Genomic DNA, 288,358 nt, shown 5'->3' on the forward strand with positions numbered 1-288,358 from the left:
ACTTAGTCTAAACATTAAAGTGTACCTGTCATTTATATAATGTAGATAATACCATTATATGTATATTTTTTATATAATGTATATTGGTTAATATTGTGTATATTTTTGTTCCTGCAGCTACTGTCTGTGTGTCTCCGTGAGGAGACTAAATACATGAAGCATGGGTGGACAAGCAGGGGTCCGTACACTAAGGACAAGCAGCGCTCTGTACACTGAGGACAAGCATGGCTCTGTACACTGAGGACAAGAAGGGCTCTGTGCACTGAGGACAAGCAGGGCTCTGTGCACTGAGGACAAGCAGGGTCCTGTGCACTGAGAACAAGCAGGGCTCTGTGCAGTGAGGACAAGCAGGGCTCTGTACACTGAGGACAAGCAGGGCTCTGTACACTGAGGACAAGCAGGGCTCTGTACACTGAGGACAAGCAGGGCTCTGTACACTGAGGACAAGCAGGGCTCTGTACACTGAGGATAAGCACGGCTCTGTACACTGAGGACAAGCAGGGTTCTGTGCAGTGAGGACAAGCAGGGCCCTGTACATAGAGAACAAGCAGGGCTCTGTACACTGAGGACAAGCAGGGCTCTGTGCAGTGAGGACAAGCAGGGCTCTGTGCAGTGAGGACAAGCAGGGCTCTGTACACTGAGGACAAGCAGGGCCCTGTACATAGAGGACAAGCAGGGTCCTGTGCACTGAGAACAAGCAGGGCTCTGTGCAGTGAGGACAAGCAGGGCTCTGTGCACTGAGGACAAGCAGGGCTCTGTACACTGAGGACAAGAAGGGCTCTGTATACTGAAGACAAGCAGGGCTCTGTACACTGAGGATAAGCACGGCTCTGTACACTGAGGACAAGCAGGGTTCTGTGCAGTGAGGACAAGCAGGGCCCTGTACATAGAGAACAAGCAGGGCTCTGTACACTGAGGACAAGCAGGGCTCTGTGCAGTGAGGACAAGCAGGGCTCTGTGCAGTGAGGACAAGCAGGGCTCTGTACACTGAGGACAAGCAGGGCCCTGTACATAGAGGACAAGCAGGGTCCTGTGCACTGAGAACAAGCAGGGCTCTGTGCAGTGAGGACAAGCAGGGCTCTGTGCACTGAGGACAAGCAGGGCTCTGTACACTGAGGACAAGAAGGGCTCTGTATACTGAAGACAAGCAGGGCTCTGTACACTGAGGACAAGCAGGGCTCTGTATACTGAGGACAAGCAGGGCTCTGTACATAGAGAACAAGAAGGGCTCTGTACACTGAGGACAAGCAGGGCTCTGTGCACTGAGGACAAGCAGGGCTCTTGACACTGAGGACAATCAGGACAATCAGGGCTCTGTACACTGAGGACAAGCAGGGCTCTGTGCAGTGAGGACAAGCAGGGCTCTGTGCAGTGAGGACAAGCAGGGCTCTGTACACTGAGTACAAGCAGGGCCCTGTACATAGAGAACAAGCAGGACTCTGTACACTGAGGACAAGCAGGGCTCTGTGCAGTGAGGACAAGCGGGGCTCTGTACAGTGAGGTCAAGCAGGGCTCTGTGCACTGAGGACAAGCAGGGCTCTGTGCACTGAGGACAAGTGACATAATTATAACAATATATATATATATAATTAAAAACAGACATTTATTTATTTCTGTTTTACTTTCACAATTTCCCTGATTTCACAGGAAAAAAAACTTTTTAAAACAGAAATTACAGAAATTTAGTCCGATATATCATGGGAAAATGGCATAAAAATTATTTGATAAAAAATGTTATGGCTTTAAAATCCACATCATTAAAAAAAGAAAAATGTTTCTGGTCTGGAACGGGGTAACAAATATGCCTGAAGTAAAAAAAAAAACGCACAAAAATAACAAACAAAAACTACAACAATCTTCCACAGAGAAAAATGAATACAACCTCTGCACCAATCCTATTAGAAGACAGCCCTCATCTAAAGTGCTGTGTGCAAAAATATCGGTATAAATAAGGGAACCACAAATAATTCAAACATGAAATTGTTCACTGTATACTGTAAAGTCAGCAATAAATAATCCTATCCAATAAATAACTCCTATAAAAAACACTGTGGCATCCAATTATTCATTGTACTCAGGTATAAATCAGCTTGTACAATGCCCTGGTATAAAACTCAGCTCCAGTTAACAGGATAGAGATTTAGGGAGCACTTAGGGTTAATTTTATGTTGATATTATTGCTATGATTATTTGCATTTATTATGTACATGGAAACTAAAGCTCTGAATGAATTTTGAAGGATATTGTATAGTTACAAATACATTGCAGTTTGTTTAAAGTTTTTCAGTTGTCAGGTTGGGACCAAAAGAACAAAAGAACTGTAGAACAGATGAGACTGTCCGTATCAGTCTATTGCTGTGATACAGTTCAGATTTTGCACGGAATGAGAAATGCTTGGTTACTGTCTTTGAGTTCCCATTTAATATTCAGATAGAGACATGTTTTCAGGTTCATAGCAGTTTTATTCTGCCATCTTGTGGCTATGACTAGTGCTTCCCCAACAATACATTTTATTGCAGCTTTTGGGTTACATCTGCAACACATATGCCAATATAAATGCTGCAGAGTTTAAAGGGGTACTCCGGTGAAAACCTTTTTTCTTTTAAATCAACTGGTGGCAGAAAGTTAAACATATTTGTAAATTACTTCTATTAAAAAATCTTAATCCTTCCTGTTCTTATTAGCTGCTGAAAACTACAGAGGAAATTCTTTTCTTATTGGAATGCTCTCTGATGACATCATGAGCACAGTTCTCTCTGCTGATGTTATTATAATATTAATGTTTTATTTATTGTTGTCCTTAATGGGATTTGAACCCAAGTCCCCAGCACTGCAAGGCAGCAGTGCTAACCACTGCAAGGCAGCAGTGCTAACCACTGAGCCACCATGCTGCCCTTAGCATACATCTGCTATGCATGGTTGCTAAAATGGACAGAGATGTCAGCAGAGAGCACTGTGCTCGTGATGTCATCAGTGTTCCAAAAAGAAAGGAATTTCCTCTGTAGCATTCAGCAGCTAATAAGTACTGGATAGATTAAGATTTTTTAATAGAAGTAATTTACAAATATGTTTAACTTTCTGCCACCAGTTGATTTAAAAGAAAAAGGGTTTTCACCGGAGTATCCCTTTAAGTTTTGACAATGTGTGGATGAGATTTAGTGTCAAACGCATATATCTTATATCTAAGTACGATGAGCATCTTGTACATTTTATATTTCTGCTTGGAGATTGCCATTTTTATTTCTAGTTATCTACTTAGGGGCATCTTTCTAGGGTATAGTAGATAGAGGCAGTCTATCCATTAGGCCTTCCTCGTTTCCCTAGCTCCTACCTCCCCACCCTCCCCTTTATCCCCGCTCCTGCCCTATAGAATCTTTGTATATACCATTGTTTGTCCTCATCTAATCCTCATGTTGGCCTATATTTTGTGTTGCTGATAAACATTGGCATCTTGCTTCATTTGGTGGCCTGCACCTTCTTTTGAACTGATGCTGCCAGTTTGTTGATGTTGATTTGGATTGATGGTCCTTCTCTGCAAGTGTTGTTACATGACCTGATTAAAAGTTATGTTTTCGTGTTTTCAGTGATCTACTATATAAATACAAATAAAAAACAGACACATCCAAATTTTTAAGTAAAATTTTAATGAAATCAATAAATTAGTGAGGTACATATTTGTTCTATTGCAAACGCATCTATTTCCAAGTCAAGTTTCAATAGCTCAAAGCATTCTCCTAACAACATTCTAACTACAGATATACTTCCCCTTAGGAACATGATTCTCCTCTTCTGGTGATCTTTTAGGGTAAGAAAGAAGCAGGTAAATGTTTGTTACCGGGGAAAGCCTCTTACATTGGATGCAGATCCTAGGTCCATGCCTGTGCATGCATAGCATTCAAAAAGAGAGTGCAGGAACCTATCATAATCCCAACACCAGGATGCAGGGGACACCGACCAGAGAGGACACCTCAGAGCAAGCAAGGAATTGTTAGGGATTAAATTATCTTTTAACTGGGACAAGGTATTGGGGGTACTGGCTCTTCCTGCAGAGATCCACCTGGTGTAGGAAGTCTTACAGACAGTGCTTCCTGGGAAGAAGTATGCAAATTAGCTCTCCTCCAGAAGATGGAAAACGGCCTCTCTAGTGCCACCTATAGGTAACTACCCTGTAAGTCAATGTCTGACTCATTAAAGAATCCCAAACATGACTAGGAACATCTGCCAAACCCAAAACCCACTGCTTTAAGAACAATTTAGTTATGGGAATCCCAACCAAATAGAGAACTGGCTATATTTTTGAGCATCAAGAACAATACACTTTCACAGCTTGCTGTTTGGGGCATTTATATCATACAAGCACTGGGTGCCCTTCTGAAAGGTTGTGCTTAATGTTGGTGCTACCTGCTGCATTGCTTTTAGCTTACAGTAGGTGGCAGCAGAAACAGTGTAAAGTGCATCCTGGTACAGGATTTATTTTCACTACAAATGGTTCATTTACGATGGGCAGTGCATTTGTATACATCATAATGTTCTCACTGAAAAGGATAGGCCACAAAAAAGATGGCAGTGCTTTATACTGCTCCCCCATTACTACTCTTTGAGTCAAATCATGGTCTATACCTGTTTGCTCTTCACGACTAAAAGAGCAAAAGGATGTGGAAGTGCTTGCCCTGCACATAGTAAATGCTCCTCAATACCTAAATATATAAATCAAGACCCAATGAAAAAAAGACATTTAGTTCCCTTTTTCTAAAGAATGCAATTGATACATTCAGGGTTTCTTCTTTGTAAGACCTGTTACACCAATGACTATAACATTCCAAATGTAACAGATGACATGGGACTGTCTGTATGAAAGTGTTCAGACACTGTTCAGGCAACTATAGGAAAAGACGTCAGATTTACTTGTAGTTTGTGTTTTTAATAGGAAAAGTCAAATTGGGCAACTACTTCATCTGTACAACTTCCTTTATGTATGGGGACCCTGACTTGTCATTGTTAGGTTACTATCCATCTACACAGTAATCCAAATGTCAGCAGGCAGATCATAGGGAAGAATAAAAAGCGGAACAAAAGCGTACAGAAGATAATTCGTTTACAAACATCTTATAGATGCAGAACACAAAGATTGGTTGGCTGTTGTGACAACTTCAATATCCATCTTTGAATATGAATTTAGACATACAGTACTATAAAAAAAACATATGCCAAAGGCCCAAGGGCTAGCCAGATGTGCAAGGTGCAAGATGGTTATGGAGGAAGCATTTTCCTTTGCACCACAAACTTCTTTTAATAAACCAATAATAGAAGACTACAGGAAATCTTGTAGAATACTGACAAAAGAGGACAATAGTCTGCAGTGAGGTAGATAACAAGATTTCATAAACTATCAGACACATCCCTCTTACTGTCTCCACTACACAGGGACAGGAGAAACAAGTAGAAAGTACCACAATCTCTTCTCTTCCTACACCTACATTATTTAATAATGGACGACTGTAAAGGCAGGGGGAGCTGGGAAACATTATGAGCTAGTGAAATAGAAGTAGTAGACGGTCACTGGGGAGACATTTTGGTCAGTACTGCTGAAAGGAAAATGTACAATTTATTGTGTACTACAGACTTTTGCAGAACACTGCCTTCAGATGTCCTAATTTCAGCAAGACTGACCTAGTTTTGCAACTGTTTCAGGCCCCTCAGTATTCATCACATGATTCTGTAATACTAGAATGAAAAATATATGGACTCACGACCTATAACAAGGAAGGCAGTGGGTTGTCATTATCAGCCTGCTCAGTATAGGTCTTGGGTATCTGATCTAATGCCCATAATGACAAACATAAATAAAAGGGCTCTTAATCGGTTAATGGGGTTTTTGAGATGTCTAAAGCTAAAATAGCTAAAGATAAAATAACAAAAGAAGCATTACACACTTGACAGATACAGTTCTGCTCCACTAATCCGCCTGGTCTGTGTTTACCTAGTAACCGACATACCTGTATAGTCATGTGACCTCTGCAGCCAATCACTAGCCTCCTGACCAGTGATTGGATGCAGTGGTCAAGTGGGTATACGAGTATGTTAGGAGGATGGTGCGGATGTTCTGCAGCAGTAGTTGATGGCAGGTGAGTAATGCATCTTTTGTGATTTTATCACATATTCTAGCTTTCCTACATTTTTGCACATCTCAGAAACCCCTTGAATAGATCTTAAAACATTAGGCAACAGTTTGTTGTTAACTCTAGAATCTGTTCTGATCAGAAACACACGTTCCTGCGCTCCAGTTATGTATTATGAGATCAGATTAATCCTTTTTCACGCTTTACAGCAGTTTGCCTTCTTTGGGCAACATGTGATGGAAATGACTAGAAAGCAAGAACGACTAGATGTAATCCTGTAGAAAACTTGAAGAGATGAAGCAGCTACATGCTTAGGATGTGGGACGTCATGCTTTGTGCTATGGGAAGAGGACGGAAGACAGAGCTATGCAGGGAAGCACAATGCTTTGCATATATTTAAATATTGCTTCTCCTAGAGAGACAGCTGTGCAAATAATATTAGTCATTGATCAGGGCACATAACCCATGTACATACACATAATATATTACATTCTGTCATACACAATTCCTGGGAATTAGCCACACACATTCCACTCTCGCATACACACAATAGCTGCAGTTCCATGCATGTACAGCCACATCTCAGAATTGGGTGTTTGTGTAAAGGCATTTCCATATACAGTTCATGGGAAGACATTCACATTGTAACTGCACCCAGATTTAGAAAGGGGACAGGCCGTCTGTTGAGAGAGGCCTCCAATTGGTGTTTATATGGAGACCTAGAAGCTAAAATGTAAAAAATGTCCCTAAAGGTTCTACATGTGGTAAGCAAAAAGCCTAAAATGTAGTCAGCAATAAATGACCAACCTGCCATGGTTTACCCAAAACAACCGGAATGTACCATGCCCGGCAGCCTCTATACACATTGTGCTGTTATTACATGTGTGTCAGATATGACTGTACTGTATAAGAGGTCAAATTCAAGGGCAACTAGGTCATTTGATTTGACCACAACTATGGAATCTGTAGCCTCTTTAAATACATTCAGAGTCATGTATTGGATGGGTTTTTGTTTCATAATGAAAAGATTTTGTGCTTTTCTCTTTTTTTCTTGGTACATTATTGATAAAGTCAGATAACTATTTACCCCCGAAAGGTATATTACAGTATATTTGGAGTAAAATCCACTTGAAAACTTCTTCGTTTTAGTTTGACCTGTGAATAATCCTATTCATGTGTGATGATTTTAATATTTTTATATCATGACTTTAATACGCCAAATATAAAAAGATATATAGATGTAATATGTGCAGTTTCATCGTGCCACCAAATGTAAAACGGGACTGCCCTAACGTCTGCTCACCTGTATTATATATTTGGTTTGTCTCTACTCAAATATTGAAGGCAGAAATTTTCCATTATAGCACAATGCTATTTACAGAACAAGACGGCTCACCACTGGGAGATCACCAAAGCACTTTCCTGTCTGGAAGCTGAGCATAAACTCCACGCTCATCATGTTCCTATGCCCAGTATCTGATCTGCACACAAAAAGGTCAGTCTTTAGTGTGTGTAAGATACAACCGCTTCATCTCATTTACATATTAGTGGGGCAAATATGCATTTACACAAACACCCATATAAAAGCTAAGTCATGTTACATTTTTTTCACATTGGCAATCCATTCACCTCAGCAAACAATCCCACGAGCACACACCCCAGTAGATACATCCATTTCGTTTCCATGTACACACTTAAGTTCTCAGTTGTCTTCTTTTCTTCCACTCCAGCAGGTGGCAGACACTGATAAGGAAGATGCTCTTCTACCTCTGGAGATGAAGCTTGAATCACTGTAATCCATGCATAAATGAGTTTGTCTCGGTGTCTAGGCTGAGCAAAACACCTCAGTCAACAAAGAGACCAGAAGTAACAAGCTCGGGTTTCATGTGTACCAGCGCACCGTGCTGCCCCACACTCAGGAGATGAAAGATTGACAGGAGCAGCATCTGCATAATAAGATCTTTGAGGCACTTTCTAGAGGCTGAGTGCTGTAAAACTGGCACTTGCCAACTTAGCAAGACAAAGAAGCAAGGAAGGACAATGCAGAAATTCTGTGGATTGCTAACAGAGGCCACAGTGCAGCTCATCATTGTGATCTTATAACTCAATATCTTAGTCACTTTACAACAGACTCAAGACATGAGCTCTTCTAACCACGAACAGCTCAGCACAGAGAGAATATATGGCTTTAAAAATCCTTCTTACTTCTCTGTGACAATATTGGATTTCATTTCCAGAAGACTTGAAATTGCATATTTATAATCTATGTTCATTATGTTGTAAGATGCAGAGCACTGGAACCAATTCAGCCGTGTATGGGCATCTGTTCATGTAGCTGTATTGGAAAATCTGTGACTCTACCTATTACCAGCAAAGGCTGGAGGCACAAGGCAACTCTACTCCTGAACTGAGTCCTTTATTCCATGTTGGTGCTGTCGGAACGGAAAATATTCAGTGTCTGTGCAGACACAGATATATCGACTTGATCCACAGGACTATGGTAATCGGATGTCATGTCATGGTCTATTAGTGGCAACTGCATGGAGGTTAGTGTAGAGGAGCTGGCAGGGCCCTTCTTTAGACACTGAGAGTAAAAACCAAGGAGGACATCAAGTTTATCTTCAATGGACTGAACCTGTGAAAGAAAGAAATAATGTTACTTCTCATAGATACAGATGGAATCTCTTATAAAAAAAAACAGGTTGGGTTTGATGCATCAAAATGCCACTGTCTAGAATAATGTAAAAGGGAACTAGATCTTGGGCATATATAAAATCTGTAATAATGCAATAGCATTGCTTGAAGTCACAGACAAAAGTTCCGAAGTCCTATTTTCCCATATGGCAATACAAGCTCAACTGTGTGTGCATATTTATGGGGAATAGAGAAAAGATAGCTTCATCCCTTAAAGGTACACTAAAGGCAAAACGTATATACTGTGTAATTGCTAACAGTGACCTCAATGGGGTGGTGAAGAACACAGAGATTTAAAGAACACCAAAGTAGGAATACCTGTGTAATGCACCACACCATCAGGGAAGGCACTAGGACAAACACAGAGTATATGTTTTGCCTGTGTTTCTTTAAAAAAGTGTATAAGAAGGGGTTGTATTTAAGCAGACATTAATTATTTATTATTCATTTTATTATTCATTTTAAACAGTAATTTATTTTCTGTATTTGGTCCATGTTCACAAACTGTGGTTTTATGTACGGTAGTTCTTGTTCATTTCTTCAAGCCCAAACTGGGACTGGACATAATAATAAGAGTACAAGTGCTTTTGTTATGCTTCTCATTTCTTAGTGTTTACTGGCATTTATTGTGAAAAAAACACCAACACCAGTATTACACTAGGCTATGTGAACCTGGGCTTTTGTTATATATAACCGTTCATCCTTATTCCCACAGAGCCTCTCTTCCAGACGTGCTGTGCTGTTACGTGAGAACAGCTTGGAAGAGCTGTGTCTGAACCTAATGCGTAACATAGTGACAAAGAAGTGAATAATTTTTGTAGTACCAAAAAACCGAACTCCGCTCATAATCTAAAAAATTCGGATGTAACTGCAGTTAACTCTAATATAAAAAAAAAGGATCAAAAAAAGAAACTCATTGATGTCCAGTAGAACCTGGAGAAAGTTGTAAGAGGTGGCCCTGCTTGACCCATCGAGTAACATCTTATCTCTGCAAGAAACATCTCCCTCTTTCAGTGACAATGACAATCGTTTTCAGAATGGTATTCAGCAAATATATGCTGTTTGAAGAAGTACAAGATTTAGTATTTAATTTTTAAGTGCAAAAAATAATTTAAAAAAATTGTTTCTGTGAATACTGAGGTTAAAAGGGTATCCCAAAGTGACAATGGGAGAAATGTATCATTGTAGGTGAACCATTTTTGTACACCTTTTTTAGTGCGTACCTGCGCTAAATTTAATAAATGGTCAAAGGACATTTGTAAAAATTTCATGCAGGTAGACATTTCCTGAAATTTCAAATCTGTAAATAGAGGTAGATGCAAACTATGGGTGGTACACCCCAATGCCCCTATAAATCCCAATATTTTCTAATACTCTTGACTGATTGACGTTTCTTTACTATAGCCACAGTTATGCAGGTTAGCTGGTTACATTTTCTGTGAATGGCAGGCCCACCTGGGTGGGGACTGGGCATAGGTCTTGCATTCCCTGGTAGATAAAATCACATCCAGGCAAGAGCAAAACAAGGCACCGACATTGTGATACACTGCTTTACCAATGCGGGTTGTACCATCCTAGTGTGGTGGTCATAAATACCCTCAAACTGTGGATCTGCCAGGGTTTCCACTTTTTTACCATTCTCAAAGAAAACACTACATAAAATTAAGCCAAAAAGTTATTTGTACCCTCAAAAGTATGCTAATAAAAACTACAACCATTCCTGAAAAAGAAGGCCCTCATTTGGCTACGTCACAAAGTTTCGGCTTTCGGAATGTGGCTACCTAAAACTTTTTTTTTCCCATAAAACAATTTTATTGTGCAAAGTTACGATATACATAATTATCCATGAATGAATGTTCATGTTATCTAAAGTAAAGTAGTATTTTTCAATTTCCTTTTCATCTTAAACATGAATCAAGTTAATTCACAAATTACAAGTAGAAAGTAGATGTTACGCCGAGCGCTCCGGGTCCCTGCTCCTCCCCGGAGCACTCGCGGCGTTCCTCTCTCTGCAGCGCCCCGGTCAGACCCGCTGACCGGGAGCGCTGCACTGACACTGCCGGCGGGGATGCGATTCTCATAGCAGGACGCGCCCGCTCGCGAATAGCATCCCAAGTCACTCACCTGTCCCGGTCCCCGGCTGTCTCATCCTGGCGCACGCGGCTCCGCTCCTTAGGGCGCACGCGCGCCAGCTCTCTAAGATTTAAAGGGCCAGTGCACCAAAGATTGGTGCCTGGCCCAATCAGTCTTATTAGCCTCCACCTGCTCCCTGTCTATTTAACCTCACTTCCCCATTCCCACTCCTTCTGAACTGCCTGCCGTTGATGAGCATACCCAGGACTTCACTGTCCTCCAGAAGGAGACTCTACAATTGCTCTCAATGTCCTCGTCCCATGTGGAGCGACATCCGGACAAAAAGAGGGGGAGACCTAAGGGGGGGTACTGTTACGCCGAGCACTCCGGGTCCCTGCTCCTCCCCGTAGCGCTCGCGGCATTCCTCTCTCTGCAGTGCCCCGGTCAGACCCGCTGAACGGGAGCGCTGCACTGACACTGCCGGCGGGGATGCGATTCGCATAGCGGGACGCGCCCGCTCGTGGATCGCATCCCAAGTCACTCATCTGTCCCAATCAGTCTAATTAGCCTCCACCTGTTCCCTGTCTATTTAACCTCACTTCCCCTTCACTTCCTTGCCGGATCTTGTTGCCTTGTGCCAGAGAAAGCGTTTATAGTGTTTGTCTTACCAGTGTTCCTGACCTCTTGCTATCACCATTGACTACGAACCTTGCCGCCTGCCCCGACCTTCTGCTACGTCTGACCTTGCCTCTGTCTAGTCCTTCTGTCCCACGCCTTCTCAGCAGTCAGCAAGGTTGAGGCGTTGCCGGTGGATACGACCTGGTTGCTACCGCCGCAGCAAGACCATCCCGCTTTGCGGCGGGCTCTGGTGAATACCAGTAGCAACCTAGAACCGGTCCACCGACACTGTCCACGCCAATCCCTCGCTGACACAGAGGATCCACATCCGGCCTGCCGAATCCTAACAGTAGAAGTTAAGATTACAGGTTTTATAAAATTGAAACCCTTAACCTTACAGCTACATTGAGAAGAGAATAAAAAAGATGTGACTCTTAGACCAAGGAAGAGCGCACGCGCTCGAAACATGTCTGACTGATTGTCGTTTTTATGGTGTGCTGTATCTTCAATAAAGCTGCTTGCAACGAAGTGCTGGACCCTGGATTCTTTTTTCAACATTGGATGCCTTGCCGGGCACCGGTCCGCGCACCGAAATCAGGGAAGGTGAGCTGGATCACTCATTTGTTTGTTGACTCTTGGAATGCAGCAATAAAAAAATCCAGCCCAAAATAGACCAGTCCTTAAAGGGGTTCTCCGCCCCAGGACATCTTATGCCAGATCGCGGCGGTCCCCCTGCTGGGGACTTCCGGGATCTTGGCTGCAGCACCCCGCTATCATTACTGCACAGAGCAAACTCGCTCTATGCGTAATGACAGGCGATATGATCACAATGCTCCGGCCCCTGTATTGCTTGTCATTACGCACAGAGCGAGTTTTCTCCGTGCAGTAATGATAGTGGGGTGCTGCAGCTGAGATCCTGGGGGTCCCCAGCGGTGGGACCCCCGCGATCTGACATCTTATCTCCTATCCTTTGGATAGGGGATAAGATGTCCTGGGGCGGAGTACAGCTTTTAAGGGGTTAGCAGTGATATAATTCCACATTTAGAAAGTCTTGGGAACCCCCCTTATTTTCCATAAAATAATTCCCTCCTATGATATGCCCATTTTGCATAGCTTACAGTATATGTATGCCTCTTATCTGCTGTACCAGCATACAATGAAACAATTCTAGCATTTATTTCTTCACCTGGAGCTGCTGGATGTACAATAATTCATATCATGTTTGATACTTTGTATTTAAACACTTCTATCACACATAAAGTCACTTTACCAAGCCATTAATCTGTGCTACACTACATTTTCTTGCCACTATTTACAGTGAACATTACACAGCATGTATTCGCAATGTTTGCTTTCAGACACAAATCTTGGGAACACATATCTTTTCCTAAGGTTAACTGTCGTGTGACAGGCTTCTGGAAAACATATAAGTTGTTTATATTATAGCAATTCCATTGCTGGCCTACATAATGTGATTCAGTATTAGGAGATTATAGCTGCACACAATTCCACAGTCCTGGTGATTCCATTGTGCTGTTTTGTGCAAGTAATCCTATATTTTTTGTAGAGGTTTCTCTCACCTGTCTCTCTACCTTTACAACTCTTCCCATCATGCTCATCTCATCGGCTGCATCTGCCTCAGATCCAATAGGAGGTAGTTTCTCTCCTTTCTCTCGTGGTTTCTTTTCCATAGGGATGGGACCCCGACCTATAATTTGGTCCACACTGCAAAAAATAAAAATAAAAATCAATATAATTAGTATAATTTATAGAGAGTTCAGCTCTGTAGAGTCAGGTAAATAATGGCAAAAAGTCAGAGACAGTGACACAAAAGTGTCAACAGGACTTCTCCTGATTCTATTGTTTAGCATAATAAAATACAGGCACACAATATAAAGTAAATCCTGCTCATCCAAGCATTAGCTCACATACATCTTTCCTATCTATACAGCTGGCTTACTACCAGCCACCTAACAAAATAGTCATCAGATATGTTACACAGGTTAAAAATGTCCTCTTTCGAGGCTGAAGGATTCTAGCTCCTATAAAAGATACAAGTTTCTCATAACCTCAGCCTGGAGGCTGAGTTACGCCTTTTTTAAATCGCAGTAACAAACTGTCTACAGTACCTGTACTGATTTGGTTAACATGGAAAACCTGCACTGGTCAGAAAGGAAATGACAGGCCCTACTACCAACCTGCCTGTCATTCCATAAAAATCCAGACCCGGAAATGGACTTTCCAAAAGTTTCCTTAGCAGCTATTGTCTGCTATGCATTTTACACTGTGCTGGATTTTCCATATATCATCCAACTTCCCCTGGATAAGATATGCTCTTCCCGAATCCTGGTAGGTAGTACGGGTACCTTGGGGCAATTAAGCAATCTCCAACCATCATTGTCTCACACTGGGAATATGGGGAATTGGGTCTATATGTAAGACAAGAGTGAAATATGCAAACTGGGTATGCTAAATTTTAGAACAACACAGCAAGAAGATCTCAAACAGCATGTAAATGTAGGAATCCCAACATGCTTTCATCCACTACATTATATTACCAGATTAGCAATGCCACACTTTACAACTTACCGGCACTGCAAACTCTTTATTCGCCCAAGCATGTCTAGATGGCCAGCAGAGTACTGCTCAATGACATCCTTCACATCATATGGACGGAGAGTCTCCTTGAATTTTCTTTTTGCTACAAGAAACTTCAGAATCCTACATTAGAAAGACAATGCATGAATTTGAAGCAATATATAAGTAAATAGCAAGCAAGAACCTGTAACAGGCTCTTGCACTGTCATCATCTTTAGTCAGATATATATGTTTGTAATTAGAAAAAAAACTACTATTTTTTTCTGTGGTCATTTTTTTACTGCCCTAGTTTCTATTAAAAGAGAGTGACTGTAACCAGGACAAAATAAAAAATGTGTACTATTCAGTGTATTCCGAATGGAAAACACCTACAGTATTCTGAGCATATTTGATGTTGCAGATTTGAATTCTCCAGATTTCAATGTAAACTAAATGACTGAACGCAGCTTCAAATCAGAAGCATCAAATGATGATACTGTAAGTGTAAATTGACCCGATGGTAGTGTTCACAAATGTGTACACTACATGTGAGCAGATTTTGTTACCCATTTCAGTCAATGGGCATCAAAACCTTCAGTAGCAAATCTGCAGCATATCTGCAGGTAAAATATGCACGTGTGAATGTACCCTAAGGTTACGTTCACACCTGCATACTTTTGCTGCAAATGCTCTGCTGGCACACACACAGTTACAGCAGAGCAATCTCCCTGCTGCTGCTCTGTGTGTGTCTGCTCGTATTTGCAGATTTCACGCTGGCAGTAATGAGCAGACACACAGAGCTATGGCAGCAGCAGAGAGCTTGCTTTGCCGTAACTCTGAGCATGCTGGCAGCGCATCCGCCACGTCAAATACACTGCAGATGTGCTTCCGTGTGAATATACCCTAAAGGTGAATTTACATGCAGCAGATTTGTTGCAGTGATTTCTGTAGCTGCCCCATTTAGAGCTTGCAGTAATATACATGCTGCAGAAAAAAACTTTCATGTGTACAGCTATGGTCAACATGATTGGCACCCCTAAATATCAAGTATACCATGTAAAAATATCTTCCAAAATAAAGTGTTTAGTGATACAGTTAGAGTATATAAAAATGCATATATATATATATATATATATATATATATATATATATATATACACAGTGATTCCTCAACTTACATTGGCCTCAACATACAATAGTTTCAGCAAACAATGCTCTTTTCTGGACCTTTGTAACTTGAAACCAGACTCAACATACAATGCCATGGACAGTCCAGATCTGCAAAACATATCAATGGCTGGAAGAACCGACCAATCGGAATGGGTATTTCACTGGTAAAACCCCTGTATTCCAGTGCATGCACTGACTGGCTGTCTAGTAGTGTCCCCTACAGTACAGGGAGGTACTACAGGTTCTGTACTACTCTTTACCTCTGCTAGGGATAGCTGCCCCAGGTGGGGGCAGCTCCATTTTACTTTTTTTTTGGAACACTGTGTGCACTGTACAGGACTCTGAAGAAGCTCCTGTCCTCTACATAGACAGTGATTTACAGCTTCCATAAGCTCTTTCTTTTTATGTAAGGACTTGCTTTATCATTATTAGTTTTTCTTTTTCTTTAATCCTCCTCTACTTATTTTTCTTTAATCAGCACTTTTTCCTATTTTTTTATTACATTTTGGGGGCTTCAGAACCAATTATCAGGTTTCCATAGAGTTATGGTTGCAGGATACAATAGTTTCAACTTACAATTGTCGTCCTGGAACCAATTAATATTGTAACTTGAGGAACCACTGTATATATATATATATATATATATATATATGTATTAGAGAAAAGCTATAGACACAAAAATAATAAAATGAAAACTAGGTTCGAAAAAGGAGCATATCTGACTACAATTGCAGGACACGATAAATAGCACGTGTTCAGTCAAAAGTAAGGGAAAAAAATCAGACTGATCTGTAACTAATGAGACTCACCTATCCCCACCATGTCTGAGCTCACATGACAAGTAGCCTATGAATGGTGGCTTTAATGTTTAAAGAGGACCTGTGGCCAACCTCCAAAAAATGAGATTGCATTATCACTTAATAGCTTATGGTGCCCTGATCACACACCTTTTTAAAAAGTTTTGAGATGTCCTTCTGTTGCGTAGATATGAGGATTTATAGTTTGTCTGACAATTCAGGGAATCAATCAAAAGGGCGTGAATGATGCTGCAAATCTGCAACAGAGGTGCTGCTGATGTTCTGTTGCAGATTTCATGTTGTTTAATACAAATAAATAGCTGAAAAGAGTGTCAAGTCTGCAGCAGATCTGCAACAGATATGCAGCATAAAATCTGCAGCAGATGTTGTTCATGTGAATGTACCCTAAAAAGGCCACATTTATTCCCTGTTCCTTCCTCACAATGGTCAAGACAATACAGGTGTCTATGGAGAATGATAATTATTACCACCAAGCATAAGCAGTCTCAAAACTATCTCCAAAGACCTTGGTATCTCAGCATCAACAGTTCTAAATGTTGTTAAGAAGTTTTCTACTTCCAGAAAAAATCTATAACCTTCCAGGAAGTTGGTTAAAGCGTTACTGTCATTAGTAAGAACATTTTAAAAAAATGCTTAAATCAGTGTAGTAATGTGCCTGTATGCATAAAAATATGCACGTGTTATTCTGTAAAATACCTTTTGATCTTATAATCTGATGATCTGTAAAATCTGATATTGGGAAAAATGCAATTAATAAATTTTAAGGATAAAAAGTTGGTACACAGCCACTATCAATGGTGCCACTAATGTTGACCACAACTCTTTGCCGCACCCAGGTTTTCTAATAAAGGGACTATTCAGTGTAATGTATAACAAAAGGTATAAAGGTATCTCTGAAAAAACGCTACGGGCAGATGTTAGCTGTAAGTCAATAGGGAACTGCAAAATGCCATATCAACTTGGCATTTTTCAGTTTGGTGTTTTTTTTTTTTTTATCCTTTTGGCGTTCTTCAGCTATTTTTGGCTCCTTGACAGTTTTTCAAAAATGACCTCTTGTTGAGACTTTGGCGTTTTTTAAGGAAAATCTTGTCGTTTTCCTCCCATAGAAGTCTATGGGAGTAAAAAAAACGACAAGAAAAACACCATGTGGGTTTTATTTTGTCGTTTTTGCCGGCGTTTTTTAGCAATCCAAAAAAGTGATGGAGATACCTTTTTAATAAAATTTTCGTGGGGTACCATTAAAAAAAATTATAAAAAAGACACAGTAGTGATGGAAAAAATTGTATTTAATGAAATTTTTCTTTTTTATAACTAAATTTTTAAACAGGGATCAATTTATGTGGGCGGGTAGGGCACAAAAAATGTAGCCGACAATAAAAAAAACATTTAGCGTGTGTGTTTTTCACTTATTTTATGTTACATTTTTTAGGTTGTACTACTACTCCCAGCATGGAACACACTGTTCCATGATGGAAGTAGTAGTACCTGTACTAATTGACAGATCGCCCCGGGTCCGTTGCGATTCTTCTGTATAACGTATAGATGCGGCCGGCCGCTCTTCTATGGCCCCAGCACTGCCGTATATATACACCTATTCATATTTCCTGCAGAGAGCTATGATTGTCCAGATGTTTCCAGCCAATCACAACTCTCTGTGGGAAATATGAATAGGTGTATATATACGTCAGTGCAAGGGACCATAGAAGAGTGGCCGCCCGCATCTATATATTATACAGGAAGATCACAGCGGGTGTCAGAAGTGACACACGCTGCTATATGTCTATTAATACAGGTACTACAACTCCCAGCATGAGTGTGCTCCATGTTGGGAGTAGTAGTACCTGCAGTTAAGGACAGATCACAGCGGGTGTCACTCCTGACATCTGATGTGATCGTCCTAGCTATTGCAGAGATGCGGAGCGGCTCTGTACAGCACTCGCATCTCTGCACTATACTCCGGCCGGCCAGTGATATGAATAGAACATCACTGATTTATATTTCCCTCTGAGAGCGATGATTGGCTGCAACCATCCGGCCAATACCGAAATCCAGAAAATATGAAAGAGTGAGGTGAATATCTATTCACATCTCTGGCCGGCTGGAGTACAGAACAGAGATGCAATCAGAGTTGCATCTCTGCGATAGATAGGACGATTGCATCAGGTGTCAGGAGTGACACCCGGGGCGATCTTTCTATTAGTACAGGTACTATTACTCCCATCATCGAACACTCTGTTCCATGCTGGGAGCAGTAGTACTACGTAAAAAATTTTAAAAAATTGAGAAAAAAAAGTGAAACACACACATTTATTTTGCTATAAAAAATAAAAATCTCGTTAAATACATTTTTCCCATCCCTACTGCAATTTCCACTCAAAGGCAAAAAAGCAAGAAAAAACACCAGAAAAACGGCCAAAACATAGGAAAACCCCGTGGCAGTTTTTCTGGCGTTTTTGTTAGCATTTTTTTAAATGTAAAAAAAAAAAAAAAAACAAGCGGAAACCTAGCCTTATAAGCAATTCCAAAGTATTATCTTTATAACACAAGTGTTGTTAATATCATGATGACACACCATACTTTGCTGATAGAATTCAGGGTTCATTTGAGTGAATCAGAGTTCCCTAGGTCAGTGTTTTGCAAAATACAGGAATGCTTGTGGATCATTCCTGGTTTTGGTATTGTTAGAAAATGCTAACTAAAATCCTGTAATTTAAAAGTGGCCTAATGCATTGTGATTTCTTTTATACAGTAAGAACAGTTACATTTTTTATTCTGACAACTTATTAATTCATGAAACAAATGGGAGATTGTCGCTGCAAAAATATACATAATTGATTATTTTTTCTGTCTTTGCAGGTGCATTGCAGAAGTTAATGATTATCTCAAACATTCATTTAGCTTTTTTTCTAAAATAATATTTAAGTAGGAAACATTTCTTTTAATCCTTAGAGTGCACTGTCTGAAGACTAGATCAAGGCTGTGTTTACATGTTGTGGCTGCAATACCCCTGAAACACTTGACACTGCAACTACAGTTTCATTTGTAGTGGCCACAGAGCATAACAATAAAGACCATCTTAGAGGGAAGCTAATAACCAATAAACTGCTTGTGGCTGCAGTCAATTTAAAGGCAGTGCTGACATGGTGCATGCTGGCTGCAAAGTGTGATTCAATTGTGATCTACTCTTTAGGGACATCACACTTTATAAATGTAACTGGTTGAACTTTTTTGGTTGAACTTGATTGACATATATCTTTTTTCAACCATACTAACTATTGCGAGCTTGGTTTATGCATGGTCAACTATTCTTATTTTTTAGTATAATACAATCACCTAAAGGCTCTGATCAATGTTTTTACAGTTGGCATGATGTCTTCCATAGTGAGATCACTGGGAAGTCTCTTCTCATCATTACTTTCTTCTACAGCTCCCTCTGCTGGAACAAAGAATAATGTTGATCACAAAGACAGAAAGTAGATCTTGCATACATCTCTTAAAGCAAGACTTAAAGCCAAAAGTTTGTTCTTCTCCCAACTTTAGTCTGGTGATGGTAAATGGCTGCCCTGGTCTTTACCAAGTGCTCAGTTTACCAAGTGCTCTCATATGAACTAGCTGGTTTACACAGTGCTTGCTGTGTAGACCAGAAGTAACATTTTTAATGTAACTTTATGTGTTGCACAGTGAGTTTCATATAGTTACATTGGTGAATTGACCTCCAGTCCATACATAATCCCCAGTTTAAATTGAATGTTTACACTAGGGGAGCTGTTGGCACTGGGCTTGGCTTCTTATCAGGGAAACATAGCTATAAGGCTGCATTCTCATGACGGTTGCAGCGTACAGATCCGGCTGGTGGAGGGGAAAACTGTGCGCTCTCGTACCCCAGCCGGGATGGAGCCGAACTCCATTGACTTTAATGAGCCGACCGGAGTCTCATTTCTGCCCCGTATCCGGTTTTGTGACCGGACCTAAAACCGTAGTAAACTACGGTTTTAGGTCCGGTCACAAAACCGGATACGGGGCAGAAATGAGCCGACTGGAGTCACTGTTTGACTCCAGTCGGCTCATTAAAGTCAATAGAGTTCGGCGCCGGTCCGGCTGTGGCACAGGAGCGCACAGTTTTCCCCTCCCCCAGCCGTACGCTGCAACCATAATGTGAAAGCAGCCTAAGAAGGGGCGCAGGGCAGCTTTTTACACTTTCCAGATTTGTACCAAGACAGGAAAAAAAATTGTCTGGACTGGCCCTTTAAAATAAGTTTTTATTTGACATAGGTTTTTTACAAAATTTATAATTTGAATTGTATAGTATAACATTTAAAAACAGTGTCTGGCATGTAAGAGTTTGCAAACTGCTAAAAAAAATACTTTTTATATTGACAATTTAATCCTCATTGGAAACATTTGTTTACCATACTCCTAGTGCTCCACAGCAAAAAGTAATACAGAATTACACTACATACTGTATATGTTAAAAGCAATTATCAAGGACAAAAAAATGATAAACATTTAAAGAAGTGTGTTGCTACAAGTGGACATATTGGGGGGGATTTATCAAAGCAGCCTATGTCCCGCATCAATATAGACCAAAATACAGAGTGTTAGGCTGGTCTATTGTGCACCTAATTTATCAAATGGCGCACGGCTCTTGATAAATTCTGTGCACAGACTGCATGATCTATGCTTTAGTCTATATTTAAACCTGCTCCAACATGGTCTGACATTTCGGCGTACTTTCAGCCTATGCGACTTGTCGCTGAAAAGTCGCTTTTGATAAATTCAGCACCAATGCATTTTTCAATGCATTTCAGTCTAAAATAGACTAGAATGCATCATGTTCTAAAAATCCTCTACAGCAAAAGTCGCAGAAAAGTCGCACATATTTAGACTGCGACTTTCTGTGCAACAAATTTAGACAAGAAAAACCAGTCTAAATCCTTTGATAAATCTCCCCCACTGTGTGGTTACTCGGACTGTGAGGCACACATATTCTTGACATTCTTATTAGTCCAAAGGACTTAAAAATGTTAATGTAATGACTCAATGGTAAAGCATATATTGCTGAAGTGTGTTACAGCTCAGAGGCGTTCATTTACAATCTCTATAAACTGTGTCTTCTTTTATTAACTTGATTCAAAGAATCAAGTAAATCTTTATTTTAAAATAAATCTTCTATTCTGCTAGTGAATTAAGGACTATCTTTTTTATTATATATGGTATCATATTACCTTTTAAGAATTAGCATCCTTTTGGGAAGCCATCATGTTACCTGAGATTTGTTTGTAGGGCAGCATGCACGCTGTATTTTGGACTGTTTCATATGTAAAATCACATTAAAATGCTGATAATCCCTTCAATTCACAGTTTATTCAGTACAAGTCTATCACTTGTACATTGGTTAAGAATCACACTATTCATGCCCATGAGGTCAGACATGTTAGGCTATTTGACTGATGGGAGTACTTCATGAAGAATATATTTGGATTTGTCTCCAGCTCTGGTTGAAGTATCTGTTATCCCTCTTTCTATATGGAATGTTATCAGTGTCACTCACACTAACCTGTTGCTATATTGATTTTGACAATACTTACCTACCCCCAATCCACAGTCTCCTTCTTCTGTTATCTCCTTTAATCCGGTGGCAGGCTTGGTGCACAGCAGGAGCACGATGATATCACCGCTGCTGCTTCTCTAAGCCTGCTTACAGCGGGACCCAGCGGAGAAGCACCAGCGGTGACATCAGCGTGCTCCTGTTGTGCACCAAACCAGCCGCCACAATAAAGAAGATTACAGACGAAAAGACCCTCAACAGCAGTAACGAATGTCAAAATATTATTTAATATATTATTTTAACTTTGTATGAGGCTAGGTTAACAATGAGCGCCATAGGTATTAGGGATCAAACAATATGGGGCCGATATCCGATAACTTATACCTTATACCGATATTCCGGTATAAGTTATCGGCTATTTACCCCCCCCCCCCATAGACCGCCGCCGCCACCCGCTTCTCCCCCCTGCCTGTCCGGGGGTCCTGAGTCCTATCACCGCGACCCCCCCGCCGCACCGCGTCCCCCGCCGCACCGCGTCGCACACCCCACCGCACCGCCCCGGCCCATTGCCTCCCCCATCCCCGGTTTTATAATTACCTGTTCCCGGGGCCCGGGGTCCACTCTACATCTGGCTCCGGTGGCGTCCTCCTGAGCTGTCACTGTGCGCACTGACGCGTCGCGTCACGTCACTCGTCACTGCGCACAGTATAACGCAGGACGCAGCAGGAGCCAGAAGTAGCGTTGACCCCGGGCTCCGGGAACAGGTAATTATAAAACCGGGGATGGGGCAGGCAATGGGGCCGGGGCGGTGCGGTGGGGGGTGCGACGGGGTGCGGCGGGTCGTTGGGGGGGGGGGCGGTGCGGGGGGCGGGGCATTATCGGCATATCGGCAAGGTAATTGCCGATACCGATAATGCCCAAAATCGTGATTATCGACCGATAATATCGGCCAAACCAATAATCGAACGATCCCGAATAGGTATGCTTCAGCATCCTGTCAAAAAGGTATGCCAATGCATACCTTGGCATACTGGCAACCATACAATCCAATGCCTAAAATGCCAACTACGTTTAATAATGTCCCCACATATATGTTTGTTTTGTAGCAGACTTTGGCATACTAATTTCAAATAGTTGGCCCATGTAAAAGGGCCAGTGTTCAGCTGTTGAATGAGCAAACACTCATTCGTCGGCTGATTGAATGTTTTGTGCAGCCATTTCAATTATCGTTGTTGGCCGCACATCAACAGGCAATGTGTGGCCAACAATGATGAATTTAAAGAACCCCACGAATAATTCAGCGATCTTTCATGTGGCCTGACCCCACAACGATTAAAGGGGTACTCTAGAGGGAAAAAAATTGCCAGATTTGTAAATAATTTCTATTTCAAAATTGTAAGCTTTCCATTATCAGTTGCTGTATGCTCCAGGGAAAGTGGTGTAGTTCTTTACCGTCTGACCACAGTGCTCTCTGCTTTTTTCTCTGTCTGCGTCAGGAACTGTCCAGAGCAGGAGCAAATCCCCATAGCAAACCTCTCCTGCTCTGGACAGATTCTGACAAGAGCAAAGTAGTAGCAGAGAGCACTGTGGTCAGACTAGAAAGAACTATGCAACTTTCCCTGGAACATACATCATCTGATAAGTAGTAGAAGGCTTAAGATTTTTAAATAGACCTCATTTCGAAATCTGTATAACTTTCTGGCAACAGTTGCTTTGAAAACATTTGTTATTCTTTGGAGTACTATTTAACCCCTTGGGGACGGAGGGTTTTCCAGTTTTTGCACTTTAGTTTTTTCCTCCTTACCTTTTAAAAATCATAACCCTTTCAATTTTGCAGCAAAAAATCCATATGATGGCTTATTTTTTGCGCCACCAATTCTACTTTGTAATGACATCAGTCATTTTACCCAAAAATCTACGGCAAAACGGAAAAAAAAAATCATTGTGCGACAAAATTTAAGAAAAAATGCAATTTTTAACTTTTGGGGGCTACCGTTTCTACGCAGTGCATTTTTCAGCAAAAATGACCCCCTATCTTTATTCTGTAGGTCCATATGGTTAAAATGATACCCTACTTATACAGGTTTGATTTTGTTGAACTTCTGGAAAAATCATAACTACATGCAGGAAAATGTATACGTTTAAAATTGTCATCTTCAGACCCCTATAACTTTTTATTTTTCTGCTTACGGGGCGGATTTTTTTGCACCGTGATCTGAAGTTTTTAGCGGTACCATTTATGTATTGATCGGACTTTTTGATCACTTTTTATTCATTTTTGTATGATATAAAAAGTGACCAAAAATACGCTATTTTGGACTTTTTGATTTTTTTTTGCGCATACGCCATTTATCGTGCGGTTTAATTAACAGTACATTTTTATAATTCTGACATTTCCGCACACGGCGATACTACATATGTTTATTTTTATTTAGACAGTTTTTTTTTCATTGAGAAAAGGTTAAATGATCTTTATTCACTTTTTTTTTTTTTGCAGTGTTATAGCTCCCATAGGGGGCTATAACACTGCACACACTGATCTTTTACATTGTTCAATGGTTTCTCATAGGAAACCATTGATCAATGATTCTGCCGCTTGACTGCTCATGCCTGGATCTCAAGCACTGAGCAGTCATTTGGCAATCGGACAGCAAGGAGGCAGGTAGGGACCCTCCAGCTGTCCTGTAAGTTGTTCGGGATGCCGCGATTTCACCTCAGTGATCCCGAACAGCTCCCTGAGCTAACTGGCACTGCTTTACTTTCACTTTAGACGTGGCGTTCAACTTTGAACGCCGCATCTAAAGGGTTAATAGCGCGCGGCACCGTGATCAATGCCACGCGACATTAGCCGTTGTTAGAGTCCGGGCCTGACCTGTTATGATGCGGTGCCACGGCATTTCCCCACGTTATAGACAGGGAGCGAGCTGAGGGCGTATCGGTACGCCCTCCATCCCCAAGGAGTTAAGCCTTGTGAAAGCTCAGTAAACAAGCACCAATCAGCGAGACCAGCGCTCATAGTACACACCATACCAGTACACAGCATAATACTTCAATTTAAGGCTAGTATCTGTTCTTATGAGTTCATATCTGTGGATCGGGCACCGCTGATGTGGGGATGGGTGCTGCATGGAGGGGGCAGGTGTACCAGGGTGTTCCGGGGCTGGTTCTGAGGAATCATCTCAATGGTTGCCCCGATGTGACCTGCGCCCTTCGGGTCTCGCCATGAGGCTGGAGGGTTTAGAGCCGAGGTACTTTTGTGCCTTGGGGAGTGGTGACCCTGAGGTGCCAAAACTCACTGGGAGGACCAGCTCAGTTGAGGTACTGGCACCAACCTCTACACCTTTGGCACTCACCTCTTGATTCCTAGCCTTCTGGCTAGGATCAGAGAAATTTTTATAGATATGGCTGGATGTCTGGGCAGTATATCTGCACTTATCCACTTATTTATTTCTTTGTTGTAGTCATTGTGCTACTTTACGTGTTTGTGTGTGTTCACAGGATTTGTCAGGGTGTGGTAGCCCTTCTGGGTGTCCCTCCTGGCGGTCTAGGGGAGGTGTGTGTGGCCACTAGGTTCATCACCTCCCTGTGATCCCTGGACATCTCGGCTTCGACTCAGTTGCCATCAGTTTACAGCTCCTTGACCCACACCTTGGTTAACGCCTAGGTTGATGCCGGGAGCATTTGTGGTCACTTAGTAGCTTCAGCGAAAAGAAACATTGAACCCGGACCCTTGCAGGTGCCTTATGGATCGGAGGGGAAGGTTTGTTGGGAGGCCTCTCTCCTGTCGGAGAAGGGCTTTGTAATAGGCTGCATCCTTTGTGCAAGTTTTTTTAGTGTGACACGTTTGCACTTTTTCTTGCACTCTGGTTGATAGAAAGCACGTTCCTCAGCTCTTAAAAAAAAAAGGTAATTTTACACCGTGTTAAGTGGTGTACATTAGGCTGTACCTAATGTACATGCTAGAGGAGGTCATAAGCATATGTAGGTCATACAAGTTGAGGAAGTATAAAATGAGCCTAAACTCTACTTGAATATGGGCATTAGAAATCTGGACCCTGGAAAGATGAATAGGATTCATCGAATTTACTATTGAGGGTGTATGGAAGTGCTGTTATATTACATTAGATACCCTATCAAAAAATTATTAAACTAATATAGTTATTATTGCACTGTTCAGTGTCACTAAGAATAAAATGCTGTAAGACTATATGAAGAAGACCCTAAACCTTAAAGGGTTACTCCGTTGCAAACATCTTATCCCCTATACAAAGGATATCCAAAGGGACCCCCACGATCTCCGTGCCGGCAGCATCAGGAATGTGGAAGCTTGCAGCTTCCGCGTTTGTGACATCACGCCATGCCCCTACATTCAATTCTATGGGAGGAGGTGTGACGATTACGTCATAGCCGTCATGCCTCCTCCCATAGAAGTGAATGGAGGGGGGAGTGGCGGCTGCATCGCCAGTCATCGGGAATGGAGCGGAGTTCGCTCTGTGTGCCGAATGACAGGGCGCCATGCCGGAGATCATGGGGGATCAGATGCGGGACCAAACATCTTATCCCCTATCTTTTAGATAGGGCATAAGATGTTTGTGGTGGAGTACCCCATTAAAGTCTACATTCTTTGGTTATTTAAATAACTCCTGTAAAATGAAGACACTGTAGGATTCTTTGGCTTGATTACAGAGTAGAAATCCTGAAAAGCTAGGTCTCATGATCCTTCAATATTTCTGGATTTACCATCTGCTTGGGGCTTTGATTTAAGTCTTAATGATGCTCGAAATCTTGTACGATCGTTAAAGCTCCAACTTTTCTGCACTTTGGTAGGACTGGGAGTTTCAGAGGTCAGGTCTGGTCCAGCAGAAGTCCGCTCAGGGGGAGCCAAGTACTGTTTACTCCGTGTGCTCTGTTTTGGGGCACCACCTCCTCGCATCCGATCTTTTAATCCTGACTTATTGCTGAGAAGGACAAAAGCAGATAATGCAGTCCATGAGATTTATGGAGTGGAAGACTGTCAACAGAACAGGGAAGGGAAAGATAGGTATGAGAAGCAAGGAAGGTTTGATAGGGTTAAAGAAGCAAGTGGATGGGGTAAGGGAGACATCTTGAAGAGACATAAACATATATTCTCTATTCTGTTTTTGAGCAAGTCACTTCTTTGGAAAGGGACATTTTTTTTATAAGATCACTACTACACACGGAACAACCTGCCTCTAGCAAGTAAATCTTCCCCCAGGCTAGACAAATCTGCTACCAGGAACCCATGCATTTTTGAACTATGTAAAACAAAACCAACCTTTCAACATGGTGAAAAAAAGGTCCAATAAAGTTTCTGTAGTCATGCAATAAAATGTTTATAAAATTAATTAATGCTAACATAAAATATATGTGTATTAGAAGACCCACTGAAATAAGAAAGCTTTTTTCTCACCATGTTGAGTATTCATGCTAAGAGCTGTCTGATAAGCCATTAGACTCCCACATTCCATTTCATCCAAAACCCCAAGACAGACGTTACACTTCAGATTCAATAATAAAGCACCTGGAATACGGCACCCATTTCTCCTGGAGGAATTCCTCGGAGTGCGTTACAACACAGTTCAGTACCACATGCTGCTAAGACAGGCGATCCTACACACCTCATTCCTCTACTTCGGGCCTTCACACCTCATTCCTCTACAGCGATCCTTGGAAATCATCTGCATGCAAACACATCTTAGCGACACTCTTAAGTCCTTGTCTGCCATGTGAGTTTTCTAGATTCTCATGGCAGTGAAGGGGTTTAAGAAATGTATGAGTTCTTTGCTAATTTAAATCCTTTGTGGACCAGTGAGATGTATTGTATGACAAAGTCATATTGCTTAGAGCCATTCTATTATGTATTGTGCTGGTCCGCAACAGGTTGAATTAAGGAATGACATTTTTTAGGGAAATACAATCAATTGTAACAGAAATACAGGACGCCGTGTATCAGGATAAATTGACAACTCCAGATAAATAAGGGCCACTCAGTCCACTTTTACATAACCAACTCTGCACCGGAAAACAATACTAGAAGTAACCAGTCCAAGTCCAGGTAAAATACTATAGATACAAATGATGATTCTGTACATTTTAGACAGGTGTACTTTCTTCAGTGTTGTTCTTGTCTAAACACTGGAAGGATTTATCCTGCAGCTGGGAATATGTAAATGTCTCTGAGCCTTAGTAATGACGTTTCATGCACTATTATTATCCTAATACACAGGAACGCGCAAGGGATTTCTTTTTATATCTTAAGTCTTGTAATGGAGACCGTATTTTTGGTAAAGCAGGCTGGTCTACTGTCTGCACAATTCAGAGACATGCATGCAGAGCAACCCATTCCAATAGGTAAATACCTGGGCTTCCAGCCAGCGTACAGACGAAAGAAACTCCGCTTATTACTGTAAAGAGGCCATGGGTTACTGTTACACATAGTCCAGTCTGACAAATGAAGACAATTGTGGGTAATATGATTTATACTGGTTCTGATCATAAAACATTTACTTTCAGTGGTATGTAAAAAAAAGGCAAACATCATGTGCCAATGCAAAACTATATTTTATCATGGTTATGTCAACACTGCTGTTTTCCTGTACCTACAAGCCTGATAGAAAGCATGATAGGAAAGAAGAATCCTGCTGACGCAAGTCAAATGATGGTCACATTGATACCAAAAAAAGAAAAGGAGCCTAGGAAAAGAGACAAAGCCCTGTCCTGAAATTCCACATCTATAAGAGTCAAAGGTGAAAAAACAGGGGATACAAAGTGAGATTAGTGATGGTAGGGAGAAAATACAGGTGACATTCACAGAAATTACATTTACAAACAAACACGAGAACACTAAACACTTCAGAGTCAGAGGGGCTGGCAAGGGGCTGGCAGGTATATGCAATGCCAATCACATACACAGCGCATATATAATAGAGCGATCATATCCTGACCTGTACTATATACAGTTTGATATGTTTACATTCTAGGTGGAACTACTACAGTTATCCTACATGTGGATGAAAAAAGTGATCATTGAATGTTTAGCAGGACACCTTAACAGTATAGCCTTCATCCCTAACTGCATATTAAAAGAATAGTTATGGATGTGAAGACTTAGTTGTCCACTCCCCATTTGTGTACTCTTGTCTTTTGTTTTAAACATAGCCTATGATTATATGCTAAACTTGAGAATTATACAATATATACATTAATCGGTTTAGTTGAGCTATATTATTTATGTGTGAACTAACAAGTGTAATTTGAACGTCATTCATACGACACTCGTACTCCCAAACACATGCATTGCTCTGCACTTTTGCAGGCCCCTCTGCCCTAACAGACACTTTGACGAACACTGGGCTTGATAACACTGGCAGGGACCCCTACCTTTCCCCAGCACAGAAATGGGGTGCTGTAGATTTCAGAGCAGGGGAGACGGGGTGATATCGAGGAGACCCCTGACAGTGCTTAACCCCTCCATTTCGGCTACGGGTTCGATGCCAGGTATCAAACAATAGAAGCAGCTCTCTGAAGGGGTCAAATATACAATAGCACATTACATCTTTGAAGGGCATTAGGAGAGGATCGTAGACATTATCATATCAATAGTGCCTCTATGTTTTTTATTATGGACTAAAAGTGTGCAACCTGTGAGTCCTAGGAGAGTCTTTTATTGTCAAATATGTAGTGTATTATATTGGATTTCTTGTTTGTCTTTTGGGGGTTTAATAATGATACATCACTTGCCTCTGATCTACATAAAAAGGTAGCCACTGCAATACCCGATATGAAACTAAGGGGAGGGGGGATGGGGGGTGGAATTTAACATTGAAATACACCTTGTTGTTGGCATTGACAAAGTTACAAAGTTTTGTGCAGGCCTCCCAAGTGTGTGATTTTTTGCTGATTTAAGCAAACTAGTGGGCGTGGCTTGGTTTAAAGTGAAAGCGGCCAGAGAACTGGAGCAAGCTGTAGCTGAAATGTACACCAGCTTGCATAGATTAATAAAACACAGTGCCTAGGCTTCATTGGTGGCTTAAATCGGGTTTCTAGAATGGAAAATTTTAAGTCATGATGCAGATGATAGAAAAACAAAACATGCTCACCTGCCTTAATCCCCCCTAACTTCCCCTTCATGGCAATGGTCTAAAATAATAGATAAGCTATATATTCCTTGGTGGTCTATGGTAGAAGATGGGTTACCAACTGGTATCCAAAGGTAATAGAGTGGTCATAAAGGATTTATCGCTGTAAGGGTTTACCATCTTGACTGCAAACAATAAGATGCAGAGGCTATTTAGCAGGAGCTTTTTTTGTTGTTGCTATATTTCAATATGGTTGCTGTTATGGATGAATAAAGTACATATTATTACTACTTCAGAATTTCAGATTGTTAAGTGTTTATAGGTAAACTATCTTAGACTGCACTATACTATGTATTATCATCATAGTAGCTTCAACTTCATGATCACTGCTTGTCATTATATATATCTTCTGACCATAACATGTATGTAACTGCAGTCACTGTCCAGAGTTTTAGCCTGTAAAGAAAATGTCTCAAAGGAATAGAACACCGGTTATTGAAACTGTTTATATAAGAAAATGCAAAGTTTATTAACATCTAATTTTACACATTAGTCCTTGTCATTTTTAGCAAATCCCCTGTCAACCAGTTTATTTTATACATTACAACTCATGCCTACAATGTAATGTGCACAGACCCAGACACTGTACATATTAAGCTTGTATGTGTCAGTATTATTTACTGATGTATGGTATCTTGACGATCTGTGAAAATTTGGCTATGCATAGTGCTCAAAGGGAATCTGTCAGCTATATTTGCTCTTAAGAGCTACAGACACCAACTGGATAGCTGTTAGTTTGTAAAAGCAATCAATACATTCCCTGGAGCTGATTGATGGTGGTTATCAAACTAAAAAAAATAAATTTTATTTCTCAAATACAACTAACAGATTCTCTTTTTGACAGTAGTAAGCTTTGAGTTAAAGGTATTAAACAACACTAGAAAAAAATGTTCAGTAATGTAAACATGTATAATTAAAGATACAACTCTTTTTTAAAGCATGCCCAGAATGTGGCATATATATATATATATATATATATATATATATATAAAAAGTGAACTTACCTCCCATCACTCCCCCAGTATCCTGCTGCAGGCCTCTGCAGCGATCCTCTCTTTGGTTCATGTGGCTGACTTGTCACACTGTGACTTATTGTTGGCTGCAGTGATGTCCCGCCTCAGCAGGTGATTGGCTGAGCTGCAGTGTAATGTTTTGAGCCATGGCCCTGGTCTTCTTCCTTGTGCCGGAGCCCAATACATTACACTACTGCTTAGTCTATCACCAGCCAAGGCAGGGCATCGCTGCAGCTGGCGATTAGCTGAGCCACAGTGTGACGAGTCGAATACAAGAAGCAGGAGGAGGCTGGGAGCAGGATACCAGAGGCACTGTTTTTTTTTTTTTTTTTTTTAAATGACAGCAATTTGGGCAAGCTAAATATATATATATATATATATATATATATATATATATATATAAATATATATAAAAGTTGTATCCCCGAGTACTCCTTTAACCAACTTTCTACTATACTGTAGCTGCAGACAGTTATTCCCAGAAGTTCAGAGGTGTGTGTTAGTGAGTGTTGTCACAGCCACATATGGTAGGGAGCTTTTCCCCTTTGGCTTTGTGTACGGTAGTGAGTAAGGGCTGACTTAGATAATGACCTGACACAGATTTTTTATACACGATACTGGTCACAGGGAGGAGAAAGAAGCTCCCAATCTCATGAGGCTGCAACAACATGTCACAGTTCTTAGGAAAACCTACAAACACCCAGGACTAAATGACTGTTGCTACTATTGGATAAACTGCAGTTTTGAGAATGAGTTGATTTATATAACATTTCTATAACTCTAAACATGGTTTTTGTCATAGGAAAACCTGTGAGCATTAAGTGCACTCTTATGCAGTTATGTACATAGAAATCATGAGCCTCAAAGTAAAACTTAAAAGAGGACTTTGACACTGCAGGTACCATTATGACAGTGTGTCACAGCCAGAAGTACAGGGCAGCACCTTTTTCCACCACAGCACCCTAGCAGTCCCATGCCTCCATGTTATGTCAGCTACAGTGACTACTAAGTTGTGTCCTTATATCTTTGACAATGGATGTTACCCTGTGATTGATGGAGCTTACATTTTTTGTGGAAAAAATGTAATTAAATTCTTACAATAAAGAATATACCATCATTATAAGACATTAATTGAAAGAAGTGAAAGTTTTATTATTTGGCTTACTTAATCTTAGTAGGCAGCATTGCTTACATTACCAGCAAAGTAGATACTCCTGTGGGTTGATGAATCGGTAATTTTATAGGAATTTTAGAGAGCAAAAAACATTTTTCTCTCCGCTAAACTCCCATCATTCTGACCGGATTACTGATGGAACTTCGATAACTGGAGTCCGACATCAATGTGAACGAGCCCTTATGTACAAATATGTTTCACTGCCAAAAGACTGTACCATGTGATAGCTGGTGGGCTAATCTGTTTAGCTTTAAATACACCATATTGGTAGCCAAATTGGGAAACTAAGACTTCTAATGATTATACTTCTTCAGAGATCCACATTTCCACAGCAGTTTTCTTAAAGGGTTATTTTCATCTACCCGGATTATTTCTCTCTGCTACTGCTGTCTGTTTATACTTTCAGGACTTACACTTCTTTGATTGCTGGTGGACAGGCTGGAGTCCGAGCCAGGTTACTTTTTGTGTCTGACAGCTCCCAAGCTAAAGTACTATGCCTGCAACTGTCAGACAAAATGAATGTGCTGAGATAAGCCCGACCCTGATGTGCATTCAGGAGCTCCTCAGGCCACACAGTGATGTCACCTCAGCTTCTACAGCAGAGCTGGTGGTCGGGAACTACGACTACCACCTGTTAAGGGGAAAGATGAAAAGGGATATCTACAGAACCAGGTATGCTTGCTAAATTAAGCCAATTGCAAAGTTTTTATGGTGCCATGCTCTACACATAGACACATAGTAGATGGGAATACCTATTTAGGTGCCCCCTATGAATAAAGCAACAGTGCACTTGCATGTCTTTTGATTTAATGCTATGGGACTGGTGAAAGGTGTTCACATAGGTGTACTGCTGTTTCATTCCCAGGAGGCACCTAGGGGATGCCTTTCTTAAGATCACTGGGGGGTACCTATCATAGTCTTAACAGCTAGCTGCTGCTAACTACATTGCCTGACATAATTTGACTTGAAAAAAAAAATATATATACATTTTATAACCATTAACCCTATACATTTTTGTCAAATTTTTGCCAATGTGTGGGTTCAAAGAATGCAACTTTATATTCTTGAAACTACATTTCAAAACTGTCAACAGACATTATTGGAACAATAAGCAAGGAATGGGGGCTCAACACCAAACAAGAGAAACACTAAAAGTATAGTCCACACCCAACAATATGTACCAATTTGTATCACTTTATTTTCAGAAAACCATAGTAAGCATATAGAGACACTCCAGAATAAAAACACTTAAAAAAAAAAGCTCACATGGAGCAGCATCCACAACAAGAGAGGGCTAAAAAAATGCTCACCCTCCAGTTGACACGTCCAATAAATAATCCTGAGTAATGATCTCCTATTTTTCTCTAAGCCCTATAGGGAAATAAACAGCATGCTACCTCTGTGGAATACAGAGTGCCAGCTGTAAATAATAGTAAACATAACAAAAATGCATAAAATAAAAATTGCACACAAAAAAATAAATCAAAAATTAATTAAAAAAATTAGGCGCCTTGTGGGGCACATGTGCACTCTTCTTATTCTTTGGAATTATCCTCTCCTGATCCTCTGCCTGGTTATCACCATGTGTTCTCCCCATTGGCACTAGCTATTTCATGCATATTTGTTATGTTTATTTTCATTATCGGTTGGTATTGTTTATTTCACTATTGTGGTACATGCTGTTAATTTCCCTATAGGAGAGCATTAATTATTACCCTAGAGAACATTATTTATTACCCTGGATTATTTATTGGACACATGCACACCAGAGAGTGAGAATTTTTAATTTGCACTGTCTCTGTATTGTATGTTTACACATGTTTTGCTGATAATAAAGTGATACAAATTGGTACATATTGTTGAGGGCACCCTATACTGTTAGTGCTTCTCTTGTATGGTGTTTATAACAGATAATATTGGGTGTCCCATCTAAGTTGTATTTCTTCTGATTTTCTCTACTTTCTGGACACAGGAAGGTTCATTTTACATTAGTACTTTATCTTTATCCCTTAGGGGGTTCCAGTACTTTTGAGAGCAAGAACTGCATAGTCTTCAGCACCGTTCTTTCCATTAAAAATATAGAAATCTGATGGACCCCATCAAAGGTAATAAGGTCCATTTAAAATCAGATCTGACATATCTGCCGTGTCTGACTTGTTAGGAACAGAAGCAATGATGCTGGAACCTTACTGTGGCAGAAACTGTTTAAAACTGATCAATATTTCTGTCACGATGCCGGCTGGCAGGTAGTGGATCCTCTGTGCCAGAGAGGGATTGGCGTGGACCGTGCTAGTGGATCGGTTCTAAGTCACTACTGGTTTTCACCAGAGCCCGCCGCAAAGCGGGATGGTCTTGCTGCGGCGGTAGTGACCAGGTCGTATCCACTAGCAACGGCTCAACCTCTCTGACTGCTGAAGATAGGCGCGGTACAAGGGAGTAGACAGAAGCAAGGTCGGACGTAGCAGAAGGTCGGGGCAGGCAGCAAGGATCGTAGTCAGGGGCAACGGCAGGAGGTCTGGAACACAGGCTAGGAACACACAAGGAAACGCTTTCACTGGCACAATGGCAACAAGATCCGGCGAGGGAGTGCAGGGGGAGTGAGGTATAAATAAGGAGTGCACAGGTGAACATACTAATTGGAACCACTGCGCCAATCAGCGGCGCAGTGGCCCTTTAAATCGCAAAGACCCGGCGCGCGCGCGCCCTAGGGAGCGGGGCCGCGCGCGCCGGGACAGGACCGACGGAGAGCGAGTCAGGTACGGGAGCCGGGGTGCGCATCGCGAGCGGGCGCCACCCGCATCGCGAATCGCATCCCGGCTGGAGGCGGTATCGCAGCGCCCCGGGTCAGTGGATCTGACCGGAGCGCTGCAGTGAGGAGAGTGTAGCGAGCGCTCCGGGGAGGAGCGGGGACCCGGAGCGCTCGGCGTAACAGTACCCCCCCCCCCCTTGGGTCTCCCCCTCTTCTTAGAGCCTGAGAACCTGAGGACCAGACTTTTGTCTAGAATATTGTCCTCAGGTTCCCAGGATCTCTCTTCTGGACCACAACCCTCCCAATCAACTAAAAAAAAAGTTTTCCCTCTGACCTTCTTGGATGCCAGAATCTCTTTGACGGAGAAGATGTCCGAGGAGCCGGAAACAGGAGTGGGGGAAACAAGTTTGGGAGAGAAACGGTTGATGATAAGTGGTTTAAGAAGAGAAACGTGAAAGGCATTAGGAATACGAAGAGAAGGAGGAAGAAGAAGTTTGTAAGAGACAGGATTAATCTGGCACAAAATTTTGAAAGGACCAAGATAGCGTGGTCCCAACTTGTAGCTAGGGACACGGAAGCGGACATATTTAGCGGAGAGCCATACCTTGTCTCCAGGAGAAAAAATGGGAGGAGCTCTTCTTTTCTTATCCGCAAACTTCTTCATGCGTGATGAAGCCTGTAAGAGAGAATTTTGGGTCTCTCTCCATATGGTGGAAAGATCACGAGAAATTTCATCCACAGCGGGCAGACCAGAGGGCAAGGGGGTAGGGAGGGGGGGAAGAGGGTGACGGCCGTACACCACGAAAAATGGGGATTTGGAGGAAGATTCAGAGACTCTGAAGTTATACGAGAATTCGGCCCATGGTAGAAGATCTGCCCAATCATCCTGGCGGGAGGAAACAAAATGTCGTAAATAATCACCCAAGACCTGGTTAATTCTTTCTACTTGTCCATTGGATTGAGGATGATATGCAGAAGAAAAGTTTAATTTAATCTTGAGTTGTTTACAGAGAGCCCTCCAGAATTTTGACACGAATTGGACGCCTCTATCCGAGACGATCTGTGTGGGCAACCCGTGAAGACGAAAAATGTGTACAAAAAATTGTTTAGCCAACTGAGGCGCTGAAGGAAGACCAGGAAGAGGGATGAAATGTGCCATTTTGGAGAATCGATCAATGACCACCCAAATAACAGTGTTGCCACGGGATGGGGGTAAGTCAGTAATAAAATCCATACCAATCAGAGACCAAGGCTGTTCGGGGACAGGCAGAGGATGAAGAAAACCAGCGGGCTTCTGGCGAGGAGTCTTATCCCGGGCACAGACAGTGCAGGCTCGCACAAAGTCCACGACATCCGTCTCCAGAGTCGGCCACCAATAGAAGCGAGAGATGAGTTGCACAGATTTCTTGATGCCTGCATGACCTGCGAGATGGGAGGAGTGACCCCATTTGAGGATTCCGAGGCGTTGGCGTGGAGAGACGAAGGTCTTTCCTGGAGGAGTTTGCCTGATGGAGGCTGGAGAAGTGGAAATCAGGCAGTCAGGAGGAATGATGTGTTGCGGAGAGAGTTCAACTTCCGAAGCATCCGAGGAACGAGAGAGAGCATCGGCCCTAATGTTCTTATCGGCAGGCCGAAAGTGAATTTCAAAATTAAATCGGGCAAAGAACAGAGACCACCTGGCCTGGCGAGGATTCAGCCGTTGGGCAGACTGGAGGTAGGAGAGGTTCTTGTGATCGGTGTAAATAATAACTGGAAATCTTGATCCCTCCAGCAGATGCCTCCATTCCTCAAGTGCTAATTTAATGGCTAGAAGCTCTCGATCCCCGATGGAGTAGTTCCTCTCCGCCGGAGAGAAGGTCCTAGAAAAAAAACCACAAGTAACAGCATGCCCGGAAGAATTTTTTTGTAGAAGGACCGCTCCAGCTCCTACAGAGGAGGCATCAACCTCCAATAGGAAGGGTTTAGATGGGTCAGGTCTGGAGAGCACGGGAGCCGAAGAAAAGGCAGACTTGAGCCGTTTAAAGGCGTCTTCCGCTTGAGGAGGCCAAGACTTGGGATCGGCATTTTTTTTGGTTAAAGCCACGATAGGAGCCACAACGGTAGAAAAATGTGGAATAAATTGCCTGTAATAATTGGCGAACCCCAAAAAACGTTGGATAGCACGGAGTCCGGAGGGGCGTGGCCAATCTAAGACGGCAGAGAGTTTGTCTGGATCCATTTGTAGTCCCTGGCCAGAGACCAAGTATCCTAGGAAAGGAAGAGATTGGCATTCAAACAGACATTTCTCTATCTTGGCATAAAGTTGATTGTCACGAAGTCTCTGAAGAACCATACGGACATGCTGGCGGTGTTCTTCTAGATTGGCAGAAAAAATCAGGATATCGTCCAGATATACAACAACACAGGAGTATAAGAGATCACGAAAAATTTCATTAACAAAGTCTTGGAAGACGGCAGGGGCGTTGCACAGGCCAAAGGGCATGACCAGATACTCAAAGTGTCCATCTCTAGTGTTAAATGCCGTTTTCCATTCATCCCCCTCTCTGATGCGGATGAGATTATAAGCACCTCTTAAGTCCAGTTTGGTAAAGATGTGGGCACCTTGGAGGCGATCAAAGAGTTCAGAGATGAGGGGTAGGGGGTAGCGGTTCTTTACCGTGATTTTATTAAGACCGCGGTAGTCAATGCAAGGACGTAGAGAGCCATCTTTTTTGGACACAAAGAAAAATCCGGCTCCGGCAGGAGAGGAGGATTTACGGATAAAGCCCTTTTTTAAATTTTCCTGGATGTATTCAGACATGGCAAGAGTCTCTGGGGCGGACAGAGGATAAATTCTGCCCCGGGGTGGAGTAGTGCCCGGGAGGAGGTCAATAGGACAATCATAAGGCCTGTGAGGAGGTAGAGTCTCAGCTTGTTTTTTGCAAAAAACATCCGCAAAGTCCATATAGGCCTTAGGGATAATTATAAAAATATAGAAATCTGATGGACCCCATCAAAGGTAATAAGGTCCATTTAAAATCAGATCTGACATATCTGCCGTGTCTGACTTGTTAGGAACAGAAGCAATGATGCTGGAACCTTACTGTGGCAGAAACTGTTTAAAACTGATCAATATTTCTGTCACGATGCCGGCTGGCAGGTAGTGGATCCTCTGTGCCAGAGAGGGATTGGCGTGGACCGTGCTAGTGGATCGGTTCTAAGTCACTACTGGTTTTCACCAGAGCCCGCCGCAAAGCGGGATGGTCTTGCTGCGGCGGTAGTGACCAGGTCGTATCCACTAGCAACGGCTCAACCTCTCTGACTGCTGAAGATAGGCGCGGTACAAGGGAGTAGACAGAAGCAAGGTCGGACGTAGCAGAAGGTCGGGGCAGGCAGCAAGGATCGTAGTCAGGGGCAACGGCAGGAGGTCTGGAACACAGGCTAGGAACACACAAGGAAACGCTTTCACTGGCACAATGGCAACAAGATCCGGCGAGGGAGTGCAGGGGGAGTGAGGTATAAATAAGGAGTGCACAGGTGAACATACTAATTGGAACCACTGCGCCAATCAGCGGCGCAGTGGCCCTTTAAATCGCAAAGACCCGGCGCGCGCGCGCCCTAGGGAGCGGGGCCGCGCGCGCCGGGACAGGACCGACGGAGAGCGAGTCAGGTACGGGAGCCGGGGTGCGCATCGCGAGCGGGCGCCACCCGCATCGCGAATCGCATCCCGGCTGGAGGCGGTATCGCAGCGCCCCGGGTCAGTGGATCTGACCGGAGCGCTGCAGTGAGGAGAGTGTAGCGAGCGCTCCGGGGAGGAGCGGGGACCCGGAGCGCTCGGCGTAACAATTTCTTTCATCAATAGGGTGTTAGATTCCTCCTAGAAATGGTAAATAATGGGTACAGGTAACAATAAGAGCAGATTCATTTTCCCACAGGCCACAATATGAACATTGTAATACATGTAGTTGCTGTTTACTTACCAGAAGTAACTATTTTGACACACATCCTAAAGCATTATGCAGTTTATTTATTCTTGTAAACAGTTTACAAATACAATTTGCTGTGCTATGATATAAAAGAGGAAGGGTTGGCTCTTCTTCCTGTGAAACATCCTGTTCATGTAATTGTTAAAGACAACTGAACCCTTCAATGTGCGTAAATACAAACTTGGGTAGATTGGATTATAGATGTCAAAATACTGACGTAAATACATTTACATAAATGGCAACATTTCACAAGCATAGACTGAGTCCATTATGTACTGACAGCATCAGACTGCAAGGGCTAGTACAACTCACCTGAAAGATGGCAGGATACTGTCATAGTAATACCACGTCGCTGTGAGGTAGGAACGACTCACATCTGTTGAGTAAAGACGCCAAGCAGCCTTAAAGAGAAGAGAGAGTAGTCAATGTATGGCAGTGACACTAATAACAATATCTACTGCTCACACCCAGTGAAGGACATACAAGTTTGGTTTTCTTTAGAAACTAAATACGAAGGAAAACAAATAGTAAAAATCTACAATGGCAACATTCATATGCTTTAGTAGCTTATTAGAAATCCATGATTACTTATCTAAGGGATTTCCATTACCACACAATATGAACTAGGATCTTTTTCCTTCTGTATTGTAGCTGCTAAATGAACCTCTCCGTTTAGCAAATACACGACCTGTATAAAAATGAAATGTGAAGTGTGGAAGTGAAGACTATTCAAATTGCAGCTAAATATCTGATATTAAAGTGAATGGTGTTGAACACTGTTGTGACAAATTACATTGGATAATGCTGAAGCTGCACTTAGTTCAATAGAAATGTGACTTTCTACAAATTTTTGTCTTGATACTGCAATACAATGTGACAGAAAGAGAATCAATCATTCTCCTTATTCAGCAATTCTAATAGTCTAGGGAATTTTCCCCTAAAATGGTAAGACAAGCTTTTAAAATTAATCGACTTCCAGAAGCTTTCACACTATAAAGTTGCTCCGTTTTAAAGACCCGTTATAATGTCCTGTTAGGAAAACCCTTAAAAACGTCTGTTACAAAATCCCATTCAAGTCTATGGGATTTTGTGATTAGCCGTAATCACCAGTTATAGCCCGTTATGAATAACGGACGTTATTTGTGACGGGAGAAAAAATAGTGCATGTAACGTTTTTCTCCTGTCACAAATAACGTCCGTTATTCATAATGGGCTATAACAGGTGATTACGGCTAATCACAAAATCCCATAGACTTGAATTGGATTTTGTAACGGCCATATGGGATTTTGTAACAGCTGTTTAACAGCAGTTTTTAAAGACTTTTATAACGAAACATTATAACGGGTCTTTAAAACCGAGCAACTTTATAGTGTGAAAGCAGCCTTAATCTACACTCTTGTCTCCAGCACATTTGTCTGTGAACATAATTATTTTCAATGGAAGCATCATAAAGGAAATAGAGACTGAAATGGTCATTTGATTTGGAGGCATGTGCCTGAAATTTTGACCTAAAATAAATATCTTGTCTAAATCAGTGTGTAAAAAAACAAAGAAAATCAGAGTATATGACCTCTATACAAGCACAGTCTGCAGTATAGCCAACTGTGTGTAAGTTTACTAAAACATGGGCTCCTGGGTTTTGAGAAGTCAGAGAAATCTGTTTCTCAAGGAGGCGTTTTGAAACTTTAGTGACCATGAGAAGAGACAAGAGCTGCTAATATACCCTGAGCGGTTTAGTACCACACTAACCAATGTATAGGATGAACTGATTTGTGGAACTCCATAATTCCCTTTTACTGAATATCTGCAAAAATGGAACAAGTGTGACATTCAGCCTTTTTTATCATCTCCATACCAATTCGGTTGTAAACAAATGAACAGCACTCGAATACTGGCACACTAAAATAGAACTGGGTTTATTTAAAATACGTTATGTGATACACGTCGGTGCCAATCCTTCTAAGTTTAACTAAAAATACCCCTTGTTATGACTGTGGGATGCCTTACAAATACATGTGGAAGATTTGTTACAGAAACTGTGGCAGAAAACATGGCATTTTAGAAACCCCATCCAAATGCACGAAACAGATTTCTTGTTGGATTTTTTTGGGATAGTTGCAATGTCGATTGTCGGCTTTTTCACTTGACACATCATTAGTGCGGTGTGCGTTTGGAAGGCCCGCACCATCCATTCAGGGCTACATTTTTACTCCATCCCCACTGATCCTCAAGTTATCCCAAATCCTGTGGATAGAGGATAACCTGCCCAAATGAGAATATCCTTTTAAGCGTAAATGGGCACCGTCAGATGCAAAAAGTTTTTATAAGTTGTACATCTTGGCAAAACATTAACCTTTCTTATATACTGTATGCCAGGGCGTGGTTATCCTCTACACCAGGAAAAAAAGATAGAGTTTCCAGCTTCCATAAAAATGAAAAATGTATTTCAACCACCCCTGTGGTTGCTTACCAGGTTTTGACTTTCACCTGAAGGGGTACACGGTTGATGGAAGCATGGCTGCTTGGTTAGGCCTAGGTGTCCCTCAGGACACCAGACACTCTCAGGTGTTGACTGTACTGCTCCTCAGCATGCATAGAACTGACTAAGCTAGCTCTTCCTCAGTATATAAGGGAGCAATTTGGAGGACTCCCATAGGTCACCCACAAGTCATCAGGTCACTGACACCTTCCCTGGTTACATGACTTAAAAACAGGACTTAAATACAACACATTAACCCTTTATATGAACCACAGTGTGACGAGAGTCCTGAGGAGTGTGGTGCCAGGGGAATGGGACTGAGTCCACTTGAAAGGACCAAACAGGGTACAGAAGGGCACTTCTGTACTGGGCTACCACAATACTTCATGAGAAAATGTTATTTCCTTTTTATAATAATCATGGCTTATAAAAAAAAAAAAAACACCACTAGGGGTCCCCATACCATCCAGAACATAATCCTGTCTGGCCGCAGCAACATCTTGGTCTAAGCTGAAACATAGGCATGGGCAAATTCCAATAAGTGTGGGTGGAACTAACACTCCTCTGTGCTCACTCCTGTCCTATCAGACAGCAACATGCAAAAAAGGGAAGAGGGAGTTACAGAGCAGCCTGCAGTGATTGGATGGAGAGACCCAGCACTCAGAGAGGAAGATGAGTCATGCAAGGTGAGGACACGCCCCCTACAAAGCACAGAATAACAAAGCAAGTGGGCAACAAGAGAAATACAGGTGCTAGACACATAAAAATTATATGTACATGGTCAAGATTAGCTCCTGAGTAACATAACTTTTTAAAAAGGTACACTTTAATGTCTACGTGAGGTCTATCACTATAACCTTTTTAGTTTTTCTATTTTATTTTACTTCTTTATCTGAGAGAACTATTTTAGCCGCTGTTACTGGGGGAAACAATTACAGACAGGTAACTAAGTAGTTAGATGGTTAGTCTCCTAGTGATGGCATGATCACAGGGACCATCGAAAAGATGAAATGGCCAATCACAGAAACAAAGAAAGTGGCAGTACTGTTTAATGCATGCAGAGAGCTCTTTGTTGTGTATTAAACAATTAAAATGGCAGAAGAAGTAAATGATTTATTTACACAGGTTTCTACTAAGGGAATGATATCAGCGCTGTATAAAGACCTACTATCCTCTTACCACGAGGCCTATCCTTTGACAGTTATGGATAAATGGGAAGTGGATGTGGGTCCCTTATCAGGTGAGCAATGGACACAAATTTTCCTACTGCATCGAGTATATCGTACTCCTGCATTCCTGCACAGGATCGGGGTATGGCCGGATTCTTGTTGTCCCCGATGCTCTCTGCCTGATGCTCATTTGCTCCATGTGATGTGGGACTGTGCTCCACTTGCACCATTTTGGGCTGCTGTGGGGCGATTGATCAAGAGAGTGTATGGCTGCCCGTTCGGATTATCCGTCATGACGTGTATCCTAGGATATTTGGATGGGTTAGATGAGGATGGTGGCTTATATATCAGTATTAGCAGAATTTTGTATCAAGCTCATAAACAAATTGCACAGCACTGGCTTTTTTGTGGGGGGGGGGGGCATGGGGACTTTTGTATTTGTGTGTTGTTTGTTTTACGCAAAATCGTTCAATAAAAATTTCTGATTTAAAAAAAAAATGGCAGAAGAAGAAAAAATACTTCTACCTACTGTTTTGGGTATTTGAACTGTGCCTAGATAGCTGTTTATGAGTCATAAAAGCTCTAATTCACACAAAGCCTTTTTTTTTTTTTTTTTTTTGAACATAGCACTGGCAATTTTTATACAGTTTTTTGAGCCAAAGCCAGGAAGGCTTCAAAAAGAATCAAAATTATAAAGTCCCTACTTATTGGATCTACAAAAACTGCAACAGCATTTTCTGAAAAAATGGAAATAGGCGCAATGTTTCTCAACATACTGGTGTGTGTTTGGTGTGGTCAGACAGAAAAGAACTTCCTGTGGATCATACAGTAGCTGATAAGTACTGGAAGGATAAAGATTTTTTAATAGAAGTAATTTGCAAATCTGTTTAACCCCTTAAGGACCACAGTTTTTTTTTGTTTTTGCACTTTTTTTTTTCCTCCTCCCCTTCTAAAAAAACTATTTCAATTTTCTTCCTACAGACCCATATGAGGGCTTGTTTTTTGGGCGTCACCAATTTTACTTTGTAATGACATCAATTTCACCACAAAAATCTATGGCGAAACCAGAAAAAAAAAATATTTGTGGGGCTAAAGTGAAGAAAAAATAAATAAATAAAATATAAAAGGCATTTTGCACATTTTGGGGGGTTATCTTTATTCTCTAGGTCCATACGATTAAAATAATACCCAACTTATAAAGGTTTGATTTTGTTTTACTTCTGTTAAAAAATTATAACTTTATGCACAAAAATTGGTAGGTTAAAAATGTTCCTCTTCTCACCCCTATAACTTTCTTATTTTTCCGTACACGGATATGTGTATATGCTCATTTTTTGCTCCATGATCTTAAGTTTTCAGACCATTTTTTTTTTATGGGACTTTTTGATAGTTTTTTTAATACTTTTTTTAGGCTATACAAAGTGACCAAAAATGGCATTTTTTTTTACGTGTACACCATTGACCGTACAGTTTCATTAACCTTATATTGTTATAGTTCGGACATTTACACACGCATTTCTATTATGTTTATAATAATAAAATGCATTTTTTTGCATGCATTTTTATTACCGTATGTTTATATATATTTTTTTATATGGAATTTGGGAAAAGGGGGTGATTTAAACTTTTAATAAGGAAGGGGTTAATGTGTGTGTATTTAAACTTTTTTTAAACTTTTTTTTACACTTTTAGGAGGAATCATATGATTCCTCATACAGATCAATGTGGTTCCATAGAACCCCATTGATCTGTGTGCTCTGCGCTTGATTGATAAAGCCTGGTCCTGCCAGGCTTTATCATTCCCAGCTAAGCAGCCGCCATGGAAGGAGAGGTAAGCCCTCTGGCTACCTCAGAAGTAAGGTGCGATCCAACCCACTGGACCACCAGGGAGCAGTTAAAGATACCTTTAGACGCAGCTATCAGCTTTGACAGCGGCGATCTAAAGGGTAAATAGGCGGCCGCGGCGATTGCCACACCTCCTTAACGGCAAATGGACGTCTATACACGTCCATGGTCGTTAAGGGGTTAACTTTCTGGCACCAGTTGATTTAAAAAAAAAAAAAAAAGTGTTTTCCAGTGGAGTACCCCTTTAATATTTTTAAATTAGCTATGATTTGTTGCTATTGTCTCATTCACATTTTGTCAGATTGATAAATCTGGGCCGACATTTCTCACAATATTGGAAGAATCTTTTTATTTAAAGAAGAACTCTGGCAGTAAATAGCTATATTTAAACAGCCAGACTGATGTTTCTCTTTTTATGGAGTGGCTTTACCTCTCCCACCTGCAAGTATGTTTCAGCCCTGCTGCTTGCCTACGTGACTGTCTACATCCCACAGCTAATGTAAGACTCGCTTTTATAGTGCTTTATAGAGATGCATAGGAAAAATGACTTCTGATTTACAGTCACAGCACTGGTTATGTGGGCAAATGTGAGACCAGAAAGGCATCATAGCTGGGAAATAAACCACCTCATAAGAGGACATCAGCCCTGTTTAAAGGGGTCATTCAGGATTTTTTTTCTTTAGCTTTTAAGCCCATGAGGCTAAGTTATAGCACTGTATAATATGCTTCTATTACCTCTGTGTACTGCTTTGTCCCATTTTCATTTATTCCACCCACACCTGGAGGTGATGTTAGAGGTCTTTTTATTTAACTGTTGTCTCTGACCTTTCCCAGAATTTTATGATGCCAGAGACAATATGGCACACCTCACATGGTCTCCAGTGGGTAAGTGGATAACATTACTTCAAGGAATTTTTTAAATACATTTTTTTAACTTCTATAATGCAGGATAGGCTATTATTAGGGAATAATGTAGAGCTTCTTGTGTATGCCTGTATTTACCTCTTTTGCTTATGTGGCAGGCATGGGATAGGCTCCATTTTGTTTTGTAAATGCACAAAGATGTGCGTTCTGTAATGCATTTCCCATGAACCCTCTGGCTGGAGCATTTGATTAATGTAGCCAGTCATCTCATCAGGCTGCTAGTGCTGGAGGTCACCCAACTCATTAGACTGATAAGTGGATTGGGATCAGTTCATGCTGTACAGTTTTATGCGTTATCTTACTCAAAGTACGTTTGTAGAGAAATATTGCTGTGAAGCAAGTGATTTGACCTATAATAACAAGTGAGGTGTTTTGATATTTTTTTTTTAAATAGAAAAAATGGTGAGTGGGCATCTTATAGGCTAAACAAAAAACAAAACCTAGAGTTCTTCTTTAGGTAAATCCCCTCTACCCTGCTACACACCTATAGTTATATGCGGGCCACTCGGCTGTTTTGACAGAGAAAAGAACCATTGGCTTCTCACCCTGTAAATCACTCTTGTGGCTGCCCGCATTATGCAGGCAACTACAAGAGGCAGCACGTCCTTGCTCTGCGCTCTGGTGCATGAGTGACATCATCATCTGGCCTGTGCTCCGGCGCATGATGATGACGTCACTCATGCACCAGAGCGCAGAGCAAGGATGTGCTGCCTCTTGTAGTTGCCTGCGTAATGCCATGCTGTGGACTATGCAGGAGCCAGGTGAGTATCTTTATTTGTTTATTTTTTTTTTTTTTTTTTTTACTATGGGGCTGTCATTACTACTTATACCACCTAAAAGGTGCTGCTACTTTTACTACCTAAAGGAGGCTGGGGCTGATACTTTTACTACCTAAAGGGAGCTGCTGCTGCTGCTACTACTGCATAAAGGCGGCTACTGCTGCTACTACTGCATAAAGGGGGCTACTGCTGCTACTACTGAATAAAGGGGGCTACTGCTGCTACTACTGCCTAAAAGAGGTTGCTACTACTACTACCACCTAGAGGGGCTGCTGCTGCTACTACTACCTAAAGGGGACTACTACTACCTATACCGGGCTACTACCACTACCTAATGTAGCTGCTGCTATTACTACCTAAAGGTACCTACCTACTGCTAGTAAGCCCTATTTATAGGGGCATCTGAGTAATGGGGGAAACAAAGTTAAGGGACCTGTTTACTTACTTGAGCGACCTAACTACCTAATGGGGGGGACCTACCTACTCTTCCCCCAAGTCACTCGATTATGTAAGACATCCAGGGGGTTATTATTACTGTATAGAGCGCTACTGGTGCAAAAAAAGTGTGCAGCCTAAAACCTTTGCCTGGTAGGTTCTGTGCAGACGAGTTGCGGCTGGAAAAAATTGTCATGATGGTTTGAGCCACATGGAGAAAAAAAAGGAAAGTAACCGACTCCAAACTGAGAAGATGCCTCCTCCGAGTTACCTGATGTAACTGTATGTAATCACTTATATGATTTGTAGAGCCTGTGTAGAACTGGAGTCAACACTGACTGTGTATAGAGGTTTTTATTCAGTGTCAGTATGTTGATAATATCCACTACATACACTGGTTTGTGTATAGTGGTGTAGTTCAGTAACAGTATTAGTCAGTCACTAAGTAGTGGTAATGTGTAGTCATGGTGTGGTAGAATTACTCGTCCCTTGTACAATGGTGATATTGTTGATACTAGCTTGTGTATTGTGGTTTTATTCAGTATTAGTATGTTAGTATTATCTGTCACTATATGGTTGTAATGGTCATGTTGTGGGGCAATTAGTTGTGCCGTTTATAGTGGTTTTATTGGTCTCTGTATAGTGGTTTCTATATAATAACAGCATTATAGTATTAGTCACTGCACTAGTAATATGTTGTCCTGGTGTGGAGATATTGGGGGAGATTAATCAAAACCAGTGTAGAGGAAAAGTTGCCCTGTTGCCCAAAGCAACCAATCAGATATCTTCTTTTTTTTTCAGAGGCCTTGTTAAAAATGAAAGAAGCAATCTGGTTGGTTGCTATGGGCAACTTTTCCTCTGCATGGGTTTCGATAAATCTACCCCATTATCTTAAGTTTTTTTACCCCAACCCATGGGAATATTCTGGGCCCCGGTAAGTGGCGATGAATACACTGTATACACCGCCATTCTCTTAAATCCGCTGGCTGGGGGTTTCAGGATTGAGGCCAGTAGTCCGGACGCCTTGCTGCATGACAGCGTCAGTCCACTCACTGATGCCGAGCAGACATGAAGTCTGTGCTTTTGACAGATGGAGGAGGGGAGAGGAAGGCACATACCTCACTAGTTGTTTGCAGAGCAGTGATACAGGGAGATCAGAAGAAGCAGGGATTTCCCTCCATCCAATACCTGCTCACTCTTCAGCCCGCTCACTATGAAGTGCCTGTGAGGCTGCAGCAATTTTTTTGCACAGTGATCTGCTATTAAACAGGTCGGACTGTCAGTGTGTCAGCCCGACCCCCCCCTGAAGTGCAGGGAGCAGAAACGATCGTAAATCACTAAACACAGAGCCCGATGTGAGCCCTGTTCTGCCATATACAAGAAGCTTCCTTCCTGCAGTCACGTTCAGATTCCAGGAGAGCAGTGACCCGCAGAACAGGAGGGAGTACATGACCTGTGTCCCCCCCCCAGCAATCCTCTGTACTGAGATCACTGCTTTATATAAATGTAATCTGTCAACTGCATACAGAGGGTTGTGGAATAAGACAGATCCCAGATTACTCCTGCCTCAGGTTAATAAATGTGAAAGTGAGTGAATAAATCAGTTAAAAATAAAATTATATAAAAAAAAGGTAAATAAATCAGTGAATGAATATCCCAAAATAAAAATAAATAAAAAAAAGTCAATTATTTCCCCTTTAGGCTAGGTTCCCACTGCATTTTGTATTTATGTTAGACTGGCTTTCATTTTATTATGTTTAACCCGTCCAGGACTAAGGGCGTACAGGTACGTCCTCCAGACTTGGTACTTAAGGACCAAGGACATACCTGTATGCCCTGATCCCGTTTACGGGGTTTAAACCATTCTCACGAGCAGAGAACGGATTAAACCCGTGGGTCACGGTTGCTACGGGCAGCCCGGACCCACGGCTAATGCCGGCCACCGCCGATTGGGCCGATGCCCGGCATTAACCCTTTAGACGCCGCAATGCGGGGTTAACGATGCCGGTTAGCCCAGTTGAGCTGATCGGGACATCTGCAGTGAAATCACAGGTCCTGATCAGCTGACTGGATGACGGGAGTGTCCTCACCTGCCTCCTCGTTGTCCGTTCGGCGTTCAGCTGCACCAAGCCTCAGATGCAGGCTAGAGCAGCAGAGCACCAAGAACACTGATCAATGCTATACTATGGCATAGCATTGATCAGCATATGCAATCAGAAGATAGCATGGTATAGTTAGCTAAAAAAAAGTGTAAAATAAAAGTGAATTAATCCCTTCTCTATTAAAAGTTCAAATCACCCCTTTTCCCATTTTTTAAAATAAAATAATGCAATAAAAAATAAAAATAATGGTACAGGCATGTGCGTAAATGTCTGAACTATTATAAAATAAGGTTAGCAAAACTGCACGGTCAGTGGCGTACATGTAAAAAAATATCAAAGTCTAGAATTGTGCATTTTTGGTCACTTCATATACCATGAAAAAACTAATAAAAGTGATCAAAAACACCCATCAAAACAAAATGATACCAATTTATTTATTTTATTTATTTATATAGCGGCTACAGATTCTGCAGCGCTTAAAATTATGGGGTACAAACAAAGACAAGTATCAGACATAATATTACACTACCTATACAATAAAAACTACAGACCACGGCGCATAAAATTAGCCCTCATATAGCCCCCTATTCGGAAAAAGTTATAGGGGTCAGAAGATTGTGCATGTAGTTATAATTTTTAAATTAAAATTGGGTATCCCTGTAACCATATGAACCTACAGAATAAAAATATGGTGTCAATTTTACCCAAAATTGCTCTGCGTAAAAACAGAAGACCCCAAAAATTACATAATGGCAAGTTTATTTTTTCAATTTCACTGCACAAATATATACCGTATTTATCGGGGTATACCACGCAATGGCCTATAACACGGACCCTCATTTTACCAAGGATATTTGGGTAAAAAAAGTTTTTTACCCAAATATCCATTGTAAAATGAGGGTGCGTGTGTGCGCGTGTATACCCCGATACACCCCCAGGAAAGGCAGGGGGAGAGAGGCCGTCGCTGCCCGCTTCTCTCCCCCTGCCTTTCCTGGGGTCTAGAGCCCTGCTGCCGGCCCTTCTCTCCCCCTGGCTATCGGCGCCGCTGCCCGTTCTGTCCCCCTGACTATCGGTGCCGGCGCCCCATTGCCGGTGCTGATAGCCAGGGGGAGAGAAGCGGCGCCGACAGCCAGGGGGAGAGAAGGGGCAGCGGCACCCATTGCCGGCGCCGCTGCCCCGTTGCCTCCCCCCATCCCCGGTGGCATAATTACCTGTTGCCGGGTACGCGCTGCTGCAGGCCTCCGGCGTGCATCCCCTTCGTCGTTGCTATGCACGGCGCGGCGCACTGACGGCATGCACCGCGCCATGCAGCGCATAGCAACGACGCAGGGGACGCACGCCGGAGGCCTGCAGCAGCGCCGACCCGACCCCGGCAACAGGTAATTATGCCACCGGGGATGGGGGGAGGCAACGGGGCAGTGGCGCCGGCAATGGGTGCCGCTGCCCCTTCTCTCCCCCTGGCTGTCGGCGCCACTTCTCTCCCCCTGGCTATCGGCACTGGCAATGGGGCGCCGGCACCGATAGTCAGGGGGACAGAACGGGCAGCGGCGCCGATAGCCAGGGGGAGAGAAGGGCCGGCAGCAGGGCTCTAGACCCCAGGAAAGGCAGGGGGAGAGAAGCGGTCAGCGACGCCTCTTTCCCCCTGCCTTTCCTGGGGGTGTATCGGCGTATAACACGCACATAGACTTTAGGCTAAAAATTTTAGCCTAAAAAGTGTGTGTTATACGCCGATAAATACGGTATGTTTTGGTTTTGTAGTCGGTTGTTATTAAATGATTGATGTCATTACAAAGTATAATTGGTGGTGCAAACAATAAGCCCTTATATGGGTCTGTAGGTGCAAAATTGAAAGCGTTGATTTTTAGAAGGAGAGGAGGAAAAAAAATAAAGTACAAAAATGAAAATTGGCCGGGTCCTTAAGGTGAAAAAGTCCTTAAGGGGTTAGTGAACTCCTTTTTTGCATGACTGTATAGTGACTCTGTGTAAATTAGGCCTTAGCGTTCAGCTTGGACCTTCACCTGATGGAAGAGCTGGATAAGTGGACCCATACTAAAAGTAGTTGAGTACCCCTGCTGTATACTATGCGACTTATGACATATTGGGGGAGATTTATCAAAACCTGTCCAGAGGAAAAGTTGCCAGTTGCCCATAGCAACCAATCAGCTCACTTCTTTCAATTTTAACAAGGCCACTGTAAAATGAAAGAAGCAATCTGATTGGTTGCTATGGGCAACTGGGCAACTTTTCCTTTGCACAGGTTTTGATAAAATCTCCCTCATTGTCTCTGTGTATTCCAAATGGAGTGCTGGAAAAGGTCAGAGACAAGGGGAAAATAAAAAGACTTGTACTACAGCACTTGCAAGTGTGGGTCCCATGCATGAAAATGGGACATAGCATTGCATAGAGGGAATTAAAGATTATTTAACAGTATTATAGCGTAGCATCATAGGCTCAAAGGCTGAAAAAAAAATGGAATACCCTTAATAGCAACAGTGAAGTCCTCTTACCAGGTGGCTTTATTTCCCAGCTATGAAACCAATTTGGTCCCAATGTTTTCCCACATGACCAGCACTGTGACTGTCTGCATTGCAAAAGAAAATATTCCCGGAATGGCCCTTTAATTATTGTTAGTTATTGCCAGGCATTATTAAAAGAAACACTGTCCAGGGTGCTCCTTTAAGCCTTTTTTTACTATCAAGATTTAGAATGCCTATTGTATGGTGTTGCGGGTTATATCATGTCGATGGACAGTTTTTCACCCTAACTTATCCTCATCACAGGATTGAAGATTGCAAGCTTTTACAGTGCTTCATACACTTATTATTCACCATATCACACTATTTTCCACTAATAGGTGAGATTCTGCTTTGTGTTACTGTCAGGATACTGAGTTCCCTCTCTCTTCTCGCTCCGGGGTTTGACAGTTTCCAGCCCCAACAGAACTCCCCCACCTCAAAGCATAACACCCTCCATACACAGAGAGCTTAACTTTTATAAACCAGCTGCTGCCAGGGATTGGGGAGGGAAAAGACCTGGCCTTTTTATTTTGTTAGGAAAATAAATACCTTCCATAGCAACACTCTTCTTTCTCCTAAATATTATGGCAGCGTAGAAAATAATTCTCTCATAAGTACAAGGACATATGTGCAGCGCAGAGTCCCATTTAATGGCATACAAAAAGCAGTAAACAAATGGATGAGATGTGAGTTCACAACAGCGGTACACACCTGAACACTGAACTTTATCTCACTTAAAACATATTTATTTTCCCAAACAGAATAACAAAACATTAATATTACTTTTCACTTAGTTGAAGCAACAGAGGAAATTCAGATACAGTCGGCATAAGGCAAATTTGTTGTTTTATATCTAGGCCCTAATGGACTTTGGGGTAAGGCTGGGCGGTATGACCAAATATGTGTATCACTGTATTTTTTTTAACTTACGGCGGATCCACGGTATATAATGGTATTTTCACCCCCCCCCCCCCAAAATCATGTGACCCGCCAGCGCTGTTCTGACCCCCCCACCCCAATCATGCGACCCGCGCGCGGAGTTCGGCTCTCCCCCAAAATCATGTGACCCGCCAGCGCTGTTCTGCTCCCCCCAATTAATGATCAGCCCAGTGGGGTACTACTCACATATGTCACTCGCAAGCACTGCCCTCCTCCTCTTTGTTGGGGGCTGCCGGCGATGGAACTCACTGTACGCCAGTGGTCTCCAACCTGCAGACCTCTAGTTGTTGTAAAACTACAACTCCCAGCATGCCCGGACAGCCAATGGCTGTCTGGGCATGGTGGGAGTTGTAGTTTTGCAACAGCTGGAGGTCCGCAGGTTGGAGACCCCTGCTGTACGCTGTATACCTATGCCCGGGCTGCAAAAGATACAGAAAATGAACTTTAACTTACCTACGTCGGCCACACACTGTTCCTTGGGACTGGAACGTCGGACAGCCGTCAGCCTATCACCAGCCGGAGCGATGTCCCGCCCCGGCCAGTGATAGGTTAAACGCACTGTCATGTAAGAAGCCGGCCAGAGCTCCTTACATGACAGTGGGCTCAGCCTTTCACTGGCCGGGGCGGGACATCGCTCCGGCCGGTGATAGGCTGACAGCTGTATGACATTCCCATCCCCAGCGTGTGGCCGACGTAGGTGAGTTACAGTTTATTTTCTTTATCTTTTGCAGCCCAGGCATAGGGATACAGCGTACAGCAGTGGTCTCAAACCTGCGGGCCTCCAGCTGTTGCAAAACTACAACTCCCAGCATGCCCGGACAGCTGTTGGCTGTCCGGGCATGCTGGGAGTTGTAGTTTTGCAACATCTGTAGGTCCGCAGGTTGGAGACCACTGGCGTACAGTATGGGGTTCCAGCGCCCGGCGGCCCCCAACAAAGAGGAGGAGGGCAGTGCTTGCGGATGACATATGTGAGTAGTACCCCGCTGGGCTGATCATTAAATGGGGGGGCAGAACAGTGCTGGCGGGTAACATAGGATTAGTTCCCGATGTGGGGACAGCGCTGCGCTTGGCTGATAATACATTCCCGAGGGGGAGGGGCCCAACCGGTATTGCCATATGGGGGAAAATTCATATTGTGCAGCCCAAAAAATTCGGTTTTCGGTTTGAACCGGTATACCGCCCAGCCCTACTTTGGGGTTTGTCAAAATCTAAGTGGCTCAAAATATAGAGAGACAGTGGAAGAGCGACAACCAAATACCATCTGATTAGAGTTAAACTAATTCAGCTTTCCAAGTGTATCTATTCCCCAGAGAAGCCTAGAATTAGACTCTGGACTATCTCAAATCAGACTCCGGAACATCAGAACACCTGGAAAGTGGAATGACTTTAACAAGATTAATAAGATTTGGGTTTGGCAAATCTTACTGTAGAGTTGCTCAGCTCTACTTCTGATCTTTGACACCATAGACTCTAAACATTAAACAGTTACTGTATTTTACAGATTATAATATGTACAAATGGTTTATTTGGAAACGAATTCTGTACACTGGTAAATTTATAGCTGTTCTTTTATTGGTTTCAAATACAGAGTTACCATTTACTATATAAGATCTGTTAACAGCAACTGTGACCATGTTAATCTATGAATCAATCTTCTAAAGTACAAGTTTACTGATTGACACTTCTTGAGAATTACGGAATACCACAATCCTTATATCATACATTACCTGTATTAGATTGGCTGCTGGCGTCCGTCGCTTCTCGAAATGTTTCTGTCTGTGTTGTTCTTGAACTTTCAAAGCAAACCCAGAACCCAGAATACCCTGTTAAACAATAAAGTGAATACTAATTTCCACTCATCTAGAAAACAGATTTTGTCTGGTTAATTCAAGGAACTCACCGCAGGAAGTGCAAAAAAAGATATGCCAAGAAGAGCAAACCCTGCTGCCAGAACTCTCCCAAGCCATGTACGAGGTGTCTTATCACCATAACCAATGGTAGTAAGCGTAATCTGTCAAAATGTGAAAATATTATTAACTTTATTGATGTATACACAATTACAAAAGGTTTATTTAAGTTACAAAAGATTTATGGTGTAAATCAAGGGTACCAGGGAACCTTTTTTCTGCCAAGGGCTATATTGATATTTATAAATACATTTGCGGGCAATACAAAATTATCATCCCAAAAATTAGCCGCTATATTTGGTCAAAGTCATAAGGGGATAGATCCCAGGGGAAGTGCTCTAAAATATAGCTTTTAATGATTCATTATAAAACAACACCATAATCAGAATGTGTGACCCATTAAAAAGTAATTAAACAGTATAAGTACCAAAAAGTGCAACCCAACACGTTTCCACTGTATATGACAGTTTCCTCAGGGGAATAGCTTTGGTACAATGATTAGAGCTCAGTCGTGGGCTGAATGCAATCACCAGAGTCTATATTGTTAGCATGCAATATTTGCCAAATTTCAGATCAGCCCTTGTTAGTGGGCCCTGATATCTATGCAGGCAAACATGCTACTCACAATATGGTGTGTAGTTCATAACATTATATTGAACTGGGTTATAATTCACAACAGCTTGTTACTCAAGGTAATATGCTAACAATATAATGTATAAAAATATTTGTGCCTATACCTGGTTGGTATTCAACGGTGACCTGCTGTCACCTGGGAAACATTTAGTTGTCCGGGTAATTAGAGCATTGAGCGCTACCTACAATGGTAGGGAGCCACGCTGCTGGCTACAGGCCCTCATATACAGTGGAAACGCGTTGGGTTGAACTTTTTTGGTACTTATACTGTTTAATTACTTTTTAATGGGTCACACATTCTGATTATGGTGTTGTTTTATCATGAATCATCAAAAGCTATATTTTAGAGCACTTCCCCTGGGATCTATCCCCCTTATGATTTTGGCTTCTATTGCTGGAAAGAGGATCATTGAGTATACACCTACTGTGGGGTGGATACAATACCGCAGACCATCTTTGACTGCTATATTTGGTCAAATATGTAATGAACATCATCCCTAATGTGATGGCTGCTTATCTTTGGTTAGACATATATGTTAGTTGGTATTGATAATGACACTACTGGAGTTAACTTGCCCCTGTGGGTAGTTCTCCTCCCCCGTATATAGCATGCTTCCTGTATATAGGACCCCCCTTTAGGTAGTTTGTCCTGTAGATAAAACCCTCTGAAGGTAGCTTGCCTCTGTAGACTACCCCCCTTCTGTATGTAGTTTTCCCCTTGTATGTGGGACCCCTGTGGGTAGTATGCCCACTGTATGTAGGCCCAACTGTAGGTAGTTTGCCACACTGCATTATAGTACTTTAGCTAAAGTAAGCTTCTAGTGGAGCATCTGACAACAATGTTAAAGGCTGCTCTGAAATATAACACTGTGACTAAGAATAAATAATATAGGCAAAACGATGAATTTATAGGAAGAGGCGTGACATATAGTTTCTGGGCCCCGATGCAAAATCTGCAACAGGGTCCCATGTGCCAATTATAATATCAGTCTTTTATGGGGCAGATGTACATTGAGGTCTAGTTGCACCCACTGATTTTATTTTAAGTGGATTGGATCTTATTTTGGGACACACAACATGAAATGTGTTTCATAAAAGCGTAATAAGGGAGCATTTTTGCATCTGCATTATAATCGCAAATCCTGGCCTGACTGTGGGCTTACAGACCAAACAAACTACATAACACAGGCCTTGAAGCTGTAATACGGACATAAAAATTCACCCATATTATGCTTGTTTGAAACTGGCCTCACGCCTCAAAAACTGCATTACAGGACTTGAATTCTACTATAACAGATGTGTTTTGCTGGTAATTTCTTGTGACAGCATTTTAAGAACACGTCCTATAAGCAGCTCTGCACCTGCACTTCATCTGGGGCAGACAGGTCTGTTCCATTTAGCCTTACAAGTATATCTTGAAATGAAAATTTAGGGGCATGTTTTAGCTGTTCCAAATGTATTAACTAATTCCCACGAACCAGTATGCTACATTTGCTATTTTTAAATCACTAACCATGGTTTGGCCACATTTGCCTACAATTCAATTCAAGTATATTTTAGTACATTCCCAATATACAAGAAAAGCAGACCCTTTATAGAATAAAAGTAAAACAAGTTATTTATTTCTCTAGTGAACATTTGCTATATTTAAATTTATAAAGCTGGAGGGATTGTGGCTTATTCATACATTAGACCTTTCTGGCCTTAATGCTTGTTTATTATACTAAACAATCTTAATAGGTGGGTACTGTGGTATACAGTGGGGTATATTTAAGAAAAAGTGTAAAACACCCAATATTTCCCAGATCAAAGAATATCTATCAAGATTGTTTATAAGTGAATGCATTGTGTAATACAGTTAGTTACCAGGTTTGCGAGAAAACATACCCACCAAGGTAATAACATGGATAAGACACTGCATTATTTATATAAATGAATAAGTGTACATAAAAGATGCTGGGCAACCCGCCTGATTGAATAGTCAGGGCTTCATTAGGTTGTAAGCTAGCAGGGTGCACTACACGTTATCATGTCACTGCCACCCTTGTATATGCCTTATCTGTGTGCAATTTTCAATACTAAGCATTTACCCCCCTTATGAATAGAAGGTATGTGTGGTTGTTCATCAGAATGTGCGACCTCCCCTTATATGGCATTGTGGCTGATCTTATTCATAATGGGAATAGGAGCCTACCCTGCCCTTGTATCAGTAACCTTTAACCAGTAAGTGATTTCTGTGATTTTTTGAGTGATTTATATCACTTTTTTTCTGTGTTTTTTGTATAATGTTAGTGTAGAGACTTGCAAGAGAGTGAGGACCCTTGATGTGGTTTGCGCGCTTGTGTATGTTGGCCAAAATATCAACTAATACCTATTGTTTATCATACTAGTATATATATATATATATATATATACACAGTGGGGCAAAAAAGTATTTAGTCAGCCACCAATTCTGCAAGTTCTTCCACTTAAAAAGATGAGAGAGGCCTGTAATTTTCATCAAAGGTATACCTCAACTATGAGCGACATAATGAGAAAAATAAAATAAAATCACATTGTCTTATTTTTAAATAATTTATTTGCAAATTATGGTGGAAAATAAGTATTTGGTCACCTACAAAATTTCTGGCTCTCACAGAGTCTCCTCTGTCCTCCACTCGTTACCTGTATTAAAGGAGTACTCCGGCGCGCACTTTTCTCATTTTATCCCGTCCGGACTGCAAAATAAAAGAAAACAAACTTTCTCTTACCTGCCAACGAGCCCTAGGAGCTCCGGTACACTCCGGTACAGGTGTTCGGTCCCCGGGCTGTATTCTTCTTACTTCCTGTTAGCCTGGCACGTCACACGGAGCTTCAGCCTATCACCGGCCGCAGCGATGTCCCACCTCGGCTGGTGATAGGCTGAAGCTCCGTGTGACGTGCCGGGCTAACAGGAAGTAAGAAGAATACAGCCCGGGGACCGAACACCTGTACCGGAGTGTACCGGAGCTCCAGGGGCTCGTTGGCAGGTAAGTGAATGTTTGTTTTCTTTTATTTTGCAGCCTGGATGGGATAAAATGAGAAAAATGCTTCACTTACACTACAATGATAAACATCGGCCATTGAGTATATTGCAGCATCTTAAACAACACCCTCCTGTTACAATGGTGAGTATTGTGCAAAAAGTATCTGTTTCTCATAGTTTCTCATAGTCTTTAATTGCGGACTTCTGTAATCAGCAGTCTTTAATTCACATCTGTGGTCCGCGACCATGCCTTGGATATAGGCCAATATTCACATTATCAATGCTATCTGCTAGTCCAAATCCTGCAGCAGTGTCTGTTTAGTGCCAGACAGAAAGTGCAGCGGGCAATACTGTATATGCAGACACAGTTCTTTTTATACTGTCGAACAATATGAACATTTCTTATGCTGGTACTGATAATAAACTTATATTCAAACTTTGATCAAAAACGCATTACTTGTGCATTTATGTTCTCAACACTTGCTTGTACTGTCCATAAACAAAACACGCCTTAGTTCCGTCATTTTGGATATATCACACATTAAAACCTGAGCATTGTAGCAATGTCCTTATGTGAATGTCAATATCAGTTCATCATATATTCAGTTAGTCAGCATTCACAAACAGATCTCCGTGCATTATTGGCAACATGCCCAAAGGATACCGCACTAGTGTTAATTTTTACGGCTTCCTTTTTAAAAGATGCCCGGTGTTGGTTTTACTTGTCCATAGCTTTTATGCTGCATACGACTCTGATGTTGTACGCAGCATAAAAGCTATGGACAAGTAAAACCAACACCGGGTATCTTTTAAAAAAGGAAGTCGTATCACGATGCTTACGTAAAGGAAAGCAAGACAAAGGTTCCTGATGAATTCTGGCTAAAGGAAACGTGTTGAACAGTATTAAGAACCTACTGGATGTCTGAATGGACTTGTAACATTGAGAAGCCATCAGGTTTTTTATTCCAATTTTTTCTATTTTTTTGTATTATACACCCTGGATAATGTGCAATATTGTGATAGAACTATAGTTTTGCTATGGGCACATGAGAGTTGCATACTCCAAATAAATGTCATAAGAAGGAACACTTGAGAGGAAAAGGAATAGCTAATGCACATTATATCTTACATATCTAACACAAAAGAACTGTTCAATCTATCTAACATTAAGGAATCGTATAAAAAAACGCATAAATATCTCATTTGCACCATTGCGTTTTTTCCACGTATGCCACTGACCATTAGCGGAGGTGATACATATGTATGGACAGTGTTTCAATGCCTCTGCACCAATATTGACACTAAGGAATTGTTAAAACGCACAAACATCTAAATTCACACTATTGCGGTATCCTTTGGACATGTTGCCAATAATGCACGGAGATCTGTATGTGAATGCTGACTAATTGAATGTATGATGAACTGATATTGACATTCACAGAAGGACATTGCTACAATGTTCAGGATTTAATGTGTGATATATCCAAAATGACAGAACTTAGGCTGCATTCATATCTCGTTTTGTACATACGGGTGCCGGATCCGGCTGGGGGAGGGGAAAACCGGGCGCTCCCGTACCCCAGCCAGATCAGCCCATAAGTCCATTTACTTTAAAGAGCTGCCCATAGCCGACCGGAGTCAAACGGTGACTCCGGACGGCTCAGTTTTGACCCGTATGCGGTTTCCTGACCGGACCTCAAACCGTAGCATACTAAGGTTTTAGGTCCGGTCCAAAACCGCATACGAGTCAAAACTGAGCCGACCGGAGTCACCGTTTGACTCCGGTCAGCTGATTAAAGTAAACGGAGTTACCGGCTGATCCCGCTGGGGTATGGGAGCGCCCGGTTTTCCCCTCCCCCAGCCGGATCTGGCACCCGTATGTACAAAACGAGATGTGAATGCAGCCCAAGGCGTGTTTTGTTTATGGACAGTACAAGCAAGTGTTGAGAATATAAATGCACAAGTAATTAATTTTTTATCAAAGTGTTAATATAAGTTTATTGTCAGTACCAGCATAAGAAGTGTTCATATTGTTCGACAGTATAAAAAGAACTGTGTCTGCATATACAGTATTGCCCGCTGCACTTTATGTCTCTCTAAACGGACACTGCTGCAGGGTTTGGACTAGCAGATAGCATTGATAATGTGAATATTGGCGTATATCCAAGGCATGGTCGCGGACCACAGATGTGAATTAAAGACTGCTGATTACAGAAGTCCGCAATTAGAGACAAGAAACTATGAGAAACAGATACTTTTTGCACAATACTCACCATTGTAACAGGAGGGTGTTGTTTAAGATGCTGCCATACACTCAAAGACTCTATTGAATGGTGGTCAGCAGTGAATGTATTTTTGATACTTTTTTTTTTTTTATACGTTTTTTTCCACATACTTTTTCATATTTTAATAGGATTCAATAGAGTATTTTTAGAAAGGTTCCCTGACATTTCATTTTTTTCTGATAGAAAAAAAGGGCTAAGAAAGGAATAGAGGAAGGAGAGAAAAAGGGGAGAAAATATTACAGTGCCACCAAAGAATTAAAGGGTACCTTTCATCAAAAAAACTTTTGATGTATTATAGATTAATGTATGCAGAATAACTTTCTAATAGCATGTTGTTAAAAAATATGTTTCTTTCTATTTAATTTTCCACTTTGAAAAAATTACCACTAGAGGTCTCCCTACCAGTCCAGGCCGCAAGCCTTTTTTAAAATAGATTTCAAACTCATGCTGGAGTCCTAAATCTCAGACTGTAGCCGGAACACAGACAAGCTCCTATTTTTTAATAACATGGTATTGGAAAGTTAGTCTGCATACATTAATCTATAATATATCAAAAGTTTTTTTGATGAAAGGTACCCTTTAAGACAACACCAGCAAAGACCCCATGGAGCCAAGTAGGAAAGGAAAATAGCTCAGTTTGTTTGTTTCAATAAAAACTTTATCTCTTAGTTTACTACATATTAGATACAGTTTATAAAAAAAATAGAACACTTACCGTCCCCCACCAAAGGGAGTCAGCATAAGTTGAAAATTCAGTATTTGCGTCTTTCTCTGCCAGGTATACCAGGAAGGAGGCAAAAATTAGCACCAGAAAACCAATGTACCATGCAGTGATCAGCTCCTGCAGTAGAGGGGAAATAAAAGAAAACTGTTTCAATAAAGTTTTAAAGAAATTTAAAAGAGTAAAAGCAAATAAAAGAGTAACTTGTTTCGGGTAACTTTTAGGTAAGCTGTTTACATTTGGAGAAGCACTATTTCTAGCCAATAGCATTATTTACCAGTTGTCCCCTTCGCAGACTGCATCTCTAATTGTTAGTTTTTCCTGAGCTCAGTCCCAAAGTGGGCAGAGACTAGCTGCTATAATGTCTATCATACACAGCAGACAAAATTGATCTGCTTCATTATATTTTTTTAGACACACTAAGAAGCAGCAGCAGAATGTAGGACATTATACAGCAGTATTGAGAAATGTAGCTAAGAGTTGAGCACTGGGTGAGAAAGAACATTTATTTGAAACAGCAGCAAGGTATGTTTGTGTCTGTGTTTCTCTCAACCTACAGCTGCTTCTCCGCTCTTCTCCATAGAATTTTGGCAACAGTTTTACTGATGATGGATTTTACCAGTGAATTGAGAGTGAATAATCAGTGGAGGAGGCAAGGGATGAGGAAGAGAGCTAAGCCAGGCTGCATTAGTCGGTGTTCAGTGGGCAGAGGCAGGTAAGGGGACCCTCCGCTGCTATTTTAACTCACTGAACCCCTTGACCACATTGTGGGGGTCCGTTGAGCCCCTGAGCTAGCTGGCATCTTTGACTTAGAGCATTAGATGCTTTAATGAGCATTATTCGTGGCATCCAAAGGGTTAATGATGGGTAGCAGCAAGATCACCGCTCCCTGCCATTAACAGTGACTGATAGTAGCTGAGACTCTCCTGTGCTCACTTTAAAGTCCCGTAACACTCCAGGTCGTAAATGTATGCCCTGATGCGTTATGTACTGGACATCAAGGGTACCTGTACCCCCAATGTCCTTAACTGTTTAAGTTTTAACTTCCTTAATAAAAATACCTGAAACAGCAAGTAATAACTGAATACTTGTGCAAGCAGCATTGTATGTGCATGAAGTCTGTATGGCAGCACACAGTGTCCCTGCAGCACTATGCAACCACACTTTGGATGGTGCTCCTTAGTATAATATATTAGGGATATAGGCTCCATAATGTGTTGCTACCTTGTCAATATGAAGTATGATGGAACAATCCAATTATTATTATTTTTTGTCAAATTCATATGGAAGCCTACAATGAACATCTCCATATTACTCTGTATGAAATTTGTAGCATTAATACAGTAGGACACCATTACATGGCCACCACATTACTGCACCCTACAACACTGATCAATGTATACAGCTACAAATTTCCACTAAGGAGATCCACTGTTATCAAAGAGAAATGGATCACAGCAAAAGAGAAGACTCTAATTTCTCTAGTGCGGAGATCATTGATCTGAGAATAAATCTCATGAACAAAGAGTAATACATTTCACAATGATTAGAACCGCGATGGCACATGTTTGAAATCCCCAAAGTACTAAGTGAAGGGGAGCATTATTTTGGGAGGGGGTACCCCAAAATTAGTAGGTATGGTTTATATTTAATTCCATGTATTTAGGTTGAGGTGGTTCCTCTTTTAGGCTGGGTTCACGTATGTCCGGCATCCGGCATAGGTGAACTCAGCCTAAATCTCGACGCAACTGATGCCACAATTGATGACAACTTGTCATCAGTTGTATGGCATGCGGCGTCCATTGTTTCCGGGCAACGGACAGGGGAACGCAGCAAGCTGCGTTCCCCTGTCCGGTGCCCTCCGACATGTCAAAATTGACATGCTTGATGATTGTGAACTGTCCCATTCAAATGAATGGGATCAGTTCTAGCATCAGTTTACCTCCGATGCACGCTGGAGGGAAACTGTGCCGGACGACTGATATATGTGAAACCAGCCTTAGAGGTAAAAGACTGCTTGTTTGAAAGGTGTTTTACTATAAGGTGGGTGGTGTTTATGAAGAGATGTGGCTTCTTGTCTCACAGTTTTCTTCCTTTTCCATTCACTAGAAAAAAAATGCAGAAAGATTGCCAGACTGAAGAATGTGGTAATGGTAATGTTATCCAGGCATGATTTGGCTGTTATTAAAATAGTTTGGGCATATTTACATGGGCAAAAGTCATTTTTTAGCCTTTGTTTTTGGGTGTGGCATTTTTTTTTAGGTCAAAAACTACATCAACATGCCAAAAAAAAAAAAAAAAAAAGTACAATCGTTTTTTGAGCGAAAACATGCTTACAGGCGGTTGCTGTGAAAAGAAGTGATATGTAAGTTCTTTTTCAGAAGGAAAAAAACGCACAAACATTTCTTTTACAATGGGAGGTGTTTTTTTGAGTGAAAACAGCATGGTTCTAGCTTTAGTAACCAAACTGATTTTGTGAACAAGCAGAGTCATTGGTGCCCTTGAACTGGACTAGCTTTGCTAGAATAGTTAGCCAAAGTGTGCTACCTATTGTTTTGCTGTCTGTCCGGCAGATGATTTCTGTGTACCCCAAAATATACTTGGCTAGCATTTTACCTGAATCCTATTATGATTTTTCTAGTCATGTACTTTTAATTTAACTGTGGCTGATTAACACCCAAAATAATGTTTTGTGCATCTATTTGGAATGCAAGGTTACTTTACTTTTCTAGTGAGTGAGGGTCCATTCAATCTGCACATCGTACTAAATAACAGTATTATTTCCCTACCCCAGCGCAGTCCATAAGCGTGTTAGAACACAGCAAAGTGTTCTACACCCCTATTGAGGCTCTCTGTAGTCGCTGCAAATAAATTAGGATCGAACCAGATGTCATGCATTTTATAGTCAAATGAATCCCTTCAAATATAATGTACTGAAAGATATTTGCAACAGAAATGTCTCTGCATTTTATATAGGTTATATTCAATTTACACAGGTTTACGTCTCTAATTGTAAACAGGAAGGAAAAGTTCCACTTAAAGGGGTACTCCGCCCCAGACATCTTATCCCCTATCCAAAGGATAGGGGATAAGATGTCAGATCGCCGCAATCCCGCTGCTGGGGAGCCCCGGGATCCCCGCTGCGGCACCGCGCTATCATTACTGCACAGAGCGAGTTCGGTCTGCACGTAATGACGGGTAATACAGGAGCATCGTTACATCACGGCTCCGTCCCTTGTGATGTCACGGCATGCCCCCCTCAATACATGTATATGGGAGGGGGCGTGGCAGTCATCACGCCCCCTGTCATAGACTTGCATTAAGGGGACAGGCCATGATGTCACGAGGGGCGGAGCCATGACATCACGCTGCTCCGTCCCCTGTATTGCCCGTCATTACGCACAGAGCGAACTCGCTCTGTGTAGTAATGATAGCGCGGTGCCGCAGCAGAGATCCTGGGCCTCCCCAGCAGCGGGACCGCGGCGATCTGACATCTTATCAGATGTCTGGGGCGAAGCACCCCTTTAATGACATGTAAAGATCTGTAAAACAAAATTCAAGCTCAAAGAATATTTCAAAGTTACTGAACTTTTAATAATAATTAAGAATATGTAATTACATAAAACTGGGAAATGTCTTTAAGTTTTAAAATGATGCAGACAGACTAAACAGAATTATAGCTGAAGACACTGTGGGCATTATACGTGAAAAAGAAAAAATTGCTCAGACTAGAATTATCAGCAAAGCAGATGATTGTTCTCAAATCTGGAATCTGCAAACTAAGAATGTTTTTATATATAACCTATATTCATTTTTATCGTTTATTTAGTTAGCTGTGATATCTTATATTTCTATATTACTTATAAGGGGTAAAGAGATAAGGGGTTATCCACCATAAGGTGATTTTAGTACGTACCTGCCAGACAGTAATAGACATGCTTAGAAAGGATCTGCGCTTGTCTTGGGGCTAAATGGCTATGTGCTGAGATTACCAGAACACTGCGGCTAACTTTTTGTGAACTGGGTTCTCTCAAACTACAAATTCCATAATTCCTTGTTTGTAAGTGTGAGGTCATTTTTCTCCCTCTCAGACATCAGCCACCCCACCCATTGAAACACAAATGAGCTACATTCCATTCTAAAGACCAGCATTTTCTTATCAGGGTGCCTACAGCTGTTGCAAAAATACAATTAGTTGCAGAATGATCTCTCTCCCACCCAGCGGTCCTTCCACCTATTAAAGCAGGACAGGCTGCCTTTGCACACCTGACTAGTGATGTCATGTCTCGGCCACACTGGAACCTGGGAAAATCTGAGACCTGAGTAATTTTGTATGCTGATAAAAATTTATATTAGGGCGAAAATCACAGAATAATTGCGAGACCACCGTCACACACAGGTACAGACAATATATAATGGACTTCACTAACTTTACAGCCCCTGCAGCATAGTCAAATAAAAAAAACATTCCTGGAATACCCCATTTAATATACCAGTCCCTTACCTTACTGTGAGCATACACCACTGAGCCCAACAATTTCCAGGTACCGCCTCTTCGGTCCATACGCACCATACGCAAGATCTGCAGAAATCTCATGCTGCGCAGAGCTGAAGTTGCAAAGATGTTTCCTTGTGTGCCAGCTGCGATCACTGCCAGTGATGCTATTAAGACTATGAAATCTACAATTTTAAGAAAAAAAACAGAAGACTCAGTTAGTTAATCTTATATGATATTTACCTAGACAGCAGACAAAGTAAAAAATAAATAAAAAAGAAAAACCACAGTCACTGAAAAAGAGGTATGTCTAATAAAACATATCTGTGACCAGATTTCTACTGAAACCAACGATGGTAAAAAAAAAATCCAGCAAAATAGACCACTTCTCCACAACTATCTGCTTTTGGCCCACAACTGTCAGGCTTATTAATTTCACAAAAAAGGAACAGACAGGAGGAATAACGGGAATGACACAACACAGAGTTCTAAGAAAAGATGCTCAAACACAGTTTTTTATAGGATATACAAGCAATTACTTAAATAGACACTGTCAGATACAAAAACTTTTTATTTGTTTTACATCTTGGCAAAACATTAACTTTTCTAATATACTCCATAAATACATTTTATTTCCTTTCTATAGAAATCATGGCTTTTAAAAGTAAAAGCATAACTTTGTCCAAGCTGAAGCTCTAGAAGAGAGTACAGAGGAGTGTTAGCTCGAACTCACTTACTGGACATTGTCCTGTCTGATAGGACTGCACTGTGCTTTCTCCTGTCTGATACAGTGGTTCTCAACCTTTTTCACGACTGTACCCCCAAAGGGTGAAAGTATGTCTGCTGGTACCCCTCGCGCGTGAATTTGTGCAGAACTTACGCACGAGGGGTACCCGGGGACAAAATAAGACATAAAATTACATATTTTTATAATGGAATGTGCTTACCTTTATACTAAAGTCATACTTAATCCCCTTGTGCCATTATTCCCCCCTTCCTCTGATCCCTTTTGCCATTATTCCCCCTCCATCTTAATCCCCTTGTGCCATTATTATCTGGGAGGGGGGAATAATGGCACAAGGGCATTAAGATGGAGGAGGGGGGGGGGGGGGAGGATAATGGCAAAAGGGGATCAGAGGGAGGGGGGGGAATAATGGCACAGGGAGATTAAAATGGAGTAATGATTTTTCCCCCTCCCATTTTAATCCCTCTGTGCCATTATTCCCCCTCCCTCTGACCCACTTTTGCCATTATCCCTCCCCCTCTCCATCTTAATGCCCTTGTGCCATTATTCCACCCCCCCATGCTAATATATACATACATAAAATACATACAATAATATCCCTCCCTCCCATACACTTAGTTTTGACTTTTTTTTTTTTTTAACACTACCCTGACTGTTCCGGTAAACAGTGCGTCCCGTTCCCGGAGTCCCGTTTGGTGGCCCGCACTGATGGGTGATGTCCTCCTGCACTGTGCGTCACCTTCGGGCAACGTCAGGGGACATCACACGTCTGCCTGGAAACCATGCAGCTCCCATAAAGCAGCCGCCGTAATTTACAGGGGACTGCAGCGGCCATTTCCCGATCTGCATGGCTGGTATTTGTCAGTGCACTTCTAGGGGTACGCGTACCACCGGTTGAGAATCCCTGGTCTCATAGGAGTCCTCTGTGCTCTCTCCTGTCTGATAAGACTCTTCTGTGCTATCTCCTGTCTGATAAGACTCCTCTGTGCTCTCTTCTGTCTGATAAGACTCCTCTGTGCTCTCTCCTGTCTGTTAGTACTCCTTTATGCTCTCTCCTGTCTGATAGCACTCATCTGTGCTCTCTCCTGTCTGATAGTACTCCTCTGTGCTCTCTCTGACTGATAGCATTCCTCTGTGCTCTCTCCTGTGTGATAGCACTCCTCTGTGCTCTCTACTGTCTGATAGGACGACTCTGTGCTCTCTCCTGTCTGATTGGACTTCTCTGTTCCCTCTCCTGTCTGATAGGACTCCCCTGTGCTCTCTCCTGTCTGATAGTACTCCCCTGTGCTCTCTCCTGTCTGATAGGACTCCTCTGTGTTCTCTCCTGTCTGATAGCACTCCTCTGTGCTCTCTCCTGTCTGATAGTACTCCTCTATGCTCTCTACTGTCTGATAGCACTCCTCTGTGTTCTATCCTGTCTGATAGCACTCCTCTGTGTTCTCTCCTGTCTGATAGGACTCATCTGTGCTCTCTTCTGTCTGATAGTACTCATCTGTGCTCTGTCTGATAGTACTCCTCTGTGCTCTCTCCTGTCTGATAGCACTCCTGTGTACTCTATCCTGTCTGATAATACTTCTATGTACTCTCTCCTGTCTGATAGTACTCCTCTGTGCTCTCTCCTGTCTGATAGTACTCCTCAGTGCTCTCTCCTCTCTGATAGCACACCTCTGTGCTCTCCTGTCTGATAGTAATGCTCTGGGCTCTCTCCTGTCTGATAGTACTATTCGGTGCTCTCTCCTGTCTGATAGTACTATTCTGTGCTCTCTCCTGTCTGTTAGTACTCCTCTGTGCTCTCTCTTCTGTCTGTCTTTGTCCATGCCTGTGCTTCAGTTTGGACAAAGCCATGATTGTATAAGCCATGATTTCTATAAAAAGGAAATAAAGTTTTCTTATGAAGCATATTAGAAAGGTTAATGTTTTGCTAAGATGTACAACATATAAAATGTTTTTGAATCTGACAGTGCCCATTTAAACAGAGGAGCTTGTAAGGGGATCAAGTTACCCTTACTAAGTTTGGCCCTTTACCTGCTGCTAATGTTATAGTAGTTTAGATTTTGGGGGTACTAATCGGGGAACTAATCATATGTGACACGCGGGAGCTGTTCTGCTTCCCCCCCCCCCAATTATAATTAATTGGGGGGGGGGAGAAGCAGAACAGCGCCCGGGGGTCACATATGCACTGTCTCCTGTACTATCCTTGTGTCTGTGCTGCAAAAATAAACAAAATAAACTTTATCTCACCTTCCTACGTTCCCCCATTGTTCCGGTACTGGCCTCACACTGGGGATGGGAACGTCACAGAGCCTTCAGCGTACCACCGGCCGCAGCGATGTCCCAACTCGGCCGGTGATAGGCTGAGCCCACTGTCATGTAAGGAGCCGGCCGACTTCTTACATGACAATGCGCTCAGCCTATCACCGGCCGAGGCGGATCATCGCTGCGGCCAGTGATATGCTGATGGCTCTGTGGCGTTCCCATCCCCAGGAAGCAGCAAGAAGATCGTGAGGCTGGTACCGGAGCAACGGGGGGAACGTAGGAAGGTGAGTGAAAGTTTATTTTGTGTATTTTTGCAGCCCGGGAACAGGATAGTACAGTACAGCGCAGCGGCTGATAATTATTTGGGGGGGGGGGGGGGAGAGAAGCAGCGCTCGCGGGTCACATATGATTAGTTCCCCGATGTGGGTACAGAGCAGCGCTAGGCTGATAAACCGGGGGGAGAGAAGCAGCGCCCACGGGTCACATGATTGAGGGGGGGGGGGGGGGTTGAAAATACAGTTAAATACCGTGGGACCGCCATAACTTACAAAAATACCGTGATACACATTTTTGGTCATACCGCCCAGCTCTAGGAACAATCTAAAAAATTGGAAAGGGGGAGAAGTTTTCCGTTTTTGTTAGAGTACCTGTCATCAAACCATATTTTGTAAACTAACTCAGATTATATGTCCTAACTACTCCTAACATCCCTTCTGCCCTTAAAAAAAATTTCTGAGCTTTAAAAATCTCTGTATCATACCTTTCCCCTGCTCACATTGTGTGAGCTTCCGGCAGAAGAAAGTGGGTGTTCCCCAGCAGGTCCAATGTCACTGATACCTATGAGACGTGTGCCTCGTCATGCCCCACACCCACTTCCTCTTTGGACTTCTGCAAGTCCGGGAGGAGACCAAACTAACTGTTTGACTTGCGCAGGGAACAGAGCCACCTAGGGGACGTTTTTTTCAATCACATTAAAAACATATAAAGGTTGAGAATTTCAACAGCAAGTAAATAGCAAAGTGTTTTATAATTACATAAAGAACAATATATTAAAAGTTTAGTTTCGCGAGAGGTACTCTTTTAGTCCAGTCCTAAGGCCACAGCGCAGGAGGATATATGTGAAGAAAATGATAATGTGGAGTCAAAAATAAACTACTGATGGGGGTTTGCTATAGGCTACTAAATATAATGGAAGCTGCAGAGAACCTATTATTGAGGAAAATATATAAGGCAGCAAATCACAATAAAGTGGTTATCATGGAGGACTTCTCCGATATAAACTGAGAAACTGAGACCTGTGAATCTCATTGGGGAAACAGTTTTTTGGCTACAGCTAAAGATAATTACCTGTCCCAAATGGTGCAAAATCCAACCAGAGGGGGTGTCCTACTGGACTTAATGGGGTACTCCGGTGAAAAATCTTTTATAATTTTTTTTTTTTAATCAACTGGTGCCAGAAAGTTAAACATTTACATTTAAACAGTTTTACATTTGTAAAAAAAACTTCTATTTAAAAATCTTAATCCTTCCAGTACTTTCAGCTGCTGTATGCTCCACAGGAAGTTCTTTTCTTTTTGAATTTATTTTGTCTCTGCTGGCACCTCTGTCCATGTCAGGAACTGTCCAGAGCAGGATAGGTTTGCTATGGGGACTTGCTCCTGCTCTGGACAGTTCCTGACATGGACAGAGGTGTCACCAGTTGATTAAAAAAAAAGGTTTTCCAGGGGAGTACCCCTTTAATGGTAAATACTCTGTGTGGGAGACTGTGACTAGCAGTGTACCACAGGGGTCAGTTCTGGTCAATATTTTTTTTTTATATGACCTTGAAGAGGGGTTACAAAGTAAAGTGTCAATTTTTGCAGATGATACTAAGCTCTGTAAAGCTGTGAACACAATAGAGGACAGTGCACTGTTACAAATGGATATGGATAGGTTGGAGGCTGGGAAATGGCAGATGAGGTTCAATACTGACAAATGCAAGGTTATATACATGGGAAGGAAAGATTCAGGCTAGGGGTATGTACTAAATGGGAAAATACTGGGGACGAGGGACATGGAAAAGGACTTTTAGTGAAAAGTAAATTCAACTGTAGCGACCAGTGTCAGGCAGCTTCTGCCAGGGCCAAAAAAAATCAAGGGATGCATCAATAAGGGCAATAGATGCCCATAATTCTACCACTATACAAATCACTAGTCAGTACAGTACTGGTCACCAGTGTACAAGAAAGATATAGTAGAGCTGAAGAGGGTTCAACTAGAGTAATAAATAGAATGGGAGCACTACAGTACCCAGAAAGGTTACCAAAATTAGGGTTATTTAGTTTAGAAATAGGGTGGCTTAGTGACAACCTAATAGCTATGTATAAATAAATTAGAAGGCAGTACAGAGATCTCTCCCATGATCTACCGTATTTATCGGCGTATAACACGCACTTTTTAGGCTAAAATTTTTAGCCTAAAGTCTGTGTGCGTGTTATACGCCGATACACCTCCAGGAAAGGCAGGGGGAGAGAGGCTGTCGCTGCCCGCTTCTCTCCCCCTGCCTTTCCTGGGGTCTAGAGCGCTGCTGTCGGCCCTTCTCACCCCCTGGTTATCGGTGCCGCTGCCCGTTCTGTCCCCCTGACTATCGGTGCCGGCGCCGATAGCCAGGGGGAGAGAAGCGGCGCCCACAGCCAGGGGGAGTGAAAGGGCAGCGGCACCCATTGCCGGCGTCGCTGCCCTGTTGCCTCCCCCCATCCCCGGTGGCATAATTACCTTGGTCGGGTCCGCGCTGCTCCAGGCGTCCGTCGTGCGTCCCCGGCGTCGTTGCTATGCGCTGAACGGCACGGCGCATGACGTCAGTGCGCCGCGCCGTGCATAGCAACCACGCAGGGGACGCACGCCGGAGGCCTGGAGCAGCGCGGACCCGACTCAGGTAATTATGCCACCGGGGATGGGGGGAGGCAACGGGGCAGCGGCGCCAGCAATGGGTGCCGCTGCCCCTTCTCTCCCCCTGGCTGTCGGCGCCGCTTCTCTCCCCCTGGCTATCGGCGCCGGCACCGATAGTCAGGGGGACAGAACGGGCAGCGGCGCCGATAACCAGGGGGTGAGAAGGGCCAACAGCAGCGCTCTAGACCCCAGGAAAGGCAGGGGGAGAGAAGCGGGCAGCGACGGCCTCTCTCCCCCTGCCTTTCCTGGGGGTATATCGTGGTATACACGCGCACACACGCACCCTCATTTTACCATGGATATTTGGGTAAAAAACTTTTTTTACCCAAATATCCTTGGTAAAATGAGGGTGCGTGTTATAGGCCGGTGCGTGGTATACCCCGATAAATACGGTATTTATACCAAGGACTGTATCCATTACAAGCGCATCCTCTATGCCTAAAGGAAAGAAAGTTTCTACATGGGGTTCTTTACTGTAAGAGCAGTGAGACTATAGATTTCTCTGACAAAGGGAGTGGTCATGGTGAACTCAACAAAATAGTTCAAAAGGGCCTAGACACATTTCTGGAGAGTAATAGTATTACAGGTTATGGATACTAGATTTATAGGGACATAACACTGGTCCAGGGATTTATTCTGATTGTCATACTGAAGTTGAAAAGGAATTTTTCCCCTGGTATGGGACAATTGACATCAGCCCCATAAAGGTTTTTTGCCTTACTCTGGATCAACAAAGTAGGGACACAATAGGTTGAACTTGATGGATGTTTGTCGTTTTTCAACCTTATGAACTATGTAACTATGTTTCCCTGTAGCATAATACTTCATGACACAAGTATATAAAGACTTCTGCATTACTCCTGTATGCTGTGCCCAAAACCCTGTGTACATATTAATGCATGTTGTGGTATACTGTGATTTATACTGCCAATACATGCTAGTGTACAAGTATGAAGTAAAGCACTACAGTCTACTGATAGATAAGTGTATTATATTATTGCATTATGTGTATTTATGGGTTCAATTGTTAGTGTATTATGTGACTGTGACTGTGCTGTGTCTGGGGACCTGATGATATAATCAGCACTTATTTCAGAATTATATTGTAGAAATAAGTGTCAGAATCCGGATCCGCATTGGAACTTCGATAGTGTGCATTGAGCAGCAGAATCATATTGAGATCAATGGGATTCTGCTTCAAGTGGATTTAGTTCTGAATTAATTCCACAATGTGCATGGTCCCTCAATTTATAATTAGATTTTTATTATAAATTCATAGATATTAATTTAAATCTACTGGAAAGGTCCATTAAAAGAAAGAAAGAAAGAAACAAACACACAAACTGACTACAGTTTCATGATGGAGACTGTAGAGCACTGTAGAGCAGTGGCTCGGCATCACATCATATTGTTTTAACTTTTTGGCAACTATGTTCTAACCTAGAATATTGGCTTGGGTGATCATAGTGTGTTTTGTTCTGAAGTTTCATGTGAGTTGAAGTGAAAAATACTGGTAAGTGCACCTGAAATATGCCACTTGGCAGTAAGACGCTTTGCTTACAGCATTTACAGGAGTTTCTGCCTTCATTTTGTACTCTGCTATTTGCAAAACGTAAACATACTGTACTATACATTTTTGCTGCATTAATGGGGTCCTGTGGTTTGATTTAGTAATGCTTATAGATATAAAGCATTGTAGGCAGCACAAGGGACTGGTATTGCTGTTACTTATTTCATACACATATAGGAAAGCTCAGAGACAAAACTGAGGCAGGCACACAAATACCACATTAAATGGTACAGTTCACAAGATTGGCACCTACAGGCTAGGTTTTACCTTCATGCATCATATATGAAACTCTAAAGTGTAACTTTTCATTAAATATGCAGGTCCGCACCAACACCTGCAGATTAAAATAGGTCACACAAATTTAAAATACTCTATTCCCAGTCGGCTTCTCTGCAGATTTGCTGCATTAGCCACATACAGGGGCTGGTTATAAAATTAGCAGGGATATTGTATTTTTGCTAATGCTCACAATAAAAGTAACTGGGGGGTATATATCAATTTTGCCTGTTGACAGTTTCTTTTTACCCTTCTTTTTTTCACTTTGGTTTTCATGGACATGCACCAAATTTATCATTTGGTGCAAGTTGTTAGTAATTTTGGTGCAAATGTTGAAATCAGCTGTTCACAGCGCCTTTTACACTGAACATGCCGCCACAGAGGACAGCGTATTTTACCCTGTAGAGCAGCCATTTCGGAGTCCCTCCCGCAGTATATCAGCAAGCGATGTGAGTTATTTTCTTTTGTGGGGTTTATATATATATATATATTGTGGCAGTGTGGCAAGGAAAGGGTGTATTTCCCTTGCTATCTCTGCAGAATGCTCCACCTGTGGCCTGATTAATGAGGTATCAGGAAGGGAAAGTGTGTGTTTAAAAGGAAAAGGAACAGAATAGTTGGGGCTCTTCCTAGGAGACAGCATGTGGGCTGTAGGGAAGAGACAGAGCCTGCTGAGGAGTACACAGCCCGAGCTATGAGAGGCTCAAAGAGACTGCCATGAATTGTGAGTAAAAGGTTGCAGGGGACATATGTTTAACCGGCTGAGGGAAGCTCAGCGGTTGTTAGTCAGGACAAGCTGATCTGTGTGGTCAGTGACCAGACGGTCTAGGATTTTGTTTGTTCCTGCTTTTTGTTTATTTCTTTCCCTGCAACCTGTCTAATAAAACTGGCAAGGTGCCAGATTTGCATTATAAGCATTTGTTTGCTGGTTTATTGAGAAGAATCGCATCCTGTGGCGTGGTCCAGGACGATCCCAGAGCTAATCCCCAAGGAGGAATCCTTACAATATATATATATATATATCTCATTTTTTACTTGAGTGTTTTTTTTTGGTTACTTTAGAGCAGTGATCTTCAAACTGTGGCCCTCCAGATGTTGCAAAACTACAATTCCCAGCATGCCCGGACAGCCGTTGGCTGTCCGGGTATGCTGGGAGTTGTAGTTTTGCAACATCTGGAGGGCCACAGTTTGAAGACCGCTGCTTTAGTGCTTACCTTTCCTGAACCTGTGTGGCCATGTCCAATGCTGGCTCAACGGAGGGTAAAGGTCCCTCAGAGACAACTATGTCGCAGGATAGTATTGCGCAGCCCCAGAGGTGTCGATGCTTTCACAACATTTTTTTTTAATGTATTTTGACACCTTTACATTTTCTGACATTGCTATGTGTGTTTTTCACGTACAAAATTTCTTGGTGGTGAATTGCGCAAAAAAAACAAACCCTAAAGGCGCAAAATTGCGCCAAAGATTGATTGGTGCAAATGGATGAATTACTGACCAAAGTAAGAATCACACACAGGACCGTTGTAAAACTGACAGTGGAGAAAATGCGCCAAACTTTGGCACAAAAAGATACTGCACCAAAGTATTGCGCCAAAGTTACGGGAAAAAAACACATACATCCTTTGATACATACCCCCCATTGTCCTTAACATACTAAACAAGATCACTATTAAGGATTAAACACATTCTGTACAATTTTGCCAAGCCAGCGATGCAGACATTTAATATTATGTTACTGTATACTTTATCAGATTACAACCACATTTCAGAGTGAATTACTGTACATTATTGCTTACTGATCCCTTACTGGTTTAGACATATGTACTACATGTAACAGTGGTCTGATGTTAGCATTTCCACAGTAGAAATGAAAACAGAACTTGGTGATGATTCTAATATCCAGATAGAATTTAACAAAGCCAAATAATTGTAGAATACAGCAAGTTAAGTCTATTCATCCCATACAATTATTGACTGCATGTGGTATAAAAGTCAATGAATGCGAAAATACTTCAGATGTTCAGTTTACCAAGCAGCTTACCACACCAAATGCAATAAACAAAAAATGCTGCTTTCAGCATATTTACTGTGTTATGTGAGATCAGGTGAATAGCCCTATGGGGACAAATGATCTCCACTTCATTTGAAATGTCACTTTTGAGTTAACAGGTCTAAACACACTGCTACTTCCCGAGCTCAGGAAAAAGTGCTTTAGTGCCTAGTATTTTATTGATTGTGCAAGTCAGTTCAAGCAAAGGAAAAAAAACAACATTATTCATAGTCATTTTGATATTTTTAGGAGGAGTGAATGGAGCACACAGGAGCTGACTTACTAGATAGCAGTAAAATGTTAACATAGTGATGCACGAGTATAGCCCAAGGATGACTGTAGGGACTCTGTCACTGTACTTGTGTCACGCTGAGCGCTCCGGGTCCCGCTGCCTCCCTGGAGCGCTCGTGGCATGCCTCTACATGCAGCGCTACGGTCGGCTCCGCTGACCGCGAGCGCTTCTCCCGTGTCACCGGAGGGGACGCGATCCGAGGCACGGGACGTCCCCGCTCTCGGATCGCGCCCCATGTCTCTCACCTGCCCCGTCCTCCTGCTCAGTCCTGGCACGCATGGCCCCGCTCTCTAGGGCGTGCACGCACCGGGTCTCTCAGATTTAAAGGGCCAGTGCACCATTAATTGGTGCCCGGCCCAATTAGTTCCAAGCACTCCCAACACTATAAAAACCCACTTCCCCTTCCTGTCCCTGCCGGATCTTGTTGCCTTGTGCCAGTGAAAGCATTCCCGTGTGTCCTTTGCCTGTGTATCCAGACCCTTGCCGTAGTCGCCTTGACTACGAACTGTTGCTGCCTGCCCTGACCTTCTGCTACGTCTGACCTTGCCTTTTGTCTAGTCCTTCCGTACCGCGCCTGACTCAGCAGTCAGTTAGGTTGAGTCGTTATTGGGTGGAACGACCTGGGGGTTACCTGCCGCAGCAAGTCCATTCTGCTTTGCGGCGGGCTCTGGTGAAAACCAGTAATCCCTTAGATTCCATTCCCCTGGTACGGCCCACGCCATCACCTCACTGACACAGAGGATCCACTACCTGTGTCGTCCCCACATACCAGTCCGGATCCTAACAGTAGATCCGGCCATGGATCCCGCTGAGGTGTGCTGCCCAGTGTCGCTGACCTAACCTCCGTGGTCGCCCAGCAATCACAGCAGATCGCGCTACAAGGACAACAGCTGACCCAGTTGACCACTATGCTGCAACAGCTTCTGCCGCAACAACAGCAACCATCTCCTCCGCCAGCTCCTGCATCTCCTCCGCAGCGAGTGGCCGCACCCAGATTCCGCCTGTCTATATCAGACAAGTTTGATGGGGACTCTAAACTGTGCCGTGGATTCCGGTCCCTGTGTTCCCTACACCTGGAGATGATGTCAGACCAATTTCCTACAGAACGGTCTAAGGTGGCGTTCGTGATCAGCCTGCTGTCTAGAAAGGCCTTGTCATGGGCCACACCGCTTTGGGACCGCAACGATCCTGCCACTGCTACTATCCAGACCTTCTTCTCAGAAGTACGTAGTGTCTTTGAGGAACCCGGGCTTCCTCAGCTGAGACTGCTTTACTGAATCTTGTCCAAGGGAGTTCTTCAGTGGGCGAATACGCCATCCAGTTCCGCACCCTCGCCTCTGAGCTATCCTGGAATAATGAGGCCCTCTGCACGACCTTCAATAAAGGCTTATCCAGTCACATCAAAGATGTCCTGGTCGCACGAGAAATTCCTGCTAACCTGTCTGAACTCATCCATTTGGCCACCCGCATCGACATGCATTTCACGGAAAAACGCCAGGAGCTTCGTCAGGAAAAGGATCTTGTTCGCACCAGGCGGTTTCCTTCCCAGGCACCTCTCTTCCAACATCCTTTGCAATCTGTTCCTGTGCCTCCTGCCGAGGAGGCTATGCAAGTGGATCGGTCTCGCCTGACCCAACAAAAGGGGTCTCGCCGTAGGAATGAAAACCTGTGCCTATACTGTGCAAGCACTGAACATTTCCTAAAAGACTGTCCTATTCGTCCTCCGCGTCTGAGAAACACACGCACACACCTAGTTAACGTAGGAGAGGCGTTGCTAGGTGTGAATTCTTCCTCTCCACGATTGACTATACCTGTGCGGATTGCTATGTGGCCTTCTTGGACTCTGGTTCTGCAGGAAGTTTCATTGAAGCCTTACTAATCAACAGATTCAATATTCCAGTTACCAGTCTTGTCAAACCCCTCTTAATTTCATCCGTCAATGGTGTGTGTTACCGCACTCAACCGCTACTCATGAGTGTTGGAGTTTACCACCATGAACATATTGAATTTTTTGTGCTACCCAACTGCACTTCCGAAATTCTTCTGGACTTGCCCTGGCTCCAACGTCATTCGCCTAGCCTTGACTGGGCCACCGGGGACATTAAGAGTTGGGGGAACTTCTTGCCACAAGCGATGTCTCCACCCAGTTTCTTCCTGCCAGGTCTCCATGGCTACTCCATTGCCAGGTCTTCCTAAGGCCTATCAGGACTTTTCGGACGTATTTTGTAAAAAGCAAGCAGAGGTCTTACCTCCACATAGACCCTATGACTGCCCTATCGTCCTGCTCCCTGGTACCACAACGCCCCGTGGTAGGATTTACCCACTTTCTGCCCTGGAAACACAAGCTATGTCAGAGTACATACAGGAAAACCTCAAAAGAGGTTTTATCCGGAAATCTTCTTCTCCAGCTGGAGCTGGATTTTTCTTCGTTGCTAAAAATGATGGATCTCTACGCCCCTGTATTGACTACCGCGGTCTTAATAAAATTACTGTAAAAAATCTCTATCCTCTGCCTCTCATCTCCGAACTCTTCGACTGACTGCGTAGAGCTAAGATTTTCGCCAAACTTGATCTAAGGGGCACATATAACCTCATCCGCATTCGAGCAGGTGATGAATGGAAAACCGCCTTCAATACCAGAGATGGTCACTTTGAATACCTAGTCATGCCCTTTGGTCTATGCAACGCCCCAGCAGTCTTTCAGGACTTTGTTAATGAGATTTTTCGGGACATGCTGTACACCTATGTGGTAGTCTATCTTGATGACATCCTCATTTTTTCCTCCAACCTAGAGGAACATCGCCTTCTTGTCCGTCAAGTGCTCCAGCGACTACGCCAAAATCAATTTTACGCCAAAATTGAGAAATGTCTATTCGAACGCAGCAGTCTTCCCTTCTTGGGATACATTGTGTCCGGTCAAGGTCTTCAAATGGATCTTGATAAACTATCTGCGGTAATGGATTGGCCTCGTCCCACTGGCCTACGAGCTATCCAAAGATTTTTCGGATTTGCAAATTATTATCGTCAATTTATTCCCCACTTCTCCACCATCGTTGCTCCTATTGTAGCACTGACTAAGAAAAATGCTAATCCGAAATCCTGGCCGCCACAGGCGGAGGAAGCCTTTAACCACCTCAAAGCCGCCTTCTCTGCTCCAGTCTTGTCCAGACCAGATCCTCTGAAGCCCTTCTTCTTTGAGGTTGACGCCTCCTCAGTTGGAGCTGGAGCTGTCCTCCTACAAAAATCCGCTAAAGGAAAAAATGTCAATTGCGGATTTTTCTCCAAAACTTTTTCTCCTCCAGAAAAAAACTATTCCATTGGAGACCGTGAACTATTGGCTATTAAGTTGGCCCTTGAGGAGTGGAGCCATCTTCTGGAAGGATCCCTTCATCCCATCACCATCTATACAGATCACAAAAATCTGTCTTATCTTCAATCCGCCCAGCGGCTAAATCCTCGCCAGGCTAGATGGTCATTGTTTTTTGCATGTTTCAACTTTCAAATCCTTTTTCGTCCCGCAGACAAGAATGTCAGGGCTGATGCTCTATCTCGTACCACCGATGCCTTTGAAGCCGAGACCCTTCCTCAGCACATCATCCCCCTGAGTGTCTGATCTCTTCTGCTCCTGCTTCTCTGGTGCCTATCCCTCCAGGAAAGACTTATGTTCCTTCCCATCTTCGCCTCCGGATCCTCAAATGGGGCCATTCCTCCCTTCTGGCTGGTCACGCTGGAATCAAAAAGACTTTACAGTTGATTGCCAGACACTACTGGTGGTCCTCCTTGGAAAAGGATGTGACCGATTTCGTTCGAGCCTGTACAGTGTGTGCACATGACAAGACCCCACGTCAGAAGCCTTCAGGTCTTCTCCATCCGCTGCCGGTGCCTGAACAGCCTTGGTCCCACATAGCCATGGACTTCATCACTGATCTTCCTTTATCCCATGGCAACACTGTCATCTGGATGGCCATTGATCGTTTTTCCAAATTGGCTCACTTTATTCCGCTTCCTGGCCTTCCTTCTGCGCCACAGTTGGCGAAATAATATTTTCTGCAGATTTTTCGTCTTCACGGTCTTCCCACGCATATCGTCTCGGATAGAGGCGTTCAATTTGTGTCAATTTTTTAGAGCTCTCTGTAATCAATTAAAGATCAAATTAAATTTCTCATCCTCCTATCACCCCCTATCCAATGGACAAGTGGAAAGAGTGAATCAGATTCTTGGTTACTACTTGCGACATTTTGTTTCCTCCCGCCAAGATGATTGGGTCGACCTTCTGCCCTGGGCTGAATTCTCATACAATTTCAAAAATTCTGAGTCTTCCGCCAAATCTCCGTTTTTTGTGGTGTACGGCCGTCACCCGCTGCCCCCCTCCCATTCCCACTTCTTCTGGAGTTCCTGCCGTGGATGAAGTAACCCAGGACTTCTCCGCTATCTGGAAGGAGACTCAAAAGTCGCTCTTACTGGCCTCTTCTCGGATGAAGAAACATGCAGATAAAAAGAGAAGAACTCCTCCTGTCTTTGTCCCGGGTGACAAAGTGTGGCACTCTGCCAAATACATACGGTTTCGTGTCCCTAGCTACAAGTTGGGTCCTCGTTACCTTGGGCCTTTTAAAATCAAGAATCAATTCTGTCTCTTACAAGCTTCATCTTCCTTCTTCTCTTCGCATTCCTAACTCTTTCCATGTGTGTCTCCTCAAACCTCTTGTACTTAACCGCTTTTCTCCCACAGTTTTTGCTCCTATTTCTGGCTCCTCTGATGTCTTCTCCGTTAAAGAAATCCTTGCCTCCAAGACTGTCCGAGGGAAAAAAACTTTTTGGGTAGATTGGGAGATTTGTGGCCCTGAGGAGAGATCATGGGAACCCGAGGCCAATATTTTAGACAAAGATCTCATCCACAGATTCCTCGGTTCTAAAAAGAGGGGGAGACCCAAGGGGGGGGGATACGGTCCCGCTGCCTCCCCGGAGCGCTCGCGGCGTGCCTCTACATGCAGCGCTCCAGTCGGCTCCGCTGACCGCGAGCGCTGCTCCCGTGTCACCGGAGGGGACGCGATCCGAGGCACGGGACGTGACCGTTCTTGGATCACGCCCCATGTCTCTCACCTGCCCCTTCCTCCTGCTCAGTCCCGGCGCGCGCGGCCCCCCTCTCAAGGGCACACGCGTGCCGGGTCTCTCAGATTTAAAGGGCCTGGCCCAATTAATTGGTGCCTGGCCCAATTAGTTCCAAGCACTCCCAACACTATAAAAACCCACTTCCCCTTCCTGTCCCTGCCGGATCTTGTTGCCTTGTGCCAGTGAAAGCATTCCCGTGTGTCCTTTGCCTGTGTATCCAGACCCTTGCCGTTGCCCTTGACTACGAACCATTGCTGCCTGCCCTGACCTTCTGCTACATCTGACCTTGCCTTTTGCCTAGTCCTTCTGTACCGTGCCTGACTCAGCAGTCAGTGAGGTTGAGTCGTTATTGGGTGGAACGACCTGGGGGTTACCTGCCGCAGCAAGTCCATTCCGCTTTGCGGCGGGCTCTGGTGAAAACCAGTAAACCGTTGCCCTGGTACGGCCCACCTCACTGACACAGAGGATCCACTACCTGTGTCGTCCCCGCATACCAGTCCGGATCCTGACAACTTGTGAGATAAGAAACTGCCAGGATGAGTGATGATTCTAATCTAGGTAGTTTTACCCCTTGCATGCCGCTGTCAATAAAATCTTAGGGATCTGACAGAGAAAATAGTGCTCCCTGTGCCAGCCATCGGCACCCTACAAAGGCGATGGCAGGTGCCAATGGTTGTCATGACAGTCGGGCATCCAGGTCTGTCATGGCTTTATGTCTATCAGGCCAGAGGCAGGCTCTAACAGATTAGAATAAGTGTAATAGTGACAGGCAGTAATGATAATGATTTGGCGTACAATGCATTTGGAAAGTTTTCAGACCCTTTTACTTTTATTCACATTTTGTTATGTTTTGTGCTATAATAATAATAATAAAAAAAAATAATTACCCAACATTCTTTGCTAATTTATTGAAAATGAAAAACTAAAATTTCTCATGAACATAAGTATTTAGACACTTTGCTATGACATTTTAGCTCTGGGGCATCCCATTTCTCTTCATCACCTTTGAATTTTTTTTCACCTTGATTGTAGTCACCGGTAGTATATTTAGTTGATAGAACATGATTTGGAAAGTCACACCCCTGTCTATATAAGATCTCACAGCTTACAATGAGTAGCAGCAAAAACAAGCCAAGCGGTGAAAAGAACTGCTTGTAAAGCCCAGAGATAGGATTGTGTGGTACATAAAAATTTCTAGAGCAAAAAAAATGTTTTTTTTTAGATCAATTGGAGGCAGAAAGGTATACACTTTTGCAAATTACTTATGTTTAACATCTTAAGGACGGAGGATGTAAATTTACAACCTGCGCCCGCTCCACTTCTATGATGTGCAATGATGATGATAGAGCTTAGTGCACGTCATAGCGGGGTGGTCTAATGACATCACCGAACTGTTCTCCAAGGCTCCAGTCAGCCTCTGAATGCTGAAGCAATGGAGTACCGATAACACTGATCAATGCTATGTTATGGCATAGCATTGATCAGTGTATGCAATCTGATGATTGCATGTAATAGTCTCCTATGGGGACTAAAAAATAGTGTAAAAAAATAAATGTGATTTAACCCCTTATCTTATAAAAGTTTGAATCACCCCCTTTTTCCTTAAAAAAAAAAAATATGTAAACAAAAATAAACCTAAACATATGTGGTATCGTAAATGCCCGGACTATGAAAATATAATGTTACTTTAATCACGTGGTCAATGGCGTATACGTAAAAAAGTACCAAAGTCCAGAATTGCAAATTTTGGTCACTTTTTATACCCTAAAAAAATGATACAGCATGAAAAATCTATCAAAAAGTCCCAGCAAAACCAAAATGGTACTGATAAAAACTACAGATCACGGCGCAAAATAATGAGCCCTCACTCATCCCCTTATACGGGAGGAATAAAAAAGTTATAGGGGTCAGAAAAGGACAATTTTAAATATACTAATTGTCGTACAAAAAGTTATACTCAAAGTAAAACAAAATCAAACCTATATAATCATTTTAATTATATGGACCTACAGAATAAAGACCAGTTGTCATTTTTACCAAAAATTGCACTGTGTAAAAGTGGAAGCCCCCAAAAGATACAAAATGGCACTTGTTTTTTTACATTTTTGCCCCACAAATTTTTATTTTTTTGTTTTGCCACAGATTTTGCAGGCGAAATAATTGATTTCATTACAAAGTAAAATTTGTGGTGCAAAAAACAAGCCCTCATATAGGTCTGTAGGTGTAAAATTATGATTTTTAGAAGGTGAGGAGGAAAAGTGCAAAAATGAAAAACCCTGCGTAATTAAAGGGTTGAAAATCTCAAGCCCTCCAGTACTCATAAACTGCTGTATGTCCTTGTGGGAGTTGTGAAGTGTTTCTAGTGCCATGGTGCTCTCTAATGCCGCCTCTGTCTGTGTAAAGAGAGGTTACAATGCTTTATTTCAAGCTACAGCAAATAAATTCAGTAACACTGTAGAAATATATATATTAGGGCTCAGGGTTTGAGACAACTGGACAGGTTGTGTTTAAAGTAATATTTCAATTTATTGATTGTATATAATGTGACAATTGAATATTAGATAAAATGTAAATAGCAGCAACTGCGTCTCACAGGGCCCAACTATTAAGAACTATAGCATATGTATAGTACAGTATATAAAATATAAAAATATACTTGTAAAAAATTATAAAAGATATAAAATAAGAATATAGAGACCACCATAAACATATATATAGAGAGGGATCTGGATGGGAGAGTCTTAGTCCATCCTCTATGGTAAATAATCTCCTCTCATAAAAAAGTCCTGCTCATATAGACCGATTCTGGTATTGTGGTAACCAATGGCAACCATAAGGTTAGTAACCCGTAGCAACCGTTCTGATGAGTCCGGCTATTTAAGCACTTCAATGTTTAAGTAGAAGATAAACTTGATATTTGTAGACAATATTCAACATGAACAGCTAGTGTGCAGTCACTGTTAATATGCATGCATATTTGTATGATACTTTGTATCTCACCGCTCCCGGACACTGATGCGCTGGACTTCACGGGGATGCTGGGATCTCCTCCTGATGAGCTGTGTAATCCTGCAGTGTATTAGCACTGAGTAGCTGTCTTGGTAAGCGGCAGCATCATCAGGAGGAGATCCCAGCATCCCCGTGAAGTCCAGCGCATCAGTGTCCGGGAGCGGTGAGATACAAAGTATCATACAAATATGCATGCATATTAACAGTGACTGCACACTAGCTGTTCATGTTGAATATTGTCTACAAATATCAAGTTTATCTTCTACTTAAACATTGAAGTGCTTAAATAGCCGGACTCATCAGAACGGTTGCTACGGGTTACTAACCTTATGGTTGCCATTGGTTACCACAATACCAGAATCGGTCTATATGAGCAGGACTTTTTTATGAGAGGAGATTATTTACCATAGAGGATGGACTAAGACTCTCCCATCCAGATCCCTCTCTATATATATGTTTATGGTGGTCTCTATATTCTTATTTTATATCTTTTATAATTTTTTACAAGTATATTTTTATATTTTATATACTGTACTATACATATGCTATAGTTCTTAATAGTTGGTGCTGCGCCTACACAAGGGCCCTGTGAGACGCAGTTGCTGCTATTTACATTTTATCTAATATTCAATTGTCACATTATATACAATCAATAAATTGAAATATTACTTTAAACACAACCTGTCCAGTTGTCTCAAACCCTGAGCCCTAATATATATATTTCTACAGACAAACTACAATCTGACACCTTGGGTATAAGTGTCTAATTAGGTAGCCCGGGTTTATTTGGTGGGTAGTCAGACAAGAGCCTCTCCAACTCTTTTATAAATTCAGTAACACATCAGAAAATGTTTGTGGGACCCCTGGTATCTCCATGCAGCCCCCCCCCCCCGGCATTCTGCGCCGGACACTGTTCCCGCGATTGAAACGTGATGTCACGCCATGCCCCCTCTATTCATATCTATAGATAGGGGATAAAATGTCTAAGGCCGGAATACCCCTTTAATTAAGGTTTCCTTTCTCTTATATTACAGTTTGCTTAACATACAGTAACTATTCAACAAGAAAAACATACTGTGCAATATAATACCTGAGTCATCTTAGCATTACAGTATATTTAGGGGGTCCTTCAGTGGCAATGTATATCACATACATTGTATATCAAATCTATACATTGCCATTGAAGACCCCCCAAAACGCGTTTGGCTTCCATAGACCACATACCACCTTGCAAACAGAATTTATCTACTATTTGTGCACTTGCTAGAGCTGGAACCCCGGCATTTGCGGACCACTGTGCAGCGAGCGCATATCATTCTCTAGCTGCATGAGGACGCTGCTTCCCGGCGCGCACCCCACCACCTTTTCAAGCACTTGGCAGATGCCACTCTGTGTCACTCCGCAGGAACATCATTACTAAAGGTACCCACCACTTCTCCTGACATGGAGACATCCATCCAGGCCGGCCGCTGGTCCGTGCCAGTCTGCGATCTACTCGGAGGACATCGCGCAACCTTTTTGCATGCAGAGAATACATTGCAGCATTCACGGGTGGTGCAGCGCACCGGTGAACTTTTACTAATTTCTATCCATAAATTGCGGACCTCACAGTGGATCCCTATATTTATAAGATACCTGATCACGGGAGTCCCGCCGCTGTTCACTCCGGGTCTGATGACTGCAGATCACGCCACCTCCCATAGGCTTGCATTGAGGGGGTGGAGCATTACGCCACACGGGGGCGGAGCCGTGACTTCACAATACTCCGGCTCCGTGATCAGCAGTCATCAGATCCAGAGAGAACATGCTCCGGGGGCTGATGGTAACGGGGTGCTGCGTGAAAGATCTCGGGGGTCCCCAGCAGCAGGACCCCCGCGATCAGGCATCTTATCCCCTATCCTTTGGATAGGGGTTAAGATGTCTTAGCACCGGAGTACCCTTTTAAGGACATGGGGTTTTTCCATTTTTGCACTTTCATCTTTTCCTCCTTACCTTTAAAAAATCATAACTATCAATTTTGCACCTAAAAATCTATATGATGGCTTATTTTTGTGCCACCAATTCCACTTTGCAATGACTTCAGTCATTTTACCCAAAAATCTACGACAAAACGGGAAAAAAAAATCATTGTGCGACAAAATTGAAGAAAAAACACCAATTTGTAACTTTTGGGGACTTCCATTTCTACGCACTATATTTTTCGGTAAAAATGACACCTTATCTTTATTCTATAGGACCATAAGATTAAAATGATACCCTAATTATATGTTTGATTTTGTCGTACTTCTGGAAAAAATCATAACTCAATGCAGGAAAATTTATAAGTTTAAAATTGTCATCTTCTGACCCCTATAACTTTTAAATTTTTTCACGTACGGGGCAGTATGAGGGCTTTTTTGCACCGTGATCTGAAGTTTTTAGCGGTACCATTTCTGTATTGATCAGACTTTTTGATCGCTTCATTTTTTCATGATATAAAAAGTGACCAAAAATACATTATTTTGGACTTTGGAAATTTTTTACGCGTACGCCATTGACCGTGCGGTCTATTTAATGATATATTTTTATAATTCGGACATTTCCACACGCGGCGATACCACATATGTTTATTTTTATTTACAGTTTTTTTTATGGGAAAAGGGGGGTGATTCAAACTTTTATTAGGGAAGGGGGGATAAATGATCTTTATTTACTTTTTTTTCACTTTTTTTTTTTTTTGCAATGTTATAGCTCCCATAGGGGGCTATAACACTGCACCAACTGATCTTTTACATTGATCAATGATTTCTCATAGGATACCATTGATCAATGATTCTGCCGCTTGACTGCTCATGCCTGGATTTCAGGCACTGAGCAGTCATTCGGCGATCGGACAACAGGAGGCAGGTAAGGGAATCCTCCTGCTGCCCTATAGCTGTTCGGGATGCTGCGATTTCACCGCGGCGATCCCGAACAGCTCCCTGAGCTAACCGGCATTGGTTTACTTTCACTTTAGACATGGCGTTAAGAGTTCTAAAGGGTTAATAGCGTGCGGCACCGCGATCAGTTAGCTATTAGCCGGGTCCCGGCTGTGGCCCCGCGTTATAGAAAGGGAAAGGACCCAGAACGTACCGGTACGCCCTTGGTCCTTAAGGGGTTAAAGGGAAACTGACAGATGGTTCACCCACACTGAACTCAATACACAGGTTTATAGTGCCGGTTAACCAGATTAAAATCATGTATTACTCAACAAGATCGTTGTTGCCCGATATCCCCCCTTTGCTGCGGGCTTCCTTTGCATATGTAAGCGTACAGCAGACTCTAGTGGAAAAGACAGGCTCAGCGGGCAGCAGGTCCATGTCTCGCTTGTTTCTTTTGCCCCTCTGGAGGGGGTTCGGCTGGGACAAGTGGGACAGCTCCATCCCTTACAACTGGAACACTCCCTAATTCTATGGGGACATTGTCCCGGTTTGTAAGGGAGCACCAACTGAAGGGACTGAAGCCCGACCTGTGGAAGCCAAAGCCCGTTCCGGGGCTCACCGCGGCCATGGCAGAGACTGTTTGGGCCAAGGTGGCTTCAGCGCGGCTAGCCAATGGACATAAGGAGGCCCGTCTCTTAGGTGGTTCATGCATGCCCGCGACCTGTGCAGAACCTGGTACTGCCCCCGATGCCCCTACATTGAGGAAACATCTTTGCACGTCTTTTGCCAGTGCCCCTTTGCACAGGGTCTGTTGGACACCCTGGAACATGAACTCAGAGACTCAGTACCCAGGAACTGCCTATCGTACCATTCAGTGCTTTACGGTCTGTTCCCTAAGACTGATGGCGCGAAGGCCATCCAGGAGACCTGACGCCTTGTGAACTGTTTTAAAGATGCTGTTTGGCTTGCCAGGAACCGCCTCGTGATCAACAGGGAGAACATGTCCGTCCGGGACTGCAGCAGGTTCATCCGGAGCCTGCTCAGAGACTATTCCATCTTGGACAGCCCGGAGGTCGATGAAGAAGAGGAGTGAAGACCCCTCTCCTTCCCCATGTCCCCCTGAAGTTATCGCCCAGTAGTTTGGCCCTGTGATCCGCCCCCTCCCTACCCCCTATAGTCTACCATGTCCCTGCCCCATAGCCCCACGCCCCTCCCCAATCACAGATTGTTTTGTTGAATTCTTGTGCTTTTCTCTTACAGGATTGAGTAGCATGCAGTGTGATGTATAACTTAGGGAACCATTGCTGTGTATTGTACTGTCATGTTATTGTAATTTATTGTATGACTTGTAATGACTGAATGATCAATAAAGCTCAACAGGATCAGTGATGCCGTTCCGGAGACATACAATGTATTAGCCTATTGCTAATATGTTAATCGCCTGTTTTATGCAATGGAGGCCAGATCGGACATACCCACCATCCCTGCCCTTTTCCCCTCTGCTCCGATATGAGACTCCCTTTTCCCATGTAAGCGCAAGGTGGCGAGCATATCAGAGCAGAGGGGAAGAAGAAAGGGATTTTGTGTATGCTGGATCCCCAATCTATTGTGCAAAGCAGGTGATTAACATATTAGCAATGGAGGCTAATACACTGTATATCTCAGTAATGGCGGCACCGATCTGAATGAGTAGTTAATGATTTTAATCTGACTATTAAGCGGTGTGTTAGCTATGCGTGTGGGTGAACCAACTGTCAGTTTCATTGAAGAGGCCTTTTGGCATATCATTTTTTTCTCATTTAGAGAAAATCTATGGGAAAATGCCATACAAATGCCATACCCAAAGAAAGTTGCATTTTGGGGAAAAAAGGGGACTGACCCCCCAAAAAAAACTAAATGCATTGTATGTAGTGTGTTTTATATTTCGGTAAAAATGGCACTAACAGGATGTTCTAAACAAGGCGCATTTTAATAAAAATCCTGTCTGTAAAATCAACCTTATTGATAAACTATCATTATCATGTAGCAAGTAAATGGTGAAAAGAGAGGTTTTAGCCTTGACAAGGAATATTTACTGCTCAGGAATTTGAGAAAGCTGGGAGGCATATCTGTGAAAGCTCGAATTGTGTCACTACTGGCTCTCTGAGAGAAAGGTAGTAGTCAGTCTGAATTTTTGTGCCTGATTTTCACAATATTTACCAGCATAAGGATAAGGACACTGCATTGTGATATGGTGTTCTCGTAGTAAAAAGACATTATGATGCTTATTGTTTAAAATTTGCTGAACAGCCATTTTCTCTTTACAAAGTCCATCTATTAGCCATGACAATGCTGGCTCTGCAATATGTTACATTAACCCACCTCTCTATGTTCTTCACCACTACTACAATGGTAGACAAAACCCATTCTGCAGCTGCTCTGCTGACAGGGAGAATTTGGAGAGGAAAATGGCTTTGTCCCTGAGGAATTGTTACATCTGGAGACATGCAAAAAGGAAAATGGAAATAAAGAGCAAAAGGTACAGACCTACAAGTTCTGAGAGACAAGTCCAGAGAGAATACAAGAGTGTACAATACTGAGTTAGCCTGGCCAGTGTCATATGAGATACACTGTAGGAAGAAGAGATAAAAGGAGATAATCTGATTTCTTATCATCTTACCGATAACACAGAAAGGTTTCCTTGCAAATCTGAGACGTCCCTTCCATCCTCTGTAACGACAGCAACAACCGGCAGACCAAATTCGGATCACATACTCCATGCCAAACACCACAATCATCACGAATTCCTGATAAAAAAAATTATAATATAAATGTTAAATCAAAGTACTTCAAATTCATTTTAAGACTCTATGTGGCCTAAAAACAGGAAAACTAACCCAATGATTATCCCAATTCTTCCAATAAAATACACATAAGGTTTGGATGAATGCACATATTTCAGGAGAACAGGAACAGATGATTGGCTTCTACATACCGCCACTAACAAAGGTAAGCAAGCAGTGGATACTGTCGGGTCACAGAGAGTTTAGAATGTCAATGGATCCTGTAGAAATAAGCATGATCTGCAAACAAAAACTAATTTCTAAAAGAAACTTAAAGATGAAAGACCAAATACCAAAACCCCAGGGCACAAAGCCCGGGGCACAAGATCCTTTTAGGGACAACACTTTTAAAATGTAACTTTTATTGTATGTATTTAATTAAAATTATCATGTGACAATGATTAAAACTTAAATGTCACAGAACCAGTTGTGCATATAAGTAGGGATAAACTCTAGAGAGGGGGCAAATTCTGTGATTTTAATCTGTGCCACAGTTACCAGATATAGGGGAAACTGCAGTTCCCCACAAACATATCACTTGGGGTTTATCCCTACTTATATGCACAACTGGTTCTTTTACATTTAAGTTTTAATCATTGTCACATGATCATTTTAAATAAATACATACAATAAAAGTTACATTTTAAACGGGTTGTCCCTAAAGGGATCTTGTGCCCCGGGCTTTGTGCCCTGGGGTTTTGGTATTTGGTTATTAAGTGATCTCTGGCCCTTTAGGGGATTATTGTGGTAAATTTAAAGATGAAAGCTAACTATACACAATTAAATTTATGTTGTTTGGATTGTGTAGCAATAACCACATGTTACATAAAAAAAAATGTTTTTCCTCAACAATTCTAAAGATTCCAAACATGGCTTACACAAATATGTTGAAATATGCTTGAGAGAAGCAAATAGCATGACCAAACCTTAAACATACGTAATGTGATAACATCAATATACACATTGTACTAATAAATTGAACACCAATAATGGCAGGATCACTAAGATAGAGGTTGACAGCTTCTGATAAAGGTATCCAAGAAGCTAAATTTCCAATGACAATATAATATATATATTGCAATCCTTAAATGTAAATGGTGACTTTCTTTTGCTTTCAGTTTGGGATTTTGAAAAGAAAGTACAGAACATCTTATTAGTGAAAGATGCAAAGGTGTCCTACTTCTCTAAGTACTTAAAAAATATCTGTGTGGGGGGCTCAGATGCTGTCAGTTCCTCAGCTAAGCTATCTTTATCGCCTTCAAGATCTGTTCTATAAGCCATAATGAAAGAAAAACAATCTCTGGGGTAAACTAGAGTTTCCCCTGTGAAATGCTTCCTGTTCAGTTGCTCCTTTATACTATTGCCTTTTGTCACAACAGTTTTTATCTTGTAATCACTTTTGCAGCACCCCAAGGAACGTGTCATGTGGTTCTGAAGTGAAGCTTAAGCCTTTTGTAGATTGAAATGAAAGTGGGCGCTCCATAATGACATGACACCAACTACTTCCTCCATTCTTATCCCAATAATCATCTGAAATCTTTTTATACTATCAGACTGTCACTGGTAGGCTATACATGAGAAACCAATTAATACTCAGCACCACCTTTCATATCTGAAAGTGTATCATGTTCTGCAAAAGTGTTGAGACCACTGGTTGAGCAAAAACAGGAATGTTTCTATCTGGGACATTTATGGCATTCCCACAGAATATGCCCAGACCTACTGAATCTCAAGCTCCGACCAACCTGCTCTGCCTGTGACCAGCAGAGGTGGTTGGAAAGTGGTCTGGCATTTTATGTAACTCCCTTAGGCATTCATGGGGGCTGGGTAAACAGTGTAACAACATAACATTTCCTCATGTTATAAATTATTCTTGCATTGCTTATCTTGTCAAGTACATTTTTTTTTGTCATCAATGTCTAACGTCAGACAGTTGTAACTGGGGATATATCTGAATCCCATTCAGATACAGTACATCCTGGTATGGCAGAGTTACTGGATAGACACTTGTTATCTACAAAATAATTGCAGTCCTTTTAGTTGTGAAAAGGTGCCTTCTAGCCCATTGGCTGCAGATATGCCCTCCACAGGGATTGTACTCTCCATCAAATGAAAAACATATTCGTTTTTGGATCAATTGGAGGTTTGTAGAATGGCTGACAAATCCCCTAAATCCTTCTTTAAGAAGTGGAAAACCTTTATTACTGTCGTCTTGACCGATGAGGGGATAGTTTGCATAGCCTCCCCATTTAAAGACACTGCTTGGTATCTAGAAGATATAGTGGGCTCCTCGGGAAGACTGCAGTTATCTTGTGTACTGTGATGGGATTGGCACTATGATATACCCAGGGGGTATTACCGTATATTACACTGTTATCTTTGCCAGGATCATGTTCGAGGGGGTGACCTCTTGAATATGCTTCTTATACTATGTTCTCATCTGCTAAGCTGTAAATTGTTATGTAGTTGGGGGACAGATGCTGTTATGCATCTTTGCCCCTGCTATATCTTTGACTCTGTAACAGAATTTGTTTTGTTATTGCATTATATACAGTTTTTCTGGTCTTGTTAATATTTCAGGGGTGGTAATTGTAAAATGTAAAAAATGCTAATATATATATATATATATATATATATATATATATATATATATACACACAATTGAGTTATGAAAGATATTACACAAATTTGTGTCCTGAACACTGGTTTAGGAAAATAGAATGAAAAAAAAAAAAAAAACAGTATGAATTCCTTTGCATGCAATAAAAACATATTAATCCTGAAGCAAACTGAGTTATTATTGGCCTGCTGCCTTCCATTATAAAGGTATAAATGTGAATCTCAAAATTCCTTCTTGCTCAAATCTCTTGCATCATTCTCGGTACAAGCTGAGATATTGCATATTATTCTGCAGGCTCCCTTTGTATCAGATACCTCTAAGCGCTACTCAACCTATATACAGTACATTTCTTCTGCATCTAGGTAATAACTATTCGTCCCAGACATTTAACTGGAATGTTCTTTTGTGATTTTATTTTTTTATTCAACTTTTAAAAACCTATTTTCCATCTACGAATGCCTTGTCTCAGCACAATCTCAAGCGGCTTTTTAACGTAATTATACTTTGCAAAAAAGTATGTTCCCAATAGTTTTCTGAAACTCATGTTGGTATAGTATGGGCACTTTTTATACCTTTTTCAGTAGAGTAAAAGCTAGTCATAGCTGAGAAAGATAATACATTTGATGTTGATGTTTCTGTCATATGAATGCCTGACATATTAATGCTTAGCACCATTTAAAAATGAGAATGCCTGGTGTCACAATACTGAATTATTCCTCTCTGGAAAAATAAATGTCTTTTGTATTGTTCCTGCAGATAGGGAATGAGTTTCTCAGTAATGTTTAAGATGAGACTTCTCCTTTAAGACTCTGACCGATCAAAACTTTTAAAATGTCTGCATGAAATGTCCAAAGCTTTTTTTTTTTTTTTCATGACAGTAAAACTTGTATGATGTCTTCAAGAGCAATTTGGCATAAGGCATTTTAGTAAAGATGAGATGAGACTGTAAGTGTAGGTTTCACAGGAGTTTTGCTCATTTTATGTAGACACACAAAGCCTGGTCGCTGACACATCTGTTCTTCACATAAACAAAAATTGTTTGTGTAAATCATTGTAAGGACTCACAGCAGTTGGCAGGACACTCACAGAGAAAGTGGATCCGCTGGACCTGTGTGGCAGATGACGAGGGACGTGCCAGGGAGTGGAGTCTAAGGTGCCACTGGTTTTAACCAGAGCCCGCCGCAAAGCGGGATGGTCTTGCTGCGGCAGGCGGCACCAAAGTCGCTACCCCTGGCATGACTCGACCACACAGGTGGCTAAGGTGATGCGAAGCACAGGAGGAGTTAGGCAAGACGTGGTCTGGATAGCAGGAGGTCAGGACTGGCAGCAAAGGTGCATAGACAGGAACGTAGCAGGGGGTCTATAGGCAGGCGGCAAAGGAGCAAGGGCAGGTAACAGAACAAGGGTAAGAAACACAGCAAGGCAAGACTGAAGACAGCTTTCACTAGGGCACTAAGGCAACAAAGATCCGGCACAAGGCAGGGGGAGGTGCACACACTTATGAAGGAACAGGTGTAGACACTAATTAGGGCATACTGGTCCTTTAAATCAGGCAGGGGCAAAGAGAACCGGAGGGTCAGAAGGAGGCAGAGGTGAGTGATGGGCTTGGACTCGCATGCGGGCACGTCCTGCAATGTGAATCCCAGCCCCGCCAGCAGGGACTGACAGAGAAGAGGGGGGGGGGGGGGGGGCGCTTATGGCCAGCGTGTCTGGCCGAAGCACTAATTGTAACAATCATGTCTTAATGCAAACAACTTTCTGAAGCCCTTGGGAAGTATGTTATACATGTTGACATATGAAGCTGGGAAAGGCTACAGAAGTTTGCTAAAGACCTTGGTGCACATCAATCTATGGTTAGAAAAAAATGTCTACAAATGGAAAAAAAATCTGGACTGCTGCTATGTTGCTACTCTTCCTGTGCTATTAAAGGGGTACTCCTGTGGAAAACAATTTTTTTTTTAAATCAACTGGTGCTAGAAAGTTAAACAGATTTGTAAATTACAGAAAGAGGTGTGGTGCGAGCACTAATTACCTGCTGCTGTTCGAATGCAATAGCAAGCCGGTGATGCGATACTGAGTCTTGAAGTCTAACCTGCTGACTGTGTGGTGCTGTACACGCTGTGAAATGCAGTTCAGACGATATAATAATCAAGAAATGATGCGGACCCCTCACCCAGTACGTAGAGTAGGAATTTCTTTATTGCATGGACTTCTTCATGTCAGGATACAGACAGGGGAGCGGAATAGTACGTGTGCGGGGGTATGCAGGTTAGCGGCGACGGACCGTGTTCACGCCGAATCACTTCGTCAGGCCGATGCTCAGTGACGTAGGGGAAGAGGTGTGCTTATAACAGGTAAGGGTTGCCAAGGTTACTCCCAAACATAACACCTACTAAAATGTGCTTACACAAATCACATTAAAACATCACAAATCATCTTGCGATTAACTACAGTTACAATTGTTACTTATAACAAGTTATCTTCGTTATTTTTAAATATGTGCACTCACACATTTATCATTAAGGCCGAGCGGGCCAGTTGCGTTTGTTCTTAGGATCCATAGAGCTTCTCTTTTGAGAAGATCTTGGTCTTTGGTAAAACCTGGTTTGGATTTCTCTATCCTCTCTATGGCAAAAAATATCAGTGCATTGGGATCAGTGTTATGGGTTTCTACCATATGTGCTATTAGACGTGGAGCTCCTATCCCTGTCCTTAGGGATCTAAAATGCTCTCTAACCCTATGAAATAGGGGCCTTAATGTTTTGCCAATGTAGAAATACCCACAGGTACACATGAGGCAGTATACAACAAATGAAGTTCTACATGTAAAAAATTGCTTAATCGTTATATCGTATCCTCCCAAGGTGACATACTTCTTTTTACCATTGTGTATGCAAAACGAACATGACCCACATGGGAAATTCCTAATGATGGGTCTGCTGTCTGTTAACCAGTTTGGTTTATGTATTTTATGCTGCTTCTTTTGTTGTATTTTCATGTAATCGCGTATGGTGGTATTCCTTCTATATGCGATGATGGGTTTGTTCTGTACTGTGGATGTTAAGTCTGTATCGCATTGCAACATGTACCAGTATTTGTTTATTGCTGTTTGGATCTTATCATTCATTGGTGTATTTTTGAAGACAAATGTGAATCTATTTGATTTTCCATTGTGTTTTTTATGTATTAACTCAGACCTTGGCATCTTATCCACTTTTTCACAAGCTACTTTAATAATCTCAGGTGGGTAACCCCGTTGTAGGAACCTTTCTTCCAGTTCTGCAGCCTGTTTGGTATACATCTCAGGATTGTTATTGATTCGCTTTAAGCGAATAAATTGACCAACAGGGATGGCATTTTTGGTGTGTGTGGGATGGGACGATTTGTAATGTAATAAAGCGTTCTTTGAAGTAGGTTTTCTAAATCCAGACTTAATAATGTTACCTTCAATGATGTCTATTTTTACATCAAGGAATTCTAAAGATTGATCACCGTACACACTTAAGAAGTTCACAAACTCAGCAATTTCAGTTTTGGTCCCATCCCACACCACCAAAATGTCATCTAGGAAACGGAGAAATAACTTTATATGTTTGGCATGAAGATTCAAAGGCGAAAAAATATATTGACGTTCAAAAATGGAGAGGAAAATTTTTGTGAAAGCGCAGGACACGGGAGTGCCCATGGCCGTGCCTTGGCACTGCCTATACCACTGCGCATCGTCTTCAAAACAATTATTTTGTAAAATAAATGCAATGGATTCCATTATAAATTGTACGAATTCTGTGGATTTATGTGTGTCCTCCAAAAATATGCCGACCACCTGTACACCCGCATCCTGAGGGATGCGGGTGTACAGGCTCTCGACATCTATGGAGGTTAAGGCAAAGCCTTCCTGCCACTGGAATTGATCAAGGATTTGTATCAATTCACCTGTATCAGGTATAAAAGAGGGAATGTACTTAAGCAAAGGTGAAATTAACCAATCGATGTAGCTGGAGAGGAACACAGTAGGTGAACCTACTCCAGCCACAATCGGTCAGCCTGGGGGTGGTATGGTCGACTTGTGTGTTTTGGGTAATATATACCAACTTGGAGTGGAGGGGTTAGTAGGGATAAGTTTTTATGCTGTCTTTTCATTCAAGATGTTTCTTTCTACATTTTTTCTTAGATTTGTAAATTACTTCTATTAAAAAAATCCTAGTTCTTTCCAGTCTGACCACATTGCTCTCTGCTGACACCTTTCTGTGTGTCAGGAACTGTCCATAGCACGAGAGATTTGCTAAGGGGATTTGCTCCTGCTATGGACAGTTCCTAACACGTACAGAGGTGTCAGCAGAGAGCACTGTGGTCAGACGGAAAAGAACTACACAACTTCCTCTGGAGCATAGAGCAGCTGTAAAAAAAACACTATGTCCAGTCCCAAGTCTGCCCAAAACAACATGCCCAAAACAATGTTTCTCTGAATAAGTCAGATGAGACAAAAGTGGAACCTCTTTACTCAAAAGCACAATGTTCTGTTTAGAAGGAAAAAAAAAAGAACAATCCAAACCCTCCTTACAACTGTAAAGCATGTTAGAGGGAAATTTGGGGCCCCCTTTAGTGCCTGAACAACTGTTGATCATTTTGGGGGACAATGATTAAATTCTGTACCAAAACATTTTACATGAGAATGTAAGGACAGCAGTCCATGTTCTCAAGCTGAAGAGAAATTGGGTGATGCAACAAGGCAATAATCCAAAGCACACAAGTTAGTTAACTAATGAGTGGATAAAAAAGAAGATTCATGTTTTTGAATGACCAAGTCTGACCGTAACCGTATAGAGATGCTGTGACATGAAGAGGGCGATACATGCAAGTTATCCTACAAATATTGATGTACTAAAACACAGCAGCAGGGAGGTGTGGTCCGAAATTCCTCCCCAACAGTGTTCAAATCTTTTTTGTAACAAAAAGGGAATGTTTGGTAGAGACAATTCCTGCCAAAATTGCATCTACAGGGTTTTAAATTCAAGGGATTACTTAATTTCTCTTACTCAATATACGCGATAAAAGACATGAACGGCACAACTGTTTGTGTTATTAGTTGAGTTACATTGTGTCTGCCTATAACTGAAAATATACAAGTGATATAAGATGATTTACTTATTTTTCTTGCAACTGTAAATTCAGTTTTTTTTCCAGCTCATTGCATTTGGATACTGCTTTCATAATAAAAATGTAACAGCTTTATTGAGGGTCAAAATAGATTTCCACCATTAAAACTTTATAAGGTCTTTCCTTCCTTCTTGAACAAAAATGACTATATGCAGGAATATTAGAACAATCTGTGTTATGACGGATACGCAGGTGATACTGATCCATTCCCTTAAGCTATTGATCTGATAGTTCAGGGTGGGTCTGGTTTCCCAAACATCAGCAATGTGTCCATTGCTAGCTCTAGCACCTTTCCACAAACAAAGACAACTGTGCTTAATCAAAGGAGAGACACAAGGACTTCTTAATTTAGACTTTGCCTCCGGAGCAAATACTCCTGATGTCAGCCATTTGAGACAGAGAGAAGGGGGACTGGAAACATGCTGTAAATCATATAAAAGGGGTTTGTATAGCTAACCACGGATTAATAAATATTAAAGGGTTCTAATACCTCATAAAAAGAAAAAAAAAATATATAATACCAGACACATTATTTGTCATGTGTTTGTGGTTTACAATAAACCTTTCAATCTCTGTGATATTGGTCTTTTTGGTTGAATAGTTCAGAAATATTTTTGACCCTAAAGTCAATCACCCCAAAGCACAATGATCAAGATAACATTTTGATTTCCATTGGTGTACGACTGCATCTCACTGATCTATGGGACTTTCGAAGACAGCTGAGCACTGTTCTCAACTATGTTCTGCAAGTCCATAAAGAGTGTATAAGAGCAGAGGCGAAGCATACACAATGGCACTGATTTATTATTGTAAACCTGACAGGCTTTGCCAGGTTGTGTGCCAAAAATTCTGTCTGAGCCAGAATCTGCAGCAGAATTTGCGCCTAAAGTGAAAAAACCCGTCCAACTCTCCGAAAAACCCGAAAAAGGGGTATGGCCTTCAGGGGAAAGGGGGCATGGCATGTACCCAACATATTTACTAAGGTTCCCACAGAAAATGTGGTGGATTTGAGCTGAGGAAAACCCCACAGATCAGAGCTTGTGTAAAGAAAGCAAAACGTAGGGAAAAGTGCAAAATGTAGGGAACCCTTAGTATATATTGTGGAAAAATACTTGCAGGGAATTAAAACCCACAAAGAAAACTACACTCCACTCTTAGTAAATCAGGGCCAATGCCTCTTCAAATCACTGGGGAGCTCCTTTCTCATGATTGTTAAGGAGCCCAGTGGTTGGACCTCTTTCAATCAGTTATTTATCACTAATTGGTGCTAAATCTTTTTTTTAAGTGAGTCTGCCTAAAATTTACTATAAACCTTCACACTTTAAATTTACCATTCCTTCTCAGGTACTACAAGGGGTTTAAGTTTAAGAAAATAAAACCTTTTCATTGTATACTGAAAAGTAATTAATGTTCCTCCTACACTTTGTATTAATGTATTATGGCTTTCAAGATCTCTACTTGCAATCACCTTTAAAGGGGTACTCCCATGGAAAACTTTTTTTTAAATCAATTGGTGCCAGAAAGTTAAACAGATTTGTAAATTACTTCTATTAAAATAAACTTAATCCTTCCAATGCATTTTATGGGCTGTATACTACAGAGGAAATGCTTTTCTTTTTGGATTTCTCAGATGTCACGACCACAGTGCTCTCTGCTGACCTCTGCTGTCCATTTTAGGAACTGTCCAGAGCAGCATATGTTTGCTATGCGGATTTTCTCCTGCTCTGGACAGTTCCAAAAAATGGACAGCAGAGGTCAGCAGAGAGCACTGTGGTCATGAAATCAGAGAAATCCAAAAATAAAAGCCTTTCTTCTGTAGTATATAGCCCCTAAAAAGTACTGGAAGGATTAAGATTTTTTAATAGAAGTAATTTACAAATCTGTTTAACTTTCTGACACCAGTTGATTTAAAAAAAGAAAAAAAGTTTTCCACAGGAGTACCCCTTAAAGTTTACTACCATCTTGTAATGGCCCTGTGAACAGGTGAATGGCTGGTTACAAGAAAGCAATCAATATACAAAATATGTTAGGATTGTAAAATACCACAACAGAAGTGAAAATATCTCATGGCAATGGTACCTGCAAAGGAATGGGATATATTAGGCAACAAGGAAACAGTCAGTCATTGATGTTGATGTGATGGAAGCAAGAATATGGGCAAGAGTAAGGATCTGAGTGACTTTGACAAGGGCCAAATTGTGTAAGCTAGATGACTGGTTCAGAGCAAGTGCAAAACAGTAGATCTTTTAGGCTGTTCCTGTTATGAAGTGATTAGTGCCTCCTAAAAGTGATCCAAGGAAGGACAAATAGTTAACTGGCAACAGGATCACTAATACTCATTGATGCACATGGTGTGTGAAGGCTAGCCAGCTTCTCTGATTCCTTAGAAGATATCCGGCAGCACAAACTGCAGACAATGACAGTAATGTTTCCGAACCTGTGTGTGCGCTTATGTGTTTGTAAGTTAAAAATAAATCGAATCTCATTTAATCATTAAACCTAGGTGAAATTAAATCTGTTTGGTAATTGGTCATCAAACAAATTTCTAATCCAATATGCATCTAAACCATAAAAAAGTGTTCAATTAGAGCTTGTTAGGAGAACAAAATACCTATTTAATAAAATTGTATTCAATAAACATCTTGGGCTGTGTTCACACATTCAGGTTTTTAATTGTAATTATTAAATACAAAAGCAGGAATGAATTAAAAAAGTGGAGAAGTCTCGGTCTTTCCTTTATACTTGTCTTTAATTTAAGATCCATTCCTATCTTTTTTTTCTTCTTTAATAATTGCAATTAAAAAGGTGAACATGTGAACACACCCTTCTGGTTAGTCATCTTACCAGTAACAACTAGCAAAGACAAATTGGCCCAACTATAACCCCTTACTGACGGAGCTTCTGGGGGTCAAATCTATACTTTTCCCAATAAAAACACAAAGATCTATAACCTTACAGCAATGTTTCCTAAACCAGGAGCCTCGAGCTGTTGCAAAACGACAACTCCCAGCATGCACAATCAGTTGTAGTGTCACGTATGGGCGGGGAAGGAGTGCAGTTCTGATCTCACCCACTCCCTTTGTCCCTGCCTACTTGCCTATCTGCCCTAAATAGCGGATCAACAATCAAGGTGACAGTCCCTCCCTAAATATGTGATGGAAGTCACACAAACTAACAGAAGAGAAACTAAACACACACACAAAATAGGTCAAAGTCCACTAGCCGAGTCAATACCTGGAGCTGTCAGAGATGCCAAGTCACAGATACACGAGAATAGTCAGAATGCCTAGCCAAAAATCAGAAGTACCGGATGATCAGATATACAAGAATAAACGCTAGCTACTGGAGTAAGCTCTTTCGCAGGCAAGGTCTGAAGGCATAATGCAGGCTTAAATAGGGAGCTACTCAGGTGAAAAGTCAACGAGGTCAGCTGACCTAGCCCAGACAGCAGTGCGTAACCCAGCAACCAAAACAAACAAAAAACACTTTAGAGCTAGGAATATTTAACCCTGCGGGTTCTGGCAGAACCACACATCACATGTAGTTTTGCAACAGCTGGAGACTCTCTGTTTGGTAAACACTGCCCTACAAGGTCTAATTGTTGAATGTAACATAAATTCAATATTCTAATAACATTGGTATATTGTTTCCTCATTATATTCAATTTCTCTGCTTGGAAACATTTACTACAGTTCACAAAAGGGCACAGTTTGTAACAATGTATGCAGGGGTTCAGCCCTGGGTAAAAAAAAGTGTGAGAACTCACCCAAGATTATCACTCAAGGGCTGGTCCTGCAGGGAAAGATGCTGAGTTGCCCATAGCAACCCATTAAATTGCTTTAAACGGGTAAGAATTACAGATCACTGTGCAAAAATGAGCCCCCAGCTCACACAGCTCTGTAGGTGGAAAAATAATGTTTTTTTTTTAAGTTATGTTTTTTTTTTTTTTTGTATAACAAAACCAAAATGATATGCTAAAATAAAGGGTGACAGTAATAAGTACAACTTCTCCTCCTGCTAAAAATACCGTAAGCCCTAATAAAACTCTGTCAGTGGAATAATGAAAAAGTTATGGGTCTTCGAAGGTGAGGAGGAAGAAAACATAAGTCAACTATTAACATTCGAAAAAATTCAGGGCGTTGGGAACGGGTTAAAGAGAAGCACATTATACAGTTGAGCTTTATCTTTTTTTTTTTTATTCCATTTTGAGTTACGTTCCTTGACTGCAATCGGGTAATCTTGTATAACTTGGATGCAATTTAGCTTTATAAAAGAAATTAGAAGGTGTTAGGAAAAATATGTTGCGGCCTTATCTGTCAACAAATGCTGAATTTGTCTGGGCACCGTCAGATACAACAAATTTTTATATGTTGTACATATTGGCGAAAGTTTGGCTTTATTAATATACTTTATACGAAAATGTTATTTCCTTTTCTATAGAAATGATGGCTTATAAAATCATGGCTTTGTCCAAGGTGAAGCACAGACATGGACAAAGTCCAGTAAGTGAGGGTGGGCTAGCACTCTTCTGTGCTCTCTTGTCTGATAGGACAGGAGAGAGCACAGAGGAGACCTATCAGACAGGAGAGAGCACAGAGGAGTACTATCAGACAGGAGAGAGCACAGAGGAGTACTATCAGATGGGAGAGAGCACAGAGGAGTCCTATCAGACAGGAGAGAGAACAGAGGAGTATTATCAGACAGGAGAGAGCACAGAAGAGTACTATCAGACAGGAGAGAGCCCAGAGGAGTATTTTCAGAGAGGAGAGAGCAGAGGAGTGCTATCAGACAGGAGAGAGAACAGAGGAGTACTATCAGACAGGAGAGAGCACAGAGGAGTACTATCAGAAAGGAGAGAGCACAGAGGAGACCTATCAGACAGGAGAGAGAACAGAGGAGTGCTATCAGTCAGGAGAGAGCACAGAGGAGTGCTATCAGACAGGAGAAAGCACAGAGGAGTACTATCAGACAGGAGAGAGCACAGAGGAGTACTATCAGACAGGAGAGAGCACAGAGGAGTACTATCAGACAGGAGAAAGCACAGAGCATTACTATCAGACAGTAGAGAGCACAGCAGAGTACTATCAGACAGAAGAGAGCACAGAGGAGTGCTATCAGACAGGAGAGAGCACAAAGGAGTACTATCAGACAGGAGAGAGCACAGAGCATAACTATCAGACAGGAGAGAGCATAGAGGAGTACTATCAGACAGGAGAGAGCACAGAGGAGTACTATCAGACAGGAGAGAGCACAGAGGAGTGCTAGCCCACCCTCACTTACTGAACTTTGTCCATGCCTGTGCTTCAGCTTGAACAAAGCCATGATTTTAAAAGCCCTGATTTCTATACAAAGGAGATAAAATTTTCTGAAGTATATTAGAAATGTTAATGTTTTGTCAAGATGTTCAATATATAAAAAGCTTTTGAATCTGACAGTGCCCATTTAACATTATGATTTATCAATCTGTCAGACACAACAACTAGTGTGATTTGCCCATAACAACCAATCACAGCTCAGCTTTCATTTCTTAACAACCTCTGGTAAAGCTGACATGTGATTGGGTGTTAAAGGGGTATTCCAGGATCTAAGCTTTTATCCCCTATCCAGACTATAGGGATACAATGTCTGATCGCGGGGGGTCCCTGCAGCCCAGCATTGTATGCGGGGATGCGTCTCCAGTGTTGGAAACTTCCGGATTTCGAGACTGGAGCCGTGACGTCACGACCCCCACGTGATGTCACGCCACACCCCCTCCATTCATGTCTATGGGAGGGGGCGTAAAGGCCATTAGAGGGCACCTGCTCTGCACGGAATGTAGCCTTAGGGCTCGTTCATATTAAAGAAATGCAAGGCAGAATCTGCAAGGAATGTCAGCAATATTCCCATTGTCCCATTGACTTCAGCGGGTGTTCCTCTATGGTGTTGAATCTTCTGCCAAAATCCATGAGGAAAGTCCTATTTGTCAATGGGACATCGCTGATGCCCGCAGCAATTCAGTAGCAGAATGTCCTCAGTATGAACATACCCTTAGGCTCATCCACTTCAAGGTGAGGTTTACTGAAAAAGGAGACAACAAAAATGAAAGATATGTAACTGAATGTCCATACTAATACTGATTACACCCCAAAAACTGGTGACAGATATATCCTGTGTAACCAAATTAAGGCTAGGTTTCTACTTTCCACGCAGCATGGCGTTTTTTTTCCAAAAAAATGCTGCGGCCAGATGTTAGCTGCAAGTCAATAGTAAACTGCAAAATGCCAAATCCACTTGGCGTTTTTCAGTTTGGCGTTTTTTTTTTAATCCTTTTGGCGTTTTTGGGCTCCTTGGCAGTTTTAAAAAAACAACCTCTTGTCGAGACTTTGGCGTTTATTCTGAAAAATCTTGGCGTTTTTCTCCCATAGAAGTCTATGGGAGTGAAAAAACGCCAAGAAAAACGCCATGTGGGTTTTAACTTTGGCGTTTTTTAAGGCGTTTTTAATTCTTTTTTGGACTTTAGCGATCCCAAAAAGTGATGGAGATACCTTTTTTATTAAAATTTCGTAGGGTATCATTAAAAAAAAAATAATAAAAAAAATATAATAGTGATGGAAAAAAATGTATTTAATGAAATATATCTTTTTTTAGAACAAAATTTTAATTAATTTTTAAACAGGGATCAATTTATGTGGGCGGGTGGGGACCTAAAAATGTAGCCAACAATAATAAAAATGTAGTGTGTGTTTTTAACTTTATTTTAAATTTTTTTAGGTAGTACTACTACTCACAGCATGGAACACACTGTTCCATGATGGGAGTAGTAGTACATGTACTAATTGACAGATCACCCCTTTGCGATCGTCCTGTATAATGTTTAGATGTAGCCTACCGCTCTTCTATGGTCCCTGCACGGCGTATATATACACATATTCATATTTCCCGCAGAGAGATGTGATTGGTCAGATGGTTCCAGCCAATCACAACTCTGTGGGATATATGAATGTGTGTATATATACGTCAGTGCAAGGGACCATAGAAGAGTGGCCGCCCGTATCTATACATTATACAGGAGGATTACAGCGGGTGTCAGGAGTAACACTCGCTGTGATCGGTCTATTAATGTAGGTACTACAGGTCCCAGCATGGAGCAGAGTGTGCTCCATGTTGGGAGCAGTAGTACCTGCAGTAAGGGACAGATCACAGCGGATGTCACTCCTCCTGAATTTCGGGATCAGCTGTTCTCAAGGCTACAGAGCAGGGAGAACAGCTGATGCTGAGCAGTATATATACATTGTATATCTACTTCCCAGCAAGAACTTACAGTGAGCCGGCAATGTATATACAGTATACACATTACTGGCTCACTTAACCCCTTGCTGAGCTGTGTGCTATGCGCAAGCCCAGCAAGGAAAGAGTTAACTTACACTGCTGGACAGTGTAGGTTAACCCTTTGGGTGGTATACAGTATATACAGCTATATATAGATATAGATAGCTGTATATAGTGTATACAGAAGATAAAGAAGTCCCCTTACCTCCCTCCAGTCCCCGTGGGTCCGTGTAGCTCTGCCCCTAGTGATGACATCATTAGGGGCGGAGCTACAGACGGGATCCAGGCTGGTAAGGGTATAAGGCTCTGTTAACTTTGTCCGTTTTGTATAAAGTGAACAGACCCTTCTGCCAGTGTCTTACCAGATAGGGAGACTCCAGCTGTTGCTAAACTACAACTCCCAGCATGCCCAGACAGCCAAAGGCTGTCTGGGTATGCTGGGAGTTGTTGTTTTTCACCAATTGGAGGCTCCCTGTTTGGGAAGACATTGCATTATGGGTGCTCTCCCCTGCAGAGAGCGAAAAAATCTCCTAACCCATTTTTTTGTGTTTTTTTTTATTCTTCTCCTTTCAGATCCGTGTATGCAGAGGATTGCGGCGGATTCGATGGATTACAATGGATGAACTGGATTTTTTTTATTTTAATAAAATGGTTAACAAGGGCTGTGGGGGGTATTTTTTAAAATAAAATAATTTTTCCAATGTGTTGTGTTTTTTTATTGAATTTTCAGGCTTAGTAGTGGAAGCCGGTCTTATTGACGGAATCCATTACTAAGCCAGGGCTTAGCGTTAGCCCCAAAAACAGCTAGCACTAACCCCCAATTATTACCCCGTTACCCACCGCCACAGGGGTGCCGGGAAGAGCCGGTACCAACAGGCCCGCAGCGTCAAAAATGGCGCCCCTGGGCATAGGCGGTAACAAGCTGGCGTTATTCAGGCTGGGGAGGGCCAGTTTCAATGGTCCTCGCCCACCCTGGTAACGTCAGGCTGTTGCTGCTTGGTTGGTATTGTGCTGAGAATAAAAATCTCTGAGTCCTGTCAGTCTGGTGACGGGATTCCCGACTCCTGTATAGAATACACTGGTACACTATGCCCCCCTGTATACTATACGGTGGGGGAGGTGAGTAGTGATACTGTACATCACTCCTCACCTCCTTACACTCTGTGGACTGGGCGCTCAGCATCCGACCCAGAGAGTGGTACCTGAAGACAGTGAGAAAACTACCACAGGGGACAAATTTGGCAGTTTCCACACACCAGGGAAAACGCCAGAAAACCTGCCAAAATGAAGGAAAAACCTGTGGCAGTTTTTCTGGCGTTTTTGCTGGCGTTTTTTTAGGTGTACAAAAAAAAAACAAGTGGAAACCTAGCCTTACAATGGTTTATTTGTTGTTTTTTTCTGTTCAGAATCTGGCATAAATCAGTAAGTTTATATGTACACTCGTTACATATTGACATACATTTTGGTAATACATCACTATAAGTAAATGCAGATGATTAAAGTTAGATTCACATGCAACTTTAATGAGATATCCTTATATCCACACATTAAATATATCGATAAGACATAGGGGTCACAATGTTATCATGTTACACTTGTACAATTGCAAACTAAACAATAGCTGATCTTGAAGCTATCGGGTGCACAGCGTGGTAATTCTCTGTTTACAGAAAGTTTGATCCTGTAAAACGTAACTTTATGAAGTGCAACCAGCTGCTAACTCTCAGTAAGGCTGCGTTTACACGGCTGTCTAGACCCGTCCCATTCTTCTCCCGTCAAAGATAAAAAAAAGGACTTAAAAAAACGGACAATAACGGATGGAAACGAAAGTTATCCGTTTGTATCCGTTTTTGTTAAGTTAATAAACCCCCCAAAAAATTGTTTTTGTTCTGAGCATGCTCAAAAGTAAAAATGGATCAAAAAACGGATTGAAAAAACGGATGCAAACGGATGACATTAAATTTACTGTATCAGTTTTTTCTTCCGTTTTTTGGACGGAAGAAAAAATACTGCATGTGCCGTTTTTTCTGCCATCAAAAAAAATGGAAATGAGTGGAGACAGGTGCAAAAGGATTGTAAAAAAAAATCCCATTCACATGAATGGGATTTTTTTTTACCGTTTTGAATCCGTTTAAAGCCTGCAAGAAAGGAAACAAAACGGGGATAAAACAACGGGGACAGACGGCCGTGTGAACGAGCCCTAAGAATCAGAGTAAAACATATAGAAAGTGTACAATGTATACAAATATGATTGAAACAATGAAATAGAGAAAGACAGGTTAATAAGACACAAAAATCATACAGGCAAAAGAGATCAACAAATAGAAAATAGACTTCTCACCAGTATGAACAATCCCTTGTTCGCTAAGTTTTGATATTCAGGAATTGTGGAGAATACAGACAGCACCAGGCAGCTAAACACAAGTAAGAATCTGTAAAGAGAAGAGAAAGAGATGTTAAACATAAAAGAAATAGGGAATCAATGCAGTACATAGATTCATTTGTGACTGTCACACACAAGAAGAAATATTCAATTCTATGTATATTATACATTTTATATCCAAACTGGGGTGTGAAGTGAATGAAGGAAATCATTTTCATTGTTTTTACCTTGGCATATCCAAAATCAGACATGTAGACCGTATAGCGTTCTCAGTGATGATTTATATAATATAAAAGAAGATATTATGAGGAATATTTTCAGTCAAGTACTTATATGATTAGATTACTGTATAAATTCAAAGCAAGCCATCTATTATGTGCACTTAAAGTATATTTATAAACATACGTACAGCTGCGTACTGACGTTGGGGAGCTTCCAATGCTGGTTTCAAAAGTCAGCATAGCGTAACCTATGAATGCATTACACCTCTATGACCAATAGAGGGAGCACAGAGCTTGATATATGTCAGGACAAAAATAACACCAAGCAATCTTACTTATTTACCGTTGTCAACAGAACAAATTCATTGACTTTATATGTTTATGCATATAACTAAGGCTATGTTCACATTGTGTTTATGTAATGAACATTATTCAACACATACATATTTTTAGGACCCCATTAACCCAATGATTGAATGATGTCCTTAGCATTCCCTAGGCTAATAGACTTATTGATAAATGTAAATAAAAAAGTAGTCAGCTATGCTTTTATAAGCAGAGGTGTCCTGCAAAAATTTTTATTTCACATGGTGCTTACTAAGAGCTTACTGTACAGTAATATATGTAGAAAAATGATAAACATCAGAGGTAAGGAAACGGATAACGCACTCACCAGAGGCTCCGCGGGAATATTTAGGCTTTATTTGGCAAGTATACGATACACAACACAGGGAGCTCGTGGTGGGACAGGTAGGCAAGGGGCGTTACGGGGGCGGCAACTAGTTTCACGCACACAGGCCCACGGGCCAGAAGAAGCTCCTGTGTGTGTGAAACTAGTTGCCACCCTCGTAATGCCCCCTGCCTATCTGTCCCACCACGAGCACCCTGTGTTCCTGTGTTGTGTACTTGCTAAATAAAGCCTAAATATTCCCGCAGAGCCTCTGGTGAGTGCGTTATCTGTTCCCTTACCTCTGATGTTTATCATTATGCAACAAACTCTGCTTACCGTCTCTGGATAAGTGCACCTCTGCAGCTCTAACATCGGACACACACAGTTACACGTGCTGCACGCTTGGTCTAAATGCAGATGGACTGTTTCAATAACTTGTGTTGGCGGTGCCGGACTATACTTCTATGCATTTTTTTAGTTGAATATATGTAGAAACCCTGTTTTGGAACTATACATTGATAAATCCTCCTCCTTATGTATACTTCCAACTGAAGGTTTAAAGGGGTACTCCGGCGCTAAGACATCTTATCCGATCTATAAGATGCCTGATCGTGGGGGTCCTACCCCTGGGGACCCCCGTGATCTTTCACGCAGCACCCTGTTACCATCAGCCCCGGAGCATGTTCGCTCCGGGTCTGATGACTGCCGATCAGGGGGGCAGAGTATTGTGACATCATGGCTCTGCCCAGCGCCCACCCTCCCCAGCAGGGGGACCCCCGCGATCAGGCATCTTATCCCCTATCCTTTGGATAGGGGATAAGATGTCTTAGCGCCGGAGTACCCCTTTAAACATCATGTGAACAGAAGTTATGATCATGGAAAGTCAGATAAAACACCTGTATTCTTGCCAACTACCCTCTAAAATCCATAATGCCCCTAAAGTCATAATGACTAATTGTGAACAAAAAAAAAACTAAAAGAAAAAAGTCTTAACTATAGGCTTAAAATGTGGTGCTAAAATGAGCTTCTAAATAATAAAAACACTTAGTAAAAAGCAATTCAAGAACAATAAATGGCCCAATGGAGACTAATAAGTGTAAATGTCTGTCTTAACAAAGAACAGAGCTTTAAAAATGTCTTACAATGTGTTTAAGTGTATTGTGACTGGATGGAGGCTCCATTTATCACAAAGGCAACAAGACACTGCTTAAGCTAGTACTATTGGAAATGATAATACAGAACTTGCCTTATACTATTCTATACATTAGGAACAATTGCACTTTACTGTGAGCATTCTTGTACATATGCCCTGCATCCCGAGTCCTTCCGGACCGGGATGCCTGCTGAAATCATTCAGCAGACATCCCGGCACATCGCCGAGGGGGGTCCTGAGACCCCCCCATGTCGGCGATCGCAGAAAATTGCATGTCAATTCAGACATGCGATTTTCTGCTATTCCGGGCTGATCGGGTCTCTGGTGACCTCCGATCGTCGCTGGAGACATCGGAGATCATGGCGCAGGTAGGGAAATGACGGGGGGAGGGGGCAGTAAGCGATATTTACTGCTGCCCTTCCTAGTGGTGCTCAAACGGTAGCCCTCCAGATGTTGCCAAACTACAACTCTCAGCCTGCCTAGACTGCCCAGGCATGCTGGGAGTTGTAACATCTGTCCCTTAAGATTTTGAAATTTTCATGACATTTTTGAAAATTGCTGCTCTACTTTGAAGCCCTCTAATTTTTTCGAAAAGTAAAAATATGTCCATTTTATGATGCCAAAATAAAGTGGACATATTGTATTTGTGAATAAAAATAACATTTATTTAGAATATCCATTTTCCTTACAAGCAGAGAGCTTCAAAGTTAGAAAAATGCAACATTTTCAAAATTTTCATGACATTTGGAGATTTTCACCAAAAAAGGATGCAAGTAACAATGAAAATTTACCACCAAAATAAAGTAGAATATGTCACGAAAAAACAAAAAGTGTAAAAAGTAAAAGTGTTTTCGCGTTATTAATGCGTGAAGCGACGGTGGTCAGAATTGCGAAAAAGGGCTCAGTCCTTAAGGTGAAAAAGGGCTGCGTCCTTAAGGGGTTAAACATAATATGCACTCTCCTTTTTGTATCTTTTGTTATTTTTTGGTACAGGCTCCCTGATGAACTCATTTCTTCAGGGGTCCTATGTTGGGGCAGGACTCAATTTATTAGTAGTGTATTGTTCTGTGCATACTGGTGCAACTGCCCCATGGGCTATTCATCAATATTGGCATAGAAGGTATGTTTCCATACCTCTGTGTGCAGCTTATATCCCACATTCTTCTGCATGGTCTACACACCGAGTATTTGGGGATAGTTAAAAACAGGTACTACACTAATGGTTAATAATGGTCATCTGGTGATCAATGTTTTTTTTATTATTATTATTAATAATAATAATAATAATAATAATATAATAATAATAATTAATAAAAAATATATAAAATTATGATTTCTTTGATTAGACACACCTACTGGAGAAAAAGTACATTTCTAGCGCTGAGAATAGATGATCCAGCATTGTTATTTCAGAAGAAGTACAAGTAGTTACTAAAACAGATATAAAAGTGCTTACTGGTCCTTTTTAAGGCCCTTCTGTACTATTAGAGTACATCTCTGCCTCACCAGTGTTGGCGATCAGGTTAAGAATATTTTGTAACAGAGTAGAGTAGGACATGTTGGCAGACAACCATTATATGAGATCAGTTTCCAGTTCTACAACCAAAGGTGTTCTTCTATCTGTGAACCTACTCAAGATATTAAAAGGTAAATTCTTAAATGTGGTTTACGTAGACATCAAGAACACCAAACCCATTATCATCATCATCTCCAACAAAAAAGTACTAGTTAGCAAATTTATGAATAAAGGGAATCTGTTCTCTATTGATTATCCATATAGTTAGTGTCTCACAGCCACTAGGTCACTGGTATTGGGTGGGCACCTCCAGTGTAGCCTACATCGATGTCTATTTTTTATGGACATGTGAAGTATTCTTACTAAATTGTGCAGCTTTTTAGGTTTATGTTTTCCAAAATAGTCAAAGAACCACTTTGCCTTTTTTTTATGATACTTATAAAAGCACCAAACTTGGTCAGATTAGTTATTTTTAGCTTGTTTGTGAGTGAGGAAGACAGCAGAATTCACTGGACAATGGAGACTACAGCACATTCATTGGTGTCATTTACAGCCACAAACAAAAATGATCATCTTTTAAATACTTTGCCTTCAAGACTTCTCCAAGATTCTTACACTGTAGCCAACATTAGAGTGAAATAAATAAAGTTTTTTCTGTCTGATTGTTTTTTTCCAATTGTTTTTTAATTAAAGATTGTGGGAGAGAAACATTGGTATTACACGCCAGAACTGTCAGGGAGTCCCCAAAAACTAGGTAAAATATTTTTTTCTGCAAACACGTAATTAAATCTTTACTGCTATCCTTAAAGGACACTGCAAAATGTTGATTCAGCAATGTGTGATCCACTTGTCACCTGAATGGATTTCATGGTCTCTAAGCAAGCTATATTCTGTGGGCTGAGCCCAACACAAGGTGGGGTGAGGGGAAGATACTAGCTCTGCAGACGTTGCAGCTCACAACTGCTGAGCATTAACAGAAATTAAGACGGACATTTATTTGCCGGCTCTTGAAATGTTTAAACTGGGGTTTTAAATATTTAATAAGGAGCGAGCCTGCCGCAGAGTGAAAGAGAGAGAGAGTCATGCTGAGAGAGAGGATGGAATGGTGCTGTAAGCACGAGGGAGACTGCGCATTGTGTGTTAACCCCTTCCAAGGAAACCATTAAAATCACCAGTGTCTATAAATAATCCAGATATCATTTTTATTGTTGGTTTACTCTTACTGGTTCTGTAAATCTACAGATTAGAGTTTAGGCACTCGAAAACATTATCACAAGGCTACTGTCCTCACTTGCTGTTTACTTATCCTTCCTTGGGGGAATGAACACCTGAAAACATAACAGGTGCCTTATCCTCAGTACTGCACCTATGCACTTATATAGTTGACCTATGTCACACCAGGCCATGTGCATACACAGACAAGATTTGGTGAATGTGGTGGGATATAAAAAGCTGCTGCGCTAACTAAACGCCAAAGTCGTCAGTAAAGGTGTAGTGATTGCTCCAAAATGTATATTTACTATTTTAAAAGTTATGTATATCAATGCTATTCATTCATTATATTTATCTATCTAAATTGTAATCAGTATTCTCTTATCTACCTACCTATGTCAATTCCGATCATTATTTTATCTATCTATCTATCTATCTATCAATATTCTGATGTTGGACAAAATAACTAGAACATCAACTACAGATCACACTTTTTTGTTTATAATTAATAAAGGGTAGGATGCCTTTTGCACATAATACAGCTAAAATATGTTGAGAAGCAGACACATAGGCATAATCGGTCATAAATAGACACATAGGGCAAGAACAACATTTATGTAAATTTTGTTTCTTCCTTCTGGTAATATAGGTGCTATTTCCATGATGGAAGCAGGTGGTAGGAGTTTACTCCAAATCTATTGCTCAAGAATGTCCTACACAGCCTCAATAGTATTCAAATGTTCCTCAAATCAAGATCCATTGCACAGAGCAGTGTGGATATGAGCATTGTTATCCTGAAAGACTGCACCATCATCTGACCACAATGTCAGGGATTAGGGGACGTAGTTGGTCACTTAGACATCTAGATACTTCTAGACTGTTAATTTACTTATCTTCTTGGACGACAACAAGATTCAAAGAGTGCCATGATATAGCACCCCAAACTATACAGAAACCTATGCCATTCTTCACAATGGGTGTAAGGCAGTCAACGTGTTAGGCTTGTCCAGACACAAGATCAGAAGTGGGAAAAATTGTGAAACTGGACACCATGTTTGAATGCTTTCCATGCCATGTATGGTGATAATATTCCTCCTTGTACACTGGTATTATTGGTAACATTGGTCTCAGTATACAGGTTGTGGTCAGTAACAGTTTGATGGTATGTATGGTTATATACCGGTATTATTGATAATATTGGTGTCAATATACTGGATTTGGTCGGTAACAGTATGATGGCAATATGAATGCTGATAATATTTTCTCCTTCTATACTGGTACTTTTGGTCTCAGTATACAGGATTTGGTCAGTAATAGTATGATGGTATGGTAAAATGTAGGGCGATATGCATAAATGATTTGGTCATTAACAGCACGATGGTAATATGTGTCATGTAATTCGGTATCATTTGTTAATTGCAGGATTTATGCAGAGGTATACAGTATTATAATAGAAAATTACCTTTTGTAAAAGCGAGGAGACTTTGTAAAAGGGAGGGTGGCAAAAAACTGTCTTGTACCCACGCGTCCATGACCTTAGGATCGACACTGATTGAGGGGTTATAGTTTTGTGACTACAAATTAACAGTGCTAGTCTGTCCTGTGTATCAAGTTTCAAAATTCAACCACAGATACTCTATCTGCATGCATTTTGCTGGTCATTGCATACTGAGATGTGTTAATGGAAACACTAGTCATCCACACAGCCATCAGTCGCCAACTTAAAGATTTCCCTACTGGGCACCAACCAAAAATAATTCCACTTTGGACCTATCAATCGCTTAAAACAAATAAACATACTTTCAAAACAGCACAAGTAAAGGGGTTGTTACCAGAAATGGCAGGTGTGTCAGGAAGAATTCAACTTGATCATGTAGAAAGTGGGTCTCCCATTATTGTTTTCCAACTTCTGCACATATGAAACATCCACACATTGAACATACTAATGTTAGTTTTATATATATATATATATATATATATATATATATATATAAAAATATTTAAATTAGCTCACCACACCACCTTCACAGTTAGTGTGTCCTGCAATGCACCTGAAGAGGTGTCCTCTCCCTGAGGAAAGTACTGAACCCGTATGTATATATATATACACACACACACTCTATTTATGTATATCATTTTGTTTGCAAACTTAAGTACCAAAAGGATCATGGAAGCAGAATTGTGCACATAGTAATTAGTAAACTAACTGATAAACTTGAAGAATAAAATATTTCATAAATGGATATATGGAAAAGCTTTTATGCAGGAAGCATTAAAGTACACACTCCCCTGCCTCCTCAGATCAGCACAATCTTAAACAGCTGCCTGGAGGGATGAATTTGTCTTACATCTCCTCCCATTCTGGTATCACTTACCCTCAAGAGACGCCTCACACACCTCTGTCTTGCTTACTTTGCACTAGTGTGTTACTTGTGTACTTACATGAATACCTACTCAGCACCAGATTTGGGGCTAAAAGATATTTGATCACAATATGGTGGATTAAATTCAAGCACAGTACAAATATTATTGTAAAAAAAACATCAAAGACTGAAGGTCTTAGGAATCTGAACTATGAATGGAATTATTACCCGAACAAATGTCTTTCCATTCCACTATATGAGCCTTATTCTATGAATGGGTGAACAAAATGCCTGTATTAAAAAACTGAGTAAAATACACCCTTCCTTCTTCTAGCAGTCAGTAGGCTGAAACTGTTCCAAAAACAAGGTGAAATATAAGCCAGGTACAAAACAGTTAAGTCTGTAGAACAATAAGGGGAGTTGATAGCAGGCTCACGCTACAAAAAACAAATTTCAGTTTTTCAGACATTTTCCCTTAACCAGCGATTTCTAAATGTAGAAAGCTCCAAGAGCAGTCATGTGATCTGTAGATTATATACCAGTACCTGCACAGGATCTGAGAAGTCACACCACTGTAGTGCTTATAAGAGGAATGCCATTTCACCAGATAACGAGTGTCTAGATCCTTACAATGAAGTCTCATATGCAAATAACACATCACTATTTAAGGTTATTTACAACATTGTAAATAGATAAGGTATAGTGTAATTGCAAATCCCAACTAGTACAAGTGTTTTCTAAAGAGCATTAAATGTGTAAGATTTCCAATCATTTTGGGTTCAGTTTACTCTTGTAAGAAGCATTACAAATCTGTCTAATAACCCGAAACTAGGTACTATAAGGCTAGGTTTTTGATTGGTATTTTGATCAGTAGTTTTAGCCAAAACCAGAAACTGGTCCAAATCACATAAGGCACAGTCACTTTTCGGTTGCATTGACTGTATTGCATTTTCGGTTGCATTGAAGGGGCCACTTATTGATAGCTTGTCCACTTTAATGCAAATAATGCTTAAATATATGCTTATACACAATGGAGTGAATTTACTAAAGACTGGCATTTTGACTGTATTGCATTTTCGGTTGCATTGAAGGGGCCACTTATTGATAGCTTGTCCACTTTAATGCAAATAATGCTAAAATATATGCTTATACACAATGGAGTGAATTTACTAAAGACTGGCATTTTATCTGTGGTAAGTTTTCTATACCATTTTGTAGTTTTGGTCCCCTAATTCTAACTCTGTTTTTAGTTTGTTGCTACACCCAACATTCCTGTAAATAGTAAGGTGGGAATGAACATTAGTTAAAAAGGGATGTTTAATGGCCTCCAGGGGTGGGAATATGAGATTGAGGGGGTGTAAATCAGGATGTAGGGTATAATTAAAAGGCTGGGTCTAAGTCCAGATGAGGAGGTATAAATATGAGGTAGTGTAAATCAGGATCAAAGGGTGTAAATAAGAGGCTGAGGGGATGTAAATCCGGATCAACGGTTGTGAAAATAAGTCTGAGGGGGTATAAATCAGGATTAGGGGGGTAAATATGAGGCTGAAGTGGTGAAAATCAGGCACAGTAGGCCCCTATGAGGCTAAATGGGCATGAATCTGGCTAGGAGGGGCATAAATAAGGTTTGGGGTGTGAATATGAGGCTGAGTGGGTATGAATATGATGCTGAAGGGACCTAAGCCAGGCTCACCAAACCTGAGCCAAGCATTTGCATCCTTTATATAAATATTCAAAAGACCAGGAGAGGTCGCTCAGACGTGCAATAAGGCACAATATTCAGGAGTCTCCTGAAAGACAGAGCAGTAGAACCAGGTCTTTGTAAACCGGTCCGTCCGGTGATAAAGGTAAGCAGTAAGCTCCTTCCTGCGTTGTATATCAAAGATCATTGTGATCTAGAATCGTAGAGTAGGAGGTTCTGCACACTTTCAAAGAGTGGGAATGCAAGCCCTGGCTGCATTGACAAGATGACGCAAGATAGAGTGTCCTTAGGTAAAGAGTGGGATATCGGAGAGAGATTAAGGCAGGGGAAAAAGGCAAAATGTGGTCAGTAAATGACTACATCAACTTCCAACAGGCATTCCCAGAATATATGTAAAATGGACTTAGGGTGGCCGCAACCTCTCCAAAAGAAAGGTGAGGTAGAGCGGAACATGTTGCTGAAGCGAGTCGGTACCCGGTACCAATGAGTTGGGAGTTTAAAACATGCCTCTTGGTACCCACTGGAGAGCGAAGAGGAATGAGCCCAGCGGAACAGAGCACCCCGCTGCTACTCTGAAAAATGAATTCCACAGGTCCCTCTCCCAGGGTGCTATATAAGCGGGGTAGAGTCTGGGGAGTACCCAAACAAGGCATAAACACCTGAGAGTGTATGAAGAACCACCTTGGAGCCAGAACAGAGCAGCTCAAAGGGGGACTTTGTCCGGGCAAAGAGAGAGATCGAGGGGAGGGAGGAGAGAATGTCTTAGCTGTTGAGTCTGTCAGAAACCCAGTACCCCAATGAACCTAAGCCCCGGATATCCTACGTAGGTAACCAAGAGCCATTGCGCATATAATCCATTGCTCTCATCTCACCGAATCTGCCAGTTGGCAAAACTCCAGATCAGCGAGGCCAGGAGAAAAGCGAGAATTCTGTAGGATAGGATACTTTGGGGACGGAGAAGGATTAATACAGTTTCAGGGTAGTCGAAAAAACGGTACGACAGATAAACTTGATATTTTTATACTGAGCATATGGTTCTCCTAATAAAAAAATATGTTAGCAGAAGATGGGCTAAATTTAGTGCAGTACAGGCCTGTTTGTGCACCACAATCTTAGCCAGTTAGAAGCTGGCATAGATTTCTGCTAAAATTTGAGCTTGTTGGCCCTACTCACTTTTTTTAAGTGGCTGAAGAGGCATAACAATTCCAAAAAGTTGAACAATTTTTGAACAAAAGGATCTCTCCTTCTTTATAATGAATAGAGAATGAAAAATGTTTTGACATCTGAGCTGCTTATAGCTGAAAGGTATTTTAAGGTGTATTATTGTACTACAGATCTATAAGAATAGGAGAAAGATCTATGCTTATGTTGTATAACTCCCAATTCTGTGGCCTGACAAATACTAAAGGTGGTCATTCATTTTTAATAACAGTTATCCCTCCCGACCTTCTCATATACACGGACATTCAGCACGAATGAACATTCATGTTTCCCCTATGGGGATGGAGGGGTAAGCCTCAGATAGGCACCTGCTTATCTAGTATCTGATGTTGAAAATCAAACATGCCCGATTCTTTTCTTCACTGACATCATCTGTCAGTTGGGAGTCAGGAGGCCGCCATACACCTTACATAGGTGGTCTGACCCGCCGATGGAGGCAGGTTCAGACGACTTTAGTCTGGGGAGTATGGGCACATGTATATGTACAGTAAAGGGATGTCTTATACGCTGGCATGGTGATCAGCTGATGCTAACTAATAAATAAATACCCATACATGTAACACACTGAGTGCCAGATTCTGCACATACACTGCCTAATAGGGTGTATTGAAAGGGTTTTGTCATGGCATTTGTTTTCCATAAACTGATAGCAGAGCTCTTGAAAATGATGGGGAATTGAAAATACAGAGACCATATCATACTGTAGTCATTACACTTTAGAATTGAGTGCTATATTTAAGCTCAGTGATTCTAGGGGATAGATGGCTGGATTATATGGCAACTGATGGGACATTCCCAATTTTTTCATAAGAACTTTTTATAAGAACAGTCTTTTTGAAGTTGGGAATTTTTATGTCAATATGCAACAAAGACAAATTTTTCACTTAACCAAGAACTTGTTAGTTAACAGGCTATATTTACATCTGAGTTGAAGATCTATTTGGGGAGCTCTGTCTCTTTAGCGAACCTAAGCAGATAAAAAAATGCTGCAAGCAGTATTTTTTTTTGTCCACTCAAATCCTGCTAAATAAAAGGACATCAGACAGATACCCAATGGACTCCACTCAAATCCGCTGATGTTTGTTGTGAAATGGACCAATCCAGCTGCATTTTTCTAAAGTGAACAGACTCTGTGACGGAGGCCCCGAATGGAGCATCCCACCCCGATGTACATGAGGCTTTATTCTTATAATTCTTTAGATTCATTAATTCTTTCTCAGGATAGAAAAAATAAAAAAATATATAAAAAAATAAAACATATTTCATTGTAAATGTGTCTCAACTCACTAAAAAAGGTTGCGGGGATTGGTTTGCCGATGGAGTACTTGTCAGGATATATCGATTGGCTGATTTCCCCCTTATAGAAGTATATCCCTTCTTATCTCAGGGATACAGGGGATTTGATTGCAGCATTGAATGATTTTAACAGGTAAACAGGGTACAGTTTAGCCTCCATAGATGTGGAGTCCTTGTACACCCGCATCCTTCACGATGTGGGTATACAAGCGGTTAAAGAATTCCTGGAATGTTCACAAAAATCACCTGATTTTGTCCAGTTCATTGCAGATTCCATTCTGCTCATCCTCACCAATAATAATTTCCAGTATGGCATTGATTGGCACAGGCAAGCGCACAGCACGGCTATGGGCACTCCCAAGGCATGCACGTATGCTAATATTTTCCTTGCAGTACTGGAAAGGAATGTTGTTTTCACCCTTACTAATCTGTTTATGAGACACATAAAATCCTTTTTAAGGTTTGTAGATGATGTCTTTATAATTTGGGAGGGCAGGGAAACAGAGTTTGATGATTTTGTCACATACCTTAATAGGGAAAATAAATTAAATAAGAGATTTACATCATAGTTGGTAAAGAGTCACTAGAATTTTTGGATGTCAAAATTGACATCTAAAATGGGAATATTAAAACTAATGGGTACAGGAAATCAATATGTAGAAATGCATTATTACATTACAACTCATCACACCCGTCATACAAAAAAAAAGGAATTCCTTATAGCCAACTGGTCAGGCTCAAGAGGATAAACAATGATGATAGTACATATCGGCAGGAAGCAGATGATTTGAGTAACATATTGGTGAAATTAGGTTACCCTCTAAAAGTGATAGAACAAGCAAGTGTAGACAGATGCGTTTTTTCTTTTAGGAACACACCAATGAACAATATGTTAAGGAATGTTGTTATTAATAATTGGTACATCTTACAATAAGATGAAGAATTGAAAGACTATGGCCCTGATTTACTATTGTAAACCCGACATGTTTTGTCAGGTTCTGCACCAGATTCTGGCACAATTCGCCAGAAGTTCTGTCTACGTCAGAATTTGCGCCAGAATTTGCGCCAAAATTGGAAAAAACCCGACTAACTCTCCATTTTGAGATGTGGTCATCGGGGGGGGAGTGGGTGTGGCAGTCAAAAAGGGGGCGTATACCTGACATTTTCACAAAAAAACTACATATTTACTAAGGTTTCCCCAGTAAATGTGGTGGATTTGAGCTGAGAAAAAAACATCAGATCAGAGCATGTGTAAGAAAAACAAAATGTAGGAAAAAGTGCAAAATGTAATGTAGGGAAACCTTGTAGGGAATTAAAACCCACAAAGAAAACTACACTCCACTCTTAGTAAACAGGGCCTATGTGGACAACAAACCAATTATTACTTAAAAAAAAATGGTACAACCAGGACTACATAAAAGAACGCAAGAACAAAAATAAGATACAGAAGAACTGGCTAGTGGACAGTAGACCAATAGGCAATTATGCTTGCGCATCTTGTTGGTGCTGTGATCTCAATTCTAAATTTAAGTTTGTGAAGCTGGAAGGATATACAGTACGAGCAATACAATGTGTTACCTGTAGATCTATGTATGTGGTCTATGCCCTGTGTTTGCAGTTTATTTTATGTGGGGAAAACAAATGGACCCCTGTTTCATCGAATAAGGAAGCACGTACACTCTCTCAGAACAGGCATAGGCGCTAAAAGATTACATGACAAATAAACATAATGGAGATTCTAAAGTATTTTGATTTGCCGCATTAGAAAGGGAAACTGCAAGGGGGCACTGACAATCAGACCCTTCTGATTAAAGAATCCCTTTGATTCTACGCCTGCATGCTACAGGTGCTTTAGGTCTTAATGACTGGAATGAAATGCATGTATTTCAGTAATTTTTTATAAGTTCCCGTGACTTTTTAATTAGGATATTGTTTTTTGACACCTGGTGTTTGTATATGTTTTGTTTTTCCAATTTGTTGTCTTTCAGTGTTGCATGTTACCTGTTCAGGTGTATAAAGACACTCCACCTACCACAAGACGCAAAGTGGGCCTGACGAAGCACATACTGCGCAACACGGTCCATTGCCCGGACATCCCCAGGCTGCTTCAGCCCACCTCCCTGCGCTCTCTTTCCTTATGACTCCACAATAAATAAACACGCTGAATACAGACAGCATAATGGTGAGTCGCTCCATTCTTTTGTACTCTTACAAGTATAAGGTTGATGCTTATGGACTTTCTTAATGCTGTTAGCACTGCCAGTACCGGATGGTGGACCGGAAGGTTGTGGACTCCTAGAGAGGCTGCATAGTGATTGATGTAGTGGTATCAGCTGTGCCAGGTTTTCCTTTCTTTTGATGGACTTGTCACTAAAAAAAGGTTATACACCCTTCTGCTCTCTGCTCATCTCATTGTTGGCTGACATAGGTTGCACTGAAAAATCGGTCACATTTCATGATTTCATCTTTCAACAATTTTTTTTCTAAACAGTGTTTAAAAATGTACTCATTTTTTTTTTGTATATCTAAGCTTATTGTCCATAGCTGCTGAATCTAAATAACATAATAATGTAGCCATACTAAAGAGCCCCTTGAGACACACATTTTTACTTGGCTTTTGGCCCTCTATATTGCAGAACCCAATATCCAATGCACAATCTGCTTTTATGATGTACCCTTGAGTATGAACAAAATGTTTTGCAGGCTACCAAAGTAATCACTTGGTTGCTGAATGCTATCTATGTGTATTGTGCATTATGTTCATTAAATAATGTTTTACAAGTGTGGTTTCCGAAATGTATGTACAGAAATAGAAAAAACACAAAATGGAAGTTCTGAATAAAATTAATTGCACTTTTCAACTTTGGAAAAATATTGGCACTTTTGGTAAAAGAAATGGTACCCGGAAGGGTTTAAAGGAGTACTCCGGGATATAAAAACGTATCCCCTATCCTAAGGATAGGGGATGAGTTATAGATTGCAGGGGTCGGACCACCCATATGGGGCCCAAGCTCTCTGTCCAAATAGAGTGTGTCAACCAACGTGTAAAGTGGCGGCCAACATGCCCACTTAATGCAACGCTATGGTAGACCCGGAGATTGCTGAATGCAGTGCTCTGGCTCTCCCATAGAAATGTATTGAGGGGGTGAGACAGTCGCCACTTCATGCGGTGTTCAGACACTCCTCCTTCCTGCAGACTACCTCCTTCCTGCAGTTGGGCTCCCGCGATCTGACACTTATCCCCTATCCTTAGGATATTATGGCTGAATATAGTGCGGGTGATAAACTGTTACGAGTGTATTGAAATATACTTGTGTACTGCATCCCAGCATACTATTTACAATTGTTTGCGCAGGCACTTTTTTAAAGACCTACTATTTGAACCCAACATTTTTGTTTTTTGTTTTATTGGATTAACAAAATATATACATTTTAAATCTATTTAAAAAATAGTTGTTTTGAACTCATTGGTCCCGATTTATCAAAATGTGTGAGAGAAAAACTGGAAAGTTTTTGCTCACGGCAACCAATCACAGCTCAGCTTTAACCTTACCAGGGCTTGTTAAGATATGAAAACTGAGATGTGATTGGTTGTTCTATGCGAAATCTCTCTAGTTTTTCTCTGACATATTTTGATAAATCAGGGCCAGTGTGTAAGGGTACTCTGCCCCTAGACATCTTATCCCCTATCCAAAGGATAAGGGATAGGATGTCTGATTGTGGAGGTCCGGCTGCTGGGGACCCCCGCGATCCTGGCTGCCGTACCCCAGACATTCGGTGCCTGGAGCGAACTTCAATCCATGCCGGATGACTGGCGATGCGGGGCAGAGGCTCATGACATGATGGTCACACCCCGCTCATGACATCATGGCCATGCCCCCTCAATGCAAGTCTATGCATTGAGGGGGGCGTGGCCGTGACATCACGAGCCTCCAGCGCTGCACCCCACGCTCTAAACAAATGCCAGGTGCAGCAGGGAGATGCCGCCGCTGGTGACCCCCGCGATCAGACATCTTATCCCCTATCCTTTGGATAGGGAATAAGATGTCTAGGGGCGGAGTACCCCTTTAAGGTTCAGTTAGTGGAAACTGACTAGAGAGGACCTCTTGAAATAAGTGCATGCATTTTGTCTAGTGAAGATCCTTGGTAGAAAAACATTTTTCACTTAGACAAAGTCATGATTCTACAAGCCATGCCCATTGATGCTAATGCCAAGGCCCCTCCCGACACTGCAGTAACCTCCCTACCCTTAATCCCATCAATAAGCTCATTTTTCACAACTGTCTTTTTGCCACCTTACAGAAAGACTATTTCCTACATGAAATATTTACAGCTTCGTATACTTTCCTATTAGCTTGGGATCTTAACTTTTTTATGCCCCTGGCATACAATATGAGCAATGAGTGCAGAGGAAATGTGGCCATCCCCCTTTCATTTCAACTGTACATATCTCTCATTCACATGAATGAATAATGAATTACTGAGTGTCAGTTCGTTGAATATAAATGGCTTACAAAAAAATACATAATTTATTAATAATTTACATAGGAAATATTACAGACAGCATATTTACTATATTTAAGTTATAACTCCAATATAAAAATGCACTTCCCTACTGGTACACACATATCTACTGTATAAAGACAATGCTGATATACTTACAATGTGATATGTTAGGTTTGTATTCCCGTAGACCATCCAGAAAGAACAACACTGAGCAGCAGAGTACCCCTTTAAATGAGAATTTCCTCTGATGTTGACTGTTACCTCAACAGCAAGTCTGTCAACCAACACATTCTTTTAACCCTCAATATATATTCTGAGATAACAATGTAATACTGACATAAACATTATCATGTATATCTTCCCTTAACTTACGCCAGTCATTTTTCCAGTCATCTGAATGCTTACCACTTCCTAAACATAGAAGATGTGGGTTCACACAACTCTCACTAACCTCTATGGGAGTTACATTAAGGGCGTAAAACAGGCACCAAAAGAAGGCCAGATGGGGTCAAGATCATTCTCGTTCTTGTGATATGTGTGGTCCCAGAGTTTGGACCCACGTCCATCAGAATTTTATAGCCTATCCTGTGGATATACCATGAATGTTGAGATTACAATACTCCTTTAATATAATTATTATTACCGTATTATACTGGATACCTTCTTATGTTATGGGGAACTAAAGCTGGCTTGCACATTAAATCCAAGAAACAGAACCATTTTCTTGTCAGTAAATGGCTCCCTATAACCTTTGCTGGGCTCTGCAGAGCAGTGTAATACTGAGACAGCATTTTGAGCCACTATGCACACGTAGCTGCTGCTATTAGGTGTGAACAAACTGATATATTATGGGTGACAACCACAATGTTTATAGAACTTATTAAACAAAACTCCTTTAAAGCACCTCTGATTTTGAGGTATGTTACATAAAATATTAGGACACTTCATAAACTCCATTGATCTAATGTTTCTGTTATTAAAGGAATCACTTACAAAGGCTGCAAGAGCAATGCAAAAATAGAGCTGAACGAAAATTTCTGTGGTTCTCCTCAGCAGGCTAAAGATTGGCATTTGCTTGTAAATTGGTAGTTGACTGTAGACTATAGTCATAACACAGACTGTACCCTACTGATCACTCCCACTGAAGTATGGATGACAGATTATCATGAATGGTTGCATACAAAGGACCAGCAGGAAACTGGAGAGTCAATGTGTGCATATAGAAAAGTGTAAAAGCATTCCGTGGGAGTGGAAACATCATTCACAATATATTTAATAACTGATTATAAACCTTTCATATTCTATGTAAAGTTTTTCTAAATTGGAAATAGTCATGAGAACATGCTTTCCCTGGATAGTGCAACAGCTCTAATGCATGCTGGTGTACTGCGGAAATATTCTAACTGGAGGTATATATCTGTATGCAAATCTATTGGCATTGCACTAATATACATTAATAATTAATGCTGACATTTACCTTTAATTCCTACTAAATGCATAACTCTAACGCACTGGGAAAAAAAACAGCTCCATCTCAAGCTTCATGTTGTATAGCTGTATTTGGAGGGACTTCAAATGCTGTTTCCTTATACAATATAATAACTTAAAATCCTCCACTTAGGTAATAGAGTGGTCTGCCTGCAATAGCTCTCCCGTGTAAGGTTTTTATCAATTAGGATATGGTATTTGTGGCTAACTGCTTCCAACCACAAATACACACAATGGAGGGAACATGTATTAAACCGGCGAAGAATAAGGCAGGATGCAAATGTGCATTGTGACTCTTCATTTTCTAAGGAAGCAGCAGAAAAGCTGTACTCGGCTCACTCCAGAAGCTCCCATAGAGAATGAATGGAGAAGAGATGTGCATGCGTGTCTCGTCACTCCATTATGACGGGAAACTAGGGTACCTGTTCTCAAGATCCTGAGGGATCCTGTAGATACAGGATAACTTTGCAAGTTAGGACAACCACTTTAAGGCTGCATGAGATTCCTGAGCTGCCAATTGCCCACCACCACATTGATCAAGATTTTGTTTCTAAAGATTTGTTTACTGTCACTGAATAGTATGTTCAGCTCTATAAACTGTACTGTGTTGACACTTATCCTATTAGTTGCAATCCAAGGGTAAATGAACTGGGTTGCCTTAATGTTGTAATTAGAACCAGTTGTGATCTTGCCAAGATTTTAGTAAGGTTACCTTCTTTCTTGAGATCTGTTATCTATTTGAGACTGAGAAAAGCAGGACCCTTGGACAGACTTCTGACAGGCTCTAGTGAAGCTTATGTCTCCTAGTTCTACTCTTGGCAAAGGAGCTGCCATTTCTTTAAGAGGCTCAGAGTAATCCTAAGCAGGTGACGCTGGATTTAAATATTTCTCACCCTCCTTAGTTATGAGAATGTACCAGTTTCTCCTTTACTAATCCAACCCTGCTTTTTGATGATAGTCTTTGGCACCTAGTCGAGATAGTCGTTGGCATGTTATGTAGTTCTGTAACACATGAAAATTGTACATTATAGTTCACTAACATTAAACAATGATGTCAATTCAAATACAACAATGCAACATTTACTGTATCTTGAAAGCTATTGACAATTGATTGACTATATTTATAATATTCTGTTGCTTATTTAGCACAAACATATCTACATGGTTGCACACAGGGCTGCAACACAGTCAATTTACCAGTTGTATGTTTTTCTAGTTTGGGAATAAAACAGAGTACCCTAAGGAAATCTGATTTAAGACAGGGAGGACAAACTCCAGGCGAATAAGCCTATACTGATGATCTACACTAAATGGCCACTTTATGATAGACACCAATCTAGTAGTGCCTTAGACCTCCTTCGGCCTTCAGAACTGCAACAATGTATTATGGTATGGACTCCACTTGTTGTTGAAATCATGTTGAAAGAATACTAGCCAGTGCATACAGGATTTCTTTCCGAAGCTGATGCAATTTACATGGAGTTACTGACATTTTATGAATAGCCATTCTACCTAAACCCAGAGACGCTCTACTGGACTAAGATTTGAAAATTATGAAGGACAGGGTAGCAAGGAAACATTGCTGTCATGTTCCTGGAACTAATCCATGACTATACAACCCCCTATACATTATCCTGTATCTAACTTTGTTGGATTAAATAAACCATAAGGTCCAACTATCAAAACACGGGTATCATGGCAACCAGGGTATGCATGACCTGTATGCCCAGTTGTATACATTCACAGGTATGGCTAGGTTCAAACAGTGTTCAGCTGCCCATTACAGGTATCTGTTGGTATCCCACCAAAAATTGGATGCAGATGTATACTATTGTATACAACAGTGGCCGTCATTTATTTGAATAGTCTAAGCGTAGTCACTTAGCAACTACATTCGGGCCGCTTTCCATTTATATATGATTTTAACAAGACTCAAAAGTGTGGTCTGCTGTGCTTCTGAATCCTGTTCAATTAGCATATATCAGCAGAAATGAATAGCACCCTCCACTGCACACCACAGTATACACTGCCACCCTGGATTGTTTTCCTTGATTGTACCACTTTCTGTATACTCTTGACACCATCGCATGTAAAAAGGTTGGTAATTTGCGACATTCTGGCCCTGGCTAGCCTTTAACTGTTCATGCCACATTAAAAGTACTTTAGATTACTCGATTTTTCCATTATTAAGTGGATTCACACTGAAACTAATCCACAAATATGATTTTATGCTGCACTCCTCAGTTACATGGTTGTTTCCATTCTGGAAAGCTCCAGTCATGGAAGAGCAGGCATATCTAAGGCTGGGTTCACATATGTTTGGCATCCAGCATAGGTGAACTTAGTCTAGATCTCGACGCAACTGATGCCATAACTGATGACAAGTTGTCATCAGTTGTATGGCATCCAGCATCCATTATTTCTGCACGGAGGACATGGGAATGCAACAAGCTGCATTCCGCTGTCCGGTGCCCTCCGGTGTCAAAATTGAGATGCTGAGTGACTGGAACTGTCCCATTCAAATGAAAGGGATGAGTTCTAGCATCAGTTTCCTTCCGGTGCACACTGGAGGGAAACTATGTATGTACTGATATATGTGAACTCAGCCAAATGAAGTGGCCACATAACAACTGTTTTCAGTTGATCAAAACTTGGCAGATAAAAAAACAAACAAACATCCAACAAAACTTATAATATTTCACAGCACATGCACAACATTGTTTATTTTGCACAATGTATTAGAAGTTTTAGTTATTAAATATTTTCCTATGCAATTATTGCATAATTTGTACTATTTTTATTCCTACTGCAAAAAAAAAATTCTAGCATTAGTAAAAACAATCTGAACAGAGCAAAACCAATTTCTACAAGTATACAATATAGTAATGTTTTTAGTCATTCTGATAACATAATATTGGATTACAAACAGGGGATATCTCATCTTAACTTGCATGTTGCAGATAAAATCGAACAGCTGATTTGACGTTCGTGTAAATCACCACTTTCATCTCTTACATCTGCGACTAGAATTTTAAGCAACCAAACATTAATGTGCACTGGAGGATTGTTCTAGTTGTGTTTCTGTTATAGGTTGAATTCAAATCATATTTTGTAAGCAAACCCAGATGCTGAAAGAATTCATATGGCCCCAGTCACCTGATATATATATTAGCGCTGGCTTTTCTTTTAACTCCTTACCAACCCATGGTGTATATGTATGTCATGGGTCAGGTGCAGGGAATATAGAGGACCCATCGGCATCTTCGCAATGTAATCGTGGGATGTCGATGGCTTGTTGTGGAAGCCCAGAATCTTACCTGTGCTCCTCTAGCTTTCATGGCTCAGTGATTGCTGAAAGTTGCCTTGGGCCTTAGAAGGTGAGGAGAAAAAAACAAGCCAGAAATCAAAATTTGCCTGGCCATGAAGGGGTTAATGTATGGAATAGCATAGTAAACTACACTATGCTGTACAGAGGCATCAAGTAATAATATAATGCAGTATATTTTTAATTTACAATGTTATCCTATAGGTAACACATGTTACTGTATACCTATATACTAAGCCTTTTTGAAAGAAATTATTTTAATCCTACAAGTAAAAGTAATTTAAAGCGCAACTGTCAAGAAATCTGGGTGCAATATCCTACACACAGCCTTTGTACTGTGTGCAGGTGGTGTGTATAGCAATGTTTTTACCTAATATTTGCAGGCTTTCATGACCCCCAAAAATGCTTTTGATCAAAGCCACTGACAGTCGAATAGGCGTGGCGCAAGGTAAGCGATGCCCCACCGCCGCCACGCCCACCCCCTGTATGTCATCGCTGGGACCGCTGTGTGATTGACACACAGGACCCAGCACATGCGCCCTTCAGCTCATCTAACATGCGCGCCACTGCATATCATCCAGGCAAGCCTTGCTCCCCCAGTGAGCACTGGCTCCCGCCGCCGTCTTCCTCCTCAGTGCGCCTGCGCAGTGCTAGGTGCAGAGAGCGCACTTCCTTTCTGCCCCTAGTATCAGGAACTGTCCTGCTTGCACACGCGTCTCCACCAGAGAGAAGAAAGAAGATAACAGGCACAAGTATAATAACAGCCAAAAAAGGTGAGCTGAAGGGCGCATGCGCTGGGCCCGGTGTGTCAATCACACAGCGGTCCATGCGCTGACATACAGGGGGTGGGCGTGGTGGCGGCGGGGCATCGCTTACCTCGTGCCACGCCTATCCGACCGTCAGTGGCTTTGATCAAAAGCCTTTTTTGGGGTCATGAAAGCCTTCAAATATTAGGTAAAACAATGCTATACACACCACCTGCTCACAGAACAAAGGCTGTGTGCAGGTTATTGCACCCAGATTTCATGACAGTTGCGCTTTAAACAACTATGTGTTACAAGGGTAGTATACATAGAAGTATATGTGAAAGCCCTTACAAGGGTTTTCCAGAATTCTTTTCAATTGATGACCTATCCTAGGGATGGGCCATAAATAATACCCAAGATACATCAGATCAATACCCAACTACAGGCACCCCTGAAGATGAGCTGAATAAACGGGCTTAAAATAATGAGGACTGGGGGGCTCACACTATATATATATATATATATATATATATATATTAGGTGCTTGTGTTGCACGTAAACCTTCGTGCCAAATGAAATGAAGAAAAAATAAAAATGCGAAAGTACAGACCTCTAGATAAATATATATAGGTGTATATAGGTATATAATATAGACTAGTTGTATAGGAAGTATTACAATAAGATTATTTATTAGTTATTAGATAAATATACAAGCAGGGCCCTTCCTGTAGACTTTATCACAGATATAGACAGAGTCTGATAGATTAATACACAAAGTAATACACAGAGCATGATAATTTAAAATAATTCTTTAAAAAGTCTGTGGATGTCCAGATAAAAAGTCAATTGTATAAGTACACAGCCACCTATTATATTGTTAATGTATCCAATTTCCAGTACCCTCCACATTGTGGTAGGTAAAGTTAGTGAATGGTAGTAGCACCGTATGGCTTCACAGAAGAGCTGATGTTTCAGCTTCGTGACGGACCTCGCTCCTGCAGACTGGCATGGCTATGCAGCCGGCCCGGAGATGGTATCCGCACGACGTGTAAGGTCACGGCGTCTTCCCGGGGTGGCACGAACTTGCGTCCGGCCGGCAGATGGATGTGGTGGAGAAGCGGTGAGTGGAAATGCAGACAGGCGGCGTCCTCGTGGATCCAGCAGCAGAAAGCGCGTGTCTGAACAGTGGTCCCTGCACTCGGAGGTTCCAGCTGTTGCAAAAGTGGACACAGGTCTTTTCTTGGAGGTGATCTGTGTTACTGGGGTGTGTACATTGGCTAAACGCGTTTCGGGATGACCCCTTCTTCAGTAGTAGCGATATATGAATAAAGGGTCTGTTGTGCTTGTGCAAGCGCTTCAGCCTCCTAACTTCCTCCCATTCAAAACTCCATACACTGGGTAGAAAATGTACCTGGTATTGTAGTTCATCCAATTTAGAGAAGCAGCATAGGCTGTTATTAGAGAATAATGCAGAGGTTCTTGTGTATGCCTGTTTTAGCTGATGTGTCATGCATGGGTTTTTAACTATCTTGATTCTATATAAAGGATTTTCTTATGCTGCCTACATTTCCCATTAATCTACTGGCTATGCAGAAATAGAGGGGTTCAGTGTAATCACTGCAATAAACCTGAGACCAACTGAATCAATTGGCAATACTCCAGCTGAGATCATAAGTGGGTTGAGGTCAATTCACATTTATGGACATTTATCAACGGGTTTAGTCAGGTTTTCTTTACTATAATTGTCTCAAAATTGTCGCAACTGCGACTACACGATTTTTCGTGCGACATTTTGACTGGAAAGCGAGAAAAGCAAGTTTTCCAAAAATTAACTATGTAGTAATAATTTTAAAATGGACTACGGGTAGTCAGGTATTTATTAACTGCGACAGTCGCAACTGCGCAAAAAAAAGTCGCAACAGCGTTAAAAATTGACTAAATTTACTCCAGCACAAACATGGAGCAGAAAAAGCTACTATCAAAGTAAAAAAGGAAAAATTGCTTACGTGAAAGAAAATTATCAACAGGCTGAAACCAGTTGATAAATACGTCGCACATAAGCAAAAAAAAAGTAAGGAAAAAATTACTAAAAAAAAGAATACATAAGCAAACATTGATAAATGTCCCTCATTATGTGCAGTTGTGACCAGAAAGTAATTTGATCTATAATGTTCAGACTTCGTTCAGACTATGTTCAAATGTTGCATAATCATGGAAAAATTATGAAAAAAAAAACTATGGGAGGTTGCTGCACCGAAATTTCCGAGCAAAATTTATGACCGAAAATCCGCTCATAAATTACGTAGTATGAACGGACGCTTACCCTGTACATTGTATAGGAAGCACCAGTATAAAATCTTGCTGCATAGGTAACACACTACCTCGCTTACAGTCATGGCCGTAAATATTGGCACCACTGAATTTTTTCCAGAAAATTATGTATTTCTCACTGAAAAGGATTGCAGTAACACATGTTTTGCTATACACATGTTTATTCCCTTGGTGTGTATTGGAACTAAACAAAAAAAGGGAGGAAAAAAAGCTAATTGGACACAATGTCACTCCAAAAATTGTCAGGACAAAATTATTGGCACCCTTTCAAAATTGTGGATAAATAAGATTGTTTCAAGCATGTGATGCGCCTTTAAATTCACCAGGGGCAAGTAACAGGTGTGGGCAAATAACAATCACACTTGAAAGCAGATAAAAAGGATTGAAGTTCACGTAGTCTTCGCATTATGTGTCTGTGTTTGCCACACTAACCATGGACAACAGAAAGAGGAGAAGAGAACTGTCTGAGGACTTGAGAACCAAAATTGTGGAAAAATATCAACAATCTCAAGGTTACAAGTCCATCTCCAGAGATCTAGATTTGCCTTTGTCCACAGTGTCCAACATTATCAAGAAGTTTGCAACCCATGGCACTGTAGCTAATCTCCCTTGGAGTGGATGGAAGAGAACAATTTATGAAAGGTGTCAACGCAGGATAGTACAGATGCTGGAGAAGCAGCCTCAAACAAGTTCCAAAGATATTCAAGCTGTCCTGCAGGCTCAGGGAGCATCAGTTTCAGCATGAACTATCCGTCAACACTGAAATGAAATTAAACGCTATGGCAGAAAACCCAGGAGGACCCCATTGCTGTCACAGAGACATAAAAAAAAAGCAAGACTACATTTTGCCAAAATGAACTTGAGTAAGCCAAAATTTTTCAGAAAAAATGTCTTGTGGACAGATGAGACCAAGATAGAGCTTTTTGGCAAAGCACGTCATTCTACTGTTTACCGAAAATGTAATGAGGCCTACAAAGAAAAGAGCACAATACCTACAGTGAAATATGGTGGAGGTTCAATGATGTTTTGAGGTGTGCAAGGGCGTCATGAAATCTGAGGATTACCAATGGGTTTAGGGTTGCACTGTACAGCCCAGTGTTAGAAAGCTGGGTTTGCGTCCGAGATCTTGGGTCTTCCAGCAGGACAATGACCCCAAACATATGTCAAAAAGCACCCAGAAATGGATGGCAACAAAGCACTGGAGAGTTCTGAAGTGGACAGCAATGAGTCCAGATCTAAATCCCATTGAACACCTGTGGAGAGATCTTAAAATTGCTGTTGGGAAAAGGCGTCCTTCCAATAAGAGACCTAGAGCAGTTTGCAAGGGAAGAGTGTTCAAACATTCCGGCTGAGAGGTGTAAGAAGTTATTGATGGTTATAGGATGCGACTGATTTCAGTATTTTGTACGGTGTGCAATCAAATATTAAGTTAAGGGTGCCAATAATTTTGTCCAGCCCATTTTTGGAGTTTGGTGTGACATTATGTCCAATTTGCTTTTTTTCCTCCCATTTTTGGTTTAGTATACACACAGTGCACTACTTTTCTGTGAGAAATACTTCATTTTCTTGAAACATTTCAGGGGTCCAAATTAGAGATGAGCGAACTCACAGTAAATTTGATTCGTCACAAACTTCTCGGCTCAGCGGTTGCTGACTTTTCTTGCATAAATTAGTTCAGCTTTCCGGTGCTCCGGTGGGCTGGAAAAGGTGGATACAGTCTTAGGAAAGAGTCTCCTAGGACTGTATCCACCTTTTCCAGCCCACGGGAGCACCTGAAAGCTGAACTAATTTATGCAGGAAAAGTAATCAACTGTCGAGCCGAGAAGTTTGTGACGAATCGAATTTACTGTAAGTTCGCTCATCTCTAGTGCCAATATTTATGGCCATGACTGTAGGCTACCCTCGGAATTTCTGCCATGTTATTCATGGTATATTTTTCCACTATTGAAAACATGCAATGTTTGCATTTACCTTTAGTTAAATGTACCAAAACAGACAAAAGCTTGCTATACTATATTATCTTACACTATGTTATCTTATACTATGGTAACCTACACAGTAAGAATGCCATGTTGGGGAAATTAACAACCAATGAAGCCTGAGGATATCTACTTTTGTTGAGTCATTTACAAGACAATAAAATTAATGTACCTCAAAAGCCAGGTAAGTAGAAATGTTGTGCCTGAAATGCAGAGTTTAGAAGGCATATTTTACAAACACAACTAGAATGTATACCAAGTCACAACTGCATAAATATAGCTGTAGTCAGATGAGTAATAAGATAACAAGCAGGAAATGAAAGCTTTTACACATCCGATGATGGTGTTAGTGTAGCTACATCAATAAATAAGAACTGTACCTGAAGGAAAATTGAGCTCTATATGACAAATTATTATTAGCTAACCAGCCTAAGCAGTTTCCACTGATTCTATGCTAAGCCATGTTTCATGGTTTTTACTGTATTTAATGGGAGAGTCCAATACCCCATAAAAATGCTGGTCCATATATCACGTGTGCCTCATTGGCCAGCCTGCTATAAAAGGTTTATAACAACGTTAAACCTCATTTTCTTACACATTTGGACAGATTGCTGGTGTGTTAGGAAAAAAATTAAACAGGTCTTCTTAACGGGTCTTTAATCTGTGTTGTAGCACTGCTAAGAATGACATAGCAGAACTGCTTCATAGTCACAAATGTGCCCTGTAGGATCAACCTACCGATATTAAAGGGTACCTCTCATCAAAAAAACTTTTGATATATTATAGATTAATGTATGCAGAATAACTTTATAATTGCATGTTATTAAAAAAATATGCTTCTTTCTATTTAATTTTCCACTTTGAAGAAATGACCACTAGGGGTCTCCCTACCAGTCCTGGCAGCAAGCATTTCAGACTCATGCTGGAGTCCTAAACACTACGAGCTGCCAGTCTGCTTTGTTCACAAAGGAGAACACTCAGAGCTGCCAGCCTGCTTTGTTCACAGCCTGTTTGGCTGTGAACAAAGCAGGCTGGCAGCTCTGAGTGTTTAGGACTCCAGCATGAGTCAGAAATGCTTGCTGACAGGACTGATCGGGAAAAATACAATAGAAAGAAGCATATTTTTCATTAACATGCTATTGGAAAGTTATTCAACATTCATTAATCTAAAATATATCAAAAGTTTATTTGATGAGAGGTACCTTTTAACTATAATTCCCATTTAAGAGTGGTTTCACACATAGTATGCTACAATTTTAGCAACATTCTTGTTGTTTTTTTCAACAACAAAAACTCTGTGGCCAGATGTTTGATGTAAGTCCATAGGGAGTTCTGGAAACTGCATTTTTTGTAGTCTTTTTTTGTCACTTGGGGCAGGGTTATGTGCAACCCGCTTCTTAATAGGGCTGCCTCAACCACAGTGATGGACCACAAGCTATCATAGTTCAGGGCGTTGCAAAGTCAAAGTAATAAACAAACAGGACAAAAGTCAAGAAAAAGGTCATGGCACAAAAGGGTTAACAGCACAGCAAAAGAGCAGACAGGAATGAACATATCAACATTAAATTTGAGTTAAACAAGCCAAGTCAGTCCCAGTGAGAGTGTTGCAGTACAAATACAGAAAGCAGAAGAGTAGTCAGAGAATAAGCTGAGGACTGGCTGAGCAACAATTTTCCTCAGGGTCAACACATCAGAGGAAGTGGAGCGCAGCAGCGACTGGTAACAATCAGAACGACAGGGGATTGGGTCAGGTGAGTATGCCTTTTTTTTTTTATTATTATTAAATCTGCATTGAGATTTTAATTAAGATAGTTTTTTCGTGACATATTCTACTTTAACATAGTGGTAAATTTTCATCTTTACTTGCATCCTTTCTTGGTGAAAAATCCCCAAATGTCATGAAAATTTAGTAAATTTAGCATTTTTCTAACTTTGAAACTCTCTGCTTGAAAGGAAAATGAATATTCCAAATAAATTATATATTTATTCACATATACAATATGTCTACTATATGTTGGCATCATAAAGTTGACATGTTTTTACTTTTGGAAGACATTAGAGGGCTTAAAAGTTCACCAGCAATTTTCCAATTTTTCACGAAGATTTCAAAATCGGAATTTTTCATGGACAAGTCCTGTTTTGAAGTGGATTTGAGGGGCTTTCATGTTAGAAATACCCCATAAATTACTCCATTATAAAAATTGCACCCCTCAAAGTATTCAAAATGACATTCAAAAAGTTTGTTAACCCTTTAGGTGTTTCACAGGAATAGCAGCAGAGTGAAGGAGAAAATTCAAAATCTTCATTTTTTACACTCGCATGTTCTTGCAGAGCCATATATTTTTATTTTTACAAAGGGTAAAAGTAGAGAAATCCCCCCCAAAATTTGTAACCCCATTTTTCTTGAGTAAAGAAATACCTCATAAGTGGATGTAAAGTGCTCTGTGGGTGCACTAGAGGGCTCAGAAGGGAAGGAGTGACAATGGGATTTTGGAGAGTGAATTTTGCTGAAATGGTTTTTGGGGGGCATGTCACATTTAGGAAGCCCCTATGGTGCCAAAACAGCAAAGAAAAACCCACATGGCATACTATTTTGGAAACTACCCCCCTCAAGGAATGTAACAAGGGGTACAGTGAGCCTTAACACCCCACATCCTTAAAGTCGGATGTGTAAATGAAAAAAAAAATTTTTCACTAAAATGCCGTTTTTCCCCCCAAATTTCAAATTTTTACAAGTGGGAATAGGAGAAAATGCCCCCCAAATTTTTACCCCATTTCTTATGAGTATGGAAATACCCCATGTGTGGACGTCAAGTGCTCTGCTGGCACACTAGCAGGCACACTACAATGCTCAGAAGATAAGGAGTTACATTTGGCTTTTGGAAAACAAATTTTGCTGAAATGGTTTTTGGGGGGCATGTCGCATTTAGGAAGCCCCTCAAGGAATGTAAGAAGGTGTTTGATGACTTTTCATTAAAGTCGGATGTATAAATGCACATTTTTTTTTTTACCAAATTTTACATTTTTACAAGGGGTAATAGGAGAAAATGCCCCCAAAATTTGTAACCCCATTTCTTCTGAGTATGGAAATACCCCATGTGTAGATGTCAAGTGCTCTGCTGGCGCACTACAATGCTCAGAAGAGAAGGAGTGCCATTGGGCTTTTGGAGAGAGAATTTGTTTGGAATGGAAGTCGGGGGCCATGAGCATGTACAAAGCCCCCGTGGTGCCAGAACAGTGGGCCCCCCCACATGTGACCCCATTTTGTAAACTATACCCCTCACAAATTTAATAAGGGGTGCAGTGAGCATTTACACCCCACTGGCTATTGACAGATCTTTGGAACAGTGGGCTGTACAAATGAAAAATTACATTTTTCATTTCCACAGACTACTGTTCCAAAAATCTGTCAGACACCTGTGGGGCGTAAATGCTCATTGTTCTGGCACCAAGGAGGCTTTGTAAACACACATGGACTTCAATTCCAGACAAATTTTCTATCCCAAAGCCCAATGGCGCTCCTTGTCTTCTGAGCATTGTAGTTCGCTCGCAGAGCACTTTACATCCACATATGGGGTAAAATGAAAAATTTCGGGTAACAACAGCATTTTAGTAAAAAAAAAATATTTTTTATTTTCCCATCAAACTTTAACCCCTTAAGGACTCAAGGTTTTTCAGTTTTTGCACTTTCGTTTTTTCCTCCTTACCTTTTAAAAATCATAACCCTTTCAATTTTCCACCTAAAAATCCATATTATGGCTTATTTTTTGCCTCACCAATTCTACTTTGCAGTGACATTAGTCATTTTACCCAAAAATTCACGGCGAAACGGAAAAAAAGATAATTGTGCGACAAAATCGAAGAAAGAATGCCATTTTGTAACTTTTGGGGGCTTCCGTTTCTACGCAGTGCATATTTCGGTAAAAATGACACCTTATCATTATTCTGTAGGTCCATGCGGTTAAAATTATACCCTACTTATATAGGTTTGATTTTGTCGTACTTCTGGAAAAAATCATAACTACATGCAGGAAAATTTATAAGGAAAATGTCATCTTCTGAGCCCTATAACATTTTTATTTTTCCACGTACAGGGCAGTATGAGGACAAATTTTTGGCGCCGTGATCTGAAGGTTTTATCGGTACAATTTTTGTTTTGATCGGACTTTTTGATCTCTTTTTATAAATTTTTTAATGGTATAAAAAGTGAACAAAATACGCTTTTTTGGACTTTGGAATTTTTTTACGTGTACGCCATTGAACGTGCGGTTTAATTAGTGATATATTTTTATAGTTTGGACATTTACGCATGCGGCGATACCACATATGTTTATTTTTTTTTTATTTACACTGTTTAATTTTTTTTATGGGAAAAGGGGGGTGATTCAAACTTTTATTAGGGAAGGGGTTAAATGACCTTTATTAACACTTTTTTTTTACTTTTTTTTTGCAGTGTTATAGGTCCCATAGGGACCTATAACACTGCACACACTGATCTCTTGCACAGATCACTGGTGTGTATTAACACGCCTGTGATCAGTGTTATTGGCGCTTGACTGCTCCTGACTGGATCTCAGGCACGGAGCAGTCATTCGTCGATCGGACACCGAGGAGGCAGGTAAGGGCCCTCCCGGTGTTCTGTAAGCTGTTCGGGACCGCGGCGGTCCCGAACAGCCCAACTGACTAGCCGGGATAGTTTCACTTTCACTTTGGAAGCGGCGGTCAAAGCTTCTAAAGGGTTAATACTGCACATTGCAGCGATCGGCAATGTGTGGTATTAGCCGCAGGTCCCAGCCGTTGATGAGCTCTGGGACCGACGCGATGTGATGCGGGGCCGCAGCTCGACCCCGCTTCATATGGCGGGAGCCGGCGCAGGACGTAAATATACGTTCTGCGTCGTTAAGGGGTTAACGAAAATTCGTCCAACATCTGTGGGGTGTTAAGGCTCACTATACCCCTTGTTGCGTTTCGTGAGGAATGTAGTTTCCAAAATGAGGTCACACGTGGGTATTTATTTTTTTGCGTTTATATCAGAACCGCTGTAAAATCAGCCACCCCTGTGCAAATCACCAATTTAGGCCTGAAATGTACATAGTGCGGGCTCACTCCTGAGCCCTGTTGTGCGCCCGCAGAACATTTTACGCCCACATATGGGATATTTCCATACTCTTTGGGGGTCTTTTTCTCCTTTTACCTCTTGTGAAAATAAAAAGTATGGGGCAACACCAGCATATTAGTGTAAACATTTTTTTTTTTTACACTAACAGGCTGGTGTAGCCCCCAACTTTTCCTTTTCATAAAGGGTAAAGGAGAAAAAGTCCCCAAAATTTGTAACTCTATTGCTCCCGAGTACGGAAATACCCCATATGTGGCCCTAAACTGTTTACTTGAAATACGACAGGGCTCCGAAGTGAGAGAGCGCCATGCTCATTTGAGGACTAAATTAGGGGTTGCATAGGGGTGAACATAGGGTTATTCTACGCCACTGATTCCCAAACAGGGTGCCTCCAGCTGTTGCTAACCCAGCATGCCTGGAGAGTCAGTGGCTGTGCAACAGCTGGAGGTTCCGTTTTGGAAACACTGCCATACGATACGTTTTCATTTTTATTGGGAGGGACAGTGTAAGTGCAGGGCTCGAGTCCTGCAGGAATGCACAGGAACGGCGTTCCTTTGCTTTTTCCAGAGGAGGAACGCCGTCCCTGTTACACTAGTCCTGTAGGACCGACCTCTGGATTATTCTTACCCTCCCTCCGTCTCCTCCCCTGGCCCGGACTGCTAGATGCTGGAGATGTAGGACCTGTAGGACCTTTGATGATGTCACCATCACATGTTGGGGCGGAGCTTAGCTGTGGAGGAGAGGAAAGATCGTGGTTGAAGGACCTGTGTGATGCTGTGGAGGAGGCGGGGCTGAACTGGAGGAGACATGTCACATGTCACCCCAGTAAGGTAATTACATGGAAGGAGATTTGTTACATTGTGTCACCCCAGTAGTAAGGAGATCACATGAGGAGGGGGGTTGTTACAGTGTGTCACCTCAGTAGTAAGGAGATTACATGAGGAGGAGGTTTGTTAGAGTGTGTCACCCCAGTAGTAAGGAAATTAAATGAGGAGGAGGTTTGTTACAGTGTGTCAACCCAGTAGTAAGGAGATTACATGAGTAGGTTTGTTACAGTGTGTCACCCCAGTAGTAAGGAGATTACATGAGAAGGTTTGTTACAGTGTGTCACCCCAGTAGTAAGGAGATTACATGAGGAGGAGGTTTGTTACAGTGTGTCACCCCGGTAGTAAGGAGATTACATGAGTAGGTTTGTTACAGTGTGTCACCCCAGTAGTAAGGAAATTACATGAGTAGGTTTGTTACAGTGTGTCACCTCAGTAGTAAGGAGATTACATGAGGAAGAGGTTTGTTACAATGTGTCACCCCAGTAGTAAGGAGATGACATGAGGAGTAGGTTTGTTACAGTGTGTCACCCCAGTAGTAAGGAGATTACATGAGGAGTAGGTTTGTTACAGTGTGTCACTCTTATACTCCATAGGCAGCTGTATGCCTTTGGCCTATAAGAATTCTGGAACCATGCAGGATGTCAAGTTTTAGTAAATTTTTGGGTTATTTTTGTGCAAATGGGGGGGGGGGGTTATTAGAAATCTTTGAGTTCCCATACTTATTTTTCCAGGACTTGACCCCTGTGTAAGGGGGTGTATATGTAGTGTTTTACCCTTTATTATGTGTTAGTGTAGTTTAGTGCTTTTAGTGTACATTTACACGTGCGGGGGGTTAGAGAGAGTTTCCCGCTAGGAGTTTGAGCTGCGGTGGAAATTTTGCCGCAGCTCAAACTTGAAGCAGGAAACTCACTGTAAACCCAACCATGTGAATGTACCCTGTACATGGGGGGGGGGGAACCTCCAGCTGTTGCAAAACTACAACTCCCAGCATGTACTGATCGTCGAAGGATGATGAAGTTATACAACAGCTGGAGGTACGCACCTACAACTCCCAGCATGGTGAGACAGCAGTTTGCTGTGTGGGCATGCTGGGAGTTGTAGTTTTGAAAGATCTGAAGGGCCACAGTTTAGAGACCACTGCACAGTGATCTCCAAACTGTGGTCCTCCAGATGTTGCAAAACTACAAATCCCAGCATGCCTAGACAGCAAACTGCTGTGTGGGCATGCTGGGAGTTGTAGTTTTATAAGATCTAGAGGGCCACAGTTTAGAGATCACTGCACAGTGATCTCCACACTGTAGCCCTCCAGCTGTTGCAAAACTACAAATCCTAGCATGCCCAAACATTAAACAGATGTCTGGGCATGCTGGGAGTTGTAGTTTTGCAACATCTGGAGGGCTACAGTTTAGAGACTGTATAGTGGTCTCCAAACTGTAGCCCTCCAGATGTTGCTAGGCAACTCACTGGCTTCCATAGTCTGCAGCACGCCACACCAGGGAGCCAGCCGCACGTCATCGCCGCTCGCCAATCACTGCCGCCAATGCCGGTGGTAAGTTGACCTCCGGCACCAGTCAGTTCCCCTGTTCTGCCCGGACTACTGTGGGTGGGCAGAATAGGGGAACCAAACTTCTATCCCTTCAGGGGTACCTCTTCCAATCCCCCTTATTTTCCGGGTCGCCGAAATGAGCCCCCTGGGCAGGCAGGCATCCCAGTCTGGTCCCCGACCGGCTAGCGGCAGGGACCGAAATTCCCACAGGCGTACCCATAAGCCCTCAGTCCTTAAGGACTTTAAAACGGGGGCATATGGATACGCTCGGCGTCCTTAAGGGGTTAAAGGTAACAACTAATATATATATATATATATATATATATATATATATATATATATATATATATATGTATATATACAATTCATTCTTATTTTCATTCCAAAGGCGTCTATAGCCTGTTGCATCATTTTGGTGTTGAATTATTTTGCATAGGGGACCAGGAACTTAAGTTATGTCCCTTTAGTAATTCTAATAATAACAGTTTTATAAGAATATGCTAGTAAAGCAATTTCCCATTTCAGTATTTTCAAACTGTTAGCTGTGGAGTTCTAGTAACATTTTTCTTTGGGTTAATAGAGTTCTCTATTCCCTGAGCTGTCTTTTTGTACACTATATTGACTGAGAGATAACACTTCAAACTGTGTGTCTCTGAATATTTCATTACACATCACCTCAGTCATTCCAGCAATCAACGTGTAACACTGTATTAATTAGTGTAGGCTAATGGCTATGGACGTGTACCACAACTAGAAAAATAAAAACACAACATACAAGACTTTAAAGCATTTAAAATAAAAATACCCGTGAGGCTCTCCCTCTGCACAAGAAAATATAAAAAACAACAACTTAAAAGGCATCAACAGTCATTAACAGAGCATTCAGAAGAATACATAACTGATACAGACATGTAAGCGTATTGTTCCTAAATCACAGCATTGTATATAAGTAAAGTGACTTGATAACTACTCTGCGGACTTCAGCGCTCCTTGGAGATTTATCTACAGCTTCTTAACTCCCTGTAGTGTTCTCCCTTAATTAATTTGGTGGGCTGAATACACTAATTGCACAATATGCACAATGGAACAGCGGGGCTCATACTAGTGCTTTTCTATCACATAAGGCACTGGAAACAAATTCTGTTTATATAGACAGATTTTCTTGAGGGATTTTCACACCTCTAAAACATAACTACATGTGGGAGCCATATATTTAGCACCAGAAAAGAGATGGGATCCTGTCATGGAAATGCAGGAAAGCCTTTCCCAAAACATAATGAGTAGTCACACACAGCGTTTTGTTGTAGCTTAGCATTTCTTTTTTGTAGCCAAAGTCAGAAGTGGATATAAAAGAAATATAAAAAAAGGGCTTATATTTCATCTTCTTCTACTGTATTACAATAATCTTTATTGTATTGCACCAACACGGTTCGCAGCACTTTACAATTCTGAGGGTATGTATACAAACAGAAGCCAGATATAACAAAAATACATAATTATTATTATACAATAAGTCACAAGAGCTTGCAATCTATGAGGAAGAAGGGTTGAGAGAAAAGGCAGAAAGCTTGTTTATAAATAGGGTATTGCTCATAAAGGTGGGTAAACCGGTCACCAGACATTCTTTGTATGTACAGGTAAAAGTACAGGGTGACTCGGCTGAATGAAAGCGTGGGGAAAAGGGGGGTAGTAATAATAGGGGAGACTGATTAGGGAATATGTCTGTCTATAAATATGAGTTTTAAGGGTACACTTAAAAATGTAGATGTTAGGACTAAGTCTGATGATTCGGGCTATCAAGACGTTAGCCTTAGATTATCGTTTAGAACATAGAGCCTGGGCAGGGTGGTAGAGAGCGATGAGGAAGATGTGGAAAGGTACAGCACTGTGGACAGCTTTGTGGTTGAGAGTTTAGTTGAGGCACAGGGTAAAGGCATCAGTGTAGCTTCTGGATAGAAAGAGGAGTCTGGCTGTTGTATTCAGCATAGATTGAACAGGAAAATGTTTTGAGAAGGGAAAACTGATTAGTAATGGGTGTCAGTAGTCCACATGTACAGTATCCTTCACAAATTTTACGTGCAGATTTGAAGCTGCAGATTTTATGCTGCAGAATACAATGTTAACTAAATGACTGAACAGAGCTTCAAATCTGCAGCTTCAAATGCTGTGCATCAAATATGCGCAGGATACTGTACATATGAATACACCCTTAAGAGTTTTAGCTTTTTTAACAATAAGAAAAGGATACATTTTGGAGATGTTTTGAAGGTGCAGGAGCATGCAAAGGATATAAAATAGAGAGTGAAAGACAGATATGAGCCTAACATGCCTAGAAGTTAGGACAATACTACACAAGGGGATGGAAATGTCCGGTTTAGGTAGGTTAGCAGATGTAAATGCAGGAAATTCAGTATTAGTAAGATAAGGTTTCAGATAAAGAGAGGATACGATCATTGAGGCAGCAGTAACCAATGTTTTGTAGAAGTGCAGGGTTATTGTCACAGGAAGAGGTATCTGGCTGTCATCAGTGTAGAGATGTTACTGAGACAGAGAGTGGCTGACTTGAGATTTAGCTACCACAAAAAGTGCAGAAGCCAGTGAAAGAGAGATGGAGCCATGTCCATAGTTAGCTGCACACAGGGCCGCCATCTGGAATTAGGGGACACATACTGCTGATGCCCCCCCCCCCCCCAGCTACTAGGGTAGCTTATGCATTGCCAGTAGTAGAAAATTTCTCAAGAAAATGAAGTATTTCTCACGGAAATGGATTGCAGTAACACATGTTTTGCTATACACATTGTGGTGTCCCGGTACAGTATCCTATCCGGTACCTTTTTATTGTGGGTCTCCATATCCAGAGTCCCTAGGACATCGGGGTTCCTGTTGTCCTGTCCACCCCTAGTCACCTCTCATCCAGATGGTTATTGCACCAATAGCTTACTTAGGAAGCATGTAAATATTATATAAAAGCTCTATAAATAGTTAATTACCTGTCCCATAGCGTAACAGGACCTGCGGGTCAAGTGGTTAGGTGAACTCTATGGTATTTCTGCCTGAGGACCTTTGGAGGTCCTTGTGACGTAGTCAATCCCATCACTCATTGTAACAGTGAATGACGGATGTTCGGACCAATCAGATTAGCCCCGCCCCCTTCACATATAAGGGAGCGGCTGCCATGTTCTCGCTCTCTTGTTCCTGTGCAGGAAATTGAACAACATAACTCATAAGGATGCCTATCCTCTCCCTCGCATCGAAGAATCCTTGACAGCGTTGGGGTCTGCCGCCTACTTTTCCACACTGGATCTGATGAGCGGCTACTGGCAGGTGCCAATGGCAGAAGAGGACAGAGAGAAGACCGCATTTGTGACCCCTATGGGTCTCTTTGAGTTCAAAAGTATGCCCTTTGGACTGTGCAATGCACCAGCTACTTCCCAACGCCTAATGGAGCGATGCTTTGGGCATCTTAACTTCCAGAGTGTTCTGTTGTATTTAGATGACTTCATCGTCTATTCTCGAACATATCAGGAACACCTGGATCACCTGAAACAAGTTTTCCAAGTCCTTATCCGACATGGACTCAAGGTTAAACCTTCCAAATGTCACTTCCTAAAGCCACAAGTGCACTACCTAGGACATGTCGTCAGTGCTCAAGGAGTCCAGCCTGATCCAGACAAATTGAGTGCTGTGAAAGAGTGGCCTACACCTAGAACGGTGCGAAACGTCCGAAGTCCCCCATTTTGCTCAAATTGCTGGACCCTTGACAGAATTACTGAGAGGGACTGCCCGGGATAATTATAATGGGAGGCTTCCCATCCAGTGGGCCGAAGAACAAGAAGATGCCTTTCGAGCCCTGAAGTACCTCCTCACGGAACCCTCCATATTGGCGTATCCTGACTACAGCCTGCCGTTCCGTTTGTACACAGACGCTTTGAAGGTTTGGGGGCGGTCTTATCTCAAGTGCAAGATGGCAAGGAGAGGGTGATTGCCTATGCCAGCCTTCATCTTCGAGGTGCTGAGAAGAATTATGCTAACTATAGCTTCTTCAAGCTGGAGCTCCTGGCCCTGGTTTGGACTATTACTGAGAAGTTTAAGGACTATCTGGCTGCTACTCCCTTCACGGTCTACACTGATAACAACCCCTTGGCCCATTTAAACACTGCTAAGTTGGGAGCTCTTGAACAGCGTTGGGCCTCTCGGTTGGCCAACTATGATTTCAACATTAAGTACCGCAGCGGAAAAACCAATGTTAATGCGGATGTACTTTCTCACATGGCCCCGGGAGAAGCACCTCCTACTGAAGATGTGTGGGAAGATGTAGAAATGCCTCCCTTCTACAGAATGCTCTAACTGCCCAGGATGGTGACGGCCCTGAATCTTCCAAAGTCTCTGAAGATCTGTCCACCTGGAAGACACTTCAGGATGAAAGCAGGGTTATCAGGGACCTCTTCGACTATTGCCTCCACAAGAAAGTGCCTACTCGGGTGCGCAAGGCCCACAGAGACTTTGAATTGAAGCGGCTGTGGCGGCAGAGGAATCGCCTGTTCCTGCACAAGGGGTTGGTCTACCGAAATTCCCTGGACCAAGTCTCAGGAGACCGCATACACCAGATTGTGGTTCCCAGAAGGGATGCAGCCATGGTTCTGAATGCCTATCATGATCAATCCGGACACTTCGGGGTCCATAAGACAGAGATCACCGTCAGAAGGAGATTTTACTAGATTGGGATGCGGGAGACATCGAGAAATGGTGTGCCGAGTGCTCCGTGTGCAACGTGATAAAGAACCCCCAGAGGGACGCAAGAGCCCCTTTGCATCCCATCTGTACAGAAAGGCCGAATCAAATTGTTGCCTTGGACCATGTGAAGCTGGCCCCCACTCGATCTGGCTATTGTCATGCTCTAACTATGGTGGATCATTATTCCAAGTGGGTGGTCGTGGTCCCCGCCAAGGATCTTACCGCCAAGACTGCTGCTCAACTCTTCTATCGACATTGGATCCAACCTCTGGGGTGTCCCGAATCGGTCCTCACGGATCGAGGAACCGCCTTTGAAGCCCAGTTGTTCCAGGAACTTTGCCTGTTGCATGATTGCAAGAAGCTCCGGACAACGGCCTACCATCCCCAAGGGAATGGGCTCTGCGAGAGGATCAATCAAGTGTTCATCCAGATGCTCAGAGCAGCCTCTGTCTTAAAGCACAAAGAGTGGCCTCAGCTGTTGCCTGAACTGGAAATTTACAACAACACTGTTCACTGCTCTACGGGGTATACGCCCTTTTTCCTGATGATGGGCCGACACGGCCAATTGCCAAAGGATCGAACCTTCGGGCTACAGGCACCTTTCAACAATTCTCCTCAGGCTTCCCAAGGTGGTTGTCAGAGCATCAACGAAGAATTGAGGAAGCCAAGGTCATCGTTGAGAAGAAAATGGGTGAAGTTCATGAACGCCAGCAGAAAGATTATAATCGACATGCTTCGGCTCAGCCCTTGCAGCTTGGAGATAAAGTGTGGCTCAGAAAATTTCCTAGAACCCATAAATTGGACTCCCTGTGGGAAACGGAGCCATATACCATTACTGCGGTTCCTTATCCCGAAACGGACGTGTACGAGATACAAAAAAACGGGTTCGAGCCACAGGTGGTTCACCGGAATAGGATAAAAGTGTGCCTGAAAGAAGATATGCTTGACCCATCTCCTCCTACTCCTTCTGATCCTCCTGCTACTTCTACTCCACCTCCACCAAGGCCAATGAGAGAAAATGTGCCGGGAGAAGGAATTCATCCCACTATGGACGTTCCTTTGTTCCCATCTCAGCAGCCTACCATGTATTGGGGAATACCATTCCCAGCTCCCTCCAATCAGCCGCCACTGGTTGCACCGCCCAGTCAGTTGCCAGTAGCTGTTGCTCCCTGTCAACCACCATTGGTTGCTACATCCAACATCAGTCCTGCTCCAGTGACTGTTGCTGATATTGATGCCACTACTCCAACTGTCGTAAGAGAACCCCTCAGTTCAACCGAAGATGTTGCTTCCGTTTCCAGCCCTCCAGCTGGTCCCTCGGGGACTGAAGTTCTTGAAGAATCCTCAAGTGAAGGAACTCCTGATGACTCGGAGGTGGTGTTGCGGCGGTCTCAAAAGACTACACAGGGCAAACTACCCATCAGGGACCAGGACTCACATTTAGTACCTGCACACATAGTACCTTTGATAACCCACTTCAATGCTCTGCCAATCACTTTTCAGTACCCTAGATATTGATACCCAATTCCTGCCACTGTTAGGTACACTTCTTCTTCTCCTTCTTTGCGTGTGTGAGATGCTCTGCCTGGCCAGTAGGTGCTCTTGCTAATATAGAATTAAAAACGTAATTCTAAGAATAACCTAGATAGGTTGTTTTTGAAAGTGCTCTAGGGATAAGTAGCGTGTAGCCGATAGACCCTAGCAGCCACCCTTAATGTGACCTAGCTTCCGGCTAGCCAGTATAACCTTATGTGTACTTACAGGTAACTTATTGTTGGCGAATAAAATGTGTGAGATAATAAAAGTGTCTAGTCAGCTTGAAACTAAAGGTAAATAGAGCTGTACTAATGTCTAGTAAGTCACATAAAGAGTTATACTAATGTTCAGTTTAGCCTCATAGAATGTGTAGAGAATTAATAGGACGTCTTAGGAGCTAGCAACTACATGTCAGATAGCTGCCTAATTGTCTAGTAAGCTTTAGACTGTATAAGAAGTTTAATAAAGTTGTCTAGGAAGCTAGAAACTAAAGGATAGATAGCTTCTTCAAATGTCTAGATAGCATTCTTGTCTAGATAGCACCAATGCCTAGATAGATTCTAATTGTCTAGTCCAGATACTAGTAAGAGTATCAAAAGAATGTAAATGTGTTCAATGTTTACTTAGGATGTATAGCAAATTTATAGATCATCCTGTTCTAGTCCTAGTCCCTCTATCTTAGGGGACAGACGTCGAGGTCGACTTATCTTAAGTAAGGGGGTTTGTGGTGTCCCGGTACCGTATCCTATCCGATACCTTTTTATTGTGGGTCCCAATAGCCAGAGTCCCTAGGACGTCGGGGTTCCTGTTGTCCTGTCCACCCCTAGTCACCTCTCATCCAGATGGTTATTGCACCAATAGCTTACTTAGGAAGCATATAAATATTATATAAAAGCTCTATAAATTAGTTAATTACCTGTCCCATAGCGTAACAGGACCTGCGGGTCACGTGGTTAGGTGAACTCTATGGTATTTCTGCTTGAGGACCTTTGTAGGTCCTTGTGACGTAGTCAATCCCATCACTCATTGTAACAGTGAATGACGGATGTTCGGACAAATCAGATTAGCCCCACCCCCTGCCCATATAAGGGAGCAGCGGCCATGTTCTCGCTCTCTTGTTCCTGTGCAGCCAAGCTGTAAGCATCTCTCTTGTTCCTGTGCAAGCAAGCAAGAAGCATCTGCGCTGCTGAGATCTGTGAGTCTAGGCCTGAACCTTGCGGCGATGGACTATAACTTCTAAATTCTGAGTGTATCAATCCCCACGCACTCTGCAAGATCACCACACAGGTGGCTGAGGAGATGCGAAGCACAGAAGGGATGAGACAACACGTAGTCAGGATAGCTGTAGGTCAGGGCAGGCAGCACAGTAGCGTAGTCAGGACTTGGCAGAAGTTCAGTAGGCAGGCGGCAGAGAAGAAAGGTCAAGGTCACAAGAGCAGGAGATCTGGTACACGGCAAGGCAATACAAAGGAAAGCTTTCTCTAGGGCACAAGGCAACAAAGATCCGGCAGAGAACTGAGGAGGGTGGAGGAATTTATCAACAAGACACAGGTGGTTACACTAATGAGCTTACTGGCCCTTTAAATCTTAAAGCTTCAGCGCGCGCACGCCCTAAGGGACGGGGACACTTGTGCCGGAGCAGAGAGGTGGAAGTAGAGGCAGGGGAAACACCCGGAGAGTGACGGACTGGGGCTCGCATGCGGGTGCGTCCCGCAGTGTGAGTCCCAGCCCCGATGCCAGCAGAAGGTAAGGGGACCATGTGCTCATGGCCAGCGTGTGAGGCAAGAGCGCATAGCGTAACAGTACCCCCCCCCCCCCTTTGGTCTCCCCCTCCTTTTACGAGAGAGGAAACTCCTGAGAAGGTCACGGTCCAGGATATTGGGAATACGTAACGTAGCAGGTAGATGGAGTTGTAGGAAACAGGATTCATCTTTTGTAGAATCTGGAAGGGACCAAGGTAGCGGGGACCGAGCTTGTAACAGGGGATCTTGAAGTGGATGTATTTAAATGAAAGCCACACCATGTCACCAGGAGAGAAGGATGTAGGAGGTCTTCTACCTTTATCAGCTTGCGCCTTCATGCGTGAAGAAGCCTGGGACAATGACTGTTGGGTCTGTTGCCAGATGGTGAAGAAGTCATGGACCAGCTCATCAACAGCAGGCACACCGGAGGAGACTGGGAGAGGAAGAGGAGGATGGAGATGGAGTCCGTAGACAACAAAAAAGGGAGACGACCTCGTGGATTATATGAGAATTTAGCCCAGGGGAGAAGGTCGACCCAATCATCTTGGCGAGCTGAAACAAAATGCAGAAGATAAGTCTCAAGGATTTGATTGACCCTTTCCACCTGACCGTTGGACTGAGGGTGGTAGGCCGAGGAGAAGTCCAGATTGATGTCCAGACGGTTACAAAGGGCTCGCCAGAACTTAGAGACAAACTGCACACCTCGATCCGAAATGATATGTTGTGGAAGACCATGTAAACGAAAGACATGCGATAAGAAGTACTTCGCCAGCTGTGGAGCAGAAGGAAGACCTGGTAGAGGAATGAAGTGAGCCATCTTGGAAAACCGATCTACCACGACCCAGATGACAGTGTTATTATGAGAAGGTGGCAGATCGGTGATGAAATCCATGGCGATATGGGACCAGGGAGTCTCTGGAATGGGTAAAGGCTGTAAGAGTCTTTGCCGAGGAGTTTTGTCACGGGCACAAGTTACACAGGACCGAACAAAATCAGAAACATCACGTTCAAGATGGGGCCACCAGTAGTGCCGGGAAATAAGAAGTAGGGTCTTGCGTATTCCAGGATGTCCTGCTGTCAAGGAAGAATTACCCCATTTCAAGACCTTGCGTCTCAATCTGGTGGGCACAAAGGATTTTCCCGGAGGAATTTGCTGAATCTCGGCAGGAGCGGCAGGAATCAAACGGTCAGGAGGAATAATGTGCCTAGGCGTGGAGTCCAAACTAATGACGTCAGAGGACCTGGAGAGTAACGGACTGGGGCTCGCATGCAGGTGCGTCCAGCAGAAGGTAAGGGAACCATGCGCTCACGGCCAGTGTGTGAGGCCAGAGCGCATAGCGTAACACCATAATTTTTGTCAAAGCCAGTTTCATTATTTTGTTTATCAAAATGATTACGCAATCCAATAGCAATGTCTGATTGTAATCATTTAATTTTTAGTAAATTTTTATCATTATTACTTTTGTCAGTTTCAAGTTACTACAGGAAGCATTGCAGGTTTTTCTGACTTTAACAGAAGGGTATCAAAAATTTTGTCCATGTCTGTAAATTTCTAAATGTGTATGATGTAGGTGGGTCCAAAGGAAGATGAGAAATATTGAGAGAGAAGGACAGAAGGCAGAGGTCATAGAGCTGCAACAGAGTGCTAGCACACTTAAAAACAGAGTATGTTCGGAAGAAGACCAGGTCAAGTAATTTCCTATCCTTGTGCATAGGAGTTGGTAAGCTGGAAGAGGCAGATGGGGAGATTGGACTTTTAAAATCACCCATTATGAGAGTAGGTACGGTATTTAGGTAGATAGAAAATGATGAAGCCAGGCTGTAAAGTAATTATGAAATTGAATGAGCCAGATGGTCTGTAGACAACTGCCCCTCTTAAAGGAGTCTGACGGTATGGACCTACAAAGAGGGGAATGAGAGTGTAGGTACAGAAGGAAGGACGTGAAAAGTGCATTGTTAGGCAGAAGGTATGCCCATTCCTCTACCATGTATGCTATTCTGTTCCCTGCCACAAGTCAAATAGTTAGTTAGGTCTCCTCCCAGCCTGGCAGGAGACCAAACTCAGTTGTGCGGGGCATGACGAGGCACAGCTCTCGCAGGCTTCAGTGATGTTGCGTATTCTGGGAAATGTCGACTTTCTCCTACCGGAAGTTCCCACAATGTGAGCAAAGGGAAAGGTATTATACACAGCTTTTTAAAGCTTGGGAAAAAATGTAAACCCCTTAACGATGCCGGACGTAAATGTACGTCCTGGTGAGCTGGTACTTAACGCACCAGGACGTACATTAACATCCTATACATAACCGCGAGCTATGGAGCGATGCTCAGGTCATGCGCGGCAGGTCCCGGCTGCTATCAGCAGCCAGGGACCCGACGGTAATGGCGGACATCCACGATCACGTGGATGTCCGCCATTAACCCCTCAGATGCCGTGATCAATACAGATCACGGCATCTGCGGCAGTGCGGTACTTTGAATGGATGACGGATCGCCCGCAGCGCTGCCATGGGGATCTGATCATCCAGCATGGCGGCCGGAGGTCGAGCAATCGAGCAGACCAGAGCAGAAGATGACCGATAATACTGATCAGTGCTATGTCCTATGCATAGCACTGAACAGTATTAGCAATCGAATGATTGCTATAAAAAGTCCCCTATGGGGACTATTAAAGTGTAAAAATAAAAGTAAAAAAAAGTTTTTAAAAAAGTAAAAAAAACATTTGAAAAACCCCCTCCCATTTTCACTATTTCACCCCCAAAAAGTGTTAAAAAAATATTTTATATACATATTTGGTATCGCCACGTGTGTAAATATCCCAACTATTAAAATAAAATGTTAATGATATCATATGGTGAACGTTGTGAACGTAAAAAAAAAAAAAAGTTTTATATAAGCAAATATGGTATCAATAAAAAGTACAGATCACAGCGCAAAAAAATGAGCCATCATACCGCGGCTTATACGGGAGAATGAAAAAGTTATAGGTCTTCAAAATAGGGGGATTTTTTTTTTCACGGGTATCATGGGTATCATTTTAATCGTATTGACCCAAAGAATAAAGAACACATGTAATTTTTACCGTAAATTGTACGGCGTGAAAACAAAACCTTCCAAAATTAGCAAAATTGCTGTTTTCCTTTTAATTTCCCCACACAAATAGTATTTTTTTGGTTGCGCCATACATTTTATAGTAAAGTGAGTGATGGCAGTACAACGAACAACTGGTCGCGCAAAAATAAAGCCTTCATACTAGTCTGTGGATGAAAATATAAAAGAGTTATGATTTGAAGGCGAGGAGGAAAAAACGAAAACGTAAAAATAAGGCACAAATCGGCTGAGTCCTCAAAGGGGTACTACGCCCCTAGCATCTTATCCCCTATCCAAAGGATAGGAGATAAGATGTCAGATCGCCGGGGTCCAGCTGCTTGGGACCCCCGGGATCTCGGCCGCCCCCTTGTGATGTCATTGCCCTTCCCCTCAATACAAGTCTATGGGAGGGGGCATGGCAGCCATCATGCCCCCTCCCATAGACTTGCATTAAGGGGGTGGTCCGTGACATCACGAGGGGGCGGAACCGTGATGTCACGATGCTCCGGCCCCTGTATCACCAGTCATTACGCACAGATAGAGCATGCTCTGTGCAGTAATGATAGCGGGGTGTCGGAGACGAGATTCCGGGGGTCCCCAGCAGCGGGACCCCAGCGATCTGACATCTTATCCCCTATCCTTTGGATAGGGGATAAGATGCTAGGGGCGGAGTACCCCTTTAAGGGGTTAAAGGCAAGAGGGGTATTAGGAGTAGTTAGTGAATATAATCTGAGTTAGTTTAGAAAATGTGGTTTGATGACAAGTACTCTTTAAACTTTTTACCTCGCATAGAGTCACTTTCAGCCAAAAGCAGCACAAGAAACTGCAGCCAGCTATGCTTACTTGAATGGGTCTAGCTTCAGTTCCTTGTGCAAGCAAAAAACAGTAAGGCTATGTTCACACAGCATATTTTTCTAAGGGAAATAATTAGCTGCGCAATATGTGGCAGAAATCCTAATGGTAGCTTTGGTTTTCTGCTGCATATTTTGGATCTGATTATTAATCATGTGCATGGATGCCAATTAGCACCATTCAATCTTTGACACTTTCCCAGGAAATATGCTACAAATAAGCTTTTTCGCCATTTAAAAATGCAGGCACGAAACATTATGCACTGCAATTTGCAGAGTTAACCTCTTTATTTCGCAGAGTTAACCTCTAATATTTTTTCATTGTCTGTTAGACATACATAACATAATCACGGCAATACTTGTCCGTCCATTTATATTAAAAGGTAAAAAACTATTATGCCACAAGAAAGAAAAGGGAATTTTAGACTATATTTACAGATTCAAGAAGTAACATGAAAACTTTAAGCTAAGACAGTGAGGCTAAATTCATGCGAATGAACAGTTTGTTGCTCTCAGGCCTTATTTCAGGAGTCATGGGCCTTATTCACACAGGTATTTTTAAGACAATATTTTACGGTATCTGTAAGCCACAACAAGGAATGGAACCTAAACACAAAAAAAAGTATAATGAAAAGTTTTGCCTCTTACCTGTTTTGGCCCAGGTCCTAGTTTAGGCTGTTATATATGCTTCTCTGAGGTACAACACTGTCTTAGGTGTGCTTTACTACTATCTACCTGTGTCAAGACAAGCTAGGAGGCTCCAATGTATTTTACAATGTGTGTTCTACACAAGACCCTAAGGAAGTCTCCAACATATAAAGTAACTCACTAGCTTCCAGCAAGCATTAATGACCTTTATTAATTAAGAATTTGCTCAATCTTTATTAGTTATTTGCTTATTTTTATCATTTTTTTCTAGTCTTGAATCAACATTTTGGGGTCTTCATGACCAGTGTATAAGGCAAAACAACACATAAAGGCTGGTGTCACACACATAGAAAATAAAGAAAGGGTCCCAGCACTCCAAGTTTTATCGAATCTTATCGATTTATTTGAAATTTAGCATACTATACAGACAGCCGGGACCCTTTCTTTATTTTCTATATTTACACTTGGTCCACGAGCACCACTACCGTATATCCCGGCGTATAAGACGACTTTTTATACGCCGGGTACTGGGGTCCGGCATAGGAATACCTATGATTATCTGCCCGGCCATAGCATGTACAAACTAATTACTGATACTAAAAACCAGGGGGCCTCCAGCTGTTGTGAAACTACAACTCCCAGCATGCCCGGACCGGCAAAGGCTGTCCGGGCATGCTGGGAGTTGTAGTTTCACAACAGCTGGAGGCCCCCTGGTTTTTAGTAGACAGTATTAGTCTGTACATGCTATGGCCGACCCCCGCCTGCAGCCGCACACGGGAGCCGGGCCGGACACATAAAAATAAGTATTCCTATCCCGGACAGCCCTGTGTCCGCCGGTCACTTACCATTCCCTGGCCAATGCGCGTTCTCCTGCGATGATCCTCCGGTCCTCCTGGTCCTCCGCCTCTATGGTTGTACGTCAGTGACGTCCCGTGCGCACAACCATAGAGACGCAGGAGGACCAGGAGGACCGCAGGATCATCACAGGAGAACGCGCGTTGGCCAGGGAATGGTAAATGACCGGCGGTGCGTTATCTTCTTCAGTGTTCCGGTCACCGCTCCCCCAGTACTGGCACCTCCTGCTATGGTCCATAGGCCATAACAGTAGATGGTGACCTGGGCCGGAGGAGCGGTGACCGGATCACAGTGGGGGCAGTACAAACATACAGCCTCCAGCCATACACTTTATATGGCTGGAGGCTGACGCTGTATGTCCCCGGGGGGGGAGGCAGCTGACAACCTAATGTGGGGGGAGCTGCCTACTATTATGGGGGAGCTGCCTACTATTATGGGGGGAGCTGCCAACTATTATGGGGGGAGCTGCCTACTATTATGGGGGGGGAGCTGTCTACTATTATGGGGGGGGGAGCTGCCTACTATTATAGGGGGAGCTGCCTACTATTATGGGGGGAGCTGCCTACTATTATGGGGGGAGCTGCCTACTATTATGGGGGGGAGCTGCCTACTATTATGGGGGGAGCTGCCTACTATTATGGGGGGGAGCTGCCTACTATTATGGGGGGGCTGCCTACTATTATAGGGGGAGCTGCCTACTATTATGGGGGGAGCTGCCTACTATTATGGGGGGGAGCTGCCTACTATTATGGGGGGAGCTGCCTACTATTATGGGGGGGAGCTGCCTACTAATGTGGGGGAACTGCTTACTATTGTGGGGGGAACTGCTACTAATGTGGGGGAGCTGCCTACTAATGTTGGGGAACTCCCGACCTAATGTTGGGGAGCGGGGAGCTGGCAATCTAATGTGGGGGAACTGGCAACCTAATGTGGGGGAACTGCAACCTAATGTGGGGGAACATGCTGCCTACCTAATGTGGGGGAGAACTATACTGCCTACCTAATGTGGGGGAACATGCTGCCTACCTAATGTGGGGGGAACTATACTGCCTACCTAATGTGGGGGAACTGTACTGCCAACCTAATGTGAGGGAACATGCTGCCTACTAATGTGGGGGAACATGCTGCCTATCTAATGTGGGGGGAACTACAAGGTTCTGTACATCGCAGTAGGAGGGGTAGTCTTATACGGCAAGTATATCTCAAACTCTACATTTTAACTGTAAAAGTTGGGGGTCGTCTTATACACCCAGTCGTCTTATACGCCGGCATATACGGTATTTAGCAGTGCCGACCTCATCAGGACTTTGCTTAAAGGTGTCACACACATAAGCTGCATTGGAAAAAATTATGCTGTCTACTCGTGATCTGTCTGGGCCATCAGGAGACTGTTCACTGTCACACCCCCTCCCATAGGCTTGCATTGAGGGGGCGAAGTGTGACGTCACATGGGGGCAGGGCCGTGACGTCACAATGCTCCAGCCCCGTGATCGCCAGTAATCAGACCAAGAGCGAACACACCCCAGGGACTGATTCTAACGGGTTGCTGCATGCAAGATCACGGTGGTCCCCAGTGGTGGGCCCCCCCCCCCCCCCCCGCCATCAGGCATCTTATCCCCTATCCTTTGGATAGGAGATAAGATGTCTTAGCGCCGGAGAACCCCTTTAATCAATATTTACACTAGAAAAACTGTAATGTAAAAAAGTTGCAAATTATTGTGCAACACTCTGCATTTTGTGCAACACACAGAAAATGGCGTAAGTTTGGAGCAAAATGAGACTTGCACACAAAAAGTTGGAAAGTTGGAAACTGGATTGCAAGTCTTGATATATTCCCTCACTGGGTGTATATTTTTATGGCAATATCAGAGGCGCTTTTCTTTATAAATCTTTATTTCTTTCCAACATTAAATAGCAAAATAAAACAATAATATTTTTTTATTACAATAGCTTGTGTCTCTGTTCAGATTATGAAACTGGTAAATGTTTGATTATAAAAACAACACAAAGTCGAAGTAGTAAAGTAGAAATGTTATTTGCCTCAAACCTCTGAAGTTTTCAGGGCACATCCATAATAATTTATGTCACTGTTCAGATTAAGAAATTAGTAAATATTAGATTTAAATGAACCCTATTTTTCAATTTTTCCAAAGATTATGAGATTAACAATTGTTAAAATTAAGTTAAAAGGGTACTCCGCTGCTTAGTATTTGGAACAAACTATTTCGAATGCTGGAGCCGGTGCTGGGAGCTTGTGACGCCATAGCCCCGTCCCCTCGATGCAAGTCTATGGGAGGAGGTGTGACAGCAGTCACGCCCCTTCCCATAGACTTTCATTGAGGGGGTGGGGTGTGATGTCATGAGGGGGCGGGGCAAAGACGTCATGAGCTCCCGATGTTGGCTCCAGCTTTCGGAACAGTTTGTTCCAAATGTTAAGCAGCGGAGTACCCCTTTAACTGTCAGATTCCAAACAGAGATTTATCTGTCCCCTCAATCTCCATGATATAATTGGACACACACCTTGTTATTTTATGTCTCTGTTCAGATTATAAAATTAGCAGGTACTGAGTTCAAATAAACCGTCAGGTTCAAGATAAAAAGATGCTACCTCCTCAATCTCCATATTTTTTTATAAGCCACTCAGTCTCCTAAATGTATCTTTAAGGCCGCCACCACAGTCATTTATGTCTCAGTTTATATTATGAGATTAGCAGGGGTTGGGTTTGAGTAAAACACCCGTCTCCAAATAGAAAAAATATATGCCCACCTCAATCTCCTCAGGTTTTCTATCATGCTACCTCCTGTCTCTTGCATCCACCTGTGCTGCAGAAGGTCCTCATGGTCTGCGCTTGGTGTTCACCAGCATCTGCCACCAACTAGCAGCAAAACACCATGGGAGTAGGGAGCGATTATTCTTTGCTTCCTACTCTCAACAGTAACACAAAATCCCCAGCAATTCAGCATCATAGGACATGTGCTCTCGTAGAGGATGAATTACTTACTCAGCGGTGAGCTCCAACTCAAGGGTCAGCAATCTCACACTTATGTTTGATAAAGAATAAGAACCGGCACTCCTATATACTCCGGATTGTATATGTCCCCTTTATAGTAGCATTTACTCCAACAAGCATGACATGGTGGTGCAATGAAGCCTTGTAGAAACAGTCCAATAATCAACAATGTAGATGAAAAAGAAAGAGGCTGCACTCACCAGTTATTTATCTTCCATGCTTTATTCAACAGACGACATGGGGGGTCACAGAATGCGGGTGCTTCCAGTAAGCAGAGCGACATATGTTTCGCACTGTCAGCGCATCATCTGGCTGATATCAATATGATATATGAGCCAGATGATGCGCTGACACCACAAAACATATGTCGCTCTGCTTACTGGAAGCACCCGCATTCTGTGACCCCCCATGTCGTCTGTTGAATAAAGCATGGAAGATAAATAACTGGTGAGTGCAGCCTCTTTCTTTTTCATCTACATTGTTAATCTCACACTTATACCTATCCTGTAGATAGGGGATGAATTAAATTAAGACAGAATAAACCTTTTAATTTGTTTACAGTATACAATAAATTTGGGGTGTATCATGCCTTCCTCAAACTTGTATTTTTCTTATACCCCATAAAAGAATCATACACCCCCAAAACATGTTGCATGCTTGAGACAATTTTATCTGCTATCTTATGAAGACTTGAATCCTGTCCATTTTAATCTATACTAATAAGGACTGCATCAAGCTTGTGGCTATGTAACCCTCTACTACTATATAATGGATATTCTTTGCACTATGGAAGACCATAAGTTAAAGGGAACCTGTCACACTGAAAATGCAGCACAATCTGCAGGAAACATGGTTTAGAGTAAAGCTGAGCAGACTGATATATAGTTTTTGTGAGGAAAGTTCCAGGATAACTTATTATTTATTTGAGCTAATTTTGGGAAGAACTCATGTGGGCGGTCCTAGTGATTGACAGCACACTTAGGCACACAGATAGCTGTTAATCTCACCCCAGAATGAGCAAAGTAATCAAGTGGGTTGTCCTACTAGTGATTGACAGCTCTCTGCATGCACACTTATACACAAAAAGCGCTGCTTGTCTAGATAGAACTGCCTATATGACTACTTAGCCCAGAATGAGCAGAATTCTACATGAATAAATGACACAACTTTATATCAATCATTTCTGCTCCACCTGGTCTGTAACATGCTGCCTGCAGATTGGATTGCATTTTACAGGTTCTTTTAAAGACAGCAGATTCAACATCCTTACAGGTTTTTGTGTCCATCGCACATCCTGCATAAGTGAGGAAATACGCACTGTCCCATGAGGCAATTTGGCTAGTTACATTGTTCTATAGTAGGCAGATTGTAGGAAAAAGAACAACAAAAGGATGGCGCTGTCTACATGCCATAAAATAATATAGGACTAGTAAGTAAGGATGGAGTGGCGATACACTCATCTATTAGTGTTGTGCTATCAGGCACAAGCTGTATAAAGCATGTGGATGGGTGTCCTTAGCTCCTGTGGTCCTCATGGCAGCTAGGCATCAATGACCGGTCATACAGAAGAACACTGCTGCATCTTGCTTAAAGGTTTATATGGGATCCCGTATAAACCCTTAAACAAGATGCAGCAATGGGGCCAGTGGTATCCTGCGGGGAACAAAACAAATTTTCCACAGTAGATGGATGTAATGAAGGTTCCTTTTATTCAATTAACAAAAAGAACCTTCATTGCATGCATCTACTGTGGAAAATTCATTTTGTTCCCCACAGGATAATTGGTTCCCTAAAAACTCCACTACGCTGCACTGCTGCATCATGTTTAAAGGGTAGCTCCCACCATCATGTTTTAGTTTTTTTCTGTCCCTGCCTATTGCCCTTCTATCCCTAACACCCTTGTTTTTAAAATGTTTTAAAAGCATTTTTTTTATAAAAGTATATTAGAGATATGTTGTAGTACTTAAGTACTACAACATATCAAAAAAAAAATTCATGACAGTGCCCATTTAAGGGATTATATGGCATTCCCGTCTCTACAATTGTTCCATAGTAAGTACATTCCTCTACCCAAAGCATCAGGTGTGGTGCAAGAATTTTTGCCACCAAAGGCTAAACCTAATTTTTGGCTTTGCCCTCTTGGCACCACCCCAGCGACGTGGCAGATATAAGATCAGGGACTAGTGCCATGGGGTGCACTAGTCCCATGAGCTCCATGGCAGATTCTGGACCAGCCTCCCCCTCCCAACAATTAGAGAGTGTGTAATGTTAACATAACTCAACTTTCTCTATAGTATACAGCAGCTGATAAGTCCTGGAAGGATTCATATTTTTTAATAGAAGTCATTTACAAATCTGTTTAACTTTATGGAGCCAGTTGATATGAAAAAAAAAAAAATATGTTTTCCACCGGGGTACCCATCTCATTGTTCACTGCAGACAACATAAGAACAGTATTAGTGCAACACATGGCAAATGAGGAGAATATACACAATGAGGGACATTTATCAAAACTTACTTGAGGGAATGTGGACCAGTTGCCCATAGCAACCAATCAGATTGCTTCCTTTATTTCTGAAAAGGCCTCTGAAAAATGAAAAAAGTGATCTGATTGGTTGCTATGAGCAACTCGGTAACTTGTCTTCTGGACAGGTTTTGATAAATATCCCACAATATCCACTAATATGCCATAAAAAAAGTGACAAACCTATAGCATGAGGGTGTGCATTATTAAGAGTCCAGACAAGTCCAGGCCATCTTCTAAAAATATGTAGCGGCTGTCAGTCAAACAGGGTAGGTGGATGCAAGTGGGCTGGAAGGCAGAGCATAAGAGATGGGCTGGCTACATGCTGAGACCTGAATCTCATTTGCATGATAAGAAAAAGAGGACTACAGAGATAGAAAAATAAGCTATGCCATGGGTTTATTCTACCACTTTTTTTAAGGTGCATTCACATCATGTTTTGGGGATATGGCAACCGGATCTGGCGGAATAATTTGAAAACCAGCTGCCGTATACCTGCAGGACCCATGCCGTACCCTATTTAACAAAACCGGATTTGGTCCAAAAGTGAGCCAACCAGAGTCAATAGCTGACCCTGTCTGGCTCATTCAGATGAATGGGGTGCGGCGGGGATATAGCAGTGGTCGGTTTTGAAATTCTCCTGCCGGATACCGCTGTTGTATCCCCAAAATGTGCTGTAAATAAGCCCTTTCTGATTACAGGCCCACTTTAATTAGACATATGCCGGTAGCATCTTTAAGAAAGAAAGTTTGATGCACATCACTATATTTATCCTGGACATCCCATGGAAACAAGAAAAATATATAAAACAATCTACTAATCAACTTTGAAGTAATGATAGTGGTCGGCTCTGCCATCACCGGAGTAACCACTATGTGATGGCTAACGACTCAGTTTCCCTGCACTAGAAACAAGATTTTAATTATCATTAATTACCCTCCGGAGCAAACAAAATCACTCAATATGAGTCTCAGCACTAACTAATAGACTGAGACCCCTGTGCAGTCAGCTTATGTTACAATACAGCACAGAAGGAAAAGTCTGTTAACCACATGATCCCTTCAAGTGTCATATGCTTAGTACAGCTTTCATCCAAGTACACACAATTTTGGGCATAGTTGTTCAACCCACAGCTTATTAGATTAGTGTTATTATTTCTGGCTGATGTCATTGCCTTTATTCATGTTAATGCATATCTAAACTGATGAAGATATAACAGAGGTACATACCGTATTTTTCGCCCTATAGGACGTACCGGCGTATAAGACACACCTAATTTATAGGTGCAAAATCTAAAAAACATAAAGATTTTGAACCCAATAGTGGTCTTCAACCTGCGGACCTCCAGATGTTGCAAAACTACAACTCCCAGCATGCCCGGACAGCCGTTGGCTGTCCGGGCATGCTGGGAGTTGTAGTTTTGCAACATCTGGAGGTCCACAAATTGAAGACCACTGCATAGGAGGTAATACTCACGTGTCCCCGCCGCTCCGGACCCGTCACCGCAGCCCTGGATGTCGCTCCATCGCTGTCGCCGTGTCCCCGTCGCTCTGGAATGTCTCTGCTGCCGGCCGGGTATCCTCGCTCTCCGTCGCCGCCATCACGTCGTTACGCACGCCGACGCACGTACGCAACAACGTGATGACGAGGAAGGAGAGCGCCGGCTTAGTGTCACTTTCCCTTCAGACGCGGCGGTCAGCTTTGATCGCCGCATCTGAAGGGTTAATACAGGGCATCACCGCGATCGGTGATGTCCTGTATTAGCCACGGGTGCCGGCCGTTGATGGCCGCAGGGACCGCCGCGATAGGGGTGTATTTGCCATAAAAGACTCACCGACTTTTTCCCCCCTGTTTTGGGGAAGAAAAAGTGCGTCTTATACGGCGAAAAATACGGTAAGTGTTTGGCACTCTGTACACATGGGGGAGATTTATCATAACCTTCAGTTCAACAGAGAAAAACATTACACATCATTGAGATTAGAACAATAAAAAAAGAATTCTATTCAGCATGGCGTCTCTAAAACTAATACACAATGTATAAGGGGTCAGTGGCAGAGTGTCAAAAACCTTTTTCTACATGGTAGTTCCATTGCTGTGTCCAGTATCAGTTGGGCAAATAAAACATAGCAGAAAACTGTGTTATCCAAGGACATGCAGAGCGCTTTCTGCCAAGGGACAGATCTGTGTGACAGTACTGCTTCCTCTATTCCATTTCTTTTCTTCTTCTCTCATAATTTTGCTAGCTACGGCTTTTTCTTGTATCTTTTATTAGGTAATTAACGCCTCCATAGAACTCAAGGACAATTAGCAAAGTTGGAAATACTCATTTCAATTAGAAGATACTCACTGAATGAGGGGAGAGTACTTTTCTCCTAAAGGACTATTAACCCGTTTTCACTTTGGCATTGCATAGTGCTGTAACAGCTGTAGAACTTACTGGCAAAATCCTCAACTTTGCTCTGTGGATCATAACCTACTAAGGGTTTATAGACTTGAACATTTTTGTAAAAAATACACCTGATACCAAAGCCTATGGCTTAAGACTCACCCATGCACCTACATTAGGTCAGTACAATTAGTTATTTTCAGCAAGCAAGCCTCTGAGATCTTACTAAGAAACGCTCTACGGACTTAATTACCTGTCAGCGGAAAACCAGGGGAAGTCAACACAGAAATACACAGTGGAATGATCGCTTTTAGGGTTAGTTCGCATGGCTGATTTTACTGCAGGAATAATTGCTCCTTAAAAAGTCAACAGTATAGCAGACAGTTACTGCTACTGCAGTCACAGGGAACATAAGGCTTCATGGATCTTGGTGCAGACAAACACCGATAGGTTACTTAGTTTTTTTTACATTTTTTTCCACAACAGCTTATTTTAGATTTAACCAATTGTAGAAAAACACAAACTCACATGTCAAAAGGACACAGTAACTTTAAAAGCACAAATACTACTCTTTGAGGTGTACCGATGGACAAAAAAAATGCATAGAAATGTTGAATTGCTACAAAACTCGGCATGTAGTTATGTCTCAGGTAAATTATTACAGGTGTGGTCTGATTATATGTTGAGTATTGCCACAAGAGGGCATGATGTCATACCCCTGCTGCCCAAAAAAAAAGGCCCCAGAGGGTCTCAACATTCAGTTGACAGACTTTAAGATGGTGGGCCTCATTGGACTGAGAGAAGCAGGATGGTCATTTTAATAAATTCCTTGCCATCTAGGCTGTTCTGACAAAGTTGTTCAAAGGTGTTGAGAGCAGTGGTTACGTGAGGGCACACACACATGGCAAACAAGGTTCAGACAGCACAGACAGACCATAAGTACTGAGGATCATTTAACCCACTACCAAGTAAAAGTAGCTCCCAAAGTTTCCTTTTCCACCATCTAGACATAGGTGACACTTTCATTACACACCCCTATCTCTGTCTCTTAACCCCTTAAGGACGCAGGACGTACTCAAACGTCCCCTTTTCCGAGTCCTTAAGGACTCAGGACGTTTGAGTACGTCCTGTCAAATCCCGGCCCCCCGCCGCTAGCCGGAGGGGAGCCGGTGCCCGATGCCTGCTGAAATCGTTCAGCAGGCATCGGGGCATATCGCCCAGGGGGGTCATTATGCCCCCCCATGTCGGCGATGGCCGCAGATCGCTGGACAATTCAGTCCAGCGATCTGCGGCAGATTCCGGGTCAATCGGGTCTCCAGTGACCCGGTGACCCGGAATTACTCTCCGACGGCCCTGAACAGCCATAGCCAGCAGGGGTGAGGTGGCACTGGTGCCACCTCACGATCGCCCTGATTCGTCGGCCGGATTACCGGCAGACCAATCAGGGCGCCTGCTGCGGGTGTCACTCCCGCAACCCGCTCCACCCCTCTTCTGGAGGACGTGAGCGGGTGCGGGACGTGCACCCCAGGTGCTGGGGACCCCGATCCCCGGCGTCAATGTTGGGATCGGGGCCCCAGGAGCGACGGCCGCGGCGGAGACGACGAGGGACTGACCTCATGCGGCTGGATCGTTGGAGGTGAGTGACAGCCTCCTGCTGTTGCTTAGCAACAGCTCCCAGCATGCAAAAAGGGCATGCTGGGAGCTGTAGTTATGCAACAGCAGGAGGCAGACCACCACAACTCCCAGCATGCCCTTATGGGCATGCTGGGACTTGTAGTTTTGCAACAGCTGGAGGCACATTTTTTCTATGGAAAAGTGTACCTTCAGCTGTTGTGTAACTACAACTCCCAGCTTGCACCAACAGCTAAAGTGCATGCTGGGAGTTGTAGTAGTGCATCTGCTGGTTGCATAACTACAACTCCCAGCATGCCCGTTGGCTGTCGGTGACTGCTGGGAGTTGTAGTTTTGCAACAGCTGGCGGCACACTGAGTTATGTAGCAAACCAGTGTGTCTCCAGCTGTTGCATAACTACAGTCCCCAGCATCCCCAGCCAAAGTAGTATGCCTCCAGCTGTTGCATAACTACAAGACCCAGCATGCCCTTCCGCTGTCCGTACATGCTGGGGGTTGTAGCTTTTGCAACAGCTGAAGGCACACTGGTTGCAAAACACTGAGTTTGTTACCAAATTCTGTGTTTCACAACCAGTGTGCCTCCAGCTGTTGCAAAACTACAACTCCCAGCATGCACTGATAGACCGTACATGCTGGGAGTTGTAGTTTTGCAACAGCTGGATGTCCCCCCCCCAATGTGAATGTACAGGGTACACTCACATGGGCGGAGGATTACAGCAAGTATCCGGCTGCAAGTTTGAGCTGCGGCAAATTCTCTGTCGCAGCTCAAACTGCCAGCGAGAAACTACTGTGAACCCCCCGCCCGTGCGACTGTACCCTAAAAACACTACACTAACACAAAATAAAAAGTAAAAAACACTACGTATACACATACCCCTATACAACCCCCCTCCCCTCCCCAATAAAAATGAAAAACGTCTGGTACGCCACTGTTTCCAAAACGGAGCCTCCAGCGGTTGCAAAACTACAACTCCCAGCATGCACTGATAGACCGTACATGCTGGGAGATGTAGTTTTGCAACAGCTGGACGTTCCCCCCCCCCCCCATGTGAACGTACAGGGTACACTCACATGGGCGGAGGATTACAGTAAGTATCCGGCTGCAAGTTTGAGCTGCGGCTCAAACTGCCAGCGTGAAACTACTGTGAACCCCCGCCCATGTGACTGTACCCTAAAAACACTACACTACACTACACTAACACACAATAAAATAAAAAGTAAAAATCACTACAAATACACATACCCCTACACAGCCCTCCTCCCCAATAAAAATGAAAAACGTCTGGTACGCCACTGTTTCCAAAACGGAGCCTCCAGCTGTTGCAAAACAACTACTCCCAGTATTGCCAGATAGCCACTGACTGTCCAGGCATGCTGGGAGTTTTACAACAGCTGGAGGCACCCTGTTTGGGAATCACTGGCGTAGAATACCCCTATGTCCACCCCTATGCAAGTCCCTAATTTAGGCCTCAAATGCGCATGGCGCTCTCACTTTGGAGCCCTGTCGTATTTCAAGGCAACAGTTTAGGGTCATATATGGGGTATCGCCGTACTCGGGAGAAATTGTGTTACAAATTTTGGGGGGTATTTTCTGCTTTTACCCTTTTTAAAAATGTAAAATTTTTGGGAAAAGAGGCATTTTAGGTAAAAAAAAAAATTTTTTTTTTTACATATGCAAAAGTCGTGAAACACCTGTGGGGTATTAAGGTTCACTTAACCCCTTGTTACGTTCCCGAGGGGTCTAGTTTCCAAAATGGTATGCCATGTTTTTTTTTTTTTGCTGTCCTGGAACCATAGGGGCTTCCTAAATGTGGCATGCCCCCAGAGCAAAATTTGCTTTCAAAAAGCCAAATGTGACTCCTTCTCTTCTGAGACCTGTAGTGCGCCAGCAGAGCACTTTTCACCCCCATATGGGGCGTTTTCTGAATCGGGAGAAATTGGGCTTCAAATTTTGGGGGGTATTTTCTGCTTTAACCCTTTGTAAAAATGTAAATTTTTTGGGAAACCAAGCATTTTAGGTAAATTTTTTTTTTTTTTTTACATATGCAAAAGTTGTGAAACCCCTGTGGGGTATTAAGGTTCACTTTACCCCTTGTTACGTTCCCCAAGGGGTCTAGTTTCCAAAATGGTATGCCATGTGTTTTTTTTTGCTGTCCTGGCACCATAGGGGCTTCCTAAATGCGGCATGCCCCCAGAGCAAAATTTCCTTCAAAAAAGCCAAATGTGACTCCTTCTCTTCTGAGACCTGTAGTGCGCCAGCAGAGCACTTTTCACCCCCATATGGGGTGTTTTCTGAATCGGGAGAAATTGGGCTTCAAATTTTGGGGGGTATTTTCTGCTTTAACCCTTTGTAAAATGTAAATTTTTTGGGAAACCAAGCATTTTAGGTAATTTTTTTTATTTGTTTTTACATATGCAAAAGTTGTGAAACCCCTTTGGGGTATTAAGGTTCACTTTACCCCTTTTTACGTTCCCCAAGGGGTCTAGTTTGCAAAATGGTATGCCATCTGGGTTTTTTTGCTGTCCTGGCACCATAGGGGCTTCCTAAATGCGGCATGCCCCCAATGCAAAATTTCCTTCAAAAAAGCCAAATGTGACTCCTTCTCTTCTGAGACCTGTAGTGCGCCAGCAGAGCACTTTTCACCCCCATATGGGGTGTTTTCTGAATCGGGAGAAATTGGGCTTCAAATTTTGGGGGGTATTTTCTGCTTTAACCCTTTGTAAAAATGTAAATTTTTTGGGAAACCAAGCATTTTAGGTAAATTTTTTTATTTTTTTTTTACATATGCAAAAGTTGTGAAACCCCTTTGGGGTATTAAGGTTCACTTTACCCCTTTTTACGTTCCCCAAGGGGTCTAGTTTGCAAAATGGTATGCCATCTGGGGTTTTTTGCTGTCCTGGCACCATAGGGGCTTCCTAAATGCGGCATGCCCCCAGAGCAAAATTTCCTTCAAAAAAGCCAAATGTGACTCCTTCTCTTCTGAGACCTGTAGTGCGCCAGCAGAGCACTTTTCACCCCCATATTGGGTGTTTTCTGAATCGGGAGAAATTGGGCTTCAACTTTTGGGGGGTAATTTCTGCTATTACCCTTTTTAAAAATGTAAAACTTTTGGGAAACCAAGCATTTTAGGGAATTTTTTTTTTTTTTTTTTTACGTATGCAAAAGTTGTGAATCACCTGTGGGGTATTAAGGTTTACTTTACACCTTGTTATGTTCCCCGAGGGGTCTAGTTTCCAAAATGGTATGCCATGTGTTTTTTTTTTGCTGTTCTGGCACCATAGGGGCTTCCTAAATGTGACATGCCCCCCAAAAACCATTTGTCGCTCCTTCCCTTCTGAGCCCTCTACTGCGCCCGCCGAACAATTAACATAGACATATGAGGTATGTGCTTACTCGAGAGAAATTGGGTTTCAAATACAAGTAAAAATGTTCTCCTTTTTACCCCTTGCAAAAATTCAAAAATTGGTTCTACAAAAACATGCGAGTGTAAAAAATGAAGATTGTGAATTTTCTCCTTCACTTTGCTGCTATTCCTGTGAAACACCTAAAGGGTTAAAACGCTGACTGAATGTCATTTTGAATACTTTGGGGGGTGTAGATTTTATAATGGGGTCTTTTATGGGGTATTTCTAATATGAAGGCCCTTCAAATCCACTTCAAACCTGAACTGGTCCCTGAAAAAAAGCGAGTTTCAAAATTTTGTGAAAAATTGGAAAATTGCTGCGGAACTTTGAAGCCCTCTGGTGTCTTCCAAAAGTAAAAACTCATCAATTTTATGATGCAAACATAAAGTAGACATATTGTATATGTGAATAAAAAAAAAAAAAAATATTTTGAATATCCATTTTCCTTACAAGCAGAGAGCTTCAAAGTTAGAAAAATGCAAAATTTTCAAAATTTTCATCAAATTTTGGGATTTTTCACCAAGAAAGGATGCAAGTTACCACAAAATTTTACCACTAAGTTAAAGTAGAATATGTCACGAAAAAACAATCTCGAAATCAGATTGATAACTAAAAGCATTCCAGAGTTATAAATGTTTAAAGTGACAGTGGTCAGAATTGCAAAAAATGGCTGAGTCCTTAAGGTGAAAAAGGGCTCAGTCCTTAAGCGGTTAAGGTGCTTAGCAGAAGGAAATTCGGTGTCACATCACCCATTATGTGTCCTGCCACTGCCACTAGACACTGTAACCCTCATTTGCAGTGATGTCATGAGTATGAAACCTGGATGGCTACAGGCTGGAACCGTATTGTTCTAAGCAATTAATACAGCTTCTGTTTGGGATCTGACAATGGCCGGGTTGGAGTATGGAGGTCATGTTGTGAGGGCTTCAATCCTGCCTTTGCTGTGGAGCAAAACACTGCCTCAAATGCTGGGGTGATGATCTGGGGAGCGATACAAGGCACATTAACAGTGCTAACAACGGAAAAGTAAGGGTGAGGGATTACCTAGGTAATAGTGACCATAATAGGTTTTAAGTTATCCTTAAATCAAATGTTTAGCACCACCTAATAAGATTAAAATACATAAAAATGTGATACATAAAAATTCTTCTGTGATAGATTTTTAAGGATTCTTTGATGACAGGGTTTGTTTCACAGGACTGGCAAATGTGATCTTGGCAAGTAAAAGCCTTTGACTTCAAAGGGGTACTCCAGGGAACTGAACTTATCCCCTATCAAGAGAAGTCAGACCCCCCAGCGATCTCCTGTACTAGGCATAGCTACTTATCCATCCAAAGTGTGCCACAGCCCCAGCTTCCTGGACCTGTGCAAGTGATGGGCCGCTTAGCCAATCACTGGCCACAGTGATGTCTTACCTCGGCCAGTGATTGGCTTGTGCTAAGAAAGTGGGGTCCAGAGTACACCGAGAACAGGAAGGTAGCTGGGCCTCTACATGAGATCATGAGGGGGGGGGGGGGAGTGGGGTGGAGTGGTCAGTCTACATTCTAGTGTAAAGGCTGCCCAAAATCAGTCCACAGTCTAGTGCAGGGGTGCTCAACTATTTTTAGTGAGGGTCCGCTCATCAAGGTCTGTCACTGGTAAAGGTCCGAGCTAAGCGCTAAGGCCTGGTTCACCGCTAGTGGCTGCAGGGTGATGAAAGATATAGGTAAAATGACTGAACTCTTGAGGATGTAAATGTACTCCTTAATATAAAACTGTTGTACGCTGTACCCCTGAAAATACTGCCACATGTTGTACCCCTGAATACTGTACCCCTGAATATAATACTGCCACATGCTGTACCCCTGAATATATTACTGCAACACACTGTACCCCTAAATATATTACTGCCACACACTCTACCCTTAAATATATTACTGCCACACACTGTACTGCCTGAATATAATACTGCCATATACTATACCCCTGTATATATTACTGCCACACACTTTGCCCTTGTATATATTACTGCCTGCACGCTGTTCCCCTGGACATATTACTGCCTGCACGCTGTGCCCCTGAATATACTACTGCCTGCATTCTGTACCCCTGGATATGCTACTTCCTGCATGCTGTACCCCTGGATATACTACTGCCTGCACGCTGTGCCCCTGGATACACTACTGCCTGCACGCTGTGCCCCTGGATATACTACTGCCTGCATGCTGTGCCCCTTGATATACTACTGCCTGCACGCTGTGCCCCTGGATATACTACTGCCTGCATGCTGAACCCCTGGATATACTATTGCCTGCATGCTGTGCCCCTGGATATACTACTGCCTGCACGCTGTGCCCCTGGATTTACTACTGCCTGCACGCTGTGCCCCTGGATATACTACTGCCTGCACGCTGTGCCCCTGGATATACTACTGCCTGCATGCTGTGCCCCTGGATATACTACTGCCTGCACACTGTGCCCCTGGATATACTACTGCCTGCATGCTGTGCTCCTGGATATACTACTGCCTGCACGCTGTGCTCCTGGATACACCACTGCCTGCACGCTGTGCCCCTGGATATAATACTGCCTGCACGCTGTGTCCCTGGGTATATTACTGCCGGCACGCTGTGCCCCTGGATATATTACTGCCACACGCTATGCCCCTGGTATATTACTGCCACACGCTGTGCTCTAGGTATATTACTGCCACATGCTGTATCCCAGGTATATTTCTACCGCACGATATGCCCCTGGTATAGTACTGCCACACACTATGTCCCTGGTATAGTACTACCACATGCTATGCCCCTGGTATAGTACTGCCACACGCTATATCCCTGTTATATTGCTGCCATGTTATGTCCCTGGTGTATTACTGCCACACACACTATGTCCCAAATATAATTTTGACAAACACTTGTGCCCTGTACCGTCCATCCAATTTCAGCGGCAGAAATTCTGCTTTCTCCATTCCGCAAAAATATAAGACCAGTGTTAGGGTTAGTTCAAACAAGCAGACACACAGCGTATTTTCCGCTGCAGATCCGCCGCTGAAGGACCGCTGCATGGTGGCTTTACATGTCCCTGCTCGGAGCGGCAATACACTGTACGAGCAGACACACTGCGATGTGCGAGTTGCCGCACATGTGCGGTATACTAGCACACATCGAGGCCGCTCCCCCTGCTCCATCAGCTAGGCCAAGAGCTGCCGCGATGTGCAATTATACTGCGAATGCATGCTGCGACTTGCACATCACAATGTGTCTGCTCCTAGTGGCGTATCGCCGTTCCGAGCAGGCACATGTAAAGCCACTATGCAGCGGTCCTTCAGTGGCAGATCTGCAGAGCAATGTACGCTGCAGAGCAGGGTCCGCTCGTGTGAACATGCCCTTATATTTTACCGAATTCTGCAGCGGAATCCCTTAAATCCCTAAAATTATTGGGGCTTGAATTTCGTCCGAATTGTGTGTTCTAAGAACACAGAAATTCCGCTGGAATTCCACAATTTATGAACTGTGTAAACATACCTTTAAGACTAGACTACCTGCAGTCCAGTAAAATCAATGGTTTTGTTCTGCCTGTTTCTTGACTTATACCACAATATTCAGATGTGAACATAGCCCTACTAGGAGAGAGTTGGCATCTATATGCCATCTTATAGTGCATAGCACAGTTTTTTTCATCTGGTAGTACATGGACGGTGTATAAAAATCATGTGTTGTCACACAGGGGTACATAAATTTCCAAAAGACTACATTTTTCCCCCCTACTACACAACTGGTATATGATATATCTTTTTCATTAGACCTAAGACTTTGTCCATACTTTGTAGCAAAACACCATTGCTGTACTATAGGTAAAAGCTGCTTCTGTGCTTTTAAATATAAATGTCATGTTTTACCATAAAAGGCAATAGAAAAACATAGCAACAATGCAACAGATGGGGTATGGGGCAGTTTAAAATGTTCTAACAATCACTAAAGGCATGAGGTTTAGTAATGTAGAACGTGAATGACGTATTAACCAATGTCATTGACCATTACTTGATATGTTTAGGAAGCCTAACAAAAAAAAAAAGTTTAAGCCTGGTTATGCTAGTTACTGTCAAGGTCTGTGCATTATCTTTATCATTAAACTAATGGCCCTAGTGTGTAGCTGTAGTAAAATACTAGTAGACACAACAGGGAACAATCTTTAATAAATATTAAGAGTATGTAGTCATAAATGGCTGTTGTCTATTTATTCGTAATCACAAAATAATAAACATATTACAACAAAACCACCATTTATACTCACGCCTTGCTATAAGATGTATATGCGGGGGGAAACCCCAGCTATGAAATGTATCTGACCTAACACACAACCTCTCTCTGTGCTTATGTGTTTAAGGTCTTTGCTCAGGTATTATCTGTTACTTTCACATTTAACTTACTCCAGGCGTGTCTGTCCCCTAAGCCAGCACATAGTACAAGCTGAGGACATAGTAGAGCAGATGCATGTGTTGCTCTTTGGTGGTACGGGTGATCTATGCCCTCTTTCATGTGTCTGCCAGCTGCACGCACAAGAGGCACAGCATGATTATCTACATGAATCCTGTAAGATTCCTTTGGAGTGACTATGGGAATCAGGAATACCCAGAACGTGTTGCCAGGAATCCCTCCCAGCTACAACTATCTCTATGTATGTAAACAGCCTGCAAAACAGACATGTATGCAGTTGTCTACATGGGTGAGACATGTGTCCTGAAAATATCAGCAGACTATTAATGTAAGAATCACTCAGGAGCCAATAAGAATTCAGTGTAAACTTTCAATAGCTATTTAAGGTAAAACTGTTACTTCTCTACACTCAAGTGGCCAAGAAAGGACAAAGATGTGAATATACTATGGAAGATTTCCAGACACAAATTACAATACTGCACAACATCCTATATATAGCTCAAAATTTCATCAATCACTAACACCTAGTCCAAATACTGTTGAGCTGATCTTAGAGATTATACACACACATATGTAAAAGCAATGTTAATTGTGAGACTACAAATGTGGTATTACAAGTGTTCCAGGTATAGGATAGTCAATTAAATACAGCCAAAAAGGAGTAAAAAACAAGCTGACATAGTGGATAATCCCTCCACAGTTGTCAAATTCAACCGTCGCCCCCTTTGTCCTAATGGAAGTCAAAGAGTGTCATACTGGCCTCCATTAGTCCTCTTATTCCATAGAGGTATCAAGTATAAAGGACACATAACCATGCAGTGTACATTTTGAACATGGGGGCCTAGAGGCAATAGATGCCCCTGTATGTCTATACACTGTCCATACAGTGGCATTCATCGAAGATATCAACTGGGGAATCCACCTTGGACATTGCAAAACACAAATGTGATAGCAGACTAAGTTTAAACTTGCATTTTTGTATTCTACTGCAGGAGTTGTAATGTGCTGTCACATAATATTCAATGTCTCTATACACTATCTAAAGAGCAGCAGACACAGCACGAGCAGTCTAAACTATGTACAAAGCCCTGGGGTGAGATTTTTTTCCTTACCAAATTGTCTGTGTTGTCTCTGAAGCCTGTGTGTGGTCACAGGCTGGTCCCCTCTTATCCCCCTAGACTTGCGTTGCTTGTAATTTCCCTGATCCCTAAGGAGATTTAGACGCAGACCCAAGCTGAGCTGATTTTCAGAATGGAAGACAGTCTAGCAGGAGGGAGAGAGGGAAGAAGCTTGATAACAGGAGAAAGAAGCATTTTTGTCTAATAAAATATATTACAAAGTTTCTGACATTCACTTGTACTACTGATCTATGCAAAAATTGTTGAAATGACAGTACCTATTTACTGTTATGTCACGTGGTAGGTAAGTGAAGCTAACCTGATGTTGCCTGTGAGCTGACTACTCTTTTGTCACTTGAGTTGCTCTCGTAGTGCAAAGTGCAGAAATGAGACCTCTGGACAATAGAATTCGGTGAAACACTATTTTACCTAACTTTTTGGGCTAATCCAAAATAATACAGATACTCTGGTACATCTTGGAATATTAAAGCTTTTGGAGTTTGATGAATAGATATTTGATCTCTGTCCCTTTAATGTCTTTTTTAGCAGATTTACTAAACTTAGAATTCTCTGAGGTGTTTTCAGCACATAAGAGTATAATGACTAATGCCGATGCAGACAGATGTTAACGTTCAACTTACTGAAACTACTGATGGGGATTTTCACAGGTTGGCTTACAATGGTGCAAAATATACACTTTCTTTACTAACACAATTCTGGTTTCAGACTCAATAATTATAGGGACGTTTGCAGAAAAAAACTTTTGATGAAGTGGCAGTCACCCAGTACAAACTCCGTCCATTAGCCACTGTATCCAGTGTATTGCAGAGAACCCTTGTTGCCTCCTTATTCTCTCTGACAAAGATGGAGAACTTGAGCACTTTATCCTTACAGCATGGCAGAAACAAGAACAGTGGGGGAGATTTATCAAAACCTGTCCCGAGGAAAAGTTGCTGAGTTGTCCATAGCAACCAATCAGATCGCTTCTTTCATTTTTGAAAAGGCCTCTGAAAAATTAAAGAAGCGATCTGATTGGTTGCTATTGGCAACTCAGCAACTTTTCCTCTGGACAGGTTTTGATAAATCTCCCCCAGTGATTTTATTGTAGACAGAATTTCACATACTGAAGACAAGTATGCCTAGCAATAGCATAGCTAGATGTGCACACTTGGCTGGCCTAAGCCTGACTAGAAGGTTTGGTCAAGCCCTTTTTCTGAGAGAGGGAAGCTAGACTAGGGACATTTCCCATATCCAATGTTTGGGAGGGTCACGTGACCAAGGCATCATTCTTCATCTGATACTTGAAGACAAATGTTAACCCTTTACACTGTGTATGCAATAGACATACAGCAGTGCACATAAATAAGCTAACAGTACTTTATACTCAACCGCAAACAACCACACAACAACTTCATGTGCATGTTGACTTTTTTCTAGCTATTAAAACAGGGGACCTGGTTCCCCGAAACGCATCTAGCATCACTAGCAGAATATTCTGATGTATCCCAACTAAAGCTGAATTAAATAACTACAGCACGTTTGGAAATATTGACTTATTTTATCAAGATCAGAGCACGCGCTCCTCGTGGTTACCTGCTCCGCACATCCCACACGCTGAAAACCAGCTCGCTAGTATTACAAGTATCCCACTTGTGACTTGTTTATAACATCTGCCCTGTGCCATCAGGGCGGCCAATCAAATAATGTGGAACAGGATAAAGAAACCTACAGTGTGCGACAAAATTGAAGAAAAAATGTCATTTTGTAAATTTTGGGGGCTTCCGTTTCTACGTAGTGCATTTTTCGGTAAAAATGACACCTTATCTTTATTCTGTAGGTCCAGACGATTAAAATGATGCCCTACTTATATAGGTTTGATTTTGTCGTACTTCTGGAAAAAATCATAGCTACATGCAGGAAAATGTATACGTTTAAAATTGTCATTTTCTGACCCCTATAACTTTTTTACTTTTCCGCGTATGGGCCGGTATGAGGGCTCATTTTTTGCGACGTGTTCTGAAGTTTATATTGGTACCATTTTTGCATTGATCAGACTTTTTGATCGCTTTTTATTAATTTTTTTATGATATAAAAAGTGACCCAAAATACGCTATGTTGGACTTTGGAATTTTTTTGCACATACGTCATTGACCGTGCGGTTTAATTAATGATATATTTTTATAGTTTGGACATTTACGCACGCGGCGATACCACATATGTTTATTTTTATTTACACAGTTTTTTCTATGGGAAAAGGGGGGTGATTCAAATTTTTATTAGGGAAGGGGTTAAATAACCTTTGCTAACTTTTTTTTTTCACTTTTTTTTGCAGTGCTATAGCTCCCATAGGGGGCTATAATACTGCACACACTGATCTTTTACCCTGATCCCTGCAAAGCCATAGCTTTGCATGGATCAGCGAGATAGGGGCTCGATTGCTCAAGCCTGTAGCTCAAGCTTGGAGCAATCAAACCCAGATCGGACGTGACGGAGCAAGGTAAGGAGGTCTCCGCCCGCGTCCTAGCTGATCGGGACATCGCAATTTTATCACGATGTCCCGATCAGCCCGACAGAGCAGCCTGGAAGCGTTTACTTTCAGACACGGTGGTCATCTCTGATCGCCGCTTCTGAAGGGTTAATAGCACGCGGCACAACGATCGGTACCGTGCGCTGTTAGCCCAGGGTCCCAGCTATGACTAGCAGCCAGGACCGACCCGGTGGGATGCAGGGTCACGGGGTGACCCCGTTTTAAACACCGGGACCGGGTTCAGGGCATACAGGTACGCCCTGCGTCCTTAAGAGGTTGAAGGGGTACTCCGATGGAAAACATATATTTTTTTTTTACCTATGCTGCTTTGGACAGTACCTGACATGGACAGAGGTGTCAGCAAAGAGGACTGTGGACAAGACAAAAAAAAAATTCAAAAAGAAAAGAATTTTCTCTGTAGCATACAGCTGCTAAAAGTACTGGAAGGGTAAAGATTTTTAATAGAAGTCATTTACAAATCTGTTTAACTTTCTGGCACCAGTTGATTTAAAAAAAATTTCCACCAGAGTACCCCTTTAACAGCAAGTTCATGCATTGGTGTTCTGGAAATTTGACAGTCCATTCTTTTGTTCCATTACGTTTTTTTTTCACGTTTTTTTGGACGATAAACTAAAGACAACTGCTTCACACACAAGGGGATGTTGAACAGACTTGGGTTTAGCCATGTACTTCATAGATCTGAGATAATTTCTTTCATTTTTGTGTCCCATTTGCGTGACATATGTTTGTTAGCTTTTATAAGCAGTAGTTATTGTCTTTATTAGTTTCATGTAAATAATTTTCTTTTGGTACACAAATATCCTATGCTAACTATTCAAATGCACACGCCCAAAGTGCACAACTGTTTCTACCCAAGGCAGCATGTTGTTGGTAAAGGTTGGTGAAGGTAAGCAGCAGGGAGGAAATGGAACATGCATGAAGAACCTTAACAGGAAACATCAAATTTGTAACAGATTAAATGGTAAATACAGAAAATCCTCATGTAAAACTGCACCTGTATCTGCATGCAAAATCATGTGACATTTATACAAAACACATATGAACTAAATCCCTAGGCTAGATTATGTGTTCCCTCATCTTGTCTATTCTGCTCTATGTTTGTATAATGAAGACTGCTTTTTATATAGGTAAAGGCAGTGCTAGGCTCTTTACATATGTGTATATGTGGATTTATGTTGTGAATTTCAGTGTTGAATAATCCACTTTGCCATAACCATATATCTGACAAAATGGCAACTGAACTCTGGGGGGCAAGTATACAAATGAAAATACGGAACTAGTGAAGCCAGCAGGTGCAGTTGTAAAAACGTCTATTTTTATTTTAAGCCTTTTAAAATGATAAATGTATCGTGGCCACAAAGCGATTTGTAATTTTAGAAGCCATGAAATAAAAATAGAAGTTTTTACAACTGCATCTGCTGGATTCACCTGATCCCTGTTTTCATGCTCATTGGTGTCCGCGATCTGAGACACAGGATCCGGATATTAGCGTTGTGGACTTCATCTCAATAGGGTGAGCCGAACAGCACTTTCTCTCTCTCTCAACTACAAAAACAAACTGGGAAATATGTATATGTAAAAAAAAATAACTAAAGGAGAGAATATTATGGTCTGTGCTTGGCACAGATCGACCAGAAGTCACGTCATTTTGTGCAAGCCCTATAATTGCTTTGGGCGAAGGGGGCAAGGTCACCCCCACATGCCAAATTACTAGCAGGTCTAAATTGCTGTGGAAATCTGCCCCAGCTCAGAGCTGGCCTACATTTTTGTGGCACCCGCTTTGGTAAATTCCCTCCAAAATGTCTGAATTTACATTTTCTTACTATAGAGCCCATTTTAACAAAAAGGGACCTTTACCTCAAGGTATTTCAGCACTGCTGTTTAAAATGGCTTTATTTTCTAATATCCTAAATATAGTGGATATCGGGTTGAAAAATTGCCCTTTGTTCCATGATAATCAAAAAAGACTTGAAAATGCTAAATGATTGCCAACATTCCATCCTAATCCACATGGGATGTTTACTCTTTAATTTACCTTTGGATTGAAAAGATGTATCTGACTGCATTAAGTCAGCAATATTTTTTCTATACTTTCTAGCGTTGGATTTTGACATCCAGATACCTGTAAATATAATTCAAGAGGTAGTAGAAGACTTAAATCAGACACAAGTCATCAGAAAGCACTTCAAGACACCTGATGTACTCTGTGAAGCTTTAATCACTTTCTTATCAACGTAGCTTATCAAGGTTGATTCAAAAACCATATCTGGTCTTTACAGACATAACAGACGTAATCAATTTCCCCTGAATACATCAACCCACTTCTAAGTAACATCTGCAGTGGAAGCTTATAGATTTTACATCAGCATCTCTACTATTCTATAGTGACTATGGAAAGAATAATATTCCGATATTGGGACATATACATTTGAAGGATATTTGGCTTTGAAAGAGGAGACATTATTTCCAAGGGGAAAATCATTGTGATTTAACACTTCCTAACCATCTCTATCTAAATGTAAAGACAAAAGTAACCATGAACAGAATATGGGAAAGACTTACATTGAGAATTTTGTTATAACCATGTATTTTGTCAAAAACACGTTAATGCTAATAGTGATTGTTTTTGGTTAACAGACTGAATATACACTTTGATGGCCATCTTGTAAAAATATTGGCAAATACTGAACATGCGTCTAAGGCCTCTATTTGCACAGCTTACAAGGAGACTCCGTTTAAGATGCTCATGGGGTGGTATCATACACCTGTTCTACTGAACAGGTTGAATACTGCTATTCCTCCGCAATGCTGGCGTTGTGGAGTGGGTTTGGGGTCTGTCTTTCATATTTTCTGGTCCTGTCCCCTAATTGTTCCCTATTGGGTCTCAGTGCAGGGACTGATTCGCTCAGTCCTGGGAACCCTGGTCCCCCTAGATCCTCTGGTCTTTCTCTTGCACCTATCCCATAGGGCCCTGGCCAAGAAGCCGTTTAAACTTTTTCTCCATATAGTACTAGCGGCCAAGACCCTTATTGCCAAGTGCTGGAAGAAGACATTCCCCCCCCCCCCCCCCCCCCCCCCCCTCGGAGCATTACCTTGTAGCCAGGATTCGTGAGATCCGCTCTCTAGAGTATCTCACTGAATCCCTTAATAACTGCATCCCAGCATTCTTTTCTATCTGGGATCCTTGGGACAGTTTCCTTGATAGGCATCCCCCATGACACCTGACTCCTTCTCCTTTTCTTGTTCCTCTCCTTTATTATCCTCCTGGTCCTTTCTTTTCTTTCTCTTTCTCCTATCTCTTTCCTTTTCTATGTGCTGGACTGTTTTCCTCCTGTTCCCCTCTCCCTACCCCCTCTCCTCCGCTCCGTCCACTGTTTCCCCCCTCTCTTGTGTTACCCCTTCCCCTATTTCCTCCTTCCCTCCTTGTTGTCTTTTATGTTTTCTGTATTGCCGCTATTGGATTATGCATATTTACATTATTTCTTTGTTTGGTGTCAGTGGAGTATGTTCTTCCCTCCACTGACATTGTGCCTTGTTTTCCTTGTCATTGTAATGAAAATTAATACAAATTTACAGTAAAAAAAAATAAAAATATTGGCAAATATAGCACTAAAGCAAGAAATAAATACAAAGCACACTAATCAAAAAGAGTATGTCTGTACAAAGCAACTCATGAAAAAACTAGTCTTTGAGAATTGCTTAGTTCCACAGAATGTTGCTGACCCACCTGGTTTAGGATCCATCCACAGAAGACAGGCAGATTGACAGTTTTGGTAGAGAACACTAATTATTATCGATCATTTACTATCTGAATCTGTCTATTCTTCAGCAAGTCAATACGTCACAAAAAAAAAAAATAATCGGGTTCAGGCCACATAATGTTGGCTCCAGATGTTTCAGGCAAGCGCTGTTTTGTTACTTCAACTACTGATACTTTGGGTTAGCCGCAACTGTGAACTAAAGCTGTCACTTGGCCCAGTAACAATTGAAAAGCTGGAGTGTAGCCCCTGCCTTAGTAAACATATTGTAGTATTGATATTTCATTAATTGTCTGTAACTTTGAAATCTTCCTGTACATTTTTGTGGTTCTCAAAATATTTTACCATTCAAACCCCCAAAAAGCTATCAAAGGTTAATGAATAATCCTTAGCCACCAGTCAGCATGAAGCATCGAAACCCAAATCTCCAGGGTAGGACTGGCCTATCAGGCACCAAAGGATCCTCTGTTGGACCCAAGCTGTGACACAATAATGTACCCATAATATGGGGTCCCTGAGGTCTACCAGATGAAAACTCAATTAACGTTAACTTTAAAACCCATCACCAGAAATCCTATTAAACCTTGGGTGTGCAATGATTACTTTAAAGTGGACAAACAAAAAGAAGGGTGAGCTCGTATCCAGTTCTAAAGTCATAGATACAATACACTCCAAACGTATATGTTTCTTCTGGCTTGACTTTATCAAGAGACGTCAAGCCAGACTAAACATACGTTGTGGCAGGCAGTGTCAGTGCACCACATGGGTGAGTGTATTGTATCTATGACTTTATAACTGGATACGTGTTTACATAGAGTCTTGTTACCACCAGGTCAGGATTAGGACTATTGTCCCACACTCTCAGTTCACTTTATTGCAGTCATATGGTTTTCAGTTGTATACTGACTTTATGTCTCCCCCATGCACTTTTAGATATGGTTAGTAGTATATGCTTTGTAATTAAGTGGTGTTTAGCTACGCTGCTCCTTGCATGTTTTTAGAGTTTTCAATTTCCCTGTATTTTAAACATTACTTAAATAAAGTGATTATTTTTCAGTAGATATTGCTCCTTTTCCTTGTGTCAACTAGTTTAGCTGGAGCTATACTGTATCTTAGGATAGAGAGACTCTTGGCACCATGATTACAGTGTGATTGACTTAGTGACTATGGGAACTATTTACTGTGGTGTTCTGTGTCTAATACCTTCCTAGCTACCTACCTGAATTCCTACCTAACAGGCTATCTACCTACCTGCCTAACTGGCTTTCTATCTACCAAACTACATGGCAACCTAGCTACCAGCCTATCTAGCCACCTATCTACCTACCAGGGTTCTTACCGACCTGATTACCTCCTACCTGGCTGTCTGTCTACCTACCTACATGTCTTCATGCCTACCTATCTAGCTACCTACCTGGCTGTCTATCTTCCAAAGTACCTGGAAACCTAGATACCTGCCTATGAGGCTATCTACTTACATGGCAACCTAACTGCCTACCCACTTGGCTGTATTCCTACCTACCTGGTTAGCTATCTACCAAGCTACCTGTCTAGCAATCTACCTAGCTACTAAGCTAACTCGCTACCAACCTAGTTATCTACCTATCTGGCTACCAACCTAGCTACCTACCTACCAGGCTATCTATTGGGGGGGGGGGGGGGACTGGTGTAGATGGCACATTTTGTCCTGGGGGCCATACGATTCTAGTTAGCCCCTTTTTCAGGTGGTACAGTATGTGACAGACTTGTATTCATTATTGTCTTCACATATAGGATGAGGATCTGCTGACAAGGTGAGGAGCCAATAATGTCCGGGTGTCAGACTCAGCAGAGGGAAGTCCCAGCGGTCTGGACCAGATGAAGAAGAAAAAAGATTACAGAGACGATTGAGTGAGTCAGTTACATCATCATGCATTCTCCTGACTGTTTCCCATCAGTGCTGTAATCACTGATATCTATGTGCGGCCAGGGTCGTCGGGGAAGTATGGGGGCCCAGGGCATTTTTTTGCATCGGGGCCCTGTGGTTTCTAGCTATGCCCCTACTAGAAGCATGAAAATATAGACAGCAAAATATTAAGTGTTTACACAGAAATCTCCAGTAACATGAGGATAGTGGTAACATAGTTTAGTATACAATGTAAAACAGGTAATTTCCTTCTGTATCCTCCTTATAAATCTTTTTAAATGGTACTTATCTCAAAAACTATCTCAATATAAGGGACTGGCTGTATAGTGAGGGCTGTTATGAAGGAGTATATCAAACCAAGGATAAGACAGATGCATTTTCGATCTGGCTGTCAGAGTTAATGGGACAAACCCTTAGCATGTTTTCCCTTGTGGTCTGATTCAAGGAGTCTATGTCCACCTGCCTGTGTGCACTTTTCTACTCTACAGACTCCAGTGCACAGACTTCTGGCCTTTTCTGATCTACTGACGGGAAATTCGGAAGGGGAGGAGGGAGAGAACAGTTGAACTCTTCCAGACTTACTTGACTGTACTCCATGGGTTAACAGCTTATTCCATTCCCTGAGCCAGGGGAATGGAGATGAAAGCTTGCTGTTCATTCAGAACTGGTAACAGAGACCTCTGTGTACCCATTTAATACTGAGAGGCCTCAGGATGAGACGAAGCAGGCGCAGCAGTTATTTGGGAAGTTTGCGGAACTCCTAGAGGAATCCTGAGACCGTGATTTGTGGACCAGTGAACAAATGACCTTCCATGCATTTAACAAACTATAAACAGTAAGTTGTAAGGAAGGACTACAACTTCTGTTTGATAAAAAGATAAGACAGCACAGTGTGAAAAGGAGGGGAAAGACAGCAATACTTTGATGGATGAATTATTGAAGGGAGTTTCTGGAATCTCCATTTCAATGTAATAAATATTTCATAGAAATATTGCCTCCCATGCGTCTGGATATAAATATAAAGCCAACTTAGTTGTATCCCTTAAAAGGCAAAGCCTGGTGCCATCCTGTCACTGAAAGCCTCACCCTTTGAAGCCATGGATATCAAAAATGGCAGAATGACACAGGAACCGTCTAAAAGTCATGTACAGTATATCACACAAGCTAAAGTATGTAACAAAGTGTATAAAATACAAACCATACAATTGCACAGCTATTAAAATCACAACATTTTCCAAATTAAGTCTCTATAAGCAAACTATATAAGTTGAACAGAAGTAAATACATTTAGTATAGTGGAAAGATAGGCTACAGTGACACTTTGTATTCTAAAAGAAACATCACAGTCAGTTGTTTTGCCTTCAGGTCACATCTGTATTTCACAACATTGGTCAGATTTCTAAACAAAATAAACATTCTAAGAATTTATGAAATTACAAATCATACAGTACTATTAACCCCTCCATGACCCATGATTTTTTTTTTTCGATTGACAAAGATGTATTAGGGCTTATTTTCTGCGTGACAAGTTGTACTTTCCAATGATACACATTGTTTTTTATCATACAATGTATTACGAAGCCAGAATAAAATTATATGTAGGGCAAAATTGAAAAAAATATGGAATTGCACAATTTTGTAGGGTAATAATTTCTTTGGGGTTAAAAATATGTAAATTTCATATGCTATCTTTATTCTATGGGTCAGTATAATTTCAATGTTAACAAAATTGAATAACTTTGTTTCATTTTATGGTTGAAAAAAAATTGAAAACTTGAAAAAAAAAAAAAAAAAACTTTGTTCAATACCATGTTCTCATCCCTATGCCTTTTTTTATTTTTCCACCTACGGAGCTGTGTTAGGGTTTGTTTTGTGCTCCATGAGCTGTACTTTTTAACAGCACTACTGTGTAGTTCTGGCTTTTTGATCACTTTTTAGGGATGTAATCGAAGCAAAAATCAGCAATTTTGGTGATTGCATTTTTTTGGCATTTACGCCGTTCACCATGCAGGATCAGAAATATAATAATTTAATATTTCAGACAATTTTTGAAATTTTACTTTTTTTTTCACACACTTCTAAGCCCCTCTAGGGGCCTATCATAAGCCATCTAATCACATAGATCAATGTAATGCCTCGAACTTCCCTAACAACCCATGCCCCCACTAGGGACCACTAGACATCAGGAAATAGAAGCATTTAATGCTTAAATACCATGATCTGTATAGTTCACAGTATTTAACCAGTTAAATGACGAATATCGGAGCAATCTCCGATGTCTGTCATTACCGGCAGATGTCAGCTGCTGATAGCAGTGGACATTTCCAGGTTATGAAGCGACCTGACCAATGCATTCATGTATGTCATGGGTTGGGCAGGGGTTAACCACTGAGATTCTGGAGTGTGCTGAATTTTGTTAAACTGTGACATTTTGTAGATGCATCATATTAAAGCCTGTTCAGTACATTAAAAAAGAAGTATCATGTAGAAAAACTTATCCCCTATCCAAAGGATAGGGGATATGTTTCATATGGTGGATGTCTTACAGCTGAGATCCCCCGTGATCTCCTGCATGGAGATTGCAGGGACTCCCAGGAGAGCCGAGGTCCTGTGGATGGGAAGTCTCGGGGGGGGGGGACGACTCCCTGTGATCTAAAACTTATCCCCTATTCTTTGGATAGGGTAAAGGTTTTTCTACATGATACGTCTCCTTTAAATGAAGGCTGGGACAGGTGCCATGCAGTGGCATCCGTCACCCATAACAGTTTTATTGTGATAAATAGTCTATGGGTGAAGGATGTATGGCATCTGTCACTTGCTTCTGTCATCCATAGGCTATTATGGCATTCATTTTTTAGATACATATTGTGATGCTTTAGAAAAACTTATGACACATACATTAAACAGATACCTGTGACAGATGTCATGACAGATTATGATGGCATACATTTACAGGGATGTGGAATTCCTATCGCCCGACGCCCGGGACATGCAGATCCGGGTGCCGGGCAGGTGAATTTTCCCGCCCCTTAGCCCGACTTTGGGCAAGCAGGGCCGGACCTGACAAGCGCTGCGGCGCTCAGCAGTCTGTATGGAGCGGGCTCCGGACTCGTGCCCGCTCCATACTCTGCAGCCCCCGGATGTTCTCAGTAACCGGGGGCCGCCGCTAATAGCCAGCATGCAGCGATCCCCGCGGCTGGCTATTAACCCTTTAGATCGCCGCTGTCAAAGCTGACAGCGGTGTCTAAAGGGACATGTGAATGCTCCCTGGTGGGCTAGTGGGGTGGAACGCCCCCCGGCAGAGTGATCGCAGGGGGGGAGATCCACTATAGTGGTAGATGGAGGGCTTACCTCTGTTCCCTGCTGTCCGTGGCTCTGTCATTGATAGATCCTGGCTGGACCAGGCTCTATCAATGGATCACAGAGCACAAAGATCAATTGAGTTCAATAGAACTCTATTCATCTGTATGAGGAATCTAATGATTCCTCCTATAAGTCTTATAAATGTTCCATGTTAAAAGTTGAAATAACCCCCTTTTCCTATATAAAACATGCAAACATAATAAAAATAAACTAATTTGATATCGCTTCGTGTGTAATTTTACGAACTATTAAAATATAACATTATGTATCCCGTACGGTAAATGTAAAAAAAAATACCAAAACACAGAATTGCAATTTTTATAATATCCCAGAAAAAGTTAAAAAGTGATTAAAAAGTCAGATCAATACCAAAATGGTACCGATACAATAAACAGATTATGGCGCAAACAATTAGCCCTCATACAGCCTGGTATGTGGACAAAAAAATAAAGCTACAGGGGTCAAAAAATGGCAATTAAAAAAATTCAAAAAAGTTCCGCATTTTTTTTAAATTAGTAAAACATGACGGAAATTATACAAATCTGGTATTGCTGTAATCAGGCCGGCCTAAAGTATGAAACTAACATGTTAGCTCAACCACAAGGTAAATGGCGTAGAAAAGAAAAACCACCAAATCTGCTAAATTATCTTTTACTATTTCAATTTCACTTCACCTAATATATTTTTTTGGGTTCAGAGAATTTTATGGAAAAATTAAAAGGTATCATTATAGTAGGTATTTATGGCTATTATAGGGCGAGGAGGAAAGAATTTGAGCGTAAAAGCGAAAATTGGCCCGGACAAGTGGATCGTCATGAGGGACAAGTAGATTTTGCTCCATTTTAGTCCCGTGGACAAGTAGTTTTTTATAACATTTCCACACCCCTGATTTAGCATATACATTCCTTCTTAGCATGATCCCATAGAATAAATTTCCTAGTTTACTACGTTATTCTACACTTAATTTTTAAAGTGACTTTGCAAATAGTTTTGTTTAAAAATATACCCCAGCATTTCTTATATACAGCTCTACAGAGATTTTGTATATTCATGGCTGCAAAAAACAAACACACCTCATGTTATATTTCCAAAAGTCTTACTACCATATTAAAGGACGTAAATAAAAAAAAATTTAAAAAAACATGGCTTCCAGTACAGGTACAACCAGCCTAGATATGCACCTAAGGGTCACATCTGTGCTTTCATTTATCTGCTCCATCAATGATTCCCCTGCACAACAGACACCAATGCACCCAAAGGAACCCCTCTGACTAATAGGGTCCATCGGGTTTCCATCGTGGGTCTATCATTTGACTGGATTTGACCAGATGTTTTTCATCCAATCTTTTTGATCGAATCTGTGAAGGAGCCTCCGACGTAAAGAACCCAGGCTTGGTTACACCCGTTTTGAAGCCGATTTACAGTCACATAAGGAATAAGACTGGTGCCAAGTTTACCTCTGGCAGTAGCTTGTATTCCGCAGCATGCCTATAACCTCTGTTCCCTAAAGAACTGTAAAGGAAGACGGTTTTACAATGGATCTTCCCCATGCTTGGGGCACTAAACCTGTTCTAGTCTTCTAAAAGTGAAGTATTTGTTATACACATAAACACAAAAAGTTTTTTTTTCAAATAGGTTAACTAAAACAAAGATGCTCTAGTCTAAAACTTTCGCTACCTCCATTCAATACATTAGCAACATACTAAAACACTGCAAAAATTGAAAACTATAATAACACATCTGTTACGCCGAGCGCTCCGGGTCCCGCTCCTCCCCGGAGCGCTCACGGCATCTCTTTCCCTGCAGCGCCCCGGTCAGACCCGCTGACCGGGAGCGCTGCACTCGCATTGCCGGCGGGGATGCGATTCGCACAGCGGGACGCGCCCGCTCGCGAATCGCATCCCAAGTCACTTACCCGTCCCGGTCCCCGGCTGTCATGTGCTGGCGCGCGCGGCTCCGGTCTCTAGGGCGCGCGCGCGCCAGCTCTCTGAGACTTAAAGGGCCAGTGCACCAATGATTGGTGCCTGGCCCAATTAGCTTAATTGGCTTCCACCTGCTCCCTGGCTATATCACATCACTTCCCCTGCACTCCCTGGCCGGATCTTGTTGCCTTGTGCCAGTGAAAGCGTTTAGTGTTGTCCAAAGCCTGTGTTACCTGAACTCCTGCTATCCATCTTGACTACGAACCTTGCCGCCTGCCCCGACCTTCTGCTACGTCTGACCTTGCCTCTGCCTAGTCCTTCTGTCCCACGCCTTCTCAGCAGTCAGCGAGGTTGAGCCGTTGCTAGTGGATACGACCTGGTTGCTACTGCCGCAGCAAGACCATCCCGCTTTGCGGCGGGCTCTGGTGAACACCAGTAGCCTCTTAGAATCGGTCCACCAGCACGGTCCACGCCAATCCCTCGCTGACACAGTGGATCCACAACCTGTAAGCCGAATCGTGACAGTAGATCCGGCCATGGATCCCGCTGAGGTGCCGCTGCCAAGTCTCGCTGACCTTCCCACGGTGGTCGCTCAGCAATCGCAGCGGATTGCCCAACAAGGACAGCAGCTGTCGCAGTTGACCGCCATGTTACAGCAACTTCTGCCTCTGCTACAGCAGCAACCATCTCCTCCGCCAGCTCCTGCACCTCCTCCGCAGCGAGTGGCCGCTCCTAGCCTCCGCTTGTCCCTGCCGGACAAATTTGATGGGGACTCTAGACTCTGCCGTGGATTTTTGTCTCAATGTTCCCTGCATATGGAGATGTTGTCGGACTTGTTTCCTACAGAACGGTCTAAGGTGGCGTTCGTAGTGAGCCTTCTTTCAGGAAAGGCCTTGTCTTGGGCCACACCGCTCTGGGACCGCAATGATCCTGCCACAGCCACAGTCCAGTCCTTCTTCGCTGAAGTCCGTAGTGTCTTCGAGGAACCAGCCCGAGCTTCTTCTGCCGAGACTGCCCTGCTGAACCTGGTCCAGGGTAATTCTTCAGTAGGCGAGTACGCCATCCAATTTCGTACTCTTGCTTCCGAATTATCTTGGAATAACGAGGCTCTCTGCGCGACCTTTAAAAAAGGCCTATCCAGTAACATCAAGGATGTGCTGGCCGCACAAGAGATTCCTGCCAACCTGCAAGAACTTATCCATTTGGCCACCCGCATTGACATGCGTTTTTCTGAGAGACATCAGGAGCTCCGCCAGGAAAAAGACTTAGATCTCTGGGCACCTCTCCCACAGTATCCTTTGCAATCTACGCTTGGGCCTCCCGCCGAGGAGGCCATGCAAGTGGATTGGTCTCGCCTGACCCAGGAAGAGAGGAATCGCCGTAGGGAAGAAAATCTTTGTCTGTACTGTGCCTGTACCGAGCATTTCTTGGTGGATTGCCCTATTCGTCCTCCACGTCTGGGAAACGCACGCACGCACCCTGCTCACGTGGGTGTGGCGTCTCTTGGTTCAAAGTCTGCTTCTCCACGTCTCACGGTGCCCGTGCGGATTTCTCCTTCAGCCAACTCCTCCCTCTCAGCCGTGGCCTGCTTGGACTCTGGTGCCTCTGGGAATTTCATTTTGGATTCTTTGGTGAATAAATTCTGCATCCCGGTGACCCGTCTCGTCAAGCCGCTCTACATTTCCGCGGTCAACGGAGTTAGATTGGATTGCACCGTGCGTTACCGCACAAAACCCCTCTTAATGTGCATTGGACCCCATCACGAAAGGATTGAATTTTTCGTCCTTCCCAACTGCACCTCTGAGGTCCTCCTCGGTCTGCCATGGCTCCAGCTTCATTCTCCCACCCTTGACTGGACCTCCGGGGAGATCAAGAACTGGGACTCTGCTTGCCTCAAGAAATGCCTCTCCCCCCCTCCCAGTCCCGTCAGGCAAGCCTCAGTGCCTCCTCCTACACCTGGTTCCCCCAAGGCTTATCTGGACTGTGCCTTGCCTCCTCATGGCCCCCATCCTGGTGACACCCTGCCCCGTGCCAAGCTTCACCATCTGCCCTCCCTCCCCATTCTCACTCCTGCTGTACGGCCTGCCTTTGAGGAAACCCTTCAGTCACTCCCGGTGTCCTCATCCCATGGGAAGCAGTTGCCGGACAAAGAAAGGGGGAGACCTAAGGGGGGGGGTACTGTTACGCCGAGCGCTCCGGGTCCCCGCTCCTCCCCGGAGCGCTCACGGCGTCTCTCTCCCTGCAGCGCCCCGGTCAGACCCGCTGACCGGGAGCGCTGCACTCGCATTGGCGGCGGGGATGCGATTCGCACAGCGGGACGCGCCCGCTCGCGAATCGCATCCCAAGTCACTTATCCGTCCCGGTCCCCGCCTGTCATGTGCTGGCGCGCGCGGCTCCGCTCTCTAGGGCGCGCGCGCCAGCTCTCTGAGACTTAAAGGGCCAGTGCACCAATGATTGGTGCCTGGCCCAATTAGCTTAATTGGCTTCCATCTGCTCCCTGGCTATATCACATCACTTCCCCTGCACTCCCTGGCCGGATCTTGTTGCCTTGTGCCAGTGAAAGCATTTAGTGTTGTCCAAAGCCTGTGTTACCTGAACTCCTGCTATCCATCTTGACTACGAACCTTGCCGCCTGCCCCGACCTTCTGCTACGTCTGACCTTGCCTCTGCCTAGTCCTTCTGTCCCACACCTTCTCAGCAGTCAGCGAGGTTGAGCCGTTGCTAGTGGATACGACCTGGTTGCTACTGCCGCAGCAAGACCATCCCGCTTTGCGGCGGGCTCTGGTGAACACCAGTAGACTCTTAGAACCGGTCCAGCAGCACGGTCCACGCCAATCCCTCGCTGACACAGTGGATCCACAACCTGTAAGCCGAATCGTGACAACATCGTTTTGAAGTACAAAAGTCACAATTTGAAAAAGTGGGTAGGGACTTACAAAAATGGCATTGTTTTTCCACAGCACCACAGATTTACTTATATTTTAAGCTAGGAACTTGCATGAATTGTAGAGTAAATCTACTCTAGCTAGACTTTCTAAGTGCAGAACTCCAGGCAGCAGCAGTACAGGCAGATCAATTAAAGATTTTCTTCCCCCTATATAGTGCTGCATAGGCTTTAATGAAATAATAATGTAAAGGTTCTTGTGTATGCCTTATGCTTGCCTGTTTTAGCTAATGTGGCAGACATGAATTTGGCTCCATACTGGTTTGCAATCCCATCTCTGAAATGATTTCCTGATGCTAAATTAAATTCTCATGAATTATCTGGCTTTGCAGAGACAGGGTTTTAAGTCCGACCACTGTACCTGGTCATCTAAACAGGTTGCTGGTGCTAAAGCTCACCCATGTAAACAGATTAGACTCATTAGTGGGTTGGTGTGCATTCATACTACATGCAGTTTTGATGCAAAAGTGATTTGACCTATAATTACATGTTTATGAAGATTTGAAGTCTATAGGCTGTGTTTACACATGCTGAATTTGACGAATCTTACCCTGATTTGCACAACTATGGCAAAATAGCCTTTTTTTTTTTTTGCCACAATTTTGCAAATCAAGGAAAAAATGCAGCGAGAAACACAATGTGTCAAGACAGCCTCAGGGGAGATATATATATATATATATATATATACACACATACTAAATATCCTGGTCTTATAGAGATAGCAGCAACAGCAGCAGCATACAGATAGAGCAGAAAGGAAGTGGTTTGTGAGTTAGTAGGAGCGATCTAATAGGTGATGTCATCTTGTAGCTCACCTAAAGTCAGCTGACCCAGGACTGACCACTTCCTCTGACACATTAAGCACTGTGATTTTCTGTGGCTCAGACTGGTGATCACAAGACCTAGATATAGTAAGGAAGCCCATGGTAAAAGCTGAACTGCAATAAAACAAATGACGCTGTAGGACCAGTGATGGCTAGTGTGCATGATATGGGCAACAAAAAAAAACTTCCACAGGATAGGGGATAAGTGTTTGATTGCAGGGGGTCCGACCGCTGGGACCCCCCGCAATCTCCTGAGTGAGAGCATTAATGCGCGTAGCGTCTACCTAGCGAGGTTGACCGTATGCCCCCTCGCCATACAGTTCTATGGGAGAGGCGGGGAGGCATGAACGCTGCCTCCCCGCCTCTCCCATAGAACTACATGGAGGAGGTGTGTCAGCCGCAACGTGTCAGCCACACGCCTCCTGCATGGGAGAGCCACGACAGAGGCCCCGTGCAGGAAATCGTGGGGGGTCCCAGCAGTCGGACTCCCCACGATCAAACACTTATCCCACAGACGGCCTTTAAGAAGCATCGACTTCCTTTTGAATCTGCAGAATTACAGTTTACTACAGAATCGGCAGTTTACTAAAGATGGGTGTAGCAAATTTCCCCCTTAGTATGTCAGAAGACAAGCACAGCCCTGAGTGTAACGTTAAAAAGATTTTATTCATCATGTAAAAGATACTTTTGCTTTTTACAGATAAAACCAGACACAGATAAAAAGTCTTCATCCCCCTTAGAACTTGCATACCAATAAATCAAGTGTGCAGGAGCTTTGAGAGAAAGTTAGTCTTTAAATGCCTATCTAGAAATTAAGACATTATACAGAAGTGCTGTCCTAACATGATTCAGAGGATGTGTTAACATGTTCAGTTCTTGCCAACACAGAAATGGAAGCTAGATAAAGGAGAATACTATAACAATTCTTCTCCTTGTTTAATATTAAAAGTACTGTACAGCCCATGTAAAAGCCTAATAATTTACCGCTCTGAAGAGAGTCAGATAAAGTATCGGGTAATCACCATTTGTGTTATACTTTCCACTGTAATATGGCAAGACTCGGCCTCACTCAGTGATGAAGGCCAGGCTTGTAGGGTTGCTCTAGTTCAAACATTCCCTACTGAAAATGATCAACTTAAACATAGCAAAAAAAAGCTTTCCAGCAGGGATGTTTAAGCCTTAATATAATTTCTGTCTTATGGATGTCCCAAAGATGTAATAGAGATCAGCCTTCCACTGGCAACAAAAAGGTGTTACTGTTAAGTAACTATTAAGTCAGCATACGCTACAGCACATATCATTGACTTTTACAACTTTCATTGACTGACTTTAGATTTTAGAAAACCAGACTTTTCAAAAATGAGATTAGTCATAAATGAGTCCCTATCAGACTGGAACGGATTACATGGAGTTCAGGAGAAATGGGACTACTTAAAAGACGCATTATTGAAGGCAACAGAAAATTATATTAGACTTGTCAGTAAAAGCAGAAAAAGGAAGAGACCACTGTGGTACTCAGCAGAAGTGGCCAAAATCATAAAAAAAAACTAAAGCTAGCATTTAGTAATTATAAAACAACCCAGAGCAATGAAGATCTACAAGACTAGGCAGAAAGAGGCCAAGCAAGTTATAAGAACTTCTAAAGCGCAGGCAGAAGAAAAACTAGCTCAGTCTGTGAAAAAAGGGGATAAGACATTCTTCAGATATATATAAATGAAAAAAGGAAATTAAAACAAGGAATAACTAAATTAAAAACAAAGGACGGAATGTATGTGGAAGAGATAAAAGGGGCTAGCCGCTGCCTTAATGAATACTTCTGTTCAGTTTTTACAGAATAAAAAGAAGGAAAATTACCTCAATTAGGGAGGAAACTAATGAATCATTTGATGCATGTGTCTTTACAGAGGAAGAGGTTCTACGTTTGTTGTCTAAAGTGAAGACAAATAAGTCACAGGGGCCTGATGGGATACACCCAAAATTATTAAAAGAGGTTAGTGGCGAGCTAGCAAAACTGTTAACAGATTTATTTAACCAATCACTGGTAACAGGAGTCGTCCTGGAAGATTGGAAATTAGCAAATGTCATGCCCTACAAGAAAGGTAGTAGGGAGGAATCAAGCAACTATAGGCCAGTATGTCTGACATCAATAGTGGGGAAATTAATGGAAACCCTACTAAAGGATAGAATTGTGGAACATCTAAAATCCCATGGATTACAAGATGAAAAATAACATGTTTTACTTCAGGGAGAACATATCAAACAAATCTTCTTGATTTTTTTGACTGGGTGAATAAAATAATAGATGGCGGAGGGGCAGTAGACATTGCATATCTAGATTTTAGTAAGGCTTTTGACACTGTCCCACATAGAAGAATTATCAATAAACTAGTCTTTGAGCTTGGACTCCCAAATTGTTGAGTGGATTAGGCAGTGGCTGAGTGACAGACAACAGAGGGTTGTAGTCAATGGAGAATATTCAGAGAAAGGTCTTGTTACCAGTGGGGTACCTCAGGAATCTGTACTTGGACCAATTTTGTTTAATATCTTCATTAGTGATATTGCAAAAGGTCTCAATGGTAAGGTATGTCTTTTTGCTGATTACACAAAGATTTGTAACAGGGTTGATGTTCCTGGAGGGATACACCAAATGGAAAAGGATTTAGGCAAACTAGAAGAATGCTCAAAACTCTGGCAACTGAAATTTAATGTGGATAAGTGCAAGATAACGCACCTTGGGCGTATTTGACACAGTCCTGACCTCAGTATCTGAGGAAAGGGATTTAGGAGTAATTATTTCAGAAGACATAGGTAGGCAGACAATGTAATAGAGCAGCAGGAAATGCTAGCAGAATGCTTGGATGTATAGGGAGAGGTATAAGCAGTAGAAAGAGAAAAGTGCTCATGCCACTGTACAGAACACTGGTGAGGCCTCACTTGGCGTATTGTGTGCTGTACTGGAGACCGTATCTCCAGAAGGATATACGGTAGATACTCTAGAGAGAGTTCAGAGAAGAGCTACTAAACTAGTACATGGATTGCAGGATAAAACTTACCAGGAAAGGTTAAAGGACCTTAACATGTATAGTTTGGTAGAAAGAGACAGAGGGGATAGGAAAGAAACTTTTAAATACATAGGGAGTCAACACGGTAAAGGAGGAGAGCATATTTAAAAGAAGAAAAGCTACCACAAGAGAACATATTTTTAAAATAGAGGGGCAAAGGCTTAAAAGTAATATCAGGAAGTATTACTTTACTGAGAGAGTAGTGGATCAGGGGTGTGGAAATAAAAAAAAAACTACTTGTCCAAGGTACTAAAGCGGAACACAATCTACTAGTCCATCATCATGATCCACTTGACCTGGTAGATAAAATAAATTCAACCAAAATAGTACAAAAACAGGGTCTTTATTAGTTTCTGCGCTTTAGTTTTTTCATCCTTGTCCTATAATAGCCATAACTCTTATTTTTCCATCTACAGATCCATATGAGGCTTGTGTTTTTTTGCGTGGAAGTACCGTATACTTTGTAATGACATCTTTCATTTTTCTATAACTTATGCTCTGAAACTAAAAAAAAATTATTTGTGAGGTGAAATTGAAAAAAATGCTCACACCGGCATTATGGGGAAAAAAAGGGGGGGGGGAGTTTCTGGCACACTCAGGGCAAAATTGGGTCAGGAATTAAAATGGTTGAAATGTTGGTAAATATGTAGAAGTATAGAAGACCAGCGATGCTCTTCATAAATATGCAATACCCTTAATTGCTTACGTGTGGTGGATAAACAGACAGCTTCAAGTAATTAGCAATGACCGTTTCCTACCAAAGCGCTTTTTCTGTCTCACACTGTGTACGTCACATGCGCTGGCCCCTGATAAATACCTCAGAACAGCACTGCCATGGATATATTTTCCTGCAATTGACAAAGGGAGAAGTTACTCCCAAAACGCATATTGCTCATGTTTTAGCGCTCCTTTAGCTTTATGTGTCAATAAAATACATTGATACTTTTATAACACTCTCCAGATCCAGAGTGTTAGCACTGTTGTCAGTATACTCTTTTTTTCTTTTCTTCTACTCTTGTACTGCATTGCTGGTTCCATCTGCATACCAGACAAATACTGCGGGCTTGTAACCAAGGATCACTACAGTACCCCAGATTATTCGGGGTGATATGCATGAACTCAAGGCTTACTCCAGGTGAGAGTTCACAACATTCACAGTCCAGTCTCACACGAGATCACCCCACGGAATTACGCAAGGTGCTGTCCTCTTGTATTTTGCTTGTTATTTCCCCTTTCGTTTTGATAGATTGACAGAGCTCACAAAATTTGATGTAGGGTATATTGCATCTTAAGGGTGTATTCACACGTGCAGCATCCTGCACAGATTTTATGCGCTGGATTTGATGCTGCAGATTTCAATGGAAACTAAATGACTGAACACAGCTTCATATCCTGCACACCAAAACCTGCACATCAAATTTGCGCGGGATACTGTACATGTGAATAGACCCTTAAAAGACTCTGGGCATTGGCAATGTGCAGTCCATTCATTCTCTGTTTGGAAAAACGTATATTCAGCGCATGAGCAAATCTAATGGAGCTTTGTTTATATATATCCATGGCAGTGCAGCTCTGATGTATTTATCAGGGGCTGGTACTCCTGACCTATACAGTGTGAAAGGACATTGCTTCTTACCTAAACCTGTCTGTCTGTTTTTCCACACAATAATTAGGTGCAGAGTAGAAAACGTCATTGACTGAGGCAGCCTGTCTCTGCTATATGTCGTGGACTGATATAAAAGTGGATTTCTATAAGATGTAGCTTCACACTGCTTTTCCTTGCCTCCTGATTGTGAGAGCTGACAAGGAAAAATGATCACAATAAAAATCATGTGGAGACAGGATGAAGCTGCATCTCATATGAATACACAGGAGAGTCTGCATAATGAGTTGGGGGACACAAGTTATATGCCACTGATCTATCATCTTTAATAAGAGCAGACAATGTGCAGTGTGAAAAGACTCTGCCCCCACATCTATGCAAAGCCAGAGGCAACATGGGAAATATGGCCTGCATTATGAGAACCATATTAAAGGGTAAAAAATTTAGATTTTAGACAGCCCATAAATGGCACACATGTCAACTAAAACAGGCATACACAAGTGCATGTACATACTTATTTAATAATAGCCTATGCTGCACTTTATTGGCAGAAAAAAAATGCTGGAGTATTTCTAACATAAAAAAGACTTTAGAGGTATTATTGATTCATTGTTACGCCTAGCGCTCCGGGTCCCCGCTCCTCCCCGGAGCGCTCACGGCGTCTCTCTCCCTGCAGCGCCCCGGTCAGTCCCGCTGACCGGGAGCGCTGCACTGACATGGCCGTCGGGGATGCGATTCGCACAGCGGGACGCGCCCGCTCGCGAATTGCATCCCAAGTCACTTACCCGTCCCGGGCCCCTCCTGTCATGTGCTGGCGCGCGCGGCTCCGCTCTCTAGGGCGCGCGCGCGCCAGCTCTCTGAGACTTAAAGGGCCAGTGCACCAATGATTGGTGCCTGGCCCAATTAGCTTAATTGGCTTCCACCTGCTCCCTGGCTATATCTGATCACTTCCCCTGCACTCCCTTGCCGGATCTTGTTGCCTTGTGCCAGTGAAAGCGTTTAGTGTTGTCCAAAGCCTGTGTTACCTGAACTCCTGCTATCCATCTTGACTACGAACCTTGCTGCCTGCCCCGACCTTCTGCTACGTCTGACCTTGCCTCTGCCTAGTCCTTCTGTCCCACGCCTTCTCAGCAGTCAGCGAGGTTGAGCCGTTGCTAGTGGATATGACCTGGTTGCTACTGCCGCAGCAAGACCATCCCGCTTTGCGGCGGGCTCTGGTGAACACCAGTAGCCTCTTAGAACCGGTCCACCAGCACGGTCCTCGCCAATCCCTCGCTGACACAGAGGATCCACTACCTGTAGCCGAATCGTGACATTCATTACATTAGGTCACCAGTAACATTCACATTTTACTCTATGTTTTTGCACTGATTTCTTGAATAAATGACAAAAAATATTGTGCTCAAAAAATAAAAATTACTTTTTTTAAATGTTTACATTTGGGTCTTCTGAAGTAAGTGTTCCCAGCACCACATGGTCCATATTTCAAGATGACCTTTTTCATGTAGTGTGTCTAGCCTAGCCATGTATAGAGATTAGGACAGCCGAAAGCCTTGCCATTACACAATTATATATTCCCACTTAACAGAAAGCCTTCTTGTAATTACTCAGTGCCATAGGGATCTGCAAGTCTATGTGTATGTCTATCTTAAAGTGTCCCTGTCATTTACACAAAATGTTTCTCTCCACTCGATCTAAAGATCAGTGGGGGTCTGAACTATTAGACCCTGATCAAACATGTTCTTAATTGACACGGTAAGCTTTTAGAAGGATGGAAGTTTACTTTGTTAATGGACATCATCTTTTATAAGTACAGCCATTTACATTTATTTAGCTATATATATATATATATATATATATATATATATATATATATATATATAGCACAAGGAAAGGTAGAGCAGCACATCCCACAATAGTATGATAGCGGTGCAAGCAGCGAGTGGAGCCCCGGTCAAGGCAATTCAGACATCTAGGAAGGATGCCGCAGCACACGGAAGTTTCAAAAGTATAAACAGTGGTTTATTCCATGATAACACAAGTTAGCAACGTTTCTGCTGCCAATGCAGCCTTTGTCAATTGGCAGCAGAAACGTTGCTAACTTGTGTTATCATGGAATAAACCACTGTTTATACTTTTGAACCTTCCGTGTGCTGCGGCATCCTTCCTATATATATATATATATATATATATATATATATATATATATATATATATTCTATATGATGAGATCAGTCTGAAGAAAAAAAGCAAAAATACCCTTCACTATCATTTTTTAAGATACAAGATTAGTTTAAATGGATGTCAGCTGAATGCAACTGTAGATCAGATATACACTTTTAAATATCTCCTTTTTTTTAACTGTAGATCAGATATACACTTTTAAATATCTCTTTTTCCAACTACAGTTTCTCAATTTCTATGTTACTTATTTTGGTAAAATAGCTGCCTTCTCAGGGTATCTCATGCACAGTATGCATCCGTAACTTGAGATACACCCAACTGATTTTCAGAAAAAGGTAAGTATATGTTTTAATTACCACATGGCTGAACTTAATAATAAAAAAATGCTGCCCAGGCTTCCCCTTTGATGTGAATTATTTAGAAGGTCAAGGGGGGTGCTTTTTTAAATTGTCACAATCATTTCAAACAACTTCCCTTTATGTGATAGACTAGGTAATTCCTAACATATTTTTAAATTCACTTAATTTACCAAAAATTACTCCTCAACCCAGAAAGAGCTCCAAAATCGTGGGCACTATGGCCCCCCTTCTCTGCAATCTACTGTTCACTGCTAATTGTTAAGGGAATTCCACCTCTAGTAATAGACAGGTCAGGATAAAACAGAGGAAGTAGAGGTGGAGCTTAGATGTGCAGTGTGCATTAGAGAGAGGGAGAAAGCCTGGGCTGGAAACTTGCCATGTGAAAGCCTGTCTGACTCTTTCAGAAGGTCAATAACAAGCCTGAAACATAAATCAAGGCTTGAATCTCATCTTTGCATCAGATGTTCAGTGTTTAATGCAAAACTTTCATTGCTGTGCTGCTGATTTCTTTCCTTTATGCTCACACATCATCTTGCAGAGCCAGGGCATCAGTAACATCTTCTCCATCCACCCGCCATCTATAGTACTGTAAATTATCCGTTAGCAACGTGCCAGCCTGTTCAGTCCAGTGCCCTTTTACTAACACTATGTCAAGGCATAACAGAGAGGAATAGGTTCTGTGTTGTAATTGCTCAAAGAAGTAATGGAAAGGAAGTCCAGAAAGAAGTGTGCTACTGGCAAACAGATGAGCTGTGATTCTGCCCCTGAATTAGAGAAAATAACAGCTGTGCATCATGGAGGGAACCCAGCTTGTCATCACTCAAAACGGTTAATGTATCAAAACCATGCAGTTTAAAAAAAAAATGATAAATGAAATGAACAAGTACCCTTAAGTTTACAATGTTTACGTGGTTTTAGCGGCTGAACACAGCTGACAGTCTCTGATAATGAGAGACGAAATTACTCGGAAATGGAAAAACTTAAAAACATATAACTTAGAAGCAAGCATATAGTTGGTCAATTCTACTTCTTGTACATACTGTATTCAAAGTTTAGCACTTCTGTGACACTTGCATCTGCTACACACCTCAGAGTATATGTATGCATTGTAAGAGAGGAAACTGGTGGTGCAGTTTCCTGCTTACTGCTAGGAAAACAAAAGTAAAAGATGTTGTCATCTATATGCAGGTGATGCTCTTTGCTCATATTCTATAGTGACCAGCATACGACAAATAAGTGAAAGAAAAAAAGATTGCAATGCATCCAAAATTTTTCTTTCTAGCCACACTATCAATTACTGTTAATCCCATGAGCTCCACCGTTTTTTTAAGTGTTTATTTTTGCATGTTTTAAACAATAAACAAAACAACAAGGAAAACAATAACAATACACAAAAAAAGCCTCAAAGCATGAGCTGGGAGACCATAAAATACCGTTTTCCGCAAGACATGAAAAGAGATGATAACAATAATGAATAGAAGCACATTGCAGAGTATATCAAGAAAAGCCATAGTAAAGCACAGATGTCACTCAACCTAGACACACAAACACACTACAGTGATCCCTTAACTTACAATGGCCTCAACATACAATAGTTTCAACATACAATGATCTTTTCTGGACCATTGTAAGTTGAAACCAGACTCAACATACAATATACAGACAGTCCAGATCTGCAAAACATGTCAATGGCTGGAAGAACCGAACAACCAGAATGGGAATTCACTGGTAAAACCCCTGTATTACTGAAGTGTATGCACTGACTGGTGTCTGGTAGCGCCCCCTACAGTACAGGGAGGTATTACATGTTCTGTACACTTTACCTGTACCAGGGTTACCTGCTCCTTTTGGCACCAGGTGAGGGCGACTCCATGTTACTTTTTAGGACATTGCGTGTACTGTACAGGACCCCGAAGAAGCTCCTGTCCTCTATATAGACCAGTTTTTCCCAACTAGGGTGCCTCCAGCTGTTGCAAAACTACAACTCCCAGCATGTCCGGACAGCCGAAGGCTGTCCGGGCATGCTGGGAGTTGTAGTTTTGCAACAGCTGGAGGCAGTGGCGTTGCTAAGGTTGGTGTCACCCGGTGCGATATAAAATGGTGTCACCCCCATACCTACCCCCCCCCCCCAGTAAGTTTTTAGCCTGTTGTGACAGGCGCCACTGATGTAGAGCATTGTGAAAAATTCCAGTATAATAATCAGATATACCAGTTGCCAAAGAATGGGAAAGTGCTAAAAAAGGTTTCACCAATTAAAACTACAGCTCCCAGTATGACCTAAGCAGTGGTGAGGTTATGCTGGGAGCAGGCCCGATGCTGTCATAAGGCAAACCATGCGTTCGCTTGAGGGCGCATGGACTCGCAGCTGATGGGGGTGGAAAAATTAAGGCTTTTTTTTTATACTAAGACCCCCACCTGTGCGCCCCGCCGCCGCACAGAAGAGGCCACTGCTACCACTCCACCCTCTCTGGTTTTATTGCTGCGGCCCACTGAGATTGCCGAAATGGAGCTTCGCTTGTGTAGGCAGAAATCCTTGCACCAGCCCTGGCTGGGAGTTGTAGTTTTACTCATCACAACTGCAGAACTTTCAAGTGACTACAGCTCTGATGGGACATAATGAGGAAAATACACAATAATATCAGTGACTACAGGTGACTTCTCTATAGTCTTTCCTTATGCACCCTCATCATACATAAGGAGGATCATCCTCCTGCCAGTGGCACCCCCATCATCCAGGATGATGGGGGTGCTACTGGCAGAAGGATGATCCTCCCAATGGATTATGAGGGTGCTACGGCCAGGATGATGGGGGTGCTACATCTGCAGGAGCATCCTCCTGCCAGTAGCACCCCCATCATCCCGGAGGATGATCTGCTGATGGATGATGGGGGTGCAGCACCCCCATAATTCATCAGTAGCACCCTCATCATACATAAGGAGGATCATCCTCCTGCCAGAGGCACCCCCCCATCATCCAGGAGGATGATCCTGCTGATGGATGATGGGGGTGCTACTCACAGGAGGATGATCCTGCTGATGGATGATGGGGGTGCTACTCACAGGAGGATGATCCTGCTGATGGATGATGGGGGTGCAGCACCCCCATAATTCATCAGTAGCACCCTAATCATACATAAGGAGGATCATCCTCCTGCCAGAGGCACCCCCCCCCATCATCATCCAGGAGGATGATCCTGCTGATGGATGATGGGGGTGCTACTCACAGGAGGATGATCCTGCTGATGGATAATGGGGGTGCAGCACCCCCATCATTCATCAGTAGCACCCCCATCATACATAAGGAGGATCATCCTCCTGGCAATGGCACCCCCCAGAGCCTCTCAGCACCCCCTTTCTCCCTGTTACATTAAAACATTAAATCAGTGTTTCCCAACCAGGGTGCTTCCAGCTGTTGCAAAACTACAACTCCCAGCATGCCCTGACAGCCAAAGGCTGTCTGGGCATGCTGGGAGTAATAGTTTTGCAACAGCTGGAGGCACCCTGGTTGGGAAACACTGCATTAAATACACAGTTTTGCAGAGAGGTCTCACCAGTCTCTTGTCTTCACTTTCTCCTCTCCCCGGGCGGCTCCAGGTCCAGGAATGTCCGGGGGTTGGGGAGGAATTTATCCCCCATGAATCCTCAGAAGACGCGGAGCACATGAGGCAGGGACACATCGGGGGAGGGAGCAGACGTGCGCACGGCACTTCTGTTCCCAGAAAGCATTGCAGATCTTAAAGAGGCAGCTTCCTGGGGCTGGGGGATAGGATTGTGTCGGGGGCTGAAACTGGAGTGCGGCAGCCTGCAGGTCATGGAAGAAGCCTCTTCTGTCTGGGGATGCTGCAAATACCGGCTGAGTGGAGTGACGGTGTGCAGATGTGGGGGGTGCTGCCGGCCGTGGTGTCACCCCTCCAGGCTGGTGTCACCCGGTGCGCTCCGCACCCCCCGCACCCGGGTCGCAACGCCACTGGCTGGAGGTACCCGACTTGGGAAACACTGACATAGATAGCGATTTACAGCTCCCAGCAGATCTTTCTTACTTTTATATGTAAGGATTTGCTTTATCTGTATTAGTTATCTACTTATTTTTCCTTAATCCTCACTTTTTCCTATTTTTGGATGACATTTTGGTGCCTTTAGAACCAATTACCAGGTTTCCATAGAGTTCTCATCTCAACATACAATGGTTTCAACATACAATGGTCGTCCTGGAACCTATTAATATTGTAACTTGAGGGACCACTGTACATTCATACCGCCTTTACACTGCACTAACGCTATCCTCTTGCGCCTGTAGTAAAGCAGTTGCCATATTCGCACTCAAGCAAGGTTCCCAAATGTGGTAGAATTTCTCAGGCTTTCCTCTGGCTTCATAAGTGACCCTATACATGGGAATGTCAGCTTCAATCAAATGCACCCAGTGAGCAACGAACAGGACCTTAGAGGGTTTCCAAGTCAGCAGTAAGGTTTTCTGTGCCTAAAATAACAACAACCTATAGAGCCTACGTCCATATTCAGTTGGGATTAAGATCCTCAACTATACCCAGCAGACTATTAAGTGGGGCACAAACATTAGGGAATAGCAACTTAGTACTTAGGAAAGCATGAAAATCCGACCAGTAAATATGCATCACAGGACATTGTTAAATTATATGATATAGGGTCCCATTGGCTCCATTGCATATGGTGCATGTGTCAGTGACAAGGAGCTCCATGCAGACTAGTTTTTGCAGGGTCAGATATACTATATGTAACCATTTAGTTTGGATAAGTTGATCTCTGACTATTGATCGCCATGTTGAGGCCAACTCTCTCATATGAGACTCTTCTAGGGACTCAATATCCAGTTGCCATTTTTGGAAAGAACAATGAAGCGATGATTCTTGTAGGGATAAGATAGTTTTATAAAAGGTAGAGACTGGTTTGGTGAAATTTTCATGCCTGAGCACAGATTCAATCGAACCACATTCAAACAGGACTGGGTCGCCCCAAAACTGTGCCTGACAAGTATGCCGCAATTGAAGGTAGCGAAACTACGCTGATCAAGGAAGATTAAATTACTGTCTAAGGTCCAGGAACTCCATAGTTCCTACATCATACAAATACTGCAGTTTTTGTGTCATGCTTTTTCAATAACATGGACGAAAGAAGCAAAAGATTTTTTTATACAGCTCAAAACCCAGAAAAGTTTGCTGCATAAAAAAAAATCCAAAATAGCTGAGAACAGCGTTCCGCTATGTTTTGAAAACTTAACAGAGTGAATGGTACAGTGGTCAATCACACCGTGCAGTTCTATTCACTTGGGAGACATCAGGCCTCATTCCTCATGAGTGATGTGGTCAGACCCCTTCTTATCGGCGGCTGTGGATATAGGATCATTTTTAATCTTGGGATAACACCTTTAATTCTTATCTACATTATCCATATGTTAGAAATAGCCTCCTATATTTGTATTGCTAAAATGATGGAAACCACCTAATCTATGTTCATATAAAAAGATCCTATATGTGGCGTTTTCTAGATTTTTCCTGCAATGTATAAAGGCTAAAGAAAATACTAATAAAGCGTGCAGCTGTCAATGGTCAAGCAAACTTTGATTACACAATGATGCCTCAGTACCACGTTTTCAGCCATGACCAGACAAGACATAAATCATTCATTTTACAAGAAGTATAAAGACGTCATTACACCACACAGGTATTTCAGCATAGTTAAGACTACCATATGATGTTTTACTTGCAAAAAAGAGGCGCTCTGCTGTGTTGGAACAAAAGAGCGAAAGGACTGCCAGGGATTGCACTGATATAGGACACAGGCAGCTTTCAAAACGAATCTATTTTATTTATACTTAATTTTTCCTGCCAAAATAAATAAAAACGTTTGTCTTTGTTGTGAGAAAACCCCATTAATGGGGTGTTCCAGACAAAATACATTTATAGGGTGAAAAGTTTATGGCCCAGATGTATGAAACTTTGTGACTTTGTGAAATAGAGCAATCACAACTCAGGTTTCACTTTACCAGAACTCATCAGCCGAGCTGTGATTGGTTGCTGGGGGAAAGTCCTTCTATTATTTCTCTCACATAGTTTCATAAATCTGGGCCTATAAATGTTTTTGGCAGTAATATGACGTTAAAGTGCAACTGTCACCAGGAATATGATTGTGAAGCTGCACTAGGGCTTCACAAGCATGTTCTTGGCATACCATTATAAATAAATAAGGCTGGTTTATACTTACAAAAAAAAAAGCTTTATAATTCCTCTGGGAGTCCGGCCAAGTTGGAAAGGCAGCGCCTGGGGCCCCGCTTTGGGGCCACACCGCCTTACTCTGGCTACATCACATAGTTGATTGACACACAGGGCTCTCCCGTCTGCTGCTGCCCTGTGTAGTAATGCTGCACGCGTGCTGGCTGTCAATCAACTGTGCGAAGTAAGCAGAGGGACCCCATGGCCCCGCCTCTCTGACTGTTGGCATGACTCTCGGAGGAATTATAAAGCTGTCGACTGTAAGTAAAATGCAGTCTAATTTATTTATAACAGTATGCCTAAAATATGTTTGTGAAGCCCTTGTGCACTGTGTGTGCAGCTTCACGAGTATATTTGTGGTGACAGTTGTGCTTTAAAGGGGTTTTCCGCTACTCAGCGTTTGATACAAACTGTTCCGAAAGCTGGATTCGGCACCGGCGGGAGCACGTGACTTCATAGCCCCGCCCCCTCATGATGCCACGCTCCGCCCCTCAATGTAAGTCTATGGGAGGGGACGTATCAAATTGCATTGAGGGGGTGGGGCGTGATGTCATGAGAGGTGGTGCTATGACGTTAGGAGCTCCCAGCGCCGGCTCCAGCGTTTGGAACAGTTTGTTCCAAATGCTGAGCAGTGGAGTAACCCTTTAAGGTTGCTTTCACACTGTAGGCTGTACTTTCCTATACAGATCTATATAACTGCAAATGATTTAAACTTTTGACAAAAATATTATTGACACACCAAAGGTTGAGCAGGTTGTGCAAGACAACATATTGTCTACATAAGTCTTTACTCAATAAGTCTCATGAGAGAGCAGATGATGGGAGAGAGACAGGAGCTGGGGAGCTGCTGAAACAACACCACACTGACAATGAGAGGACTACATAACTTCCTGTCAGGTGTATTTCAAGAAGAAAACATGCTAAAACCAGTATAATTAGTGACAATACTATATTGTTAAGATATATTTCTCGAGGTAATAGTTTTATTCAAACAACATTTTCTGATACCGGAATACTCCTTTATTATAAGCCTGTACAGAAGTTACAGAAGCCATGTATAGTCAATTAAATCCCTTAGCAAAGACATATAATTATGATAGCCATACTGCTGCCATTCTGATGCTTTTTGGGTCCCCTGCTGGTATCTACTACCTGCTCCCTCTTGACACAGAGCATGTGACTGCTGCAGCCAGTTATTTTTATGTTATTCCCATAATAATAATAATATATAATAATAACAGAAATGTGTGTTTGCTCATAACAAATGAGCAACATATTACATTATCGTCACCAGAATGACACAAATACTATTCATATAAAGCCAAAGAAGCAAATTTAGACGAGATCTGTTCTCCCTCTGTGCATTGAAATATTAGAACCCTTCCATTATTTTTATCACTGTTATGAGGCTGGGAACCAAGGCATAGGTCTTTGTTTCAGGAATATTTTTAAACTACATTGTGTAATGATAGGACTGTTAATTCTTGGCATGAGCAAATGAATAGGGCTGAGCTACAATTCCAGACACAACTCATGTACTAGCGTGGTGTTGTTTCTAGGGGAAAAAAAACCAGGACCTTTTTACTAACACCATACCTAAGGCTTGGGTACATAGCTACTAACAGATCCCTGTCGCAGCATTTCAGCTATTGTGACATATTTTCTTCATATGGAATAGAAAGACATTGTATTGTAACCATGATTATTCTTTAGCTGCCATGTCTTTTCGTGATATATCTGTAATGTATTTTTCGAATGTCCTCAGCTTTTTATAAATGTCTCTAACACTAACAACCATTCTAAAATAAGCACAGGCTTAGATCTGTCGCACATGCACTCAAGTTTTCTAACACAAAATCCCTTCTTTAGACATTGATAAATAACTCTCACTTTTGCATCTAAGGAACCACTTCCCCGCAGCACCCCTGCATGGGGGGAAAGGGACTTAAAAGTGTTTCAACTGTGTCATCAACATGGCGAAGTCTTCATCATAGAGCAGTTCAACAGCCATTAATCATAAGTAAGTCTACCCTATGAGTATGTACAATGGAATTTCTGTTCCATTTTCTGCTCGGAAATTTAATTGCAGCAGAATTCCATTGCTTTCAATGGGATATTGCTATGCTGTGCACACAACTGAATTTCTGCAGCAGAAATACAGATTCCAGCCTCTGACAAAAGAATTGGCATTGTCAATTCTTTTGGTGGAATCTGCTCGGAAGCCATTGCCATCTGTGGAGATGGTCCATTTCCTATTGGACCTAGCAGCGGGAGAACATGCTGTTTGTGGAATTTTTTCCCATGTTTTCCCAGGCAGACATTCCGCAAATTTCAGTCTTGTGAACGAGGCCTAAAGTATTGGGTGTTTTAGACCCACAGTGTATCCTTAGGGTGCATTCACACTGTGGAATCTCGGAGCGGAGATTCCGTCTGGCGGCTGCCTCCAAAAATACTTTGGCGCTAGGGCCGCGGGGCACTGAGCCGTCACCATTGAAGGCTATGCAGTGCTCGTGGAATCCGTGCAAAGAATGAACATGTTCTTTCTTTGCGCTGAACAATTTCAGCACCGGAATTGTCCGCCACCGAAATTCCGCAGTGTGAACGGGTCTCGCAGAGACCCATTCACACTATTGTTAAGTCCACACCGCAGAATTCCGCCCGTGGATTTCCGCAGGAATTCCGTGGTGTGAACGTACCCTTAGTATGTGTAATCATGTATGGTGCCACAGTTCACACTCAGTTTTGTTACATATTTATGGGGATGTCCATTTTGATTGTAGTATAATATTTTGGTGGGGGGGGGGGGGTTTTGAGGTGTTTTTAAATTTGTCTGTGGAGTTTCTGTTCTTTTGAGATATTTAATAAAATGTACCGTATTTTTCGGGGTATAAGACGCACTGGGGGGGAAAAGTTGGTGCGTCTTATACGGCAAATACCTGCGGCCAACGGCCGGGACCCGCCGCTAATACAGGACATCACCGATCGCGGTGATGCCCTGTATTAACCCTTCAGACGCGGCGATCAAAGCTGACCGCCGCGTCTGAAGTGAAAATAACACTAACCCGGCTTCTCAGTCGGGCTGTTCGGGATCGCCGCGGTAAAAACGTGGCCTTCCGAACAGCTTACAGGACACTGGGAGGGACCTTACCTGCCTCCTCGGTGTCTGCTCCGTGCCGGGATCCCCTGCATGGTCGGCGCTCTCCTTCAACGCCATCATGTCGTTGCGCACGCCGTCCCGTCATCCAATAGGAGCGGCGTGCGTAGCAATGTGATGAGGGAGAGCGTGGATCCCGGGGAAGAAGACATCCGGAGCGTCGGGGACACCACGGGGACGCGGTGACAGCGATGGAGCGACATCCAGGGCAGCGGTGACGGGTCCGGAGCGGCGGGGACATGTGAGTATTACATCCTATAGAAGTGGTCTTCAACCTGCGAACCTCCAGATGTTGCAAAACTACAACTCCCAGCATGCCCAGACAGCCGTTGGCTGTCCGGTCATGCTGGGAGTTGTAGTTTTGCAACATCTGGAGGTCTGCAGGTTGAAGATCATTGTTGGGTTTAGAATCTTTTTTTTCTAGATTTTGGACCTTTAAAATAGGGTGAGTCTTATATGCCGGTGCGTCCTATAGGGCGAAAAATACGGTACATATATACTTTTTAGTAATTTGGGTGTGTAAGTATCTATATTTCTCAGCTCTTTCCTTAGTAATACATATTCTGCTTGATCTAACATGTTGAAACTACAAGGGAAAGTAATATTAAAAGGTTAAACTATGTAATACAAAGAACTTTATAAATACAGATTACTTTATGATACAAGTGAAAGTTATAATACTACATTAAAAGATTAAACATTGTATATTACATTTTATTACCACGTTTTCAGAGTCATTATCCATCCAAAGGAGTATTCCAAAGATCACAGTCAGGTACTACACAGTAAAAATCATTATTATTTTCAAATACAAGCTATTTAGTAAAATGAATGCATAAAAAGTTCTTATCCCTGCATTTACCCTGTCCTCTTGTCCCTGTTTTCTATTGTTGTCCATGGTAAAGTCCCTGAGAAAATCTTCATCAAATAGGCCAAGTATGCACAGATCCTATCTGATCTATCTGCTTAGCGGGTCTTTTCCTTTCTCTGTGCAGTGAGACAGTACATGTGCTTACTTGCCATCCTCACTGTATGTGGCGAGCAAGCGCAGTTCTGCTTGCCTTTTATCTCCTGTATTCCCAAATGGCATTGCTCTGCTGTGTGACAGCTATGCACAGGCATGTGGCCTGACCACTGAAAACACCAATGAGATATTTTGGATTAAAAAAAGATCATATGAATATTTATGTTCCTAAATAAAGTCACTGGGCACCTCATTATACAAATAGCCCTGCTATTGTATGGCTTGTAATGAAGAAAACAGGAAGCGTAAAGGATGCAGGATACGTGTGGGAAGCGTAGTTTTTATTAGTGAAATGTACAGTAACTTTTTTCCGCGGGGGAAGGACCACATATTCTGACACTGTTCCCTTTAAAGTGTGATAGTGTCTGTCAGATAGTTTTTCTGATATATTATGTTCCCATATATTGGACCATTTTTTGTTTTGATGTTGAATCCATTCAAGATTTTTGCTAATAGGTGTAAAGGGTCCCATTAATGTCAATGCGATTGTTTTATAATCTGTTGGCATCAGTTTGCATCTGTTTGGTTTCTATGTCGTTTTTGTTTTTTTTTACGGGAAAAATACGGTTTATGCTGAATTTTTTTTCTTGTCAAAAAAATGGAAGAGAAACGGATTTAATACATTTAACATTGAGATCAAGGGGAAACTGATGATACCTTAACCTGTTAAGGATCAATGGTGTACCTGTACGCCCTGGTCCCGTTACCAGGGTTTAAAGCATGCTCACGAGCTGAGCACGCTTCACGCTGCTATCGGCAGCCAGGACTCACTGTTAATGCCAGACACCGCCATTTGGGCCAATGCCCGGCATTAACCCTTTAGACACAGCAATCAAAGTTGATTGCGGCGTCTTAATTCAAGTTATCTAAATGCCAGTTAGCCCATCGGAGCTGATCAGGACATCCACGGCGAAATCCAGGTCCCAATGGGATGACTGGATGGCAGGAGGGGCCTTGCCTGCCTCCTTGCTGTCCAATCAATGCTCTGAGGCTCTGGCCAGGATCTGCAGGCTAGAGCAGCAGAGCACCGATAACACTGATCAATGCCGAGCCAAAGCTCAAGATAGGGGATAAGATGTCTAATCTCCGATCCACCCCAGTCATCCGGTGCACGGAGAAAACTCGTTCCGTGCCGGATGACTGGCGACTAAAGCCATCACGCTCCCTCCATTCATGTCTATGGGAGGAAGCGTGACAGCTACGTACTAGCCATCATGCCCCCTCCTATAGGCATAAATGGAGGGTGAGTGGTGTGATGTCTTGAACATGGAAGCTCCAAGCTTCTGTGTTCCTGATGCCGCTGCTGCTGGCCCGAAGATCGCGGGAGTCCCCAGCTCTCGGGAGCCTGGCAGCCCTGCTCTGTAACCCTTTCTTCTCTTGATTTATGCTGTTCACACACACACACACACGATTATTAGAGATTGCTTGTACTCTACCACCAAAGACAATATTGTGAGTGTATTACTTAGATCTTCCTATGTCATTCATTTGTGTCATCCTTAGGCAGTCCTGTAATGCTGGGACTTTTTGGAATAGTTGGAGGTACACTGTTTCGATAACTCTTTTTTACAGCAGTGTTGCTACAACTCCCAGAATGGCCAGACATCCTTTGATTGTCCAGGCATGCTTGAAGTTGTAGTTTTGCAACAGCTGAAGGCACATGATTGGTAAAATTCTGTGTTACAGCAGTGTTGTTGCAGTCTGTGTTCCTCCTGCAGCCTTGTCAACCAGCCATCTAGTGTCCATGACCCTTGGACACACTCATGCTGCTGTGGGGCTCATCATTGTCCCAGTAGGTATGGGGACCCCTAGTGGTAGGATTTTCGGAGACAGTTTTTGTTAATAAAATGTGAATTTTTTTTAAAGAATAATATTAGAAAAATTATTGTTTTGCCAAGATGTACAACATAAAAAGTTTTTATACTTGACAGTGCCCATTTAAGGATGAATGGGACCAACTCCATATTAATGCCTATGGATATAAAATGTGATGTCCTAAATGCTACTGTAGGTTTATTGTGTAGGCGTTGCAATATTTATTCCTATACACAGTGAAACCACTTCACCTGTTTAAGAAGAACACCCAAAAATGCATCAAAAAGTCATATTCTATGAGGGTATGTTCTCAAGCAAAATGGACATTATGCATAATGTATAGTAGACTAAAAATCGATCACACCAATTTATGGACTGGGTAAGTGGGTGTTCTGTTTGAGGTGTTCTGTAAGAGGTGGTCTACAAAGTAAAAAAAAAAAAAAATCATAATAATAAAGATTATTCTTTACTTGGTTCCGAGGATAAGACGTTTAACCATCAGCATGTCTTACTGACTTATTTGATGCACTTGTTACAATATTTATAGGATATAGAACTTTCCAATCTTCTGTTTGTGGTTGAATTAAAGTTGGAGAGTTATATTACCATGATGTAGCAAAGAGAGACTTTGTAAATAAATGTCTTCTGTCTCCCAATGCACATCTCTTATTGACCTGCTTGTTGTTGGAAGAGGAGGGAGCACAGATGTTATGTACTGGGCCTCAAAGCACCAGATCTGGAGAATAGGTAGTGTGCACTTGTACAAGAGGAAGTGAAAGTGTCTGCACTGATGCATATCACAGCTGTTCTGTTCTTCTGTATGTGGCAATAATGTTCTATAATTATGCAACAGTTTAGATACAGATACAACTAGAAGGGAAGATGCCAAAATATACAGTAGCAAAATTCATCAGGCCCATATATAAGATACTGAAATAAATGAAGGGCTGATGTTTTGTATAAACTACACAGTGATGTAATGTTATCCTGTCTGCAACAAAACCCTTGGTAAACCTGCCATACATTTGCATACATGTGGATTAACTGCGGATTTGTCAGAATGTCAAGCCACAAATTAAATGGGCACTGCCAGATTGAACATTTGTTATATGTTGTACATCTTTTTATAGAAATCATGGCTTATATCATGGCTTTGTACAAGCTGAAGCACAGGCATGGGCAAAGTTCAGTAAGTGAGGTTGTTCTAGCACTCCTCTGTGCTCTCTCCTGTCTGATAGTACTCCTCTGTGCTCTCTCCTGTCTGATAGTACTCCTCTGTGCTCTCTCCTGTCTGATAGGACTCCTCTGTGCTCTCTCTTGTCTGATAGCACTCCCCTGTGCTCTCTCCTTTCTGATGGTACACCTCTGTGCTCTCTCCTGTCTGATGCTATTCCTCTGTGCTCACTCCTGTCTGATAGTACTCCTCTGTGCTCTCCTGTCTGATAGTACTCCTCTGTGCTCTCTACTGTCTGATAGTACTCCTCTGTGCTCTCTCCTGTCTGATAGTACTCCTCTGTGCTCTCTCCTGTCTGATAGTACTCCTCTGTGCTCTCTCCTGTCAGATAGTACTCCTCTGTGCTCTCCCCTGTCTGATAGCACTCCCCTGTGCTCTCTCCTGTCTGATAGCACTCCTCTGTGCTCTCTCCTGTCTGATAGTACTCCTCTGTGCTCTCTCCTGTCTGATAGTACCCCCCTGTGCTCTCTCCTGTCTGACGGTATTCCTCTGTGCTCTCTCCTGTCTGATAGGACTCCTCTGTGCGCTCTCCTGTCTGATAGTACTCCTCTGTGCTCTCTCCTGTCTAGTAGGACTCCTCTGTGCTCTCTCCTTTCTGATGGTACTCCTCCGTGCTCTCTCCTGTCTGATAGTACTCCCCTGTGCTCTCTCTTGTCTGATGGTATTCCTCTGTGCTTTCTCCTGTATGATAGTACTCCTATGTGCTCTCTCCTGTCTGATAGTACTCCTCTGTGCTCTCTCCTGTCTGATAGGACTCCTCTGTGCGCTCTCCTGTCTGATAGTACTCCTCTGTGCTCTCTCCTGTCCAGTAGGACTCCTCTGTGCTCTCTCCTTTCTGATGGTACTCCTCCGTGCTCTCTCCTGTCTGATAGTACTCCCCTGTGCTCTCTCTTGTCTGATGGTATTCCTCTGTGCTTTCTCCTGTCTGATAGTACTCCTATGTGCTCTCTCCTGTCTGATAGTACTCCTCTGTGCTCTCTCCTGTCTGATAGTACTCCTCTGTGCTCTCTCCTGTCTGATAGCACTCATCTGTGCTCTCTCCTGTCTGATAGTACTCCTCTGTGCTCTCTCCTGTCTGATAGCACTCCTCTGTGCTCTCTCCTTTCTGATAGGACTCCTCTGTGCTCTCTCCTGTCTGATAGGACTCCTCTGTGCTCTCTCTTGTCCTATCAGTCCTATTAGGAGTGCAAGCCCACCCTCACTTACTGGACATTGTCCATTCCTGTGCTTCAGCTTGGACAAAGCCATGGTTTTATAAGCCATGATTTCTATAAAAGGATATAAAATTTTCTTATTAATTATATTTGAAAAGCTTAAGTTTTGCCAAGATGTACAACATAAAGCTTTTTTTTTATCTTGCAGTGCCCATTTTAGCACAACAACATGCATGTCACTTGTAAATCTACAGCACATTTCACAGTTCTATACATTCAATATTTCCATAATGTATAAAACTGTCTAGCTTAGAGTCCCCGTCCCTATATGTGGAGCTGTAAGCCACATCAAGAGGATAACTTGCTTCTTTCCAATAGCTGGACAGCCATTACATTACAAGTGGTTAGTGCTGGCGTCTGGGGTCCCAATCCAATCAAAGATGAAATTTCCATGGAATTTGCATGTTCTCCATGTGTTTTTGTAGACTTCCTCTGGGTTCTTCTCAGTGACTCTGAGCCCCACTGAGGGCGACAGGGATTGGTGTGAGTATTATCACACTGAGGAATATGTTAGTGCTCTAACAAATATGTAAGGTGCACTATGTAATTAATTTCTGCAGGAGGAATAACGATTTTTTAATCACATGGGAGAAATGAGACAGCTCATGGGTTGTAATGTAACATTAAAGGAGTTAAAGGGTTGTCTGGAGGAAAAAAAAAATATATATATATATATATGTATTATTTTTCCTTTTGTTTTTACTTTATATATATGTATGTCTGGGAGGGGGGTGCAAAAATAAAAAGGAAAATATACTTACCTACTCAGATCCTCAGATGCTACTACGATGCTCCCGCTCCCTGACACTCACTGTTGCTTCCTGATTCCTCTAATGTGTTGTCCCTGCAAGAACTGCCTGCTCAGCCAGTCACTGACTGAGGCAGGACACCACTGCGGCAAATGATTGGCTCTGTGGGGCAGAAGAAAGCAGCAGACAGCGGTAGGGTTTGGGAACTATCAGAAACGCATCTGTGGGGGATCGGGATAGATGACTACCCCCAGCTACATATATGTTTTCTTTTCCCTTTAAGAGATAACTCAATATTTCCTAATAAGGAATAAAACACATGTAAAATAAAACCCTTTTAAAAGCTGTATATAAACCTTCTTAACCCCTTAAGGACGTAGGGCATACCTGTACGCCCTGAGTCCGCTCCCTTTCTATAACGCGGGGCCTCGCGTCATAGCGGGTCGTGCGCGGCACCTAGCAACGGCCGGGACCCGTGGCTAATAGTGTGTGGCACTGATCACGGTGCCGCACGCTATTAACCCTTTAGACGCGGCGTTCAAAGTTGATTACGGCATCTAAAGTGAAACTAAACTGCTCCTGGCTAGCTCAGTGGGCTGTTTGGGACCGCTGCGGTGAAATTGCGGTGTCCTAAACAGCTGTAGGCCACGAAGAGGGTCCACCTATCTTCCTCCTGGTGTCCGATCGCCGAATGACTGCTCAGTGCCTGAGATCCAGGCATGAGCAGTCAAGTGGCAGAATCATTGATCAATGTTTTCCTATAAGAAACCACTTATCAATGTAAAAGATCAGTTTCTGCAGTGTTATAGCTCCCTATGGGGGATCATTTAGCCCCTTCCCTAATAAAAGTTTGAATCACCCCCGTTTTCCCATTTAAAAAAGAAAACTGTGTAAATAAAAATAAACATAGGTGGTATCACCGTGTGCAGCAATATCCGAATTATAAAAATATATTGTTAATTAAACCGCATGGTCTATGGCGTACACGTAAAAAAATTCCAAAGTCCAAAGTAGCGTATTTTTGGTCACTTTATTTATGATGAAAAAATTAATAATAAGCGATTAAAAAGTCCGATCAATATAATAATGGTACCGCTAAAAACATCAGATCACCGCCCCAAACGCAGAAAAATAAAAAAGTTATAGGGGTCAGAAGATGACAATTTTAAATGAATACATTTTCCTGCATGTAGTTATGATTTTTTCCAGAAGTACGACAAAATCAAACCTACATAAGTAGGGTATCATTTTAATTGTATGGACCTACGGAATAAAGAGAAGGTGTTATTTTTACCGAAAAATGTACTGTGTAGAAACAGAAGCCCCCAAAAGTTACAAAATGTCGTGTTTTTTTTTCTTCAATTTTGTCTCACAATGATTTTCTTTTCCGTTTCGCCCTTTTGGGGTAAAATGACTGATGTCATTACAAAGTAGAACTGGTGGTGCAAAAAATAAGCTATCATATGGATTTTTAGGTGCAAAATTTAAAGGGTTATGATTTTTTAAAGGTAAGGTGGAAAAAACGAAAATGCAAAAACGGAAAAACCCCGGGTCCTTAAGGGGTTAAGAGGTTAAACAGGAGATTGAGATGCATACAAAAAAACATAAGAAAACCAGAGCAGTAATGTGGTATGCCAGTGACTGGCACTGATGCTAGATTGATTCTATATGTCATCAATATCTAATAAAAACCTGAGGAATCATTGAACCTCTGGCACCTCCACCATTGCAAAGAATAAAGGTGTTCACGAAAGTGCAGGGATCTCTACAGTTCTACATAGCTCCGTATTTGAGCTGGTAGTGTGTAGACAATGCAGACACAGTCACTGGTTGAGAGTGGTGCGGTAATGTCTCACTTTACAGGGGATACCTATCACATTTGTACCAAAAAACAGTGACACTCCTGTCCACAGGTTATGTCTGGTATTGCAACTTGTTCCTATTCAAGCGAAAGTGACTGAACTGCACTACCACACACAACCCATGGACAAGAGTGGCACTGTTTGGGAAAAAAGACATTCCCTCTTTACTTAATTTTAAACCCCTCTTTAAAGCGTTGCCTCCTCGAACACAGACCATTTCTCAATTTGGGCAAATGGGGCATTTAGCTGCCAGCATCGCCCAACAAACATCTGATGGGAGCTTGGAAGCTGCAACCAGCAATGCACTGAAGCAAAGCAGCTATTTAGATGAATGGTCATCCGTGTATTACAATGAGCGTGTGAGTCCGTGTGTTACAATGAGTGTGTGAGTCCGTGTATTACAATGAGCGTGTGTGTCCATGTATTACAATGAGTGTGTGAGTCCGTGTATTACAATGAGTGTGTGAGTCCGTGTATTACAATGAGTGTGTGAGTCCGTGTATTACAATGAGTGTGTGTGTCCGTGTATTACAATGAGTGTGTGAGTCCGTGTATTACAATGAGTGTGTGAGTCCGTGTATTACAATGAGTGTGTGAGTCCGTGTATTACAATGAGTGTGTGTGTCCGTGTATTACAATGAGTGTGTGTGTCCGTGTATTACAATGAGTGTGTGAGTCCGTGTATTACAATGAGCGTGTGTGTCCGTGTATTACAATGAGTGTGTGAGTCCGTGTATTACAATGAGTTTGTGAGTCCGTGTATTACAATGAGTGTGTGTGTCCGTGTATTACAATGAGTGTGTGTGAGTCCGTGTATTACAATGAGTGTGTGAGTCCGTGTATTACAATGAGTGTGTGTGTCCGTGTATTACAATGAGTGTGTGTGTCCGTGTATTACAATGAGTGTGTGAGTCCGTGTATTACAATGAGCGTGTGAGTCCGTGTATTACAATGAGTGTGTGTGTCCGTGTATTACAATGAGTGTGTGAGTCCGTGTATTACAATGAGTGTGTGAGTCCGTGTATTACAATGAGTGTGTGAGTCCGTGTATTACAATGAGTGTGTGTGTCCGTGTATTACAATGAGTGTGTGTCCGTGTATTACAATGAGTGTGTGAGTCCGTGTATTACAATGAGCGTGTGTGTCCGTGTATTACAATGAGTGTGTGAGTCCGTGTATTACAATGAGTTTGTGAGTCCGTGTATTACAATGAGTGTGTGTGTCCGTGTATTACAATGAGTGTGTGTGAGTCCGTGTATTACAATGAGTGTGTGAGTCCGTGTATTACAATGAGTGTGTGTGTCCGTGTATTACAATGAGTGTGTGTGTCCGTGTATTACAATGAGTGTGTGAGTCCGTGTATTACAATGAGCGTGTGAGTCAGTGTATTACAATGAGTGTGTGTGTCCGTGTATTACAATGAGTGTGTGAGTCCGTGTATTACAATGAGTGTGTGAGTCCGTGTATTACAATGAGTGTGTGAGTCCGTGTATTACAATGAGCGTGTGTGTCCGTGTATTACAATGAGTGTGTGAGTCCGTGTATTACAATGAGTGTGTGAGTCCGTGTATTACAATGAGTGTGTGTGTCCGTGTATTACAATGAGTGTGTGTGAGTCCGTGTATTACAATGAGTGTGTGAGTCCGTGTATTACAATGAGTGTGTGTGTCCGTGTATTACAATGAGTGTGTGTGTCCGTGTATTACAATGAGTGTGTGAGTCCGTGTATTACAATGAGCGTGTGAGTCCGTGTATTACAATGAGTGTGTGTGTCCGTGTATTACAATGAGTGTGTGAGTCCGTGTATTACAATGAGTGTGTGAGTCCGTGTATTACAATGAGTGTGTGAGTCCGTGTCTTACAATGAGTGTGTGTGTCCCTGTATTACAATGAGTGTGTGAGTCCGTGTATTACAATGAGCGTGTGAGTCCGTGTGTTACAATGAGTGTGTGTGTCCGTGTATTACAATGAGTGTGTGAGTCCGTGTATTACAATGAGTGTGTGAGTCCGTGTGTTACAATGAGTGTGTGAGTCCGTGTGTTACAATGAGTGTGTGAGTCCGTGTGTTACAATGAGTGTGTGAGTCCGTGTGTTACAATGAGTGTGTGAGTCCGTGTGTTACAATGAGTGTGTGAGTCCGTGTGTTACAATGAGTGTGTGAGTCCGTGTGTTACAATGAGTGTGTGAGTCCGTGTGTTACAATGAGTGTGTGAGTCCGTGTGTTACAATGAGTGTGTGAGTCCGTGTGTTACAATGAGTGTGTGAGTCCGTGTATTACAATGAGTGTGTGAGTCCGTGTATTACAATGAGTGTGTGAGTCCGTGTATTACAATGAGTGTGTGAGTCCGTGTATTACAATGAGTGTGTGAGTCCGTGTATTACAATGAGTGTGTGAGTCCGTGTATTACAATGAGTGTGTGAGTCCGTGTATTACAATGAGTGTGTGAGTCCGTGTATTACAATGAGTGTGTGAGTCCGTGTGTTACAATGAGTGTGTGAGTCCGTGTATTACAATGAGTGTGTGAGTCCGTGTGTTACAATGAATGTGTGAGTCCGTGTATTACAATGAATGTGTGAGTCCGTGTATTACAATGAGTGTGTGAGTCCGTGTGTTACAATGAGTGTGTGAGTCCGTGTGTTACAATGAGTGTGTGAGTCCGTGTATTACAATGAGTGTGTGAGTCCGTGTATTACAAAGAGTGTGTGAGTCCGTGTATTACAATGAGTGTGTGAGTCCGTGTATTACAATGAGTGTGTGAGTCCGTGTGTTACAATGAGTGTGTGAATCCGTGTGTTACAATGAGTGTGTGAGTCCGTGTGTTACAATGAGTGTGTGAGTCCGTGTATTACAATGAGTGTGTGAGTCTGTGTATTACAATGAGTGTGTGAGTCCGTGTATTACAATGAATGTGTGAGTCCGTGTATTACAATGAGTGTGTGAGTCCGTGTATTACAATGAGTGTGTGAGTCCGTGTGTTACAATGAGTGTGTGAGTCCGTGTATTACAATGAGTGTGTGAGTCCGTGTATTACAATGAGTGTGTGAGTCCGTGTATTACAATGAGTGTGTGAGTCCGTGTGTTACAATGAGTGTGTGAGTCCGTGTATTACAATGAGTGTGTGAGTCCGTGTATTACAATGAGTGTGTGAGTCCGTGTGTTACAATGAGTGTGTGAGTCCGTGTATTACAATGAGTGTGTGAGTCCGTGTATTACAATGAGTGTGTGTGTCCGTGTATTACAATGAGTGTGTGTGTCCGTGTATTACAATGAGTGTGTGAGTCCGTGTATTACAATGAGCGTGTGTGTCCGTGTATTACAATGAGTGTGTGAGTCCGTGTATTACAATGAGTTTGTGAGTCCGTGTATTACAATGAGTGTGTGTGTCCGTGTATTACAATGAGTGTGTGTGAGTCCGTGTATTACAATGAGTGTGTGAGTCCGTGTATTACAATGAGTGTGTGTGTCCGTGTATTACAATGAGTGTGTGTGTCCGTGTATTACAATGAGTGTGTGAGTCCGTGTATTACAATGAGCGTGTGAGTCCGTGTATTACAATGAGTGTGTGTGTCCGTGTATTACAATGAGTGTGTGAGTCCGTGTATTACAATGAGTGTGTGAGTCCGTGTATTACAATGAGTGTGTGAGTCCGTGTATTACAATGAGTGTGTGTGTCCGTGTATTACAATGAGTGTGTGTCCGTGTATTACAATGAGTGTGTGAGTCCGTGTATTACAATGAGCGTGTGTGTCCGTGTATTACAATGAGTGTGTGAGTCCGTGTATTACAATGAGTTTGTGAGTCCGTGTATTACAATGAGTGTGTGTGTCCGTGTATTACAATGAGTGTGTGTGAGTCCGTGTATTACAATGAGTGTGTGAGTCCGTGTTTTACAATGAGTGTGTGTGTCCGTGTATTACAATGAGTGTGTGTGTCCGTGTATTACAATGAGTGTGTGAGTCCGTGTATTACAATGAGCGTGTGAGTCCGTGTATTACAATGAGTGTGTGTGTCCGTGTATTACAATGAGTGTGTGAGTCCGTGTATTACAATGAGTGTGTGAGTCCATGTATTACAATGAGTGTGTGAGTCCGTGTATTACAATGAGCGTGTGTGTCCGTGTATTACAATGAGTGTGTGAGTCCGTGTATTACAATGAGTGTGTGAGTCCGTGTATTACAATGAGTGTGTGTGTCCGTGTATTACAATGAGTGTGTGTGAGTCCGTGTATTACAATGAGTGTGTGAGTCCGTGTATTACAATGAGTGTGTGTGTCCGTGTATTACAATGAGTGTGTGTGTCCGTGTATTACAATGAGTGTGTGAGTCCGTGTATTACAATGAGCGTGTGAGTCCGTGTATTACAATGAGTGTGTGTGTCCGTGTATTACAATGAGTGTGTGAGTCCGTGTATTACAATGAGTGTGTGAGTCCGTGTATTACAATGAGTGTGTGAGTCCGTGTCTTACAATGAGTGTGTGTGTCCCTGTATTACAATGAGTGTGTGAGTCCGTGTATTACAATGAGCGTGTGAGTCCGTGTGTTACAATGAGTGTGTGTGTCCGTGTATTACAATGAGTGTGTGAGTCCGTGTATTACAATGAGTGTGTGAGTCCGTGTGTTACAATGAGTGTGTGAGTCCGTGTATTACAATGAGTGTGTGAGTCCGTGTGTTACAATGAGTGTGTGAGTCCGTGTGTTACAATGAGTGTGTGAGTCCGTGTGTTACAATGAGTGTGTGAGTCCGTGTGTTACAATGAGTGTGTGAGTCCGTGTGTTACAATGAGTGTGTGAGTCCGTGTGTTACAATGAGTGTGTGAGTCCGTGTGTTACAATGAGTGTGTGAGTCCGTGTGTTACAATGAGTGTGTGAGTCCGTGTATTACAATGAGTGTGTGAGTCCGTGTATTACAATGAGTGTGTGAGTCCGTGTATTACAATGAGTGTGTGAGTCCGTGTATTACAATGAGTGTGTGAGTCCGTGTATTACAATGAGTGTGTGAGTCCGTGTATTACAATGAGTGTGTGAGTCCGTGTATTACAATGAGTGTGTGAGTCCGTGTATTACAATGAGTGTGTGAGTCCGTGTGTTACAATGAGTGTGTGAGTCCGTGTATTACAATGAGTGTGTGAGTCCGTGTGTTACAATGAATGTGTGAGTCCGTGTATTACAATGAATGTGTGAGTCCGTGTATTACAATGAGTGTGTGAGTCCGTGTGTTACAATGAGTGTGTGAGTCCGTGTGTTACAATGAGTGTGTGAGTCCGTGTATTACAATGAGTGTGTGAGTCCGTGTATTACAAAGAGTGTGTGAGTCCGTGTATTACAATGAGTGTGTGAGTCCGTGTATTACAATGAGTGTGTGAGTCCGTGTGTTACAATGAGTGTGTGAATCCGTGTATTACAATGAGTGTGTGAGTCCGTGTGTTACAATGAGTGTGTGAGTCCGTGTATTACAATGAGTGTGTGAGTCTGTGTATTACAATGAGTGTGTGAGTCCGTGTATTACAATGAATGTGTGAGTCCGTGTATTACAATGAGTGTGTGAGTCCGTGTATTACAATGAGTGTGTGAGTCCGTGTGTTACAATGAGTGTGTGAGTCCGTGTATTACAATGAGTGTGTGAGTCCGTGTATTACAATGAGTGTGTGAGTCCGTGTATTACAATGAGTGTGTGAGTCCGTGTGTTACAATGAGTGTGTGAGTCCGTGTATTACAATGAGTGTGTGAGTCCGTGTATTACAATGAGTGTGTGAGTCCGTGTGTTACAATGAGTGTGTGAGTCCGTGTATTACAATGAGTGTGTGAGTCCGTGTATTACAATGAGTCTGTTCGGCCTCATAAAAAGGGGTCCTGAGCAGGGGAATCTCTCTCTTCACAATATGCAGATGTCTTAACAAAGTAGACGGACATGGTTGATCTTTAGGAGAAAACCACTGCAAGACATCAGTGGGCATTCCTCCCATCCAGTAAAGGGGCACTGATGGCATCTGTCTATCAAATAGATACAGTGGTCCCTCAAGTTACAATATTAATCGGTTCCAGGATGACCATTGTAAGTTGAAACCATTGTATGTTGAGACCATAACCTGGTAATTGGTTCTGAAGCCACCAAAATGTCATCCAAAAATAGGAAGAAGTGAGGATTAAAGATAAAGAAGTAGATAACTAATACAGATAAAGCAAATCCTTACATATAAAAGTAAGAAAGATCTGCAGGGAGCTGTAATCACTGTCTATTTCAGTGTTTCCCAACCAGGGTGCCCCCAGATGTAGCAAAACTACAACTCCCAGCATGCGCGGACAGCCTTCGGCTGTCCGGGCATGCTGGGAGTTGTAGTTTTGCAACAGCTGGAGGCACCCTGGTTGGGAAACGCTGGTCTATATAGAGGACAGAAGCTTCTTCAGGGTCCTGTACAGAACACACAATGTCCTTAAAAAAAAAAAAGGGAAAATGCAGCCGCCCTCACCTGGTGTCCAAAGGAGAAGCTAACCCTGGCACAGGTAGAGTACAGAACATGTAATACCTCCCTGTACTGTAGGGTGTGCTATCAGTCACCAGTCAGTGCATGCACTTCAGTAGTACAGGTAAAGAGTACAGAACATGTAATACCTCCCTGTACTGTAGGGTGTGCTATCAGTCACCAGTCAGTGCATGCACTTCAGTAATACAGGTAAAGAGTACAGAACATGTAATACCTCCCTGTACTGTAGGGTGTGCTATCAGTCACCAGTCAGTGCATGCACTTCAGTAGTACAGCTAAAGTGTACAGAACATGTAATACCTCCCTGTACTGTAGGAGGCGCTACCAGACACCAGTCAGTGCATGCACTTTAGGAATACAGGGGTTTCACCAGTGAAATATCCATTCTGATTGGTCGGTTCTTCCAGCCATTGACACATTTCGCAGATTACATAGCATTGTATGTTGAGTCTGGTTTCAAGTTACAATGGTCCAGAAAAGACCATTGTATGTTGAAACTATTGTATGTTGAGGCCATTGTAAGTTGAGGGATCACTGTATCTGTCATCTACTTAAAAGTGTTTCCTAACCAAGGTGACTCCAGATGTTTAAAAACTACTACTCCCAGCATGCCTTTGGTTGTCCTGGCATGCTGGGAGTTTTAGTTTTACAACAGCTGGATGCACACTGGTTCAGAAACTCTGATCTAGTACTTATCCAACTGTCATCTAAGTAATATCTATGTATGAAACTGTCTTTTATCTATCTATTTATTATATATGATCTATCTATCTATCTATCTCATATCTATCTATCTATTATATATGATCGATCTATCTATCTATCTATCTATCTATCTCATATCTATCTATTATATATGATCTATCTATCTATCTCATATCTATCTATTTATCTATTATATATGATCTATCTATCTCATATCTATTATCTATCTATTATATATGATCTATCTATCTATCTATCTCATATCTATCTATGTATCTATTATATATGATCTATCTATCTCATATCTATCTATTTATCTATTATATAAGATCTATCTATCTATCTCATATCTATCTATTTATCTATCTATTATATATGATCTATCTATCTCATATCTATCTATTTATCTATTATATATCATCTATCTATCTATCTCATATCTATCTATCTATCTATCTATTATATATGATCTATCTATCTCATATCTATCTATTTATCTATTATATATGATCTATCTATCTATCTCATATCTATCTATCATCTATCTATCTCATATCTATCTATCTATCTATCTCATATCTATCTATCTATCATCTATCTATCTCATATGTATCTATCTATCATCTATCTATCTCATATCTATCTAACTCATAACTATCTATCTCATTTCTATCTACAATATCTATCTATCTATCTATCTATCTATCTATCATCTATTTCAGTGGTCTCCAACCTGCGGACCTCCAGATGTTGCAAAACTACAACTCCCAGCATGCCCAGACAGCCGTTGGCTGTCCGGGCATGCTGGGAATTGTAGTTTTGCAACATCTGGAGGTCCACAGGTTGGAGACCACTGGTCTAGATCAGCGATCTTCAAACTGTGGCCCTCCAGATGTTGCAAAACTACAACTCCCAGCATGCCGAGACAGCCGTTGGCTGTCCGGGCATGCTGGGAATTGTAGTTTTGCAACATCTGGAGGTCCTCAGGTTGGAGACCACTGGTCTAGATCAGCGATCTTCAAACTGTGGCCCTCCAGATGTTGCAAAACTACAACTCCCAGCATGCCCGGACAGCCAACGGCTTTCCTGACATGCTGGGAATTGTAGTTTTGTAACATCTGGAGGGCCACAGTTTGAAGACCACTGATCTATCTATTCACAGAGAAGGAACACATTTTCATTTGTGACGTTTTTAACTGTCTGGCAACCATTCTAGTTGGCAAAACAAGAATAATAGGATGCCTCCTGGGTTGCTATGGTGATTCTTAAAAGGACACCAAGTGAAAATCCTATCTCCTGTCTGTGTAGAGTGCCCTCTATTGTTCCTTGCTAGTACCCACTTCAGACAGGGCAGAGGATGACTGCCCCAGCTCACACCTTCCCACCTCAGTAGTCCCTGCAGGTAGGTGCTCAGTCCTTGCTAAGCAGCGCTATATAACCGTGTAGAGCGCGGTACCGATGCGTTTGTTAGCAGCCCTCTGCCTATGTTATCACAGTGACCAGGTACTGTCTGGGCACCGGTGCCAAGGTGCCGGGCACTGGGTACTCACATGAAGGCGTGGTAGATGAAGGCCCATCCCCGGGGTCGCTCTAGCACGTTGTACAGATAGTTCTGCAGGCGGCGGTACCGCTTGTGAGACGCTGAACTCCGCGGGGGTCCCGGGAGCGGGGTGCCCAGCAGTCCCAGGCGCCGGGGGCTCCCGCTTTCTGTCTGGACGGCCGTGAGCGCCACGAACTCCATTTCTTGTCCGGCCATAGGGGCCAGTGTGAGTGAGGGCACCCGGCCATTGTCCGTCTGGGGCTGTGCCCCCACTGCCATGCTCCCTGAGGGGTCGGAGGACTCAGCTCATCACAGGGCTCCGGGCACGGGATGCCGAGCGCTAGAGGCAGGGACGGAGCGGGCAAACTTCAGCGGGGACGGCCAGGCTGAGGACGGAGCTGTGAGGAAAGTTCAGCTTCCATGCCAGGGAAAAGTTTCCTATATGCTCCAGCACATAGTGAGCGGTGCCCAGCACGGGTTCTCTACATGCCAGGCTCTCCTCTGTATGTTCCCGCTGTCCCGACTGCCTTCTCTCTATAGCAGCCTCCTCAGGGCTGAGCCCACCCCCTCTTATTACTCTATGACAACTTACTCCCAGCCCACTACTACAATGCCCAATGTTACTTGCCCGCCGGGCACTACCGCCCCATAGTCTTCACACTGCCTGGCACTGCCCGAGCTCACCTTCACCGGTGCTCTGTGCCTTTAAGTGGAGCTCATTTCTGCCTGTCATTGTAAGCAGTCATGGGGAAGAAGTCTATCAGATACACCGCGGGATGGACGGCTATAGAGCCAGCTGCATAGTGCCCACAGCTGGGTATCCCTCAGTTATTGACCAAGCTGCTTACACAATGCCAGCTGTCCACGCTGACTACTCTCTGCATGCCAGCTCTGTGGGCAGCTGTCGGCGTCTATTGATGGCCAGCCAGCAGGGTTAGAAGGGGGCAAGCTGAAAAGGGTTAACCATTGAGGACAAGGCTGTCACTACACTGACCTATTGAAGTACCCACTGGCATCAAGGTCACATCCACCTTTATAACTGTCTATAAGTCATTCCCTTATATCAGTGGTCTCCAAAGTGTAGACCTCCAGCTGTTGCAAAACCACAACTCCCAGCATGCCCGGACAGCCGTTGGCTGTCCGGGCATGCTGGGAGTCGTAGTTTTGCAACATCTGCAGTTTATCAGTTTGGTGGCCACTGTCCTATATACAGTGGTTCCTCAACATACAATGGTAATTCGTTCCAAACGAGCCATCGTTTGTCGAATCCATCGTATGTTAAGGGATTCGTGCAATCTAAAGTATAGGAAGCTGTACTCACCTGTCGAGATGGTGTCCCTGCTGCTCCCGATAGTGACCCCGGCCTCCGCTGGGCTCTCCACTGTCTTCTCCAGTCCTCTGCTGTCTTCTCCGGTCCTCTTCTGTCTTCTCCGGTCCTCCGCTGTCTTCTCCGGTCCTCTTCTGTCTTCCGCAAGGCCTTACTGGTCCTGCGTAGTGACGTCATTACGCCGCTGCCTACGTCATTTCTATTGGATGACGTGCGCAGCAGCGTATTGACGTCATCGGAGAGGGCTGAGAAGACACCGGAAGACCAGCGCTGGACCGGGAGGGCACCCCGGAGCATCGTGGAGGGGTAAGTAATACTTACCGCACCACACGGGGAACATTAAGCTTCTATCCGGCAGCAGCTTAAGCATTTGGCGCTGCCGGATAGCAGTTAATGCGATGGCCCCGACATAAAAAAGCATCGTATGTCGATTTCATCATATGTCGGGGCCATCGTAGGTCGGGGGGTCACTGTACAACTATGACTCCCTGTCCAATAACAAATCAAATTCCCCAATGCTGTTATAGTGTCACCTCCAGAGGGGCACCTACTAGTGTTGGGCGCGAATATTCACATTTCAAATTTTTATCGCGAATATCGCAAATTCACGAATATTGCGAATATATTTGCTATATATTCGAAATTACGAATATTCACTTTTTTCCGCATATTCGCATATGTGAATATTCGCATATTCCATCTTTTCACTTGTGGGCCAATTGAGTGATGCAAATATGCAATATTCGTGTATATATTCGCAAAATATCGCAAATTCGAATATGGGCAATGCCGCTCATCACTAGCATGACTAACCTATGTTTACTTTTATTCACAATTTGGTATGTTAAAGGGGTATTCCAGGCAAAATCTTTTTTTATATATATCAACTGGCTCCAGAAAGTTAAACAGATTTGTAAATTAATTCTATTAAAAAATCTTAATCCTTTCAGTACTTATGAGCTTCTGAAGTTAAGGTTGTTATTTTCTGTCTAAGTGCTCTCTGATGACACCTGTCTAGGGAAATGCCCAGTTTAGAAGAGGTTTGCTATGGGGATTTGCTTCTAAACTGGGCGTTTCCCGAGACAGGTGTCATCAGAGAGGACTTAGACAGAAAAGAACAACCTTAACTTCAGAAGCTCATAAGTACTGAGAGGATTAAGATTTTTTAATAGAAGTAATTTACAAATCTGTTTAACTTTCTGGAGCCAGTTGATATATATAAAAAAGTTTTTGCTTGGATAACCCCTTTAAGGCCTTGTTCTAATATAATAATAGGGAATCTATTTTGCCCCAAATTCTGCATTCAATGCTCCATAATGAGAATGTGAAAATAAAAAAATAGGATTTTTTTCAAAATGTATTAAAAAAGGACAAACTCAAATTATGCATGGACATGAGTATTCAGACCCTTTGCTATGACACTAAAAATCTAGCTCTTGGTTCGTCCCATTTTTCTTGATCATCTTTGAGATGTTTCTTCATCTTAAAGGGGTATTCCAGGAAAAAACATTTTTTTTATGTATCAACTGGCTCCAGAAAGTTAAACAGATTTGTAAATTACTTCTATTAAAAAATCTTAATCCTTTCAGTACTTATGAGCTTCTGATGTTAAGCTTGTTCTTTTCTGTCTAAGTGTTCTCTGATGACAACTGTCTCGGGAAACGCCCAGTTTAGAAGAGGTTTGCTATGAGGGATTTGCTTCTAATCTGGGCAGTTCCCGAGACACGTGTCATCAGAGACCACTTAGACAGAAAAGTACAACCTTAACTTCAGAAGCTCATAAGTACTGAAAGGATTAAGATTTTTTAATAGAAGTAATTTACAAATCTGTTTAACTTTCTGGAGCCAGTTGATATATATATATATATATATATATATATATATATATATATATATAAAGTTTTTTCCTGGATAACCCCTTTAAGTGAAGTCATTTGGGGTAAATTTGTGTGATCGAACATGAATTGGAAAGACATGTCATATTCTATATAAGGTCTCACTGCTGACAATACATATCAGAGCAAAAACCAAGCCACGAGGGGGAAAGAACTGCCTTTAGAGCTAAGATACAGGATTGTTTGAAGGCATAGATTTGGAGATAGATATAAATAGGTCTGCTGCATTGAGAGTTCCATAAAATAAATGGAGGAAGTTTGAAACAACCAGGAGTCTTCCATAAACTGGCTGTCCTACCAAACTAAGTAATCAGGAGAAGGGCCTTGGTAAGGCCTCGTTCACATTGCCATAGGACTTCGCTATTCAGAGTTCCGTCGGCAATCCGGCCAGGAGGACGGGAGTTTAGTGGAGAAAAAATTGTGCAATCCTGTAAAATTACAGGGTCACCGACAGACCCCATGAAAGTGAATGTGGGCCGTTGGGACTCAGCTGTAGCCGTTTGCATCTGACCTGTTTCAGGGTCCGATTGGTTAATAATAAAAAAAAGCTGATCGGACCCTTAACGTGTCAGATGCAAACGGCCATGTGAACCTAGCCTAAGAGAACCCAATGGCTGAGCTCCAAAGATCCTGTGTGCAGATGGAAGAAACATCCAGGTCAACCATCCATGCAGCACTACATGGACTTGCCAGAAGAAACCTTTTCTCAGTAAGGCTAAGTTTCCACTTTTTTTTTTTTTTTTTTTTGCGTTTTGACCCAAAAAACACCAAAACGGCCCCCATGGCATTTTTTCATTGAAAAAACGCTGTGGCCAGATGTTAGCTGTAAATCAATGAAAAAACGCAAAATTCTTTTTCCACTTTGCGTTTTCAGCTCTGGGTTTTTTGTTTTTTTATCCTTTTAAGTTTTTTTTCACTCTTTTCTTGCGTTTTTCAGCTCCTTGGCGGTTTTGCAAAGCTGCAGCATGTTGAGCCTATGGTGTTTTTTTCCCTGAAATCGTCGCATTTTTCTCCCATAGAAGTCTAAGGGAGTAAAAGAAATGCAAAAAAAAAATGCCAAAAAAAAACGCCATTTCGGTTTTAACTTTGGCATTTTGCAGGTGGTTTTAATTGTTTTTTGGACTGTAGCGATCCCAAAAAGTGATGGAGATATCTTTTTTTAATAAAATTTCGTAGGGTACCATTAAAAAAATAATAATAAAAACGATACAGTAGTGATGGAAAAAATTGTATTTAACGACATTTATCTTTTTTATAACAACATTTTTATAAATTTTTAAACGGATCAATTTATATGGGCGGGCAGGGCACTAAAAATATAGCCGACAATAATAAAAAAAAAGTAGTGTGTGTGTGTGCTTTTCACTTTTTTTTTTTAATTTTTACATTTTTTAGGTAGTACCACTACTCCCAGCATGGAACAGACTGTTCCATGATGGTAGTAGTAGTAGTACCTGTACTAATTGACAGATCGCCCGGGTTCCGTTGGTTGTGATCCTCCTGTATAATGTATAGATGCGGCCGCTCTTCTATCGTCCCCTGCACTGACGTATAAACACACATATTCATATTTCCCTCAGAGAGCTGTGATTGACCAGATGGTTCCGGTCAATCACAACTCTGTGGGAAATATGAATAGGTGTATATATGCGTCAGTGCAGGGGACCATAGAAGAGCGTCCGGACGCATCTATTCATTATACAGGAGGATCACAGCGGTGTGTCAGGAGTGACATCCGCTGTGATCTTTCCTTAACTGCAGGTACTACAACAGGTTTCAGAAGTTACATTTGCTGCTATCTGTCTATTAATGCAGGTACTACAGCTCCCAGCATGGAGTGTGCTCCATGTTGGGAGTAGTAGCACCTGCAGTTAAGGATAGGGCACAGCTGGTGTCACTCCTGACACCCAATGCAATTTTCCTATCTATTGCAGAGATGCGGAGCGACTTTCTCCTGCGCTCCGCATTTCTGCACTATCATTAAATACATTTTGTCCATCCCTACTGCATCCTTCTCTTTTTTTTTGGTACCCAACAAATTTTGAAAAAAACGCCAAAAGGGCCAAAAATGCAATTTCCACTCAAATGCAAAAACGGCGGAAAAGACATCAGACGCAGGAAATTGCACTGGTGTTTTTTCTGGTATGTTTATTTGTCGTTTTTTCACACAAAAAACACAGGAAATAAAACAATTGGAAACATGGCCTTAAAGACACATAACAGTTTGCAGAAAAGAACCAAGACTGAAGTTTTTAGCCTTAATTCTAAGCATCAGATCTGGAGAAAACCAGGCACTGCTCATCACCTGCCCAATGTGTTTTTATGCGGCTGGAACAAGAAGACTGGTCAGAGTTGAAGGAAAGCTGAATGGAGCAAAGTACATATTCCTAATCTGGACCTCAGACTCAAATACAAGGTAGCAACATAAAAAGTTAAAGGGTCTGATAACTTTCCGATTCCATTGTATAGTCAGTCATGTCTGGGTCTGTCTTCAGGTATGTACTGTATATGGGGCTGTACCATGAACAACAGTGTCACAATGGGCCCCCAGTTTACTACATCTGACATTTCTACGGCATATTTGCCCAGACTGTCATGGGCTTCCTCAGAAACCCATGAGTTTTGGCATCTTCCCAGGGTCTGATGCCAGTCCTGATCATATCCAGAATATACTTTCTCTGCCTAATAGAAAATGCCATGACATAGAACAGATCATCACAGTGACAACCCAGTCCTGCTAATGTCAAATGAAATAATAATTTCCCTATCACAAAACATCATTGGGTCCTGAATGTAGAATTAGGTAAGTGCACATTTTGGAGGTTACATGTCCCTGTGTTCATGATGGACATAGGGAAAGTAAGGTAGGAGTGAGCTTCTAAATTTCACTCTTCACAGATCACTTTTATATCTGTTCCCTATAAAGTATGAATATAGAGAATAATTTTAAAATGTAGAAAAGAACCCCCAACCTAAATTTGAAGAGCACCTGTCATCAAACCATATTTTTTAAACTAACTCAGATTATATCCCCTAACTACTCCCAACAGCTGTGTATAATACCTTTCCCCTTGCTCACAATGTGTGAGCTCCTGACAAGAGAAAGTGGGCATTCTCCAGCAGGCGTGACGTCACTGAAGCCTGCTAAAGTTGTGCCTCAGCATGCTCTGCATGCACTTCCTGAGTTTGGTCTCCTGCCAGGCCGGGAGAAGACTAAATTAACTGTTTGATTTGCAGCAGGGAACAGAACAGAGCCACCTTTTCAATCATATTAAAAACATATAAAGGTTAAGAATTTTAACAGCAAGTAAATAGCAAAGTTTCTTATAATTACATATGGAACAATATATTAAAAGTTTCGTTTGGGAACAGGTACTCTTTAAAAAATCTTGGTCAGTGATTGGCTGAGCAGGTAGGTCTTGCACCGAGTGGTCTTTTTGGAAGTTGGCAGAAGACAAGGTTGGGGGAACTGAAGCTGCAGGGGACCAAGGATAGGTATGTATACATTTTTCTCTTATTTTTTCCTGGCCTCAGCAGAATATGAATTTTTAAAAATTATGCATAACCTTTTTTAAATTTTTTATTATTTAACCTCTTAGGCACGCAGGGCGTATGTATACGCTCTGCATCCCCGATCCTTAAGGACTCAGGGCGTAACTGAAGGCCCTGAGTATTTCCGGTCCCCGCCGGACGGGGACCGGACCGGGATGTCTGCTGAAATCATTCAGCAATCACCAATCACATTGTATGAGGAGGGGGGAGGAGAGCAAGAGCATGTTGTTCCGCTCTGCTCATCACCATTTTTTGTCTGGTGCTGAGCAGGACGGAGTCCCATGCTGCATCTTCCCCCTCAGAGTGTAAAAAGTGCCATCTGGCATTGTTTCTGTGCCCCCTGGCACAGCAGCGATTAGGGACAGCTTTAGATTAGGTAGGGACAGATTTAGGTGGTGAAAAAAACATATATATTTTTATTTCAGCATACCATACTGTAGATGTCTGCAGCACCTTTAGCTGCGTGACCAGGGCCCTACAGGGTCGCTGTGGTCTGCCCCCAGCTTTTTTGGGGGCGCAGACCTTTTTTTTTTGCTAAACTGTGTGGCTGTCCCTCTTCCATATAATAGCTAAAGCCCACCCGCCGCTGATCAGTCCCGTAGTACTAATCAGTGTCTTTTTGTGGTGCAGGCGCTTCCAGAACAGTTAGGCGTCCGTGTCACTAGTAGCAGGCCTGTGCTGTGTGGACGGGCTGTACCTGTGTGTGCGGGCTGCCGTACTGCTCTGGGTGATTTATCACTGATCAGCTTTTTTTGGGTTCAGGCGGGTGCTTTTTTTTCAGGTTGTAGTGTTTTGTTTTGTTTTTCAGGTTTTTTGTGTGGGGTCTGTGTACTTGCCACCAGCCACTGTTCTGGGCTGAGTGGCCGGACCTCCACTGACTTCTGCGCCCCCTGCCGCCACCAAGCGCTAATCAGTGTGCACACCACTGATTAGGTAAACACTTTATTTTTATTTTTTTTATTGGTGCTGGGCTTTTTGTGCTAGAAGTTCTTTTTCCTTTTTTTAGTTTAGTTTCATTTTATATTTTTATATTTTTGTTCTTAGGGCAGGTTAGCAAGTAGCTTAGGGCAGGTTAGGGTAGGAAGTCTCACACCACACGCAGCACACACACCAATAAAGTTTTCCCCCACACGTTCATATACTTCACCCCCCCATTAGAGTAGGGAAATGGCCCACAGGGCATTTTTAGCGGAGGAGGCATATGCCATACTTGCCTCCAACACTGAAAGCGCCACAGAGGACAAGGAAGACCCCACCTTCCTTATTTCTTCCGCGTCCTCCTCATCATATTCTGATGATGAGCCACCAAGGTGGTTGAGATGCCACCATGCGAGGTCGCAAACCTCCTCTGCTCTTGACCCCGTGCCCGATGCTAGTATGAATCCCCCTGGCGCTCATACTAGTGTGGTGTCCCGGTACAGTATTGCATCCAGTACCATGTGTAGAGGTCCCCAAAGTCAGAGTAACTATGTTCAGGTAGGGTTCCTCAGGTGGGACAGCCCCTAGTCGCCTCTCCTTAAGTATAACTGTAATGTTAATAAATGTATATATTAATAATTATATCTATATTTTATAGAAATGTATAGTACTCACCTTGTTCAGCGTCGGAGGACCTTCGGTCATGTGACCATGCTAGTAACCTTTGTGGTATGTTGCAGGAAGTCCTTGGGTCATGTGTTACCCAAAAATCTCTGCAATGGTGATTGACATCCGTATGGACCAATTAGCATTAGTCCAGCCCCTGCCCATATAAGGAGCTGCGTCCAATTATCGCTCTCTTGGGTTGCTGCTCTCGTGGATGCCGGACTAACAGGACGGTGTGCTACGCAACTTTCAAAGACATGCTAGGCCTCATAACCTATGGCCTCAGCAGAACCAAAAATCATGAGTTTTACTCTAATTCCTGCTAATGCTAGGGTGACTACTGGACCGCAACTAATTCCCCTAAATCCAGTGGAACAGCGCAATATCTTAAGAGACTCTTAATGCTAAAGTCCCAACCATTGTCAATCTCCAAAAGAAGCGATTTGTTATGCTAAGAGACTGTTATGTTAATGAAAATCTTCAGTAAAAGTTAATGCTGTTTACAGAAGCTCACCGGTTGTGGACAATTCTTTATTATCATCTACCTCCCTTATCGTTCCTGGGAAGGGCGGCGGTAGGAAAAGTTTTATTGAGGAGCCCTCACCCTGGCATCACGAATAGCAAGGGTTAATAAGCACCCTTTGATTAGCGCACAGCTACACTCCCCATTGTTGGCGACTCAGTAATCAAGATTGACATCGTCGGGTTCACTGAAATGGACTATTTTAGGTTTTTTCTGTGACGACTTTGTCAATCTGATGGTTGACTAGACGAACCTGTATGCCCAACAGTTCCTCACCACAAAACAGGCTCCTTTTTAACTAGGCCCAGTGGCTGGTTCCCAGTCAGTGCAGTCAAAATGAGGACCTTTGGGGCCTTGTGCTACATATGGGCCGAGTTAAAAAACCAAAGGTCAGGCAGTACTGGAGTGGGGACATCCTCTCCCAGACCCTGCTCTACAGTATGGCCATGACTTGTCCCCGGTTCAAGGCCATTCGGAAATGTTTGCATTATGCTGATAATTTGGCATGTCCCCCCCGAAGTGATCCCACGTATGACTGCCTGTATAAAATCAGGCCAATCATCAATCACTTCAGATGCCTATGTCCCTGGAAGGGAGGTCGCTATTGATGAGTCTCTCATCAGCTTTAAGGGGAGACTCAGCTTCCAGCAATACATCCCATCCAAGCTGGCGCGGTATGGCGTGAAGATGTTTAAACTTTGCAAGAGTACCTCAGGGTACACTTGCAAGTTTATGGTGTGTGAGGGATGAGATTCCCCCCAGATTTAAGATTTAAACCCCCAGAATGTCCCCCCACTCTGGTTGTTAGTGGGAAAATCATTTGGGGCCTTTTGCACCCATTGCTAGATAAAGGTTACCACCTTTATGTGGATAACTTTTATACTAGTATCCCTCTCTTCACATCCCTCGCCGTTAGATCCACGCTCGCTTGTGGGACGGTCCGGAAGAATCAAAGAGGCCTTCCTTCCTATCCCCTGCAGACTCCTATCCCTGGGGTGAATCCCATGCCTTTTCCCATGAAAGCCTGTTGCTGGTCAGGTATAAGAATCAGAGGGATGTCATAATGCTCACCATAATTCATGGGAACGGCAGCACCCCTGTCCTTGTGCGAGGTACCATGGGACCGGTCCTCAAGCCTGATTGTATTCTGGGCTACAATCATTAAATGGGGGGAGTTTATCTCTCTGATCAAGTCCTCAAGCCATATAATGCCATGCGCAAAACATGGGCATGGCACAAAAATGTTGCGGTGTACATGGTACAGTTTGCCATGTACAACTCTTTTGCACTGTCCCAGTATGCTGGCAACACGGGGACATTGCTGCAGTTCCAAGAGGAAATTTTAAAGGCCCTCATCTTTGGTGACCGCCAAAGAGCGGGTGAGAGCACCTCTGTAACTTCAGTTTCCCGGTTCCATGGCCAACACTTTCCAGGTGAGGTCCCCCACACTGGAAAGAAGGGACAATCCCAGAAAAAATGCAGTGTGTTTCACAGGAGGGGGATTCAGAATGACACCACCACTCAACGTGACGCTTCCAAACAACACCCTCCCCCCCCCCCCAAAAAAAAAAACCATGAACCTATTTCCTAATACCCCTGATTATCTTTTTTTTTTCCCAAAAAAATGGGACACAGAGCCAACAGCATTGGGGGTTTGCAGTTGCCTCAAATGCGCAGCGGTCTCTCTCCCCACCTGAGCAGTGTGCGCATTTGAGGTAACAAAATAGGGACGGCCACACACACCAAATTCCCAGAATGATGATTCAGAGCATAGGGTTTGGGTCGGGCATAAGTTTAACTTTTGGGAAATTCTGGGGAAATAATTGGCATATCAGTAATAAAATAGCAATTTTAATTTTCCCGAAACTACACTTCATCCATTCCTGGAAAATAAATTTAGGGAACACCCATCTGTTCCAAATCTCCACTTTACCCCTATACACCTTCCCTAGGGGGTGTACTGTTTGTAATAGGCTCACATGTGGGTGTTCCTTTCTTGTATTTTCCTCTGAGTGTATGTATCTGTTAGGTCCATAAGAAACATCGGCCTCAAATGCGAAGAGTTCTCGCTGAGCTCTGTCGTATTTCCAGGCGACAATTCTGAGCCACATGTTAGTTCTTCTCAGAAAGATGAAGCAGTGTATAGGTTGAAAATTGCAATTTTCAAAAGCTACCCTTCATCCATTCCTGGAAAATAAATTTAAGAAACACCCGTGTGTTCAAAATGTCCTCTTTACCCCTATACCCATTCCTCAGGGTGGGTACTTTCTGTAATAGTGTCACATGTAGGTGTTTAATTTTTGTACTTTCCACTGAATGGATGTAACCATCAGATACTGATATGCCATAGGCCTCAAATGCAAACAGACCTCTATGACTTCTGAGCCTTGTTGTGCGCCCGCCCAGCACGTTACCCCATATGTGGATGTGAATTCGAGTAGAATACAGACATAGCGCACATCTACAATCTTGTATAATGATCTGACTGCTTCTCAGCACAATATCAAAAACTAACAGGTTGTTAGTATACATTTTTGATCAAAAAGTACAAGCCCACTCGCCACGTCAAGGCCACCTATTCAGAGTGGGTCCCTAACGTCCCTAGCATAAAATGGCGTAGCACCGGGCGGCGACCACCACCGCCGCGACACAGATGCCCACGGGGAGGGGGGGGAGCGACCCACTGGCAGAGCGGCCCCAATGCCTCTCAAACCAGTCTATGGGCCGCACCCGCCCGCAGACACAGCGCCACGGCAGCAACGGACGCCGCCCCGCACAACACCAGTGTGAACTAGGTGTAAAGGCTCACCTACCTTGCTCTCCCAGTCAGACTGGGAGGCTGCTAGGAATGAAATGGCCCTAGTGTGGCTAATTACCACCTATATAGGTTTGGGCTGAGGGGGTGGGGAAGAGTGCAGCACATGTTAAAAAAAAAAAAAAAAAAGAAGATAGAAATCACAATATGAATTCGAGTAGAATACAGACATAGCGCACATCTACAATCTTGTATAATGATCTGACTGCTTCTCAGCACAATATCAAAAACTAACAGGTTGTTAGTATACATTTTTGATCAAAAAGTACAAGCCCACTCGCCACGTCAAGGCCATCTATTCAGAGTGGGTCCCTAACGTCCCTAGCATAAAATGGCGTAGCACTGGGCGGCGACCACCACCGCCGCGACACCAGTGCCCACGGGGGGGGGGAGCGACCCATATGTGGATGTATTTCCATTGTCAGGAGAAAAAGCCCTCCACAATTTGTAACCCAATTTCTCCCATTACCCCTTGTGAAAATTTAAAAATTGGGTAACCCCAGCATTTTAGTGTAAAAAAAAAAAAATGTTTCAATTTGCATAATTTTTCAAGTTGCATAATTACCTGTTGCTGGGGTCGGGTCCGCGCTGCTTCAGGCCTCTGGTGTGCGTACCCTGCGTCATTGCTATGCACTGCAAGGCCGTGCAGCGCACAGCAACGATGCAGGGGACGCAATCATGGCCGTAAATGTTGGCACCCTGAAATTTTTCTAGAAAATGAAGTATTTCTCACAGAAAAGGATTGCAGTAACACATGTTTTGCTATACACATGTTTATTTCCTTTGTGTGTATTGGAACTAAACCAAAAAAGGGAGGAAAAAAAGCAAACTGGACAAAATGTCACACCAAACTGCAAAAAGGGGCTGGACAAAATTGTCACCCTTTCAAAATTGTGGTAAATTAAGATTGTTTCAAGCATGTGAAGCTCCTTTAAACTCACCTGGGGGCAAGTAACAGGTGTGGGCAATATAAAAATCACACCTGAAAGCAGATAAAAAGGAGAGAAGTTCACTTAGTCTTTGCATTGTGAGTCTGTGTGTGCCACACTAAGCATGGACAGCAGAACGAGGAGAAGAGAACTGTCTGAGGACTTGAGAACCAAAATTGTGGAAAAATATCCACAATCTCAAGGTTACAAGTCCATCTCCAGAGATCTAGATTTGCCTTTGTCCACAGTGTGCAATGTTATCAAGAAGTTTGCAACCCATGGCACTGTAGCTAATCTCCCTGGACTTGGAAAGAAGTTAAAAATTTGTGAAAGGTGTCAACGCAGGATAGTCCGGATGGTGGACAAGCAGCCCCAAACAAGTTCCAAAGATATTCAAGTTGTCCTGCAGGCTCAGGAAGCATCAGTGTCAGTGCGAACTATCAATTGACATTTACATGAAATTAAACATTATGGCAGGAAACCCAGGAGGACCCCACTGCTGACACAGAGACATAAAAAAGCAAGAGTACATTTTGCCAAAATGAACTTGAGTAAGCCAAAATCCTTCTGGCAAAACGTCTTGTGGACAGATGAGACCATGATAGAGCTTTTTGGTAAAGCACATCATTCTACTGTTTACCGAAAATGGAATGAGGCCTACAAAGATAAGAACACAATACCTATAGTTAAATACGGTGGCGGTTCAATGATGTTTTGGGGTTGTTTTTCTGCCTCTTGCACTGGGTGCCTTGAATGTGTGCAAGGCATCATGAAATCTGACGATTACCAAGGGATTTTGGGTCGCACTGTACAGCCCAGTGTCAGAAAGCTTGGTTTGTGACCCAGATCTTGGGTCATCCAGCAGGACAATGACCCCAAATATAGGTCAAAAAGCACCCAGAAATGGATGGAAACAAAGCACTGGAGAGTTCTGAAGTGGTCAGCAATGAGTCCAGATCTAAATCCCATTGAACACCTGTAGAGAGATCTTAAAATTGCTGTTGGGAAAAGGCCCCCTTCCAATAAGAGAGACCTGGAGCAATTTGCAAAGGAAGAGTGGTCCAACATTCCGACTGAGAGCTTATTGATGGTTATAGGAAGCGACTGATTTCCGTAATTTTTTCCAAAGGGTGTGCAACCAAATATTAAGTTAAGGGTGCAAATAATTTTGTCCAGCCCATTTTTGGAGTTTGGTGTGACATTATGTCCAATTAGCTTTTTTCCCCTCCCTTTTTTGGTTTAGTTCTTAATAAACATGTGTGTAGCAAAGCATGTGTTAATGCAATCCATTTCTGTGCGAAATACTTCATTTTCTTGAAAATTTCAGGGGCGCCAACATTTACAGCCATGACTGTAACCCTTGTTACATTCCTTGAGGGGTGTAGTTTCTAAAATTGTGTCACTTGTGTGGGGTTTCTGCTGTTCTTGCACAATGGGGGCTTTGTAAACGCACATGGCCCCTCGACTTCAATTCCAACAAACTTTTCACTCCAAAAGCCCAATGGCGCTCCTTCTATTCTGAGCATTGCAGTGTGCCCGCAGAGCACTTTACATCCACATATGGGGTATTTTCTTTCTCAGGCGAAATTGTACTACAAATTTTGGGGGCCTTTTTCCCTATTACCCCCATGTGAAAATGAAACATTTGGGGTAACACTATCAATATAGTGCAAAAAAACTAATTTTTCACTTTTACGGCCCACTGTTCAAAAAACCTGTGAGGTGTAAGTGCTCACTGTAACCCTTGCTATGTTCCTGGAGGGGTGTAGTTACCAAAATGGTGTCACATATGGGGGGGTTTCTGCTGTTCTGGCTCCATGGGAGGTTTGTAAATGTACATGGCCCCTACTTCAATTGCAGCAAAATCCTCTCTTCAAAAGTCCAATGGCACTCCTTCTGTTCTGAGACCTGTAGTGCACCTGCAGAGCACTTAATGTCCACATATGGGGTGCTTTCTTAATCGGGAGAAATTGGGATAAAAATTTTGGGGTCCATTTTCTCCTATTACACCATGTGAAAATGAAAAATTTGGAGTAACACCATCATTTCAGTGTTAAAAATAAACAATTTCACTTTTATGGTCCACTGTTCAAAGTGAGATGAAAGTACTCACTGGAACCCTTGTTACGTTCCTGGAGGGGTGTAAGATTACATATGTAATCCCATCAAAACAGAAATATTACCGATAAAAACTAAAGACCACAGTGCAAAAAATGAGCATATAGTTATATGTTTTTTTAACTCCTTGGGGACGGAGGGCATACCTATACGCCCTCAGCCAGCTCCCTGTCTATAACGCGGGGCCACGCTGTGGCCCCACATCATAGCGGGTCGGGCCTGGCCTCTAACAACGGCCAGGACCTGTGGCTAATACCGCGCGGCATTGATCGCGGTTCTGCGCGCTATTAACCCCTAACTTTGAACGCCGCGTCTAAAGTGAAAATAAAGCAGTGCCGTTAGCTCAGGGAGCTGTTCGAGATCGCCGCGGTGAAATCGCGGCATCCCCAACAGCTTACAGGACAGCTGGAGGGTCCCTACCTGCCTCCTCGCTGTCCGATCGCCGAATGACTGCTCAGTGCCTGAGATCCAGGCATGAGCAGTCAAGTGGCAGAATCATTGATCAATGGTTTCCTATGAGAAACCATTGAACAATGTAAAAGATCAGTGTGTGCAGTGTTATAGCCACCTATGGAAAAATAAAGTGAATAAAGATCATTTAACCCCTTCCCTAATAAAAGTTTGAATCACCCCCCTTTTCCCAATTAAAAAAAAAACCTGTTTAAATAAAAATAAACATATGTGGTATTGCCATGTGTGGAAATGTCCAAATTATAAAAATTATATCGTATAATAAAACTGAACGATAAATGGCGTACGCGCCAAAAAATTCCAAAGTCCAAAATAGCGTACTTTTTGGTCACTTTTTATGTCATAAAAAATTAATAAAAAGTGATCAAAAAGTCCGATCAATACATAAATAGTACCGCTAAAAACTTCAGATCACGGTGCAAAAAATGAGCCCTCATACCGCCCCATATTTCCGTTTTGCAATAGATTTTTGGGGAAAATGACTGATGTCATTACAAAGTAGAATAAGTGGCACAAAAAATAAGCCATCATATGGATTTTTAGCTGCAAAATTGAAAGGGTTATGATTTTTAAAAGGTAAAGAGGAAAAAACGAAAGTGCAAAAACTGGAAAACCTTCCGTCCCCAAGGGCTTAAGTAGTAAAATAAAATAAAACCTACATACATTGGGTATCCTTGTAAACATATGGACCTACAGGATAAAGATATGGAGTCATTTTTACAGAAAAGTACACTGGGTAGAAATGGAAGCCCCCAAAATTTACAATATGGCTGCTTTATAAAAATTTTACCCCACAAATAGTGTTTTTATTTGTTTTGCTGCAGATTATGTTATATAATAAGTGATGTCATTACAAAGTACAATTGGTGACACAAAAAACAAACCCTTATATGGGTCTGTAGGTGCAAAATTTAAGGCGCTATGATTTTTAGAAGGGGAAGAGGAAAAAACCAAAGTGCAAAAACGAAAATTGTCTGGGTCCTTAAGGTCAAAATGGGCTGAGTCCTTAACCCCTTGGGCAGTATATAGCGGAAAAAAGCAGAGGTGGCGCCGGGTGCGGTGTAGGTCTCTTAGCCGGTGTAGGTAGATACCCGGGTAGGTGGTAGCATATCCTTTACCGGTGATGGTAGCTTGGTATGCAGGCCTGCAGCGTGTGGACGAAGCCCAGGGGTGGGTTCGTATGGAGAATGCAGAAAAGTAGGAAAAAAGCTGTGATGGCGCTCCCAAGGAAGTAACCCGAAGTCGTGGGTATAGGTATAAGTAAATAATGTATTTTTACAGCATAAAGAAATCAAAGAAAATAAATGAATAAAGCAAGACGTGTTTCGGGAGTCACAGCTCCCTTTTTGAATTGCAGGTGGTTGCTGTGTGCAACCACCTGCAATTGAAAAAGGGAGCTCTGACTTCCGAAACGCGTCTTGCTTTATTCATTTATTTTCTTTGACTTCTTTATGCTGTAAAAATAAATTATTTACTTATACCTATACTCACGACTTCGGTTACTTCCTTGGGAGTGCCATCGCAGCTTTTTCCCTACTTTTCTGCTTAACCCCTTGGGGACCAAACTCATTTTGACCCTAAGGACCAAAGCATTTTTTGCACATCTGACCACTGTCACTTTAAGCATGAATAACTCTGGGATGCTTGTACTTATGAATTTGGTTCTGAGATCGTTTTTTCCTGACATATTCTACTTTATGTTAGTGGTAAATTTCCGTTGATATTTGCATCATTTCTTGGTGAAAAAATCAAAAATGTCATGAAAAATGTGAAAAGTTAGCATTTTTATAACTTTTAAGCTCTCTGCTTGTAAGGAAAATAGACATACCAAATAAAGTATATATTGATTCACATATACAATATGTCTACTTTATGTTTGCATCATAAAGTTGACATGTTTTTACTTTTTGAAGACATCAGAGGGCTTCAAGGTTTAGCAGCAATTTTCCAATTTTTCAAGTGAATTTCAAAATCCGAATTTTTCAGGGACCAGATCAGTTTTAAAGTGAATTTGAGGGTCTTTATGTTAGAAATACCCCATTATGAAAACTGCATGCCTCATCGTATTTAAAATGACATTCAGAAAGTTTGTTTACCCTTTAGGTGTTTCACAGGAATAGCAGCAAAGTGGAGGTGAAAATTCAAAATCTTCATTTTTTACACAAACATGTTCTTGTAGACTCATATTTTATATTTTTACAAGGGCTAAAAGGAGAAAAAGCCCCCCAAAATTTGTAACCCAATTTCTCTCGGGTAAGGAAATACCTCATATGTGGATGTTAAGTGCTTTGTGGGCGCACTAGAGGGTTCAGAAGGGAAGGAGCGACAATGGGATTTTGGAGAGCGAATTTTGCTGAAATGGTTTTTGTGGGGCATGTCACATTTAGGAAGCCCCTATGGTTCCAGAACAGCGAAAAACACCCCACATTGTATGCTATTTGGGAAACTAGACCCCTCAAGGAACGTAGCAAGTGGTACAGTGAGCCTTAACACCCCACAGGTGTTTGACAAATTTTTTATAAAGTTGGACGTGAAAATGAAAAATGTTGTGTTACCCTGAATTTTTCATTTTCACAAGGGGTAATAGGTAAATAGGTGAAAATGTCCCCTAAATTTTGAAACCCCATTTCTCTCTTTCTCTCGAGTAAGGAAATACCTCATATGTGGATGTAAAGTGATCTGTGGGTGCACTAGAGGGCTCAGAAGGGAAGGAGCTTTTGGAAAGCAAATTATGCTGAAATGGTTTTTGCGGAGCATGTCTCATTTAGGAAGCCCCCATGGTGCCAGGACAGCAAAAAAAAAAACACCCAACATGGCACACTATTTGGGAAACTACACCCCTCAAGGAATGTAACAAGGGGTTCAGTGAGCATTTACACCCACTGGCATTTGACAGGTTTTTTTTTAACAGTGGGCTGTGCAAATGAAAAATTTAATTTTTCATTTTCACGGACCACTGTTCCAAAAATCTGTCATTCACCTGTAGGGTGTTAAGGCTCACTATACCCCTTATTGCGTTCCGTGAGGGGTGCAGTTTTCAAAATGGGGTCACATGTGGGTATTTATTTTTTTGCATTTCTGTCAGAACCGCTGTAACCAGCAGCCACCCCTGAGCAAATCACCAGTTTAGGCCTCAAATGTTCATAGTGTGCTCTCACTCCTGAGCCATGTTGTGCGCCTCGCAAAGCATTTTATATCCACATATGGGGTATTTCCGTACTTGGGAGAAATTGTGATACAAATTTTGGGGGTCTTTTTTTTCCTTTTACCTCTTATGAAAATGAAAAGTATAAAACTTTTTTTACACTAAAATGCTGGTGTAGACCCCAACTTTACCTTTTCATAAGGGGTAAAAGGAGAAAAAGCCACCAAAAATTTGTAGCGTAATTTCTCCCAAGTACGGAGATACCCAATGTGTGGCCCTAAACTGTTGCCTTGAAATACGACAGGGCTCTGAATTGAGAGAGCGCCATGCGCATTTGAGGCCTAAATTAGTAACACTTGCCTCCTCCACCAAAAATACTTTACTTCAGTTTTCCCCAAACAGGGTGCCTCCAGCTGTTACAAAACTCTCAACATGCCTGGACAGTCAATGGCTGTCCGGCAATACTGGGAGTTGTTATTTTGCAACAGCTGGAGGCTCTGTTTTGGAAAAATTGACGTACAAGACGTTTTTTTAATTTTTTGGGGGGTGGGGTGGGGGGGGGGCACAGTGTAAGGGTGTGTATATGCAGTGCTTAACTTTTTATTTAGGGTTAGTGTAGTGTTTTTAGGGTAAATTCACACAGGCGGGGGTTTACAGTGAGTTTCAGCGAAAAATTTGCCGCATCTCAAACTTGAAGTGGGAAGCTTGCTGTAAACCCCCGCCCATGTGAATGTACCCTGTACATTCACATGGGGGGGGGGGGGGCGAGGTGGGCAAATCTACAACTCCCAACATGCACTGACAGACCGTGCATGCTGGGAGTTGTAGTTATGCAACAGCTAGAGGCACACTGGTTGGGAGACACTGTGTTAGGTAACAGACTACCGCAGTGTTTTGCACCACTCTCTGTTTCCTAACTCAGTGTTTCCCAACCCATGTGCCTCCAGCTGTTGCAAAACTACAACTCCCAGCATGCTTGGTCGGTCAGTGCATGCTGGGAGTTATAGTTTTGCAACAGCAGGAGGCACACGGGTTGGGAAACACTGAGTTAGGAAACAGACAATGTTTCCCAACCAGTGTGCCTCCAGTTGTTGCAATACTACAACTCCCAGCATGCCCAGACAGCTGTAGGGCATGTTGGGAGTTGTAGTTATGCAACAACCAGGGAAGAACAGTTTGGAGACCACTGTGTAGTGGTCTCCAAACTGTAACCCTCTAGATGTTGCAAAACTTCAACTCCAAGCATGCCCAGACTGCCCAGGCATGCTGGGAGTTGTAGTTTGGCAACATCTGACGGGCCAGATGTTGCCGAGCTACAACTCCCAGCATGCTTGGGCAGTCTCAGCATGCTTTGAATTGACATCTGGAGCGCTACAGTTTGGACACCACTGTATAGTGGTCTACAAACAGTGCCCTGTTGTTGCAAAACTACAACTACCAGCATGCTGAGAATGTCCTGGCATGCTGGAAGTTATAGTTCTGCAACATTTGAAGGGCCAGATGTTACAGAACTACAACTCCCAGCATGCCTGGACTGTCTGGGCATTCTGAGAGTTGACGTTTTGCAATATCTGGAAGGACAGTGGTCTCCAAACTGTGGCCCTCCAGATGTTGCAAAACTACAACTCAAAGGCTGTCTGGGCATGCTGGGAGTTGTAGTTCTTAAACTCCTAGATACATCAGTGAAGATCACTTGACGGCGATCTTCACAGCTGCATCTGACACCGCCGCCTCCTGTCAGCCGCCGGTCCTGGTCCCTGCGCCGTGATCGGAGGTAACTGCCGCCGGTCCCCACCACATCCACAGCTCCCGCACCATCGCCGCCATCTTTCCCCTGCTCTGCCCTGACATCCAGGGGCGGGCAGCGCAGGGGAAATGGACTTTCACCCCCACCCCTGCCATGCGATTCGCCGGTCAGTCCTGATCGGTCAATCGCAGGGGATAGGAGGAGGTGGCACCCCTGCCACCTCACTCCTATCCTTCAGGATCATTGGGGCTGTCTCTGACAGCTCCGATCATCCCTATTTTCCAGGCTATAGGGTCATCAGAGACCCGATCAGCCCAGAATCACCGCAAATCGCCGATCTGAATTGATGGCGGGGTCATAGGACCCCCCCAGGCATTTGCAGGGGATACCTGCTGAATGATTTCAGCAGGCATCCAGGTCCGATTCCTGTCCAGCTAGCTGCGGGGATCGAAATTCCCACAGGCATACAGGTACGTCCTTGGTCCTTAAGTACCAGGGTGCACGGGTGTACCCATATCCCCAACAGGTTAAACGTGACAATACCAAATATATATATTTAAAAAAAATAAAAAAAAATAGGAAGAGATGGGGATTTAAATTAGTATACAGTACTTTATTTTGTTTTATCCTTTCTTTCTTTCAAAAACTTTCTTTTGTTTCATTCAGCTGCTATAACAACCAATGAGCACCCTACATTTGCAGTATGGGTGGCCAGTCAAAGATATGACATTTACCCTATGGGTAATTTGGGTTGAAAGATATGACAGGACCAGCCCGTCTAATGACTGCCTAGATGCCAAAACCAGGTATGGATCATAATGAATTAGAGAAAAGAACAGATGCTATATCTACTCTTTTTTTAAATCAACTCCTGGTGGGGAATGGATTAAAAAATATAGAGTAGAAGTGGCATCTGTTCTTTATTTTATCCAATTCTTTATGGTCCACGCCTGGTTTTGACTGCAACAAAATTGCACTTTGTAAGGCCCCTTACACACTGCCGTTGCTCCCTATCGAGAACGGCCGTCAAAGTCTCTTTTTTTTCTGACTTTATGACGGGGAGCAACGGACAACAATGGGTACCGGCGGCTCCCATTATGGGGGGCCACCGAGCGCCGTTATAAATAGCGGGAGAAAAAGATGGCACAAGCAGTAAGATGGCACAAGCAGTAAGAGTGAAAGAAGCCTTAGAGCACCCTTCAACTGATGGATGAGCACGCACCAAACTCTTTATTTGAGTATACTGTATATCTCCCTGTGTAACCAGGGGGTGTGCAGCCTACAATGATGGAACCTAATGGTCACACAGGCTGTAAAGCGATTGATCGTTTGGTCTTTCACTGACAGTAATTTAGCCAAGTAAAGGCTCCTTTTAGGGCCATAAATATACTGGATCAGCACTCATATTGGGAAATGGTCTGTGAATGTAAGGTTCAGGCTTTGTCAAATGTTAACACAAGTCCATCATGTGTAGCTAGCTTTATTAGTATATGAACCTACTGTACCGTATCTGCTTGCTATTGGTTGTACTGAAGATAGTGCCCTTTGATATTACTGGGAAATATAGTATATCCATACCCCGCAGGTACTGCACCATGTGTGTTGGAGCTTTAATAAGAAAAGATACAACTAGATGAAAATCTCTATATTTGCCTACTGAGAATTTTCTGTCCTAATATGTGCAAGCATCTGGGGCCGGAGCTCCCCCTCCCATCTCCTGCTGTAACCTCTGCTCTTTAAATGTGTTTAGTAATGCTAACGGGGCATTTACTAACCAGTAGTATTGCTATTCCCATGATACCTATAAGATGCACTTCTCTTTCCTTCCCCCTCCTCCAGTTTCTGCTTCTCTTTCCTACACAGCCGGTGTTAATGCTTTTTGTCAATTTTGCATTAGTGTATTCTCTTCAAATAAAATCTTGATTTACTCGTAAAGTATGCATACACATGCAAAATACACAATACACACACACACACACATATGTTTCAGCTATATATTAGCCTTATCCAGCATAGTTTCAAATGAGTCAAGTATAGATATATGCGTGTGTGTGTGTATGTATGTAACAAGATTAACATCCATTGGTTAAAAAACTGTGAAAAAGTCTAAATCAATTACCTCTACACTGTTTAAGAAACACATTGTATACATACCTATATCTACAAGAACAGTACATCAATATATATATATATATATATATATATATATATATATTATAAAGATGAAGGGGAGAGTTATCAAAACCTGTTCAGAGAAAAAGTTGACCAGTTGCCCATAGCAACCAATCACATTGCTTCATACATTTTTTAAGTCTTTTCAAAAATGAAAGAAGCGAGCTGATTACTTGCTATGGGCAACTGGCCACCTTTTCTTCTGCACTGGTTTTGATAAATCCCCCCCAAAGTCATTATATATAGTAAGGCTTCTTTCACACAGCCGTTTCCCAGGGAAATAGCGGGAGTCGTCTTTTTCTCCCACTAGTTCCGACAACAACAAAAAACTGCGCCCGACAGCCCCCATCATAATAAATGGGAGCCATCAGGACCCGTTGTTGCCCGTTGCTCCCCGTCACGAGAACGGTCGTTAAAGTCGCAAAAAAAAAGAGACTTTAACGGCCGTTCTTGACGGGGAGCAACGGCAGTATGAAAGGAGCCTTAACAAGTAGTAATTGCTTCTTCCATAATTGAATATGATCGTGATCCACTGTGAGCGTGATCCACTCAGAAGTCAGTTTTAAATAATGTTCTTCTTTATTAAAGCATAATCACAATGCTTTTCGAGGCTTGTACATGCCTCTTCCTCAGGTAAAAAAGGCTTACCTTAGGAAGAGGCATGTACAAGCTTCGAAATGCGTTGTGATTTGGCTTTAATGAAAAGAACATTATTTGAAACTGACTTCTGAGTGGCTTTTGCTATCATTCCTTTTTTTCCCCTGTATCTCTTCCATTATAACCATCGGTTTGGAATCTCCCCACATCGACCCTGGGAAAGTGGCACAACTCACTTGGATACCTACGGACACAGTAGTTGTGGCTCATACACAATTATCAAAGGTGAGCAGTTTTTCTATTTTTGTTCCTACACGAACACACCTAGAATCCAGCAATACCATCCCATGGGAAGCTTTTCATCTTTCTGTTTTAGAATATATTTATGTTTAATTTAATAATTTATGTTTAAATAAATTATCCCTTAATTTGCAAATTAATATTGTGTCTCTCATATGTATACAAGTTTGTGCATTTTTGGATTCCCCAATACTGCCCTATGTGTGACTGTTGCTATCAACATTCCCTTAAGCTTTAATATTTTTCACTACACTATGCATAATAGTATTTAGGGATAAGATTATTCATGTATAATAGCCTCTGGTTTCATCCCCTGTAAACTTAGTGTTACTGAAACTCCATTATTGAAACCAATTGATTGGCTGTTAAGGAGCTCAGTGACAGATTGAAAGTACATATGCACAGGTTGCCGACGCAGATGCTTTAAGCCTTGAGCTTTGTAAGAGAAGAAGGCTATCACATGTGAGATTTTGAACAATGAAAGTCTAGAAATTATGATTTTCGCTGACATCACATGCAGGTACTTGTCTGACTACAGTGCTCTCTGCTAACACCTCTGACCATGTCAGGAACTGTCCAGAGCAGGAGCAAATCCCCATAGCAAACCTATCCTCTTCTGGACAGATCCTGACAAGGACAGAGATGTCAACAGATATCAGTGTGGTCAGACAGAAAAGAAAAGAACTTCCTCTGGAGCATACAGCAGCTGATGAGTACTGGAAAGATTAACATTTTTAAATAGAAGTGATTTACAAATCTGTTTAACTTTCTGGCACCAGTTGATGAATTTTTTTTTTCCACTGGAGTACCCCTTTAACTAATGATAACATTGTAAATGTATGTCTGTAATTAAAACTTTCTACACCTGCTTTTCAATCAATACATGCCAATCTTGTTACATATATATATGCACTTGATTAATTTGCTACACTACGCTTCATAAAGGCTAGAATATAGCCGAAACATTGCATGTTGAAAACTAGCCTCCGTTTAGTGCTGTGAAAAAGAAAGGAAAAATTGCACTGGAATCGGTGCCGCACCAGGATAAAACCTCAGGAGTCATTGATAACTTTTTTTTTTTTTTAAAGTATCAATATATTTATTGACAGAAACAGAAAATAAAAAAAGTTACATATAGTAGCAATGACCAATTTTGGGACTTAATTCCCTCAGATTGCAGATGTATCCATATGGTGCTGTGACCCTAGACTCTTTTTGATTTGTCCCTATTGGAGAAATAATCACTCCAATCCACACAAGAAACCAACATATTCACACCACACACGTGTCCATACAACACATACACATCTACGATCTCCAAACCCCTACCAAACCCCCACCAACCCAGACTACCCCCTCTATTACCTACACCCCCAGTGACATCCAACCACCCCCAGACACAATACGCACCCCCAGTAATCAAGAAACACACAGTCTCAGCAGACATTCACCCAACACCCCTAACACACGTACCCAACAACACAGCCCACAACGTTCCACTCACCTCCTGAAAAAGAGGGCTAGAAGAAAGAATAGAAACAGCCACACATTCCCAACCAGCATCCAAGATAGGAAAACTGCAATAGAACCTAGTGCCATCATCAACCTAATTGACGTTGCCCTTACGCCAGCAAAAACGTCCCTTTTAAACAAGGGCTTAAAAATTCTCCCCTACACACCCGTTGGACAAATTCAGTGCCTATATTGGCATCCAGAAATTTGTAAGACAATTGTGCCTTAAGAAATATTTTATGAAGCATCCTATTGTACCTTATTGTAAGTCAAACTTTTCCCACAGACAAGAAGCTGGCCCATCTATCACCGCTTTCAAACATGCGATGGAAAGTGATCTATCACTTATACCAACAAAGGCGAATATTAAATCCAACCTCGCGTATACAGTATACAGAAAGATTAGCCATTACACAACTACAGGAAAATGCTAAAATCACCATCCGGCCCACTGATAAAGGAGGAGTGCATTGCAATCCTCAATACATCCGACTACAATGCAGAATGTCTCAGAGAACTAGCGGATGCTAAAACATATCAAAGGTTAATTAGGGACCCTCTCCCCATCTTTTCGAAAGAACTTAAGACACTATGTGAACGCGCGGCAGCCCAGAATATTTTAACAGACAAAGAAACCAAATTCACAGGAAAAATTACCAGTATTTTATTGTATACCCAAAATTCACAAAAATGCAACACAACCCCCTGGTCGCCCTATTATCTCAGGTGCTGGATCACTCACTTCAAACCTCTCCCAATATATAGACAAATTCCTGCAACCACATGTCCAAACCACCCCATATAGTACAGTTAATTGAAAAATTACCATGGAGTCCCACTTACACACTAGCCACTTTAGACGTAAGCTCCTTGTATTCAGTCATCAAACACGAATTAGGATTAGCGGCTGTTAAACATCATCTTTTAAAGGCTCACATTTTACCTGACCAAGTCACATTTATTTTAGACTCTAGTTATTTTATTTTAACACATAACAATTTTTATTTTGAGGGGGATTTAATTTTTACAAACTAACGGTACAGCCACGGGTACCAAGTTCACGCCCAGTTATGCAAATTTATTTATGTCCCACTGGGAACACAATTACATCACCCCCAAACTGGGCGAGGGCCTGGTACTCTGGTGCCGTTATATCAATGATATCATTTTAATTTGGGACGGGTCAGAAAATGATTTAAATTATTTTATTAACACTCTTGATAACATCACTTGGGACCTAACATTCACTCCAAATATCTGCAAAACTAGTGTCAAATTCCTTGATCTCCTCATCACTTCCACTCCAACTAAACTGATATGCAGTACATTCAATAAACCCACAGCTAAAAACTGTTTTATTATTTTTTCAAGTTGCCATCTACCTCGATGGCTACTTAACATCCCTACTAGCCAATATAGACGCCTAAAAAGAAATTGCACACGAGAAGAACAATATCAAAAAGAGGCAGATACATTAACCAATACATTTTTAAACAAAAATAATCCCAACAAGATTTTAACAACTTCAAAAGAAAAAAATTAGAAATTAGACAGGACGAAATTTTTCCATAATCAAACACAACCACAGACAACAGAAAATACAGTCCGTCTAATTCTCCCATTTAATCAAAACTATAAGAAATTAAGACAAATATGCTCAAAAGATTGGCACATACTATTACAAGATAGATATCTAGGAACACTATTACCCAACAAACCACAGATCATGTTTTCCAAAGCACCTAATTCAGGCATACAAGTCGCCCCAACCATTCGTAACAAACAAGAAGGTAATTCTAACAAATGGTTATCCACCAAGGGATTCCATCGGTGTGAACTCTGTTCCTGTTGCAGAACCACAAAATTCTCAAAAAAAACTGAAAAAATCTCTTCTACGTCCAACACCTTTCAATGGGAAATCAAACAATTACTGACCTGCAATTCTAAAGGCGTTATTTACGTCATTACATGCCCGTGCCATAAACAGTATATTGGAAGGACTAAATGTCCACTAAAAATTAGAATAGCCGAACACTTGTATAATATAAAGAAAAGTAATGACAAACATCCATTATCAGCTCACTTTCTCACACATCATAACGCAGACCCATTGAAACTAATGTTTGTGGCAATACAATCCAATAAGAGAAATTGGAGAGGAGGGAATTTTATACCACAGATGTCGAGAGCAGAGGCCAGAAAAATATATGAATTTGGTAGTCTAGAACCCAGAGGTCTCAATGCCGAGTTAGAACTTTTTGGTTTCTTGTAAATAGGATTTGGATATACTCCGCATGAATTTTAGATTTTTACTCTTATTTTTAATCTTATTTTTAACCCCTTTTTATTCATTCACTAATTATATGTATAGATTTTTCTATATTAACCCTTTTAGATACAAATTGAGTATCCATAGCTATATGTGATATTTTTAACACACTGTACTTTCCTTATTTTAATAAAAACCTTGATAAATACATTTTTATAAATTTTTACAAACCCTTATAGATTTTTGCAACTGTTTAATATTTCTCATACCACTATCATCTTTAATATTATCCACCATCAGGTCCATATTCTTCTCCTACAGACATAATATTTGTCAGGATTCGGCAGGCTGGAGGTGGATCCTCTGTGTCAGTGAGGGATTGTCGTGGACCGTACCGGAGGACCGGTTCTAAGTTGCTACTGGTTTTCACCAGAGCCTGCCGCAAAGCGCGATGGTCTTGCTGCGGCGGTAGCAACCAGGTCGTGTCCACCGGTAGCGGCTCAACCTCACTGACTGCTGAGACTGGCGTAGTACAGGAGGACTAGACAGAGGCGAGGTCAGACGTAGCAGAAGGTCAGGGCAGGCGGCAAAAGTTCGTAGTCAAGGGCAACGGCAGAAGGTCTGGAAACACTGGTAATGGACACACACAAAAAAGTTTTCACTAGGTACTAAGGCAACAAGATCCGGCCAGGACAGGAAGGGGAAGTGGGTTTTTATTCACATGGAGCAGGGAAGCAAATAGACACTGATTGGGCCAGGCACCAATTAGTGGTACTGTCCCTTTAAATCTCAGAGAGCCGGCACGCCCTAGAGAGCGGGGCCGCACGCGCCGGGACGTGACAGCCAGGGAACGGGACAGGTGAGTAGATTGGGATGTGACCCGCGGGCGGGCGCGTCCCGCTACGCGGATCACATCCCCGCCGGCAGTGACAGTGCAGCGCTCCCGGTCAGCGGGTCTGACCGGGGCGCTGCAGAGAGGACAACGCCGCGAGCGCTCTGGGGAGGAGCAGGGAGCCGGAGCGCTCGGCGTAAGAGTACCCCCCCCCTTAGGTCTCCCCCTCTTTTTATCTGCATGTCTCTTCATACGAGACGAGGCCAGTGGGAGCGACTCTTGAGTCTCCTTCCAGATAATGGAAAAGTCCCGGGTTACTTCATCTACGGCAGGAACTCCAGAAGAAGTGGGAATGGGGAGGGGGGGGCAGAGGGTGAATCTTGCATCGGGGCAGAGTGGTACCAGGAAGGAGGCTATGAGGAGGTAAGATCTCTGCTTGCTTTTTGCAGAAAACATCAGAAAAGTCCTGGTAAGCCTTGGGAGGGCCCGGTAAAGGTGGAACCTCAGGAGTTAGACAAGTGGGCGCAGATGTGAGGCATCGTTTGTGACAAGAAGGACCCCTATTTTTGATCTCCCCAGTGGTCCAGTCGAGGGTAGGAGCATGACGTTGGAGCCACGGCAGGCCGAGAAGAACTTCAGAGGTGCAGTTAGGCAGAACGAAAAATAAAATTTTTTCATGGTGAAGTCCAATGCTCATGGGCAGGGGTTCAGTGCGGTAGCACACAGTGCAGTCCAATTTTTCTCCGTTAACAGAAGAGATAGAGAGCAGTTTGACGAGACGGGTTACTGGGATACTGAACCTATTAATGAAAGAGGCCAAAATAAAGTTTCCTGCAGAACCTGAGTCCAAGAAGGCCACTGCTGAGAAGGAGGAGTTGGCGGAAGGAGAAATCTGCACAGGTACAGTCAGACATGGAGAGGCAGAATTTACACCAAGTGACGCCACTCCCACGTGAACAGGGTGCGTGCGTGCGTCTCCCAGACGCGGAGGACGAATAGGGCAGTCCACTAGGAAATGTTCGGTACTAGCACAGTACAAGCATAAATTTTCGTTTCTACGACGAGTCCTCTCTTCTTGGATCAGGCGAGACCGATCCACTTGCATAGCCTCCTTGGCGGGAGGCACAGGAGTAGATTGCAGAGGATTCTGGAAGAGAGGTACCCAGTGGCGGAGCTCCTGGCGTATTTCAGAAAAACGCATATCAATGCGGGTGGCCAACTGGATAAGTTCAGATAGGTTAGCAGGAATTTCTCGTGCGGCCAGCACATCTTTGATGTGACAGGATAAGCCTTTCTTGAAGGTCGCGCAGAGGGCCTCATTATTCCAGGATAGCTCAGAGGCGAGGGTGCGGAACTGGATAGCGTACTCGCCCACAGAAGAACTCCCTTGGACAAGGTTCAATAGGGCTGTCTCGGCTGAAGAAGCCCGAGCTGGCTCCTCAAAGACACTGCGTACTTCAGAGAAGAAGGATTGGATAGAAGCAGTGGCAGGATCGTTGTGATCCCAAAGCGGTGTGGCCCAGGACAAGGCCTTTCCAGATAACAGGCTGACCACGAACGCCACCTTAGACCGTTCTGTAGGGAATTGGTCTGACATCATCTCCAGGTGCAGGGAACACTGGGACAGGAACCCACGGCACAATTTAGAGTTCCCATCAAACTTGTCAGGTAGGGACAAACGGAGTCTGGAAGTGGCAACTTGCTGCGGAGGAGAAGCAGGAGCTGGCGGAGGAGATAGTTGCTGCTGTAGAGACAGAAGCTGCTGTAGCATGGCGGTCAACTGCAACAGCTGTTGTCCTTGTTGGGCGACCACGGTGGCGAGGTCAGCGAGACTTGGCAGCGGCACCTCAGCGGGATCCATGGCCGGATCTACTGTCAGGATTCGGCAGGCTGGTGGTGGATCCTCTGTGTCAGTGAGGGATTGGCGTGGACCGTACCGGAGGACCGGTTCTAAGTTGCTACTGGTTTTCACCAGAGCCCGCCGCAAAGGTCTTGCTGCGACAGTAGCAACCAGGTCGTGTCCACCGGTAGCGGCTCAACCTCACTGACTGCTGAGACTGGCGTGGTACAGGAGAACTAGACAGAGGCAAGGTCAGACGTAGTAGAAGGTCAGGGCAGGCGGCAAAGGTTCGTAGTCAAGAGCAACGGCAGAAGGTCTGGAAACACTGGTAATGGACACACACAAAAATGCTTTCACTAGGAACTAAGGCAACAAGATCCGGCCAGGACAGGAAGGGGAAGTGAGTTTTTATTCACATGGAGCAGGGAAGCAAATAGACACTGATTGGGCCAGGCACCAATTAGTGGTACTGTCCCTTTAAATCTCAGAGAGCCAGCGCGCGTGCCCTAGAGAGTGGGGCCGCGCACAACGGGACGTGACAGCCGGGGAACGGGACAGGTGAGTAGATTGGGATGCGACCCGCAGGCGGGCGCGTCCCACTACGCGGATCGCATCCCCGCCGGCAGTGACAGTGCAGTGCTCCCGGTCAGCGGGTCTGACCGGGGTGCTGCAGAGAGGAGAACGCCGCCAGCGCTCCGGGGAGGAGCAGGGACCCGGAGCGCTCGGCGTAACAATATTTATATTAAAAAACTACATCTGGAGAGGCAAATATAGAAATCAACATCTAACACAGCATTCTACCATTCATTTTTATTTCACAGACAACATACTAATCACTGATTTTAGTTAACATTTTATTATAATTCACACTTTCAAATCCCTTTATCCCTATGTTCATTTGTTATCTCTTACTTCTATATTCATTTCTACTTATTCATCTATCTGCATCTGTATTTATTTTTTCTTTTCTTTATATTTTATACATTATCTATTACATTCTTTTCACTACTTTTTATTCGTCATTATTCTAGCATTACTACTTTTATCCATTACTTTTATCCATTACTGCTATCTACATTTTCCAGGTTTTGTTCAATGACAATATACCCATAGATGTTATCAAGCCCACAGAAATCCCATCCAGGGTTTACCTATTACCTTAATGATGTAATCTCCTCGCATGTTATAAAACACTTTAATTTCCTGGTTATTCAGTGCTCACTGCTGTTGAAAAAGGGCACAAGGCTCCCTGAAACGCGTCTAGCCCAAGAACACTCTTCCCCTCACCCCTACTTGTGGACACAAAGGAGGACTTTGAACCTAGGAATCTTCTGCACGGATTCCGAAATCCATCAGGAACCATCCCCCGCTCCCCTGGCTAGCTACAGCGAAGAAACCGGTAAGAGGCACATAGTGCCACATCACAGCTCATTCGGAACCCTGCACACTTGTCCCTGTGCCACCGGGCACTAGCGAGGTTCCGAAGGATTAAAAATTGTGAACTCTCTGTGCTATTGTGTCTAACATCATTGCGCTCAGAATCCCGCACATTGGTCCCTGCGCCGTCGGAAGTAGCGAGGTTCTGAGGCTATTAAACAGAGCAACCGATTATACAACAGTAAACCCCCAGCTTTGAGACAGCTTACACCTAGCCCTGTGCCGACATTGTAAAGTGGGCTAAAAAAAAAGGGGGGGGGGGCCCTCCAGCGCTGCAAAAATTCTGCCATCAAATACTTTCAACTGATATTATTCCAATCCAGGCACACAGCTGTCTTTGCAGTAAAAACAATGACTATATCAAGTTAATTCTAATTGTGGAAAGACTATTACTAGCTCCAGCACCTACAGCACTTTAAGTGCTTAAATTGTCAAATGTCCTATTTTCCCTGACCTGTCCCAAGGGGTAGCACCTATTATTGCATGAACATTCTTTTAAGTGAAATACTGTATAAATATTTTTGCATTAATCTTTTAGCTTATTATATAGCACTTTTATTTATAGACAGTCTGAGGCAAGGGTCCTGCTGAAGACTGCACATGTACCTATTAAATATTATTTTATCATTGGACACTATATCTTTACTTCATTCTTACTCTCTTTTATTCCTCTTATTCTCTTTATTTTTACCTTCATCCCTAGTCTAGTAGGAATGTTTTCCTATATTTATTCTTGGTTATCCTTTTGGCACATTGGGTTTATGTGCAACACAGTATCCTCGACTTGGTAATTCATGTTTTATGTTGAGCTCCCATTAATTTTTTAGAATCTTTTTGATATAACCCTTTACTCTTTTTGATTTGACCCTGGACTCTTTTTGATTTGACCCTGGACTCTTTTTGATTTTTTTCTGCCAAAGTAAGCAATGGTGGTATGTTTATCACAAAACCACAATATGACTACAAGGTGTGAATAAACTGTTATATTATCCAAAAAATATTTATTAGCAACTCCAGAGAATTTACAGTGAGTCTAATTTATACAAAAACTTGTCCACAGAAACAATTTATGGTGCTGCTTCAATTTTTCCAGAGCAATTTTAGAAATCAAAAGCGAATTCTTAGTTGCCATGGTCAATTACTTTTTCTTATAGCTGCTAGTTATTGTCAACTGCAAACTTTCTTGCTGTTCTCATCCTTCTTTTTGGCGATTTATTTGTTTCTTTCACAAAATTAAATTAAACATTTTAAGATGTGAATTCTTATTGTTTTATCATATGTACGACACCATAAAAATTCTATGGGGGGAAATTACAAAAAAATAAATAAAGTTACATGCCGCTTAATACATTTGGCACATCTCTGGCTGTTTGTGTGCCTCCTGACTGAAAGCTACGACAGCTATGAGCTGGAATAGAAGTTAGGCCTAATTTATAAAAAAAAATTGGCATACATAATAATAAATCTGATGGCAGGGCAGGTGCAAGGATTTGTGCTGCCCTAGGCAAAACCTTAATGTAACGCCCAATCTGTAAACATGGCTTTAGACTGTGTTACCCCATTTGTTTGTGAACAATATTGAATACGATAACTGAATAACACCGCCATACCAGAACAGAACAGTATCGCCATACCGTGACTGAATAACAGTGCCATAACAGAACAGAATTGTACCACCATATTATACCACCATATCATGACTGAATAAAACCACTATGCTAGAACAGAACAATACCGCCATTCAACAACTGATTAACAACGCCATACTAGAATTGAACAATAGCACCATACTGTGACTGAAAAACAATGCCATTCTGTGATTGAATAACACCGCCATATAGGAACAGAACAATACCGCCATACCGTGACTGAATTATAACGCCAGAACACAACAATGTACAGAGCATTGTCGGCGCTGCATAGCAGGAGTGCTGCTCCCTCATAAACAGTAGGGAGGCCTGGAGGGGGGGGGGGGGTCACATTGTTGGCGCTGTGCTAGTGTATAGTGTAAGGGCTGCACCATCGTTAACAGAAGTGGGGCTTGGGCTGGGGGTGGGTAAGGAGGTGCATGCATGCATTATCAGGAAGCAGGACCTGAGTCAGAAGAACTGTGCACAGCAGAAGCTCTGCTCTCTTCTAAAAGCCCAAGCTAGGGGTGTCTTGCGTATGCTATCAGGAAGCAGGGAAGCAGGGACCTGAGTGAGGTAGCACTCTGCTCTTCTACCAGTCCAGTGTGCACACAATAACTTTCTTGCAGCGGAGGGAGCAGCGACCCCCTACCTTGCGTTTAGGTGACGAGGGCCCTGAATGCATAAATAGATAGATATGAGATAGATACAGTCATGGCCGTAAAAGTTAGCCCCCCCTGAAATTTTTCTACAAAATTAAGGATTTGTCACAGAAAAGGATTGCAGTAACACATGTTGTGCTATACACATGTATATTCCCTTTGTGTGTATTGGAACTAAACCAAACTCCAAAATGTCACACCAAAACTCCAAAAATGGGCTGGACAAAATTATTGGCACCCTTAAATTAATATTTGGTTGCACAACCTTTGGAAAAAATAACTGAAATCAGTCGCTTCCTGTGTTTGGGGTCATTGTCCTACTGGAAGACCCAAGATCTCGGACGCAAACCCAGATTTCTGACACTGGGCTGTACAGTGCAATCCAAAATACATTGGTTAGTCTCAAATTTCATGATTCCTTGCACACATTCAAGACAGCTGGTGCCAGAGGCAGCAAAACAACCCCAAAACATAATTGAACCTCCACCATATTTTACTGTAGGTACTGTTCTTTTCTTTGCAGACCTCATGCCATTTTCAGTAAACAGTAGAATGATATGCTTTACCAAAAAGCTCTATCTTGGTCTCATCTGTCCAAAAGATGTTTCCCCAGAAGGATTTTGGCTTACTCAAGTTCATTTTGGCGAAATGTACTCTTGCTTTTTTATGTCTCTGTGTCAGCAGTGGGGTCCTCCTGCGTCTCCTGCCATAGCGTTTTATTTCATTTAAATGTCGATGTATAGTTCGTGCTGACACTGATGCTCCCTGAGCCTGCAGGACAGCTTGAATATCTTTGGAACTTGTTTGGGGCTGCTTGTCCACCATCCGGACTATCCTGCGTTGACACCTTTTATCAATTTTTCTCTTCCGTCCATGCCCGGGGAGATACAGTGCCATGGGTTGCAAACTTCTTGATAATGTTGTGCACTGTGGACAAAGGCAAATCTAGATCTCTGTAGATGGACTTTTAACCTGGAGATTGTTGATATTTTTCCACAAATGTGGTTCTCAAGCCCTCAGACAGTTCTCTTCTCCTCTTTCTGTTGTCCATGCTTAGTGTGGCACACACATACACACAATACACTTGGGTGAACTGCTCTCCTTTTTATCTGCTTTCAGGTGTGATTTATTTTTAATATTGCCCACACCTGTTACTTGCCACAGGTGAGTTTAAAGGAGCATGACATGCTTAAAACAATTTTACTTTTCCACAATTTTGAAAGGGTGCCAATAATTTTATCCAGCCCGTTTTTTTTTTTTTTTTAGTTTGGTCTGACATTGTGTCCAATTTGCTTTTTTTCCTCCCTTTTTTGGTTTAGTTCCAATACACACAAAGGGAATAAACATGTGTATAGCAAAACATGTGTTACTGCAATCCTTTTCTGTGAGAAATACTTAATTTTATTGAAAAATTTCGAGGGTGCCAACATTTAAGGCCATAGCTGTAGATAGATAGATAGATAGGAAAAGATGATCTCTGCATCAATGTAGTAAACGTAAAATTTTTCTATAAACAGTGTCATTACAAAAGCGACTTTTCCTCTCTGAAGTGTGTGGCTCCCTAACCAGGACCCCAAATTCTGTGTGCACCAGCTTTTCGGAATATATCTATTTGACCGGATTGTGCTGTTTCTTTGTTTTGTCTAGATAGATAGATAGATACAGTGGGGCAAAAAATAATTTAGTCAGCCACCATTTGTGCAAGTTCTCCCACCTAAAATGATGAGAGAGGCCTGTAATTTTCATCATAGGCATACCTCAACTATGAGAGACATAATGAAAAAAAAAATCCATAAAATCACATTGTCTGATTTTTAAAGAATTTATTTGCAAATTATGGTGGAAAATAAGTATTTGGTCACATATAAACAAGCAAGATTTCTGGCTCTCACAGACCTGTAACTTCTTTAAGAGTCTCCTCTGACCTCCACTTGTTACTTGTATTAATGGCACCTGTTGGAACTTGTTATCAGTATAAAAGACACCTATCCACAACCTCAAACAATCAAACTCCAAACTCCACTATGGCCAAGACTAAAGATCTGTCGAAGGACACCAGAAATAAAATTATAGACCTGCACCAGGTTGGGAAGACTGAATCTGCAATAGGCAAGCAGCTCGGTGTGAAGAAATCAACTGTGGGAGCAATTATTAGAAAATGACATACAAGACCACTGATAATCTCCCTCGATCTGGAGCTCCACGCAAGATCTCACCACATGGTGTCAAAATGATCACAAGAATGGTGAGCAAAAAGTGGACTCAAATCATGCAGTGCCAGACTTGTCCCCCTGCTTAAGCCAGTACATGTCCAGGCCCGTCTGAAGTTTGCTAGAGAGCATTTGGATGATTTGGATGTCATATGGTCAGATGAAACCAAAGTAGAACTTTTTGGTAAAATCTCAACTCGTCATGTTTGGAGGAGAAAGAATGCTGAGTTGCATCCAAAGAACACCATACCTACTGTGAAGCATGGGCGTGGAAACATCATGCTTTGGGGCGGTTTTTCAGCAAAGGGGCCAGGACGACTGATCCGTGTAAAGGAAAAAAAGAAAGGGGCCATGTATCATGAGATTTTGAGTGAAAACCTCCTTCCATCAGCAAGGGCATTGAAGATGAAACATGGCTGGGTCTTTCAGCATGACAATGAATGATTGCCCCCCAACGCCCCCCCGCCGGTTTATCAGCCCAGCGCTGCACCCCACATCTCCCCCCCCCTGCCAAATAATTATCAGCCGCTGCGCTGTACTTTGTATTCCTGTGCCCGGGCTGCAAATATTAAAAAACAAACTTTAACTTACCTTCGTCCTCCGTTTCCCTGTTGCTAAGGAACCGGCCTCACTGTTCTCCACTGTTCTTGCTGCTTCCTGGGGATGGGAACGTCACAGAGTCTTCAGCCTGTCACCGGCCGCAGCTGTGTCCCACCTCTGCGGATGATAGGCTGAGCGCATTGTCATGTAAGAAGCCAGCCGACTCTTTACATGACAATGCGCTCAGCCTATCATCGGCCGAGGCGGGACATCGCTGAGGCCGGTGACAGGCTGAAGGCTCTGAGACGTCCCAACACCAGGAAGCAGCAAGAGCAGCGGAGAACAGTGAGTCCGGTTCCTTAGCAACGAGGGAAACGGAGGACAAAGGTAAGTTAAAGTTTGTTTTTTAATATTTGCAGCCTGGGCATTGCCTAGGTCTTATTTTCGGGGTAGGGTGTATTTTCGGGGAAACAGATGCACTGTAACTGATTGCACAGGGGGAAATTCACAGTGTAGGGTCCGGCAAGCCAGGCAGTTGCCCAGGGACCCCATCCATTACAAACACTACAGCATTTTGCATAAAATCGTGTCGTATTTGCTGCTATTTGGAGCAAATCGTGGCAAAATACAGTAGTCTTAGAATAGCCCTAAAGCTGTCTGGGCTGCAGAGAGTCCATAGACAGCACTAATAGACTTACTATGGACCTTCTAGGAAGTGCGATGACTCATATCGGCTGGGACTCCTGATGATGTCATCGCAGGTCTTGGAAGATCCATAATAAGTCTGTGATGTGCTGTGCATGGGCTCTGTGCAATGGATAAAAAAGAAGGAAATAGGAGAAAGTATGGGGGGGGGGGGTAAATATTCAATTACAGTTCATATATAGCTGCCTAACCAGTGTAGAGCCAGTAACAGATATTGTGGGGTGTGAGTTAGGATTCTAACCCCTTGAGGATGCAGCTTATTTTGATTTTTGCCATAACTCTTATACTTTTCCATCCACAGATCTATATGGGGCTTGTTTTTTTTTTGTTTTTTGTTTTTTGCACCAATTGTATTTTGTAATAACACCTTTCATTCTACCATAAAATGAATGGAGTATTTTAGTTCTTATGCAGTGCACTTTATGGTAAAACTGACAGGTTCTCTTTATTCAGTGGGTCAATACAATTTAAATGATCCTCACGTTACACACTTTTCTATTATTGTACTGCTTTTCAAAAACTCAGACTTTTTAACAAAATAAGTTTGTTTAAAATCGCCCTATTCTGCCCTTATAACTTTCAAATTTTTCCATATACAGGGCTGCATGAGGGCTTATTTATTTGCGCCGTGATCTGTAGTACAGTAAGGAGCATGAAGTTGGGCATTATTACACAGTAAGGGGCACAAAAAGGGCATTTATACAGTGTGGGGCAGTAAGAGGAAAACTATTACTGTGTGAAGAATAAAGAATAAAATGAGCACTATTACTGACAGGCAGCACTGAGAAGATCACTGTTATAGTATATGTGGGTGCTATTACTGACAGGTTGCACTGAGAATATCACTGTTATAGTATAGGTGGGCGCTATTACTGACAGGCAGCACTGAGAAGATCACTGTTATAGTATATGTGGGCCCGTTGAATTCAACAGGATTCTGCCACACTGTGCACATGGCGGAATTTCCGTGCCAGATGTTTCCCCCACGGAAATTCCATTTTCTGTGTCCCCACAAAGAATGAACACATTCTTTCTTTTGTGGAGTCCACACAGAATGCATAGCCGTCTATGAGAAGGCACATTCCTGTGAGGTCCTAGCGCTGGCACATTCTGCCGGTGCCCCGCAGTTTGCAGATTATATGCACGGAGATTCTCCGTGTGGACATTCGGTCTTGTGAACATAGCCTTATAGTATATGTGGGCGCTATTACTGATAGGCAGCATTGAGAAGATCACTGTTTATCTGTGTGCAGAGATTATTACTGTATAAAGACCAAGGTGACAGTATTAGTTTAGGGCTACATGGAAAAAATGATCGCCATGTTGTGAACCATGCTGACTCTCAGCTACGTACGTAAATGTGGTCACACGTAGCGAAATCCAACACAAATCAGTTCTTGCTCTTTAGGTGGTTTATTAAACCCTTAAAACGGCATCATAAAATATATGGCTTTCTGTGACCCTGTGGTTTCCTGTGACCATACATTTTATGATGACGTTTTGCGCTGGATTTCTCTACGTGTGTCCTTACAAGTTGCTGTTGCTCCACAGCTATCCGTACACTTCCTTCTTGCAAAAGGTGGAGCTGAGCTGATTTACACTAAATGGAGTCTCATTGCTACCCCCAAATTACCACAGCCACAAATTCATCCTCGATGGAATTGTTACGTTTCTCATGTTGTAGCCACAGCTATTTGGGGATTGCAGCACAATCTCATTGTCTCACATTAGCTGAGATGCAGCACAATTCAGGGAGTGCAGCATGGTGATCTTTGGTCACGCAATCTTGGGGCCCCATTTCTTATTTTTGCCCAATACCACACTTAGTCTAAACAGGCCCTGTTACCATTTACCTTCCACTGACCAACCCCCCCCCCCTTCCAGAAAGTTACTTACTCCAAGAGGGACATCTGCAGTGTGCAGGGGACACTCTTTCTCTTCCTAGAGGCATGGGTGGGTGTCCAGGCCGGTGGTGGAGCAAGAAACAAAGCACGCCTGCTCCACGAATCGGGCAGCACAGAGGGGGAGTGAGAGGGGGCAGGAGCATCCCTCTCTGGTCTCTTCCCCCTCAGAGCAGGAGACACACACACAGTGCTGCCGCTGCACACAACACTCCTCTCACCCATGTATTTCTCCCCCCGCTCTTCACTCTTCTACGAGCTGGACAGGACCTGAGTGAGGACCAGGGGAGTTGGAAGCAGGATTGCTTTGTGCAGAGATGTAGTGCAGCAGGCTGTCACTGTGTCATTGTCTGCACGGAGCACTATTCTTCATGCACACTGATAGAAGAATCAAAATGCAGAACTGACACAATGCATGCTTAGTCACCTAGCCAGGTGGATGTTGATGTCTGTCCTGAACCTGCTGGACCAGGCGGGGGGTGGAGTCTGTGTCCGCGGATGCCAGGGAGAGCGCACTTCCCCTCCTTGGTTATTACAGGTGCTGCTCTCGCTTAGTGTACAGGCCGATGCGAATGGCTCAGTGACAGAAACATAAAGTGACAGAAACATAACTGTACTGACACCGGGAAGTGTGCCCCCCTCGAAAGTGCGCTATAGACGGCCGCCTTATAGGAAGAACCGGCCCTGTCTGATGGGCAGTGGGAAGCCATGACTCTCCTGCTAAGCCCGATCCACTTTTGAAAAAATGTATCAAGCCTTGCATAAAAATCATCAACTTTTGTACACCAAGAAACTGGAGTATAGAGCTTACAGGGGTTTTCCAGGAAAAGTCAAGGTTAGGCTGGGATCACACTATGTTTTGGCTATACGGGGACTGGATCCAGCTGGGGGGGGGGGGGGGAAGTGTAATTCCCCCATGTAACTCATTTGAATGTGCCGACCTGATCCAGTTCCTGTATAGTCAAAACGTAGTGTGAACCCAGCCTTAGTTCCCAGCCCCCTGCATTTATACTACAGGGTGAGTCATTTATATGGATACACCTTAATAAAATGGGAATGGTTGGTGATATTAACTTCCTGTTTGTGGCACATTAGTATACGTGAGGGGGGAAACTTTCAAGATGGGTGGTGACCATGGTGGCCATTTTGAAGTCGGCCATTTTGAATCCAACTTTTTGTTTTAGGAAGAGGGTCATGTGACACATCAAACTTATTGGGATGTGCTTGGTTTTAACGTAACTTTATTCTTTCATGAGTTATTTACAAGTTTCTGACCACTTATAAAATGTGTTCAATGTGCTGCCCATTGTGTTGGATTATCAATGCAACCCTCTTCTCCCACTCTTCACACACTGATAGCAAAACCGCAGGAGAAATGCTTGCACAGGCTTCCAGCACACCATTGTTTCTCTTGTGAAATTCCCAATAAGTTTGATGTGTCACATGACCCTCTTCCTATTGAAAAAACAAAGTTGGATTAAAAATGGCCGACTTCAAAATGGCCACCATGGTCACCACCCATCTTGAAAAGTTTTTCCCCTCACATATACTAATGTGCCACAAACAGGAAGTTAATATCACCAACCATTCCCATTTTATTAAGGTGTATCCATATAAATGACCCACCCTGTATTAATACAAAATAATATTAACCCCTTCCCGCCCCAGGACATATGTATACATTCAAGTTGCTAGCTTGTAGTGCAATTGGATGTATGCATCCATCCTAGAGATCTCCTGCTCTGCGCTGAAGGAGATAGCCCGCGGGACTCAGCTTTCAATCACAGCCAGGATCCCACTGCAGCTGCTGGGGCCGCTATCGCACTGGTCCCAGCAGCATTAACCCCATATATGCCGTGATCAATCCTGATTTGGCATCTATGGTGTTGACAGGGGGAGGGGTTTCACCAACGGCGGCGGCGCTGTGATATGATCGCAGGTTGCTATGGCAGCAGAAGGTCAGATGATGACCTGCTGTATGCCTGCTACGAAAACCTGTGAGATCTAGCCTGAGGCTGGAACACACAGTCTGTACTGTGTGCAGCTCATCAGGTAATACTGTGCTGCAGCACAAATGTATTGCAGCATAGTGTAACCTGTAAAATGTGAAACAATTATAATAAAAGGTTCTTCAATAAAAGTCTAAAGTGTAAAAAAATTAAATAAAGGCCCCTTTCCCAATAAAAGCCCTGTATTATCATAAAAAAACACAAATAATATACATACTAGGTATTGCCACGTCCGTAATGACGTGTACTATAAAGGTATAATGTAAATTATCCCACACAGTGAACCATAAAAAAACAACAAAAATTGATGGTGCAAACAATTTTGGTGCAAATAGTGGAATAAAAAATATCAAAAGGTAGCATGTATCGCAAAAATGATACCAAGAAAATGTACAGCTTGTCCTGCAAAAAATTAAGCCCCAAACATTCTCAGAATCGCTCCGCTCAGAAAAAGCGTTCTAAAACTATTACCATTTAAAGAGACACATGTCAATTTTTAAAATAAAGAGCCTGCTCATCAGGGTAAAAAATGAGTCCGTCCTTAAGGGGTTAAGATTATTACTATTATATTTTTAGGCTTCAAAAACAGATCAGAAAACTAAACACTCTCTAACTCTAAAACACTATCTTGTCTATAAAAGAAATGGGGAAAAGACTGTTAGCCTAATGATACATAATCTGAAAACAGCAACAATATGGAGATTCCAGTCTCTGGAGACTTTTTTCACATTTGTTTTTATTAAGAGGAGATTTACACATAGGAAGCCAGTGCCTAAATATGGATAACCCACTTAAATGTGCTGATTCATCCTGGTCTTTTTTCTTCTCTTGTCATTTAAATAATTTCCTCTCCAGAGAGTTAACACGGGTCATTAAAAACTAATAAAAATGAGTTTGTTTAGTTCTTATTCCTCATGCAAGGCACATGGGCTATGCTACCCTATGCACACAAGTGACCCTTAGTTCCGCAAGCATGCTTTTTCTAAACACTGCTCATTAATGTATTTTGTATATCATTGTAATTTTTTATTCTATTATTACAAATAAAGAAAAATACACAATTAATTGTTCTTTTCACCTACCCCCATCCCTCCCATGGCCTTCCTCATTTTTAGACCGGTCTGGAATACTAGACAGAAATCAATTAACATTATTACGCTTAAACAGTGGTCTCCAAACTGTGGCCCTCTAGCTGTTGCAAAACTACAACTCCCAGCATGCCCTGACAGCCGTTGGCTGTCAGGCCATGCTGAGAGTTGTGGTTTTGCAACAACTGGAGGGCCACAGTTTGGAGACCATTACATTAAATTGACTTTATTGCACCTGCCCCAGTGGGTTCTTTTTTCTGGTATCTTTACTAATAGAGCTTACTATTCAAAAGTTTGGCAACCCTTTTTTTTTTTTTTGTCTCACCTCAACACAAGGTGAGGTGTGACAAATTTCTATCTCAAATTGTCTACTTAGAACTTCAGAATGTCTTGCCAAAATTCTGGGCAGTTCCACAATATATGTATATAATCTGCTTTTCGATTATCACAGTTCTGACATATACCCTCCCGCTTATTATATATCTCATTTAGAATTCTAAGACTACACTAACTTAGTCTGTTTGATAAATGTGACACATCTCTCAGGCTATGTTCACACGTAAAATTTCCGTGCAGACATTGCCTCGACAGCAGAGCATTGACAAAACATGCCCACACTAGGGCTGCTCGGAAATGCGCAGTCTCATAAACGGCAATGCATTTTCGTGTGGACCCTGCACAAAGAATAGACATGTCTATTATTTTTGCCGACGTCGGGATCGGGAAACATTTACACAGCGCAGCAGAATCCCAATTATATCAAAGTGGAATTCTGCATGGAATTTCCATTGCGTGAAAATACCCTTAGACTGTTTAACCTAAGTTTAGACCTACTATTAGTTGGCTAACTTAAATTTTGGTGCAATTTTTAGCACAGAGAGTTGCGCTCAAGCCATACCCCTTTCCCGCAAGACCACCCCTTTCCTTACCTTGTGTCACAAGGACTAATTGCATCTCAAAAGTGTCTTAAACACACAATACATGTTGTGCAAGGCATGCATGCCATATTTAGAGAGCAACTTGTGTCAGAAATTTGGTGTATTTGACAACAGTAAACAGGTTATATTGTGTAAATGTAAATTAGCATGTCTTACTCAAAGTTAACAGGAATGTGTAATTAGAAAATTACATATTGCTTAAACCAAGTTTTTATGTTAAACATATTTTTTAAGAATTGTTGGTGATGTGTTTTTTTTTCTCTCATTATACGTTAAAGGGGTATTCCAGGAAAAAACGTTTTTTATATATCAACTGGCTCCAGAAAGTTAAACAGATTTGTAAATTACTTCTATTAAAAAATCTTAATCCTTTCAGTACTTATGAGCTTCTGAAGTTAAGGTTGTTCTTTTCTGTCAAAGTGATCTCTGATGACACGTGTCTCGAGAAACGCCCAGTTTAGAAGAGGTTTGCTATGGGGATTTGCTTCTAAACTGGGCGTTTCCCGAGACATGTGTCATCAGAGAGCACTTAGACAGAAAAGAACAACCTTAACTTCAGAAGCTCATAAGTACTGAAAGGATTAAGATTTTTTAATAGAAGTCACTTATAAATCTGTTTTTTCCTGGATAACCCCTTTAAATATTATTAAACAATGCTGAAATCTTGCTGTTTTATTCTGACCACTAAGTCTAAAACTAAGCTTGTTTTGTAGAGATTCTTTTCTGTTATTCTTATCACAGCATTAATAAAAGGTAACACCAAAAAATGTACTAGAAATGAAATATAAAAAAATTACAAGAAAATTAGAAAATGGAAACTAATTTAAAAAAATAACCTCTATCAATATCTAGCTCTAATGAGGAACAACATTTGAGATGATACATGCATTTAAAAAAAAAAAAAAAAACACACAGCATCCAGATGTTAAAAGGCAATAGACAAAAAAGACTTCAAATAAAAACTTGACCAAAGAACCACAGGCAGACTCGACATCCATCTGCTTCTGTGTTTTTATGGTTTATGTGTGAGCGAAGGTGACCCAGATTAGTAGGTAAATAAACCTTGATGCTATTTCAGCTAGAATATTCACCAGACCCATTCACCAGATATTCATATCCCTTACAAGTTTTAGCACCTTGTCTTACCGGGTATAATCCTTTTCTCATTTTATTATAGACAAAACTCATATGTTTCTTTATTTGGCTCACATTCTTGCTAGTCACAGTGGTTCTGTTTCAGTCATTTTGCTCCTTGTTTCACAACCCCCACTCTGTTATTTTCGCTCTTACTCCCTCAGCACCTATACCAATACACACACTGGGTACAGCACATACTTCTTAGCAGTATTTGTAACAATAACCCTGTGTGCCTGATATTTTTACCTCTGCACATAAACTGCTGACGGTGTATTCCTTGGCTTAAACACTTTTTCACACAGATGGGGGCCACCAGCCTCTCTCTTCCCCTCTCGTATTTTTCTTTCCGCAAAATAACATAATTTTAATCATTTCTTGGCTGTGATGCTTTGAGTAAAGCCAATACCAACAATATATATTTTAAAGAAACCATCATTATTGTACCAGCTTTGCTACAATGCACACAATATATATGAGAGATTTTAGCTAAATGTATGCTGTTTGATACCTTATAGAATATGTTTTCCCCTTTGATTTAGTTTTTCATCTGGACTCGGCTATGGATAGCCACTGTCTCAAAAAATGTATTAAGATTGATACTCAGAGTTCTACAGATATCCAATTTAATTGGTATGCATAAATAGCAAAATAAAAGAGTAGGTGAAATTAAATAATAGAATCTGTGATTCTTAGGCTGGGTTGGCACAAAGTATTTTGGTCAGTATTTTTAGACAAAACCATACGTGGAACTGACATTTAGAAAAACTATAATGGAAATATTTACACCTTTTGGGTAGGGTCACACGTGCCATATTTTGCTGCGTATTTGCTGCTACGTATTTCCCTAACCATTGGGTAGGAAAATACGCTACAGCAAATATGTAACAAAATACGGCATGTGTGGCCCTACCCTTTTTCAGAATTTTGGCTCCACTCCTGATTTGGCTAAAATTACTTACTAAAATACTGAGCAAATAATACTGACCAAAATACTGTGTGTTTGTTGTCTGTTGCCAAGTTCCTTCGATGGCACTCTCACGGAAGAGAAATGGTTAAGGGGGTATGGCATATTGAACCCCTCATGGAGTCAAAGAGGATTATGTAGGTAAAAAAATTGCAATACACTTTATAATACTATATGATTTAGATTAATATTGAAATAAAAGTGTATTATATAATTAAGTGATGCTTAAATAGAAGCCTTTCTATTTTGTCATCATTCAGGTAACTTGGTGGAGTTCTACTTGGGTCAGAGAGACCATTCTTTCCTGATAAAGAGAGCTTTCCATTCTTGTACAAAGCAAAGTATTATTTTGTAAGATCCAACTTTTATCTGATTCCACTCTTCTTTAATTCACAGCATATGTACAAATGGCAATTTTGTTGGGTTTAATGGGTTTTAAGATTTATGTTAAGAAGGTGAAGGGTAGACTGGGTGGGACAAGCAGCTCTAATCTGTCATAACACACTTTGCCTTTCTGGAGCCAGGATTTCCCATACACACCAAACCACAGCATTTGTATTTTTAGGTTGTATTCACTGTGCAGACTATGATTCACTAAAAGCAAACAGTACATTTCACTACAACAGAAACTTGCTGAAACTCTCTTTCTGTCAGTAGTATTGGATTTCCCGTCCATTACTGACAAAGAAACAATTTAAATCAAGTAACTTCAAAGAATTTAATATAGAATTGCATAACTGGTACTTTCTTAAAAGGGAAAAGTCATCACCATCACCCACACTAACCTATTGATGTAGGCTTTTAGTGTGGGTGACACTACTGATGACAATGGTACTTATCGTTTGCTGATCCATCACTTCTTTCTTCTGATATTCTGGTTTTCTGATTATGCTAATTAAGTAGCCTGGTGCACTTGGGGCATTACCAAGCCCATAGTGCACTGTGATGTAGATCCTGGATCTTCCTATTAAAGGAGTATTCCTGGATTGGAAAACATATCCCCTATTGTAAGTGTGGTGTCCCGGTACAGGACATGGTCCTGTACCCTCCCTAAGTCCCCTCAGGAATAGTCTCTGCAGTCCATAGGGCTCTCCTGCAGTGTTCACCCCTTTGCTCCCCTTCTATTGTCTCATATAAATGCATTGTATATATTGTGTATGCATTGTCAATATGTAAAAAGTGTACAGAAGTGTTAGTCATGTGAAGCACTGTTATGTGACATACCCAGAGTTCCTTGGGTACAGGACCCACAGGCTTTGCTACCAATGGGCTTTAGTCTAGCCTCCTTAGTATATAAGGGGCTGTGTTCTCTTAGCTCACTCTCTTTTTGCTTTTATCTCCTGGATTTCAGCCAAGCATAATACCTGTACTATCTAATTTCATCTCATCTAGGCTAAAGCCGAAAGAACCTGCATCAAGCTCTATCTACAATTCTAGTGACTACTACTCAGCTCAAGAATAATATTAGTAGCTCAGTGGCCTGCATAGATAGTCTCAATACTACAAGTCCCAGCATGCCTGCAAGGTATCCTGTGTCCCGGTTGCCTCTAGAGAAACTGCATAACTGTAAAGACTGTTTCTTAAGAATTACAAGTAAAAGTTCCAGTTCTTGCATAATTCCTGCTGTGGACATTGCTTGATTTAAAACCGTTTTGCGTTGGTTGATGGCGGTTACCATACCGGAATAACCAAATCCTGGCGTCACAAATAATCAGGGGTTAATAACACCTTACCCCACAGGGTTGATACCACCAGACCCTGTTACACTATTGCAACACCCCAGCTCACCACATAGCTCTTGGCGTCCTACGAACAGGATACGGGTGTGTGCCTTTAATAACTCAGCTACCTTGACCACCCACAATGAAAAACGGGTGTACACCGTAATTGCAAGTGTCACTAGTCCTCCCCCTATGCAGGAATGTGTATAGAGTACTGCCCAGGATTTTCGCAAGTAGCCATTGAAATCGTGGCCAAAAGTGTACAGGACATTGTTGCTGAAATTGTGTTTGGGGGGGGGGGGCGCAAGAAAAAGTAAGGGGGGAGGTGAAGAATATTGTATTGTGGCCATGTGTAAAATCAGGAACGAAGCCATGTTACGTGCTCCGCTACAAAAAGTACCTGAAGGAGATAAAGAAGAACCCGAGAAGTGCGCCTAAATGTCCCGCGCTGGTCTGCATCCCGCCCCTGGGCATGGACATCATGTAGCTGTTCCTATGCCGAAGGGTGAACTGTTATCTTCTGCTTGTGTTGGATGGGGGACAGGAAGTCAGAGCTGCACTGATGACGTCCTTCCGGCCGGCGGCCATTTTGTTGAAGCCTGATATATAACAGAACAAGCAGCATGACCTCTACAGTCCGGAGATGGCAGCAAGGTGTGCAGAGATGGCGGAGCCCACCGGAACACAGATGGCGCCGGAACAGTGGAAAGTTTCTGCGGCCGCAGCGCAACTTTTCCAAGACTTAGCTGACCGCTTGCAGCAGTTGTCCCGTGGGGCCGAGGAGGCCTGCAACCTGCCCCCGATTCCAGAGGACAACAAGTGGCCCGCCACCCCGAGAGGGGAATAACCACATGTGCTCATCCAGTACATGTGGGACCATGTCCTTCCCTTGCCAGGGAAGTCCCATCCACCGGTCCCCACAGCACAAACTGAGAGAGCCTGCAGGGAGGCCAAAACTACCGGCATCATTGAAAAGCTAAAAGCCCAGCACAGAGAAAGATATGGGCCGAAACGCCTCCCTTATGAAGTCCAAGTAAAGCAACAGAGGGACACTAAAAAGCTGGAAGCTCTGAACATACGCATGCTGGACTATCACCGAGAGGTCGAGCCACCCTCAGAGCGCCGCCGCGCCACAGTTGTTAAATTCGATAAAGCACGAGGCTTTGGTACCCTCCAGGACTGCCGGCATGGAGGGGCCATACTAGTCAACAGAAGGGCCGTTAAGCAGGACTACCTACATGCAAAATATCACTCCCAAGAGCGAGGGGAGATAGTGGAGTACACCCCAGTCAAGAGTCTGCAGAGTGAATGGGCTGCAGCCATAACTAGGCCCAAAAACCCCACTCAGCTACCCTTCACTTATTTTCAATCGGACGACTGGAACGCAGATCCCCATGGAATTCGGCTGATGAGGTCTCCAGACACTGCCCTGGAAGAAGAAGTGTATTTGTCTGAGGCGCCCATCATGGCCCCTAAGTTCTTGACAAGATCCAGTTCAGAGGAGGTGAGGCCTAATCAAAGGGGAACCAACCTATGTGCCTAGGCCTTCTCCAGTCCCGGAGGTGTGGCCCAATCAGCAGGCACCGACTGATGTACCAGTGGCCTCAGCCGCTGTCATTGATGTTGTGGTCAGTGTGAATCCTTCAATAACAGTCCCGGCTCTCCAATGTAGCCTGGGACACTACTGTCAATCCCATAAGGGAAACCCAACCTCGTGCCCCTAGATACATGTCGCAAAATGGGAAGCACACCGGTAGGCGAGGTTGGGAAGCAAGAAGATCCAACTTCTAAAAATATTGTTGGCATTCTACTAACTGTGTGGTACATTAGTACCTTTTTATTGTTACAGGTTCTTCAGTTCTGCAACGGTTCAAGATAAAGTGCCTGGCAGGAATATGCCAAGAAGTTTGATTGTTTTGCAATGCAACCACATTCGTAAGTTTATGCCCGACTCCGGCCAAGAGACTCCTTGCCTGATTCTATTAAGTTTTGTGCCCGGCTATAGCCGTGTTTTTATCCAGGACTCCATAATGTAGCCTTACATGTCTGTTAATGTAATAATAGTAATATATTTTTGTGCACAAAATGTTGCACTCAAACAGCAGGTAAAGGTAACCTGAGTATCTCAATTGTTTTGCTGCTGGTATGTAACCTTTGTGTTCCAAGCAAACAGGAAAAAAAAATTATGGTTACATAAAATGGAAAAATGTCAATGGATTACTGTACAGAAGTACAAAATTCCTGTACAGAAGTACAAAATCCCTGTACGGAAGTACAAAATTATATCACAGTGTTTTAGTGGTTCCTTAACCCCTTAAGGACGCATGACGTAAATGTACGTCCTGGTGTGGTGGTACTTAACGCACCAGGACGTACATTTACGTCCTGTACATAACCGCGGGCATCGGAGCCAGGGACCCGCCGGCAATGGCTGACGCCCGCGATCTCACGGGCGTCCGCCATTAACCCCTCAGATGCCGGGATCAATACAGATCCCGGCATCTGCGGCAGTACTCGATTTCAATGAATGATCTAATCGCCCGCAGCGCTGCTGCGGGGATCCGATCATTCAGAACGCCGCACAGAGGTCCCCTCACCTGCCTCTGTCCAGCTCCCGGCATCTTCTGCTCTGGTCTGAGATTCAGCAGACCAGAGCAGAAGATAACCGATAACACTGATCTGTTCTATGTCCTATACATAGAACAAATCAGTATTAGCAATCATGGTATTGCTATGAATAGTCCCCTATGGGGACTATTCAAGTGTAAAAAAATTTTTTTTTAAAATGTTACAATTAAAGTAAAAAAATAAGTGAAAAATCCCCTCCCCCCAATAAAAAAGTAAAACGTGCGTTTTTTCCTATTTTACCCCCAAAAAGCGTAAAAAATAAATTTAATAGACATATTTGGTATCGCCACGTACGTAAATGTCCGAACTATTAAAATAAAATGTTAATGATCCTGTACAGTGAACGGCGTGAACGTAAAAAAAATAAATAAAAAGAAGTCCAAAATTGCTACTTTTTAATACATTTTATTTAAAAAAAAATTATAAAAAATGTTTATGCAAATGTGGTATCAAACAAAGTACAGATCATGGCGCAAAAAAATGAGCCCTCATACCGCCGCTTATACGGAAAAATGAAAAAGTTATAGGTCATCAAAATAAAGGGATTATAAACGTACTAATTTGGTTAAAAAGTGTGTGATTTTTTTTTAAGCACAACAATAATATAATAGTATGTAATAATGGGTATCATTTTAATCGTTTTTGAACCTCAGAATAAAGAACACACATCATTTTTACCGTAAATTGTACGGCGTGAAAATGAAACCTTCCAAAATTAGCAAAATTGCGTTTTTCTTTTTTATTTCCCCACAAAAATAGTGTTTTTTGGTTGTGCCATACATTTTATGATATAATGAGTGATGTCATTACAAAGGACAACTGGTCATGCAAAAAACAAGCCCTCATACTAGTCTGGCAATGAAAATATAAAAGAGTTATGATTTTTAGAAGGCGAGGAGGAAAAAATGGAAACGTAAAAATTTAATTGTCTGAGTCCTTAAGGCCAAAATGGGCTGAGTCCTTAAGGGGTTAAATGTGCTGTCCCAGCTCCTCTGGGAGTAACAAGAAAAGCCACCCTTCACTAGCGCCTAATTAATTGGATATCAAGACTGACTTCACATTTGTTCATAAAATTCAGTGTACACATAAAGTTCAGTACATACAAATCCAAGTAGTGTACATCCCTAAAGTCTAGTACACATATCTCACAAAAATATATATAAAAATAAATATTCATATACCTACCTCACAAGCACACATGAAAATGAGTCTTAGGGACTGTAACCTGTTTCTTACCAGTCCATACCACTGTTATGCACAAATGTCATGTACTAATATGTTCTTTCTTATCTCTACATGTTCAGGATGCTTTTGTGGCCAGAAGGTATTCCTGTAGCTAACTAAAAAAATATGCCTATACAAAAAGGTAACAGTAAGTGTAATTGTTATCTAGATCCAGAGTTCTAGGGGTAAGTGTGTAGTACCGATAGACCCTAGCAGCTAAGGCATTGGGCAGAAAGCCTCAGGCACCCCAATCCACAACCAGAGTATAACCAGGGAAATAATGAGTGGTATAATATTCACTGCATAGCAATGGGGAAAAAAAGTAACAGTGAGATAGTTTCAAGTATGTAGTAGCATTGTAGTCTACTATACATACTTTAAACAAATGTCAGTCATAGTCAAATTTCAGTCATAGTCAAATGTCAACTATCAGTCATAGTACAATGTCAATAAAATTGTTAGCTATAGTCAGATGTGATAGCTATTCATAATTAATGCATAGTTATTAGAGATGCATAATGAAATAAAATAAAATAAATATGCCTATACTAAAGAAAAGGGTATTGAGATAAAACACAACATAATAGTCATGTTATTGAGGAATGTTAATATTTAGTGAGTCTTAAGGAAAAAGTCTATTCCTTATCATCCTGTTTATAACAAGTTCCAGAGCATGTATGGACATTATTCATGTGCACAGAGACTCTACATTTTTTCATCTTTTTATTGTTCTTTAGCCTGAAATGGGACATTGTGATTAAATGCTTCAGGACTGCATCCGGCCCTATGGCCATTTCGTTCCTCTCTCTAAGGGGACAGACGCCGAGGATGACTTTTATTAAGTAAGGGGGTTTGTGGTATCCCGGTACAGGACATAGTCCTGTACCCTCCCTAAGTCCCCTCAGGAAGAGTCCCTGCAGTCCATAGGGCTCTCCTGCAGGGTTCACCCCTTTGCTCAACTTCTATTGTCTCATATAAATGCATTGTATATATTGTGTATGCTTTGCCAAGATGTATAAATTTTGTACAAATGTGTACAGAAGTGTTAGTCATGTGAAGCACTGTCATGTGATATACCCAGAGTTCCTTGGGTACAGGAACCACAGGCTTTGCAACAAACGGGCTTTAGTCCAGCCTCCTTAGTATATAAGGGGCTGTAGTCTCTTAGCTCCCTCTCTTATCTCCTGGATTTCAGCCAAGCACAATATCTGTACTATCTAATTTCATCTCATCTAGGCTAAAGCCTAAAGAACCTGCAGCCACTTCAAAACGTGAGTTATCAAGCTATATCTACAATTCTAGTGACTACTGCTCAACTCAAGAATAATATTAGTAGCTCAGTGGCCTGCATAGATAGTCTCAATACTACAAATCCCAGCACGCCTGCGATGTTTTCCTGAGTCCCAGTTGCCTCTAGAGAAACTGCATAGCTGTAAAGACTGTTTCTTAAGAATTACAAGTAAAAGTTCCAGTTCTTGCATAATTCCTGCTGTGGACATTCCTTTATTGAAAACCGTTTTGGGTTGGTTGACGGCGGTTACCATACCGGAATAACCACATCCTGGCATCACGAATAATCAGGGGTTAATAACACCTTACCCCACAGGGTTAATACCACCAGACCCTGCAACAATATTGCAACACCCCAGCTCACCACATAAGAATAGGAGATAAGTTTCAGATCGCGGGGGGTGGGGGTCCGACTGCTGGGACCCCCCCAAGATCTCCAGCTAACATGCCCCCTCAATACAACTCTATGTGAGAGCCGGAGCGCTGCCTTCGCCAATCTTCGGCTCATAGCCAAAGCGCGGTATTGGGGGTGTTTCGGCCACCGCTTCTTGCGGTGGTTGACACGCGCTATCTAGCCTGAGAGCCGGGGCCCCTTAGGATAGGGGATACGTTTTCCAATTCTGGACTACTCCTTTAACCCCTTAAGGACGCAAGGTTTTTCAGTTTTTGCACTTTCGTTTTTTCCTCCTTAGCTTTTAAAAATCATAACCCTTTAAATTTTCCACCTAAAAATCCATATTATGGCTTATTTTTTGCGTCACCAATTCTACTTTGCAGTGACATTAGTAATTTTACCCAAAAATTCACGGTGAAAAGGGAAAAAAAATCATTGTGCGACAAAATCGAAGAAAAAATGTTGTAAATTTTGGGGGCTTCCGTTTCTACGCAGTGCATATTTCAGCAAAAATGACACCTTATCATTATTCTGTAGGTCCATACGGTTAAAATGATACCCTACTTATATAGGTTTCATTTTGTCGTACTTCTGGAAAAAATCATAACTACATGCAGGAAAATTTATACGTTTAAAAATGTCATCTTCTGACTCCTTTAACTTTTTATTTTTCCACATACAGGGCAGTATGAGGGCTAATTTTTTTTGCGCCGTGATCTGAAGTTTTTATCAGTACCATTTTTGTTTTGATCAGACTTTTTTGATCACTTTTTATTCATTTTTTAATGGTAAAAAAAAGTGACCAAAAATACGCTTTTTTGGACTTTGGAATTTTTTTACGTGTACGCCATTGACCGTGCGGTTTAATTAACAATATATTTTTATAGTTCGGACATTTACGTACGCGGCGATACCACATGTTTATTTTTATTTACACTGGGTTTTTTTTTATGGGAAAAGGGGGGTGATTCAAACTTTTATTAGGGAAGGGTTTAAATGACCTTTATTAACACTTTTTTTTAACTTTTTTTTTTTTTTTGCAGTGTTATAGCTCCCATAGGGACCTATAACACTGCACACACTGATCTTTTACACAGATCACTGGTGTGTATTAACACGCCTATGATCAGTGTTATCAGCGCTTGACTGCTCCTGCTTGGATCTCAGGCACGGAGCAGTCATTCGCTGATTGGACACCGAGGAGGCAGGTAAGGGCCCTCCCGATGTCCTGTAAGCTGTCTGGGACACCGCGATTTCACCGCGGCTGTCCCGAACAGCCCGACTGAGCAGCCGTGATACTTTCACTCTCACTTCAGACGCGGCGGTCAGCTTTGAACGCCGCATCTGAAGGGTTAATACAGGGCATCACCGCGATCGGTGATGTCTCGTATTACCCGCGAGTCCCGGCCGTTGATAGCTGCCGGGACCGACCCGATATGACCCCGCAGCATATCGTGGGAGCCGGCGGAGGACGTAAATATACGTCCTTCATCGTTAAGGGGTTAAATGCTCTCCTCCTCTGTGCTGATATTCCTCCCCTGTGAAATCTCTCTCACTAGCAGAGAGATTTCCCTTCAAATCGCCTGTGGCTGCGCATGTATATGGGCAAACGTTGCTGACAGGTGATATATAGTAAAATCTCTAGTTGCAAAAAAGTACAGGGGAGGGTATTTACTATGAAGATCAAGGACCAACGTCATAGTACACTCAGGGGTTGGGAACACACCATGGGCACCAAGCTACTTCATTAGCATAATCTGAAAACCAGGAACATCAGAAGAATAAAGCCATAGATCATCAAAGTACCATTTTCAGCAGCATCACCTGCACTACAAACCTACACCAGTAGGTTAGTGCAGGTGATGCTGATGACAGATTCCCTTTAATATCAGAATCATTCACAACCGAGAGCAAGAAGGTAATCACTCTGCGGACACCAGCAGCAGTTTACAGTCTCAATTTATGCTGTTCTGTATATTCTTAATCCACAACAGACACAGGCTATTGTGTCTTGGGTGTTCATACTGATCCTGACAGTCTGTCTGTCCTGACTTCTCAATCCACAAGAACACAGGCTGCTGCAAACAGTTTTTATTCAGCTGCTGAATGTTGCAGGGGAAGCAGAGAGTGGATATGATGCTTTGCTGGGTTATCATTGTTACATTGGATAGTCTGGAATGTTCTAAGAAGTACCTTTTAAAGGGAACCAAGTAGCAGATTTTACCATATATAACCACCATATGGGACCGCGGCTGGAGCGACGGGACCCAGTAAGTAGAACTCTTCTCTCAGGGGACTACTTACAGGGCGGCCAGGGTGGACTTTATAACTTCATATCCTCACCATTCCTGGGGCAAAAACGGCCCCCGGGGATTGGGAGGATAAAGATTTTACCATATATAAAACACATTGTCAAGCATTATATATGGTAAAATGTGCTGCTTGGTTCCCTTTAACATGTTCAGGTTTAGCATGTTCATCACTTACCTTTTCTTAGTGTCAAGATTCACACCCTGTCTTCTATGACTGATCACAGCACAACCAGCACAAGGCATCATCTGCTGAACATTGACTGTTCCATTAGTGCTCACCACACATTGATTTTAGAAAATGGGCAACATTTGTGCAGGATAAAAAAACTTTATAGCAAACCCTCAAACCTACTGCCGTGCCGTTATACTGTTGCTAATTTAAATTTAAGTGTGATTGAAAAGCTTTTACCTGTCACTCACTTGTAGTATTTGTCTGCTCTACTATATATAACGTTACACTATTCACTGGCATATCAACAAAATTGAAGATTATTAATTGAAGTTGCAACTCATTCCGCCTATGTTCTTCTCCTAAAAATAATTAGAATAATCTAAGAGAAAAAAAATATTTTGCATGTTATTTAAATGTAATTTCATACTGAACTCCAGACCTCACTATAAATGCCAACCACCAAGTATCAGCCAAGTATCAGCCCCTGGCCCTGATTCATGATGCTCCTACTCAATTGGAATAAACAAGCTGTGGGAAAAGGTGACTATCCTCAGTTAATAGCAGTGCCACATGATGCGTAAACAGTTGGGAAAGGGCTTGCTCATAACTATTCAACAGTGTGAGACAAGGCCAGGTCCATATAATGCTATTTCCGACTTTATTCAATTCATATTTGCAACAATTAACTTAGCATATCTTTAAATACATAGTTTTTTTTAATACTATCCTTACTATCCTTGTGGAATAGTATGTAAATGTAAAATTTCTATACCTAAAAAAACCTTGTTAGTATGGTTTATAAATATTGAAATGTAAACAAAAGGTTATGTACAGGGAAGTCCAATAATTTTGTATTAATTGTAACTTATTACTGATGTTTCAAAAGTATTGTGATACTTGACAACATTCTATTGGTGATATAATTGAACTTTACCATAAGGTGCTTAGGTAGGGACTCTGACCTCCCAACAGTGTTTCCAATGGCCCAAATATGTCCATCAATTTCTTAGCAAACAAGCAAAAAGCCCACTGATGACAGTGTTACATTTCAGCATTTTTGCAATTTTTCTTGTGCTACCAGAGCTTCTGGTCCTTGTGGCCAGGATGTTGATGGTAGCAATGACTTACCTCTGGAATGTAATAATTATCTTTATTTATATAATAACAACATATTCCAAAATAAAATGGAGGACCTGCTCACAATAGCTTACAATGTAAGAGCTCAGGCACACAGCTGTATGACTGGTATGTTTAAAGCCATAATAGGGCTTCGTACAGGAGGTTCAGGAACCTTTTAGTAGATGTAAGTCTCCAATTTAAATAACTAATATATGGCCACCTTTAGATTAAAGCTGACCATTCGAGTTTGTTTGATTCTCATTTGTATTGACTTGACTTATTCCTTCAGTTTGCCATTATACATCCACTGGCCACTTTATTAAGTACACCTGTTTGCTTGTAAATTGTTTATTGCACAAAGCTAATCAGTCAATCACATGGCAGCAACTCAATGCATTTCGGCAAGTAGAAATGGTCAACACAACTTGCAGAAGTTCAAGCCTAGCATCAGAATGAGAAAGAAAGGGGATTTAAGTGACTTTAACCCCTTCCCTCCCGAGGACGTATGCATACGTCCAGGCTGCTAACATCTTAGTGCAACTGGACGTATGCATACACCCTTCGCTTTCAGCTTCACTGTGCAGTCTTGATAACATTTTGGGGCATTATGCTAAGTATGGGTCTGAAGAAGAAACTGAGTTTACGCACTTACTGGAGCACAGACCTGCTGTACAAAACTCCAATGTACCACACGGCAATGACTCGGACACGGTTTGAGTCCATACTGCGGTTTCTGCATTATGCCGATAATGCCACATGCCCACCCAGAGACGACCCCAGCTATGATCGCCTATATAAAATCAGGCCACTTTTTAATGCCAGAACATTTTAATGCCAAATTCCAAAAGTCATATATCCCCACAAGGGAGATTTTAATTCCCTGGTGCACTTCAAGGGGAGGCTGCAATTCTGCCAGTACCTGCCTAGCAAAAGGGCAAAACTTGGTAGCAAAAAAAGAAAGAATTTCTCCAAAAACAGGCGCTTCTCCCAATAAAAGGTTTTCTTTATTCCATCAAGGTAGATATAAAAGATTAAAAAGCACTTTCAACGCGTTTCCAGCTCGGACCAAGCTCTTTATCAAGACGTGCATGTCAGGGCAAGGTATGTGTGAAGATGTACAAGCTGTGCAAAAGGATACACAGGGGGGTGAAAGATCCATCAGTTGAACCCCACAGTGCCCCTGTCACGAACCAGCAGGACAGGTAGTGGATCCTCTGGACCAGAGAGGCGATGACGCGGGTTGTACTGGAGGACCGGTTCTAAGCAGTAACTGGTCTTCACCAGAGCCCGCCGCAAAGCGGGATGGATTTGCTGCAGCAGTAACTACCAGGTCGTATCCCCCAGTAACAACTCGACCTCTCTGGCAGCTGATATAACGTGGTACACAGGGAGAAGGCAAGAGCGTAGTCAGACGAAGCAGAGGTCAGGGCAGGCGGCAAGGGTTCACAGGCGAGTATACGGCAGCAACGGGTTTGGCAACTGGCAAGGCAATAACACAGTAGGGAACGCTTTCTCAGAGGCACAAGGAACAAAGATCTGGCAAGGCAGGAAGGGGGAGGTAGCTTATATAAGGAGGACACAGTAGGAGGTGAGGAACCAGCGCACCAATTAAATTTACTGAAGCCGGCGTGCGCGTGCCCTAGAGAGCGGGGCCGCGCGCGCCGGGATGCGGGAGCGCAGAGAGCAGCGCGCCGAGAACCAGGTGAGCCGGGCACAGACGCGGCACGTGAGCGGGGACCAGCCGCCACGCCAGCCGCGTCTCTGAAGTTGAGGAACCCGCACTCCCGGTCAGCGCGACTGACCGAGAGATGCCGTGACCCCGGGGTTGAGGACTGAGGCAGCGGGCGCTCCGGTCCGGAGGCGATGACCGGAGCGCTCGCTGTGACAGCCCCCCTGTCCTGGGTATTCCTGGGAAGATTGTATGGAATTTGGTGCACCCCATACTATACCAGGAATACATTTTGTACCTGGACAATTTTTATACGAGCATCCCCCTATTCAAATGCCTCGATACACGGGGTACAGTGGCATGCGGCACTGTGCATAAAAATCAGTGAGGCCTCTCCAAACCTCTGCTGGCACATCCCATGCGAAAGCTTGATAGCAGGGCTGTACAGCGAAGGCATATTGTGCGTCAGGTACAAGGACAAGAGAGATGTCTTTGTACTGACCATGCCACCACCCCATTTCTTTACATGGCACCCATACAGAAATCCCAAAGCCAGAATGTGTTCTGGCTTATAATAAGTTTATGGGAGGGTGGACTTGTCTGACCAGGTGCTGAAGCCATACAGTGTCATGCGAAAGACAAGGGCGTGATATAAGAAACTGGCTGTGCACATGGTACAGATTGCATTGTATAATGTTTTGTCCTGTACCAACATTACAGCCAGAGGGGGACCTTCCTGGAGTTCCAGGAAGTGGTTATTAAGGGCCTGTTATTTGGAGACCAGGAAGGTGCAGGCCCCACTTCTAGCCAGGCATCTTTATGCATTATGCCAGGGCAACATTTCCCCAGTGAAATCCCCCACACTGGGAATAAGGGGAGGACCCAAAAGAGATTTTTTTTTAACTGTTTATTTATTAGAATTTTATTATTTTTTGAACAGAGAAAAAAGAATATGACACAAGGATATATCCACATTGAATGGCAACAGTCTAGCAATTCTTGTCATATGATATGTAACTTCCAGCACATCTCTTAATTAGGGGTTATAATATGAAGGGTAAAATTAAAACATATTCGACCAACATTATAATATAGTCTATTAAATGCATGCTTGTATATATTTAGCTGATTATAAAGCAAGCATTTTAACTCATTTTTTTTGCCCAAAATCCAGATCCACTCCACACCACATTCCACTTAATATTTTTTGTTAATTTTACCACCCTATTTCATTCAAATCAGTTCCCCGGTCTGCCACTTATTATTTTTCTTTCACCCCAAACCATTCCAGCAAAATTTGTGATTTAGTATTCCGCAGATTATATTAATTTTACCCCACAACCATTCCAGTAAAATCTGTTGTACAGTAGGCCGCAAATTATTATCACTGTACCCCAAAACCATTCAAGCTAAATCTGTGGTACAGTAGGTCCTGGACAATCTTTCCCCTCTGAGCCCTGCCATGTGCCCAGGCTGCATACACCATGCCACACATTGGGTATTGCCATAACAGGATAACCCACATAACAGTTCCTGGGGTGTATGTCTCTGGTGGCAAAAGCTGGGCACAACATATTAGGTGCTGAAATGACACATCTGTGTTGCAATCACAATTTTCACTCTACACAATCCCCAAGAGAAGAGCATCAGCTTTTGGAAAACCTCTGTTTGGTCAAAATGTTCACTGCCCCCTTATATGAATTCCTTGAGGGGTGTAGTTTTGAAAATGGGGTCATTTGTGGGGTGTTTCTACTGTTCTAGTTCTACGGTTGGCAGGGCCGGTTTTACGTATAGACAAAGACAGCGGCCTCTCTTGGGGGGCGCAGCTCTGACCTCCGCAAAAAAAACTTCACCAGAGATCAGAGAGCGCTCACCCCCTTGTGCTTCTTATCTTGGAGGAGTGCGGCATGAAGCGCTGCCCTCCTCCAAGTGTACAAATCAACAGCGTACAAATCAACATCAAAGGGGCACCATCTTACTATCAAACATTCAGCCTGAGGCTATCAGTGCAGGAGCCCGGGCCGCACTGACTCTCTGGGAGGTGAGTGATGCTCCTACCCTTCCCCCCTCCCCTTCCTCCCAGGCTGCAACGCTATTGGAGCAGGAGCACATGCTTTGCTTCCTGCTCCACCGCGGCGCGCACTCCTACACCTGCCCGCGCTGAGGCCAACATCTATAAGGTAAATTTCTTGGGGGTGAGAGGGAAGGGGACAAAGTGCTGTTTAGGAGTCAGTGGGCAGCAAATGGGCAATTTCTCAATGTTTCCGCAGCAGGGTTCCTCCAGCTGTGCCAAAACTGCAACTACCAGCATGCCTCTGCCTGTCCAGGCATGCTTGGAGTTGTAGTTTTGCAACATCTGGAGGCACCCTGCTGATGAAACATTGAGAAATTGCCCATTTACTGCCCACTGACTCCTAAACAGCACTTTGTCCCCTTCCCTCTATCTATCTATCTATCTATCTATATCTATCTTTCTCCTATATATTTCCTATCTATCTTATATTTCAGCGTTTCCCAACCAGGGTGCCTCCAGCTGTTGCAAAACTTTAACTCCCAATATGCCTTTAGCTGTCCATGCATGCTGAAAGTTATAGTTTTGCAACAGCTGGAGGCACCCTAGTTGGGAAATACTGATCTATACATCTGTATATTATCTATCTATCTCATATCTATGTATCTGTCTCATATCTATCTATCTATCTCATATCTATCTATATATCTCATATCTATCTCCTATCTCTCTCATATCAATTTCTCTCATATCTATCTGTCTGTCTGTGTCTATCTATCTATCTATCTCATATCTATGTATCTGTCTCATATCTATCTATCTATCTCATATCTATCTATATATCTCATATCTATCTATCTATCTCCTATCTCTCTCATATCAATTTCTCTCATATCTATCTGTCTGTCTGTGTCTATCTATCTATCTCATATCTATCTTATATCTATCTCATATCTATCTATCTATCTATCTTATCTATCTCATATCTATCTATCTATCTTATCTCTCTCATATCTATCTATCTATCTATCTCATATCTATCTATCTATCTCATATCTATCTATCTATCTAAGGTAGTAATCCGCAGCACTCCAGGAGTAGGTGCAAAAATAAAGTGCTTTATTCCATACTAATACAGAGCGACGTTTCAGCTGCCATGCAGCCTTTCTCAAGCATGGCAGCTGAAACGTTGCTCTGTATTAGTATGGAATAAAGCACTTTATTTTTGCACCTACTCCTGGAGTGCTGCGGATTACTACCTTGGATGTGTGACCGCCTTGACCGGGCTATTTCGCCGCTGGCACCGTTTTACTTATCTGCCTTTTGGATGTGCTGCTCTGTTGGTATTTTGGAAATATCTATCTATCTATCTCATATCGATCTTTCTCATATCTATCTCATATCTATCTATCTATTTCATATCTACTTTTTTGCATATCTCATATTTTGGGTTTTTCGGGTATTTTGCATATCTCATATCTATCTATCTATCTCATATCTATCTATCTATCTCATATCTATCTATCTATCTCATACCTATCTATCTATCTATCTATCTATCTCATATCTATCTATCTATCTATCTATCTCATATCTATCTATCTATCTCATATCTATCTATCTTATATCTATCTATCTATCTCATATCTATCTATCTATCTCATATCTATCTATCTATCTCATATCTATCTATCTATCTATCTTAGATATATATATATATATCTATCTATCTCATATCTCTCTCTCTCTCTATCTATCTCATATCTATCTCATACCTATCTATCTATCTATCTATCTCATATCTATCTATCTATCTATCTCATATCTATCTATCTATCTCATATCTATCTATCTTATATCTATTGATATATCTTCTATCTATCTTTTATCTCAGTGATAGATAGAGATTTCCTGTGTTTTAAAATATATATATATTTTTTAATAGACAAACGCCGCCTGCAATGACTGCTCTGAAGAGCAGGAAGAACAGGCGGGTCGGCGTTTTGAAACGCACCAAGGAAGAGCGGAGCGCCACGCCACTTACCCTACCCATGGGCCCATCGGAGGTTACACCACCTCACCCGTGTTATGCAGGACACCAGGCATGACACCATCAGGACACCAGGTATCTCAATGAAACTGCACTGAACCTGGTGTCACCACCTCCTCACTATATATAGCAAAACTAGAACTCCAAGCATGCCCAGACAGCCAAAGGCTTTCTGGGCATGCTGGGAGTTGTAATTTTTTCTAAATCAGGAGGCACCCTGGATGGAGGTGAGGAGGTATGCCCTTGTGCATAAAGTATCATGTACCTATAACTCCTTATCGCCATCTTTACTCCTTGTCCTGTAACTTCTGAGGCAATTTTTCCCAACCTGGGTGCCAGATGTAGCAAAACTACTACTCCCAGAGACCCAATAGATGTCTGGGTATGCTGAGAGTTGTAGTTTTACACATACTACCTCCGAGTAGTAATAAGATTACATTAGGAGGTTTGTTACAACGTGTCACCCCAGTAGTAAGGAGATTACATGAGGAGGAGGTTTGTTACAGTGTGTAATCCCAGTAGTAAGGAGATTACATGAGGAGGAGGTTTGTTACAGTGTGTCACCCCAGTAGTAAGGAGATTACATGAGGAGGAGGTTTGTTACAGTGTGTCACCCCAGTAGTAAGGAGATTACATGAGGAGGAGGAGGTGTATTACAGTGTGTCACCCCAGTAGTAAGGAGATTACATGAGGAGGAGGTTTGTTACAGTGTGTCACCCCAGTAGTAAGGTGATTACATGAGGAGGAGGTGTGTTACAGTGTGTCACCCCAGTAGTAAGGAGATTACATGAGGAGGAGGTTTGTTACAGTGTGTCACCCCAGTAGTAATGAGATTACATGAGAAGGTTTGTTACAGTGTGTCACCGCAGTTGTAAGATGGGGCGTGTCAAAGGGCGGAGCAAGTGGGCGGGGTCAAGGGGGCAGCAAAATTAACTTTCGCCTAGGGCGGCAAAAATCCTTGCACCAGCCCTGACGGTTGGCACTGCAAATGCACATGGTGTGAGAAAACAGATTCTGCATTTAAAAGATGCTCCTTTCCTCTTGTGCCCTGCTGTGTGCAAAAATAGCGACTTATGACCAAATATGGGGTACTTTCGTGTTTAGAAGTAATTGGCTAATAAATCTAGGGGTGCTAATTTTTGCAGTTTTCCTTGAGAAACCAAGAAAATCGGTGCTAAATGTGCAAATTTTGCAGCAAAATGAAAAGATTTCTTTAAGGGGTGTAGTTTTCAAAATGGAGTCACTTGTGGGGTTTTCATACTGTTCTGGCACCATGGGTTCTGGTTCTAGGGTGGGCACTACAAACGTGTACTGTGGGCAAAAAAGTATTTAGTCAGCCACCAATTGTGCAAGTTCTCCCACTTAAAAAGATGAGAGAGGCATGTAATGTTCATCATAGGTATACCTCAACTATGAGAGACATAATGAGAAAAAAAAATCCATAAAATCACATTGTCTGATTTAAAAAATATATATATCAGCAAATTATGGTGGGAAATAAGTATTTGGTCACCTACAAACAAGCAAGATTTCTGGCTCTCACAGACCTGTAACTTCTTCTTTAAGAGTCTCCTCTGACCTCTTCTCATTACCTGTATTAATGGCACCTGTTTGAACTTGTTATTATTATAAAGACACCTGTGTACAACCTCAAACAGTCACACTCCAAACACCACTATGGCCAAGACTAAAGATCTGTCGGAAGACATCATAAGCAAAAAATTGTAGACATCAACTGTGGCAGTAATTATTAGAAAATGTAAGACATACAAGACCACTGATAATCCCCCTCGATCTGGGGCTCGATGCAAGATCTCATCCCATGGTGTCAAAATGATCACAAGAATGGTGAGCAAAAATCCCAGAACCACACGGGGGGACCTAGTGAATGACCTGCAGAGAGCTGGGACCAAAGTAACAAAGGCTACCATCAGTAATGCACTACCCTGCCAGGGAATCAAATCATGCAGTGCCAGACGTGCCCCCCTGCTTAAGCCAGTACATGCCTGGCCCATCTGAAGTTTGCTGGAGAGCATTTGGATGATTTAGAATAGAATTGGGAGAATGTCATATGGTCAGATGAAACCAAAGTAGAACTTTTTGGTAAAAACTCAACTCGTCATGATTAGAGGGGAAAGAATGCTAAGTTACATCCAAAGAACACCATACCTACTTTGAAGCATGGGGGTGGAAACATCATGCTTTGGGGCTGTTTTCTGCTAAGGGACCACGATGACTGATCTGTGTAAAGGAAAGAATGAATGGGGCCATGTATTGTGAGTTTTTGAGTGAAAACCTCCTTCCATCAGCAAGGGCATTGAAGATGAAATGTGGCTTGGTCTTTCAGCATGCCAATGATCCCAAACACACTGCCTGGGCAACGAAGGAGTGGCTTCATAAGAAGCATTTTAAGGTCCCTGAATGGCCTAGCCAGTCTCCAGATCTGAACCCCACAGAAAACCTTTGGAGGGAGTTGAAAGTCTGTGTTGCCCAGCAACAGCCCCAAAACATCATTGCTCTAGAGGAGATCTCCATGGAGGAATGGGCCAAAATATCAGCAACAGTGTGTGAAAACCTTGTGAAGACTTACAGAAAACATTTGACCTCTGTCATTGCCAACAAAGGGTATATAACAAAGTATTGAGATAAACTTTTGTGATTGACCAAATACTTATTTTCCAGCATAATTTGCAAATAAATTATTTGAAAATCAGACAATGTGATTTCATGGATTTTTTTTCTCATTATGTCTCTCATAGTTGAGGTATACCTATAATGAAAATTACAGTGGAAGAACTTGCACAATTGATGGCTGACTAAATACTTTTTTGCCCCACTGTATGAAGTGAAAGAACAGATTCAGCAAAATCTACATCCAAAACGTCAAAAGATGCTCCTATCCTTTTGTGCTCTGCTGTGTGTTCAAACAGCGACTTATGATTACATATGGGATACTGGCGTGTTCAGAAAAAATTGGCTAGGGGTGCTATTTTGGCAATTTTCCTTGTGAAATTTCATTCTCACGGCCTAGTTCTAAAAACTTTCCTCAAACACCTGTGGGGTCAAAATGCTCACTACCCACCTAAATGTATTCTTTGAGGGGTGTAGTTCTCAAAATGGGGTCACTTGTGGGGTTTTCCCACTGTTCTGGCACAATGGATGCTTTCTAAATGCGACATGGCGGCAAAAAAATATTTCAAACAAATTCTCTCTCCAAAACCTTTTCTCTCCTTCCGTTCTGAGACCTTTTTTTTTCTGCCTACAGGTACTTTAGATCGATATATGAGGCATTTCCATACTCAGGAGAAATTGGGTTACACATTTTGTGGAGCTTTTTCTCCTGTTACCCCTCCTATTATGTAAGTGTAAAAAACACTTTCTGAATGTCATTTTAATATTTTGAGGGGTAAAGTTTTCATAATGGGGTCATTTATGGGGGATTTTTAACATAAAAGCCCTCAAAATACCTTCAAATCTGAATTGGTTTCTGAAAAATTCAGATTTAGAAATTTTCATAAAATTTTGAAAATTGCTGCTATACTTTGAAGCCCTCTAATGTCTTAAAAAATGTAAATCATGTCAACTTTATGATGCCAACATAAAGTACACTTATTGAAAATGTGAATCAATATATCATTTATTTTGCATGTCCATTTTCCTTACAAGCAGTGTTTCAAAGTTAGAAAAATTTTGGATTTTTTTTTAACCAAGAAATGATGCAAGTATCGCCAAAAATTTACCACTAACATAAAGTAGAATATGTCACGAAAAAACAATCTCAAAATCTAATTCATAAGTAAAAGCATCCCAGAGTTATTAATGCTTAAAGTGAGTGTTCAGATTTGCAAAAAAATGCTCTGGTCCTTAAGGTAAAAATGGGCTTCATCCTTAAGGGGTTAAAGAGAAACTGACAAGTTGTTCATCCGCACTTAACCCAATATACTGGGTTATAGTGCGGGTGAACAGCTTTAAAAAAGTCCTCACTTACAACAAGTATTTATAGAGTTATCGGTCTTCTTTCTTCAAGTTGTATTGTGCAGCTCTGCGCAATGGAGGCAGGGAGTTGGCTCGCCGAGCTCCTCTGCCTTCTCCATATTTTCTGTCCGTCCCACTCCCGTAACAAATATGCAAATATCTGCCGGTGGTGGGGGTTTGGTGGCAACACTGTCTTCCGAGTGTAGTGGGGCAACAGTGCATGCGCTCTGCTCAAAGAGAAAAGCAGTGATCTCTATAGATTGTTGTTTTACTATAATCCCTCTGAATTAGCAAAGAAAGAGTTAACAAATGCTGCAGAGCAGCGCTAGTTAACTGCTTAGGGGGTATACAATATACAGACATCTATATAGATAGCTGTATTCTGTATACAGTGGCCATATACTGTATACAGTGGGCAAAGAAGTCCACTTACCCAACATTGTTTCTGCTCCAGTCTGGTCCTGTGTAGTCCCGCCTCTAGTGATGGCAAATGTTTATATATCAACTGGCTCCAGAAAATTAAACAGATTTGTAAATTACTTCTATTAAAAAATCTTAATCCTTCCAATAATTATCAGCTGCTGAAGTTGAGTTGTTCTTTTCTGTCTGACAACAGTGCTCTCTCCTGACATCTCTGCTTGTCTCGGGAACTGCACAGAGTAGAAGAGGTTTGCTATGGGGATTTGCTTCTACTCTGGACAGTTCCCGAGACACGTGTCATCAGAGATCACATAGACAGAAACGAACAACTTAACTTCAGCAGCTCATAACTACTGAAACGATAAATAATTTTTAATAGAAGTAATTTACAAATCTTTACAGGTACATTCGAAGAGATCAGAACGCACTCACCCAGAGTCGAACGCCGTCACCAAGGAATCCCAGCCTGGGTCACCATCAATCCGTAAGCAGCATCGCAGGAGAGAGCCTCAGCGCGTGGGGGAGT

At 42.4% G+C, this 288,358-nt stretch overlaps 1 protein-coding gene across 6 annotated transcripts; it reads right to left on the reverse strand.

Moving 5' to 3' along the window:
• Window positions 1-6,850: 6,850 nt before the first annotated feature.
• On the reverse strand, window positions 6,851-222,797 carry KCNQ4 (potassium voltage-gated channel subfamily Q member 4). Of its 6 annotated transcripts, none has more exons than XM_056556982.1 (14): window positions 222,011-222,794; window positions 106,295-106,385; window positions 88,706-88,832; window positions 64,921-65,096; window positions 60,411-60,536; window positions 53,767-53,877; window positions 53,594-53,689; window positions 38,990-39,078; window positions 29,019-29,159; window positions 26,358-26,575; window positions 19,403-19,502; window positions 14,094-14,225; window positions 13,085-13,229; window positions 6,851-8,754 (listed from the first exon to the last, which is right to left on the reverse strand). In XM_056556982.1, exons 1-14 carry the CDS (start codon window positions 222,277-222,279, stop codon window positions 8,536-8,538), a joined length of 2,040 nt encoding a protein of 679 aa, XP_056412957.1. In that variant the 5' UTR covers window positions 222,280-222,794; the 3' UTR covers window positions 6,851-8,535. The 6 variants fall into 6 exon arrangements, with proteins under 6 accessions (XP_056412957.1, XP_056412956.1, XP_056412960.1 ...); XM_056556981.1 differs by having other exon boundaries at window positions 19,403-19,505; window positions 222,011-222,781; XM_056556985.1 differs by lacking the exon at window positions 222,011-222,794 and adding an exon at window positions 199,528-199,560 and having other exon boundaries at window positions 19,403-19,505.
• Between the last annotated feature and the right edge of the window lie 65,561 nt (window positions 222,798-288,358).

This window comes from Hyla sarda, chromosome 2, assembly GCF_029499605.1.
Source record: "Hyla sarda isolate aHylSar1 chromosome 2, aHylSar1.hap1, whole genome shotgun sequence".
Taxonomy (NCBI): Eukaryota; Metazoa; Chordata; class Amphibia; order Anura; family Hylidae; genus Hyla; species Hyla sarda.

Excerpts from the sequence above, each read along its gene's own strand:
- KCNQ4 (XM_056556981.1), bottom strand. The coding sequence starts at position 222,279 with ATGGCAGTGGGGGCACAGCCCCAGACGGACAATGGCCGGGTGCCCTCA. Across the intron at positions 88,833-106,294 it reads ACAAGGGATTGTTCATACTG|GAATTCGTGATGATTGTGGT; the intron begins GTGAGAAGTCTA and ends TTTTTTTATCAG. Across the intron at positions 14,226-19,402 it reads ACATTGATCAGAGCCTTTAG|GATTCTGAAGTTTCTTGTAG; the intron begins GTGATTGTATTA and ends TTTCTAATGTAG.